At 49.5% G+C, this 234,698-nt stretch overlaps 23 protein-coding genes across 45 annotated transcripts; 10 read left to right on the forward strand and 13 right to left on the reverse strand.

The window, feature by feature from the left end:
• Positions 1–1,744: 1,744 nt before the first annotated feature.
• FITM1 (fat storage inducing transmembrane protein 1) lies at positions 1,745–3,003 on the forward strand. Its single transcript, XM_049898298.1, has 2 exons — positions 1,745–2,010; positions 2,385–3,003. Exons 1-2 carry the CDS (start codon positions 1,745–1,747, stop codon positions 2,995–2,997), a joined length of 879 nt encoding a protein of 292 aa, XP_049754255.1. The 3' UTR covers positions 2,998–3,003.
• Positions 3,004–5,472: 2,469 nt separating this feature from the next.
• Positions 5,473–8,243, forward strand: PSME1 (proteasome activator subunit 1). Its single transcript, XM_049898830.1, has 11 exons — positions 5,473–5,628; positions 6,238–6,270; positions 6,421–6,483; positions 6,598–6,708; positions 6,787–6,832; positions 6,960–7,057; positions 7,281–7,349; positions 7,436–7,503; positions 7,615–7,669; positions 7,747–7,833; positions 8,017–8,243. Exons 1-11 carry the CDS (start codon positions 5,590–5,592, stop codon positions 8,095–8,097), a joined length of 750 nt encoding a protein of 249 aa, XP_049754787.1. The 5' UTR covers positions 5,473–5,589; the 3' UTR covers positions 8,098–8,243.
• EMC9 (ER membrane protein complex subunit 9) lies at positions 8,243–10,547 on the reverse strand. Of its 2 annotated transcripts, XM_049898831.1 has the most exons (7): positions 10,422–10,547; positions 10,068–10,277; positions 9,850–9,926; positions 9,692–9,751; positions 8,807–8,876; positions 8,628–8,722; positions 8,243–8,473 (listed from the first exon to the last, which is right to left on the reverse strand). In XM_049898831.1, exons 2-7 carry the CDS (start codon positions 10,263–10,265, stop codon positions 8,293–8,295), a joined length of 681 nt encoding a protein of 226 aa, XP_049754788.1. In that variant the 5' UTR covers positions 10,266–10,277; positions 10,422–10,547; the 3' UTR covers positions 8,243–8,292. The 2 variants fall into 2 exon arrangements, with proteins under 2 accessions (XP_049754788.1, XP_049754789.1); XM_049898832.1 differs by lacking the exon at positions 9,692–9,751 and having other exon boundaries at positions 10,422–10,523.
• A 1,439-nt stretch (positions 10,548–11,986) lies between these two features.
• On the reverse strand, positions 11,987–15,461 carry PSME2 (proteasome activator subunit 2). The gene is made up of 11 exons (XM_049898284.1): positions 15,343–15,461; positions 14,987–15,019; positions 14,322–14,384; positions 14,016–14,102; positions 13,881–13,911; positions 13,696–13,793; positions 13,039–13,107; positions 12,820–12,887; positions 12,615–12,669; positions 12,221–12,307; positions 11,987–12,106 (listed from the first exon to the last, which is right to left on the reverse strand). The coding sequence occupies exons 1-11, from the start codon at positions 15,388–15,390 to the stop codon at positions 12,026–12,028; spliced, it is 720 nt and encodes a 239-aa protein (XP_049754241.1). The 5' UTR covers positions 15,391–15,461; the 3' UTR covers positions 11,987–12,025.
• A 376-nt stretch (positions 15,462–15,837) lies between these two features.
• On the forward strand, positions 15,838–26,435 carry RNF31 (ring finger protein 31). The gene is made up of 21 exons (XM_049898280.1): positions 15,838–16,701; positions 16,788–16,934; positions 17,062–17,217; positions 17,425–17,484; positions 17,563–17,638; positions 17,879–18,056; positions 18,537–18,924; positions 19,086–19,385; positions 19,649–19,897; positions 20,006–20,191; positions 20,314–20,520; positions 21,872–22,045; positions 22,129–22,227; positions 22,319–22,408; positions 23,487–23,601; positions 23,717–23,835; positions 24,098–24,211; positions 24,360–24,417; positions 25,140–25,236; positions 25,529–25,697; positions 25,790–26,435. The coding sequence occupies exons 1-21, from the start codon at positions 16,510–16,512 to the stop codon at positions 25,841–25,843; spliced, it is 3,228 nt and encodes a 1,075-aa protein (XP_049754237.1). The 5' UTR covers positions 15,838–16,509; the 3' UTR covers positions 25,844–26,435.
• Positions 26,436–26,495: 60 nt separating this feature from the next.
• IRF9 (interferon regulatory factor 9) lies at positions 26,496–31,501 on the forward strand. Of its 2 annotated transcripts, none has more exons than XM_049898282.1 (9): positions 26,496–26,595; positions 27,393–27,573; positions 27,905–28,088; positions 28,294–28,463; positions 28,547–28,667; positions 28,772–28,843; positions 29,503–29,844; positions 30,794–30,909; positions 31,049–31,501. In XM_049898282.1, exons 2-9 carry the CDS (start codon positions 27,394–27,396, stop codon positions 31,235–31,237), a joined length of 1,374 nt encoding a protein of 457 aa, XP_049754239.1. In that variant the 5' UTR covers positions 26,496–26,595; position 27,393; the 3' UTR covers positions 31,238–31,501. The 2 variants fall into 2 exon arrangements, with proteins under 2 accessions (XP_049754239.1, XP_049754240.1); XM_049898283.1 differs by having other exon boundaries at positions 28,333–28,463.
• A 3,564-nt stretch (positions 31,502–35,065) lies between these two features.
• Positions 35,066–41,680, forward strand: REC8 (REC8 meiotic recombination protein). Its single transcript, XM_049897743.1, has 20 exons — positions 35,066–35,462; positions 35,569–35,786; positions 35,871–35,939; positions 36,079–36,221; positions 36,306–36,381; positions 36,491–36,611; positions 37,801–37,885; positions 38,243–38,322; positions 38,567–38,675; positions 38,757–38,829; positions 38,906–38,997; positions 39,167–39,216; positions 39,544–39,690; positions 40,029–40,095; positions 40,205–40,353; positions 40,603–40,651; positions 40,940–41,006; positions 41,139–41,267; positions 41,341–41,447; positions 41,589–41,680. The coding sequence occupies exons 2-20, from the start codon at positions 35,731–35,733 to the stop codon at positions 41,678–41,680; spliced, it is 1,761 nt and encodes a 586-aa protein (XP_049753700.1). The 5' UTR covers positions 35,066–35,462; positions 35,569–35,730.
• IPO4 (importin 4) lies at positions 40,341–53,142 on the reverse strand. 3 transcript variants are annotated; one of them, XM_049897734.1, is made up of 31 exons: positions 52,995–53,142; positions 52,799–52,894; positions 52,632–52,718; positions 52,427–52,506; positions 52,299–52,340; positions 51,735–51,864; positions 51,468–51,647; positions 51,137–51,202; positions 50,930–51,031; positions 50,761–50,844; positions 50,340–50,504; positions 50,186–50,239; positions 49,919–50,028; positions 49,526–49,634; positions 49,226–49,355; positions 48,889–49,002; positions 48,677–48,790; positions 46,580–46,700; positions 46,304–46,415; positions 46,065–46,183; positions 45,890–45,967; positions 45,757–45,814; positions 45,548–45,653; positions 45,267–45,460; positions 45,083–45,130; positions 44,528–44,653; positions 44,206–44,414; positions 43,432–43,564; positions 43,243–43,347; positions 42,264–42,333; positions 40,342–42,148 (listed from the first exon to the last, which is right to left on the reverse strand). In XM_049897734.1, the coding sequence occupies exons 2-31, from the start codon at positions 52,865–52,867 to the stop codon at positions 42,018–42,020; spliced, it is 3,246 nt and encodes a 1,081-aa protein (XP_049753691.1). In that variant the 5' UTR covers positions 52,868–52,894; positions 52,995–53,142; the 3' UTR covers positions 40,342–42,017. The 3 variants fall into 3 exon arrangements, with proteins under 3 accessions (XP_049753692.1, XP_049753694.1, XP_049753691.1); XM_049897735.1 differs by lacking the exon at positions 52,995–53,142 and having other exon boundaries at positions 40,341–42,148; positions 45,890–45,961; positions 52,799–52,936; XM_049897737.1 differs by lacking the exons at positions 51,735–51,864; positions 52,299–52,340; positions 52,427–52,506; ... (1 more) ...; positions 52,799–52,894; positions 52,995–53,142 and having other exon boundaries at positions 40,341–42,148; positions 51,137–51,221; positions 51,468–51,523.
• A 118-nt stretch (positions 53,143–53,260) lies between these two features.
• TM9SF1 (transmembrane 9 superfamily member 1) lies at positions 53,261–58,866 on the reverse strand. Of its 5 annotated transcripts, none has more exons than XM_049897741.1 (6): positions 58,779–58,866; positions 57,781–58,142; positions 56,373–56,994; positions 55,896–56,081; positions 54,444–54,717; positions 53,261–53,886 (listed from the first exon to the last, which is right to left on the reverse strand). In XM_049897741.1, the coding sequence occupies exons 2-6, from the start codon at positions 58,123–58,125 to the stop codon at positions 53,493–53,495; spliced, it is 1,821 nt and encodes a 606-aa protein (XP_049753698.1). In that variant the 5' UTR covers positions 58,126–58,142; positions 58,779–58,866; the 3' UTR covers positions 53,261–53,492. The 5 variants fall into 5 exon arrangements, with proteins under 5 accessions (XP_049753698.1, XP_049753699.1, XP_049753697.1 ...); XM_049897742.1 differs by having other exon boundaries at positions 57,781–58,157; positions 58,779–58,853; XM_049897740.1 differs by lacking the exon at positions 58,779–58,866 and adding an exon at positions 58,613–58,696.
• A 7,794-nt stretch (positions 58,867–66,660) lies between these two features.
• Positions 66,661–68,890, forward strand: TSSK4 (testis specific serine kinase 4). Its single transcript, XM_049897755.1, has 4 exons — positions 66,661–66,885; positions 67,265–67,479; positions 67,872–68,265; positions 68,708–68,890. Exons 1-4 carry the CDS (start codon positions 66,661–66,663, stop codon positions 68,888–68,890), a joined length of 1,017 nt encoding a protein of 338 aa, XP_049753712.1.
• CHMP4A (charged multivesicular body protein 4A) lies at positions 67,972–74,356 on the reverse strand. The gene is made up of 6 exons (XM_049897750.1): positions 73,649–74,356; positions 71,765–71,914; positions 71,501–71,678; positions 70,975–71,089; positions 70,667–70,802; positions 67,972–70,234 (listed from the first exon to the last, which is right to left on the reverse strand). Exons 1-6 carry the CDS (start codon positions 73,677–73,679, stop codon positions 70,176–70,178), a joined length of 669 nt encoding a protein of 222 aa, XP_049753707.1. The 5' UTR covers positions 73,680–74,356; the 3' UTR covers positions 67,972–70,175.
• A 64-nt stretch (positions 74,357–74,420) lies between these two features.
• MDP1 (magnesium dependent phosphatase 1) lies at positions 74,421–75,913 on the reverse strand. 2 transcript variants are annotated; one of them, XM_049897751.1, is made up of 6 exons: positions 75,738–75,903; positions 75,560–75,620; positions 75,376–75,486; positions 74,923–75,030; positions 74,741–74,826; positions 74,421–74,568 (listed from the first exon to the last, which is right to left on the reverse strand). In XM_049897751.1, the coding sequence occupies exons 1-6, from the start codon at positions 75,823–75,825 to the stop codon at positions 74,477–74,479; spliced, it is 546 nt and encodes a 181-aa protein (XP_049753708.1). In that variant the 5' UTR covers positions 75,826–75,903; the 3' UTR covers positions 74,421–74,476. The 2 variants fall into 2 exon arrangements, with proteins under 2 accessions (XP_049753708.1, XP_049753709.1); XM_049897752.1 differs by lacking the exon at positions 75,560–75,620 and having other exon boundaries at positions 74,923–75,025; positions 75,738–75,913.
• A 776-nt stretch (positions 75,914–76,689) lies between these two features.
• NEDD8 (NEDD8 ubiquitin like modifier) lies at positions 76,690–87,986 on the reverse strand. The gene is made up of 4 exons (XM_049897753.1): positions 87,864–87,986; positions 80,972–81,019; positions 80,700–80,782; positions 76,690–77,050 (listed from the first exon to the last, which is right to left on the reverse strand). Exons 1-4 carry the CDS (start codon positions 87,879–87,881, stop codon positions 76,954–76,956), a joined length of 246 nt encoding a protein of 81 aa, XP_049753710.1. The 5' UTR covers positions 87,882–87,986; the 3' UTR covers positions 76,690–76,953.
• A 76-nt stretch (positions 87,987–88,062) lies between these two features.
• Positions 88,063–95,107, forward strand: GMPR2 (guanosine monophosphate reductase 2). Of its 3 annotated transcripts, none has more exons than XM_049897749.1 (10): positions 88,063–88,267; positions 88,824–88,944; positions 89,066–89,185; positions 91,530–91,613; positions 91,792–91,965; positions 92,886–92,967; positions 93,050–93,156; positions 93,346–93,388; positions 94,046–94,205; positions 94,404–95,107. In XM_049897749.1, exons 2-10 carry the CDS (start codon positions 88,858–88,860, stop codon positions 94,591–94,593), a joined length of 1,047 nt encoding a protein of 348 aa, XP_049753706.1. In that variant the 5' UTR covers positions 88,063–88,267; positions 88,824–88,857; the 3' UTR covers positions 94,594–95,107. The 3 variants fall into 3 exon arrangements, with proteins under 3 accessions (XP_049753706.1, XP_049753704.1, XP_049753705.1); XM_049897747.1 differs by lacking the exon at positions 88,063–88,267 and adding an exon at positions 88,283–88,456; XM_049897748.1 differs by lacking the exon at positions 88,063–88,267 and adding an exon at positions 88,480–88,565.
• On the reverse strand, positions 93,155–98,074 carry TINF2 (TERF1 interacting nuclear factor 2). Of its 2 annotated transcripts, none has more exons than XM_049897746.1 (9): positions 97,623–98,074; positions 97,395–97,499; positions 97,194–97,295; positions 97,007–97,114; positions 96,830–96,926; positions 96,200–96,662; positions 96,042–96,109; positions 95,844–95,935; positions 93,155–93,421 (listed from the first exon to the last, which is right to left on the reverse strand). In XM_049897746.1, the coding sequence occupies exons 1-9, from the start codon at positions 97,812–97,814 to the stop codon at positions 93,335–93,337; spliced, it is 1,314 nt and encodes a 437-aa protein (XP_049753703.1). In that variant the 5' UTR covers positions 97,815–98,074; the 3' UTR covers positions 93,155–93,334. The 2 variants fall into 2 exon arrangements, with proteins under 2 accessions (XP_049753703.1, XP_049753701.1); XM_049897744.1 differs by lacking the exon at positions 93,155–93,421 and adding an exon at positions 95,204–95,708 and having other exon boundaries at positions 97,623–98,073.
• Positions 98,075–106,482: 8,408 nt separating this feature from the next.
• Positions 106,483–123,975, reverse strand: TGM1 (transglutaminase 1). The gene is made up of 15 exons (XM_049898777.1): positions 123,915–123,975; positions 119,938–120,297; positions 119,618–119,806; positions 118,351–118,599; positions 117,868–117,986; positions 117,613–117,720; positions 117,033–117,207; positions 116,466–116,604; positions 116,216–116,319; positions 113,226–113,314; positions 112,556–112,709; positions 112,151–112,432; positions 111,846–112,006; positions 111,329–111,465; positions 106,483–106,851 (listed from the first exon to the last, which is right to left on the reverse strand). The coding sequence occupies exons 2-15, from the start codon at positions 120,290–120,292 to the stop codon at positions 106,626–106,628; spliced, it is 2,487 nt and encodes an 828-aa protein (XP_049754734.1). The 5' UTR covers positions 120,293–120,297; positions 123,915–123,975; the 3' UTR covers positions 106,483–106,625.
• On the reverse strand, positions 123,954–135,138 carry RABGGTA (Rab geranylgeranyltransferase subunit alpha). 3 transcript variants are annotated; one of them, XM_049898778.1, is made up of 18 exons: positions 135,043–135,138; positions 129,933–130,059; positions 129,547–129,602; positions 129,283–129,393; positions 128,795–128,919; positions 128,408–128,595; positions 127,971–128,174; positions 127,551–127,634; positions 127,380–127,462; positions 127,189–127,290; positions 126,977–127,082; positions 126,835–126,886; positions 126,581–126,669; positions 126,341–126,429; positions 126,132–126,248; positions 125,200–125,313; positions 124,844–124,931; positions 123,954–124,205 (listed from the first exon to the last, which is right to left on the reverse strand). In XM_049898778.1, exons 3-18 carry the CDS (start codon positions 129,547–129,549, stop codon positions 124,057–124,059), a joined length of 1,704 nt encoding a protein of 567 aa, XP_049754735.1. In that variant the 5' UTR covers positions 129,550–129,602; positions 129,933–130,059; positions 135,043–135,138; the 3' UTR covers positions 123,954–124,056. The 3 variants fall into 3 exon arrangements, with proteins under 3 accessions (XP_049754735.1, XP_049754736.1, XP_049754738.1); XM_049898779.1 differs by lacking the exon at positions 135,043–135,138 and having other exon boundaries at positions 129,933–130,110; XM_049898781.1 differs by lacking the exons at positions 129,933–130,059; positions 135,043–135,138 and adding an exon at positions 129,771–129,922.
• A 34,657-nt stretch (positions 135,139–169,795) lies between these two features.
• DHRS1 (dehydrogenase/reductase 1) lies at positions 169,796–178,609 on the reverse strand. Of its 2 annotated transcripts, none has more exons than XM_049898443.1 (9): positions 178,315–178,609; positions 177,561–177,733; positions 175,823–175,966; positions 175,599–175,678; positions 171,895–172,027; positions 171,436–171,582; positions 170,811–170,880; positions 170,379–170,459; positions 169,796–170,194 (listed from the first exon to the last, which is right to left on the reverse strand). In XM_049898443.1, the coding sequence occupies exons 2-9, from the start codon at positions 177,708–177,710 to the stop codon at positions 170,058–170,060; spliced, it is 942 nt and encodes a 313-aa protein (XP_049754400.1). In that variant the 5' UTR covers positions 177,711–177,733; positions 178,315–178,609; the 3' UTR covers positions 169,796–170,057. The 2 variants fall into 2 exon arrangements, with proteins under 2 accessions (XP_049754400.1, XP_049754401.1); XM_049898444.1 differs by lacking the exon at positions 178,315–178,609 and adding an exon at positions 178,118–178,308.
• An 11-nt stretch (positions 178,610–178,620) lies between these two features.
• NOP9 (NOP9 nucleolar protein) lies at positions 178,621–185,323 on the forward strand. The gene is made up of 10 exons (XM_049898442.1): positions 178,621–179,027; positions 179,228–179,674; positions 180,436–180,546; positions 180,791–180,932; positions 181,060–181,252; positions 183,369–183,509; positions 183,889–184,014; positions 184,151–184,387; positions 184,608–184,713; positions 185,052–185,323. The coding sequence occupies exons 1-10, from the start codon at positions 178,781–178,783 to the stop codon at positions 185,207–185,209; spliced, it is 1,908 nt and encodes a 635-aa protein (XP_049754399.1). The 5' UTR covers positions 178,621–178,780; the 3' UTR covers positions 185,210–185,323.
• A 386-nt stretch (positions 185,324–185,709) lies between these two features.
• On the reverse strand, positions 185,710–187,993 carry CIDEB (cell death inducing DFFA like effector b). 2 transcript variants are annotated; one of them, XM_049898683.1, is made up of 5 exons: positions 187,953–187,993; positions 187,489–187,633; positions 186,504–186,653; positions 186,074–186,267; positions 185,710–185,893 (listed from the first exon to the last, which is right to left on the reverse strand). In XM_049898683.1, exons 1-5 carry the CDS (start codon positions 187,991–187,993, stop codon positions 185,761–185,763), a joined length of 663 nt encoding a protein of 220 aa, XP_049754640.1. In that variant the 3' UTR covers positions 185,710–185,760. The 2 variants fall into 2 exon arrangements, with proteins under 2 accessions (XP_049754640.1, XP_049754641.1); XM_049898684.1 differs by lacking the exon at positions 186,504–186,653.
• Positions 187,994–190,420: 2,427 nt separating this feature from the next.
• Positions 190,421–191,723, forward strand: LTB4R2 (leukotriene B4 receptor 2). Its single transcript, XM_049897518.1, has one exon. It carries the CDS (start codon positions 190,421–190,423, stop codon positions 191,477–191,479), a length of 1,059 nt encoding a protein of 352 aa, XP_049753475.1. The 3' UTR covers positions 191,480–191,723.
• A 1,783-nt stretch (positions 191,724–193,506) lies between these two features.
• LTB4R (leukotriene B4 receptor) lies at positions 193,507–197,101 on the forward strand. Its single transcript, XM_049898358.1, has 2 exons — positions 193,507–193,901; positions 194,489–197,101. Exon 2 carries the CDS (start codon positions 194,498–194,500, stop codon positions 195,548–195,550), a length of 1,053 nt encoding a protein of 350 aa, XP_049754315.1. The 5' UTR covers positions 193,507–193,901; positions 194,489–194,497; the 3' UTR covers positions 195,551–197,101.
• A 1,263-nt stretch (positions 197,102–198,364) lies between these two features.
• ADCY4 (adenylate cyclase 4) lies at positions 198,365–215,193 on the reverse strand. Of its 7 annotated transcripts, none has more exons than XM_049898354.1 (25): positions 214,571–215,193; positions 213,093–213,290; positions 212,812–212,973; positions 212,047–212,196; positions 211,467–211,615; positions 211,275–211,386; positions 210,327–210,454; positions 210,047–210,205; positions 209,657–209,789; positions 209,257–209,427; positions 205,488–205,531; positions 205,305–205,391; positions 205,043–205,112; positions 204,617–204,714; positions 203,819–203,903; positions 203,574–203,711; positions 202,839–202,949; positions 202,421–202,605; positions 202,130–202,214; positions 201,527–201,685; positions 199,710–199,856; positions 199,362–199,469; positions 199,133–199,247; positions 198,668–198,792; positions 198,365–198,581 (listed from the first exon to the last, which is right to left on the reverse strand). In XM_049898354.1, exons 1-25 carry the CDS (start codon positions 214,727–214,729, stop codon positions 198,429–198,431), a joined length of 3,231 nt encoding a protein of 1,076 aa, XP_049754311.1. In that variant the 5' UTR covers positions 214,730–215,193; the 3' UTR covers positions 198,365–198,428. The 7 variants fall into 7 exon arrangements, with proteins under 7 accessions (XP_049754311.1, XP_049754308.1, XP_049754310.1 ...); XM_049898351.1 differs by having other exon boundaries at positions 202,725–202,949; XM_049898353.1 differs by having other exon boundaries at positions 205,488–205,534.
• Positions 215,194–234,698: the final 19,505 nt, after the last annotated feature.

The raw sequence follows: 234,698 nt of genomic DNA on the forward strand, positions 1-234,698 counted from the left end.
TAGATGACAGTGAGGTGTTGAATCACTAGAGTGTTTAGATTCCATTGGATATATTTAAAAGAGTGATAATTTAAAATGCCAGTATGTATAACCAAAAAAAACTTGTTGCCATCGAGTCAATTCCAACTCATAGCGACCCTAAAGGACAGAGTAGAACAGCCTCATAGAGTTTCCAAGGAGCGCCTGGTGGATTTGAACTGCTGCCCTTTTGGTTAGCAGCTGTAGCTCTTAACCACTACGGCATCAGGGTTTCCCCCGTAAGTATAATACATTGGAAATTACTTCCTCTGCCACTATTTAAAATTATGATGAAAACTTCTATGTTAAAAATGTGCAAAGGGGTCTGTAAGTCTTAAAAATTCTTAGAGGGTCACCTTTCCCACCTGCAGGAAAGCTTGAAGGCCACTATGCTGAAGAATGGGGTCATAAAGTATTACACTTTAGGGTCTGGAAGGAAGCGTGTTATCTAATCTGTCTTGATCAGTTTACAGATGAGGAAACTGAGGGTCGAGGAGGATTAATTGATTTTCCCAAAGTCATACAGCTGGGCCCAAAACCAGAGTGTCTGTGCTTGCTCATGCCTATTGCTACTTCATGTGGCCTTCACTGTGCTCTGAATTTCCATCACCAGTTTGAGGAATGAAAAAGAAAGACAAAAAGTGACCTCAAAACAGTTACTGAAAAAAGAGAATTCTCCTTGGGTAGGCTGCCCTCTACCCTGCTGCTTCAGCCCCAGAGGCCAGGCTGGGATGGCAAGGCTTATTATGTGGGGCCCCCTTGAGGCCCCAGGGTAATTGGTTGGGGGACAGAACTAAAGTTTCAGCGGACTCCAGGCTGGGGGCTTTCCTTCTAGGATCTCCCTCTGCCCCCGTCACCTTGGGAGCAAACCTGATCTTTAGAGCTCTTCAAGGCCAACTTGGGCCACCGTCATCTCACAACACTCCTTCCTCAGGACACTTCAGTGTCACTGTTGACCACAATAAACATGCAAATGAATAATGCCCCTGTAGATGGGATGCTTTGTGTACTGCACAATCACCACAGTTGACACAGCAGCCCTGGGGCCAAACTAGCCCTGGGAGCCCCTTCAGACAGGCAGGACCTGAGGCTGGACCATGCCCTAGGGTCACAGCGACCTGAGAGGATACTCTGCTGATGTGCCTCCTGAGGCCTGAGTGGGACACAGTACCATGGATACAGCCCCGCTAAATCCTGGCAGTGGTGGGCTCTTGTGCTCAGAGCCCCAGGAGAGGGGACAGGACCACACTGACGATGAAGCAGACACAGATTTTTTTTAATGACTTCCAAGATGTGGTCAATTTTCTCTTCATGACCCCTGATTTCCCTGTGTAGCAAACACACAGTAAAGGAAGGGAGAAGGAGCCTTTGACTGACTAAACAGTGACAGGCTGTGGACAGCCCTGAACAGTAGGCCTGGCTCTGAGACATGAACATGGTTGGAGATGGGAACACAGAACTAGAGGGTCATGGGGACACAGGGCTAACAGGAAAGGACACAGGACACTGTCAGGACACACACCCAAGGCCAGGACCCTGCTGACGTGGCAGCCCTCAGCCCCGGCCCCTTGCTGCCCCCCGCCCCTCTCCCCCGCCTGCCAGCTGCCAACAGGGCTCTGTGCTGTGTCTGCCACACCTGTCACTGCCTGTCCTTGTCCAGGGGGGCCCCATCAGCCCCTCCTCAGCTGCCCAGCAGAGCAAGCAGTTAGTGGGGAGGGGAGGGAACATGGAGCGGGGGCCAGTGGTGGGGGCAGGGTCAGGGGCCAGGGCCCAGATCCGGGCACTCCTGGGTTGCCTGTTGAAGGTGCTGCTCTGGCTGGCCTCTGCCTTGCTGTACTTTGGAAGTGAACAGGCCGCCCGCCTCCTGGGCAGCGCCTGCTTTCGGCGCCTCTACCATGCCTGGCTAGCAGCAGTGGTCATCTTCGGGCCCCTTCTACAGTTCCATGTCAACCCTCGGACCATCTTCGCCAGCCACGGCAACTTCTTCAACATGTGAGTCCATTCAAGGCTGTGGGATCCCAGCTCCCTCCTCCAGGCGTCTGTCCTCCTGCCAGTATGGACACTAAAAATAGCTAGGAGGTTGAAGGGAAGGTGGGGGAGGGGGAGGGGAGGGAGCCTTGGGGGTACAGCGGAGCGGGAACAGGAGCAGGGCTGGAGAAGAAATATGGGCCCTAGAAGGCTGAGTGGTCCTCGAAGGAGATGATGAAATTTAAATGGGTGGAGGTTGTGGAGGGCATGGGAAGCAGAACCAGTGATAATGGGACACCACATGCCAGGATTGGAGACAGAGCAGAGATGGGAACACAGACACATTGGGGAGATAGGGCTGGGAGCATCTCAATAGCCTCCCTCTTCCCTACCCACAGAAAGTTTGTGAATTCCGCGTGGGGCTGGACATGCACCTTCCTCGGAGGCTTTGTGTTGCTCGTGGTATTCCTGGCCACGCGGCGAGTGGCGGTGACCGCCCGACACTTGAGCCGGCTGGTGGTGGGTGCAGCCGTGTGGCGGGGGGCTGGTAGGGCCTTCCTGCTCATCGAGGACCTGACAGGCTCCTGCTTTGAGCCTGTACCCCAGGGCCTGCTGCTCCATGAGCTGCCGGACCGCTGCAGCTGCCTGGCTGCTGGCCACCAGTGGCGGGGCTACACTGTCTCCTCCCACACCTTCCTACTCACCTTCTGCTGCCTGCTCATGGCTGAGGAAGCAGCAGTGTTCGCCAAGTACCTGGCCCACGGGCTGCCCGCTGGCGCCCCCCTGCGCCTCGTCTTCCTGCTCAACGTGCTGCTGCTGGGCCTCTGGAACTTCTTGCTGCTCTGTACCGTCATCTACTTCCACCAGTATACTCACAAGGTGGTGGGTGCCGCAGTAGGCACCTTCGCCTGGTACCTCACCTATGGCAGCTGGTATCATCTGCCCTGGTCCCCAGGGAGCCCAGGCCATGGGCTCTTTCCTCGCCCTCACCCCAGCCGCAAGCATAACTGAAGAAATAAAGGCACATCAGGCCTGGCTCCGGCTCATGTCGTCATTTGGCTGGGGTCTGGAGACGGTAGGAAGGGTAAGAAGAGGGTCTGGTAGTCACTGGAGTTCTCAGGTGTTCTTTGTTGTTACTGACCTTGAATGCCCTTCCTTATGCTTGACCTCCATCCCCGCTGCTGTCCTTTCAGCCTCCTACTCCTTGCAAACTTCAAGTTTTCTGGGACTGTGATGTTGAGGAATGGCGCTGTTAAGATAGGTAACAGTCCCCTTAGGTATGGGCACCATTCTTGGCTGAGGAGGTGTTCCATCTCCAGCCTGGTTGTTTTGTTTTTCCTGCCCCCTCCACAGAATCTCCTCTCCCCCCTCCTCAGGGCCCTGCCCATCTGGGCACCCCACTCAGCGGCCCTTCCTACCCTGTCTTCCCCATAGGGGATCTGTGTCTGCTCATTTATTTAATAAAGGTTTATTAAGCCAAGCATAGTTCCACGCCATGTGAATAAGAAAGACAAGATTTCTGCTCTCTTGGGCCATATGGGCTACTGGGGGAGACATGATAAACACACAAAAATAGCAAATACTTGTTGTATTGCGCTTTGTCTGTGCCAGGCACTGTTCTAAGTTTCTAAGTTCTTTATATAAACACATTTAGTCCTCACAACAACAGCACTATGAAGTAGGTTTAGTAGCATTCTATTGTAGAGTTGGGAAAACTGAGGCACAGAGGTTAAGTAATTTGTTCACACCTAGAAAATAAGAGCCAGGATTACAAACCCAGACAATATGGGTTCATCATCTGTGCTCTGAACCAGGGGTCAGCAAACTACAGCCCACCTGTGGCCAGCTTTTGCATGGCCTGCAACCTAAGAACAGTTTTTACATTTTGAAATGGTTGAAAAAAAAATCAAAAGAATAATACTTTATGACACATGAAATTCTAATTTTAGTGTCCATAAAGTTTTATTGGAACACAGTCATGCTCGTTCATTTATGTATTGTCTATGGCTGCTTTACTTTGGACATGTTATCATGTGGGACCAGTCTCTGGAGAAAGACATCATGCTTGGTAGAGGGTCAGCCAAGGAGAGGAAGACCTTCAATGAAATGGATTGACACAGTGGCTGCAATGATGAGTTGGAACCTAACAATAATTGTGAGGATGGTACAAGACTGGGCAATGTTTTGTTCTGTTGTACATAGGGTCGCTGTGAGTTGGAACTGACTCAATGGCACCTAACAACAACATGGCTGCTTTCCTGCTACAATAACAGAGTAGTTGCTGGAAACTAAATAGTCCACAAAGGCTAAAATGTTCCCTATCTGGCCCTTCATAGAAAAATTTGCAGACCCCTGGCCTAAACCAATATGCTGTCCTGCCTCAAAAAATAAACTGGCTAATATCAGAGAGGTAAGTGCCATGAAGGAACTAAAACAGGTTTGTTTGTAATAGACTTGGAGGCAGGTACTTTTACAAAGAGTGATCGACAGAGTTCTCTTTGAGGAGGCGGCCAACTGAATGACAACACGAACCAGCAGGAGGGAGTTTCAGCAAAGGGCAGCAAGAGCAAAGACCTTGCAGTTAGAAATGAACAAGACACTCTTGAAAAGCAAATGGCAAGTGCAGGTATTTGCAAGTGTAATGAATGAGGGGAAAAGCAGCAGAAAGTGAAGTTGGACGGGACACAGGTTGCAGCTGCCACGCAGGGGCTTAGAATGGAGCCTTTTGGATTTCATTCTAAGGTCAACAGGAGATTGTGAAATGGTTTTAAGCAAGTGAGGGACATGATACCGCTGCTGTGTGGAGAGTGGGTTACAAAGGAATGCAGATATAACACTGGTCCGGGTGAGAACTGATGAAAGCTTACATCCGGATGGCGCCAGAGTCTAAGGGTCGCCGCATGGTCGAGGGAGCCAAGGGTCCACGTTGGCCGGGATAAAAGCAGACCAGGTCTTGCTTCAACTCAGAAAAGATGTGGAAGGGGCCCAAGTAAGGCTTATCACTGTCCCAGGTCGAACAGGGGATGAAAAGAGCCGGCGGGGGTCTCAGGAGCCAGGGGTCAGGGAAATCAGAAGCTGGAAGGCGGGAATGAGGAGGCGAGGAGGCAGGAGGCAAGAGGCGGGGCGTCAAGAGGGAGGAGGTAGAGAGACGAGCTGTGCGGAAGCGAGGATATGGTGAAGGCGGGGCGAGGAGGCGGGAAGTAGAGCGCCGGGCGGCGGGGAGGGTGGAAGCTAGACAGCGGGGAGTCGAAAGAAAGAAGGGGAGGGAGTAGGCCCGGGAGGAGGGGAGGTGGGAGGGGCGGGGCGGGGACGAGAGGAGGAGGGCCGGTGCAGGGAGGCGGGGCCGGGGGCGGGAAGGCGGGGCCTGGGGACTGGAAGGCGGGCCGGGCAAAGGAGGGTTGTGGAGGCTTCTCTCCGGCTGTAATGGGAGCAGCGCCTCCGCTGCCTTCCTCTCCTCCCCCGCCCCTGTCCTCTGTGGTCGGCCCCGCCTCCTTCAGTACCTCCACTACCCAGGAAGGCGGTGCGGGCTGAGAGCTGCTTTCACTTTCCCTTCCCCGTGCCCACTCCTCGCTCCACGCGCGGCGTAAGGCCCCCTCCCCAGCCATGACCACACTCAGGGTCCAGCCTGAAGCCCAAGCCAAGGTGAGCGCAGCAGGTTAAAGGAAGGGCCCTTTAGGGAGGCGTGGCTCAAAGAGGCTGAGGGCAACCCTAACTAGCCTCCAGCCCCCGACACGAGTGAAGGTCAGTCGACCGAGGCCACGCACCCGGAGCACCTGAGCCCACGGGAGATCCTCCAGGCCTGCCTGCGGGAAGAGACGAGGCGACCGTGGTTCAGTGGGGTGAGGTGAAGCGGAGAGCTGGCGTAGAGGGGAAATCCGCTGGCCCGGGGCCGGGGCCACACACAGATGGGGTGCGGGACCTGCCCCTGCTACCTCGTGGCCTTCTCATCAGGTCCCCAAGTCCCATCCCACAGGGTGCTCATTCCTGCCCCAGTCGCAGGGGGCTCTCATACATGTCCTCTTCAGGGTGACCCAGGCAACCCGAGGGATCTGTTCCTACATGAACCACCCACTCTTCTCTGCCAGGAATGCTCTCACCCCCCTAATTGAGCCCCACGGGAATCCACTCCTCCACCACCCGGGTCCACCCCCACCCTTCCCCAGCTCCAGGCCCGATGCAATCCTAAAGGAACTGCTCTCAAATGAATTGGCCTTATAGCCAGGTTTCTGAAAGGTTGCCTATGCCCCACAGGTGAATGTGTTCCGGGAAGACCTGTGTGCCAAGGTAAGACCTGCCCCATCTGTACCCCCACTGGTCCCCAACTCCCACCGCTCAGCCCTCCCTCTCTTGCTGGGCAGCAGTGGCTCTGCATCACTGGCCAGGTGGGCCTTTGATTCTGACCTCTGCCTTCCCCCACTCCCACCTCACACACAGACAGAGAACCTGCTTGGGAGCTATTTCCCCAAGAAGATTTCTGAGTTGGATGCATTTCTAAAGGTACTGGGGCTGGGCAAGGGGCTAGAGAATAGGGGCCAAGGGGAGAGTGGGGGGGGGTCAGAAAGAGGAAGTGAGGACACCCTTGCCTACAGCCCTCTTCTCACCCTGCACCAGGAGCCAGCTCTCAATGAAGCCAACCTGAGCAATCTGAAGGCTCCATTGGACATACCAGTGCCTGACCCAGTCAAGGAGAAAGAGAAGGAGGAGCGGAAGAAACAGCAGGAGGCAAGCTGGGGAGAGGGACCTGATCATGGGGAAAATCAACCTTAGGCCTGACTCTCATGAGCCCCTCTCTCGCTGCAGAAGGAAGACAAGGATGAAAAGAAAAAAGGGGAAGATGAAGACAAAGGTACTTGAAACAACGATGGTGGGAAGGGACTTGAGTCCCACTCCCCAAGAGCTTCTTGCTAAGGATCCCTCCCCTGTCCCCCTCACACAGGCCCAGATATGTTACTGACCCATTGCCTACTCCCCAGGTCCTCCCTGTGGCCCAGTGAGCTGCAATGAGAAGATCGTGGCCCTCTTGCAGCGCCTGAAGCCAGAGATCAAAGACGTCATTGAGCAGCTCAACCTGGTGAGCCCTCCCACTCCCACCTCAGGCTTTAGGTTGAACCCTTTGTCCTCCTTGGTTCTTCCCAGTTAGGGCATGACACTACTAGGTCTTAGCAGGAACAGCATAGCAAGTGAAGCCAGAAGTCCAGGCCCTGGGGCTCAGGATGAACCTATCACACCTCCACCCACCTTGTGGGAATTGGGTGGGGGACTGCTGTGACTTAGATGCCATTCCCTTGTCCCAGGTCACCACCTGGTTGCAGCTGCAGATACCACGGATTGAGGATGGGAACAACTTTGGAGTGGCTGTCCAGGTGAGCATGCTGCCCCATGTCCCTGCCTTTCCTTCCCCTCCAGTCTATATTTCCTTCTACTTTATCCTCTTGCTTGCTTTCTCCAGGAAAAGGTGTTTGAGCTGATGACCACCCTTCACACCAAGCTGGAAGGCTTCCACACCCAAATCTCCAAGTAAGTGATCACCCACCCACACCCACACGCATACTCTGCTTTGGATTGGGGACAGAGGCCAGGGCTCATGCCACCTTCTCCCACTCTACACACTTCTTCCACTTCCCACAGGTATTTCTCTGAGCGGGGTGATGCAGTAACCAAAGCAGCCAAGCAACCCCATGTGGTAGGTAGCACAGGTCGGGATATACGGGGGGATGGACACACTTGGATGAAGTCAGGCTGACCCCAAGTCTCCCTCAGGGTGATTATCGGCAGCTGGTGCATGAGCTGGATGAGGCGGAGTACCGGGACATCCGTCTGAGGATCATGGAGATCCGCAATGCTTACGTGAGGAGGCGAGGGCAGCGCAGGGCAGGGGTGGGCAGAGGCAGCTTTCCCAGGCCACCCGCTCCCAGACCCTGCAGGCTGGGGGTAAAGGGTGACAAAGCGTGGCCTCTTCACAAGGCTGGAAATGGGGCACAGAGCGACTGGCACCTACAGCTGACCCCCCACTCCTCCCTGGCCCTGTAGGCAGTGCTATATGACATCATCCTGAAGAACTTCGAAAAACTCAAGAAGCCCAGGGGAGAAACAAAGGGGATGATTTATTGAGGGCCTCTGCTCTCATTTTTGTGATGAGTGCAACAGAGACCCTCCTGCCTTTTATCGGGGACTCCAGACTTTCCCCCCATTTTTCTCCTGTTGAGGTTTCTCTCTCACCTTGCCATCTAGGCACAATAAATATAATCATACTGTTACCCATCAGCCCAAGTCTCTTTATTGGATCCTGGCCCCACTGACCCTGGCTCAAGCATTTTCATTAGTGGGATCAATCCACTGGGTGATTTGGGTATTCAGCTGCTGGTTGGTCCAGTCCTGCCGGATGTCATCAAGGTGTGAGTCAAAGTCCACAAGGTGCTGGTGGGCCCGGCCCTCCAGAAGTGCTCCTACCATCTGCCGCGACTCTTCCCAGTCCCTCCACATCACTCTGAAATAGTAACCACCATGGAAGTCAAACAGTAGGCGATGGGGCCAGATGCAGAACTTGGCAGAAGTTAGGTCTAGGGAAGGACTTTTGGGGCAGGACAGAGGGAACCCAGGAACTTTGGACTTCCAAGAAGTGGAGGGAGTAGGGCACTCACAAGTTCTTGTCTTTGGGGGCCCAGCGGAGACCATGGTTCTCCAGGACAATGACTGGGGGCACACGAGGTTGAGGCACCAGTTTCTGATTATCTAGCTGGTGGACAAAGACAAGCGAGTTTCAAAGATCCCACCCACGATGTTCTCTCCGACTCCCCCAACCCTGAATCCCAAGGCTCACCATGATGAGTACTGCATCAGGGAAGAATTCTGCAATTCGCCCAGCAATTTTCAAGGCCAGGGGCCCAGGGCTGTGTAGAGGAAAGATCAGAGGAATGAGGAACTGGCTGGACAGGCCCCATCATCTGAGCTGGGTCTCCCAGATATGGGTGCAGTTGTGACCTTTCCTTGTAGCTGGGTAGGGGCTGGGGGTGGGGTTAGCTCAGTTTGATGTACAACTGCATGATGTTTGAATGCTATGATGGGAAACAGACACTGTTGGTGAGAATGAATATCAAAACTGCTTAATATACATGTACTGACCCAGAAATTTCACTTACAAAGAATCTACTATAATAATAAGACAGTGTATGGCTGCTAACCAAAAGGTCTGCAGTTGGAATCCACCAGCCGCTCCTTAGAAACCCTAGAGTGCAGTTCTACTGTCTTACAGGGTTGCTATGAGTTGTAATCCACTCGATGGCAATAGGTTTTTTTTTTTTTTTGCTTTTTGTAATAGCAAAAAATTGGAAGCCACCTCAATGCTTAATGTAAAGCACTAAATAAATTATAGACATTCATATGCATACACTATAGCTGTTAGGGTAAGGTAGATCTTGGTGTAGAGATGGAAAGATGTCATTTATTTATTATGCAGGGGAACAAATTACAAAACACTACAATCATTTGATCCATTTATATGATTGATAAATGTAATTATCTCTACCTATCTTATCTATATGTATATGATTTCCTTTTTATTAAGTTGCTGGTTGCATTTCCCCTCTGTTCGTTCAGTAATTGGGAGGCACTCTCATAAAGGAAGTGTTAACCTGTTCTTATTGATACACAGTTGTCCTCCCCACCCCACCCCACCCCCAGCTCCTCCAGAACACTGCTGTCTTACTCATCATTGTATTTCCTCACTCCAGTACCCAGCATAGTGCCAGATGTACAGACTCTGCTCCTAAGTGTTTAAGGAAGGAAAAATAGAAGGAATGACCTTGGCTCTCTTGACTCCCACCCCATAACCCTTTGCCTTCTGCTTTTGGCTACCCAACTCACCTCTGGTCGTCCAGAGCTGCATTGGCATGGTAGTACCCAGCCACCACCAGACCGCCCTGTGCACCCCACACATCCACCTGCCGTGGGAAAGGGGCCATCAGTAACTAAAGCGTGATGCCGGCCCTGTGGGTCCGCACTACCGCAAGGGGCCAGGAATGGGCTTGGGCTAGGGGTTTTGGGGGCATTCGCGGTAGTCGGTTGGCGTCCAGCGGCGGCACCTGGTTGAGGGCGACCTCCAGCATGACGGACAGGGCCAGGTGGCTGTGGAATAGGGGCACACAGTCTGTGAGGCACAGACATTCCCCGGTCCGCGGCGCCGGCGCCAGCAACAGCCCGTTGACAGCAGCGTGCGGGTACCGGGCGGCGTGCAGGCACATCTTCACGTAGGCCCGGGCTGAGATCTCCACCTCCCCCATGGCGAGAGGGGCCTGCCCGGGTACGAAGTAAGCCCAGTTAGTGCCGGTTCCCACGCCACCCTGCGAAGCCCCTAGCTCGTGTCCGCCCAGCTCCCTCCAGCACCCCGGCGCCCTCCTTGACTACCGACACCAACACCTTGGTACCCCTTCGCTTACGTTCGCCCGTGAAGCCGCCTCGGCTCGAAGGCAGCCCGAAGGCTCCCGGAGACCTCGACCCGGGTGCCCGCCCCCGGCCCTGCCCAGAAGGAGGTCCCGATTGCATCCCGCGGTACTGAGCCCCGCCTTCCCCCGCCCCCGGCGGGCGGATGCGGATCAGCGCCTTTTGCCAGTGTTCAGCGCCTGCTGCTCCAAGCCGGACCCGCGGCAAGAGTCCCGCCCATGTGGTGCTCTTTGATAGGCTTAGAGGTTCTCATTTTATCCAATCAGCGGCTTTTGCCTCCATCCAAACTGAAGTTTACAACAATAAACCATTGGTCGGCGCACTTATTGGCTAGGCTAGCCGACTTCCGCTCATGATTGCCGAATGGTTTTGTCTGTTACCTGTGCTGCCCGCCCCCACAAGCCCGGCGGAGCCAACCCGGTAAAGCCCGAGGCCCGCGCAAGATGTTCCGACGCAGTGGTTTTTCAAACATGCAGACGTAGCGGACCTCCTTGCTCCTGTTATGGAATGAGCGGATCTGGACTCCAGACTGACCCTGTCACTTACTTACGAGCCGTGTTACCCTCGAGACTACAGATTATCTGGCCCTTGGTTTCCTTAATGTAATACCAGTTGCCCATGGTGCTTTAAGAATTAAATGAGATAGCGTATGGGGACCGGTTTCCAAACTGTCAAGTACGAGGCAACATTATTATTCCATATTTAAAAACAAGATAAGACCCTGAATTACTGAACAATCCCATGGAGTTTATAGCAAAGACCACAGTAGAGGAACTCTTGCCTCTACCATCTGAACAGGGCTGAATCCTGAACCTAAACCAAAACCAAACCCGGTGCCGTAGGGTTGATTGCGACCCTACAGGACAAAGTAGAACTGCCCCATAGAGTTACCAGGGAGCGCCTGGCGGATTCAAACTGCCAACCCTTTGGTCAGCAGCTGTAGCACTTAACCACTATGCCACCAGGGTTTCGGAATCCTGAAAGGCAGAGATAAATACGGCAATTGGTTAATAAAGGGGAAAAAAAGGACCAAAAGAAAAATCCTATAGATCCATCCTTCCCATAACGCACCGTGTTGTAATTTCCTTCACTACAATGCCTTGGGAACTTTTTTCCCCTTTCCAGTGCTTGAGAAGGGGTTCAACTATTCACCCTTAATTCTCCCAGTGAAACCTCGATCCTCCTTCCAGTTTTGCTCAGTTTTCTTTGATGAGACCAATTCCTTCCTTCATTCTCCAACCACAGCCACAGAACTTTCCCCTTGTCTGTCCAAACCCTGATTATTCCTGTAAGGGTTTTGCCCAAATGCCATCTTTTCCGTGAAGCATTCATGAGACTCCTGGATGGAAATAACTTGTGAAATTCCATAAAGCAGGTTATCTGCATGGCTGTCATGGCATGTAATAGGTTCGCCCTGTTCTTTAGGACTCCTTTAGGACGGGCGTCTGATTCATGTTTGTCTTCCTGGCACCCTCTTCCCTCTATCACATATACGCGCAGTATTTAGACACAGGTGGCACTCAATAAATGCTTTTTGAATGAATGACAAGGACACACAACAGAAGTAATCCAGGTCATTTATTCCTTTCTAGCCCAGGGCTCAGTACATAGATGGCTTCTCTTCACCCTTTGGATTGACAATTTTCTCCAGGTTGCTGCTGATTATATGATAAAGCTCAGCCTAGGAAGAAAGCCAGAAGGGCAGCAGTCAGGTTCTTCTCCTCCCTTCCCCCGCTCCCCCCCTCCCCCCGGCCCACATCACATGCCTCCTCTTAGGGGCTCACTCCATACTCACATAGAAGGTCCTTAAGTCCAGCACCATGGCTCTGAGATCCCTATAGGCTGCCTCATCTCGCTCATGCACCAGGGCCCGGTAATCCATCTGGGATGTGGGAGGCAAAGTTGAGTCAGCATCCTAGGAGGCTGGGACATTAGTCTGGTTTCCTCATATAGGGAATAGGTAACTTGAGAATGAATTCCTTCTCCGCACCAAGAAACAGGATCCCACATGATCAAGCAGAGAAAAGGATCAAGGCTTTTGAAGCCCAAATCAGCTTTTCTAGAGAATGCTTTTGATTAGATGTCCTCTGCACTGGTAAGATCATAAATAAGACAAGGAAATCCACTCCCCCCTTTCCTTCGCACCTCCAGCCAGCCTCAGCTAAAAGGCTGGTGGACTATCCACTTACTACATGGGTCTCCTTGGAGGCCTTGGCCACTGCATCCCCACGTTCTGAGAAGTACCTGCCAGAAGCAAGGGAAGTAACCCCAGGAATGGGTGTTCAAGGAAATACACTCCCTCAGACCCTTCCCAAAGTCCCCCATTGTCCTGCTGGGACAGGACAGTCTTAAGACTCTCAAAGAAATGTTCCTGCAGCCCCCAGCTGCCCTCACTTGGAAATGGTTGTCTGGAAGGCTTCCACCTTGGTCTTGACTGCATTCACCCTCTCCAGCACTTTCTCCTGTGGTGATAAAAGATGAGGGTGGAAAGAAAACACCTCATTTCCTTTCTCCTTCACCAACCATCTCCTTCTTCCTCCTAACTCATGGCTAGATCCTATCCCTCTCCAAGTCTCTCCCCACTCTCAGTGCCCTCACTCACCCATATCTTACCTGGATTGCCACCCCAAAATCATTTCCGTCCTCAATCTTGGGAATCAGATGCTGGATCCATGTGATCACCTAGATTAAGAGGTATCATGTAGGAAGCATTCAACATACCTCGTGCCACTTCTTAAAAATAAAAAAAAAATTTTTTTTTGATAGGTTATATTTAATTGAGTACTTACTATGTGCAGGCACTATGATATGTATTATTTATCTAATTTAGTCTTCACAGAAACCTTCAAGGCATACACATTTGCTATTCCCACTTAAAGGATGAGAAATCTGAGTCACAGTCTAAGTGACTTATTCAAGGTGACCACCTAGGTAAGTGATAAGTCAGGATGTGAATCCAGATAGTCTTTCTCTATGGCCTGAGTGCTTAAACCACTCATATATCATACCACTTCCACTGTGTACCTGGTACACCAGTATGTTCTGAGATGAGAAGTGGGTACAGCATAGTCTCTGACTTCAGGGCACCATTATGATACCACAGGTCTAGCAGAATGAGGAAGAGAACAAAGGGCATCTAAAACTAAGGCACAGAAAGACATTTCCTGTTTTGGGACTAGGTCCCTGAATAAAGGGCTTGCCTCTCTGAAGGAGGCCAGGGTCTGGCCTTGCTTATCTTCTCTTTCCTCTTCTCCGAGCTCCCAGACTTACCAGAATGCATTTCTCTTTGAGAGTCCAGACTTCTGGCTTAACTAGGGCAAGCAGGGCCAGCAGCTTCTCGTTTCCAGGGAGAAAGCCGCACTTAGGGGCTGTGAGAAACAGGAGATGGAGGCCCCTTCTCATTTAGCAGTCAATATGCCATTTTCCACTTCCCTATCTACCCCTTCTTCTCTTACCTTCTTTTTTCTCCTGCTTATCTGTTTCCATCTAAGGCAAAATGGAGGAAAATCACTTTAGAAACCTCATGGAGGCTGGCGTGCCATCGTCTTTATTGGGTTTATGGTCCAATCCCTGCACCCTGAGTACCTCACCTCATCATCCTTGGGTGGGGGGTCTGGGATAGGGATGTCCAGTGGGGCCCGGAGGGAAGTCAGGTCAGTCACACTGAAGGAGTCTTCCTGCATAGAGCTCACTGTCAGAGGCTGCCCAGAGTCTTCCCTCCACTCATCCCACCCACCCTCTGCCTCCCAACCTAGGCTTAGGCCTCACACCATCCTAATGCTCCTACCCACCATTCACAACTGTTCTCTGGGTGCTGAGCCCAGTCATTGGCTAGAGAGGGTGAGCGGATGGAAGAGAGGCCACGGGATGAGGCAGGAAGGGCCCACACTACTCACTTTCAAGAGCTGATTCAGGTATACGATCTTCTGCGGCAAGAATGTGCAGAGGAATTCCTCAGCCTGTGGGTTACATGGCAAGGGTGGGGGCAATCACAGAAGGCGTTCAATGAGATTGAGAAGGAGGGCTGAAAGGACCCTTGGAAATCATTGAGTTCAAGACTTACAACTGAGGAAATGAAGCCCTGAAAAGGTAATGGACTTGCCAAGCTGGTTAAGTGGCTGAACCAAGGTTAACCAAACCAAAACCAAACTCATTGCCATGAAGTTAACTCTGACTCATAGAGACCCTATAGGACAGAGTAGAATGGCCCCATAGGGTTTCCAAGGAGTGGCTGGTGGATTTGAACTGTAGACCTTTTGGTTTGCAGTGGTAGCCCTCAACCACTTCACCACTGAGGTTAGGACTAGGGTATTCTGGCTTTGGGGCCATGGCTTTTCCATCTACACCAAAAGAGGGGAGGGAAAGTGGCAGAAAGAGAGTAGAATCTTAAGAGGGATGAAATTAAAGGCAGAAATCAATAATTAGGAGCTCACTCTGGGTGAAGGCTTCATAAGGGAAGTAGTGCCCAGGTGTAGGGTGGGTTTGCGAGTCACTCTGAGGTTGTGACCCTCAAGTACTGGTTTAAGCTTCTGAGTCAAATCGCTTGAGTCCAGAGACTTACCTCCTGGAAGAGATTTTGCCTGAAGACATCCACCTGCAGAGAGCAGTTCAGGATGCTGGTTAAGTCTCAGTTGCCAAGAATAAGAAAGAGCCCACCACCCTCTCCCGCCAAAAGGGGTGCCCTCCCCTGTGACTCAGGCCTTTCCCACCAGCGGCCAGTTCTTCCTGGGAGCCCCTGGCTCAGTGCAAGCTGGCCAAAGGCCAGGAATCTGGGAATCCCCAGACAGAAGTGAAAGCACTAAAGTGAGGGACTGAGGAAGTTCTCTGGCGTGGCCTTGGTCCTCCGGAGCATCCAGCTTTGCCTTCACCCAAGCGGGCTTCGCGGCCCCTTCCTGGCCTTCCCGGTCCCCCCATTACCTGTTTGCGGGCCTCCCCGCTCAGGCGTACCCCACAAGGCTTGGCCATGCTCCTCCAGTTGCAAGGTCTTCGGTCTCCCGGCTCGCCGCCTGGGCTTTCGCTTTCACTCCCCAGGTCCAGGCCCGCCCCCCTCAGCCCCGCCCCCGTCGTTCTTTCCCCCAACCCCCGGCGGACCGCATACTGAAGGACGCCCCTCAGCCATTCCCCGCCAGAAGCGGCTAGGGGAGGCGGTGCTGGCTCGGTCACAAGCCTAGGGGCTGTCCGAGGGAGGGGCTAGGGCTAGTGGGACTGGGGAGACTGGAACGGGGGCTGTCCCTCGGAGGGGGGCGGGGCTTGCAGCGAGGGGCAAGGGCAGTCCAGAAGCACAGGGTTGGCGCAAGAGGGGCGGGGAAGTGGGACAGAGCCTGTCTAGAGGTGGGGCTCCCCGAAGAAGGATGGGCCGCGGGGAAGGGGCGGAGAGGGGCCAGAGCAGGAGGGAAGGGTAGTAGGAGGGAGGGTCTGCTGCGGGAAAGGGCTATACAGACAGGGCACGGAGACGGCAAGGGGCTTCCCCCAGGAAAACACCCAGCCTTCAGGGCAGACGGGAGAGGGGCGGGACTCGCATGAGCCCGGCTAGGGCCGGCCGGAGTCAGGTCCCCAGCGGAGGAGGACTTTCCCGATGGGGACAGGCGCATGGCTGACTGGTCGAGAGAGAGAGACAGAGGAACTGAGGGAAAGGGGCAAACCACGCACCACAGGCTGTCCGGGAAGAGGCGGAACCCGTCTGGAAAAAGACAGAGGAAAAGCTCCTGAAAGGGGCTTAAAAAGAAAAAAAAATTGGAAAGTGCTGGGGGAGGAACCAGAGGCCATTTGCTCTCCTCATTGGCTGGAACCCTTGCCGTGGCCACGCCCCTATATTCCTAACCCCCCCGTGACCTTAAGCCCCTCCCCTTCCCCTGAAACCTGCTGGCAGTCCCACCCTTTTTCCTAGTACTTCCTGTTGCCGGCTAACCCTGGCCTGGGGCCGGGGGCCGAACGGTGACCGTGGCTTGAGTGACCTTGAGCGGCCGCGCGAATCGGAACGGACCGCAAAGCGGGACGCCAGGCAGGAGCGGCAGCGCTTGGCCCGCGCGCAGCCTGCGCTGGATTCCGGCGGGCGACGGGGCTGGGGCTGACTCCTTTCTCAGGATGCCGGGGGAGGAGGAGGAGCGGGCCTTCCTGGAGGCGCGCGAGGAACTGGCGAGCGCTCTGCGGAGGGATTCCGGGCAGACGTTTTCCCTGGAGCAGCTCCGGCCTCTACTGACCACCTCTCTGCCGCCGGCCGCCCGCTACCAGCAGCTAGACGCTGCACGCCTGGTCCGATGCAACGCTCATGGGGAGGTGAGACCCAGCCTCGCTCGGGAGGAGGACATAGGGTCTGGGGCTGGGGCCAGGCTCATCGGTCTCTGCTCTCTGACTGCTTCCAGCCCCGCCACTACCTCAGCCGCCTCTCCACGGCCCTGAACATCCTGGAGAAATATGGCCGAAACCTCCTCAACCCTCAGCGGCCCCGGTACTGGCGCGGGGTCAAGTTTAATAACCCTGTCTTTCGCAGTACGGTGGATGCTGTGCAGGTGAAACCCCTGGGCCTTGGGAGAGATGGGGACTGGGTCAGGCCGAGACTGCTGAATCGGGAGGGGTCCAGCCCTTTTGGGAGAGGGAGCCTGCTGGGTGGTGACTTTGGTTGTGAATGTGTGACAGGGGGGCCGAGATGTGCTGCGATTGTATGGCTACACGGAGGAGCATCGAGATGGGCTGAGCTTCCCCGAGGGGCAGGAGGAGCCAGATGAGCACCAGGTTGCTGCAGTCACACTGGAAGTACTGCTGCTTCGGACCGAGCTCAGCCTGCTGATGGAGGTGAGGTTCTCAAGTCCTGAGGACTCAGCCAGCCTAACGCAGAAGCCAATCTGGGGAACCCCATGCTGCTGAGACATGGGCATATTCCCCACAGCAACCTGGTAGCTCCCCACACTGTTCTTGCTCCTGTAAATGTTGGGGGACTGGGCTTAGAGGAGGGCTTTGTTCAGCGGTTCTCGGTGAGAACTCCTTTTATCTTGTTTTCAGAATACCCACCCACAACAGCAGGCACTGGAGCAGCTGCTGAAAGACAAGGTTGAAGACAACGTAAGGAAGGAAGGGAGCCGGGGTTGTGGGACTCTCTGTCCTCAAACACTTGCCCATTCTCTGCCACTCCTTCCTCAGATGCTGCAGCTTTCGGAGTTTACCCCCCTACTGAGAGAGATTGCGCCTGGACCCCTCACCACACCCTCAGCCCCAGGTATTCTTGTAGGTTTGTGGGAAGGAGGGGATAGTAGACCCCATCCGTTGAAGGAAATTTGGGGCCTTTTTATATCTTTCTTGGGTATCTTTGTTTCTTTCCTTAAGGAGATAAAAATTGTTTTCTTGGGTCCAGACATATTGAAAAATAGTCTTGGGACTTGTCTCCTCTCTTGCAACAGATTCAGATGTAACCTGGTCTTTTTCAGAAATATGTTCTACTCTTTCTCCCGTCTTCCAGGCTCCTCTCCTGGCCCCTGCTTCCTCTGTGGTTCTGCCCCAGGCACACTGTACTGTCCAGCCTGTAAACAGATCTTGTGCTCAGCCTGTGATTCTCTCTTCCACGGGCACCCATCCCGTGCCCATCACTTCCGCCAGACCCTGCCTGGGACCCTCCAGGCCACCACCCTGATCCCCAGGTGACAGGCCTTTTGTTTTGGTTGGGAGTGAAGCTGAGAGAACTTAAGGGTGAAGGTCACTTGACTACCCCATGCTAGTTTCTGTGCGAAAGACTATAACGAGGGCAAGCAGCCAGTCACTGCCCTCAAAGTAGTTATAGATAACATGCATCAAGCAAGTAGTGGTCATAGAAAATAGACTATGGTGTGCAAATAGGTAGCAGGAGGATGCAACCTAGTTAGAAGGGTTCGCTCAATCAGTCATGAGTTTTCAAGTAACTAGAATGAGTCAAGCATGTATAGGGATGTCTCTCAGGAAGAAGTGAGCTTTAGGCTCTCACTTTAACATTGGACAGGCTGTGGGTATGGAAGTGTTCCAGGCAGAGAGAACAATATGTATGAAGCCCAGAGCCATGTATCGTTCTGTGAGGAATGGGGGATACCCAGGAGCGAGGATCCCAGATCTCATTTCAGTAGGCCATGTTTGCTTTTCCATTACAGCTTGTCTGCCCAAGCCCTACCACGGCCCCAGTCGACCTCTCTGCTGGCCCTGGGAGACAGCGCCCTTCTTTCCCCTGATCCTGCAAGTGCCCGTCTGCCCTGGCACTGTGCCGCCTGTACCATGCAAAATAAGCCTTGGGCAGTGCTTTGTTTGGCCTGTGATCGGCCCCGAGGCTGTAAGGGGTTGGGGCTGGGGGTTGAGGGTCCCCAAAGAGCTGGGGGCCCAGATCCGGAGCTTGCACGGGGCCGGTGGGCCTGCCAGAGCTGCACCTTTGAGAATGAGTCAGCAGCTGTGCTGTGTGCTGTATGTGAGCGACCTCGGCTGGCCCAGCCTCCCAGCTTGGTGGTGGATTCCCACGATGTTGGCATTTGCCTGCAGCCCCTTCAGGTAACCTGTTCCTGCCGTCCTACCTCTTTATTTGTACCTGTTATCTCAGACCATTCACTTCCTCCCCATCCCATTTTTCTTCAGCTCCCTGTGTCTTCTCCCAGTTCCCTGTGTTTCCATCTTGAGCCTCAGCCAGCCAGTCAACGGGGTGATTCTCTCAGTCTTCCCAGCAGGGGGAAACTTTGCTGTCCTCTTCCAAGACTCAACTTTGGTCCTGTATCCATTGTACCTTCTGCAACTCGGGCCCTGGCTTGGTGTGTGCTATGTGCAACCGGACCAGCAGTCCCGGCCCAGCCCAGCCCACCCCCCAGCCCCATGCCAGCTCTTTGGAAGAGAGACATCCTGAGCCAGGGCCCCCGCGACGCCTCAGTGCCCCCCTACCCAGCTCCTGTGGGGACTCCGAGAAGCAGCGCCAAGACAAGATGCAAGAGGAAGGTCTCCAGCTAGTGATGATGATCCGGGTGAGGATGGGGCCTGGGATGAGGCCGGACTGAGCTGGTGGGAAAAGGAAGAGGCTGCAGTTAATAATAAGAGTCCTTGTAAAACGTGTCCTTGCTGCCAGTAATTGCTGCTTATTAAATGCTCCCTCATGTCAGATATCGTTCTGTGTACCGGTGACATGATCCATGCATCTGAGCTCAGCCACTGTTGGCATCTTGGTTTGGGCCAGCATGAAGGTTGCCCTTCCTAATGGACCCTTTGTCTGGGTGGGGCTGTGCTCTAGGAAGGGGAAGCCGCAGGCGCCTGTCCAGAGGAGATCTTCTCGGCTCTGCAGTACTCAGGCACCGAGGTGCCCCTACAGTGGTTGCGCTCAGAGCTGCCCTATGTTCTGGAGATGGTGGCTGAATTGGCTAGACAGCGGGACGAAGGGCTGGGTGCCTTTTCCTGTCAGGAGGCCCGGAAAGCCTGGCTGGATCGTCATGGCAACCTTGATGAAGCTGTGGAAGAGTGTGTGAGGGCCCGACGGAGGAAGGTACTAGCTGTGCCGGAACTGGGACAGGGGTGAGGGTCAAAGGTCTTGGCATGTCTGACATTCTCCTTTGCTTGCTTTTCACTTTTTATGTCGTCTCCCAATTTGTAGGTGAAAGAGCTCCAGTCCTTGGGCTTTGGGCCTAAGGAAGGGTCTCTGCAGGCATTGTTCCAGCATGGGGGTGATGTGGCACGGGCCCTGACTGAGCTACAGCGCCAGCGCCTCGAGCCCTTCCACCAGCGCCTCTGGGACAGTGGTCCCGAGCTCACCCCTTCCTGGGATGGGCCAGATAAGCAGGTGCTGGGAGGAGGGAAGGAGCCCAAGAGCCCACTTACAGGGGCAGGGGTTAAGGCTGAGGGGAAGGGCCCCTGGGCTCTGACAGCCACTTCTCTCCTTCTCTACGTGCAATCACATTGCAGAGTCTGATCAGGCGGTTGTTGGCAGTCTATGCACTCCCCAGCTGGGGCCGGGCAGAGCTGGCGCTGTCGCTGCTGCAGGAGACTCCAAGGAACTATGAGTTGGGGGACGTGGTGGAAGCTGTGAGGCACAGCCATGACCGGGCCTTTCTGCGCCGCTTGCTGGCCCAGGAGTGTGCTGTGTGCAGCTGGGCCCTACCCCGTAACCGGGTAACCTTCTCTCTGCTGTACCTGGTCTTAGACTTATTCCATTCCCCTTAGACTCTCAGCCGACACCAGCCCCTTGCCTCTGGCTCTGTCCTCTGGTCTGTAGTTGGTCCATGTACCCTTGAAGTCTTCTGGAAAGGGGTGGACCCTCTCCTTTTCCCCCGCCCCCCTCCGTTTTTTAATATTCTGTCTTAGAAATTTTCAAACATAACAAAATTCTTCATACCTCTTCTCTCCAAAGGTATTCATCACCAAGCTTCAACAGTTATCAGTGCATAGCCAATTTTTATGTCATCTACACCCACACCTTGAGAATAATTCTGAAGCAAATCGCAGGCATCGTATAATTTATTTACTTATAAGTATTTCAGTGTATGTCTCTAAAAGATAAACTCTAAAACATAGCCACAGTACTGTTGTCATACCAAGAAACAATTAACAGTAATCCTTCGATATCATCAGATATTGAATCGGTAGAAACAAATGCAGTCCTATTTAGTTAGGCAGGCTCTGTTGGTTTTTTTTTTTTTTTAAATAATTGTAGATTCACAGGAAGTTCCAAAAAGAGTCTCGTTTATTCTTTATCCAGCTTTTCTCAACAGTGACGTATAATTATAGTGCAACATCAAGGCCAAGATGTTGACATTGGTACAGCGTTGTTTAGGTTACAGATCTTGTTCGGTTTTCACAATTGTTTACGTGCATTTACTTGTGTGTGTGTTCTATGCAGTTTTATCTCATGTATAGATTCATGTGACCACTGCCACAATCAAGAGACAGAGAACAGTTCTATCACCACAGGAGCTCTCTCATGCTGCCTCTTTATGTTTGTTACCAACCCCCCGTCCCTGTTCCCTGCAGCCACTTATCTGTATTCCAACTCTATAGTTTTGTCATTTCAAGGATATTGTTCATAAGTTAGTTTTTAATTGAATGTGAATGCCTTTAGAGGTGGGACATGCACTCTTCCATCTACCTTAGGTTTCACCGTTATCTGTGTTCCTCCACCTGGACTATGTTCACACATTTAGGTTACCGGCCTGGCACCCGTTGGCATTTGAGGTTGCTAGGAGCCCTGATGGCATAGTGGTTAAGAGCTCGGCTGCTAACCAAAAGGTCAACAGTTCAAATCCACCAGCTGCTCTTTCGAAACCCTATGGGGCAGTTCTGCTCTGACCTTTAGCATTGCGATGAGTCAGAACCGATTCATTGGCACCTAGCAACCTAACAGCAACAGTCCTGCCCAGTTGTTAGTTAGAGCCTGATGCCTCAGTAGACACCTGGCTGCTGCTTCTTCCCCAGCCTGGCAGCAGAAGCGTCTGACCCCCTTCTCTCCTCCCATCTTCCCCCTTAGATGCAGGCCCTGACTTCCTGTGAGTGCACCATCTGTCCTGACTGCTTCCGCCAGCACTTCACCATCGCTTTGAAGGAGAAGCACATCACAGACATGGCGTGTCCTGCCTGTGGCCGCCCGGACCTCACCGATGACACACAATTGCTCAGCTACTTCTCTACCCTTGACATCCAGGTACTGCAACCCCTAGGGCTCAGGGTCCCCTGTGCTTTGGACAAGTGCCCCACCCACCCACCACCCCTGCATCCTATTCCCAGCTTCGGGAGAGTCTAGAGCCAGACGCCTATGCATTGTTCCACAAGAAGCTGACTGAGGGCGTGCTGATGCGGGACCCCAAGTTCTTGTGGTGTGCTCAGGTAAGTGGCCTGCCCAGGGGAGCTGACTGTGGAGAGCCAGGAGATGGTGACAGATCAGGCCTCAGGTGTCTTTATGCTCTTACACCCACAGTGCTCCTTTGGCTTTATCTATGAGCGGGAACAGCTAGAGGCAACATGTCCCCAGTGTCAGCAGACCTTCTGCGTGCGCTGCAAGCGCCAGGTGAGGGCATATTCCTCATTTCAGAGATTCTTGCTTAGCTACTGCCACGTACTGTGTTAGACTCTGGGGGCATATTGGAGAACAAAACGGACAGAATCTTTTCACTCAAAGGGCTTACAGACTAGTTAGACAGGCTAAAAAAAAAAAAGGGGGAAGAGAGAACAGAAGGAGAGAAAAAAAGAAGAGAAGGAGGAGGAAATAATTATACCTAGACTCAAAGGCAATGGGTATAAGTTCTGTAAGGAAAACAAGTAGGAATCTGAGATAAGGAGTAACAGAATGGACCTGCTTAGGATAGAGAGGTCAGACAACCCTTCTCTAAAATGGTTTCATTTAAGCCCAGGCCTGAAGGTTAAGAAGAAGCCAGCCATGCAAAGAGTATTTGGGACAGAAAGAACAACACACAGAAAGTCCAGAGCCAGAAAATAAGTGTCGTGTGCTAGAGCTTTGCGAGCAAGGGTGAGGGTGGCAGGAGACTGGAAAGGAGGTAGCTATGAGGTCAGGAGAGGCCTTGAGGCCATCGAGGAAGGTGTTTGCTTTCATTCTGAGGCTGAGCAAGGGGTGATGCTGTCTCATTTATCCTTTAAAAGGCCGACTTCAGTACCAAAGCAATTCATTTACGTTATGAAATAATATTAAAACGAGCACCTGAGACCCTACTGCTAAACCTCAAAACTGGGATATTACCAATATCACTGGGTCTACTGATTTCATTTTTAAAGGCCATTTGGCTGCGGTGGGAGCATGGACTGTAGAGGAGCAGCAGCAGAAACCAGGAGACTGGTAGTCTAGGCAGGACCTAATCATGGCCTGGGGTAAGATGGTAGCAGCAGGGATAAAGAAAAGGGGGCAGGATTGAGATAGGTGTGGGTGGTAGAACAACCAGACTTGTTCATCAATATGGGATGTTTGAAGGAATGAAAGAATCCAGGATGGGTCCTTAGTTTTGGATTTCAGCAAACAGTGGATGGTGGTGACAAACCAAGTTGGGTAGCGCTGGATGTGAATAGAGGGGCCAGCAAAAAGGACTGGGGCCTGGGTTTGAGCCTCCATGTGAAACCTGCTTTCCTTCTGGCAGTGGGAAGAGCAGCACCGAGGCCGGAGCTGTGAGGATTTCCAGAACTGGAAACGCACCAATGACCCAGAATACCAGGCGCAGGGCCTGGCCATGTATCTTCAGGAAAATGGAATTGGTAAGGTTGCCCCGCTTGGCCTGTTTGCCCAGTAGTCTATCATCGTCCACAGCTCTCTCCTTGAGGGCCTAGAGGAGCAACGGCAGTCCCCGCTCTGACCCCCCGTCCCTTGCAGACTGCCCCAAGTGCAAGTTCTCGTACGCACTGGCCCGAGGAGGCTGCATGCACTTTCACTGCACCCAGTGCCGCCACCAGTTCTGCAGCGGCTGCTACAATGCCTTTTACGCCAAGAATGTGAGCCCAGAGGGGACGGAAGGGATAGAAGGGTAGGGGGCTGACATTGGGTTTGAGGGGCAGAGGCTCTTGAGGACGGGCTCAGGGGAAGAGAAGGGGAGGTCAATAGGGTGTAAAGCACCTCTCTTTACCCTTCCCCTGCTTGGTCCAGACCTTCCAACGTCTCCATCTTCCCCGACCCCTACAACTCATGCAGGGCTCCGGAGACGTCAGGACCCCAATAGTCTCCAACTCTCCTCTCTCCCATCTGGGTTTCCTCTAGAAATGTCCAGACCCTAACTGCCGTGTAAAAAAGTCCCTGCATGGCCACCATCCTCGTGACTGCCTTTTCTACCTGCGGGACTGGACTCCTCTCCGGCTCCAGAAGCTGCTACAGGTCAGGGATGGCCAGCCTGGCTGGCTTTGCAGATTACCCTGGAGAAGGAGGCAGGGTCCAGGGTGGGCTAGAAGGGAAAAGGCTAGGAAACCCAACAGGAGCTGCCATCAGGGATATAATGCCCGTCTGTCTGTCTGTTCTTTCTCAGGACAATACCATCATGTTTAATACAGAGCCTCCCGCTGGGGCCAGGGCAGTTCCTGGAGGTAAGCCTTTGTTAAGGGGAGCTGGTGTGCTGGGCCCCTACAGTGTGGCTGGAGTAAAGGGGGGGCTTAGATCTGGGAGCAGACCTGGGCTCAAAGCCTGTCTTTTGCTTACTTCTTTTGTGCCTTTGGGCAAGTTAATTAATGTCCTCTGTAAAATGGGGTAATATCCACCTTTCATCTAAGCTATTTCATACAACATTAAAGTACCTGGTATCCATGAGGTCCTCAGTACTAATCCTTTCTTTCATTCCCAAATGATAATGATTCATTAATTAACTCAGTTAGCATTTAATGAATTCTGCTAGTTGCAGGGTGCTATTTTAAGTTCTGTGAGGGCTATAGGAAGATGTTATATATGGTTCTAACCTACCCTGCCCCCTTACCATCTAGATAGAGGTAAGGCCCTTACAGAATAAGTTAACTACACAAGAGCTAAATAACAACAAAAAGAGCTGTTTCAAGGGAGTATGTGATTATGGGTCAAAACCCAGCTTGAATAAGAGCAGAGACAATGGGGTCCCTACTTCTGTATCAGAGTTGGTCTGCAGCTGATGACATCTCTAAGCATCCCACCACCACCACTGTTAGGGGTGGGGTTCTTGTCCTCATTCCCACCCCGCTGGAGGCCACCTCCCCATGCCTCCATGGACATCCCATTTCTGGGGCTTTTGGGGTTATTAACTTCCTCCCAACAAGAGGTCCCTTCTTTTCCTTACCCTTAGGTGGCTGCCGCGTGATGGAGCAGAAGGAGGTTCCCAATGGGTTCAAGGACGAAGCTTGTGGCAAGGAGACCCCAGCCGGCTATGCCGGCCTCTGCCAGTGAGTGCCAGGCAGGGCATGCAGCATGGTGTTGGGGAGGGGGGCTGGGAGTGGTGAGGGTATGTACGGCAGTAAAGGGGGTCAGTGGGAGCAGTAGGTCCTGAAGGGAGTGGGAGGAAGGGGTTCTCTGGGCAAGGGCTTAGGTAGTAGCAGGCAGTGTGCACAGGTGTGCAGTAGGCAAGGGTTACCTTTGTATTCACCTGAGTATGCCAGTGCCCAGTAAAGTGCCGGGCATGCTTAGGAAATATTGGCCCAATGAAAGAAAAAATACTTTGCCCCCTCATCGCCCCAGGGCACACTACAAAGAGTATCTTGTGAGCCTCATCAATGCCCACTCACTGGACCCAGCCACCCTGTATGAGGTGGAGGAGCTGGAGACGGCCACTGAACGCTACCTGCATGTGCGCCCCCAGCCTTTGCCTGGAGAGGATGCTCCTGCCTACCACGCTCGCCTGTTACAGGTAGAGTCTCCACCCAGCCTCACCTTTGAGCCCACCCTCTAGCCGATGTCTGAGCGCAGGCTGCCAGGGTTCCCATTTTCTCTCTCCTGCAGAAGCTGACAGAAGAAGTGCCCTTGGGACAGAGTATCCCCCGCAGGAGGAAGTAGCTGAGGACAGCGGCCCTGCAGAGGGCCCCATGGCCCAAATCCCTCAGGAACATCTCCAGCACCAATAAAGAGGCATCTCCTTGCCCAGGCTTCTTGGTGGTCCTTCTTCCTGGCCCCACCATCTAGGGGCACCAGGGAAAGGGGGGGTGAACAGAGCTTTTCTGGAAATTCTCCTGCATCCGCCCACCAGACCCTCCCTGGACTCAAGGCCAGGAAGGAATTGGCACTATGGATGGGCATGGGAGGCCTTCCGCATCCATCATCTGTCCTAGGCCCCCTCCCTTCCTGCCATGGTCTTCTTTTCATCAAATTCATTCGCCTGATCTTTGAGCTCACCTAACACCAAGGGGGCACTGTAGGGGAACACAGATGCACAGACTACACAGCAACCCAGAGGCCCCAGGCCAGCAGAGGAGGTCAGGGCCCAGAGCAGTGAGTGCCTGAGGGAGGAAGGGGGATGAGCCAGGCAGGACTGCACCTACTTCTGACCCCCTAGCGTCCAGAGAAGGGGATCCTTCTGCTGCCCACAGTGAGAGTCTCAGATGCTGCTGCCCTCTAGTGGGAGCTAGTTGCCTTGCAACTCGGAGATCACGTGATTTCTGGGAAAAGGACTTCACTGGAGGAGAACTGAAACTTAGGGTGGGGACTGTGTACTGTGAAAGGGGCGGGGAAATCGCGAAGCTGAAGCTGCCGGAGCCGGGAGCTGAGCTGAGGGCAGCTGAGCCCTGGGACAACGTGCACAGCCAGCTCAGGTAAGATATGCCAGGGATGGCCTTCGGCCTTGGGTTTGGGGCTGGAAGCCAGGAGAGGTGGGGGGTAGGGGCACCAGGCCCCGTCTCCTAGGCTGAGGAATAGGCAGAAGGCCTGGCCTGTGAGCCAAAAAGCAGTAGGCTTGAGTTGAGACAAGAGATTGACCAGGGACCAGTTTCCCAGGCCCTGTTGGCAAAAGACAGGAGGACCCGACTACAGGGTTGTTTGGGAAGAAAGATTCTTTGCTCCAAGTCTCTGTTCACCATGTTTTGTTTTTCTTGCCTGCCTTCCGGCCCTGCCCATATCCGCTGCAGCTCCACCCCTGCCTCAAGCTCCTTGCCCTACTTACCCCTAGGGCAATCAGAGAAGGAGGGGTCAGAGGTTGTGGGGAGCTGTGGGTGAAGAATGTTGACAGGGTGTCTCGGAAGCAGACACTGCTTCTGCAAATGCTTGGGCATCTAGACAGTGTCTCTCCAGGGTCACAACACTAAGGGACTTCTCTCCCAGATAAAGTCCCAAAAAGTCTTAAAATTTAAACCAATGCTTAAAATTTGCCTCCTGATGTTGCTGCTTGGGATATTAAAAGGAGTGTATATTTTGTAATTGCTAGTGGTGGCAGAAAAGAAACAATTCTGCCTTAGAGAATTTTGAGATGTGTCCGGAGCTGAAAGAAGAGGGATGGATGGTGGTGAGGTCTCTGGGAACCCTTGGCAGAATCCAGCCCCAGTGGCCAGTACCTCCACACATGATCCCTCCCAAAGGGTCTGTTCTGCTGATGCTTCATGCCCTTGTTCTCTAGGATGGCATCAGGCAAGGCACGCTGCACCCGAAAGCTCCGGAACTGGGTGGTGGAGCAGGTGGAGAGTGGCAAGTTCCCTGGGGTATGCTGGGATGATGAAGCTAAAACCATGTTCCGGATTCCCTGGAAGCATGCAGGCAAGCAAGACTTCCGGGAGGACCAGGATGCTGCCTTCTTCAAGGTGAAAGGGCCTGGAAACCGCCCCTTCTGAGTGAGGGCTGAAGTATACACTGGCTGCTCTTATCCTTAAGGGCTTGTGTCTACCCAGGTTTCAGATAAAGGGGAGACTGGAGGGTAGAACCGGCTACATAGTTTGCCCAAGGCACAATGAAAATGCGGAGTTTTTCTTGAAAAATTACCGACAATTTTAAGATGGCGATAGCAGAGGAATAGGTGTGCACAGGCCCTTCTGAGTGCGAGCACAGGTTGCACAGTCATGAAGCCAGCCCTGTTGGAGAGTCAGCTGGGATCTGTAACAAGCTGCCTCTTCTTTACTTCCCTCTCTTTCCTAGGCCTGGGCGATATTCAAGGGAAAGTACAAGGAGGGAAACTCAGAAGGCCCTGCCACCTGGAAGACTCGCCTGCGCTGTGCCCTCAACAAGAGTTCTGAATTTCAGGAGGTCCCTGAGAGGGGCCGTATGGATGGGGCTGAGCCCTACAAGGTGTATCGGTTGCTGCCACCAGGAACCCTCCTTGGTGAGCCCTTTGCCCAGCCATTCCAGGAATCATCAGACTGGGGAGGAAGATGGCGGCCCGAGCCTCCTGGGAGGGTGCTGGGTGGGCCTCCCTCCACGCCTCTCATTCAGTCTGCCTTAGGGAGCTGCTCCCTGGCGTCCCTTTCCCAGTCCTGCACACTCCTCCCCTGCCTCATATTCTCTTCTATTCTCTGTCCCTGTGTAAGGCCCTGACCCGTCTCTCCCGTCCCAACAATGTTCCACAGCGGAGCCAGGCACCCAAAAATCCCCATCAAAGCGACACCACAGTTCCGAGTCCTCGGACAGGGAGGAGGATGAGAGTCCCGCGAAGAGCCACGTACTCAGCCCCTTCTTGCTTCAGGACCCCTTCAATAATGTGAGCTGGAGGGAACCAGGGGAGTCCGAGGGCAGGACAATTACTAGAGGAAGAGGCAGGCCAACGATAGACATTGTTCACAGGAGAGGGGAACCAGTGGGGGAGCAGACCATTCAGACACTGGGAGCAGCGGCAGCAGTAGCAGCGGCAGCAGCAGTAGTGGCAGCAGCGGCAGCAACAGCAACAGCCCTAAGCCTCAGGAAGGTACGCCTCCCTTGCCTCTTGTGTCATTCCCCGTGCCCGACAATGCCACAACCTCTGGCCCTTGGACCCACTCTGAATGACCAGTGCCTTTGCCTCCCTTCTAGGCACAGACACAACTGAGGCCCCCTTTGAAGGGGATCAGGCATCTGTGGAATTCGTGCTCCCTCCAGACTTAGGTACTTGGAGTTTGTAGCTCACCCCTGCTACCTGCCCCCTTCAGGTTTTCTGCCACTGGTTATGCCTGCATTTTCTAATCTGTCAGGGCTTGCAGCCAACTGGACTCACCTTACCATAGACAGGGGTGCTGTTTTCTAGGCGGTGAGCGTTCCAGGAGCTGTTTGGCCAGACTCCAAACCGCTTGCCCTCCAAAATACCACGCTACACACCCTGTTCCCTGGAGTTCCACTTTGAGACATTCCATTCTTTGGGTCAAACAGAGGCCCAATCTGCTGGGCTCTTCTTACCCAACCCTGGACAGTGCACTCCCAAGGCCTTCGTGTGAATTGGTTTATTAGTTGTCACCTAACGAAGAGGAAAGCCTGACAGAAGCCCCCTGGCTGACGAGGGGGCGGTGGGGAGTAAAGATGAGGAAAGGAGGGCACCTTTTCTAATCTCAGCAGGAGCAGGTGAGGCCCCAGCCCCCAGCCCACTGTGTCCTCCCTGGATTTTGCTTGGCGTCCCTCTCTGGGAACATTGGATTTGCAAGGAGCTCCATGTCATTTCCGCCAAAGGCTCCTGCTGACCAGCTGAACCCCTGGGGAACAGGGAGAGGCACTGCTGCTAGCTGGTGAGCTCCCCCAGTGCCAGATATAGCTGGGCTGTTCTCTGTCCCCAGACTACTCGCTGCTGCTCACCTTCATCTACAATGGGCGCGTGGTTGGGGAGACCCAGGTGCACACCCTGGACTGCCGCCTTGTGGCTGAGCCCTCGGATTCCCAGAGCAGCATGAAGCAAGTGGTTTTCCCCAAGGCTGACCCACTGGAGCCCACACAGCGCGTGCTGAGCCAGCTCAAGAGGGGCGTCCTGATGGCCAGCAACCCCAAAGGCCTCTTCGTGCAGCGCCTCTGCCCCATCCCCATCTCCTGGGATGCGCCCCAGACCCCACCTGGTCCAGGCCCACATCTGCTGCCCAGCAATGAGTGCGTGGAGCTCTTCAAAACAGCCTACTTCTACAGAGGTGAGGCTGCTCCAACTGAGCACCCGAGCCCCTACCCCCCACCTACCTCTTGGTACCCTTTGGGCCCTACTTGGCAGTCCCTGCCAAACCCTGGTAGCCAGCAGGTCCTCTATCCTAGCCTGTGCATGGCACCCCTGAACTTGTACAGTGCACACCCTGTGTGACCATAGCAGCTGCCTGGCAACTCTCCTTCCCCAGGCAAGGCTGTGGAAGATGAGTTTCAGGTTGAGCCCAGCACAAGAGTACTACATCTCAGGGAGCACCATGACACTGGAGCTTACATAACTTACGTGAAAAGTACACAGACAAGTCAGCACAGAGCTTTGGGGCCCCCTGGCCCTCTCTTGCACGCGCTCTGACACACACGCCATCCACACACTTGGGAGAGCTGGTGCACACCACACACTGGCCCTGGCACCACCCTATTCCCACCTCTAGGAATCCCCTAAGGTTGCTGTCTTACCCACCCACTCTTGGAATTCCAGTTCCTGCCCCCACTAAACCTGACTGTGGAAGTAGAGTCAGGAGCATAGGGAACACAATGGAGATGCTCCCAGGGCCATGTGTAACCTAGTGTTTGGGGTGGGGGATAGTTAGCAACAGCAAAGATGAGGGTTAGCAACCAGGGCTGTCATCTGTGAGGACTCAGCTGTGCTAGGGATTCCTTTTCAGGTTGTGTAATAATCTGCTCACTGTCAACGTGTCTTACTTTGAGCAAGGGGCACCTTTTTCTGTTTGCACATGGGTCAGTAGCTGCTTAGTGCCTAGTGTTTCTCCTGATCCAAGGCAACAGCCTCATGACCCCGCAGCCTCTGCTCTGACCTTGGTCTCCAAGTGGCCCCACTCCCACCTCTCTTTGACCATCAGGGATTTCTCCTACCACCTCCCTGCCTGCTGCCCTCTCTCTTGTCTCTTTTCTTTTTTCCTACCCCGACCTTTTCTCTTTCAGACTTGGCCAGGTACAACCAGGGCCTGGGCCCCCCACCCAAGTTCCAGGTGACCCTGAATTTCTGGGAGGAAAGTTCTGACCCTAGCCAAAACCCACAGAGTCTTATTACAGTGCAGGTGAGTTCAGGGCAGGGTGGACGGGGCATGCAGATCGGGCTCCAGGGAGGAAAAGGGCCTCCATGGGGAAGGAGCTCTTGTAGGTAGTACCTGCTGTGCTGCACTCACTGATGGCTTCTTCCCACCTCTTCCTCTACAGATGGAGCAAGCCTTTGCCCGACATTTGCTGGAGAGGACAATGCCAGAGGAGCAGGCAGCCACTCTGCCCCTGAGCCTGGAGGATCCCCCCGCCTTCCCATCTCTTTTCTTCCTCTCTCCTTTAAACAGAAACATTCTCCACACTGGTGACCTGAACTCCTCTGTGATAATTCTCGGTGATTGTCTGTGATGGTTACAGCCTTGAACTCTTCATGCACCCTGGGTGGTAGGAGACTCAAGGATGATTTTTACCCCTTATCCCTCCCCCCACCCTTTTTTTTTTTTTAATTTTGAGGTATACCTTCTTTCATCTCTAAAGAACTGGGAAAATCCAAATGGCTGAAACTCAGGAGACCTTTCCCTCTTCCCCTACACCCCAACTCTAAAGCCAAGCACTTTATATTTGCATCCTAGAACTTCATTAAGCATTTTAAATAAACTTTTCTTGAAAGAAGCATCAGTATCTGATTGGCTGAGAGAAGAAGGTAACAGGGTCAAAAGTAGATGACAGAGATGTAAACTTGGGAGCTGGGCACTTGGGTTCTCTTGCTGCTGACATCTCCGGGCCTATTTTCTCTCCTCTGTCCCCAACTTCTGGCTAGCAGACCGTCTAGGCTCTGTGGGCTCCGGACCCTCTAGACAACTAGAATCAGGAGAAGGTGCAGGGCCAGTCACCAAGAGGGGCACTGAAATGACAGCTGGGCACTACAACCACCTATTTCACAAAGGAAAATTTGCACTCCACCATTCTTTGCTAGAAGCCTTTGGTTAGGGCCTCAACGACAGGCCTGCAGTTGGACTGGAGTTCTAAATGAAAAGAGGAGACAGTTGAGATTGACCTGAAATTGGGCTAGAGGCCTGAGGCCTGGGAGGGGAAATCAGAGGGAAGAGTTATTGAACCTCCTGTGTCTGGCTGCTTCGGTGGGGACAGATGGGGCCCTCCCAGCACAAGTGCATTGTCACCTTGACTGAAGGTTATGCCCAAAACCAAATTCCTCACCCTACCTGAGTCCCACAAAAGACAACCTAGCAAAAAAAAAAGACAGCCTAGGCAACCATGTCACCAATACCCATTCACTGAAATATGAGGGGTCCAAATCAGCTAACACTCTTTTCTTTTAACTCCTGTGTTCGTTTTGTCACCAAACTGGGAATTCTTCCTTCACATGACCACTTGTCACACAACTTTTCTGTATACTCACTGCCACCAGACGAGTTTAGACCCAGGTCATCACTTGACTGTCACAGCCTCCAGCTTACCCCTTCCTGCTCATGACACCAGCTGGGATTTCCAGACTCCTTCCTGTCTTGTCACTTCAGAGGCTCACCGCGTGATCAAATCCAAGTGCCTCAGGTTCTCTGAGGATCTTCCTCTTGCTCTCTTATATGACAAACTAAGTGCTGCTTTTGAGCCTCTCTGTCTCCTGCGAACTTCTATTCAGTCTTGCCCATCATTCTCCTAAGAAGCCAAGAGCCTAAACAGGCGTCCATGCTACCAGTGAAGAAATTAGGTACCCAGTGCCTCACGTGCCAAAGCCTTGTTGTGCCTTTAATTTTTGGAAATTGCTCCTGAACCTTCTTTGTACCAGGTCCTAAGCTATCTCCTTGACTTCCATTTTCTCGCATACCCTACATCCAATCCACCAGCAAATCTATCATTGTTCTTTAAAAATACATTCAGAAGCTGACCACTTCTCCCTGCTTCCACCACCAACACTTTGGAACAAATCACCTGTCATGGACTGAATGTCCCCCAAAAATATCTGTCAACTTGGCTAGGTCATGATTCCCAATACTGTATGATTTTCTACCATTTTGTCATCTGATGTGATTTCCCTGTGTGTTGTAAATCCTATCACTATTTTGTAATGAGATGGATTAGAGGCAGTTATATTGATGAGATCTACAAGATTAGATAGTGTCTTAAGTCAATCTCTTTTGAGATATAAAAGAGAAACCAGCAGAGAGATGTGGGAACCTATACCATCAAGAAAGGAGCACCGGGTGCGGATCTCATCCTTTGGACCTGAGGCTCCTGCACTGAGATGCTTCCAGACCAAGGGAAGATTGATGACAAGGACCTTCCTCCAGAGCCGACAGAGAGAAGAAAGCCTTCCCCTGGAGCTGACTCCCTGAATTTGGGCTTGTAGCCTACTAGACTGTGAGAGAATAAATTTCTTTGTTAAAGCAATCCACTTGTGGTACTTCTGTTATAGCAGCACTAGATGACCAAGACACTACCATCATCTCTTATATCTAACTTCCTAATTAGACTCCCTGCTTCCACTCTTATTCACCTTCAGCCTATTCTCAATAAAGCAGAGATCTTCTTAACCTATAAAATCTGGTCATGTCATACCTCTACTCAAAACTTTCCATTGGTTCCCAATTCAGGGTAAAAGCCCACATCCTTACAATGGCCTCCAAGGTCCTTGTCATGTGGTTCTCATCCTCCTCTCTAACCTCATCCCTTGCCATTTTTCCCCTAGTCACTTTGCTCCAGGTTCCTTGAACCTACCAAGCACATTTCTACCTCATGTCCTTTGCACTTGCTGGTTCTTCTGTCTAAAACACTCTTCCCCCAAGAAGGCACAAGACTTGTCCCCCCACTTAAGTTGGGTCTCTGTTAAAATGTTACATATTCAGAAAAGGTTTACATGAACACCTTATCTGAATACTTACTATTCCTCTTGTATGCTGCCTCATTTTTCTTCACAGCACTGATCACCACCTGACGTATTTCTATTTCTCTACTTGCTTATCATCTCTCCATTCCTACTGCATAAGGACAGAAACTTGTTTTATTCATTGCTGTATCCCAAGTACCTAGAGGAGTGCCTGGCACATACTTATGGAATGAGTGGACAAATGAGTGAATCAATTACTCTGTGTCCCTTATCTCCTAAACTAGTTTCTAAGCACCTTAAAGGCAGGTGCCCCCACTTTTTTATCTTTTTGCCTCAAACTGAGCACTTAAAAATATTGACAACTTATGTATGGTGATTAAAACAATTTGCAAGTATCACATAGAAGCCAATCTAGCCAAGCACAGTGGAAGAGGGACTGGGAACACGAGTCCAGAGAGTGAAGTTCACAACCATGCTTTCACTAAGGAGCTGTGTAGTTTGGGAGGGTCTGTATGGGCCTGTTTTTTCCTCTGAAAAGGCAGGGCTTGGACTAGATGATTTCTAAATTCCTTTCAGCTTTAACATTCTGTGGCGGTAAATTTAGGGCAACTGCAAGCTCACTTGATGAATACTTTTTTTTTTTTTTAGATGCCAGGTATTGGTTGAAAAAAACAGGACCCCCTAACAAGAGCTCTCAGATGGAAGGAGGCTGTAACAAGATTGTGTCAGCTCAGCTGCAATAAAGTGGCAGAAGGTCTGGAGTCAAAGTGGGGAAGGGCATTCTAGGCCAAGGCAGTGGCTGTGCAGAGGCAGCAGGCACGGGGATGGTGAGGGTTTGTAACCACAGTACAACCGTACAACATAATTTCACACAAAGAATGTTTGTGACAAATAAATGGCTTTTGTAGGCGGATGACTATGCCCTGAATCCAACAGAGGACAGTCTATTCCAGCCAGGAGAACATTTACAACTGGAACGACCAGATGGGGCATGCCTACAACCCGGCAATTTCTCTGACTGCTTCACAAGTGATCTGACTTCCTCATTGACCTGTGCCGGGCTGAATCCACCTCACACCGTTTCTACCTCCCCAGCATCACAGGCAATAGGCTGGGCACAAAGTCAGACCAATCAATTACTGACTGATGGAATTTGGCGGGAAGGGCAGGGTTTAACCGCAGGTCAGGCGCCTTACATCTTGGCACCTTGAACAGGGTCAGGGCGGTTGCCCCCTACATGACCCCGACCTCCGCTGGTGAACCGCTGTTGTTACCAGGTCCCCTGAGGGGGAGAGGCTGGGATTTGCTCTCCGCCCATTGGTCAGTGGAGTAGCACCTCGGAGAAATGCTTGTTACTAGAGGCGAGAAGGAGAGCCCATTGGACAGGACACCTCACAATGGCCCAGCAGCACGCAGGTTCTTCCGATTGGTTCGCTGCTGTCTCAGGAGACCCCTGTGGCCTCGAACCCCGACAGACTGCTTCGTGCCCAACCCGACTCCTGTTCCCCATTGGCTGTTCTGAGGGTCTCCGCCCTCAAATAAGGAGCGAGATGCAAAGCACCCGAGCGCTTACTCCCTGCCGTGGGATCTAGTCCTGCAGGGGGCGACCCAGGACGGGGACTGCAGGTGCTCACGCTGCGTGTAAAGACGGAGGAAATCGGCACCTCGCCAGAGGCTGGGAAGGTCTACTGCGGAGGACACCTGGTCTCCCTTGGGACCTGGGCTGGGGCTGAACCTTTGGGAGCTCAGCATCTCCAGCCTGGAACCCAATCCGGAAGGGTCCAATAAGTAAGTTCTAAGTACCCATACGGCGCGCGAACCCACTCAGGTCTCACGAAGAGGGGCGTCCCACACATGCGTATTGAATCTGTTTATCTCAATTGTTTATCCGTAGATTGTTCATCAGTTCATTTATTTGGCTTTCTGGGGCCACCCCGCACGCCACTTGTCCAAATCTATCTCTCTGACGGTGTTGGGAAAGCCCGAGGGCTAAAGAATTCGGATTGAGATCCAAACGGAGGAGGGGCGGAGACAAGGGTGAAGCCGCGGAGGGAAGATGTTCTACTACCCCAACGTGCTTCAGCGCCACACAGGCTGCTTCGCCACAATCTGGTAAGCGCGGGGCCTGCTGGGGGCGCTCCAGGAGGGGCGCCGGGAATCTCAGCCTGACGCTGCCTCCACCCCACTCGGCTCCAGGCTGGCAGCTACGCGCGGCAGCCGCTTGGTGAAGCGGGAATACCTCAAGGTGAACGTTGTGAAGACCTGGTAAGGCCCAGAGAAGGGAGGAGAGGCCTGGTGCCTGGGTGGGTCAGGGAATGGCTGGGGTGGGCAAGACTGTGAGGCCGGTCCTCGGCGCAGCGGTGGGCAGCGAGGAAATCCTCCATTACGTGAAATCCTCCCCCAGTGAGGAAATCCTCAATTACGTGTTGGTTCGAGTGGAGCCCCCGCAGCCTGGCCTGCCGCGGCCCCGGTTCTCCCTCTATCTCTCAGCCCAGCTTCAGATCGGCGTGATCCGGGTCTACTGCCAACAATGCCAGTACCTTGTGGGTAAGGCGGGAAGCCTGGGAGGTGGGGCAGAGCGGAGTGGCCCTGGGCTGCCTGGCTCCCGGCGCTGACCCTTCCTGCCCCCAGAGGACATCCAGCACATCCTGGAGCGGCTGCATCGTGCCCAGATGCAGATCCGCATTGATATGGCAGAGGCTGAACTGTGAGTGTCCCCCTGGGACTGAGCCCACCCAGCCTTTGGTGGGATGCCCACCCGATTGGCCTCCACCCTTCTCAGCCTCAGTCCTTCACAGCCCACTGCCTCCCGCCAGACCCAGCCTGCTGCTGCCTAGCCGCCTGGCCATGATGGAGACCCTGGAAGATGCTCCTGACCCCTTTTTTGGGATGATGGCTGTGGAACCCAGACTTCCCAGCCCCTTTGAGATCCCTCAGGTAGGGCTCAGTCCCCTGGAACACCTCAACTCATGAAGTGACAATGCAGAAGTGGAGGGCTGTCCCTGTGCCAGTCTGGCAGTGGGTTAGGGGAGGGGGCCTGCCATAGCTCTCCCTCACAGGAGATGGTGGGCTGGTTCAGGCACTTACCCATTCAGGCCAGCCTGCTAGGATGGTCTCTCCCCAGGAGGGAGCTCCTGTCCCTGCTCATCTCCACACTGTTCCTGCTGCCGAGACCCTAATCCAGGCCCTCATCATCTCTCTGCATGAGGCTTCTCTACCCGTATCCACCTCCAAACCATTCCCCACACCCCCACAGCTTGGATGTCACCCGCTTCCTTCAAACACACCTCCAATAGCTCCTCACTGTAAACAATAATAGCATTTGGGGCTCTCCATGCCGTGGTCCAGAGCTAGCCCTCTCCAGACAGCTCTCTCCTCGGCAAATCCTCTGGGTGTCCTTGGCTGCCAAACACCAGTCTGGCCCCTCAGCCCCACGTTCTCTTTTTCTCCCCGTAGCTCAAATGGTCATCTCTCATGTTCTACTAGTTACATCCTCTGTGTCCTTACAGACCTGGCTCACACGCTGCCCTTTTTCACGCCTTTATCCCACCCTCAGCCAGAACCAAATGCTGTTTCAGAACTCCAGGCATTTTTAGAGCCACGTTTTACCTTTTGCCTTGACTCTTGTAGGGGTCATATACAAACCTGTCTCTCTGCTAGGTCAAAAATCTTTCTGTTCACCTCTGTCCCCCATGACACTTGACATAAGGGTGCAGTGCTTCTTGCATAGATGGACTGACAAAAGCTAGATGATGGGGGGGGTGGTGGATGGGAGGAAAGGGAACCAGATGGGGAGTGGGCTCACTGCAGGCTGATGTTAATGCAATGAGAATTAGACATAAAAGGGTATCACTGTCCACTGTCTGAATAACTATGGAGCCCTGGTGGTGCAGTGGTTAAGAACTTGGCTGCTAACCAAAAGGTTGGCAGTTCAAATCCACCAGCCACTCCTTGGGAACCCTATGGGGCAGTTCTACCCTGCCCTATAGGGTCGCTATAAGTGGGAATCAACTTGATGGCAGTGAGTTTGGTTTTTTGGTTTGATCTGAATATCTAAGGTTGTGGAAGTAGAAAAGCAGGGGGCTGATGCTGATTCCTATCTTTTGTCCCCAATCCCTTCCCAAAGATTCGACGCCTCTTAGAGGCCGTGACCCCAGAGAGAGTTCTTGAGGAGATCCCTCCTGAAGTCCCTCCAGAGCTCAGGGAGCCAGGTGAGCACAGAGAACCTTCTTTCTGTGAGACATAGGAAGGCCCAAGAGCTGAGGAAATGACTATCTTTGAGCTGTCCCTGAAGTCAGGCCTTGTGAGGGGCACTTTATATGTGTAAACTCACCACTGCCTTAGAAGAGTCTTATGAGGTCAGAATTTTTATCCCCATCTTACAGATGAGGAAAGTGAGGCCAACAGTGGCTAAGCACTCTACCCAAGGTCAGATCGCTTGTGACTGTCATGAGCCTGACTAGAACACAGGTTGACTTCATGCCAGAGTTGGTGCTTTTGCCTCATTGTATGGGTGTGGGGTCCTGGAAAGGAGCAAAAGGGTTAATGTGACTCCCCTGACCCTCCAGAAAGGATGCTGGGTATTGTGCCCTCTCCCGAGGTCATCACCCTCCTGGAGGCAGAGCCCATACAAATCTTGCAGATAGAGGTGAGTGGTTCCCCACCTGCAGGGCCTGTGGCCCAAGTCCTGCTTCTGTGACCCAGGCTCCTGCACCTACTTCTCTCTGTTCCCACAGTTCCGCCTTCTCCAATTCTGCACTCCCTGCCCGGGGCTAGAAAACCCAATGGGCTTCCTCATGGCCCTGTGGCCTGCTTCAGGCCCTCCTGGATCCACTTGCTTTTTTTCAGAAATGGGATCAAGTCACCTCCCCTTGCTATTCTTCTCCCAACAGGGTGAACGGGAGCTCCCTGAGGTCAGCCGCCGAGAACTTGACCTGCTGTTGGCTGAGGAAGATGAAGCGATCTTATTAGAGGAGCGTAGGGCCCGCCTAGCACTGGAAGGTCAGCCTCTGGCATGGACATCCTGGGACTAGGCGGTGCTCCAATCTCTTCTCCTCCCGAGCCCTGCTTCTCTCTCTGCAGTGTCCAAGGAGGAGCTCCGAGCCCTGGAGGGTGAAATCATAGTCCCCCGGCTCTCACCTCCAGCTCCTGCACGGTAAGGGCAGGAACCCCTGGGCCAAGTGGGGGCCAGTGCCGTGGGTGGGTGCCCTGATTTGTCCATTTCCTTTCAGGGTGGAAAGGGCAGTAGAGCCCCTTCCGGGCGAGTTGCTGGGCCCTGAGGAGCTGAAGCTGGTGCCTTGGGAGCCCACGGCTCTACCCATCGGTGAGTGCCCTCTGTGCCCAGGCTCTCCTCAGAGCACCTGCACAGCTGCTGCAGATGCTGGCCCTGTGTTCCAACTTGCTTAAGGGAGGGCTTGCCAGCTTCTTGCCTGGGTGGCTGCAAGGGTGAAGGGGCTTGTGGGACAGAGCTGGGACGTAAGGTGTTGTTGCAGAGGTGACCCCTCCCCTGGTGCTGCGTCTGCCGGCCCCACCCAGTCCAGAGGTGAGTAGCATCCCTTCCAAGCTCCTCCTCCTCTCTGCCCTCCTCCCAGAAGTGCTTCCCCAAGCCCAGGCCACTGCTAGCCTACATGGGGCTTTTGTGCAAATTAGTGAGAGGTGCCCTTTCCCAATCCCTCGTTTTATCCAGCACCCACTCACCCCCTGCCCAAAGGGGCACCCTCATGCAGCCTATGAGCTGTGCCGCTATGGAGGCCCTTCCCCAGGGCACCTGTATGGGTGGGCGCTTGGGGCCATTTGCAGTCCACCAGGATGACAGGTAACGAAGTAATGGGTAAGCCTTGCCCCTGCCTCCTCTCCCCTCCCCACTCAGCGGAAGAGACCCCCAGCCCCCCCACCTCCTGAGGGCCCACCTGCTCGCCGCCGCCGTCGCCAGCTACTGTTCTGGGACAAGGAGACTCAGATCTCCCGAGAGAAATTCCAGGAGCAGCTGCAAACCAAAGCCCACTGTTGGGAATGTGTGAGTGCCAGCCTGTGGAGGGTGGAGGGGTGGGGGCAGCTGGGAAGGCCTGGGGAGCACTGGGGATTCCTTGGAAAACTTGGCCCCATCCCCCAAGAAGTGTAGGTGATGTGGGTTTGCACATCCACAATTCTCCATGCTCTTTTAGTGACCTTGCCTAGCACATCCATGGGCACCAGATTAAAAAGTCCTACTTTTAGCCATGAGTGGTGCAAGCAAGGGGGTGAGCCTGAAAGAAGTGGTAGGTCACAGGCCCCTGGAACAATGACAAAGAGGTGGATTGAGGGCGAGGACGAGTGGTTCCCTCGTAACTGGGTTTCTGGCCTCCCACCCCACAGCCCATGGTGCAGCCTCCTGAGAGGATGACCATGACCCCAGCCGACCTGTTCCGAACTCCAGCTCTCCGTAAGAAGAGTGATGGGGGTTGGATACTGAGGACCCTCTGAACCCATATTCCTCACCCCCTGGTGCTCCTCATCCCTCAAGCCCTGATCCCACTGTCCCTTATCCCCAGCTGGCAGGCTACCCCCAGAACTACTGGCTTTCTGGACCCGCTGTGCCCAGCTGCCCCCAAGAGTGCTCAGACGCAGGCCGCTCTGGGAGCTTGAAGAGGAGGCAGCGGCTGAGGTGGAAAGGAGGATCGAAGCTCCGAGTGCTATCGAGGTAACTGCCCCTTCACTCCTTCCTGAAGACCCTGTGCTCTGCTCTGCCTGAGCTCCCAGCCATGGAAGGGAGCTCACCGGCCTTGACCTTCTGAGGCCCAAAGCCCCAGTCCTGCACAGCAGGAAGGGGGCATGTGCCCGGGCTCCAGAGCCAAGGCTGGTTCAGGGCCAAGGATGCCTCTCCCTGACTGCTTAGACCCAGGTGCTTCTGTGGTATTTGGGGCCTTAGTTCTCTCTCTCCCGTCCCCAGGTCCTGAGGGAGGCCCTGGAGCCCAGTGGTCCCCTCGTGCTGCCTTCAGGTAAGGCTGAGGGAAGGGTAAGCCCTGGAGAAGAGGGGCAGTGGAGACCACCATTGAGTATTGTCCCAGGAAGCTGATTTCCAGTCTGCTGGCGTTGTGTTTATTGGAACAAGGCAGTGGGTGTAACATGAGGAAGCTCCGATTGGGGTCTTCTCAGCTCTCCCACCTGGTGCTTGTAACAAGTCACTTCACCGCTCTGGCTTCCAGTTAGACCAGGTGGCCCCAAGGTCCTGACTGCTCAGATCCAAGCAGAACCCCACCTCCCAGCACTTCTCCCTCCCCCAACAGAGATCTCCCTAGAAGCTGCTGAGGAGGAGAAGCCCCGCGTTAGCCTCATCCCACCCGAAGAGCGGTGGTAAGCAGCTAGGCTGTGAGCACTTGGGGCCGCAGCGCTGGGCAGGTGGGGAAATGCTGGGATGGTTATGCTCCTTGTCGCTGCTCCGGGTGCCATCCTCCCTCCTCTCTACTGGTTCCCACGTTCTCCTAGGGCCTGGCCTGAGGCGGAACCAGAGGCCCTTGCATTGCCCGTGGTGCCTGAACTCCCTGAGATGCCAGTGGAGATGCCTTTGGAGCTGCCCCCGGAGCCTGAGCTGCTCTCGCCGGAGGCCGTGCACAGGTACCAGGGAGGGGGCACCTCACTGCGGTGAACCCGGGCTGCGGTCTCAGCTAATGGTTCTTGATCCCCACAGGGCAGTGGCACTGGAGCTGCAGGCCAACCGGGAGCCTGACTTCAGCAGCCTGGTGCCACCTCTCAGTCCCCGCAAGACGGCTGCTCGGGTTTTCTATCTGCTCCTGGGTGAGTGTGGGGACTTGTGTGTGCGTGTATGTGTGTGCACATGTAGGGTGGGGGACACACGGGCCAGAGGCCGCTGTAGCGACTGAAGTAGGGGCAGGGACAGAGTGCCCTGACCGTGCACCTGCCTCCCCTCTTGTCCAGTGCTCTCAGCACAGCGGATTCTTCATGTGGAACAAGAGAAGCCATATGGGCGCCTCTTGATCCAGCCGGGACCCCGATTCCACAGCGGTTAGAGCCCATTTACAAAGCTGCCAGGAAACCAGCTGCATTAAACCATGTCCTGCCTCACTGGGCTGCGTGCCTCCTTCCTGAATGCGTATCTCCATCCTTCCTGCCCTCAGAGCTACTGTGCAAGCAGAAGACTGCCTTTATTATGGTGTGATGTCGACACTCCATTTGTGTTGTCCCACAGCATAACAAGTCCAACCCCAGGGACGCAGCAAACAGGGCTGAGACTCCCAGTGGGCATGAGGCCCAGAATCTTTGGTAAGGCGCGAACTGTAATTAGGCCAAGACATGGTCTTGAGGCCTGGGCCGCTCTGTTCTTATGGCCTGGCCACAGCCCGCAGTCTAGGTGAGGCCCAGAGTGGCCTGGAGCTCTTGAGCTTTGTCGCCAGGAAGTGAGCCCAAGGCTGTCTGGAAGCTGTCGGCGTGCTCTTTGGCCAAGAAGGTCAGGAGCAGCAGCAGTGCGGCCTTGGCGTCTGGGTAGGGAGAGCAGAGGAAGAGGTCTCGGAGGACCGGCACCTAGCCCCTTGTTCCCAGGCCCTCTGGGCCCGGCTGCTTCCCACCCGCCCCTGCCCTGCCTGCCACTCTCACCTGCTGGGACCCTGCTGTCAGCCAGAACCAGGCTGCAGATACGCAAGAGCTCTGGAGCCACATCGACAACCTGTAGGAAAGAATGGCGGACTCGGGCCGTAGCGCTCCTGAGCCTCAGGACTGGGCCAGGGGGTGGGGACAGAGGCTCCAGAGGCAGAGGATCCCTCCCAGGTGACAGAGGTTCCAGAGGCAGGGGATCCCTTTCAGGCGACAGAGGTTCCAGAGGCAGGGGATCCCTCCCAGGCAACAGAGGCTCCAGAGACAGGGGATCCCTCCCAGGCGGGCTGGAAGGCAGCACTGGGGCGGTAGAGACCACAGAGGGGCGGAGTCTCCCACTAGGGCTGCCTGAGCCTGATACTGATTCACAGGCTTCAAGACAACATGAGAAGGGCTGGTGGGACATGGTGATAATATAGTTTTCTTGGGAGGGACAGGGGATGTGTGACCAAAGGTAACTGAAGTCATGGCCTCAAGACAAAAGCCCACACACCCAGTAGCTCCAACAACACACTAATCTCTAAAGGGGCAAGACAAAGCAGGACACACAGGAACTGTGGGACTGAAGTCCAAATCTAGCTACTTGGTACAGACAAAATCTCACCCAGAAAACAAAGCTCTGATTGAAACATATGGCGGGGTAGCCCAGAGGTACCCAGTGCTCCATGGACTACTGAGAGAGCCCTGGTCTAGGAAAACTACAACTTCTGGGGCAGACCACATGGTAGAAATGGCCAGAGGATGGCACCTGCCTAAGGAAAAATGCTCTGTGCCCTCCTCTCCCATTACAGGGCTGGCTGCCAACCCTTGCAGGTGACAGACAAATGAGAACACAGTGAATACGGGGGAGTGTCTAATGACAGCTTAAATTGTCATTCAGTGCCGGCTACAACTGCCACCAGCTCTGCCTCTCACTGAGACCAGAGCATCAGGGCTCCTGTGAGGGCCTGTGGAAGCTGCTGCCACCCAGCACCAGCGTTACCTGGTTAGGGCTGCTCTGGTAGAGAAACCTGAAGAGGTGCCCGATGGTGACCCACTCCTCCAAGTCCTCCTTCAGTGGCAGGGCATGCAGCAGGGCGGCCAGCACCTGGACACACAGATGCCTCAGGCCCATGTGCCCTGCCCCCCTGCCCCCTCCTTCCTGGCCCTGCCTAATGCCCCAGTTCCTCACCTGGGGCTCAGGGTTCCGTGTGGGACTGGCCATCAGCAGGCGGGCAAGTGCCCCACAGATGTTGTCACGGACACGATCATGGCGCTCCCGTGCTAAGAGGGGCAGCAGGAGCCCTAAGAGCTTGGGAAAGTGTCTGGCCCACAGTCAAGGAACAGGCACGCACAGGCAGGCGTCTCCATCCCCAGGCCCGCAGTACACGAATGGGCACACACAGGCACACTGCTCCCATCCCCAGGGCCCACAATGCAGGAACTGGAACATAAGCAGACCTCTCCATCCCTGGGCCCGCAGTATACAAATGGGCACACACAGGCAGGCCTCTCCATCCCCAGGCCCGCAGTACACAAATGGGCACACACAGGCACACTGCTCCCATCCCCAGGGCTTATAGTGCAGGAACAGGAACACAGGCAGACCTCTCCATCCCTGGGCCCGCAGTACACGAACGAGTACACACAAGCTGGCCTCTCCCATCCCTGGGCCCGCAGCATGCGAACAGGTACACACAAGCAGGCCTGTCCATCCCCAGGCCCACAGTACACAAACAGGTACACACAAGCAGACCTCTCCCATCCCTGGGCCTGTAGTACACAAACAGCCACACAAGCACACTGCTCCCATCCCTGGGCTCACAGTGCAGGAACGGGCACACACACCCAGACCTCTCCCATCCCTGGGCCTGCAGTACACACACGGGCACACACAGGCAGACCTCTGCTATCCCTGGGCCCGCAGTGCAGACCCACCTGGGCCCCTCCTGCAAACTGAGGATACTCCTGAGCAGGGCGGCCCCCATGCTCTGCCAGCACACCCAGCCCGAAGATGGCATTGCTCCGCACCTCATGGTCTGCCTCCCGGGCAGTGCTCAACAGCACAGGGAGCAGGCGAGAGACAAACTGAGCTGAGGCGGTACCCAGGCCCTGAATGGATTCCGCCAGCGTCCCTACTGCAAAAGACTTCTCTGCTACTGTGCAGCCCTGTTTCTGGTGGGGCGAGGGTGGGTAAGGAGTGCAAGTCAGCCTGGGACTCAGATAAACATAGGGGGACTGGGCACAGGGGCAGAATGGGGCTCAGAATCAGTGGACAGAGCACTCACTGTCTTGCACAGCAATAATGGCAAGAAGCCAGCAAAGAAGGGGGCAAAGGTGTCTCCCCCAGCTGCAGCCGCCAGGGCAGGGATGGCCTCTCCAGCGTGCTCTAGCAACATGGCGTCGTATTCAGCCTGTGGAGTCAGGTTGGGGGGCTGAGCTCCACGGCTAGCTCCATGGCTGAGTACCTCCTGACCACACTCCACCACTGGCCACGGGTGGCCCCCTAGGTTGTTGCCCATGGTTGACAGGACCCAGTCCTCCCAGGCTGGGCTTTCTCACCTCCCAGCTTCTTCTGGCCATCCCACTCCTACCCATCACCGCAGGCCTGTCCAGGACCCCCACCTCTAGGAAGCCTCCCCAGAGGCCCCAGTCCACACTGCTTTCCTTCCCTGAACTCCCACTGGCTTAGTGGGATCAGGGTTAAGTCATTCTGAGCTCTCACCTGTCTCTTTTAGCGGCTCTGACTCCCCTAAGGCCAAGCCCAACTGCACTGTCCGCCCCACCCCCGTAGAGACTATCCTGGCTTCCTGGTCCCCACAGCTTTCACCCAGAGCTCTCACCTGGTCCTCTTCCTCCTCTTCTTCCTCATCTGTGACCTGGCAGGCTATCTGTGGGCAGAGGTAGCTCAGCTCAGCCCAGCTCTCCTGGCTTCTTTCCATTGGGGGAAGCTGGCCTTGAAGCCTCTGAATGCCTCCACCTGGGGCCAGGATATCTCCTTTCCTTTAGCCCACCTGCCCTACTCACCTTCCTCTGCATCACAGCCTTGAGCACACCACAGAGCTCAGCAAGGCGCCCTGGGGGCTGCAGCACGAGGGTCCCACAGCTGCGCAGCACACCTGTCAGGGCCTCCAGCACGGCCATCACCACCTGGCGCTCTTGCTCCCCACTGACCGCCTGCATGTAAGATGGCACCACCCGGGCCAGGGCAGCCTGCAGAGCTGAGAACATCACTGGCTGAAGCCCTGGCCAGCCCTGCCCTACCTGCTTCCACAGCCCCCGGCCTGGGCCCAGCCTCCTCTTCTCACCAGCAGTGTTGGGATCCGAGGGGCAGCTTTGACAGGCCTTGTGCAGCGCACAGCAGAACTGACCCAGGGCCTCATGTGCCGCTTTCCGCACATTCAGGTGAGGGCACTGCGGGATGAGAGAGGGAGCCAGGTGTGCCTGCTGTGTGCAGGGTGAACGCAGGGGTCCCAGCCCACGGACCCCACCCACCCCTGCCCACTGGCCCACTCACCTCCAGCAGTTTGAATACTTCTTCAAAGGCACTCTCCATGTAGGGAAGGAAGGCCATGCTGTGGACAGACACACAGCCATGGGGAAGGGGCTCCTAGGTGGGTTCCCAAGGCCAGAGAAGGGGTGACGCTCACCTGGTGTTCACAGAGATCTCCCCCAGGGCAGCACAAGTATCTTCCTTCTCATCAAAGAAGGCATTCTCCACACTGTACCTATGAGTAAGGGAGGGAGGCAGCGGTCATCAGGTACTGGGTCCTCGTCCAAGATCACAGTCCTGTTTCTTCTGACCAGTGTGGCACCCCTCCGCACCCTGAGATCTCGGAGTCCTCCTCCTCTTCCACGTCCTCGTCCATAAGCTCTTCCTCTTCCTCCTCCCCATCACTCTCATCATCAAACAGGAGAAAGGAGCTGCTGCCGTCGTACTGAGGCTGGATGCAGGAAGCACAGGAGAGACTCGGGCTCAGGTGGGCTCAGGAGACATGCCCACCTCCCCACCCCCGGCTGGCCCCGCCCAACCACCCAGCCATACCAACCACCCTGTGGCTCACCACAATGCCCTCGGTGGAGCGCAGTGACAACAGCATGAGGGTGGTGATTTGTGGCAGGTAGGTGGCTAGGCCCTCCCCCATCAGCCCTGATAAGGCTGCAAACAGGCTGTACCTGGAAGAGGCAGGTGGAGGCTGTGCCGTTCTGTCTGCTGTAGCAGACGGGGTTGGGGAGCCTGGGGAAATCCGGCTATGGTCCAGAACCAGAAGAATAGGGCCTGGGTCGGGGGCTGTGGATCCAGCGGGTGGGCATGTGAAGTGGAGTCAGGGGTCACTCACGTGCAGCGCCGCAAATCAGGGTCGTCTACCTGGTCGCATAGGCCCAGCCCCAGCTGGCAGCATTCCTCAGCCAGGGGCCTCATGGGCTCCCCTACTGCTCGTGCCAGTACCCCCAGCGTCTCTGTGAGGCAAGGATTTGGTTAACACTGGAGTGTGCAGCTGGGCTGAAGGTGGGCCGGGCTAAGACCTGGGGACCAAAGATGGCAGCTGGGGGGATTCAGAAATTCCACCCTAAAAAATGTTTGGCTATAACACATCCGACAAAGAGCTAATCTTTAAAATGTACAGTAAAATCCAATACCTCTACAACAAAAGGACAACCCAGTTAAAAAATGGGCAAAGGATACGAACAGACACTTCACCCAAGAAAACATTCCGGTGGTTACAGACACATAAGGGGATGCTCGCGGTCACTAGCCATTAGAGAAATGCAAATCAAAACTATAATGAGATACCATTTCACCCTGACATTGCTGGCACAGATCAAAAAATACAAATGTTGGAAAAGTTGCAGGGAGACTGGAACTCTTGTGCTCTACGGGTGGGAATGCAAAGTGGTACAATCATTTTGGAAAATGATATGGCACTTCCTTAAAAAGCTAGAAATAGAAATACCATATGATCCAGCAATCCCACTCCTAGGAATACATCTTAGAGAAATAAGAACCGTCACATGAATAGACATATGCACACCCATGATCGTTGCAGCATTGTTCACAATAGCAAAAAGATGGAAACAACATAAGTGCCCGTCAACAGATGAATAGATACACAAACTATAGTACATATACACAATGGAATACTACGCAACCATAAAGAACAATGATGAATCTCTGCAACGCCTCAGAACACAGATGAATCTGGAGGGCATTATGCTAAGTGAAATAAGTCAATCACAAAAGAACAGATACTGTATGAAACCAATATTATAAAAACTCAAGAAAAAGTTTACACACAGAAAGAAACAATCTTTGATGGTTAAGACGGACAAAAAGAGTGAAAAGGGAAAAACACTAACTAGATCACCAACTAGATAGTAGATAAGTGGTAACTTCGGTGAAGGATAAGACAGTACACAATACTGGGGAAGTTGGCACAATTTGACCAAGGCAAAGTCATAGAAGCTTCACAGACACATCCAAACTCCACAAGGGACCGAGTTACTTGGCTGAGGGCTGGGGGCTGGGACCAGGGTCTTGGGGGACATCTAATTCAATTGGCATATCATAGTTTATAAACAAAATGTTCTACATCCGACTGTGGTGAGTAGCATCTGGGGTCTTAAAAGCCTGGGAGCTGTCATCTAAGATACACCTACTGGTCCCATCCCAAATGGAGTCAAGGAGAACGAAGAAAAGCAAAGACACAAGGGAAAAATCAGTCCAAAGGACTAATGGAGCACAACTACCACAAACCTCTGCAAGACTGAGCCCAGAACAACTAGATGGTGTCCGGCTACCAAAGCCAACTGCTCTGGCGGGTATCACAATAGAGGGTCCCAAACAGAGGGGGGAAAAAAATGTAAAACAAAATCCAAATTCACAAAAAGACTAGACTTGCTGGTTTGACAGAGACTGGAGAAATCTTGAGAGTATGCCCCCGGACACCCTTTTAACTCAGTACTGAAGTCACTCCCAATGTCCACCCTTCAGCCAAAGATTAGACAAGTTTATACAGCAAATAATAACACAGGTGAGGAACGTGCTTCATAGTTTAGCCATGTTTATGAGACTAAATGAGCACACCAGCCCAAAAGCAAAGATGAGAAGGCAGGAAGGGACAGGAAAACTGGACAAATGCAAACAGTGAACCTGGGATATAGAAAGGGAGAGTGTTGATACATTGTGGGGCTGGCAACCAATGGCACAAAACAATTTGTGTATTAATTGTTTAATGAGAAGCTAATTTGCTCTGTAAACTTTCACCGAAAGCACAAAGAAAAAAAAAAATAATAATTCCACCCTGCTTCTAGATACAGCTGGAGAACAGCATCTTTGATGGAAAGATAACAACTATGCTGCCATGGGGGCGCTCTGTGAACACCAGCTAAGCATCCCCTGCCCTGGCACTAGGACCCGCCGAGGAGCCCTTACTCACCCAGGCTCTGGATCTGCACAGGCTGAAGGTCCTCATGGCCTGTCACGAGGAATTCCCTCAGGTGCTCCATGATAGCGGGGAAGTAGGGTAGCAGGGAAGCCTGGGCAGCCGTGGCTGCAGGATGGAGGGACAGAATCAGTGTTGGAGGGGGGCTGGGACCACCTGCCCAGGCTCTCCGGGCAAACCCTGTGCCCCCACCTCCTTCTCCTCACCAATGGCCCCCAGGGCGCTCACAGCCAGCTCCTTGGCCCGGGGGTTGCTGGCGTTCCTCAGAGGCTGCAGCATACAATCCATGAGCTCCGGAAGGTAGGGCTGCACCTTGGGCCCTATGGGAAAACAGTGCTCCTTTCACTACCAACCCAGGTCCCCTCCCTCATGGATGCCCACACCTCCTGCAAGGCTGACCTTGTTGTGGCCCCTGCCATGCCACCCACCCTGTCTCCAGTGCAGGCAGTGATTCAGCAAGTGGGACACCCTGCCCCTTTTCAGCCAAAGGTGTGGCACTGCCCCTCCCCCACCCCCAGCCCCAACTTCCCCTGGCATCTCTACCTAAGTTCTCTACAAAATTCTCCAGGGCATAGCAGGCCTTGGCTAGGTGGTGAGTGTGCCCAAGTGGCACCGATTTCAGGTAGGCAAGGAGCAGCGGCATCACCTCTCCTGAATAGCTGCTGATATGAGGCTGGGGGAAGGAGAAAGGCAGGCCTGAGTCAGACTCAACCATGGGGCACACGCTTGAGTGCCAAGCTAGGAAGAATGTGTAAGTAGGAGATGAAAGCTGGGGACAGCACAGTTGGTCCTGGGGATGGGTGGGGACTGAGGTGGCCATTGCCCATGTTCAGCCTGGCTGACCTGCAAATTCTCTGAAAACTGGCCCAGGGCGAACAGCGCAGCATTGCGCACAACTTGAGACGGGTCCTCCAGGCCCTTGCACACAATCTGCAGCAGCGGGCGCAGCAGTCTGGATGGGGATAAGACAAGAAGACGGAGTCTGAGGAGGTAGGACCCGAGAGCCACAGGCTGGTCTGTTCTCATTTCCCCTGGGAAAACCAAAGCTTCCTTTGTCACCAGATGGTGGGCGCCAACCCCTGGCCCCTATAGTTGAGGTGACCATCTAATTTATCTGCCAGATCAGGACTCATTTGAGAGTAAGGGGAATGCTGCTAATAATTAGGCTAGAACAAGTATAAACCAAGACTGCCCTGGGATGTGTGGTCCTCCTCATCTGGGTGGGGGAATACACACCTCTGCCTGATGTGGTCGCCGGCTCCGTCAGATAGCACGGCCAGTACCAGGAGCCCAGCCTTGCGCTGGTATGGGCTCTCGCTCTGCAAGGCCTCTTCTAGCATGGGCATCTAGGGGAACACATGGCACTCTCCTGAAGCCCCAGCGAGAGCCTGACCACTCCTGCAGCAACAGGCCCTTCACACCTACCAGAGCCAAAACACCCTCGGCCTGGAGGGGCTAGGCACACCTGAAGATGGGGGCGTCAGAAGGCAGAGCCACACTTACCAGCTGGGGACAGAGCTTCTCGGGGGGCAGATGTAGTGCCAGCATGTCCACGACCTGAGAAAGAATGGGGAGATTTTGCTTGACTCCATCTCTGCATTCCCAACTTCCCACAGCAATCTAACACCCCACACCCTGGCCCTGTCCTAGGTCCCACCTGTACAGCAAAGTGTTTCGGAGTCTCTCCCACCAACCCAATCTCCAACTCTTCCTCTTCCGAATCCTGGTCCTCAGGATCCAACTGACCCACGGGGGGCTCGGCAGCCATAATGGGGAAGAGGGTATGCAGCAAGGGTGGCAGCAAACGGTTCTTCAGTAAGGCCTTAAAAGGGAAGATGGAAGAAGTTCCCTAAGAATCTGCTCCCAAGATGGGATCACACTAAAAAACCCTGCCTTCCAGGCCACATGGGTTCTGCAAGAGGTTCCCAATCACCCAGCTGGGAGCTGGGGTGAGGCTAGGCCAAAGCTTGAAAATCTTAGCCATGGTGCTTTAGATACCCGGAGATAGACAGAAAACCCCGGAAGTGAGACTAAGAGTGGAGATGGGGGTGGGGTGATGAACATCAGAGAACACTCACCTTGCTCTTGACTTTGACCAAGAAAGTGAGGCAGCAGAGAATACGCACACGTACTGCATCACCCAGGGCTGTGTTTCCAGCCACCTGCCCAGAGACTAAGGAGAATCAGAGACAGGCAGGCAAGCTCCTATCAGAACATGCAGCAGAGGCAAGCCCACCCCAGTCTCACCTCCAGGCAGAATGTGAGGACCTCAGAGAGGTGGGGGTTGATGATGGGCACTTCTGACTCCAGTAGCTCATCCAGGGCCTCCAGGGCCTCACAGGCCTTTGCCTGACAGACACACAGAAGTCACAGGATTACCGTGCTTTTCTTCGGTGGACCAGGCTGGGTGCTCCTCACTCTCCTTCCATCAGAGCCCCACCCACCTGTCCTCACCTCATCTATGGGGATGAGAGTCTGCACGGCCACGATGAGCGTGGGCACTAACATCCGCGCGAGAGGCTGGAGAACACAGGATGAGCTGAATCACAGAAACCATGGTGCGACCTAATCTCAGGCCCCAGAGCTGGAAGCTTCCTCACAGCCTGAACTCTTGAGGAGAAGGAACCCAGGTACACCAGCAAGGGCCAACCACCCACAGTCTCCCCTCTCAGTAGACAAGGACAAAAGGCAGAAAAAGAACATAAAGTAGCTCTGCAGACTGCAAGGGTGAGGACATGATAGCCCAAGAATGGGGAGCTGGGGAAGGAGAGGGCCCACATCTCACCACATCATCAGTGCCGAGGTAGGGGGTCACGGCGGTCAGAGTGCGCAAGGAGTAGAAGAGCAGCCCGGGATGGCCCACCACACCAAGGGTCTCATTCAGAAGGCGAAGAAGCTCCCGGTGGTGGGGTCGGAAGGCTTCGGGCCGGGAGGTCACCACCACACTCAGCAACAAAAGTCCCATCTGTCCAAGAGTAGGGTGTGGAAAGGAGAAGTTGGCACGGCTTATCCAGCTTTCAGTTCTTCCCTCCCACCATTCATGCAATGGTACCTCTCTCTCGGGGACATGCGGGCTGTGGGTACTGTGCTGAAGAAGCTGCATGAGCTCAGGCCAGGCCTCCAGGCCTTCCTTCCGAAAAATGGTGGCTGCGAGCTGGGCCAGGCTGAGTCTCACAGAGTGCCTGCAAACAGAAGAGACCCCCCCCCACCATCACCCTTCAATACCCTCCCCTGCACGTGCTGGCCCAGCTTCCCTGGGGCAGCCAGGAGAGAAAGTCCCAGGAGATATGGGCACAAGGTCTTTGTCAAATTGGGACACAAGAGACAGTGGGTTGGAGGGAGTTCAGGCACTCAGGGCGTGTTTAATCTGGTGAGCTCAGTCTCAGATTGAATTTCCATTCCATTCTTCTGACTCAGGTTTGGTAGACCATCATAACCCATTCTCAAGAACTTTAGTCTTCAACACAGCTTTAGAATTCTTGCTCCACCCTCGGTCTAGAACTCAGGTTGTTGCCCCTAAAATCCCAGCCTGACGCTGGAAGAGAAGGCAGAAACCCAGAAAGGGTCTCAGCCTGGAATTGGTTAGGATCCAAAGAGGAGGGAGGTAGGTACTTACTCTGTCTCTCTCTGCAGGGACGTCAACACCAGGGACTTGAGGCTGGAATACAAGTAGCAGGTGACTAGTACTCAGCCTGCCCAGAAAACAAATCAGTCCCGCCCCACCCCTCCCAAGGCCCAGCCCACCTCTCCCGAGGCTCCGCCGCCAGCCGCCGCCAGCGGGTGTTCAGTCGTCGGCGGGTCAGCACAGCCGCGAACTGACGGATCTAGGACAAGGAAGCAGGAGTGAGGGTCCGGCAGGAAGGTGCAGAGCGGGCCGCAAGGGGCGGGAGCTGGGGCCTGACCAGTGGCACAGTGTGGGAAGCCCAGCAGGGAGGGGCAGGGGCCTCACCTGGGGGTCAGCCGCCGAAGCCAGCAGGTCGCAGAGCGCGGGCAGGGCGGTAGGGTCCCGAAGAGCGATCTGGAGCTGCTCGGTGGCCTGGGGGAAGGATGGAGGTCAGAGTCGGGCCTTCCCTGCCACCACCCGCTCGTCCTGGCCCGGCCCCGCCTGCCCCGTACCCGGCGGATGCGCTCGGTGTCTGGCAGTAGTAGCTCTCGTAGGATCTGCTCCAGGCCGGTGGGCTCCATGGCAGCAGCGGAGCCGCGGCTACTGGGCTGGCGGGGGGAGGGACAGCACGTGGAGGCGCTGACATCCACTTCCGGCGGAAAGGGCGTTGCATCGCGCCCCTCCCGTCGCCAGGGTGATTTAACTCACTTCCCACAAAGAGCTCCGGCTTCGCCGCTTCTGTTAGGCGGGTCTCTGGCGGCTGAGCCGCGGAAACAGGACCCTGACGGTGTCGGTTCTCGTGGCGGGAACAGGGGCCCCGTTGGAGAACTCGTTTTCCTGGATTCGGAGACCGACCGGGCTTTCCAGGGCACCGTGCCCTTAAACAGCAGAACTCGAGCGCCAGTATCCAGACCAAACCCTCCAACTACAGGACCCTTTTTCTTAATAAACTTTATTTCGATATTTATAAAAAGAAAAATTGGGACCAAAACAACTTAAAAAGGCAACTTAAAAAGTCCAAATATATACTCCTCATAATAGAGATTTATAATTTCCAGGCCCTTTCTGGGGAAGGGAAGGCCAGAGGGCAAAGGAGAAGGCAGTGCCATCACAATTCAGTCACTCAATGGGAAGAGAAGCTGGTGGGAGGGATCAACGGGGTATGAAGAAAGGGCTTAAAAGAGCAGTAGCTCTACCGCCCAGAACTCAGTCCATCTTGAGGTTAACATAGATATACCGGATGAACTTTAGGGAAGAAAAAAAAGAGATGGTGCCCAGCATGAGGAAAAAGACGTAACCAGTGAGTAAGGAGTAGCCAAAGAACTCTACTGTCTGCACTGCCCCTGACATGTTGGAGCGACGAGCATAGTAGAAAACCGAGTAGAGGAAGATGAAGAGTCCGGTGGAGCCAACACTCAGCACAGATCGCCACCACCAGCGATAATCCTCTCCGGACAACTGGAAGTAGGTGAGCGCAATGGAGATGCAGGCCCCCACACTCAGCAGGATGGCGAAGACGAAGAAGAGGATGCCATACAGTGTATATTGCTCCCGACCCCAGACTGTGGCAAAGATGTAGTACAACTCCACAGAGATGGCACTGTAGAGAGAAGAAACGATACACCGCATTGAAGGGCTATGCGCTGCCAGCACAGTGGTCTGGCCATAATGCAGCCCCACCCTCCCGTGTTGCCAGGTCACTGTGGAAAGTGGATCTGCTCCCTGTCCCTGATGCCCTGGCTGCTCTTGCTTATAAGTAGCTGCTGTCATTTCAAGAATAGTAGATTGAGAGCAGGGATCTTGTCTTCTTTTCCACTGTATCATCTGCCTCCTACAAAGAGGTACCAGCAAGTTGATTGAGTAATCAATGAATAATGGGCTTTAAGCCCCACATGACGCTTGTAGACACTAAAATCAGAAACCAGGAAGATGGTGAAGGGAGCAATGTCTCTGGAGAGCTTTAAAAGTGATAACACCCACATAACTGATTCAAGTTCAGTCCTTCTTGGGAATAGGAGGAATCATGTAGTGGCTTCTTAATGTTACCGCTGAACCAGACACTATCACTGAATTGGGTTAGGGTACAGGGTGGGTGGGGAAAGGAAAAGTCAAGGTCAGGGACCTGAAAGTGATGGCCATGGAATACAGGAAGGATACCTGAAAGGCAGGAAGCCTCCAACAGTCATGTGGACGAGAGTAGACTTGTACCAGGGCTGGGGTGGGATCTCTCGGGCGATGTTCTTGGTGCGACAAGGTGCATCAAAGGGGCTAGTGTTGTTCTTCCCGAAGATGCCTCCAATGACAGTGAGGGGAAAGCCCACCAGCAGCCAAACCGTCAGAAGCAGCAGGATGGTGGTGGCTGGCAACGCCTGTGTTGAACCATTGGCCCAATGCACCGAGTTCACCACACTCCATGTCACGAAGAAAGGCACTGCAGGGATGTGTCCCCGGAGGGAGGGTCACCACTAGGAGCTGCATCCCTGGTGGCACCCACTCAGATCGGACTGGGAGGAGATGGGGTGAAGCAACCTGCCACTCTAACGACAGACCTGAGCACCTGGACATCCATGCAGAGCCCCCTATCCTCACCTGCACCTGCCCATGTCCCACTCTCCTACCCAGTGTCAAGGATCAAGGTAGCTACTACATAATGATCCAAGAGTGACACAAAACCCACCTGCTCCAAAAAAAAAAAAAAAAAACCCACTGCCATCAGGTTGGAAACCCTGGTAGTGTAGTGGTTAAGTGCTACGGCTGCTAACCAACAGGTCAGCAGTTTGAATCCGCCAGGTGCTCCTTGGAAACTCTATGGGGCAGTTCTACTCTGCCCTATTGGGTCGCTATGAGTTGGAATCCACTCGACGGCAGTGGGCAGTGGCAGGCCATCAAGTTGATTCCAACTTATAGTGATCCTATAGGACAGGGTAGAACTGCCCCATAGAATTTCCAAGGAGCGTCTGGTGGATTCTAACTGCCAGCCTTTTTTGGTTCCCAGCATGAGATATTCTTTTGGATTAAGGCCCTGTTTTCAGAAAGCCCTGGTTCACATATAAATGTGATGGGATATAAATCAGACACTTAGGATTGAGAACAAGACAGGTTCTGAATGCCTTTGAAAGGGAAATCTGGTTTGAAAGGCTGCAGTGGGGTTACCCTCCTACAAAGTTAAAAAAGAGGGGGAGAAGGTATCAAGTTCAAGGGAGTTATTTTAGCATTGTGGTTGAGAATACAGGCTCTGGAGTCAAATTGCCAGGGTCTAAAAATTTTTTTTTTAAAACCTGGTTTTATTATTTTTTAGGAGTATAATCTTGGGCAGCCTAAAGTTCAATTTCCTCATCTGTAAAATGGGGACAGTATTATCTACTTCATACAGTTATTGTGATAAAAAAATGTACAGCACTTAGTACAATGGCTAGATAATTTTAAGGGCTTAATTTTTAATTATTAAAAAAAAAATACATCCTTGTCTTTTGGACAGTTTTCTTATTGTGTTTCTTTTGCCTATCTTCATTCCCTTAAAGCTTCACTCTGACTCTATCTCATGTTCCATAATGTGCTCCAAATTCCTAAGTCCAGGCTGGCCCATCAGCGGGAAAGGGAAGTCCTCACCAGAGAAGAGACTGGTGGTGAGAATGATGTTCCACACCCAACGCTCGCCTCCAATCTGCCGGTAGAAGTGGCTGGACACGTAGCCAGAGATGCAGCAGGTCAGGGCGTACAACAAGATGGCAGCCGAATTAATGGCCCCATGACGATGCACATTGAACATGCCCAGCAGTGCCATGACAATAATGCCTGCAGGGTGGTAGTAGAAAGGCTGTGTTAGGTCTCACCTATCCCTCTTCTAGCACAGGGGAATCAGCCCCCTTTCTCCCAGACCCAGGGCTTCCAGCAAAACAATCTCCCCCAACTCTGTTATCCAGAAAATCCACAATAGAATATACATATCCTCACTGGAGCCACTCCATTCCTCAGGTCTGCCTCTCACCTTGGGTAGAAGACAAGATCCACAGGCCTTTTTTGAACAAGCTACCTACCTAGTTCTACCCCTTGCGAGAAATCCCTGGTTAATTCTTATCACCTCACCAGTGCCAAGGGCCAGGAACTGGGCACCCACGCCAAGCACAGCACAGAGCAGACCACGGTATGGAGGGAAGCGGAAGACATCTGTATGGATAATTTTCCAGCCATTGTCACCCTGGTCAAAGTCATCACCAGAACCTCCAGAGGTTGTCTCCTCATCCAGGTTGTAGCGAGCCAGGTCATTACGAAGCACACGCATGAGAATGACAGCCACAAAACCCACCAGTAAAAACACAAGCACCATGGAGTTGATGATGGACAACCAATGGATTTCCAGTGTCCGAGGAAAGAAACCACCATCATCACCACGGCGCCTGTCACTCCGATGCTCCACTGAAGTCTCTGACCAGTGCACACTGTAAGTGTGGGTGAGACCTAGAAAGTTGTCAGGCTGTAGCCCATCCAAGCTGTGGGGCTTGACGTCCCGCACTGAGACATTGGCAAATATAATTTGATCCCTATGGAATTCTAGGTGGAAGTCCAGATGGGTCCAGAGTCCTATCTTGTGGCTGTGTGGCAGGAAGCCGCTCTCCTCCATGTAGCCCACAAAGCCACGGATTGGCAAGTCGTCTATCACAAATTCAAAGTAGTACAGTTCCTCAATGGCCTGGCGCAGCTGTTCTACCTACAAAGAGTAAGTCAGAAGTCAGTCAGACAAGGCCTCCCCAGGGGTAGGTTTAGAGCAGGGTTTTCCCAGGTGGTTCGGCACTACTGATATTTTGGGCCAGATAATTCTTTGTTGTGGCGGTTATCCAGTCCACTGTAGGATGCAGCATTCCTGGCCTCTTCCCACAAAATGCCAGTAGCACCCTCCAGTGTACAAAGATGCCTCTAAGCATTGCCATATGTCCTTTGGGGGACAAAATTGTTCCCCTTGAGGACCACTGGATCAGGCCCTATCATCTCATACCTGGTCCAGCGTGTTGGAGTTCTCCAAAAAGAGAAGAAGCAAAGTGTAAGAAGATCTGGAGTGAACTAAAGGAAACTGTCCTGAGATAAGATTTATTAAAGAAAAAGCACAGTAGAGGAAGGTTAAGTAGAGAAAAAAAGTAGCCAGTCAAGAACGAGCTGAGAGTTGGGTATGGAAGGAAACAGAATTATGGAGGACTGATAGTTGGGACCTTATTACCAACAGAAAAGCTTGGAGTCAGGAGCCCTGGGCTCTAATATCAGCCCTGCAACTCACTATTCATGTAATCCTGAAAAAGTCACTTCTAAGTTCCCACTCAGTTTCTTTGTCAACTGAACTTGAATAATACTAGAGTGCCCTGCCCGCCACACTCAGGGTTGTAGTTAGAGTCAGGTCAGGTAATTTCCATAAAGGTTATCTGGAAACCATAAATGCACTCTGAAAACCTGTGTGAAACACCTGGGGCGAAGGGCTGAGTGACAGCCATGTGGACAGGCTGACCTGTGCAGAACTGAGCTGCATGTGGCACAGAATCCGCTTCTCCACATTCTCCCGAAAGCGGATCTCATACAAAGACTCGGCCATGCGATCCCCATCCAGCACTTCACCCAGGCTAAGGCTTTTGTGACGAATCTTCTCAGGACAGCACACTGGAAGCTGATAGTAGTGGTAAGTCTCCTGGGGATTATGGTAGGGTCCCACTTTGTTGACATACAAAATGACGGGGTCGCCGGTCTTGTAGTGTGTCACGCCTTCCACCCCTGGCCCACGGCCTGTGCCCAGCAGCAGCAGCAGGACTGGCAACCACCGGCAGTTCCAACTTCGAGGGTGCCCTAGGATTGTCATCCTTAAGGCAGCTGGACCTGTTTGGGGGAGTCCTGCGGTTATGGAAACCGGGAATCAACTCATGACGACCCAGGTCAGGTTCGTCGAATTGACACCTATTGGCTCCACTTCCTCTCATTGGCCTCTGTGACCTTCCCTCCGGAGGCCATATCCCGACACCCCACACCACATCGCGTCTTTCTATCCGCTCCACCCGATGTTCCGTCTTTCTGCGGCCCACCCGCGGGGGTCTAGACCGCGCGCCCCAGCCCGTTCCCATGGCAACGCCACGCAGCCTCGCGCCTCAGGTGCCTGTCCGCCACGGCCCCGGGGTCCTCACCGCTAGGGAAGGGCTGGCCGAGGCGGCGCCAGCGGCCCCGTAGCTGCCTTTGGGCTTCTGCCGGGGTGTCCCCCCGAGCGGTGCGGTAGCTGTGGGCCGGAGAGGACCTGACCACCGACCTCCACAGGGTTGCCTGCTGTTGTGCCTGATGGCGGGGGCTGTGGCTACCTCACAAGAGACGCCAAACTCAGCTTGGCCAAGGGCTCTCCAATGAAGCTTTCTACGGCCGGAGACCCGGCCCAGCTCTGGGGGCCCCGCAAACCTCGGCTAGCCCGGCCCCGGCGGGGAGTCCTCCCGGCGCTCAGAAGAACAGCACAGGACACGTCAGTCTTACCACTTCCGCCCTCATCGGCGGGGCCTCAGCCGGGCGGAAAGCTCCTTTCCCGGAGCCTAACTCGGCCGTTGGAACCTTACGCGGCCGGTGTCCGGGGGAGGGGTCCGAGTCGGGAGCGCCCGCCTTCTGGCCTAAAAGCGGTGCCAGTCGCGCACGCCCAGCGACGGCTTGGGAGACGGAGGACGGGCGGGTGGCTGGTCCCGCACCTAGTGCGTGCCCAGAGCGTCTGCCGGCAGAACCTGTGGGACTCGCCGCAGGTCGCGGAGGCCGAACCCTGAGAGGCGGTCCATGGCCCCCAACCCGGGCCGGGGTGAGCTTGGGGCGTCGCTCTGCAAGGATCCTGGAGTCTGAGCCTCGCCTCACACCACTCCCACCCGTCATGGGTGTCCCCAGCCGAAAATAAATAAAAGTATTTTCCCGGAGCTGTACTGGAGGCCTCCCATTCCCTACCGTGACCATTCCGTGCCCGACGATAAGCGAGCCTGGGCCTGATCTGGTGCTGAGGCACGCAGAGAGACAGGGTTTCTGCCCCGTAATCCCGTGAGTTGGGCAGCCTGACAGAGTAATTGCAAATTGGAGGTAAAGGACCTTGCCGTCCATTTGTATCTTTCAGAGCTTTTGTTATTTACGTGTATGTGTTTGAGCGTCTCACTTTTGTACTGCAGAGTATATTGAAAAAATTTATCCTTGTTTGTCTTAGCTAATTTAAGGAGGATCTGCCATCAGGGACGGAGTTCCTCTGGAGATCAGACCCAGAGGCAGTGACTTGCCTGTGGCCACCTGGGAGCAAAGTGTAAAGAAGCCGACTTAAGCTTTCCTCTTTCCAAGGGAAGGAGCCCTGGTGGCGCAGTGGTTAAGCGCTGCGTTGCTAACCAAAAGGTGGGCGGATTGCTGGAGAAAGATGTGGCAGTCTGCTTCCATAAAGATTTACACTTTTGGAAACCCCATAGGGAAGTCCTACTTTGTCCTATAGTGTTGGAACTGACTCTGTGGCAGCGGGTTTGGTTTTGGGTTTCTCCCCAAGGGAAGAAGTACAGTGCAAAACCACAGGAGGCTTCTGGCCTAAAAAGTCCTTCATTTCTACCCACTTCTGTGGTTCTTGCCCTTTCTGACCCAGCCCTTCTCCCTGCAGACATAGATGAGGTTGCAGGAAGTAGGGGGTTGAGTTTTTTAGCCAATCAATTAATTTTGCAATTAGAAAAGTAACTTAGAGGGGCTTTGGAATCATGTTGAACTGACAATCACTTGGTCCCTAAAGCCAGAAACTTGGGTCTCTTTCTTAGCACCTACCCTTCAAATCAATGCCAGCAAGCTTCCATTCACTTATTTCTTGAATATCTTCCAAATGTTTGGCCTCCACTGCTCACTTGGTTCAGGCCCCATCCAAAACCCAAAAACCAAACCCAGTGCCGTCGAGTCGATTGTGACTCGTAGCGATCCTATAGGACAGAGTAGAACTGCCCCACAGCGTTTCCAAAGAGCGCCTGGCGGATTTAACTGCTGTAGCACTTAACCACTACGCCAGGGTTTCCAGGCCCCATCCACTCTGCCATAAATTACTGTGACAGCTACTTTGTTAAGTCTTCTGCTCGCTTCTCCCTTGTGTCCATTTTCCATACTGCTGCTAGATACACTGATTTATTTAAATCTTAAAAGTTTCCTATTGCATGCAACAGTTGTTCTCAAACGGTGGTATGCCTGAGATTCAGCTAGAAGTTTATTTAAAACAAAAATACCTAGGTTCTACCAAGTCAGAATCTCAGAAGAGGAGGTGCCTGGGCATCAGTATTTTTTTTTTAACAAGCTCTGATTTTGATGCACACCAAAAGTTAAGACCATGAGTAGATAGGATAAAGTCAAAATAGCTTGGCATATGAAGTCTGTCACACCAGAATCCTAATTCTCCAGGTACGTTCTCCTGGAACCCTGTCTTGTATTCAAATTGAAATCTTAAAGTTCCCTGAATGTCACGTTCTCTCAAGCCTGTAAGCCTCATATTGTTCCTTCTGCCCAGACTGTCAAATCCATTCCGACTCATAGTGACCCTATAGGACAGAGTAGAACTGCCCCATAGAGTTTCCAAGGGGTGCCTGGTGGATTTGAACTGCCAACTTTTTGGTTAGCAGCCAAGCTCTTAACAACTATGGCACCAATGCCTTCCGGGGAGAATGTAATTTATCCATCTTGTATCTTCAGGGCCTAGCAGTGTTTTGTATATAGGAGCAGCTTAATACATATTCCTCGAATGAGCTGGTTTTACATATATACACACACATCCTGTACATGACAGAAGAGAGTTGCTACCAAGGTACCAATCTGCAAGTAGGGCCAGCTTGTAGGAGCACAAAACTAGCAGAACTGACTGGGCCTCCTTGCCACGGTGTGCCCTGGACAACTGCCCATCTTGCTAGATTGAGGAAGTAGATCTTGTTTCCAACACTAGGACTTTGAAACCATGCTGTCAGTAGGGTCAGACTGGCAGTAAATAAGGATTTGCTAGTAGTCTGTGGTACAGATCTGTTTTTGGAGTTGTTTTGTTTTGTGGGCAGGTGATGGTGGATGCATTTGAATTAGGATGTGGGCGAAGAGTGTTAAATATACCATGGACTGCCAGAAGAGCAGACAAATCTGTCTTGGAAGAAGTATAGCTAGAGTGCTCCTTAGAAGCAAGGATGATGAGGCTTTGTCTCACGTACTTCAGACATGTTATCAGGCGGGACCAGTCCCTGGAGAAGGACATCATGCTTGGTAAAGTAGAAGGTCGTTGAAAAAGAGGAAGACCCTCAATGAGATGGATTTACACAGTGGCTGTAACAGTGGGCTCAAACATATCAACGTTTGGGAGGACGGCACAGGACCGGGCAGTGTTTCGTTCTATTGTATGTAGGGTTGCTATGAGTCACAACCAACTTGTAGGCACCTAACAACATCAACAACAATGGTGGATGTGCATATAAGTGTTGGATTCTTCCCCTTGTTCTTTCCTCTGTCCACCAAAAAAAAAGTATCAAATTCCCTCTCTGTCTTTCTCACTTTGCTATTTCCACTAAACTTGTTCTTCATTTCACTGAGACCTGCAGCTTCTCTTCTCCTTGGCCTTTTTCTAGCTTGTTTTCCCTTATCTATGCAGTTTTTTTTTTTTTTTTGCAGTTTAGATTCCATATTCCTTTGTTTCGACCATGTTTTTGTCTGTGTTCTTGATGCCTCTCTTCTATTCTTTCATTGCAGCTGTCAAGCAAAATCCTAATCTTGGGTCACTTCAGCTGTCAATATTCAAGCAACTATAACCCAGATGCTAAAAGAATCTCAATACTATGCTGATACATATCTAGAAGTTGTTCCCTTCAACCTCAGTTGGGTCCTCAATGCTGCCCAGTGATCTTGCTTTTTCAAAATCAGCTCTCTTCCTTCTCCACAACTTCACAACCTCTGCCTGCACCTTCTGGCAGTCAGCCTCCCCTTATAGCCTAGTAGGAGATGCAAGCAAGAAAAGCAATTACGGACACTGCGTTAGGTGCTGTAACAAAGTATTGGGGCTTGGGAGCACCCAGGAGGGAAGAACATTTAACTTGGGCTTGAGCAATGTAAAAATGACATGGTGTGGGGACATCATCTGGCCTTCTCGTCTAACTTCACAAAGGGGAAGGAGACTCATCACATCAACAGCCCAAGGCTGATTCCTATGAGACAGGGGTCAGACGTACCTCCTCTCTTCAATCTCTTTACCCATTCTGAAACCAGCCATCCCCCCCATAGCACTCTCTACTTCTCTGCTGGGTTTGATAATTCATTGCAATGGCCTGACAAAACTCAGACAATACTCACGGGTTTATGAGGGAAGTACCAGGTTATAATTCAGGTTCAGGAATGACTCGGGATACAGTTCTTTGGTCAGGACAGCTTCCCAGCCGTGCTCCTCAGCCTCTCAGCCTGGCCTTTGCCATGCTTGGGCAAGTGTTAGAAAGCTCTTTAGCTCCACTGATAAGTGTCCACAGGTACCCCTACACTGCCAGCAAGCCTCCTGGCCAAAGGCACTCAGCTGTTTTTGTGGGCTGGGCAGCTTACTGCACTGCTGCTGGTTCTCTGCCACACTTGCTGCTGCTTCTCACTGTCTTGTGCTGTCTCCAGTGTTACAGTTCTGTCTCCTGGGTCTAGGAGGATGGTAGTCAGTCGTCCCCCCCCCCCCCCGCCCCGGCCCGCCCTCTTTCTGCCTCTGGGATGGCTCATTTTAAGCCTAGCGGGATGGCAAAGCTGACCAACCCCCTCATTAGGGTTCCATACACCTTATCTGCATGGTTCTACCCACACAAGGGTGCCATGCACATTATTTGCAAGCTGTCCAATTTCCTTGGTGGACCACAAGCACCTTATTTGCACCTACCCAATCATTTGATGGGAGTTACAAGACCATAGCAAGGAAGGCCATATAAAAGTGATCTACCACACCACAAGCAATCAGTAAAGCTTCCTTGAGACAACTGCTAAGTCCTGAAGGATGAGTAGGAGTGTGCCAGGAGAACAGAGGGGCTAAAATGAAGGGAACAAAGAAGGAAAAGCAATTCAGTTTGGCTGCAGCATTGTGTGTGTTAAAACATAAAATTGGAGAGGTAAGTATGGTCAGATCTTGGCCATATCCAAGAAAATTCGGACTTGATCCTGAAAAGAATGGAGAGACAACTGAATTGCTTTAAATGGGAATAAAATCAGGTTTATTCTTTGGAATTCAGGGTGAATAGACTGGAGAGGATCAGGAGACTTGCTAGAGCATTAGAAATGATGGAGGCTTGAACCAAGGTAGTGGCAGTGGGCTTGCACAGCCATGAATGTATTCTTTTTTTTTTCTTTAATAATTTTTATTGTGCTTTAAGTTTACAAATCGTCAGTCTGTCACATATAAGCTTATACACACCTTACTCCATACTCCCACTTACTCTCCTCCTACTGAGTCAGCCCGCTCCCTCCTTCCAGTCTCTCCTTTCGTGAAGGTTTTGCCAGTTTCTAAGCCTCTCTACCCTCCCATCTCCCCTCCAGACAGGAGATGCCAACACAATCTCAAGTGTCCACCTGATACAAATAGCTCACTCTTCATCAGCATCTCTCTCCAACCCATTGTCCAGTCCGTTCCATGTCTGATGAGTTGTCTTTGGGAATGGTTCCTGTCCTCGGCCAACAGAAGGTTTGGGGACCATGACCGCCGGGATTCCTTTAGTCTCAGTCAGACCATTAAGTCTGGTCTTTTTATGAGAATTTGGGGTCTGCATCCCACTAATCTCCTGCTCCCTCAGGGGTTCTCTGTTGTGCTCCCTGTCAGGGCAGTCATCGGTTGTGGCCAGGTGCCAACTAGTTCTTCTGGTCTCAGAATGATGTAAGTCTCTGGTTCATGTGGCCCTTTCTGTCTCTCGGGCTCACAGTTATCCTGTGACCTCAGTGTTCTTCATTCTCCTTTGATCCAGGTGGGTTGAGACCAATTAATGCATCTTAGATGGCCGCTTGTTAGCATTTAAGACCCCAGACGCCACACTTCAAAGTGGGGTGCAGAATGTTTTCATAATAGAATTATTTTGGAAATTGACTTAGAAGCCCCCTTAAGCCATAGTCCCCAAACCCCCGCCCTTGCTCCGCTGACCTTCATTCAGTTTATCCAGGAAACTTCTTTGCTTTTGGTCCAGTCCAGTTGAGCTGACTTTCCGTGTATTGAGTATTCTTCCCTTCACCTAAAGTAGTTCTTATCTACTAACTAATCAGTAAATAACCCTCTCCCTCCCTCCTTCCCTCCCCTCCTCGTAACCACAAAAGTGTGTTCTTCTCAGTTTATACTATTTCTCAAGATCTTATAATAGTGGTCTTATACAATATTTGTCCTTTTGCCTCTGACTAATTTCACTCAGCATAATGCCTTCCAGGTTCCTCCATGTTATGAAATGTTTCACAGATTCGTCACTGTTCTTTATCGATGCGTAGTATTCCATTGTGTGAATATACCATAATTTATTTAACCATTCCTCTATTGATGGACACCTTGGTTGCTTCCATGTTTTTGCTATTGTAAACAGAGCTGCAATAAACACGGGTGTGCATTTATCTGTTCGTGTAAAGGCTCTTATTTCTCTAGGGTATATGCCGAGGAGTGGGATTTCTGGGTTGTATGGTAGTTCTAACTTTTTAAGAAAAGGCCAGATAGATTTCCAAAGTGGTTGTACCATTTGACATTCCCACCAGCAGTGTATAAGAGTTCCAATCTCTCCGCAGCCTCTCCAACATTTATTATTTTGTGTTTTTTGGATTAATGCCAGCCTTGTTGGAGTGAGATGGAATCTCATCGTAGTTTTAATTTCCATTTCTCTAATGGCTAATGATCGAAAGGATTTTCTCATGTATCTGTTAGCTACCTGAATATCTTCTTTAGTGAAGCGCGTGTTCATATCCTTTGCCCACTTCTTGATTGGGTTGTTTGTCTTTTTGTGGTTGAGTTTTAACAGAATCATATAGATTTTAGAGATCAGGTGCTGGTCGGAGATGTCATAGCTGAAAATTTTTTCCCAATCTGTAGGTGGTCTTTTTACTCTTTTGGTGAAGTCTTTAGATGAGCATAGGTGTTTGATTTTTAGGAGCTCCCAGTTATCTGGTTTCTCTTCGTCATTTTTGGTAATGTTTTGTATTCTGTTTATGCCTTGTATTAGGGTTCCTAACGTTGTCCCTATTTTTTCTTCCATGATCTTTATCGTTTTAGTCTTTACCTTTAGGTCTTTGATCCACTTGGAGTTAGTTTTTTGTGCATGGTGTGAGGTATGGGTCCTGTTTCATTCATGAATGTATTCTTAAAGAGATAATTGGGAGATAGAAGAGACAGGATTGGGTGACAGATTGGATGTGGAGGCCGAGGCAAAGGGAAGGGTCTGAGATGACACTCCAATGTCTTAATCAGGGACAACTAAATTACAGAAAGGAGAAGTCTGGGGGAAGAAAATAAGTTCAGTTTTGGACAGGATGAGTTTAAGGTGCCTGGGGGAGACATGTCCACATGATGTCCAGTGAGCTTTGGATGCTGGATCTGGAACTCTACAGATATGTGGGACAGAGATGGAGATTGGGAACAGTCAGCATAAAAGCAGTCATAAAAGCCTTGGGGTGAGTGTGTTCCTTAAGGGAGATTTGAATTTCTGAGAAAAGAAGGTCTGTGATAGGACCCTCAGGGATATAACTAAGGGCTGGATGGTGGAAGATGAGCCTCCTGTGAAAACAGAAATGACCAGAGGGATGGGAGAAAAACGAAAGAATTCAGGGTCATGGGAGTCAAGATAGAATGCATTTCAAGGTTAGAGTCCTTAGAACAGGCTTCCATCAGACCTTGAAATTCTCTATAACACACTCACGCTAGATTATAAACTCTAGGAGCATAGGGTCTCTATTAGCTTGATTAGTTATTTTATCCCAGTACTCCACACACTGCCTGGCACATAGTAGGTGTTCAATGAACATACGAATGAAGGGTCTTGATCTATGGGGGAAGTCTCACCAGATGATGGAATGTGCCTCCAGGAATGAACATGTTCCATACTGCACTTCATTCTCATGCTTTGTTACCAATGGTGACTAGAAGGTGAATTGTGATGTGTGGAATGTGGGACCTTGGGGAATTCTGTAACCAGGAGGAGGAAATAACAACAGCCAACAGAGAGAAAAAGAACCCCTTTCTTTCTCCCTCCAAGTTCCTAGTGGAGAGCTGAGCCCAGCATTCCAGGCTTGGGTGACTTCATAAGTAAAGATTTAGAGATCTGCTTCACTTTGGGTGCCCTAGCCCTCAGCAGCTCAAGGTGTAGGCCTCTGAGCAGACAGGAGGCTTCCAGGTGGCAAAGCTCCCTTTCTCAACAAGTCCAACACCATGGGGAAGGGAGACACTCTGGAGGGCCCACCACCCACCACAGCCTACCGCTCTGTCATGGAGGAGTATGGTTATGAGGTGGGCAAGGTCATTGGCAATGGCTCCTATGGAACGGTGTATGAGGCTTACTACACAAAACAGAAGGTCATGGTGGCTGTCAAAATCATCTCAAAGAAGAAGGCCTCTGAAGACTATCTTAACAAGTTCCTGCCCCGTGAGATACAGGTCAGAAAGGGGGCTGGAAGAGGGAACTGGAGCTGGGTACCAAGCTGCTTAAGGCTTCTCTCAGAAGGGATATGGCTAGGAGAGAGTGGGGCCAGAAATCCCCAAACCAGAACTGACCATCTCACTATGCAGCTAGGAAAATTCCTTGATGTGAAAATTTGGCATCTTTCCCACCCACCCATTCACCTCCAGCCCCTCAAATAGTAAAACTGCAAAACACAGGGTTTGCCTACAGGCCACCAGGCACTTGTCTACCAGTTCTCTTGGGTTCACAAAATTCTCTTCCAAAGTTCTAAGTCGCAGTGGGAGGGTAGAAAAGGGCTGGGAGTGCGGCCAATTCTCCCTTCCCAGGATTGATGGAGCCCTCTTCCTGGTTCAGATAATGAAGGTCCTACGGCACAAGAACCTCATCAACTTCTACCAGGCCATCGAGACCACATCCCGAGTGTACATCATTCTGGAGCTGGCTCAGGGTGGTGACGTCCTTGAGTGGATCCAACGCTATGGGGCCTGCTCTGAGCCCCTTGCTGGCAAATGGTTCTCCCAGGTGACCCTGGGCATCGCCTACTTACACAGCAAGGGCATCGTGCACCGGTGAGGGCGCTGCCACCCAGACCTGGGGCCTTTGTGGAGTTTCAAGGGGGTTTTATGCACATCTTCCATTTTCTGGCCTCTTTTTCCCCCCCTTGACCTCCCTCCTCAATACCTAAGCCCATTCATCCACTCTATTTTTGTCATCTGGTCAAAAACATTAAGTACCCACTGGGTGCAGAATCCTGTATGAAATACAATGGTGAGCGCCCAGTGGTCCTCTGGGACTATGTTTCTCTCCCTCCCTTTCTCCTTTGGGCTCTGCTTACAACTCCAGGGCTCTCTTTTCTCTCTACCTCGTACTCTCATAATGGTGTCTCCCTCCCATTTTGCCTTTCCTCATCTCTAACCTCTGACCCTTCAGCTCCAGGTCTAATACTAAGCCCTCTCCCCAGCCTGACGCCCAGCCTTTCTGCTGCTGGTAGGGACTTAAAGTTGGAGAACCTGTTGCTGGACAAGCGGGAGAATGTGAAGATATCGGACTTTGGCTTCGCCAAGATGGTGATTCCTAACCAGCCTGTGCGTAGTAGCCCTTCTTATCGCAACATGAACTGCTTTGCCCACCTCAGCCAGACCTACTGTGGCAGCTTTGCTTATGCCTGCCCGGAGATCTTGCTAGGCCTGCCCTACAACCCTTTCCTGTCTGACACCTGGAGCATGGGTGTCATCCTCTACACCCTAGTGGTTGCCCGTCTGCCTTTTGATGACACCAATCTCAAGAAGCTGCTGAGAGAGACTCAGAAGGAGGTCACTTTCCCATCTAACTACACCATCTCCCAGGAGTGCAAGGTGCTGGCTCCCTCAGGAGGGCTGAGGCCTCACGGATGACCCACAGGGAGGGTGAAAACCCAACCTAGGGCTCACAACCTGGGAGATGGCTCTTCCCACACCAGATCCATCTCATACTCTAGTCCCTGCCTGTGATAGTTGGGAGGGCTTACGGGTCAATCACTGAGCTCCAAATCTTAGATGTGGGTAGCTGGTTCCAGCCTCTATCTTTTTAGGGCTGAAGGGGATTATATAAGGGACACCTCCATGGAACTCTTCCCTTCCCTTCCAGGGTGTTAAATGCACAGAATCCTGGCTCTCCAGGATGAAATCAGGATCATATTCCCTTCCACCAGAATGGTGTGATGGGCTGTCCTGCTTCTTTCTCAGGTCCAGCTACTCATTGCCTGTGTGGCACAATGGGGGGCAAGCTCAGCCAAGACCTCTTTCTCCCCTGCCCTAGAACCTGATCCTACAGATGCTACGCCAAGCTACCAAGCGTGCCACCATCCTGGACATCATCAAGGATCCCTGGGTACTCAAATTCCAGCCTGAGCAACCTACCCATGAGATCAGGTTGCTTGAGACCATGTGCCAGCCTCCCAGTACCACTAATCGCCACCAATCTTTGGAAATCAAGACCTGAGAATGGCTGAGGGAGGGGGATGAGAGAGGAGCAGAGTAGGAGGGCCTGGGGCTAAAATCTTTTGTAAGAAAAATAAATTTAATCCTGATTTAGTTTCATCAGCTGGGGTCAATGACATTCTTTCTTCAGGGGAATCTTAGCAGTAAACATTGCTGAGAGTAAGAGGTAGATTTCTGGCCAGAGCCTGTAACCAGTAATCTTGACACCTTTATACGGACACTGTAATTCACAATGTGGCTCATGTGGGGGAAGGGGATGGTGTGCTCAGATTAACACCCACTTTGGGGAAGCTTCGTTATTCTGGCTAAGTACAGGCTCATTAGTTTACATTTCTGTGCTCTCTAAAGGTTCAAGTAGTGGGACAAAGGCCCCAGCTGCTCTGCTTTGGCCATGGCTCTGCCTCTATAGTCCATAGGAATAGCTTCCCCCTCCGCCCCACTTTTTAAAGAAATGGGTATTACTGTGTGCAAAGTGCCTTGGTTCCTTCTCCCTCCAAATGCCACCTTACCTAGTACTGAAACAATCCCAGTGAGCTAGGGCCCCTCACACTATTATTATTCAAAGACACAGAAAAAGCAGAGTTCAAACCAAGCTTTCTAGTGGTGAAAGTTATTAACCCTAGGCTCTAAATAAAGGAAAGCCACTTGCCCCTTCCATCTCTGTACTCTCCTTTCATGACAAATGTGTTTTGCAAAAGGAAAAAGGATGGTAAATCATGGGCCATGTTAGCAGAGGCATGACTGGGGGAAAGAGATGAAAAAAGATTTAAAGAAGGATCCACATGGTTCTAAGATAACAGGTGGCAGTAGTCTCAGCCTCAGCACTAGGCAACTCTAGGACAAACCAATTTGAAAGATCAAACAGTGTCTGCCTGGAACAAAGGAGGTTAAGAAACTGGGAAAACCCATTTATTTGTTCTATGTTTCAACTCCCCTTCATTACTCCCACTATTAATTGCTTGAAACAAGGCTCCAAGGACTAGGGAAAAGTTTCAGCTGTAGACAAGGCAGTATAGACGCCGAGGTTCCGTTTGCCCAGTTTTATTGGGAGCAAGGGCACTGTAACCATTATGAAGGAGAACGTAGCCCAGCAGCTCCCCCCACACCAAGATTCATCTTCAGAGTTGAGCCAGGAATGGGAGGGCAGCAGACGCCTTTCTCAGGTAGGGTCACACTACCATCCTCAGCAGGACCTCCTAAAAAGGCTACGCACCTTTAGCTCAGCACTTGGCACTTAAGGAAAAGAGACCAATGAAGGTGGTGTTAGGAAGATAAATCCAGACTCATCAGGATATCCACTCTGTCAACTGCTTTAGTGCTTCTTCATCTTCATCTGCTTTGGGAGCTTTGGGGACAAAGACGCCCAGGGAAAGAAAGAAGAACTGTTAAGACTGGAGCCACCTCCAACCATCTCCTACTATACCACTCAGAGCCTGCTGAATTATGTCTCCTCAGCAAAGAACCTAAAGGTGCGGTGCTTCTACTTGCTGGGCTGCTGCTAATTCCCATAGAACTTTTATGCAAATTAGAAAAAAACGCCTTTCTCCTAGCATTTGCAGCCTAAAGCAGCATGCACAGCTTGGTGAGTGAAGCACATCATTCCCCAGTGTGTCCTCATTCCCTTCAGCTAGACACCCTTGCGCAGTCAACAACCTGTACAACTGTAGCAGCAGCCTTCTCTGCCTGGCTCCTTTGAGGCAAGACAGATGTGGAACAATCTTTCCTGCATCTCTCCCACCCTCTCAAGTCCTCCAGACCACAGAGCAGCCCCGGGTACCTGGCCCTGCAGGCAGATGTGTAGAGGGTATGCTGGGCAATTCGACTGGGGGTTCTTCCTCCTTGTCGCCCACATGTAGCAACTCCCGGGACAATTCTTCCTGCTCCAGCTCCTCTAGCTCCTCCAACAGTTCATCCTGGGTATAGGTTGACAAGACTGTTCAATATGAAGGAAGGAAACTTCTACTTCCAAAAACATACCACTTCTAGACTTATCCCCCAAAACTGTGCCCAAGAGCTTCTATTGGGCATTCTGCTGGGTGGTCCCAGGCTTTCTCTGATATTCCTTGACCCCTCATCCCCAGTCACCTCATCCACATCATCTCCAAAGCCCACGGCCCGAGAAATCGCATCTGAGATCTGCTGGGCCACCTCCTGTTGTTCTGTGATGTCAGCCATCAGTTCATCCACCTTGTCGATGTCCCTGAGAACAAGATACACAGCCAAGAAAGCAGGCAACAACCCCTGACTTTCTCATTTCACATGAATGAAGCCCTCTTGACTGTGGTCTTAGACTGGTAAGCCCATGACTACCAGACAGAAGAGATCCTTGGAAAATTATAGAGATATGTCTGGGTTGAGAAATTGTTAAGAGCCCACATTGGGGAGAATATGTTGCACTCCTTTCCCTGAAGGATCTTTAAGAATCAGAGAAATAATCTTTCCTCCCTTGAATGCCTCAGCCAGCAAGGAAGGAAAAAGGCATAGACTCTAGCTATCATAAGCATCTATACTTGTAAATTCACATTCTGAGAGGCGCCTTGAGGTTCAAGGTGTGATACCAAGCCACTCTCCCCAGAGCCTGTGGCCCTTCCTCCCCTCCCCCCGTACCCACATGTCCTGGTAGGCCTTCTTCATGCCTTGGGCAGCAAACTCCATGGCACGAAGCACTTCTGTGTTGGTGGTGGCATTCTCAATGGCTTCACGCTGAAACTCCAGGGTCGATAATGTCCCATCGGTTTGTGCCAGCTGCTGTTCCAATCTTTTCTTCCTCCGCAAAGCCTGCAGGGCAGCTGTCCCATCCCGCACCCTAAGCATCGGAGCCAGAAGCACCTGCTTCCCACCTGAGCCCTCCCCATCTGCTCCTTCCCCACATTACCTCTCTTATTCTTGGTCCCATGCTTCTTGGCCATCTGAAGCTCCTGTTGAATCTTGTGTTCCAGAAACTCCTGTTTCTTGATCAGTATCTTCTCTGTCTCCTTTAGTTTCTGTATTGCCTCTTCAGGGGTTGGCTCCTTCTCCTTCTTCCCTAAAGATTCCAATGGAGTAGGCCCATATTGTGTGAAGGAAAAACATTAGCCACCAATCACTGAGTGCTCAGTATGTGCTAGGCACTGTCCTGGCACTTTACTGTGTGATTGTCTATCCCTAAATGACTCCCTACAATGAATGTACTATCCTCACTTTGTGAATGTAAAAACAGGCTCAAAGATGTTAAAATTTTTTGTCCAAAATCACAACTAGCAAGAGACTGAGCAGGAATCGAAACAGGGCAGTATGATGTCACAAGCCAGGATTCTTTTTGCTGATCCAAGCTGCCTTTCAAATCATTTCCTGTCACTTAAAAAAAAAATTCTCCTATTTTACTTTTGTTGTTGTTGAGAGTATACACAAAACACACCAATAATTTCTACACGTACACTTCAGCGATAGTGATTACATTCTTCAAGCTGTGCAACCATTCACACTCTCCTTTTCTCAATTGTTCCTCCCCCACTAATATAAACTCACTGCCCCCTAAGGTTCCTATCTACTCTTTCAAGTTGCTGTTGTCAGTTTGATCCCATATGGAGTGTTCTTTTTAGAATCATTGTTCACTTGCTGCCCTAGGAGATGATCAAAGTCCTGACTGCACAGGATCAAATGAAAGAACTACAGGGAACTAAAGGAAAAAAATCTGATTTTGACTTTCTCCTTCATCTTCTACACTTCTAAGAATTTTTCCCCCCAATATAAAACGTCTCTTCCTGCTTAAAATCTTTCCACACTGTCCACTGCCTACGGGACACAACCCAAAACTTTCTAGCAGGATGTACAAGGTCCACACTTTCCTCTACCTTCCCCTTCTTCTTGATCACATACACTCACTCACCCAGCAGCCAGAAGTCTCTTCCCTGAACAGACCACATACTTCTCCTCCCTCTGGCTTTGTGTACACTACTCCTGCTTCCTGAAATACCTCAGCTCCCTACCTGACAAGCTCCTAACTTTCTGGGAACTCTTCTGGATCACTCCCTCCAATGCCTACTTCTACGCTCCCTGGTGCTTTACCAACATCGCCACCAGTGAGTTGCTACCAGTACCAGTTGCCATGGAGCAGATTCCGACTCATGGCGACCCCCTGTAGCAGAGTAGAACCGCGCTCCATAGGGTTTTCAATAGCTGGTTTTTCAGAAGCAGATTGCCAGGCCTTTTTTCAGAGGTGCTTCTGAGTGGCCTGGAACCTCCAACCTTTCTGTTAGCAGCCGAGCATGTTAAAGGTTTGCTCCACCTGACAGACTCCTGAGTTGCCATGCTACACTGTAAATACCTGTCTGTACTTGTCTTCCCTCATCAGACATGAGCTTCAAGAAGGCAGTCTTTCTTATTCACCTCAGATTTGCCCAGCACAATGCCTGGCTCAGTCAGCATCAGCGTTTTGGAAAGGACTGGATTCCACAGGTGGAAACTACACTCCCCCAAGCCATACATTAGGAGCCAGTACAACTACCATGACCTCGACTCACATCCCCTCCCTGACCCGGAGCTCTTCCCTCAGACAGCGGGGAAGGAAGGCAGAGGAGAGCAATGGTCCCTCTGGCACCGGAGATGGGCCTAGCACCGCCATCGGCCGGGGCTGCTCGGTTTCTTCCCCTGCCCAGGGCCGAGCGCGGTACTGGTCCCGCAGCCCGCGCACGCCTCCCCGTATGGCCGAGTCCTGCCACGGTTCCCCTCCCCAGCCCCCACCAACACCTTCCAGCACATTCCTCTCTCCCGGCCTCACCCTTCCCGAAGAGTCGACTGAGACCACTCATCGCCACTCTCGCCTCGATCCCACGGTGTCTTCCACACTTCCGCCTTGCTCAATTGGAGGGCGAAGCCTCATCACTCAGCGACAGCCGTGGCCAATCACTCCTAAGTGCACCGCGGCGACATCACCACCAGACGCAAATAGGACCACTTGCACCACGTGACCCAAGCCATCAGCTCCAAATTGACGTGCTCTTCTTAAAGCAGCCGCTTTATTTTCAACTCTAAAAGGGCTCCTGTCCCACCCAACGACAGAATATTTGTTTCCTGGAAGGAATGTGCATGATAATGGTACCCCAGGGTAGGGGGCCAGCGGAAGAGTTCTTCACGGCCTTTACCCTTGGCAGAGCTGAGGAAAGGGGGAGAGGGAGGGAGTGCAGGGCCTGATGCAGTCTAACGCTTCACACCCTGGTTTTGGCACATCAGGATAGCCAACCCCAGTCCACACACTTGTTGTTAGTTGCTGTTGAGTCAATCCCGACTCATGGTGACCCCATATGTGCAGAGTAGAACTGCTCCATAGGGTTTCAAGGCTGTGACATTTTGGAAGCACATCACCGGGCCTATCCTCCCAGGCACCTCTGGGTGGGTTTGAACTGCCAACCTTTTGGCTAGTAGTTGGGTGCTTAACCGTTTGCACCGCCCAGAGACTCCATTCACACACTAGAAAAACAGAAACAACCCACACCGTGGGTAGGATCTCTTCTGTCACACACAAATACACTTTAATAATTTACAAATGCACCTCAAAATGCCTTCCCCTTTTTATGCCTCAAACGAGACTCATCCACAGGGTTGGACCTCAAGGCCCAACTTGGGCCTTTGCAAATGTCTCTAACCCTTGAGTTAGGGTTTGAAGATTCATTCCATTCTGGACATGAACACAGGTAACACCTAAAAGGAAAAGAAGTCACATTTCAGCGGGCCTCAGGGCTCTTCATTATTACTTTCACCTTTTGTGGGTATCACCTGTCATGCAGACTGTCCACCCTGTACACATCTACCTAACCCCTCTTTGGGAACCTTCCTCCTCACTTCCCAAATGGCTATCCTCATCACTCAGTACCCAGCTTGCTGACGTCTACAATATTCCGCTTCTCATCATCAAAGAAGATCATCTGGGAGAAAGGAACTCCAGTCTTCTGTTGCAACCTATGCAAGACAGGGCAGGGGTAACCAAGCTGGCATCTTGGTTCCCCAGCCTTTCTGGTATTCTTTCTCCCTGCCCCTGCCCTTCTCTCTGTGTACCTCTTAAAGTGTGTGACCTTGCTGCCTGGATAGATTTCCCGATGAACAAAGTATCTGACTAGGTCAAAGAGTTCCAGCAGTTGGTTGGCCCCTTCAATCTCACCTGTCCTGCAAAAAATGTAATAGATGGGATCAAGAGAGTGAAGGGCCAGGGCTGCAAATGAAGTTAAGTACAATTGTGGGAAATCAAATTGCTGTTTTTCCAGGATGGGTAGGAAACTTCGGCCCTTTTTCAACTCCATATTCCTCCAGTTTCACACAGCAGACACTCAGGCAATATTCAATATATATAAGTCACACGGGAAGGTATGATTAGTGAAAAAAAAAAAAAAACGCAAATGCTTGCAAATTTGCACCTCCTAAATTTTTGCAGCCAAAGATTACACAACAAGTCTCCCCAAGCATGCATCCCTCAGCACTAGACTGACAGTTTCTGTTGGTCGCTCTTCTTACCGAGAAGCGGCCGCGACGGGCACCCCCAGGCCCTGCAGTCGTCCCAGGACCTCGGGCACATCTGGGTAAAGCCGGACGGTCCGACTCCGGCTATCTCGTACAGTTCCATCACTGCAGAGGGCGAGAGTGAGTTCAGCTCTGGGCCGGCCCCTCCCGGTCCCTGTCCTCCCTAGCCCTGCCTCACCGGCTCCTGTGGAAAGGGGGGTCTACATGCGTGTCTACCCAGAAAGGCCAGAGCGTGTAATCTGCGAGAGAAAGGAGGGAGAAGGTTCAGCCTTGAAGGGCTCAGGGTTTCGGGAGAGGTACAACTGGGATGTGGAGAGGGAGTGCATCCTACGAAACTCTCCCCACCCGACTCTCACCCAGGTCAAAGACTGCGAGCTTTGGAAGCCGCGCCATGTCGGGCTCCGGAGGCTGCGTGCACGGAGGCGGAGCTTTCCCCAGAGCCATAGAGTGCCCGGCAACGCTCCAGCTGGAAAGAGGCCGCCTCGCTTGGATATGGAGAAACGGCGACTAGAGCGCCACCACACCCGGATGAAGCCGTCGGCCTGGTAACCGCGCAAGAGCGCCTCCTGACCGTGGAGGATGGGAAGGACTGCAGCAAAATACCAAGGACACCGTCCACAGAACAGTACGGTAGTTCTTTCTCCAAAAGGCTAGCCACAGAGGTTTTCTTCCCTGACTGCTCCATACCAGTCAGCCTCGCTAGATTCTACTGTAGAAGTCAGGCAAGGGAAGCAAGCCCTTTCTTCCACCACTTGCATTTTATCCTACCAACTGAGAACTGAGTGAGCCATCACAGCTAGCCACTCCTACCGCCTTTCTCCGTATGAGGGTCTCGATACTTGTAGAGCCCAGAGCCCTCAGCATATTACAGCCATAAAGAACGTAGTGTCTGCAAGGACCTTGAGGCCCTTCTCCAACCAGGACCAGATGTCCAGCAGAGCCACAATAGGAGAGAATTTACTTTCCTGATTTCTATCATTCATGTCAGTAATATGTCCAAATAATGGTTTTGGGGGGCAGGGGTATGGACTGATTCACAGTGTTTACCCATTTCTGTAAATACTCCCACCATGGACAATTTCAAGCTACCAACCTGAAGTCATTTAACATGGAGTTGGGAAGAGATGCCAATAATTGGCTCTCGTGAGCAGGTAAGAGCTGGCTTCGGCACATCACTGAGAGTAGGCTTTCCTAGGGTCTGATAATAGCTTCCACTGTCCTACTCCTTCAGCCTGGTATAAATGGGTGAGCATGGGATCCATTTTTATGTCAGTCATATTTGTACAATATAAAAAAAGATTCCAGGAGGCCAGGAAATGTTTTATTGACAACCAGGGACATACCCATCAGAGAGGGGAGCACAAAGGACTGCAAACTAAAACCCAACAGCCAGCAAGGGCCCTCTGTGCCAGGAACACTGCATCCTGGGGTCCTCACAGTCTCCCACCAGTAGATATGCAAGACTGGGCATCCAGGGGAGGGGACATGGCTCTGGGGTCCCAGAGAGTGAGAGGATATATGATGCCTCATTATGAGTGACAGGGTAAGGAGGTAAAATGGAGGGAGGGTCCATCACTTCCTAACGCCACCTCCTCCTCTCAGAGCCAACACCAGGTGGAGAACTGAACCGCCCAGGATCTTGTAATCAGCTGCTGTCTTCTCGTCATTCCTGTAGAAGGGGAAAAAAAAGCACTAGAAATACCATTTAGAACAGGGGTTTTAAACCTCGGATTTATGGATCCCTTTGGGTGTCTGTGAACTTACATGGGTGAAAAATTGTACCGTTATTTTTACTAACCACTAACTCAAACATGGAGCTCTGGTAGGTCAGTTCTACTCTGTCCTATAGGGTCACTCTGAGTCGGAACTGACTCGACAAGGGGTTTGTTTTTAACTCAAATATAGCACTTCTTTTAATTTTGAATATAAGCAAACCACAGTAGTATTAGCAATATGGATAAACTATTTTCATCAAGTTGCAACTGTTCCAAGTATCTTGAAAATATTTCAAAATTATGGTAGTTATTAGGCCCACCATTCTTTTTTTTTTAAGGCTTAGTTTTTGCTTTACTGGTAACCTGGTTTACAAGCACACCACTGAATGTTGTTAGGCACAGTCCAGTCAGTTCCGACTCACAGTGACTCTATGTACAACAGAACAAAACTCTGCCTGGTCCTGTGCCATCCTCACAATCATTGCTGTGTTTGAGCCCACTGTTGCAGCCACTGTGTCAATCCATCTCACTGAGGGTCTTCTTTTTCGCTGGCCCCCTACTTTACCAAACATGATGTCCTTCTACAGGGACTGGTCTCTCGTAATAACATGTCCAAAGTACCTAAGACAAAGCCTCACTATCCTCCCTTCTGAGGAACATTCTGGCTGTAGTTCTTCCAACACAGACGTTATTTCTTCTGGGTTTGAAGGCAGTCTCCAGCATATTCAATATTCTTTGCCAACACCATAATTCAGATGCATCATCTTCTTCAGTCTTTCTTATTTGTTGTCCAGCGTTCCCAGGTGTATGAGGCGACTGAAAATACAACGGCTTATGTCAGGTGCGTCTTAGTCCTCAAAGTGACATCTTTGTTTTTTAACACTTTAAAGGGGTATTTTGCAGCAGATTTGCCCAATGCAATACATTGTTTCTTTTTTATGTAATATTATATTGAGTTTTTGGTGAAGGTTTATACACCAAGTTAGGTTCCCACTCGACAATTTCCACACAAATTGTTCAGTGACATTGATTGCATTCATCACCATGTGTCAACATTCTCTTTATGTTGTTTGTTCCATTTCCAGTAGGCTAGTTACCCTGCCCCTTTATCTCCTCATCTTTGCTTGTTGACCTTTTGGTCTCATACAGATGGTTTTTAAGTAAAGCACCAATCTTATGAGTAATATTGTTTTATGTGCCACTTTGCTATTTTTCTAAGAGGTGATCTCGAGATAGGCTGGGTTCTAGATTTAAAGAGTGTCTCAGCGCAACTGTCTCAGTGAGTCCTCTGTTCTCTACTGTTCCAACTTTTGTTGGAACTGGCAGTGCTGGTAGCTGGGCACCATCTAGTTCTTCATGTCTCAGGTCAGACAAGGTTGTGGCCCCCGTAGACTTGCTTCTTCTCTGAGCTTTTGGTTGTCTTCTTATTATTTTCCTTCTGGCGAGTAGATACTAATGGTTGTGCATTAAATGGTTGCTCGCAAGCTTTTAAGACCCCAGATGCTACTCATCTCACTAGGATGCAGGTAACGATTTCTGTGAACTCTGTTATGCCAATTTACTGAGTTGTCCCATGAGACTGTGGTCTTAAGCCTTCAAGCCCACAAAAGTAATCTTGGAAGGTGTCTGGTTGTTTTAAGATTATCCATATTTGTGTCTTCAATGAATATATGCGCCTGCACCCACATATTTGAATTTATACATACCTGTACTTTTTCTTATACTTCTGGAGGGAAACCCTGCTGGCGTAGTGGTTAAGTGCTATGGCTGCTAACCAAAGGGTCAGCAGTTCGAATCCGCCAAGCACTCCCTGGAAACTCTATGGGGCAGTTCTACTCTGTCCTATAGGGTCGTTATGAGTCGGAATCGACTCGACAGCACTGGGTTTGGTTTTTTGGTTTTTTATACTTCCGGAGCCCTGGTGGTGCACTGGTTAAGAGTTATGACTGCCAACCAAAAAGCTGGCAGTTCAAATCTACCAGCCACTCCTTGGAAACCCAATTGGGTAGTTCTACTCTGTCCTATAGGGTCGCTATGAGTCAGAATCGACTTGATGCAATTTTTTTTTTTAATGGATATTTGTATCTGTTCTCATCTATATACAGCTGTACCTACCCATATACCAATTTGCCTATACCCATCCATATTGCATTGGGTGAATCTGCTGCAAAAGACCTCTTTAAAGTGTTAAAAAGCAAAGATGTCACTTTGGGAACTAAGTAAGGTACAGCTGACCCAAGCCATGGTATTTTCAATTGTCTCACATGCATGAGAAAGCTGGACAATGAATAAGAAAGACTGAAGAAGAATTGATGCCTTTGAAGTATGGTGTTGGTAAAGAATACTGAATATCATGGACTACCAGAAGAACGAACAAATTTGTCTTAGAAGAAGCGCAGCCAGAATGTTCCTTGGAAGCAAGGATGGTAAGACTTCATTTCAGTACTTTGGACATGTCATCAGGAGGGACCAGTCCTGGAGAGGGACATCATGTTTGGTAAAGTAGAGGGTCAGTGAAAAAGAAGACCCTCAACGAGATGGACTGACACAGTAGCTGCAACAATGGGCTCAAGCGTAACAATGATTCTGAGGATGGCACAGAACCGGGCAGTGTTTCGTTCTGTTGTACACAGGGTCGCTATGAGTTGGAACTGACTCAATGGCACCTAACAACAGTAACATCCATATGTGCCCAAACATTTGTTTTTTTTTCTTTGGTTGTGTTGTGCTCACTACGTCCACATTCGCTGCCACGTTTCCCATCACCAAAGATAACAAGTCCCTGTGGTGTAAAGCGTACCTTTCCCCTCCCTCCCGAATGGCCACCAATGAACATTGGTCTCTCTATATTTACCTATTCTTATCTTCTTATGGAAACCCTGGTGGCGTAGTGGTTAAGTGCTATGGCTGCTAACCAAAGGGTCGGCAGTTCAAATCCGCCAGGCGATCCTTGGGAACTCTATGGGGCAGTTCTACTCTGTCCTATAGGGTTGCTATGAGTCGGAATTGACTCAATGGCACTGGGTTTGGTTTTTGTTGTCTTCTTATAAAAGAGGGATCGTAGAATATTTGTTCTTATATGCTTGACTTATTCCACTTAGCATTATGCCCTCCAGGTCCATTCATATTATATTTTGCAGACTCAGCATTGTTCTTTATGGTTGCGTACTCCATTGTGTGTATGCACCACAATTTGCTTATCCATTCATCCATTGATAGGCACTTTGGTTATTTCCATTTATTTGCTGAAGTAGGTACAAGCATATGCGTGCATATGTCTGGTTGTGTCACTATTTTTAGGCCTCCAAGGTGCCACCATTAAATCTTATTTAATGCATTAATAAAGCACATATGCTACTATATCTCAAATTCCTTTTACAGTATTTTGATAACTATATTTCAATATAATTCATTTCCTTCAAAATTCTATGTATTTTATGACTGTAAAAACCTTACTATGAGAATGGGTTCACAGGCTTCACCAAGGTGCCAAAGGGTCCCAATGCACCAAAGAGAGAGAGGCAGGCCCGATCCATCTTCAGCACTTGCCCCTCCTCATCTTCACATAAGATTGCCACACCCTCATTCCCATCCCAAACTTACATCTGTTTGCCACTGTAAATGAGTCGCTGCTGCTGTGGGGGGATTCCCTCTTTCTCCTCCACACGCTCCTTGATTCGCTCCACCTTTAAGGGAACAAGCAGTCAGGGGCTGTTCAAGCAGGGGTTAAAAAAAAAAAAAAAAAGGACCATGAAAATGGAAAGAACAAGGGCTATGTAGACAGCATGAGAGATAAAGGACCAAGTTCATAAGCACGCACAAACAAATATACATGGCAGGGAGAAGTGCATGAAGAGGTGTTGAGAATACATCACCTTGTCTGTGGGTTCAATGTCAATTTCAATTTCTTTTCCGGTCAGCGTCTGAAATAGGCAAGGGTTTCATGAATCCTATGGCCCAACACACTTACAAATTTGTCTTCTAGGTAAGACATCACGTCCTGATCTCTGGCGGTCTACTACCTTCTGAAAGATGAACATTATCAGAAAAGCTGTTCTGAAGAATCAGAAGGCTTTGATCATAACATTTCAGGTTGTGGACACTGGCAGGAAAAGATTCTGTGAACCATCTAACCCTCTTAATCCCATAGGTCATCTTTTCCCCGCACCCTCACTAAAATCAGTGAGGATACTGCCATTCCTTTGGATGTGACTCCAATGAGAGGTGTCTTAAAGTATTCCTTCAAGTCACAAAGGCGTGTTCTATTATAAATATCAACAGTAGATATTAACATTCAGATAATTCAAAGAATCCTCAAGGACATCAGAGATCACTTCTGATCAACTTTTTAAGAAACACTTAGAATTCTTCCAAAGCTTTTCCAGAATTCTTCCTAAATCCTAAAGTGCAGCTCCGGACTTCTGAACTTCCTCCATAGGATAAGTGCTGCTGTTACCCAAATACTGTATTTATGCTGATTGTACAGTCATGTATCCTAGGCTCCACCCAAGCTACTCTCCCATCCCTCCTCACTCTCTAAAACTCTAGTCCTATCAGGTTACAGTGATCCAGACAATAAACACACCACGCAGCCTAATTAGGGCATTTCTTTGCTTTTACTCCTTTCCAATACTCTCCCCTACTCCTCAGACCTTCAAAAATCAGTTGCTGTTGAGTTGATTCCAAACCATGGCTTTCCCATGTGTGTCAGAGCAGAACCGTGCTCTGTAGGGTTTTCAATCGTGCATTTTTTGGTAGATTGCCAGGCCTTTCTTCTGAGGTGCCTCTGGATGGACTTGCGCTTCCAACCTTTCGGCTAGCAGCTGAGCATGTTAAATGTTTGTACCACCCAGGGACTCCAAAACTTGTTCCCAATGCACTTTATTAATACCTTCCTTTATGCCTATTGGAGCCCTGGTGGTGCAGTGGTTAAGAGCTCGGCTGCTAACCAAAAGGTCAGCAGTTGGAATCCACCAATTGCTCCTTGGAAACCCTGTGGGGCAGTTCTGCTCTGTCCTACAGGGTCACTATGAGTCGGAATTGACTCAACAGGAATGGGTCTGGTTTGGTTTTTGGTTTATGCCTATTCCAACTTACTAAATGACAGAGCCTGTTTTATTCGTCTTCCCAATTCCAAGCATAAAGCACAGTGTCTGGCATATAAGCAGTCAATAAATACTTGTGGAAGGGTTAAATACACTGATGATCATGTTATAATCACAGCTAACACTTACTAAAGACTTCCCAAGTGGCAGAAACTATCCTGAGTGCTGTACATGCATCAACACATTTAATCCTTACAAGTTCCTATATGCACTATGTTCGTTTTATAGATGAGAAAACTGGGGTTTAGAGAGATTAAAAAGCATGACTATGAAGTCAAAAATAGAGTGTGAATCCAAACAGACTGTCCAATCCTAGAGTACTTACAGCTCTGCACACTTACTGCCTGAGTCTGGCTGGACCAGTGTTGGGGCCCAATGTACACTACTGCAGTAGCTCACAAGATAACATATGGTCCCTCTCTATGGTATTCATGTAGACCAGAATGAAGAAAGTACTTAGAAAATTTCCTGACCATGAGAATGATTCAGTATTAAGTATGTTTCAAAAACACAAAAGAAACTCCTTTGGATTTATCTGTCTGGCCACAGAAGAACAAATTACAACAGTGATTCTCAAGTTGCCACTCCAAACCAAGCTGGCAAAATGAAGAAAATAATGACAACAGTGACATTTTCATGAAGCTAAATATATTCATTTTAACATGTCCTTTTATGAAATGATGGTAATTTTTACGATCCCTATCTGACAAGGTGATAATTTTCAGTTCTGTTATCCAAAATTACTTCACTTTATCAATTTTAATTTTTTTTTTTTGTGGTATAATATACATACCATAAAATTTATTACTTTAACTATTTTCAAGTGTACAATTTAGCAGCATTAGGTACATTCACGGTGTTGTGTAACTGGGGCTATGTTCTATTTCTGGATCCCTATCATCCAAAATAGAAAAGCTATACCCATTAAATAATAACTCCCCATTACCCACCCCCCCCAGCCCTGATAACCTCTATTCTATTTTCTGTATCTATAAATTTTTCTTATTCTAAATACTTCATATAAGTGGAATCACACAATTTTTGTCCTTTTGTGTGTGGCTAATTTCACCCCCTGTGTCTCCGAGGTTTATCCATGTTGTATCATACATCAGAACTTCACTCCTTCCAACTGCATAGTATTTCATTGTATGTATGTATGCATGTATATACCACATTTTATCAATTCATCTGCTGATGGATATTTGCGTTGCGCCCATTTTTTGGCTATTGTGAATAGTGCTGCTATGAACACCAGCGTACAAGTACTTGTTTCAGTCTGATCTTATTATTTTAAAGGCAAAGACTCTTCAACTAGGCAATTCCACTTCTAGGTAACCAACTTGGTGGAGAAAATTGGGCACACATCCAAAGAGGCACATGTGAGGTGCACTGTAGCACTGTTTGTAAAAACAAAAAAAACTAGCAACAGTCTAAATGCCCAATAACAAGAAACCTATTAAACTATGGTACATCTATGCATGTACCACACTGAACAATAACAATTTATACACTAACATGGAAAGATATAACGAATGTAAAATCCTTTAAATAATATATAATTACATATTTTCTATATCCATATATTTACAAACATAATATGTACCAACCCAATCCAAAAAAAAACCCACTGCCATCGAGGCGATTCCAACTCATAGCAACCCTATAAGACCGAGTAGAACTGCCCTATTTTTTTTTATAGAGTTTCCAAGGAGCACCTGGGGGTTTTGAACTGCGGACCTCTTGGTTAGCAGCCATACATAGCACTTAACCACTACGCCACTAGGGTTTCCAATAGGTACATACATGGAAAAAAAAAAGGATTAAAAGTACACATATCTCTGGTAGTACTGGCATTCTTTGAGAAGGGGAGCAGGACTGAGGAGAAAGTGTATCAAGGGTTGTTGCTATCGGTGGCCATCAAGTCGACCTGGACTCACAGCAATCCCATGTGTTACAGAGCAGACAGTTCCACAGAGTTTTCTTGGCTGTAATATTAACAGAAGCAGATTGCCAGGCCTCTTCCTCCTCAGTACGCTGGGTGGGTTCGAACCAACACCCTTTAGGTTAGCAGTTGAGTGCAAATTGTTTGCACCATCAAGGGACCTTGGTAATTATGGTTATGTCAGAAAAAAAAAAAAAGTTTTTCCCTTTTAGAGATAAATACCGAAATACATATGAATAACATGATATACTACCTGGGATTTGCTTTAAGAAAAAAAAAAATCAGGGGGATTTGGTGAGTGTTAATAAAATTAATTGGCCAAGAGATGATAAACTTTTGAAGGTGGGTGAGGGGTACTTTATATTATACTTCCTGCTGTTGTATATGTTAAAATTTCCCACGATTAAAGTTTTTTTTAGATTAGTTGAATAATTTAAAAAGATACTATGGATACATCATGTCATCCTGAGTTTCTTTCCTCAAACCTGATAACTGACCTGGCAATATATCCAAGGTTATTTACCAAGTATACAATGAACCTAAGCCTGACAACTGCTCCAGGCACTGGAGAGGCTAGAAAAGAAATATGAGATCGGCCTTCACCAACAATCTTTTTCAAGTGAAAATTTACAACCAAGAAACAACCAGACAGAAAATTAATAGAACAAAACAGTATACAAAAAAGTACCAATGTTGTATACTGTTTTCTAAATATGAGGGGCAATGACAAAGTGCTACAGTGAGAGAAAATCAACTTAAACCTCAAAGAGATAACATTTCACACCCACTAGAAGAGCTACAATCAAAACAGTTAACACCACCAAAAGTTGGCAAGGGCGCAGAGCAACTGCAATCTGATACACTGCAGATAGGAATGTAAAATGGTACAACCACTTGGAGAACTGTTTGGCACACTCTTTTAAAAAATTAAACATGTATCTACCACATGACTCAGCAATTCCTTTCCTAGGTATTTATTCAAGAGAAATAAAAACACACATCCATAAAAAAACTTGTATATGAATGTTCATATGAGCCTTATTTATAACCAGAAACAATCTGAATGTCTATCAAAAGGAGAATGGATAAACAAATTGTGATACAGTCACCCAATGGAATACTACTCAGTATTAAGAAATAAACTACAGGTATACACAACAGACATCATGCTGAGTGAAAGAAGCCAGACACAAAATTCACATAATGTATAATTCCATTTATGTAAAGTTCTAAAACAAGCAAAACTAACTGACAGAACATTCCAGGGAGTGGGGTGGAAATGTTCTATATCTTGTTTTCGCAGTGGTTATATGTGGGTGTATACTATTGCTGAAAAGTCACTGAACTAAATCCTTAAGAACTGTGTGTTTTACTTGTACATTAAAAACATGAATGAGAAAAATGGGGCTGAGATAGTAAACGCAGTTGCACAAGGTAAACTGCAATGAGGAAATTAATGCAGAATCTGAAGTTAGGAAGTAACAAGATGAAAAAGATGTTTAAGGAAGTTCTGTCTGGTTTTGTACACTATGTCTTGTATGGCAGTAGGAAAACTCTGTTATCACAGAGAAATAAAGACAAACTAATAAGATCCTGGATCTGAATGAAGGGTAAGAGGAATGGAAAGAGAAAAGAGGTTCCAAAGGAAAAATTATTTCCTATCAAAGAGTAATGCTCTAAGAACTGAGTTCTAGATACCTGGTAGCTGATGGGACCAGTTGTGAGGTGGGTATTCGGAAGATGGCATAAGATAGAAGATGACACATTTAATTTTTTGAGCCACAGAGATGGAGGTGGACAAGAGAAGATTTCAACCAGCAGGGATTTAGCTGTAAAGGATTATAAAAAGATATGGAAAGAGTCAGCTACATAGAGACAAAAGATGAAGAATAAATAATTCATAAAGGAACCCTACAAAAAAACCTATCATTTGCATAGTAATGAAGAGTTCATGGCGTTCATATACGTTATGTATTTTACATGTACATATTTTAATGTAGCAAACAAAAAAGAGATGGACGACAGAGAGTGCTGTTTGAAGACAAAAAGGAAAGTGTTGTGGGGAAAGGAGAATGACAATTTTAGAGAAGCACTAAATAAAAATGGATTCAAAGTTTCTAAGATCAGAAAGGCCATGATCGTGAACCTTGCTACTAAAATGTAGTCCCCAGAAAAGCGGCATCAGCATTAACTGCGAGCATGTCAGAATGCAGAATATCAGACCCCATCCCAACTCCACTGAATCAGAATCAATATTCTATCAAGACCCCCATCTTGAACACAGTACAGTATTTTTTAAACTGCAGGTCTCAACCCATCAGTAGGTTATGAAATCAACTTAGAATAGAATTGAAAATATCAGTATCACACACAGTAAGGGTAAGTTTTCTGTGTATGGGTGACGAGGTAAAATTTTTAAGTGTAGGGTGAAATTAAAAAAAAAAACTTTGAAAAACACTAAACACAAGAATAGTAGTAACTTCTTTGGGCTAAGAGGACATGAGAAACCATACGGATTGAAAAGAAAATAAAATTACTTATCTGGTAGTGTTTTTCAAACATTTTTGACAGTGACTAAGAAATACACGTGAATCATTAACACATACATGTATGGTATGCATGAAAACGAAAACAATTTTTTCACAAAGCAATATCCTTACCTTTGCCAGCAATATACCCTGATATTTTCTATTTTATTTCTTTTTTAAAAAACGCTGCTCGAGACCCACTGACTTATTCAACCGACTTCACAACTCTTTTATTAGTTACTATTCAAAGTTTGAAAACCAATGATCTTCAACATGCTGTTTGGCTTCAATCCTTCCCTAAGAGGTGGTTTGGGAGGGCTGGCGAAAAGGTTAAGAATGGCTAACATTATGGTGATTCTGTCGCAGTAACAACGATAGACTTATCAGTACAACTTGACGCTAGACTGCATCAATTGTTAGTTTGTGTGTCTCTCTCTCTGAAAGTACAAAAGAGGAAACAGCAGATAAAAACAATGAGGATTGAGAACAGGAGAAAAAGGAAATAAAGAAAAACCACGGGAGTTAAGAAGTGGAGATGAAGGAAACACGGACGCCCGCTGCTAGTACCAAGAACTAGGGCACCGATAACTAACCTGCCTCAGTCAAGGTCCAGGATGCCCGGCTCAAAAAGACAGCTGCTGACTGAACACACTCCCAGCTTTGGTTCCTGTAAGGACGACTGAGACACTACATCTTGGCAACCATCAGCAAAGGCTCGCTGTCTAGTCTCTGGGAGGCCCCCGGTTCTCCCAGGCTAACGTTTTTGCGCTGTGCTCGAAGACAGCCGATGTTAGGGGCTAGGACAAGAAGGTAGGCTGGTCACGAAGAATGGAGATCAGCTTATTCCAAGAATTCTAAAGAGAGGGGGGCCAAGCTGATGCTAGGCCTTCTCTACGACCACAAGGGTTTGAATATAGAGACGGACAAAGGCGGTCACCTTCTGGGTTAGGGCACCGACCTGATGAGAAAGAGGGATGGCACAGTCCTCGGGTTTGTCTGGTGGGGCTGGCCCCCGCTCTCAAAACCCTCCAGGGTCCCCTTATTTCCCATCGCCCCTCGCGCGGAGCCCTGAGACTGTCAGCGCCCTCCAAGCTCGGGGAAAAGCGTGGTTTTCCTTCCCCGCTTCCCCCGTGAGAGGCACAGCGGCTAGCCCAGTACCCCAGCGTCTCGGCAAGGCTGGAGGTGCTCCCACCTTCACTTTAATTAGCATCTTCTTCCTAGTTTTGGGCTGCACAGGAATAAACTGCTCCTTCCACCGCTGCGGTCGCTGCGGACGCTCTCCAACACTCTGCCTGTGGGAAATCACTTCTGCTTCCGGGTCACCACTGTGTGGCTCCACCCCTATTTTACGGCCTTTCCCAAAAGGCTCAGGAATTATCGCGCGTTTCGTTTCAGTGGCGTGGTAAATAAAAAGAAAGCGGCCAGCTTAGTTACAGCAGAGACGGGCGCCCCTGAGATTGAGTGTCATTACCAAGCCTGGGCTTGCGGAAAGCGAGGGCGAAACGAACTACGTCTCCCAATATGCCAGAAGGCAGTTCCACCCCTTCCACGCTGGGAGTTGTAGTCTCCCACCCTTTGGATCCAATGGAAACCGCGGTGTGTGAACTCTGTTTCCCAAAAGGCCTCGCACGGCCGCCGCCGAACCTGGAATTTTTCGGTTAGCCGCCCTCGCCGGCAATTAGCGGAATCTGTCGGCGTGGCCTGGAAGACAGTGGGGCTGTACAAGGCCAGTTGCTAGGCAAGGGGAGCTTTGGTCAACTGCCACCTGGGCCACTGCAACAGGAAGTGGGTACCCCTATTCCGGAAACTGGTTATAGGGCCTCCCCATTCCTTCGTGCACCCAAAGCTCTTATCCTAATTTGCTTTTCGAAGGGGCGAGAGGAGGAGTAGCGGGGTAGGGAATGCACCCCCTTCGGGTCTCTCACAACCCCTTCCCAAATCTCCCCAACAGAACCTGGTATGGAAATCACCGAGGGTAGTGCAATCACGGGACGGGTCAGAGGTGACAGGCTTAAGGGACCACACCTCGATCCATGCCCGGACCTTCCACAACTGAAACGAGGATAGAGATGAGCACTGCCCCAGCCCTAATAGGGCATTAAGGCATAAGGGGAGATTGGTTCAATTTCCTTCTGATTTTCCTACTTTCCAGCCCTCAGGTTCCTCGCTACCCCGAGACCCCCACCATGCCTCACATTGACAACGATGTGAAACTGGACTTCAAGGATGTTCTGCTGAGACCCAAGCGCAGCACCCTTAAGTCTCGAAGTGAGGTGAGCCTGCTTTTCTGGTTGCTTTTTCTTGACCGAAGCTCTTGGTGGGCCAGGACGGAGACAGGTGTCTGGCTCTTGGATGTTTCTTGGATGAATGAAACGCTCCTTTTGTTATCTGCAGGTGGATCTCACAAGATCCTTTTCATTTCGGAACTCAAAGCAGGTGTACACAGGAATCCCCATCATTGCCGCCAATATGGATACCGTGGGCACCTTTGAGATGGCCAAGGTTCTTTGTAAGGTAGGATTTCCCTCATGCCCCTTCCTCAGTGGTGTCCAGTCGTCTCAGCTGACTACAGAGGTGTTTGCATCCCCACCCCCACCCCCATCTCAGTCAGCTCTCTGGCACTTGACAGTTGCTCCCATTTACTATGTTTTTTAGTACTTACGTCCTTTTATCTGATAGGTTCAAAGGGCCATGTGAAAGGAGCCCTAGTAGCACAAATGGTTAATACTCGGATGCTAACCAAAAGGTTGGTGGTTTGAGCCCACCTAGTGGCTCTGTGAGAAAAAGAACTGGTGATCTGCTTTTGTAAAGACTATAGCCAAGAAAATCCTTTGGGGCAGTTCTGCTCTGTCACAAGGGATCATTATGAGTAGAAGTCAACTTGATGGCACCTAACAACATCATACTATCCAAATATTAAAGTGAATTAAGAATTTCTACATAAAATGTGAATTAATCACAAAGAACCATGTGAATTTGTGATTCAAAGCTAAACTTTGCCCCATTTTTCGGATAAATGAACAGAATTTCCCTTTTGTCCTGCCCAGCAGTTTATGTACCCTGCCAATGTTCCCCACTACCCAGGCCACCACCTCCCTCCCATTATACCATTGTTCAGCATATTAAGTATTCACTGCTTTAGTCCAGAAACTAAATAGTTCGAGCATTCAAAAATTCCTAACTAGAAGGTCCTAGAGAAAAGCACCTTATATATTCTTTTATGCATTCTATCCGATTTTTTTTTTTCCTGTTAAATCTTAGGTTCCTGGGATGTGCCCAAAATGCAGTCCTTTTTTTTTTAAATATACAGGTTGTTGTTCACTTTCAAAACCGAAGATGCTGGTCCTGTCAGTATTACTACGTGGCTCTATACTTGTAGCTGAGAAGGTAGCTAGTTACCTGGGCATTCTGAGAACTTACGTACCCTGCTGCCTAATCCACATAGCCTTGGTTGGTGTATTCTGCTGACATGGCTCCGTTAACCTTACAGACTTTATCTACCTTTTCTCTATTTTTGATTGCTGTCTTTGTGGAATGTCTCCTGTTATTTTTATGAGGTTGATAGTTACACAGTTTTATTAGGCTTTATTTCTGTTCTCATTCACTAATTGCTTAAGATTCCTGCTGTTACCTGTTGTCCACCTGCCCTGTCCAGCAGAGGCTGGGGAATGGTGAATCTGACTTCAGTGCTAACAGATATGCCATAATACCTGGACCTTGTTGGGGACTCTGTCTTGATGCTTTATGTTGAGAATGGCTTTTCAGTATTGCTAATGAATGCTAAAGAAATGAGATTTTAGAGAGAGAGCCAAGTCTCATATTAATAATAAAAAGGTTGGATGCAGGCAAGCATGCTTTTCTAGATCCCTTGCTTGGTATGTATTCAAATGTGCTCACCATGCCAGTGTCTCTCCACAAAAGTCTGCTGACCTCTTAGGGTGATTTTTCTTAGTCTATCATATGCTGATAGCAGAGTGTTGCTGAAAAAACTGAATTCAATACCAATTTTAACTAGGTAGCGCTGCTGACAATCTCTCAGTACCTCACTTCCTTGTTGGCTGATGTGACTTCCTTGGGTTTCTTATCAGTTGCAAGATTTGTGCTGCCTCAGCCTTTTCTTATCTGTTTGCATGTGTGCCCATTTAAAGCACAAACACTGACGTTTAGAGTGGCCTTTGAATGCCTTTCTCAAAGTATTGGAATGTTGTTTTCAATCTGTAGAGCTAGGGAATGTGAGTCTGATGAGAGAATCATTATATCCTTGAACTTGGTTGACTAAAATAGATGGAGTGAAATAGACTTTTCAGCCTGGTCCATGAAAATTTGTCCTTTACTCCACATGAGATGGAAAAAGGGACTGCATAGCACCTTTTTGGTTCCATTAACCTTATAGCCTTACTTTTTTGTGAGTATCTAGACCAATGAATTACTGCTAGTAAGTGGACCAGAAGATACCAAAAATAGGTTAGTTCAGTACTAGGTCACATAGGGACAGGGGCTGAGTCAGTGCAGCAAACACTGCTCCTTCTAGCCTCTTCATGGTCTTCCATGTCTGCTGCTTGTCCCATTGCACCTTGTCACCTCAGAAGCAAAGTGTGTGCTGGCCAGTGAAATCCAATCCAGATGACTCAGAACTTTGTGGTGGGAGTGTTTGACAAGGACAGGCATACAGTGAAAAGCCTTACTGGGACTTGTAGAATGACTGAACTAAAATCCCAGCTCAACCACTGACTTCCTCAAGTTGTTTTCTTTCCAAACTTTGATCCTTTTTCCCGTAGACAGAATAGCATAAAGGTGTGTTTCTAGAAAACGATGCAACGAAGTTCTGTTCTTTTTAATGGCTCTTTCTTCCCCCCAGTTCTCCCTCTTCACTGCTGTCCATAAGCATTACAGCCTCGGGCAGTGGAAAGAGTTTGCTACTCAGAACCCTGACTGTCTTGAGGTAATACCGGGTCTACCCTGTTCCCTTCCTTATCTCAGTCTTCTGAGAATCTTACTTTGGCTTCCTGGGGACCAAGCCTCACCTTCCCATCCCTACCATCTGCTCACCAGATTATCTCTGATGTGACACCACAAGCTGGTCTAATGCCTTCAATGCCAATGGCCCTTTTTCCTCACAGCACCTGGCTGCCAGCTCAGGCACTGGCTCTTCTGACTTTGAGCAGCTGGAACAGATCCTGGAAGCTATCCCTCAGGTGAAATACATCTGCCTCGATGTGGCAAATGGCTACTCAGAACACTTTGTTGAATTTGTAAAGGATGTGCGGAAGCACTTCCCCCAACACACCATCATGGTATGTTTCTAGTACCTTGGCCTTCTTCTCCTCTTCCCTGCCACTCTACTTTGTTACATCAATTGCTTTCTCCTATGCTGCATTATGATATCCCTAGTCCACCTAATCATGTCACTGGGGGATTTTCCATGGTTTCGTGCTTAAAATGTCACTTATTAATCAGTGCAGTATCTCTGATCCTTGACTCACAATCTCTGTAAAGCCAGTGCCTCAGACATCAGTCACCAAACCATGATGGAACACTGAGGCATTGCACACCTGTGGTACATATGCATCTGCCCACTGAAATGAACATGTTCTACAGTCACATAAAAGGGGTCTCATGAAGCAGTATTTACTTTTTTTTTTTTTTAACAAGCTTAAGGGAATGATGACAAGGCCTCATTTTCTTCCTATTGTTGAGGGGTGTCTCTGTGTGTTATCCATCAAAAAACAAATACAGCTGGGCAGATGGGTACTTAGTCTGCATTACTATCCCTTTCTTTCTTCCCTGAAGCCAGAGAAGTTCTACAATAGAATGGCTTAAGGACTGGGTATGTTTGGGTCTGATGGTGGAGAGGAGATAAATCTACTCTAAATCAGATCTCTGATCTTGGTCCAGTAGTTCCCTTTGTCCCTGAAAGCTCCTCCATGCCTCACACATCGCCCTATTGATGGCCACACCTTGTTGCATGAGGGCAGTCAGTGCATTCTGGACCTCTGCTTTATCCTGGTACAAAAATGACGCTGGCCTCTGACCCCCTTTCTCCGTGGTGGTGCTGATGATGCAGGGAGAGCAGGGTCCTTGGAATAGGCTAGTTTAGAAGCCCTCAGAAGGCCCAATAGAGGGAGCCTAGGTACCCTTCATTTGTAATAATGCAAGAGCACACAATTCCTCCGTTAATGACCCTAAGGGTGCTGTTTTGATTGTTCTGTCTCAGGCAGGGAATGTGGTAACAGGAGAGATGGTGGAAGAGCTGATCCTTTCTGGGGCTGACATCATCAAAGTAGGCATTGGGCCAGGTAAGCTGGTTCACTGCAGTGCCCCTTCAGTGGCAAGCATCTGCGAAGCACCTCGGTCTTATCCTCGTCACATTCCTCTCAGGCTCTGTGTGTACTACACGGAAGAAAACTGGAGTGGGGTATCCGCAGCTCAGTGCAGTGATGGAGTGTGCAGATGCTGCTCATGGCCTCAAAGGCCACATCATTTCAGTAAGGTCCAAGGGAGGGTGGGACGTTAGGCTCCCAGATATCTGGGTTTTCTGCTGGGTATGGAGGTTCTGGTATTTAGAGCTGAATCAGGACTCCTGGTTCCTGCCAGTTTTGAGGTGGGCCATTGGGACACTGCTGAGAGAGGTGGAACATCCATGCTGTCCCCTCATAATGCTCTTTATTTTGCAGGATGGAGGCTGCGGCTGTCCTGGAGATGTGGCCAAGGCTTTTGGTAAAGGGGTTGGGAACACACAGAAAGAGGATCCTGTAGATGAGGATAAGTCACCTTTGAGGGTCTAAGGTTAGGCTAGGAGAGGCTCAGAAAGCCATTCAGATTGTTTTATAATTATCAGTTACCCTGAATCCTATGGTGTCACTTGGGATAAACGAACAGGACAAATCCTGAGACTCTTGATATGGACTCCCAAGCACGGGCCAGGGCCATCCACACTGTCCCCTAGATTGCTGACCAGTGTCGATTCCTGAGGCCCACCTCAGGCCTACAGTCAAGCTCTGTGGAGTGGGGCTGCAGGTCTGCATTTTTCACAGGTTCCCAGGTGATCCTTACACTAAAAGTGGAGGTTTTTGCCTCTGGGACATTGGAAGTAAAAAGAAATGATAAGTTGGAAAAGCAGCAAAAAAGGAGAGGAGAATCTAGATGGGAGGTCTCCAGGGGCTCCTTTTAAATTCTTGGGGGAAATCAAGCCCATTGAGGAGTAGAAGCCAGAGCAGAGGAGGCCTGTGTGGGTTCTGGGCCAGCCAGGGATAACAGAACCAGGAAGAGGCTTAAATCATTGAGCGAACTGAGCATTCAGTGTGACTGCTAAGGGTGGGCATGTGGCTGTCAGGGCCACATTCACCCCCTTTTCCCCTTCCTTGATGCTGACAGGGGCCGGGGCTGACTTTGTGATGCTGGGCGGCATGCTGGCAGGGCACACAGAGTCAGGTGGAGAGCTCACTGAGAAGGATGGCAAGAAGTATAAGCTGTTCTATGGAATGAGTTCTGAAATGGCCATGAAGAAGTATGCAGGGGGTGTGGCTGAGTACAGGTATGGGTGGAGGCCCAGGAGCTGAGGGTTCTTGGAAAGTGACTACATAGCATGGGGACAGAACTCATTTCCCTGGGGGGTGGATGGTACAATTCTTGGGAAAAAGTGGTGAACGGGCTAAATGCTAGAGACTGCGGAAGAGTCACTAGACTTAAGGAATTCAGAAAGAGAAGGTAATATATTTTTTCCTACTCCAAGGGCCTCAGAGGGAAAGACAGTGGAGGTACCCTTTAAAGGGGATGTAGAACACACCATCCGAGACATCCTTGGAGGGATCCGCTCTACGTGTACCTACGTGGGAGCAGCTAAGCTGAAAGAGTTGAGCCGGAGAACTACCTTCATCCGTGTCACCCAGCAGGTGAATCCAATCTTCAGTGGTGACAGCTAGACCCAGCAGTTCTGCCCTCCCAAGGCACCGGCACCCCACCACAGGGCCTCCCAAGTGGGCCCCTCACCAGTTCCAGCTACTATGGCCATTTACTGCTAGGCTTTTCCTGTTGTCTCACTCCTGAGAGCTCCTGCAGTAACTGTGCACTTCCCTATTACACACAAAACACCAGGACGCTTGCTGGAGAGGAAGCAAGGAAGACAATCTGAGAAAATGAAGTAAAATAATCAAATGGGAATCTGGGGACCCAGCATCCTGAAGATTGTTAGAAAGAAAAACTGATTCCTAACTGTTTTACATGACCTTGGTCTGGAAGAGGCAGGCTTTTTTAGAATCATGTTTTGTTAAAGAGCTTCATTAAATGAGACCCCTATCTAAAAAGTTCAGAAGCAGTGTTTACATATTTGAAATAGCCCAGTAAAGAGAGACCCCAATGACTATAGAGAGACACCGGGGGTTTCCGCACAAGGCTGGCATCTGGGTGCTGCTTCAGTGTGAGGGGAGGTAGGGTTAGTACTGACCATCTACCCAGTGGGGTGAAGGACCGTATGCACTTTTCACATGAAGTATCTCCGTTCTAGTGCTACCATCCCCAGATAACATGGCAGCATGAGAATTTACAAAGTTTATTCTGACATTCGGGTTTTCAGAAAAGCAAAAGGACATTTCTCTTCCAGACTCTCAGCCCTGCTAGCCCTTCTGGGCACATGTGAACAACACCTTCTAAGGGAGATAAAAAGACAAAGGGATTCTTCCAGCCCTGTTTCTAAGGAATGACCTACACTGACCTTTGGAAGCCCTAATTCCTCTCCCTCACATCAAGACACTGTTTTAACAAATCCAGAGTTTAATTACCAAGCATTACAAAGAAGTTGAGCAACATAGTCAGGCAACCCGATCCTGGGCTTCCGCTTCATTCCCACTAAACTGTTTGTATGGCTGAGGAGGAAGGAGACAGTGCAGATGGCATTGTGGTCCTGTCACGGGGGTCTAGAACTATCTGTATGGTCATGGGAAGGGACAGACATAGCACTGGGGCCAGAATCGGGGAGATATTCACAGAAGGTGGGGATCAGGGTGTCAAATTTCGTCTTCTGATAGTTTCCCAGAGACTCCTGCAGAGAAGGCAGCAGGGAGATCCTATCATCATCCTAACCCACCTCCTGAGTCCTCCAGGTTCTGGAGCCTGTGGATTTCTCAGTCTTGTTCTGTCCATCCCCTTCTCCATCTTTCTGTTCCTTCCTACTCACCTTCCCTTCCCTCTGGCCATTGTCTTCATCATCAGAGTCCAAAACCAAGTCTCCTATGGTAATGGCGGGGCTGCACAGAGATGCAGAACTAGCTGTAGGAGAGAAAGCAGAGTCAAACACTATTTGTAGGTGAACACAGGTCCATAGCGTCCCCAACAGAGGAGGTCGTCTGACCCAGTCCTAGCTCAGAATACCTACCTGGCTTCCTAGTTTTAGGAGGAGATAATGACAGTTTCAGAGGATCCAGGGCACCATCCAGGTAATTCCTGAGGTGGGAGCAGGCAAAGAAGGTAGGATGAAAGGAAAGTAGGCAAGCAAAATACTCCTAAGTGGAGAGACCTAACTGTTCTACTCACTCCTTTTGCTCTGAAGCAGATGACTCAACCAAGTTCTCCTTTAGAGGCCTTCCCCCTAGGGCTTGAGATGGACTCTTGGGCTTTCCAGCAGAGGCTGTCCTTGTGCCCCCAGCACCTGCTGGATCTGTTGTGTGTGTCCCATGTTGCCTTCTGTTCTCAGGCTTAGATATGACTTGGGCTGATGAGCCCAGATTCCTAAAGGGGAACAACATGACTGTGGGGCGCTCCTTACGGCCTCCTCTAGTGGCTGCCCATTGAGATTGGATTCTTCGCCGGCCTATAGGGGCCAGATTGAAATGATGGCCAGTCAAAGGTTCTGGGTGTGTCCTTGAGGCTGGTTCCTGAGGAACGTATGGGCTACGCTTGGCTTTTGGTAGAGAATTGCGGAGTGCTAGTCTTGGTTGCTGAGGGGGATTCGGCTCCATGGGCTGTGTCGTGGTCACTGAACCGGTAATAGAGCACTCTGGAAGAGAAAATGAAGCTCCTTGTAGAGAACAGATAGCAACAGATCAACTCAGTCTGGCTTCTTTCATCTCAGGCCCACGCAGCTATTCCAGTGGGCTGTCCCAAAAGGTCTCATGCTAAACAACACATGCTTAAATTCCTACTTCTCCCAGATGGTCCTGGTACCTGGAAGCGGCCACCCCATGTCCACACCATATTGGCTCAAGGCCAAAGAAGAGGTGATAGAAACTCCAGGCTGCATCCAACTCAGCACATCCTGAAGCTGTGGGCAGGGAGAGAGGTGTGAAGATCACAGTCCTTGATACAACCACCCCATATTTAGGTGTTTTACCCCAACAAGACCTGCTGTGCCTGTAGCGTAGGCAGTGCTTTTTCCAGCCGACACAAGTATTCAAAAAACAGCTTTTCCATGGCAGCCAGAAAGGGTTCCCCATACTCTTGCTCAAGTTCCTGCAGGGAGAAAGGATGGTTAGAAGAGAATTAGAGAAAATAGGAGCCACATGATAGCCTTCAAACCAACCAGTCTCACCTGCAGCTTCGAGGCCAGATCCACAGGGGCCTCTGCCAGCTGCTTAACCTGCTGGCGAAAAGTTTCCTGTGACTCCAAGATCTTCCTCAACTCCTGCTTTGTCTGTTGAGGGTATGGAAAACTGACAAGTTAGGGGCATCAGGGCTCAGTGGCTGGGAGGAGGGGCAACTTTGTAGCATCACGTGTAACAGGATTACTTACAACTTTGGGGTTCTGCACTAGATGTCCAGACTCTGGGAAGTGGCGATTCAGGGCATTCAGGACCTGGGCCCATGACCGGCCCTGCAGGATCAACTCCACCACCACCTGTGAAGAAATTCACAGTACTGAGCTCAGGCAAGCTGCGGTTTTTCAACCGATCCCATTCCCAGGCTGTCCTTGTCAGGTCGTCGCGTCGCCCCCACGCCCTAGTTCTACTGGCTCCAATACCTTGGCCTTTAGGCCCATACACAGGCGTTCATGGTGCCGGTAGCGAACCAAGCCGGGGGCAGCAAAGCGCAGGGATTGCATAAACTCCAGTACTCGCGGAAAGAGCTCCACGCGGCGTCCGCGCACTACTTGCCAGCTGGCTGCAGCCACCAGACGCAGAGTAGCAGGACCGGCCCCCGGGGGCGTGGCCATCGGCAGCGGGCTCCGCCCTTGGGGCGGCCCTCCGCGGTGGCTCGGTTATTTCGACCTGCGCGGATTCTTCTCGATCAGAGTCAACTGCCTGCCACGGGCCGCCGCGATTCTGGGAGTCTTCTCCTAGCTCGGGCTGGAGCCTGAATGGAGAAGCCGGGCGGCTCCAATAGCACCAGGTACCTCAGCTTTAAACGTCGCCGCTCACTCTAACCCAAGAGCTTCATCACTTCCGGTTCTCTGCTCGTTTCCCTGCCCCGGAAAAGGGCGGTAACACAGAACCAATGGGCGGCCAGACAGAGGGAAATGTGACGTCGCGCCCTAAGGCCACGCCCCCAGCAGATCCCGCGCTCTTCCCCGCCCCCGCCCTTGTTCCCCGGACCTGGTGGGCTGCTGAGGCAGCGGTGGTCGCGGAACGGGGTGTCGTGATCTTCACCTATTGAAAAACAGTTCCCTTAAATCCCAGCCCCCAAACCGGTGTCTGGAAAGCTTTCCTCGAGCGGCGCGCCGCTTCCAGTAAGAATGAAGCTGTTGTTTTACAAACAGATGAGGGCGTCCGCCTTTAAAAAATAAAATACCAAGTTTGAGAAGATACATCGGTTAGCCTGGTTTCCTCTGGATGGTCGGATTGTAATCTTTTGGGGCATTTCTGTATTTTTGTATCTTTTCTGTAGCGTGTAATTTTAAAATTAAGAAAAAGTTTCCTTTTTCAAATTTCTTTTGTACTCGAGTCTGCTTCCTAATGTAATCGACTTGTCTGTCTCGTTGTCACCTTCTCTGGTGTCTCTATTTCCATCACCAAGGACGGGACCTGGCACACAATGTACGTTCTTTAATTAATTACATCCGGTATTTAATTAGCTGAAGTAATTACCCGCCCTGCCAACCTTGTTAGTCGCCACGGAGTCCGCTTGGCTGTAACTCACGGCGGCCTTATGTATCAGGAACACAAAATTGACCGGTACTATGCCATCTTCATGATCATTGGTAGCCTTCCCTACAGGGATTTAATGAAACTGTCCTTTCTTGGACCATCTTCTCCATAACGGCTCCCACATCCCTGTCTCCATCCCAGCCAAGTGTTGTGAGGTGATCTACATGTTCACCTGGCTGCAGGACATCTAGTTGAAGGTCCCAAAGGTATCTCAAGGCATGTATGAAATTCTAGTTATCTTACTTTTTAACAATCTGCTCCTTCTGGACTCTGTATTTTTGTACATGGCACGTCTATTCACCTTTGAGTCAGGCCATCACTTTTAACTGCCTTGCCTCTCCAAATCTAATCCATCAAGCCTAATGAGTTCATTTCTGATATAACCTTCAAATTTGCCCCCTTTTCATTCTCACTGCTTCTGTCCTATTTCAGGTTCTCCTGTCTCAATTTGAGAAGACTTTGGTCTCCCTACCTATAGCCCAATGCTTCTCTAATTTCTTTTCCATGTTGGTCTTGTCATGAGTCCTGTGAAATGCAAAACTAATCCCAAAATGAAAGCTCTGTAATGGCTTCCTCTTACTTTTAGAAGAAAGTTCAATTTCCTAGACATGGTAGAAGATTTTAATGATCTGTGCCAAGCTTACCACTTCAGCCCGGGTCCTTTCCCTTTTGCACTCATCATGCACCTATGTGCCACTCCTCAGCAAACTCTGCATTTTCCAGATACACTGTGCTGTCTCACATTTCTCTGCTTTGCACATACTAGATGATCCCTCTGCCCTGTGCCTCTTGAACTTGACTTTTTCTCAGCTTTCACGGTTCAACTGATATCGCTTCCATGAAGCCCTTCTGATTCAGCCCAGGCAGAATCATGGTTCTCTTCTCTGGGCTCCTCAGCATCCTACTCGGAAACACATGGGGTCGCTATGAGTCGGAACTGACTCGATGCCAACTAGTTTGGGTTTTGGTTACCATTTGCCACAGACCATGATTCATCCATGAGTAAGAGTTAGAAGGTCTGTCCTCATGGAACTTACATTCTAGCAGTAGGGAAACTAGAGGCCTACGGTCAGAACACATTAACCCTGGAAAAACGAGAATTATAGCGCCCGGCACCAGAAAACTAAAGGAGATGATCTACAGAAAGCATCCAAGTTTGACTTTAAGACACGGTAGGAGCTCAACACACGCGTATGTTTATTTCTTTCCAGCTGTTTGGAGAATAGCATTGTCTTCCAGTTTTTTTCTTTTTGAAAGTTTCTAGCATTTTTGAGCTCTAATAAATACAGGGGAACAGTGTAAAATGAAAAAACATGAGGCAAGTTACAAAGTTGTGAGGAATCTCAAGTTCTCACAATTGCAGTTTCCCTCCAGGTGTTCAATGAAAAGAGATACTGTTGTGTTGCTGTTCAGTCTTTGTAGAAACAAACAAAATGAATCAATAGCCTGAACTATGGTTCTTTTCCTTTACCCAACGCTGTAATTCTAATTTTGAGGTTTATCTTAATAAAGATGACCACGAAGATTTATGTGCTTGTACAAGGATGTTTATCACAGCTCTATAGTAGCGAAAAATAGGAAAAAGTCACATTGGGGAATGGAGGATTAATTAAATAAATCATGTCACATTTATCAGACAGAATTTGTTCATTTGTTATTAAAATGAAGTACAACCACTGGAGCCCACACCATAAATCTGAGAAACAATTTAGATAACATCTTGCAAGTTGTTGCTTTTAAATTTATGATCAATAAACATCCATTGTGCACCTGTATGCTAGACATGTTCTAGGCACTGGGGACACATGTGAGTGTGGATCAGACAGACAAGGTCTTGCTCTATGGAGCTCATGTTTTAGAGAGAGAAAACAGAATTTAATTAACAAGTAAACATGCTAATATTGAACTTAGGTGCTATGTAGAACACAAAATGCTAATGAGATTGTGGGGCAGGAAAAACAGAAAATGAATCAGCTTGAATGGTCAGGAAAGGCCTCCTTGAGCAGGTGACATTTGAGTAAGACCTGAATAACAGGAGAAAGCTGGCCATGCAACCTGGGGGAGGAGTATTCCAGGCAGAGGGACCAGCAGAAGCAAAGTCTTAAGGCAGATAACAATACCTTCCTAGCACAGTCTGTGAGTTAGAGAAGTATAAGGACCACTTGGCTGAAGCAGAGGGAGCCAGAGGGTGTGTGGTGGTGAGATTGGAGAGGTCTGCATGGATCAGATAGGTTAGGGACCAGGTAGGTCAGTGGAGTCCTTGGGTGGTGCAAACAGTAAATGTACTTGGCTGCTACCAGAAAGATTGGAGGTTCGAATCCACCTTGAGATGCCTCAGAAGAAAGGCCTTGCAATCTGTTTCTAAAAATCAGCCATTGAAAACCCTATGGAGCACAGATCTACTCTGACACACATGGGGTCACAATGAGTCAGAATCAACTTGATGGCAAATGGAGGTCAGTGTAGGATTTTGGATTATTCCAAGGGTGATGGAAAGGCACTGGAAGATTTTAAGCAAGAAAGTACTGGGATTTGGCTTATAATTTAAAAGATCACTGGCCATGTAGCAATTGGGTTATTCAGGAACAATAGTGAAAACCCATCAGGAGGCTGCGGCAGTTCTTCAGATAGACTTTGCTGATGGACTGAATATTGGAGGGGAGGAAAGGGAGAAATTAAGAGTGACTTCTAGGTTTTTGGCTTGAGCCAACTGGGTCAGAGTAATATTGAAATGGGAAAAAAACTAGGGGAAGAACAGTTTGGGGCTTGTGCTGCTATAACAGAAATACCACAAGTGGGTGGCTTTAACAGAGAGAAATTAATTTTCTCAAAGTCCAGTAGATAGAAGTCCAAGTTCAGGGCATCAGCTCCAGGGGAAGGCTTTCTCTGTTGGCTCTGGGGGAAGGCCCTTGTCGTCAGTCTTTCCCTGGACTAGGAGCTTTTCTGCGCTCTGCTCCCAGCACTGCTTTCTTGGTAGTATGAGGTCCCCACTCTCTGCTTGCTTCCCTTTCCTTTTATTTCTTGTCAGATAAAAGGTGGTGTGGGCCACGCTCCAGGGAAACTCCCTTTACACTGGATCAGGAATGTGACCTTAGTAAGGTTGTTACAATTCCACGCTAATCCTCTTTAACATAAAATTACAATCACCAAATGAAGGACAACCACACAATACTGGGAATCATGGCCTAAGCAAGTTGACACATATTTTGGGGGGACACAGTTCAACTCATGACAGGGGTGGAATAAAGAACTCCAAGTGGCTACATTAAGTTTGAGAATGAATATAGGCTATGGAGGCAGACTACCAAGTTCCAGCCTTATTCTAGACTGCTATATGATTTTGGATAGATTACTTAAGCCTTTTGCCTCAGTTTCTTCCTCTGTAAAGTGGCTGTAATAATATACCCTAGCTTATGAGGTTGTTGTGAAGATTAAGTTAGTTATATATAAATAGAATAGTGCCTCCATTCTTATTCACTCAACAAGTAATTATTGAGCACTTCAATGCACTAAATTCAGAGGATATAGCAGAGAAGAAAGCAGGGAAAACCCCTGCTCTCATGGAGTTCATATCCTAGTTGAGGGAGGGGAGACACGATAAACAAATGCGCAGGTAAAATATTTAGTATGTCAGATGGGAATAAGTGCTATGGAGAAAATTTAAGCAAGGAAGTAAGGAGGTGAGTGGGTTGAAATTTAAAATAGGGTGGCCAGGAAAGTCCTTGTTAAGATATCAATAAGGAGTCCCTGAGTGGCGCACATGGTTAAGTGCTTGACTACTAGCAGAAAGGTTGGCGGTTCGAACCTGTGCAGAGGTGCCTCAGAAGACAGACCTGGTGAGCTGCTTCTGCAAGGTCACAGCCTTGAAAACCCTATGGAGCAGTTCTACTTTGCACACATGAGGTCACCTTGAGTTGGAACTGACTTGATAGCAACTAACAACAACAACAACAAAGATAAGGAATTTGAGAGAAGACTTCAAAGGAGGAAAGGGAGCCAGCCATGTGGCTATCTGGAGAAAAGCCTGTCAAGCAGGGGAAACAGCACGTCCAAAGGCCCTGAGGTGGAAGTTTCAAGGAACACCTGGAAGGTTCAAGGAACACCAAGAAGGGTGGAGCAGAATGACTGCAGAGGTGAGATCAGAGGAGCAGGGCCAACCCAACAGGGCTCAAGAGAGGTCTGTGGTTTTGATTCTGCCTGAGATAAGGAGCCACTGGGGGGTGTTTGAGTAGGTCGGTGACATGATCTGACCGACACTTAAAAACATCACTCTGGCTGCCAGGCTGAGAATAGACTGGGCAGGGGGAGGGAGAATGAAAAACCTTGTGCTTTATTCCAAGTAAGAGAGGAGGGTGGCTTAGACTAGGATGGGGCAGAACAAGCTAAGAGAATTTGACAAAAAAGAAATAATATGAGATTCTATAGAAGAATCCTGATCAAAAGAGGAGAAATGTAAAACAGAATTTCAAATTTTTCATGAAATCTAGATATTCTGGAACTATGGAGGCTGGATGAACCCCTGAAACTACTGCCCTGAGATAATCTTTAGATTTTAAACCAAAAATATCCGTTGAAGTCTTTTTAAAACCAACAATAATTTAGCTTAACTAGAAAAGAATGTGTTCCTTGAGCATTGTGCTCTTTTAAGATCTGTCTATATGGGATCAAGTTGACAATAACTTAAAAACTTAGATAGGAAACTTACGGGGCAGTGAGTTAATGTTAATGGGGGAGGAACACCTCGGATAAGGAGGGTGAGAATGGTTGCACAACTCAAAGAATGTAATCAATGTCACCTAATTGTACATGTAGAAATTGTTGAATTGGTGTATGTTCTGCTGTGTATATTCTCAACAACAACAAAAATAAATTACAAAAAAATTGAAAAAAGAAATATGAAGAATTAAACATATAGAATATTGAATGGTAATATGGTAATATTACCATTGGTAATATTGAATGGTAATATGTGCTACAGAGAAAAATAAAGCACAGAAGGGGCATAGGGGCTGTGGAGGGTATTGCAAGTTTAAACCCTGAGATGATGACACTGAAGCAAAGACTTAAAGGAGATGAAGGAACAAGCCATAGAGACATCGAGGGAAAGAGCTGAGGCCGAAGACACAGCCATGCTGAGGCCCGGAAGCAGGAGCACGCCTGGCACTGGCCAAGGAAACAAGGGGCCAGGGGCCTGGAATGGACTGAGCTTGGGGGAGAGATATAGGTGAGGTCAGAGGTAACAGGCATTGTGAGGACTTTGGCTCTGGGGGAAGCCAGTAGAAGGTTTGGGCAGGAGATTGACATGATCAGATTTATCTGATCACTCTGACTGCTGTGTGAAGAACAGACTATGAAAGGGCAAGGAGGGAACCAGGGAGAATGATGAGGAGGTAGTTGCAATAATCTAGGTGAGAAATGACAGCAGCTCTGGGTGGGAGGTCGAGGTAGAGGCAATGTAGGTAGATGGTCAGATGCTGGACACATACACATGGAAGATATAGCTACCAAGATTTGCTGGCAGATTGAATGTGAGATGTGAGAGAAAACAAGGAGGCAAGGATGACACAAAGATTTTGGGACCACACAAGAGACAGAAAGGGCCACATAAATCAGAGACTATATCAGCCTGAGATCAGAAGAACTAGATGGTGCCCGGCTACAACCGTGACAGGGAACACAACAGAGAACCCCTGAGGGAGCAGGAGAGCAGTGGGATGCAGACCTCAAATTCTCATAAAAAGACCAGACTTAATGGTCTGACTGAGACTAGAAGGACCTCAGAGGTCAGGGTCTACAGACCTTCTCTTAGCCCAAGACAGGAACCATTCCCAAAACGAACTCTTCAGACAGGGATTGGACTGGACTATAAGATAGAAAATGATGCTGGTGAGGAATGAGCTTCTTGGCTCAAGTAGACACATGTGGGCAGCACCTGTCTGGAGGGGAGATGAGAAGGCAGAGGGAGACAGAAGCTGACTGAATGGACATGGGGAATATAGGGTGGAGAGGAGGTGTGTGCTGTCTCATTAGGGGGAGAGCAACTAGGAGTACATAGCAAGGTGTATACAAATTTTCGTATGAGAGACTGACTTGTAAACTTTCACTTAAAGCACAATAAAAATAAAAAAACGTTTTGGGACCCCACAACTAGAAAGATGGAGTTGCTAGTTACTGAGATGGGAGAGGATATGCTGGAGGGAGGTCAGCAGCTGGATTTTGGACATGTTGCACTGGGGTTGGGGTGCCTATTAGATATTCAGTAGAGATGTTGAGAAGGCAGATATACAAGTTTGAAGTTCAAGGAAAAAGCAGGGCTAATGGCCTAAGCATTTAAATGCTTGGCTGCTAACAGAAAGGTTGGCAGTTGGAGTCCATCCAGAGGCATCTTGGGAGAAAGGCCTGGGAATCTACTTCTGAAAAATCAGCCATTGAAAACCCTGTGGAACACAGTTCTACTCTGAGACACATGGGGTCACCATGAGTCTGAATTGACTTGACAGCAACTGTGTTTTGTTTTGTTCTGTTTTGGAGATACAATTAATTTGGGGAGCCAGCGGTCCTTAAAACCCGGAGACTGGATGAGATAACCTAGGCAGAGTGAGGTTGGATAAGAGAGCGTGCCTGGGACGTAGCCACACGGCACTCTGAGGCTGAGCAAAGGAAGAGGTGCCAGCCAAGGAGAGTGAGAAGGGTGGGATCTGAGAAGAACCAGGGGAGAGGTGGCCTGGAAGCCAAGACTATTATCCAGTCATTAAAAATCATGTTTTCGAAGAATATTTAATGTTGTAGGAAAATGCTCCCCGTAGGTGAAGTGGGAGGAAAAGCAGCATAGGAAACACAATGTTAACAGTTATTTTCTCTAAATTGTGGTGGTGGAGAGCTATTTTTATTTTCTTCTTTGCAATTGTCTATATTTTCAACATTAAAGATGCTTTACTTTTATTTAAAATAAAGAAAACAAAAACTTAGACAAGAATATTTGAAAAGAAATAGTGGAAAGTGGCTTTTGCTATTCAGTGAGTGCTCCAGCTTATTTCTGCCTTGAACACATGCCTACAAAAGGGGATTTAGGTCCTTCTCTCCAATGCTGGAGGCCAGCGAAGTGGGGCATTCCTCCCCACCCCAGGGGGCTTCAAGAGGGCTTTGGTCAATAGCAGCGCCCCAGGGTGGGGGTGCTGGCCAGGTAAAAATTAAAGGCCCCTGGGGTGTGGGGTTCCTGTGGCAGATGACAGCACTGAGAAGTTATTGATCCATCAAGGAAGTTGCCCTTTAAAACTGACTACTAACCATAGTAACAGGAAACCCTGGTGGTGTAGTGGTTAAAAGCTACAGCTGCTACCTAAAGGGTCGGTGTTTGAATCCAGTAGGTACACCTGGAAAACTCTATGGGGCAGTTCTACTGTGTCTATAGGGTCGCTACGAGTCAGAATTGACTCAATGGCAATGGGTTTCGTGTTTTTTTTTTTTTTTTAAATTATAGTAATAATAAAATGTATTAATAACTTAAGATTATTTAATAAATTTTTAGATTAAAAGAATTGGAGGCTGTGCTGGTGCTGAAGCTGGCCCTATCTCAGGACCTGCTGAGCCAGCACCATCTGAACCTGCTATCGATGCCAGGGGTGCCATGAATGCCATGCCCATCCTGTGGGCCCACACTCCTTGGCCTGGCATGGACTGACAAATGGACAGAAGAGCAGCTTCACTAAAAAACAGTTTATTCACATCTGTGCCACCAACTGCAAGTGAAGATCGGCTCCCTCCCCAGGTGCCAGGCGCCCCCCCACCTGAACCCCTGCGGATCCACTCTATGGGGGGCCCCTGCTTTGGGGCAGTGTCCTTGCTTATCTGAATCCAGTCCCATTGCTCCTGGCCCAGGGCTAAGCCCCACCTCGAGATGCCATAGGGATGGTCTCCCCGGAGTGACTGTCGCCTCCAGGGTCTGAGAGAGCCCAGCCTCCGGAGGCTGGGGCCACGTCCACCTGGATGACACCGTGCACCTGGGAGAGCTGTGGGCTGTCCAAGCTGGCAATGAGCTGGCGGGGGCCTGGCCGCACAGGCATGAATGTCTGGCGCAGTGTCACTGTCTCGTTGCCCCCAATGTCCCTGAGGGCAAAGACAGGGTCAGAGGCTGTGGTAACTGAAGTGGGGAGGTAAGGACAGATCTGTGGTAGCCAGAAAGGAGGGAGCAGGAGGTGGAGTCACACAGGCAATCCTGGGCTCAGCTGAAATCTCCACACCCATGACCAGGACAAAGCCTGAGCCCAGGCCTCAGAGCCAGATAGGGAACCACCCACCGGATTTCTGCCTGAGCTGGAAATCTTCCCTGTCGTCTGGAATCCTCCCTCCCTGCTCCCATTCCACCTGCACAAAGACTGTGGACATCACCCCAGAGCCTACCTCTCTACCTGACTGCTCCTGCTCAGCCAGAGCCTCCCCTACCTCACCTGGGGATTGCTAAGACAATGGAAACTTCACAGCGAGACCTTGGGGCCCAGCACAGTATTGCTAAGTCCTTTCAGGTTTTCCAAGAAAAAAGTTTAAGAAAATTAAATATCCTCTACTACGATCCTCATTCCAAAGAACAAAGCGCATTTTAATGCACCAAAATACTGGAAGGATATTATCTTAGGAAAAAAAGAAGTCCTTTCCCAATAACAGACAGTTGGCAACTTTAATTGTGTGTGTGTGTAAGACAGACAAAGACAGAGAGGCTCATGTATATGTACACACACACATACACACACAATACAGCATTTTATTCCCCCCCCCCCCCCCCCCGGCTTTTGGTGAACCTCTGACAGTCTATTCCAAAAGTACCCCTCTGGGAATCATGATTTCACCAGTCTTTAACTAGCCTCCTTGCCTCCAATCTCATTTTTCCAATCTATTGTCCTAACCACTCAGACGTGAACTAAATCCTTCAAGGGCTTGGCTTCCTTGTTGCTTCTAAGATGAAATCCTAGCTCCCTAACCTGCCACACAGGCTTGCTCTGACTCAGCCTGCCTACCTGCACAGCCTCATCATCTCACACCTTTCCTGCTGCCTCCAGCCCCACTGAACTGCTTCCCCTTCCCCTCACTCACCTCCACGTTCATCCCTTGTGGTCTTTGCCTTGCATGGATTGAGCCCCCAGTGCTCCCTCATCACCTTGGGCTGCCCTGTGAATGCCTAGTGAGGGCTCCCCTGAGTACTCCTGCCCTCAGGAAAATGACTATCACCTTTCCACAAGCTCCTCCAGCAATCTGCACTTGCACTTTATACACTGAACATGATTGCATTTATATCAAAAATGTTAGCATCTGTCCTTTCCTGTCTCTGCCCTAAACCCTCACCTCCAGCTGCTTACTTGACCCAAACCTACCTAGGGGATCCTCTCTGACGCCAGCCTCCAGGCAGACACCACAGCCTTCCAACAGAGTTCAGAACATCCTAACTCCAGGACAAGCTCTCCTTTGTGCAAGGCATCTGGCTCTGTATTCCTTCCTCTACTACCTATTGGCCGTGTGGGTTAGGACAAGTTACTTAACTTCTCTGGTCCTTACTTTCTGACCCATAAAGGAGACGTATATGTAAAATGAGGGTGTGGGATCAGATGGCCTTGAAGGTGCCTTTGAACTCCATGAAGGAAGGAAGCAGAGGTTAATGGGAACCTGGTATCCTAAAATATATCATGATAGGAAGCCTGTAAATTAAGACAATAACTTAACAGATGCATTATGTTCTGACTGGTTATAAATTCATGTTTTAAATAGTGTACACGTTTCCATAACCCTATGAGGCAGTTCTAGTCTGTCCTACAGGGTCACTGTTTGTCTGAATCGACTCAACGGCCATGGGTTTTACGTATTTCCATAGATACAATGTTAAAGGTTATGGGAGCTCAGGTCAGCTTTCCAAAGTCTATTAAAACCACGTAAATGAACTACAATATTTTATGGAGTCCCTGGATGGCACAAATGGTTAAGTGCTCAACTACATGCTGAAAGATTGGTGGTTTGAGCCCACCCAGAGGCTATTTGGGAGACAGGCCTGGTGATGTGCTTCTGAATTGTCGCAGCCTTGAAAACCCTATGGAGCAATTCTACTCTGTACACATGATGTCACCATGAGTCGGAATAGGCTTGACGGGAACTACCAACAATGACCTTTAATTATAACACCATTCTAAGAGAAGCTGCTTCCCAGGTTCCAACTGGAAATGTCAAGATCTCTCCCTGCCCTTGTCTTAGTGTCAGGTGAGGGCTTTGCCACACCCCTGTTTGTGAATTTAAGCTGAGTACAAGTTAGCTGTTATAAACTGGAGCCTGTCTTTAACTGAGCATAGGTAATGAAGCCAGTTCTCAGAAAAGGGCACCAGAATTTAGGCATCCAAATGAACGTCGTCCCTTAATCCTGCACGTATTCTACCTATGTTGCCAGTGTTTGAAACATTTTTTAGAACTCCTCTTGGATGTTTATTTGGAGTCATTTAAAACACACAGCACACACACTCACATCCACATGCACACACAGTCACACTTACAGACCAGACAACCTGTTCCTCCTCTACAGCCATGCCACAATTTTTGACCGAAAAGGGCGTATTACCCAACTTGCTCACTTACCTTACTAATTAGTCTTAGGTCTAAATGACTGACTTCAGGCTGTTTCCCTAAGGTCAAATCCACCCCTCAACGAGGGAGATGGCCACTCTTAGGACATTCTAAACAGCATGATTCAGGCCCTGGGGGAAATTCCCGAGAAGGGTTTGGAACAGACTTCCAGCTTCCCATGGTGGCTGCTTTGGTGGTGACAACAGTCATCTGGAGGAGTAAGTTCTGGAATGTTTATAAAGTGGCCAGTCACCACGCTTGGGTGGCACGCCTTGCGGTATATTGGGGTTGCATACCACAGCCTTTGATGTGCAAACGAGAGTCAAAGTATCACCCATCTTGGAATCTAACATAGCTGAACCAACAGCTCAGGGACATCCCCCACGAGGCTGTAAAGTGTCCTGGAGGACCCAGCTTGGGCTCACACAGCCAAGGAGCCAAAGAAGGTCCAAGCAGATCCTGCCTTGAGAAACCATCATCCAACCCTCTCATTTATGACCTCCAAATGGGGAAGGCTCACACAAGCCCACAGTTAGGAAGAGGGGCCAGCTCTGCGACGCTTGTATGGTGGTCCTTTCCTGATTCCCAAGTGGGCGCAACAGTCAAAGGCCTCGTGGGGGTTGGTGAGGGGAGTCCAGTTCTGGGACCTCCCAGATGGGGGGCGCAGGGGGCCCTCCATCATGGTGGGTTTTGAGAGATGACTTCAGAGCAAAGCCAGCAGGGCAGCTACCTGGGAGTCTCATTACCACTCTCTAAGACCCCTGTAGGGTGGCACAATGGATCACATACTCCCCAGGGACTCAGGCTGGGGCAAAGGGTCAAGATAGCAATCCTTGCAGCCTTGGCCTGATGGTCAAAGAGGAGGCTACCCTGAGCAGAGCCTGCTGTGTGTGGGGGATGGGCAGGAGGTCAGTGGTTCTCTGCTCCTCCCCATCACCCTTCCATAGGCCATAGCTTTCCCTCAGGTGCCCTCTGCCTAAAGAGGAAAATGCCTACCCCTGTCCCCAGGAAGCTGATTTGAAAGTCAGCCTCTGACTTTCTCTATTTTCCTTCTGTGTTTTACGTGGGGAGAGACATAGCAGCACATGTGAGTCTGTGTCAGAGATGACAGCCACTGGCTGCAGGCCCAGGGGCACAAGCACTGTGTGTGCCCTCACTGGGCACTGGGCCTTGCCCAGCCTGGAGCCAGGCCCAGGTGGGCTGGGTGAAGGATGACGCACAGAGCCCTGTCCTCTGGAACTGCCACTCAGCCCTCAGGGCAAAGACCAAACCAAGGGCTTGAGACCCTGTGCATGGTGCATGCCATGGTGGGAAGGGCAGAGATTGCCCCTGTGAGCTGTGAGACCCAGTGAGACCCTGGCCACCAGCTTCCCCATCTGTAAAGTGGGCGCGATGATGGCAATAATAAAAATAACACCTACCAAGTGGGCATTTACTTTTTGCCAAGCTCTACGCTGAATCCCTGAATGCTTTACATGCACCATCTTATCTAATTCTCACAACACCCCAAGGAGGCAGGTACTATTGTTACCCCCACTTTACAGATGCGAAAACTGAAGCTTAGAGAAGATAAGTCATCTGCCCAAGGGCACATAGAGACTGCAGGATGGGGCTGAGACTTGAACCCAATTCTTCTTGGTTCCAAAGCTTTGCTGCTAATCACATGATGATCTCTAATGCATTTTAGAGGGTTTTTGGGATCTCCAAATAAGATAATGTTCCTGAAATGCCTTGTCAACTCTTCAGTACTGGGCAACAGTTAGAGTCTTTGTATAGGTTCTCATGTAACAATGGCAAGGCAGGGTAGGGACACAAAGCATAGCACAAGACATACAGCATGCCTCCTTAAACATGGCTGGTCTGAACAGTCAGGAGGTGGTGCTGGCTGGCTCCAAACTGACAGAACAGATCTGTCCTGACTGAGAGAGCAAGCAAAGCTAGACCCAGGTCAGCCTGAGAGGCAGGCGGGGAGAGAGGCCAGACTCACCCGACGTTGAGGATCTTGGGCCTCTGTAACCCGGAGCCCTCGAGCCGGAAGACGACATTCGTAAGGGTGACAGGCAGAGGGTTCTTGAAGACAATCTGTACTTCACACTCCTGGCCAACCACAGCTGCTCCCAATAACTGAGAAAGAAAGAGGTCCACCTCCACATCAGGGAACCTTGCCAAACACATGGTGATCACACTCCCACCAGAGGGAGAAACTCCTTAGAATCAAAACCTTCTCCTGAGCCCCACATTTCTGCCCCTCAGAGAAGCCTTGGTCTGCTCCTCAAAAGCCAGAGAGGAATCTCCAAACCAATCTCCAAACAAGGCTACCACAGAATCAGGGATATGAGGTCCTGTCTTACTGACGCGGAAACTGAGAGCCCAGAGGCAGGCCCTGACTTTCCGTGTCTGGAACTGCTCACCAGGCCAGCCTACTCCTGGCTCAGTACCCTCTCTTCTTCTCCTCTGATTTTCCTCAACCCCTGACTACCACTCTCCGACCTCCCCTCGCTCACCGTGAGGGAGAGGTCAGGGGTGCGCAGACGGAAGGTATGCTGCTTGGCCAGCACCTGCCCGTTCTCCTTGACGTGGCCCGAGATGTTGAGCAGCATGGCCCCCTGGTCTACAAGGTGGGGCTGGTATTCCTGGTAGGCCACCGGCATGACCACACGTTCCGCTGGGGAAGAGATATGGCATCACTCAGGCCTACTTGCCCAGACAGGGCCTCACCCAGGCTGCTCCTCACTGCCCCAGGAGTCTCTATGTCCACAGTTGTGGGATGCCGGCCATCCCAGGGCAGGGCTAGGTAAGGAGCACTTACAGGCCCCTGGCTCCAGGACCACTTCCTTCTTGCTGTCTTTGAAGACGGGCCCAGTGACGCCCGTGTAGAAGGTGACCGAGAGGTAGAGGTGCAGCTTCACGGTGCGGCGGCTGCTGCCACGATTGCTCAGCACCACACAGACTGTCAGATCCTGCCCTGTCACCACGTCCTGTGTCTCCACTTGTACTGCCACATCCTCAGCTGAGTCGCGCGTGGCATACACGTTGGGTTTGCTGCCATGGGCAGCTGCTGTCTCCACTGCTTTCCGCTCGGCCTCGGAGCCTGGGGGTTGAGAGTCAGGGTGAGGTTACAGTGACCACTATGGGTGGGCTGGCACTCAGGGGGAGTGATGGGAGGGAGTGCTTGGCTTGGGGCCCTGGGCTGGCCAGGGTGAGGGAATGGTACCTTCTGGGTGCTTATAGAGGTGGGTGACGTCGTCCCGCATGTTGGAGCCAATGGCCTTCGTGATGATGAGTGTACCAATGGCCTTCTCCTCCACGTACACAATCTTGAAGCTGCCGTCATCTTGCCGCTGCCAGTATACCTTGTCACTGTTCACCTGTTGGGCATGAATGGGATGGGGAGCGTGAGGCAGTAATGAGTGAGCCAGAGAATCTGGGGGCAGGCCTGATCCCTGGCTGCCTTCCCTGAACCCCCGGAGCTGCAGGGCAGGGCTGGGTCCTAAGGCTGGGAGCTTCCTGGCAGAGTCTAACAGAAGGATTTTCCACACTGAGCCAGAGAAGTCAGGTGGAGCAGGGAAGAAGCTGGTCTAGAAGGCTCCTCGCAGCGCATTTTGGCATTAATAACAGTAATCCCTTAAGCTCGTTCACTGGCTTTACGACTTATAAAGCAGTTTCATACCCATTATCTCTTTTGATCCCAAGTACAGGAAGCACGGCAGCCATCATTATCCGCTTTTATAGTTGAAGAAACTAAGACTCGTAGAATAAGGGACTTGGCCAAGGTCACACAGCTAGTTAGTCAGTGGGGAAGTCAGGACCAGAGCACCCAGGACCAAGGCCAGTGTTCTGGTCACTCCAGATGGCTGCTAAGGCACGTGGGGCACAACCCTCACCTCAGCAAAAATGAAGGGTGTGTCGTACTTCATATAGACCAGGCCATTCTTGATGGACTCCACGGAGCAGGGGCCACAGCAGAAGATGCCTAGGGGATTGAGGGCAGGGCAGAAGTGAGAGCTCCAAGGAGGCCGAGAGAGATCCTTAGATCCTGGGCAGCAGTCCAAATGGGCCCCCCTTTCACCCACCAGGCACAGTGCCCACTGCCTGGTGGCCTCTAGATGAGGCCAGCAGCTCTCACCCAAATAGTTGGGGTCAGCTACCACCCAGTCCATCCCAGGGAGGGAAAACAAAGAAGAGAGTGGTTCTGTTTGGCTCTCAGTCGGCTTTCCTCAGCCCAGGCTGCTCTGGGGGGAGGCTGGCGGGTGGGAGGGTGCAAATGTATGACAGTAGAGAGGACACAGCTGGCTGCAGAGCTTACGGACAAGCCTGCCATGATAACCAAGTCATCAGCACATTCTTCCTTGACAGGCTAGAGCTGCGTGTCCACTGCCTGTGGCTCCCAAAGCACAGTACCCCCATCCCTCCAGGGCCAACCCCGAGCCCACCGTGGTTCTGCTTGCTGGCTGGGAGAGCACCGACACCAACACCACCACTCCAGAAAGATCTGAAAAACCCCTCAGCTCCATAGCCAGCTGTGTCTTCTCCCCTGGAGGTGGGGTGGGGGTGGGAAAGAAGCTAATGGGAAATAGAATCTTTCCTTATTGCACCCAAAGGGCTTCCTAGAAGAGGTGGGCTGGCAGGGAGGATAGGTTTGGCAGGAGAGGAAACAGAATACAAAGTGATGACCATCCAGCAGGAAAATATCTTAGATATCACCTAGTGCCATGTGTTTTTTACAGATGAGAAAACTGAGGCTCAACGAGGTAAAGTAGATGCCAGAATCTCACAGGACAGTTGGAGATAGAGAGAATGGAAGAAGCTAACATTTACTGAATCCCAGAAAACCCAGTACCCTCAAGTTGATTCCGACTCATAGCGACCCTATAGGACGGAGTAGAACTGCCCCATAGAGTTTCCAAGGAGCACGTGGCGGATTCGAACTGCCGACCTTTTGGTTAGCAGCCGTAGCATTTAACCACTACACCACTATTATATTTACTGAATAGGTACTATGTTCCAGACATGCTGCTGGGCTTTTGGCTGTATAATTTCTTACTTAATCCTCCCAACCACTTTATAGGATATATTGTTATTGTTAGTTGCCATCGAGTTAATTCCAACTCATGGCAACCCCACCTGCGCAGAGTAGAATTGCTCCATAGGGTTTTCAAGGCTGTGACCTTTCAGAAGATCACCAGGCCTATCTTCCAAGGCTTCTCTGGGCTGGTTCAAATTGCCAACCTTTTGGTTAGTAGCTGAACCTTTAACTGCCTCACCCAGGGACTCCATATGGCATATATTAGCCCCATATTACACACAAGGGCACCAGAGCCCAAAGGTGCAAAGTATGGGCCCAAGATCACACATCTAAGAAGTGACCAAGCTGGAATCAAGCCCCTGTCTCGGTGGCGCCAGAGCCCCCTGCCTTCTGCCCGCTAGCCACTTCCCATGGTGGGAGTCAGAGGTCAGGTCTCCAGAGTCCTGGGCCAGGCTGTTCCAGCACAGCAAACATCGCTGGGGCTCTGTTACACAGGTGATTGACAGGAGGGGTCTGGCCGGAGACCAGAGGAGGAATGCAGGCTAGGCAAGGGGGAGGTGACCCAGGCTGAGCAGGGAAGAGCAGGAATGAAGGCAGCAGCAGGCCAGGCTGCCTGGGGCTGGAGCTTCAAGGTGGGAAGGGGATGGGAGACCTGTCTGAGGACAAAGCATACAAGTTTCATTTTTGCAGAAACATGTCTATGTGGATCCAGAAAACAGACTGGTAGGTGATGTCAACAATAATTATATCTTTGGGCTGAAGTTATAGGGGCGATTTTCTTCTTTGAACCTGAGCCTTTGATTTTTCTATTTGGTACATATAACTCAAATCGACTCGACGGCACTGGGTTTTGGTGCATATAACTCAGTGTGAGCAATGGACAGGCAGGAGAAGAACTTGGTGAAAGCGAGAGTGAGTGCGGAAAAGCTCGATGGTCAGGAAACTGGATTTGCTCTGTTCCTGACCTACTGCTCTGGGTCCCAAAGAAAGTCACATCACCTCTCTGGGGCTCAGTTTCCCACGTGTCCCACAAGGGGGTTGGAATGGTTCCCAAACCAGGCTGATCGTCAGATTCAACAAGAGAACTTTCAGAGACATAGATTCCTGGAATCTAACCCACAAAAGTCTGATGTAACAGGTCTGGGAAGGGACCTAGAAATTTACTTTAAAAACAAAACAGGACCAAAAAAAAAAAAAAAAACCAACCCAAACCTCCTGATAAATAACAAGCAACTTTTACATGTTGTGTTATTCAATTCTGTACTTTCTTTTTTCTGCCCAGCTTGTGTTATTTATAATAATGACTTTTTTAATTTAAGAAAATATATGTAAGTAAAGGGTCCTTCAATTAATTATCTCCAGGATATATAAGGAAATAAGCAAGTAAAAATAGTGGATTTGTGGGGGAGTGAAACCATTCACTGACTACTCTTGAATCTTTTGAATTTTGAGCCATCTGTATACATTAACCATTATAAATAAATACAACGTAGGCAAACAGTTACATAAAAAGGTGAAAATAAACTAACAGCCCCACAGGCGATTCAGTATATAAGCCAATGTTAGGAACCAAACCAAAAAAAAAAAAAAAAACCCATTGCTCTGGAGTCGATTCCGACTCATGGTGACCCCATGTGTTACAGAGTAGGACTGCTCCATAGGGTTTTCTTGGCTGTAATCTTTCCGGAAGCAGATTGCCAGGCCCTTCTTCCACAGTGTTGCTGGTGGGTTCAAACCATATGGGGTTAAAGGACTTAGCTCTAAGACCAGTTCAGGCTGGCACTCTGGAGTATGTAACCAGGTAGGGGAGGAAGAGGGCCCAGTTGGGCTGTAGGGGCCGGGCCTTACCACTGCTGGTCTCCTGGGGTGTGGCATCTACCACCTGCCACCCATCGAAGCCCGAGGGCAAATCCGGCCTTTTCATCCAGCAGTCATTCCACACGTGAAAGTTCCTGGGATGGACACCAAGGGAGGGCTGTGTCTGAGCATCCCATCCAGGGCCTCCTAGCCTGCCCTGCCCCTGCCTGTCCCTCACCACCGGCCCTCAGGTCACCCATCCTCACTAGGTATGGGGAGTCTAGCCCTAGCCCAGCCTCACCAAACAGAATCACGATTCAGGTGCTCGAGTGGCTTCATGTTCTCATCAAAGTAGATGTCCATGGTGAGGGATGTGTCTGTGTCATGTGCGGAGTTGAAGTTGGTGACAGTCCGAGTGGCCAGGCCCAGGCAACGCAGCACTGCAGAGGAGCCAGGGTCAGGGGTCAGGGCCAGGGTCAGGGGTCAGGGCCAGGGTCAGGGCAGGAGTGGCGGGCAGGGGAGGCATCAGGTCAGGAATATCAGGGAAAAAGGGTAAGTGGGATTGTCAAACTGGGCTCAGACGACCAGGATCAGGGGTCACCGGGGTCAGGAGGCTTTCTGGGTCAGGGAGCACTGGGGTTATGGGAAGCCAGGCTTCCTGCTGGCTCAGTCCCTTCCTGTCCCTTCTCCCTTCTCTCCCTGTTGTTAACACTAATTAATGATAATTAAGGCCAGCCTACATACCCCTCCCCCCCACCCCGCCAGGCTGTACTCTAGCCATTGCTGGGCCAGGCTGGGCAAAGGTAAAGCCTGGCTTCCCTCCCACTCCTTGTCAGCCAGGCTACTCTGGACCTGGTCCCTTCACTACCTGTCGTGGTCACACCAGCAAAAACCCAGCACTGGCCATAGGGGACAGAATAGCCCGTGCGTAGGTAGCTGAGTAGGATCTCCACACTGCCCACCCACGCTGATGGGTTGGTGCCTCGGGAGTAATCGCCAGACCAGTTTCCAATCAGGACCCCATTGTCATCCAGGGAGTTTACCTGCCCAGGAGAGGAGGGGTGAGTTGGGGAAAGAAGATTAGCCCTGGGAGGGACCGTGCAGCCACCCCACACCCCTAAGGCCTCAGGATCTGGACATCAATCACAGCCCCACCCACCCTCTGTTGAGCCATCTGCCCCCACCCTCCCGCCCCTGGTCTGACACAGGAATGTGGTTCCGGGGCGTGCCAAGTGCGGGGCTTGGCCCTACATTCTATAGGGAGCTGGGAAAGGAGCCAGGAAGGGTGGGCCCGGGGCAGGCAAGAGAGGGAAGAGGAGGTGTGAGACCCCTTCTCACGGTATCCTTTCTAAGGTAGGGAGCAGGGCTGGGGTCCTGGAGGACTCCAGAAACTGCACAGTGGCAGCAGGCAGACACACAGTAGGGTTCAGAGACACCAGGGTGCTCACCATGGCGGAGATGACCCGGGAGACACTGACTGGGTCCCCGCGGCCCCCATATGGCATCCCCCGCCGGTCCAGGATGCACAGACAGGCGTCCAGCACCCCATGGTCAAACTGAACAGAGGGAGGGCACGGGTGACTGTGGACCATTGTGGCCAAGCTCGAACCACAGGCCAGCACCCCGCCCCCCTTCCCCCCCACCCTCACCCCTGCCTCTAGCTCTCCTGCATGCAGGGGCCAGCGGTCCCTGGCCAGCCTTACCTGGCCGTAGTTCCAGGTGCGCTCGCCAATCTGCGCTTCAGTCCCGTAATAAATTCTCCCGGACTCATTAAGCACATACTCCTGCCTCCAGTCCTCGTGGTCCACATACACAATGTCCTCTGTGCCACAAGAACACACACGTTTGGCTCCCTTCAGCTCTCTCCCTGGGCCCCACCTGCTCCTGGATCAGTTTTGTAGGACTCAAGTCCACACAGAGAGGGAAGGGAAGCCCCTAGCCTGAGAGAGTGCTCCCAGGAAGGACGGAGAGTGGCTGTAACCAGGGCCCTTCACCAGGAGAGGTGAAGCTGTGTGACTTTGGTCTGGTCACCTTTCTGCACTGAAGCTAGGTCTCCTCACCTGGACAAGGGGAGGCTGGCTTCTCCTAGGGCCAGGAACCCAGGTGCCTAGCCTGATTCTGGGGAAGGATGCCTTACCCTGCCCTTCCCTCCAGTCTACCCCTGCTTCTGACTCCAGCAGGCTTACCTGGGCACCAGGGGTTGAAGAGGATGTAGATCTCGTTGCGGGGGTCAAAGGGCAATTGGAACTCTCCGGCATCTGAGTGCGTGCGTACCGTGAACTGAAACTTGCCGATGATGGAGTTGGGGGAGGTGTAGACCCGCAGGTTCAGATTCTGCCCATTGGCTTTGATCACCTGGGCCTTCCAGCCTCCGCTGCCCCCCTTACCCACTGGGATGATCACGTGGGTGCTCTTGCCCACCTCAGGGTTGTTGCCTAGAATGGGGGAAGCAGCAATTAGCTGGCGAGGCCTCCCAGAGGAGAGGGGTTGGAGTCTTGGACTTCTCCCAGCCCCACCCAGCGTGTGTTTGAGCCAGTGTGTGTGTCCCTGAGTTGGGTCATCACTTTAGTCTGTGACAGTCTCTCTGAGAGCAGTTCTGTCCCCACCCGATGTGTGCCCGCGGCTTGGGGCAGGGCCCAGTCCAACATCTTAAACCTGTTTCCCTGACACCGAGCTCAGAAGTGGGAAGGAGAGTTACCAAGGCCACTGTCACCCTCCTGCCTGACTGACTGTCTCAGTGGCTGGGCTGGAGGAGCAGAGCCACCTGGCTGGGTTCAGGTCCCTGCCCTTGTGATAGGGCAGTCTGGATGCTGACAGACAACCCTGCCTGCTCCCTGGGGCTACAGCCTCCAGAGCCTAGGGCATTCCTGGTGGAGGTGCTAGGGGTATCTGAGAAATTAGAGGCTGGGGTGGGCAACGTTAGGCCCTAATCAAAGGGTATGAGGAGTCTCCCGCCCGCAGCACTGGCATAATCACCAGCCTGGGCAGTCAACGGCCACCAAGCAACATGGTAAGGGAGGCACCTACCCTGGGCCATGGGGACAGAGAGACAGAGACAGGCAGATAGAGCTGGACAGAAAGAGTAGAGAGAGAGCCAGTCACACCCTGGGGAAACAGAGCAGATCTGGAAAAAAGACACAGCAATGCTGAAGAAGACACAGAGGCAGGCCAGTGAAGAGGAGATACTTGGAAACAGATGGCCCTGGAGGCTTGAAGAGGGAGAGCTTAGGAAAATGGTGATACCATGACTCTTCCTGAGACACACTCCTAGGGATACACTCACACACACGTGCACCTAACTTATCTGGTAGGCTTGAGTGGGGTGGGGGAGGAGCATAAAGAAGCCTCTTTAACCCTAATGCCAGGGCTATGAAGCCCTATTAGCCACCCCCCTCCACAGAATCTGGGGCCTTCACCCTTCCTGGCCCCTGGCATGCTCCAGGCCCCACTGACCAATGAGCAGCTCCAGGGTGATGTGATCTGAGGACCCATAGGGCCGGGACAGGAAAAGCACGATGTCGAAAGGCTGTCCACGGCGCACAATCAGCTCGTTATACTCGAACTCGTCTGTGTGATGCTCTCGGCGGTTCTGGTCGGAGCGTGAACTCAGCAAATCCACACCGGTCACCACCAGCATGCCCTCTGCAAGGCCACAGTTCCAGGTCAGGAAAGCACCCTCATTAGCCTCCCAGCCCTCCAGAGATGTCAGAAAGAGTCTCAGGCCATATTAAGGCCCCTCAGCTCTCTGATAAGGTGGACAGGCCAGGCCTCACCTCGGACGGTGCCATCTCCAGCTGCGTTCACACCGGTGCCCCGGGAGACAGGCCGATGAGAGTCTGAGCCCCGGGAGTTAGGCCGACGAGAGTCTGAGCCCCGGGAGTCAGGTCTGCGGCCCCCAGAGCTGGACCCTCGGTCCCTGGAGCCAGATACTCGGGCCCCGGACCCTCGGCCCCAGTCATCATCCACATTCCGGCTTGAGCAGCAGCTACAGCAGCGAGCCCAGAAGGATCGGCCGGAGCCCCGGGAACGCCTGTCTGGCTCTGGCTCTGGCTCTGGCGAAGGTGTGGCAGTGGGCTGCCAGGGGCTCCTACCCCAGCGGCCCACGTCCGACCGAGGACCATCCATCATTGTGCCTGTAAGGGAGAGGCAGGGGGACTCTGACCACACACCCAGAGAACAAACCCACCTGGAAACCTCCTTACCCAGTATGCCCACCCAGTCCAGCTCCATCCAGAGCTGATCGGTCCCAGCCAGATGAAAGAATCTGATCTAGACCCATCCAGAGACCCACCCCAAAGACCCCATTCAGACTCACCCAAGGAAGCTTCCCACTCTGCAGAGAGGGGCCTTCCCCTCTCTCCTCACACTGATACCCACCAAACTACTTCCAAAAATCAGGTGCCTGCCCAACTGAGAAACCCACTCAGGAACTCATCCAAGGAAATGTACAGAGTTCCCCTTGGCAGGCACTTGTCACAGCCCCGAGACCCAGCTCAGCCCAGAGTCCTCAGCGTCCCTGTGCCGGCTCTGTGGGATCCTGATCTGCCCCTTGGTCTAGCAGTCCAAGCCCCTGGGACTGCCCATTTCTTAGCAGAGATCCTCCAAGGCTCCCCTCAAAAAGCAGAGGGTGGCCTCGGGGTCTGGGTCTTTGGCATCCTCACTTCGGGTCAACCCAGCGCCGGGCCACAGGGAGGGACGGGGCGCAGTAGATGCCCGGAGCCTGCGCCGGTCTGGGACGCCGCATCTCGGCGTCGGGGGAGCCCTCTGGGGCTGAGCTCCTCTGGCCAGGAGCCCCTCACCTGGTGGCGGCGTTGGCTGCGGCAGCGCTGAGTCCCGGGGCTGAGGTGGAACAGGTCGGGACTGATGGGATGGGACTGGACCGACTGACAGGCTGGAAGCCGCCGTGAATGCAAGGTGTGGGGCGGGCCGTGGAGTGATTTATGAAGGGGAGGGAGGAGCCGCTCTGCTGAGAAGGGTAAGCTCGCTAGGCGGGTGCTGTTCCAGCCCCCTTCCCGCCCCCAACCCGCACACACCCAGGAAGAGCTCCAGGGCCTCTGAGGGCTTTCAGGAGATAGGGACGGGAAAGTGGGACTGGCTCCCTCTCCCCTTTCGAGGAACAACGGAGATGATGCAGGGGTGGATGGAGCAGCAGCTAGGGAGAGGGCCAGGTCCCTGTCTGTCAGAGCTGAGGCCAGAATGAAAGTTGAGGGGCCCCACACCAGGCTGATGCCTGCCAGACTGGGTGTCTGAGGAGTGGGGGAGAAGCCCTGAGCTCCATTCCATGGGCCAGAGCCCCCTTCCATCCACACGCCCCTATTCCCCAGATCCTGCCTGCCTTGCTCTCATTGTATGAGACGGTGGACTCCTCTGTGGGGCAGCGCTCAGCCCTGTGAAACTGGCCCACGGGCCTGCTCACGGGACTCAGGGAAGTCCTGGGATCCCAGCTGCAGATGGGTGACATCAGCAGGTAGGACTGCAGGCTGGCTCCACCAGCCAGCCCCTGACCTGCCGGCTCTACCAGATCCTGACCCCTCACCCACCTGTCCTTTCTTTCTCCAGCTGCTCCACAGCCCCTGTTATGTGTGGGCTGTCCCCAGCTGCCCATGTGCCTCCAAGTTAGTGGAGTAGGGGGTATCAGAGTAGGGTCAATCTCTTCTTTCTCCCCCTGGCCTGGGGGTTTGAGGGAGGCTTAGACCTTTGCTCTCAGGTTTAGGTGGGAATTGAGGCCCCCTCCCCAGGCTGCAGAGAAGTGTCTGGTCAGCTGGAATTGAGACGTTTCCCTCTTTTTCACTCTGGAATTCCTCCTGGGAATCCTGACCAACCAGCTCTGGGCACCTGTCTTGTGTGTATCCCAACTCCACCCCTGCACTGGGAGAGATGCCATGGAGAGAACCCCAAGGCAGAGAGAAGCCAGGCATCTTCAGGGAGGCTCTCCTGGGAGTCCATCAGGGGGGCTGGGGTCCCGTTCTTGGGCCCATCATCCAGGGGCCTCTTCCTTCCACCCCACTGGTGTCCCAACTCTGCCCACAGGCCACTCACTGAGCAAGACAGTGAAAACAGGGTTGGTGAGAAGAGCCAAGGAAGCAGACTTGGAGGAGAGGCTGAGGCTGGTGATACATGAGGCAAGAAGGTGCCTTGGGGAGTGGGGACAGAGGCTCCAGCACCTGGCAGGCTGTCCTCCACGCCCACGCTGACCTCTTCCTGTCCAGATCCAAGCCCCAGAGCCTGGCAGGGGGTCTGCCTCCACCCCAACACCCTCAGAGGACACACCAGTGGAAATAAAAATTCCAGACAGGTGTGAGGCAGGTCAGCCAAAGAGCTTCGTGGAGGGGCTGTTTGTACAACACTACGGATATGGGAAGGGCCCTGAGTATCTGATTAGCACACGTGGGGCAGGCAGATTCCCTAAGGAGGAAAATGCCTTTGGCAGTCTCTTTCCCCCACCCAGTGAGGTTTGACTCAGTGCCCTGACTCCCTCCCAGGGCAGGATTAAGGCATGCAGGGCCCTAAGCATTGATAATCTGTAGTGCCCCCTCCTCTGCTTACTCATGCATTCTAATGACATATATGTTAAATATATTCCACTCTTTTCCATTGTCTTTGAGTGGATTCTGACTCATATCAATTCTGTAGAACAGAGTAGAACTGCCCTCATAGGCTTTCCAAGTGGACTGCCCCATCTTTCTCCTGCCCTCATAGGCTTTCCAAGGAAGTGGACTGCCCCATCTTTCTCCCATGGAACAGCTGGTGAATTCGAACCGCCAACCTTTTGGTTAGGAGCTGAGCTCTTAATCACTGCTCCACTGGGGCTCCTGTTACATATATACATATATGTATGTGTACCTTAGCTATCCACGATGTAACTTTTTAAAAGTGACTATATTAGCAACTGAACGCAAAAGTGGCCTATCTGCTTGGCATTCGTGGGTCTTTGCTTTGGACAACTGGTATCCCTGTTTCATTAATGTCCTAGGCACGTGGTTACCTGGCTTACTGGATAACCTGTCCCTGGCCACCCCTCTTTCCTCCCTCCAGGGGGCCCCGGTGTCAAGTCAGGACAGGATGTGTGTGTGTGCGCGCGCGCGTGCATGTGAATTCATGCACTTGCATGCTGGGGGGTGCCATGGGAGCAGAAACTCAACTCAGTACCTCAGGCTGCTAAGGCCAGGCCTCTGACCCAACCATTCCATATAGTACAGAAGCAAGAGCTGACTCTAGAATCCCTAGACAGAGGTGTAGGGATAACTTTGGCTCCAGCATTTAAGTCAGCAACTTTGTGCAAGTCCTAACAGCAGTTTCCTCATCAGTACAATGGGGTAATAATCTCATGCCTAACCTCTTGTGAGGATCAAATATTTTCCATGGTTCTTCAACCAAAGAATGCTATTTATGGGGATAGATCTGTTGTTATAACAGGGAGGAGCAAGAAAGCCCAGTGCTACTCCTCCCGGGAACATAGAACACCCCAGCCTTCTCAGCTCTGGTGAATGGGCAGGGTCATAGGGAAGCCTTTCATCATCCCCTCCAGGTGGTGAGACTGACAGCTGATTTTTTTTATCTCTGAACCTGAACCCAAGCCTGATCTCAATCCCAATCTGGAACCTGGACCCAGCAGAGCCCCAAACCAGAAGGTGAACTCAAGGCCAGTCCTAGCCCTGAACTCTGTCCCGAACACTGAGGCTTCGGTCATCCATGATAGGAAAGCGGCTGGAGAGCATGAAATGAGAGCAGAGAGGGTGAGCAGACACACCTCGAGTCTCTTTCCCTCTCCTTTCCCAGCAGACAAGGCAGTACTGGCGGTGGTGGCAGAGCAGCAGGTAGGCGAACCGAGGCGCTTTCTCCGTTCTTTATTTAGTCCAAATAAGTTAAGGGCAAGGGTGGGGGACATCCACTTAGATGAGGATGCTGCTCACTAAAGGCAGCAGTTCGGCCAGCTGTTCCGAGATGCCCACTGCTTGGCACAGGGGGTTGCCCTGCAGGTTGAGGAGGACCAGTCTGGGACAAGAGGCAAGTGACTGGAGCGCTGTGGGCTGCCGCAGGCCTTGTGCAGGAGGGAGAGTCAAGAAAAACTTGGCAGGCTACCTCCCAACCACGGCTCTTGCATGCCCATCAACGTTTTTCCTCAAGAGCTTGGGGGCTGCTGCCTGGAAGTCTGTGTCATGGGCATCTCACATGCCTCCCCGGGGGGAGTAAGGTTCTGGGCAGAGATTGCAAAAACCTGGCTACAGGAGTAAGGCAGGGAGTACATGAAGCAGGCAGGGTGTGGTCCAAGGAGGAGTGGTGGAGACTGTGGCAAAGTGGAAAGCTAACTTAGTCTCAGGAGGCACCCACTACTCAACAATGGCCAAGGACTGCCAAGTGGAAATGCAGGCGTTGCTTTAACTTCTACATTTTAGCAGAATCAGAAATCTAGATTTTTAAAAAATATGAAACTCCCTGAACTGTAGACGGTTGGTGGGCTCTGGAAATCACATCCGCCCTGCAGAATCCATGAGTGCCAGTCAACGACGGCTCCATCCAGCCCCCAGGCAAGCCTCTCCTCGGCTTAGATGGCCACAGCCCCTGCTCCCTGGGCCCTGCTTGCTGTCTGAAAGGCACCCAGAAGGAAGGATATGGTTGTCTCACAGTAAGAGCACCCCACCCTCCCTGCTGTCTGAAAGGCACGAGGAGGAAGGATACGGTTGCAACACAGTAAGAGCTCTCGCAGCCGGGGCAGGTTAGTGACACCATCCAGAGACTCTATGTCGTTATCGTTGACTTGTAGCACCTGGGGAGCCAGGAGAGCAGGGTAGCACAAGGCAGAGCAGGCAGCTGCCAGCCTGGGACTGGTAAAAGCAACTGCAGGTGATCAGCTTACAGTATATGAAAGGGCTCAAGGGGTCAGGCTGGGTGATGGAGATGGGGGTGGGAGGAAAAGAAGTGGCCACCTGTGGGCTGGGAGGTTCTGGACCTCTGTTTGTAAAGTAGGCAGACTTCTGAAATGGAAGAAGGGGGAGAAGACCACCTAGACAGCAATGGAGGCATAAGTGCTTTACCTCGAGGCAGCGCAGGGCGGCCAGGGCAGAGGGCAGGGCTCGGAGACGATTGTGTGACAGGTCAAGGTGAGTGACCAAGAGTAGCTGCTCCAGGTGGCAGAGGACTGTGAGGTCCTGAGGAGAGGGTAGATGAGACACCCAATGAGACCTGGGGTAGGGTCCTCAGCCATTGTTTGTTAGGTACTTGCTCTCTGGGCCCCACAGAGACCCCAGCTGAGGAGAAGGTGCAGGCAGGTGGGAAGCAGGTGGTATCTGCTAGGTGCCAAGGACATGGGACAGTGAGTGCTGGAGGGTGGCCGGGGCAGTGGATGGGAGAAGGCAGCCTGGAGTAAGGGAAGGTACAGAGGATGGGGGAGGGCACTGGGGTAAACAAAGACATAGACAGGAGTGGGCTGGTGAGTCTGGGGGATCCATCTGGTGGGAGTGGAGGTGGGCTGCAGTCATGTGATAAAACTGGTGTTAGGAAGACTGATTGGGAAGACCTGAGAACAGAGAGAAAATGAGCCTGGAAAGCTTGTCAGAAACCTCTGGAAATCATCTGGGCTTTAGGTGTTGGGCTTGCTCCAGGGTGAGAAGCATGGGAAAGGGCTGGAGAAGGGCTGAGGGGTCACTCTCAAGGAAGAATGAACCTGTGACTGGCCCACTGGAAGGGGCAGTGTGAAGAGGCCCTGGTGACTCAGGATTTGAAATTGGGGCAAGAAGAAACAAGAAGAATGATGGGGCAAGTTACAGAAAGCAAGGTCTGGAAGAGCAGTAGGCTTGATGGAGGATGATGAATTCAATCTTGGTTGGGAGGAAATGCCCAGGAAGGCACCAGAGACTGAAGGAAGTCAGGAGCATGGTGAGGCCAGACAGCACGTGGCCAGGCCATGAGGGAAAGGGGCGAGACGTGGGCAGAGGGCCCAGTGGAAGGCGTGTGTGAGAGTCGATACCTTGTGAGCCAGGTGTAGCACGCGCACCTCAGCGTACTCCATCTTGAGCACGCTGTTCTCCAGCAGGAACTTGCTGCGCAGGTCGTCCAGGTACGCAGCCCGCATTGGGTCCACGGCCTGACGGGGGTGGGGCGGGCAAGGTTTGCACACCAGCTGTCTTTCTCCCTGCTTACTGGGTCCCCTTGCCTATTCCCCAAGGCCCAACTTACCTTGAGGGTCTGGAAGTACTGCAGTGTCTCCTTCTCATACAGTAGGGGGTCCAGCGCCCGCATCAGTAGGATGATGGTGAGCAGGCACCCTGGGGAGAGGGTGGGCAAAGGAGGCTCTCTCCTAAATCCCTCTGCTCCTCATCCTCCCCCTACACTTCATACTCTCCCCAAGAGCCACCCCAGAAAGGGGCCTCCTCAGGGGGGCTCTGGAGAGCAGGGGATCAGGGAATGGGGCCTCACATTTGTTCTCAGGCTCCAGCTCCTGTAGCTCCTTGCAGGATTCAAGTTCAGACTGTAGCACTGTAGACTTCTCTACTGACAGCTCACACCTGAGGGTGGTCAGGGTGGGGAGGGCAATGCCCACAGTCCTAGGGTACTGGTAGTACCCAGTGTTGGGTCTGAGACCATCTCCCTAAGCCCCAAGCCTCTTGCCCCAGTCGCCTGATACCCAGAGTCCAGTGCCCTCTCCTTGTCTGTGTGCTGCCTGTCATTACCTGAATAGCTGCTCATCCGTGGCTGAGTCCCGGCACCAGCCCTCCTGGCGGCCTGAAGGAAAGAGCAGGAGGCAGGAACACTCATGAGAGGAGGGGAGGGATGGGGGCTGCTGCAGGGGGTGGAGGCTGCAGGGTGCATCACCTTTTAACAGCACACACTCCTTCTGAGCATCGCCTGCCATCCAAATGACACAAAACATATGTTGGGGCAACTGGTCGTTGAGGGAGGCAGCAGGTAGGTCACAGAGCTGGAAGCAATGGGTCAAGGAGATACCCTGGCCTCACCACTTTTCTGACTGTCCCACCCTAGCCCCACCCTGGCCCTCCACTTCTGCCCCACCAATCCTGGGATACCCAGACGTGGTTGGGCCGGTTCCTGCCATCTGGGGTCCTCCACTCCACAGCCAGGGGCGACCCATCAACCATGAGCAGCAAGGTCTCCATCCCAGAGCTCACCTGGCCGGGGACAAAGGGAGACCTGTCGGCCCAAACAGTGCCAGGCCCACAACCCCACACTGTTCCCTGGCAAAAGCTGCAGGACTCACTAGGAGGGGCCGAGAGAAGGAGACAGTCAGACAGGCCTCGTCCCGGCTCACGTGCAGGCAGCGCAGAGCATCCTGGGGGTCAGCTAGCGAGAGAGACAGCCTCAGGTCTCCTTAAATCCTCTTCCATGCCTTCCAAGCCCTAAACACCCAGCCTCTTCCCCTATTGCTCACCTCGGCCCAGGAGCCAGCGGTGATAGAACCAGGCACTCTGATCATTGGGGTCAGTGAAGAAGGCATTCTGTACCAGTTCCAGCTCTGCGGGGGCCAAAGAGGGACATGGGCTGTGGTCAGGACTCTGGCAGGCTTCTGGTCACCCCAGCACCCCCACTCTGCATGCCCTCTCCCTGCAGTACCTCCAGCCCTCAGTCTCACTTATATGCTGGCCTTGCACAGCGAATGCATATGCCAGTTTTATCTGCCCCGTCGACAGCCGAACTCCCTATAGCCAGGACTCAATCTTATGTATCCCAGAGCCAGGCACGAAGTAGATGCTCAATGAACAAGACTGACAGGTCCAGGAACAGGGCCAGGGTGGGAATGGCGGATGCAGAGCAGTGGCTGGCCCTCTCCAGAACCCCTGACCTTGCTCACCTTTGAGCAGCACATCCTCGGGCAGGCGATCCTGTGGCCCAGAGTCCGGCTGGGGGTGCAACTGGGGCAAGAGGCAGGAGCGGTAATGCCAGGAGGAGTAGTTGGAGAAGTTTCGGGTGATGAGGCTATCAGTGAAGGCCAATTCCTCTGCGGGGGGCACAGCTGCCTGTGCAGCCACAAACCGACGGTAGTCCCAGCAGTGAACTGGGCAGGGCAGGAAACAGCACACCTCAGAAGAAGGGCATGGAGCGCTCCCTGGCTGCACTCCGAGAAACACCTCTACACACTCCACAGAAGATGTATTTAGCTGTCATCCCTTTGCCATCAGCTCAGTGAACCCTTTTGGACATCCCTCCCCAAACTGGGCCTGACTGAAGCCCCAATACCAGGATGCGGGGCAGGTGAGGGGTGTGGGCACAGAATCTGAAGGCACGTACAGTTCCGCTCATCGACCTCGAGGAAGCGGGCACACAGCTCCAGCTCCCGGGCCCAGTTGGGCTCCGGAAGGCGGCTCAGCAGCCAGCAGCGATGGTGCCAGGTGCCGTAGGACTTGGGGTTCACACGCAGGCAGCTCTCCAGGAAGCCCAGCTCTGCTTTCACCAGAGCAGCCAGCTCCTCTGGGGACCTGCACCCAATGGGCAGGGAGGTCAGGGCCCTCTAACACCCAACCTCAACTCACCCCATCAGCCTGTACCCAGACCTGCACTGCCCCTTCCTATGCCCCTGGCTGCCCCATTCTTTCTCCATCCCTGAACTCAGGCAGGGCAGGGGTGGAGCCAGGGCTAGGAAGGGAGATCTTCCTGTGGCCCTGAACCTCTACGCACTTCTGGGTCTCCAGCTGCTGGAGCACCTCTCGCCGGCAGTTCCAGAGGGTGGCAAAGTCGGGGTTGGCTCCCAGAATCTGGCTTGTCAGTTCCAGCACTGATTCATCCAGCTCGCCAGCCTGGCGCTGAGCAGGTAAGTAACAGGGTCAGAAATCATATCATCCTCCAACCACACGGTTAAATATCATAAACAGAATTACCAAATATTCTGAGTCCCACAGTATGTGACAGGTATTATGCATAGAACTTTACATGTATTCTCTCATTTAATCTTCACAACAGGCTTACATAGTAGGCACATTAGTTTCATTTTACAGATGTGCAATGCAAACTGAGACCCATAGAGATGCAGTAACTTGCCCAAGGCAACACAGCTAGTGATATAGCTAATGATAGAACCCAGATTTGGATCCAAACAGCCTGACTCTTGGTCTCTGTACTATATTAAGGGAGCCACCTGGGGGATGGGCTACCTCTGAGGGCCCCACCTTCTGGAAGACAGCTTGGGTGGCTGACAGGTATAGCTTCAGCTTCTGCTCCCGCTCTAGCCTTTTGGCCTCAGCCTGCTCTTCCGATGTCTTCACCTTCAGTCGCCCGTGCTACAAGGATGGGTGAGTTGAAAGGGTGCAGGCTGTCCTTGCACGGGCAGACCCACGGAACCCCCCAGTGGGGGGACCCAAGCACCTGAAGCAAGGCCACGCAGGGCGAGGGCGTGGGCATGCAGAGTGAGGGGCGGGGCTCAGGGTTCTCACCATGGTGCCGGCTCAGGGTTCAGGACAGGGAGGGGTCCAGCGATCACCAGTGAAGCCTGGGCAGAGAGGGTGTCAATCACGGGAGCCCCGCCCCTACTGGCTCCTCCCCCAGCTGGCCCCCTCACCCCACCCCCGCCCCGAAGCCATACGCGGCCTGGGCGGAGACCCGCAGGGTGTAAAGGAATCCCGGAATAGGTACTGCACGTCTAGAAGGAGGCGCCCACCTGGACTTGGATTTCCGCCCGCACGGCCCTGGCCATAGCCAGATCCGCTGAAGCCCAAGCGGTGGCACTTAGGCGATGGGGCCCTCTCTGCGCCCGGGAGGCCGCTATTACCCGCCCGCCCCACGGCTCTGAGGCACTCCCGCCCGCCGCGGGCGGACCCACCTGTGCTGGGAGGAGGCGTGGGGGACGAAGAGCTGCAGCGCCCGCCACCGAGGCAGGGATCGGGCTAGAGCGGTCCCAAATCCCCGAGCTCTCAAGTTCAGCGCCCTCTGCAGGCTAGGGGCGGGGCCTGCGGCAAAGTAAGCTGGGTTGAGAGGCGCGTGCGCGAGTGTTCTGTGCCGTGCTCTGCGGAAACGCAAAGTTCCTCCGGCCCTTTGGTGTGTTTACGAGTGCGCATGCGCGACTGTGCACGCCTCCCCCCTCCCCTTCTTTTTTTGTGAAATCAGCGAACCCAGAAGGAGGGTCAGAGGGTTGTAATTCCTGTCCGGTCGAGTTGCAAACCGGTTGAAGAGGTTTCTTCAACAACTGGAAAACTCGCACCCCCACCACTTCACTGATTGCAGCCTGGTTGCACTGGCCACCGCCTAGTTGTTAAAGCTAAGGGATGGAGTTTCCTGTTCTTATCTTTCTTGACTTCGGTGGCATTTGACGCTAGTGACTACCTTCTACCTGATACTCCTGACCTGACTTCTACACTTTTGCCCGTCTCTCTCTGTTTTAAAAAATTTTTTTGGTCTTTAAGTGAAAGTTTACAAATCAAGTCAGTCTCTCATACAAAAATTTATATACGCCTTGATGTATGCTCCTAGTTGCTCTCCCCCTAATGAGAGCTTACTCCTTTCCACTCTCTGTTTTCCTGTCCATTCGGCCAGCCCCTGACCCCCTGTGCCCTCTCATCTCTCCTCCAGACCGGAGCTGCCCACATAGTCTCATGTGTCTACTTGATCCAAGAAGCTCACTCTTCACCAGTATCATTTTCTATCCCCATAGTCCAGTCCAATCCCAGTCTGAAGAGTTGGCTTTGGGAATGGTTCCTGTCTTGGGCTAACAGAGGGTCTGGGGACCATGACCTCTAGGGTCCTTCTAGTTTCAGTCAGACCATTAAGTCTGATCATTTTTTATGAGAATTTGGGGTCTGCATACCACTGCTCTCATCCCTCGGGAGTTCTCTGTTGTGTTCTGTCAGGGCAGTCATTGGTTGTAGCCATTGCCCATCTCTTATTTGTTCATCTCCTCCCTTAAATATTGGTGATTTCCAGGGCCCTTTCCTCACCCTTTTCTAACTTCACACACCGTTCTCAGGAGAACGTTAACAAATCTGAGCCTTCAACTGCTTGCAGTTGGAGCACCCTAGAGCTCTGACCTTGGTCCATGGAAAACTCACCCCACAATTTCTCAGGGTGACTTCGTCCAAACTCATGGTTTTGATTACTGCCTGTAAACTGATGACACCTAAATTTATATCTGCGGCCCTGATGCAGCTTTAATAATAATATGTGGCGTAGTGGTTAAGTGCTACGGCTGCTAACCAAAAGGTCGGCAGTTTAAATCCACCAGGCGCTCCTTAGAAACTCTATGGGGCAGTTCTACTCTGTCCTGTAGGGTCGCTATGAGTCGGAATCAACACGATGGCAACGGGTACAGTATGTACATACCATACATATTCAGAAGCCTGTGGATATTACCTGGATGTCGCAGAGACACCTCAAACTCCAAATATCAGAAAGGTATCATGGTCTCCCCTCCTCCATCCCATCTAAACTTTGGCCTTTTATGTTTCCTAATTTTTTTTTTTTAATGTAGAGAATGGAGCCCTGGTGGCACAGTGGTTAAAAAGAGCTCAGCTCTAACCGAAAGGTCAGCAGTTCAAATCCACCAGCCTGGAAACTCCATGGGACAGTTATACTCTGTCCTAGAGAGTCCCTAGGAGTCAGAATCGACTTGATGGCAGTGGAGTTTTTGGTATGGTAGTGAATGGCACTATTCCCTCTCCACTTCTCCTTGTGATTGTTGTTAGCTGCAGTGGAGTCAACCCCCAACTCGTGGTAGGACAGGTCCCCAGGCTTTGGAAAATTCCACTACCTCAAGCAGCTTGCTTGACACACTGTAGCTTTTCCCCTTTCCTTAACTGCTGCCCAAAACTAGAGGAAATTGGCAGAAACAGGTTTAGACACCATGTTGACATTCAGGATAATCTTTTAGCTCATTAAGTACCTCATACATAGTAACTTCCTCGCCTCTGGATGGTGTTTAACTGCCATTTTCTGAACAAGCGATGCATGAAGTTATATGTAAACCCCATTGTGCCTGTGTAGTATGATTAAGAGTGTTGCTGATGTAACATGTATGAACTTCCTGCTTGTAAACCCCAAAAAAGTAATCCTCCCTCTCACCCTCACTAAGCGGCCTTGGCAGCAGCAGCCCCAACTGTCCCTTTCCTTGCGCAATGAAATAAAAGCATTGTCTTAGTCACCTAGTGCTGCTATAACAGAAATACCACAAGTGGATGGTTTTAACAAAGAGAAATGTCCTCACAGTAAAGTAGGCTAAAAGTCCAAATTCAGGGTGTCAGCTCCAGGGGACGGCTTTCTCTCCCTTTGGGCTCCTGAGGAACATTCCTTGTCCTCAAACTTCCCCTGGTCGAGGAGCTTCTCAGGCACAGGAACCCTGGGTCCAAAGGACGTGCTCTGTTCCCTGGTGCTTCATTCTTGGTAGTATGAGGTCCCCAACTCTCTGCTTGCTTCCCTTTCTTTTTACCGCTTGAGAGAGAAAAGGTGGTGCAGGCCACACCCCAGGGAAACTCCCTTTACCTTGGATCAGGGAGGTGACCTGAGTAAAGGTGGTGTTACAATCCCACCCTAATCCTCTTAACATACAATTACAATCACAAAATGGAGGACAACCACACAATACTGGAAATCATGGCCTAACCAAGTTAACACATATTTTTTGGGGAATACAATTCAATCCATCACAAACACCTTTCTGATCTTCCACTTTGGTCTCTTGTTTATTGGCTGAGACGGGTCGCACCAAATAAAACCTGGGCTTTCCACCCAGCAACAATGGGGACCCTGTGAACAATGATATTAGGTCATTGCGATTTATAGGGTTTTCATTGGCTGATTTTCAGAAATATATTATCTGGCCTTTCTTCCTAGTCTGTCTTAGTCTGAAATCTCCACTGAAACTTGTTCAGCATCATAGCAACAGGCAAGCCTCCACTGTCAGATGCTTGAGGTGTATTGGCCAGGAATTGAACCCGGGCCTACCACATGGAAGGTGAGAATTTTGCCACTGAACCACCACTGCCTTCCTACTTCTTAATATTTTGTAAATATCTTTTCCATTCCCACTGCCACTAAGAGTTCAAGCTCCTCATTTCTTCCCTGGATTATTGAAAGTCTTCCTGCTGGTCCCCCGTCTCAACCCGTCTCCTCTATTATCAAATCTCTGTGCTATTGCTGGATCAATCTTTCTAAAACAGATTTGATCACATCACATCTCTGTTTAAAAGCCTTCCCTAGCTCCTGAAAGCTTTTCAAGACAGAGTTTGAATCTTTCAACTTAGCCCTGCCCACACTCTCTTCTTATTTCTTGCCTCTGTCAGTTAAAAACCCCTCAATCCAACCCTTTAGAACTACTACTTGCAGTTTCCCGAATATGTTGATCTGTTTCCTCTGTGTGACTCTCCTTTCTCCACATCCCTTCTTTGCCAGGTTAACTTCTGTTCATCTTTAAGATTTAACTCAAGAGTCATCTCCAGGAAATTCTCCAAAATGCCCCAGTCTGACTTGATTGCCCTTCATCTGTGCTGTCAAAGATAGTGCTTATTTCCCTGCACCTACTGTAACCCTTGGTTTGTGTGCAGGCATCACCTATCAGACTGAATGTTCCTGGAGGAACATTTTTTTGTCTTACCTCCCCAGTACCTAGCCCAGGTTCTTAGTAGTTATTTGAATGGATGAACAAAACACCATACAGTGAGGGCTGGCATGGCCGGGCCTGATGGTGAGAAATGTTGACTTTTAGGAATGGGAGCAATCCACATGGCCTATACCAATTCAGAAAAACTCAAGCTGGCCAGTGTGTGTGTGTGTGTTAATGCAACCAAGACAGTCTGGCTGAATTGTGAGTGTGTGGACTCCTGGGCTGTGTGATTGAGTGTGTGTGTGTTAGGTTTTTATGAGAAGTGCATGTCCGTATTGCATGTATATGTTTATAACCCACATCTGGGTCAGAAAGTATGGCTTTTAATCTTTGTATTGCCTCCACACCTTTCTTGGCCCCTGGAAATGTCTGTGAAGTGCCCACTATGTCCTTTTCTATGCCCTTTTCTAGACCCTGTAGCAAATTACAAAGGAAAAGAGACACTCTTCCTGGGCACATGTACTTGCAGTCCAAGTGAGGAAAGAGGTGCGCTCTTCATTGGGAGCAGCACATATACAAGGTGTGTGCACACACACATGATTTTACAAGTGGGAGGCAGGAAGCAGAGTGGTTAAGAACATGGGCTCTGGAGTCGGACCGCCTATGTGCAAATCCAGGCATTGCCACTCACTAGCTGTGTGACCTGGGGTAGTTACTCAACCTCTATGTGTCTTAGTTTCTTCAACAGAAATACAGGACAAATAATATTACCTGCCTGGTAGGCTTGAAGTGAAGATAAAATAATCTATATGAAGTGGTTACTTAGAACAGCATCTGCCACTGAGTAAGAGCTCAGTAAATGGTAATAATGAGGGTGATGATGATGATTTCTAATCTTCATGACAAACCTGCACGGAAACTGAGGCTCAGAAACATTAAGTAACTTTCTGAGGGCCAAATGGAATCTATGTCTGATCTGGTCCCGTCCTCCCACTTCACTATCTGCTTTTTTTTTTTTTTTTTTAGGTCACCATCTGCTCTTACTCCTTGCTCTAACACATTCATGTACAACCAGATACCAGGGAACACAGATGTCCACAGATGTAGATTTTTCAGGTAGGGGCTTACATCATAGTCACCAAGGGAGAAAAATCACAGTCACTGAGGGAGGAAGAAAGAGGGTGGATGAAGGCAGAAGTAGGCAAGAAATATCCTGGGATGATTAGCAATCTTGAAATCAGGAAGGTTGAGTCAAGTAGGCTTCAGAGAGGAAGTGAGTCTCAAAAAAAATGTGCCTCCGAGAGGGTAGGGCCTGGGTGTGGGGAAGAGAGGGCAGGAAGAGCATTTCAGGCAGGTACAATGATGACGTGATGGTGGGAGAGAGAACGCCAGACAGACTTACCGGCTGGCTGATCCAGGTGTCTCTGGAGATAAGAGCAGTGGAACTCAGGACAAGCCTCTTGCTTTAAGGCAAAAGGGGCTGTCAGGAGTTATTTTGGGCTTCCTGTATGGGATAAGTGGGAGCCATGCAGGTGTCTGAGGGCCATGATCTGAGGAAAGGAGTTTACTGCTCTCAATGTAGAGAAAGGAAAAAGCAATGACTGAGTATCGACTAAGCCCCAGATATCTTTTTTGATGGACCCACCAACTATGTGAAGTAGATATGATTACCCATATTTTATAATGAAGAGACAGTGCATACAGTGGGTTCACAGAGGTTAAGTAGCTTGCCTAAGGTCACACAGCTCAGAGGCAACAGGGCCAGAAATCAGATAAAAGCTTGGGTGTCTGTCTACTGCATAGGTGGGGGTGGCCAGTGCCAGAAGCTCAAATTTGAGCTTCTTGAGACCTAGAACCTTGGTGTCACCTCATGCTGACGGCCTCTTCCGCTGCCAAACCCTTTCTTTCTCTCCTTCCCCTCTCCAACACACACACACACACACACACACACACACACACACACAAACACACACACACAGTTTCGGTGCCTCTAGGATCCTGAGCCAATCACTGACCAGAGAAGGTTTGGAGGGAGGAAATGAGTCATCAGCTCTGGGTCAGGGCCCCATCAAAGCTTGATAGAAGTCATGGTCTGGAGGTAGAAGGAGCATATAGGATCAGGTACTGGAGCTAGTGCTGGGCTGGGTGCAGGGTGTGACAGTATGTACACTCATTCACTCAACTGATATTTATTTAGAGCCAGAATTGGGCCTGACCGTGTGCTGGCTGCCTGGGATATGGTGCTGAACCAGACAGACATGTTCCCTGCTCTTCCGGAGCTTATGGTTTAGGGCAGGGCTGTCCAAGAGAACTTCCTGTGATGACGAAAATGTTCTATATCTGTGCCGTCCAATGTGGTAGCCACTAGCCACATATAGCTATTTAGCACTTGAAATATGGCTAGTGAAGCTGAGGAAATGAATCTTTTATTTTATTTAAATTTGATTACTTTAAATTTAAATAGCTTGTGACTAATAGTTAGAAAGGACAGGACAGGTCTAGTGGTTAAGACAGACATGTCAACATGTAAGCCTGAGTAGGCTAGGGGCCCACAGGTATTCAGGGGACTCAGGCTGAGTTAAGAGGGATTTGTTCTAGAACTGGTGATAGGTAATAGTTTACAATTTTTTCTTAAACTCCCAATCCTTTTTTTCTTCCTGTGAAGGTTGACAATGAAGCATAGCATATATGCTAAAAGTACATAAATCATAAGCATACAGCCCTGATCCTCCTATTTTAAAATTGCTAGTCACAGGGGTGGGGAAGGAGGTTAGTGATATACTAGAAATACAGGGAGTAGAGGTGACTGGGGGAGGAAAAACCAGTTACCCTTGAGTTAATTCCAATTCATGGAGACTCCATGTGTGTCAGAGTAGAACTGTGCTACGTAGGGTTTTCTCAAGGTTTCAAGGCTGTGACCGTCTGGAAGCAGATTGTCAGGTCTTTCTTCTGAGACAAGTCCAGTTGGATTGGAACAGTCAACCATTCAGTTAGTAGCTGAGCGCTTAAGTGTTTGCACTACCCAGGGATTCCAGCAATGTGGGGAAAGGGGCTGAAAAACCACATCCTCTGGAATATTTAGGCAGAGCCTGGAATCCAGAGCCATGTCCCCATGGCCTTGCCTGGAGGTGGGAGTGGAAGCACTATTTCTGAGGAGCTATAGGCAGGACTTGGCAGCAGGTAGGACCAAGATTCAAGGACAAAAGTGACTTTGAGATTGACTCTCAAATTGTAAAGCCAAGGGATTTGAGAATTTGTGGTGTCACAGAGGTCTTGAAACATGAGTGGAGGGAGTGAGCTTTATGTGAGATGAGAAAGAGGCACTTCTAACATGTTCGATTTTATGCGGAGATGTCCTGAAGGTAGCGAGGAATACTTGCCTGGATTGGGATTGGGAGGTGAAGGCAGCAGAGGTCAGTGTGGACATTAGGTGTGGGCAAGGAGTAATCACAGCCTGGTTGGGCAACGGGCACTCCAGGGGGGTGTGTGCCAGGGGAGGGGGGACGATGAGGGTGCCAACAAACAAGCTTTGGCAGAGTCATGTTGAGGGCAGGGCTGAGGGTGTGAGGTGAAGAAGCCTCAGCAGAGAAGCAAAGGAAGAAATAGACTACAAAAAGAAAAAAGATTCTGTGACCTTGAAGCTAATATTGATGAGAAATCACTATGATTAAATGCTTTACCGACATAATGACAAGAAACCGAGACTCTGTCCAGGGTCACATGGCTTGTAAGTGATACAGCCTGGCTCACACCAGTTCCAGAAGACACTCTTAATAACTTTCCCTCCAACCTCACCTTGCCTGCTGTGCTCTGCTGCACCCGGCAAAGGCAGAAGGTATGAGGATGACAGGGACTGTGTGAAGAGTGTGGAGGGGACTTGAGACTTCCAGGAAGCTGGAGGTAGGTATGTTGGGGGGAGCCAGCAAGGGGAATTCAGGCCCAATGATCTGGATCTTCTTGGAGCTGTAAATCATCAGATTATCAAGTGATTAACCAAAACCCAAACCCAATACCATCAAGTCAGTTCCGACTCATAGAGACCCTAAAAGACAGGACAGAACTACCCCACAGGGTTTCAGCAGTGCCTGGTGGATTCAGACTCCTGAAATTTCAGTTAGCAGCCGTAGCTCTTAACCACTATGCCACCAGGGTTTCCAATCAAGTGATTGGATTTTAGAAATTCGAATGGGGACTAAGATACAATTATTGGTCTCTGCGAGTCTGAAGCAAAAGAGAAAGAAGGAAACCAAAGTCTCAAAGAAGAAACTAGCCTATAGGACCAATAGTCTACACAAACTATGCCCTTACCTACCTTGAGGCCAGAAGAACTAGATGGTGCCCAGCTACCACTACCTACCGTTCTGACCAGGGACACAATAGATAGTCCTGGAGAAAATGGGGGGGGCGGGGACAAAACTCAAGTTCCTGAAAAAGACCAGACTTACTGCACCAGTGAAGACTAGAGGGAGTAGAAACTATCGGCCTGGAATACCCCTTAAACCTGGGACTCAAACCACTCCCAGAAGTCACCTATCAGCCAAAAGACATAATGGCCCCCAAAATAAACGGCATCACCCATGAGTACTGTGTTTCTCTAAACAATCATATAAATGAGACCTAACAGTCAACATTTACCCTAAACCAAATATGAGAAGGTAAGAGAGGACAAGGAAGCTGGATGAATGGAAACAGAACAACAGAATGGAAATAATGAGAATGCTGACACGTTGTGAAAAGTGTAACCAATGTATAATATGTATAGAAATTGTTAAATGAGAACCTAATGTAAATTTTCTCCAAAATCACAATAAAATATTTAAAGAAAGAAAATTGGATCGGGAGCACTCTAGGGGCTTGAGGGGAAGAGAAATGTCGAGAAGAGGGAAGGTCAGCATGAGTTACGGGAAAGGAAATGAAAGGAAATGACAGGGTGCCTACGGTACGGTGATAAGTGAGAGCTGAAGCTCACCTCTGCATGGGCGCAAGTGCCCAGTTGTCATCTCTTGTTGCAACACAGGCTCTCCTCTGCCCCCAGTTTCCTGATTCTTTCTCTCTTACCTGACCACCACAAAACATGACGTCAGAGCTGGAGAGGGCTTGCTGGATCATCTCGCTCACGCTCATTTTCCAGCAGCCCAGAGGTATTCAGTAACATGAAGTCACATAACAGAGGTGGCTGGAGCCCGGGTTCCTGAATGATATCATACCTCTTAGATGTTTAGGAACAAAATGTTGAAATGTGAGTGGGATGATAGGATGTAGATATAATTTATCCCTGAATTAATGCTGAGTATCTTTGCCAGCCTGGAGGGAGGTCGCTTCTGGTGGTATTTTTTCAGTGACATGTTGGATAAGGACATAGATGCCATTCTCAAAATTGGAGATAACTGAGAGGCGGGGCAAAGATGGTGGAATAGCCAGATGCTTCTAGCGATCCCTCTTACAACAAAGACCCAAAAAAACAAGTGAAATGATTATATTTATGACAAGCTAGGAGCCCTGGACATCAAAGGCAAAGTTAGAAAATGGACTGAGTGGCAGGGGGAGGGAGAGACAGTTCAGAGGTAGAGCAGAGTTGCTGCACCTGAATTGCCGGGAACCCTCAGGCACCATTCCCGGGGGCGGCTGCAGTGGGCTGGTGGTAGCATTCAGCCACAGTTTCCTCAGGAAGAAGCGCAGTCGCACAGCCTACTCACACCTCTGGAACCAGAGAAGAATGGCGCTCTCAGCAAAAGCTAAGTACTTGCATATACTTTACTGTGCCCCCTGCCCCCAAGCTGGCTTCAGTGGCTGTTGATTTCCCTGGGCCTGAAATGGGTCCTACTGAGCACCCAGAGCCATCTTTCCGGCCTTGGAGTAGGAATAAATTCACAATTGGGGGAAAAGATAATTTGCCAGCTCCACTAACCGGGGTATCTCAGGGCAGAAGCGGCTCCCGTCCAAGCATAAATGGTTCATGGACTTTGAATAACTTTCCCCCCTGCATGGACCTATGCAGGCCTGTTTCAGGAGAATAGGCCCTTGTTGGCAGACTGCAACTGTTTCAGCTGTTTGGTGGAGAGGTGGGTGTTTGATATTTGATAACACTTTGCCTATTAAACAGGGTCCTCACCCACATCAGGAGCATAAGGACTGGTGGCTCCACTCAGGTCACCCAGCCACCTGTGACAGGGGTCCAAGGATAACTGGTACCTCTTAGCCCTTACAACCAAAAGCATTGGATGCCCATGGTCTATCTGCAGAGCCCGCCCACCTGTACACTATAGGGAACAGGGATGTGCTTTCCTCACAGACACATGGGGGATGGTTCTCAGCCCCCTCCCTTGTTCAGAGCGTGACCCCCCCCCGCTGCAACCAGACACTGGTACCTACATGAATCACTCCTGCCCCCTTAAGACTGTAGGATAAAGCCTGTACCACACACTTGTTGACCAGGTACCTGGACACTTGAGCTGAATTCATACAAGAAAAGTGAACGGACTCCTAGACTGATATACCTGATAACACCTCTAGCCATATGGTGACAGGATGTCAGCGCTTCAAAGGCAAAAACAAGCTAGCTCACTCTAGCAGCCCATTTGGGCATATCAAAACAAAACAAAGCAAGAAGCTAGGACACAGTAAGCAAAGATAACATAAACTAATTCAATAACTTACAGATGGCTTGGAGACAACAGTAAATACCAAGTAATGTAAAGAAAGAGACCATGATTACCTCAACAAGCTCTCAAAACAAAGAATCAAGGGATCTTCTGGATGAAGGTGCCTTCCTGGAATTACTGGACACAGAATTCAAAATATTAATATACACAACTCTTCAAGACATCAGGATCAAGATTAGGAAGGAGATCAGGCAATATGCAGAAAAAGCAGAGGAACACACAGATAAAGCAGTTGAAGAAATTAAAAAGATTATTCAAGAATATAATGAAAAATTTCATAAGCTGCAAGAATCCATATAGAGACAGCTATCAGAAATTCAGAAGATTAACAATAAAAGTACAGAATTAGACAACTCAATAGAAAGTCAAAGGAGCAGAATTGAGCAAGTGGGAGGCAGAATTGGTGAGATTGAGGATAAAGCACTTGGCACCAATATATTTGAAAAAAAAATCAGATAAAGGAGAAGCATTTAAAAAAAATGAAGAAAACTTAAGAATCATGTGGGATTCTATCAAGAGAAATAACCTATGAGTGATTGGAGTACCAGAACAGGGAGGGATAACAGAAAATACAGAGAGAATTCTTGAAGATTTGTTGGCACAAAACTTTCCCGGTATCGTGAAAGATGAGAAGATATCTATCCAAGATGCTCATCAGACTCCACATAAGGTAGGTTTTAAAAGAAAGTCACCAAGACATGTGATAATCAACCTTGCCAAAACCAAAGATAAAGAGAGAATTTTAAGAGCAGCTAGGGAAAAATGAAAAGTCACCTACAAAGGAGAGTCAATAAGCTCAGACTACTCGACAGAAACCATGCAGGCAAGAAGGCAATGTGAGGACTTATATACGGCATTGAAGGAAAAAAATTGCCTGCCAAGAATCATATATCCAGCAAAACTGTTTATTAAATATGAAGGTGAAGTTAGGACATTTCTAGATAAACAGAAGTTTAGGGAACTTGTAAAAACCAAACCAAAACTACCAGAAATACTAAAGGGAGTTCTTTGGTTAGAAAATCAATAATATCAAGTATCAACCTAAGACTAGGACACTAGACAGAGCAATCAGATGTCAACCCAGACAAGGAAATCACAAAATTAAAGCAAGATTAAAAAAACACTTAAAACAGGGAAACAGAGATGTTATCATATAATTAAAACAATAAAGAGGGACTAAGAAATGTAATCATAGATCTTTCATATGGAGAGGAAGACAAGGCCATACAAAGAAATAAAAGTTAGGTTTAAATTTAGAAAAATAGGGGTAAATATTAAGGTAACCCCAAAGGAGACTAACTATCCTACTCTTCACAATAAAATACAAGAAAAAAATAGAGACTCTGCAGAAAAAAAATCAACAACAATGAATAAGAGGAAAAGACAATATATAAAGATAAACTACTCAGCACAAAAAATTAAGTGGGAAAAAGAAACTGTCAACAACACACAAAAAAAGACATCATAATGACAGCACTAAACTCATAAAAAAAAAAAAAACTCATACCTATCCATAATTACGCTGAATGTAAATGGACAAATGCACCAATAAAGAGACAGAGAGTGGCACAATGGATAAATAAACACGATCCGTCTATATGGTGCCTGCAAGAGACATATCTTAAACTTAGAGACACAAACAAGCCAAAACTTAAAAAAAAACTTTAAGGATGGTAAAAAATACATCCAGCAAACAACAATCAAAAAAGAGCGCGAGGAGGCAGAGCCAAGATGGCGGAATAGACGCTTCTGGTGAGGCTCTTTACAACGAAGACCCAAAAAAACAAGTGGAACGAGTATATTTGTGACAAGCTGGGACCCCTGAGCATCAAAGGCAAGCTTACCCAACGAACTGAGGGGCAGGGGGAGAAAGAAACCGTTCAGAAGTGAAGAGGAGTTACCGCACCTGAATCATGGGGAGCGCTCAGGCACCATTCCCGGGGCGGCGGTGGCAGCGGGCTGGTACTAGCATTCGGCTGCAGTTTCCTCAGGAAGAAGCAGCCAGGCACACAGCCTACTCACACCTCCGGAGCCTGAGGAGAACAGCGCTCTTGGCAAAAGCTAAGTACTTGTGTATATTTTACTGCCCCCCCATGCCCAAGGCGGCTTCAGCAGCTGAATCCCTGGGCCTGAGATAGACCCTGTTGAGCACCTAGAGCCATCTTCCTGCCCTTGGGGAAGGAAAAAATTTGCAACTGGGGGGAAAAGATAATTTGCTAGCTCCATTAACCAGGGGAGCTCAGGACAGAAGCGGCTCCTGTCCAGGCATAAACTGTCCATGGACCTTGAGCACCTTTCCCTTCTGCATGGACCTGTGTGGGCCTATTTCGGGAGACTAGGCCCTTGTTAGCAAACTCCAACCATTTCAGCTGTGCAGTGGAGAGGTGGGTGTTTGATGTTTGACATTGTTTTGTCTATTAAACAAGGTCCTCACCTACCCACATCAGGGACTTCAGGACTGGTAGCTCCACTCAGGTCACCCAGCCACCCACGACAGGGGTCCAAAGATAACTGGTACCTCCCAGTCCTTACAACAAAAACTTTGGGTGCCCATGGTCCCTCTGCAGAACCCACCCACCAGCATGCTCTAGGGAACAGAGACGCATTTTCCTCAAAGACACTTGGGGGTCAGTTCTCAGCCCCCTGCCTTGTTCAGAGCGTGACCCCCTGCTGCAATCAGATACCAGTATATACCCCAATCACCCCTGCCCCTCTAAGACTATTAGGAAAGAGTGTGTGCCACACACTTGATGATCAGCTACCTGGAAACCTGAGCTGAATTCATACAAGAAAACTGAATGGACTCCTAGACTGATATACCTGAGAACAGCTCTAGCCAGCTAGGGACAGGACACCAGAGCTCCAAAGGTGAAAATAATCAAGCTAGCTCACTCAAGCAACCCATAGGGGTATACCAAAACAAAAGAAAGCAAGCAGCTATGACACAGTAAGCAAGCATAAACTAATACAATAACTTATAGATGGCTCAGAGACAACAGTTAATATCAAGTCACATAAAGAAATAGACCATGATCACCTCAACAGGCTCTCAAAATGACGAATCCAGGGATCTTCTAGATGAAAGTGCATTCCTGGAATTACCAGATGCAGAATACAAAAGTTTGATATACAGAACCCTTCAAGACATCAGGAAGGAAATGAGGCAATACGCAGAACAAGCCAAGGAACACAGAGACAAAGCAACCGAAGAAATTAGAAAGATTATTCAGGAACATAATGAAAAGTTTAATAAGCCAGAAAAATCCATAGACAGACAGCAATCAGAAATTCAGAAGATTAACAATAAAATTACAGAATTAGACAACTCAGTAGAAAGTCAGAGGAGCAGAATTGAGCAAGTAGAAGCTAGAATTTCTGAACTTGAAGATAAATCACTTGGCACTAATATATTTGAAGAAAAATCAGATAAAAGAATTTTAGAAAATGAAGAAACCTTAAGAATCATGTGGGACTCTATCAAGAGAAATAACATATGAGTGATTGGAGTACCAGAACAGGGAGGAATAACAGAAAATACAGAGAAAATTGTTGAAGATTTGTTGGCAGAAAACTTCCCTGATACTGTGAAAAACGAGAATATATCTATCCAAGATGCTCATTGAACTCCACATAAGGTAGATGTTAAAGGAAAGTCACCAAGACATATTATAATGAAGCTTGCCAAAACCAAAGATAAAGAGAGAACTATAAGAGCAGCGAAGGATAAATGAAAAGTTACCTACAAAGGAGAGCCAATAAGAATAAACTCAGACTACTCGACAGAAACCATGCAGGCAAGAAGGCAATGGGATGACATATTTAAAAATTGAAGGAAAAAAATTGCCTGCCAAGAATCATATATCCAGTAAAACTGTCTCTTAAATATGAAGGTGAAATTAAGACATTTCCAGATAAACACAAGTTGAGGGAATTCATAAAAACAAAACCAAAACCACAAGAAATACTGAAGGGAGTTCTTTGGTTAGAAAATCAATAATATCAAGTATCAATCCAAGACTAGAACACTGGGCAGAGCAACCAGAAGTCAAACCAGACAGGGAAATCGAAAAAAACAAAGCAAGATTATATATATATAAAAAAAGCCCCAAACAGCGTAACAGATATGTTATTATATAAAAGAAGACAACATTAAAATAACAAAGAGGGACTAAGAAATGTAATCATACACCTTCCATATGGAGATGAAGATACGGCGATACAAAGAAATAAAAGTTAGTTTTAAATTTAGAAAAATAGGGGTAAATAATAAGGTAACCACAAAGGAGACAAATTATCATGCTCGTCAAAATGAAATACAAGGGAAAAATAGAGACTCAGAAGAAACAAAATCAACAATAATATGAGAAAAGGACAATATATAAAGAAAATCTACTCAGCACATGAAATCAAGTGGGAAAAAGAAACTGTCAACACACGAAAAAAGACATCAAAATGATAGCACTAAATTCATATCTATCCATAATTACCCTGAATGTAAATGGAATAAATGCACCAATAAAGAGACAGAGAGTGGCAGAATGGATTAAAAAACAAGATCTGTCTATATGCTGCCTACAAGAGACACACCTTAGACTTAGAGACACAAACTAAAACTCAAAGGATGGAAAAAAATATATCAAGCAAACAACGATCAAAAAAGAGCAGGAATGGCAATATTAATTTCTGACAAAACAGACTTTAAAATTAAATCCATCAGAAAGGATAAGGGAGGACACTATATGATGATTAATGGGACAATACACCAAGAAGATATAACCATATTAAATATTTATGCACCCAATGACAAGGCTGCAAGATACGTAAAACAAACTCTATCAGCTCATTGAAAACTGAGATAGATAGTTCCACAATAATAATAGGAGACTTCAACACACCACTTTCGGGGAAGGACAGGACATCCAGAAAGAAGCTCAATAAAGATACGGAATATCTAAATGCCACAATTACCCAACTTGACCTCGTAAACATATATAGAACACTCCACCCAACAGCAACCAACTATACTTTCTTTTCTTGTGCACATGGAACATTCTCTAGAATAGACCACATATTAGGTCATAAAGCAAGCCTTAGTAGAATCCAAAACATTGAAATATTACAAAGTATCTTCTTTGACCACAAGGCCAAACAAGTGGAAATGAATAACAGGAAAAGCAGGGAAAAGAAATCAAACACTTGGAGACTGAACAATACCCTGCTCAAAAAAGACTGGATTATAGAAGACATTAAGGATGGAATAAAGAAATTCAGAGAATCCAGTGAGAATGAAAACACTTCCTATCGGAACCTTTGGGACACAGCAAAAGCAGTGCTCAGAGGCCAATTTATATCAATAAATGCACACATCCAAAAAGAAGAAAGGGCCAAAATCAAAGAATTATCCCTATAACTTGAACAAATAGAAGGAGAGCAACAAAAGAAACCCACAGGCACCAAAAGAAAACAAATAATAAAAATTAGAGCTGAACTAAATGGAATAGAAAACAGAAAAACAATTGAAAGAATTAACAAGACCAAAAGCTGTTTTTTTTGGAAAAAATCAACAAAATTGATAAACCACTGGCCAAACTGACAAAAGAGAGACAGGAGAGTAAGTAAATAACCCGTATAAGAAATGAGATGGGCAATATTACAACAGACCCAACTGAAATTAAAAGAATCGTATCAGATTACTATGAAAAACTATACTCAAACAAATTTGAAAACCTACAAGAAATGGATGAATTCCTAGAAACACACAATCTACCTAAACTAACACAAACAGAGGTAGAACAATTAAATAGACCCATAACAAAGAAGAGATTGAAAAGGTAATCAAAAAACTCCCAACAAAAAAGAGCCTTGATCCAGACAGCTTCACTGCACAGTTCTACCAAACTTTCAGAGCAGAGTTAACACCACTACTACTAAAGGTATTTCAGAGCATAGAAAAGGACAGAATACTACCAAACTCATTCTATGAAGCCACCATATCCCTGATACCAAAACCAGGTAAAGACACCACAAGAAAAGAAAATTATAGACCTACATCCCTCATGAATATAGATGCAAAAATCCTCAACAAAATTCTAGCCAATAAAATTCAATAACATATCAAAAAAATAATTCACCATGACCAAGTGGGATTCATACCAGGTATGCAGGGATGGTTAAACATTAGAAAAACAATTAATATAATCCACTACATGAATAAAACAAAAGACAGAAACCACATGATCTTATCAATTGATGCAGAAAAGGCATTTGACAAAGTCCAACACCCATTTATGATAAAAACTCTCAGCAAAATAGGAATTGAAGGAAAATTCCTCAACATAATAAAGGGCATTTATACAAAACCAACAGCCAACATCACCCTAAATGGAGAGAGCCTGAAAACATTCCCACTGTAATCGGGAACCAGACAAGGATGCCCTTTATCACCACTCTTATTCAACATTGTGCTGGAAGTCCTAGCCAGAGCAATTAGGGTAGATAAAGAAATAAACGGAATCTGGGGGGCCAAGATGGCTGACTAGGTAGACGCTACCTCGGATCCCTCTTGCAACAAAGACTCAGAAAAACAAGTGAATCGATCACATACATGACAATCTATGAACCCTGATCATCAAACACAGATCTAAAGAGTTGACCTGAGTGACAGAGACTGAGAACTAACAACCAAGGGGAAGCAGTGACTGTTTTCGGAGCCTGGAGCCAGCGTCCCAGTAAGGAAACCTTGGTGCCGGGCTTTGGACTGGGCACAGGGGAGCTGAGCGCGGCACCCTCAGACAGCGCAAAAATGGGGTGCAGCCCTAGCCCCCTGAACTGACCTCAGGGGAAGCCCAGCCAGTGCACGCAGGCAGCACAGGGACACAGCTGACAGGAGGAGAAGTCACCGGGAGGTAGCGACTGGTTTTGGAGCCGGGAGTGCAGCGTCCCAGCTGGTGAACCTTGGCGCTGGGCTTTGGACTGGGAGCAGAGGAATTAACTGCGGCTTCTGAGCGCAAGCACGGGATGCGGGCCTGACCATCGGGGACAATCTCTACCCACCCAGCGCACACAGTCGAAGCGCCCCTCGGGAATCTCAGATAAAACAGTCATCCCAAGCAAGATAAGTAACTTTGTCTATATTCTGGGGTGCTACTCTCTCCTGTTTATCTGAACCCTCCCCCCCCTTCCCAGGTGGCTTCATTAACATTGGAATTTCCTGAGCCAGAGGGAGAACTGCTCTGCGGTTTTTCTTTTCCTTCTTTTTTGGTCTTTTCCTAACCCATTCTTCTGGCCTGAGAGAGGCAACCACAAAAAACCCAGGGACCAAAAATCCTTCCCTAATTGGACTAAAAACACAGAACCAGCTCCAGCCAAGCATAGGTGATCCACAGTCTCGGGCTTTCATCCCTACAGGGAACAAGGTGGCTATTATAATGCAAAGGCATTTCTGATAGGGATCTGACTGCAATTGCTTTAGCAGATTACTAGAAAGACAAGTTTCTCAGGTCTGATATCTCTGCGTATTCAACAGAGCCCTCACTGACCCACAACAGGGAATTGAGGGCTGAAGCTCCCCCCGGACCACCTAGTCTCTTGCCTTAGGGGTCTAAGGAGGGTGACACCTACCAATCTGTAGAGGTACTTGCATTGGGGGCCTAAGGTCTGGTGCACACAACTATCACCACTACTTCTCTAGGTGGACCCAAAATCAGATTCTACTCAAGAATAGTGAATGGACTCAGGCTTATATATCTGGTAACAGCCCAAATCAGCTGGTAATAGGCCATAAGTGAGTCAAGGGCTACGACAATCAAGACAGCTCAATCTAGTAGCCCATCTACGTATATTGAAAGAAAACAAAACAAGATAAGACTCAGTGAGCAAATATAGAATAAATCACTACAATATCTTAGTGATGGCTTGGAGACAGCAGTTGATATCAAACCACATAAAGAAGCAGACCATGACTGCTTCTACAACTCCCCAAACTAAAGAATCAAAATCTTTCCCAAATGAAGATACAATCCTGGAATTGCCAGATACAGAATATAAAAAACTAATTTACAGAATGCTTCAAGACATCAGGGATGACCTCAGAAATGAAATAAGGCAATCTACAGAAAAAGCCAAGAAACACACTGATAAAGCAGTTGAAGAACTCAAAAAGATTATTTAAGAACATAGTGGAAAAATTAATAAGTTGCAAGAATCCATAGAGAGACAGCATTCAGAAATCCAAAAGATTAACAATAAAATTATAGAATTAGACAATGTGATAGAAAATCAGAGGAGCAGACTCGAGCAATTAGAATGCAGACTGGGAGATCTGGAGGACCAGGGAATTAACACCAATATAGCTGAAAAAAATCAGATAAAAGAATTAAAAAAAAAATGAAGAAACCCTAAGAATCATGTGGGACTCTATCAAGAAGAATAACTCGCGTGTGATTGGAGTCCCAGAACAGGGAGGGACAACAGAAAACACAGAGAGAATAGTTGAAGATCTCTTGGCAGAAAACTTCCCTGACATCATGAAAGACAGAAGGATATCTATCCAAGATGCTCATCGAACCCAATTTAAGATTGATCCAAAAAGAAAATCACCAAGACATATTATCATCAAACTTGCCAAAACCAAAGATAAAGAGAAAATTTTAAAAGCAGCCAGGGATAAAAGAAAGGTCTCCTACAATGGAGAATCAATAAGAATAAGTTCAGACTACTCAGCAGAAACCATGCAGGCAAGAAGGCAATGGGATGACACATACAGAGCACTGAAGGAGAAAAACTGCCAGCCAAGGGTCATATATCCAGCAAAACTCTCTGTGAAATATGAAGGCGAAATTAAGACATTTACAGATAAACACAAGGTTAGAGAATTTGCAAAAACCAAACCAAAGCTACAAGAAATACTAAAGGAAATTGGTCAGAAAACCAATAATATCAGATACCAGCACAACACAAGGTCACAGAACAGAGCATCCTGTTATCAACTCAAATAGGGAAATCACAAAAACAAATTAAGATTAGTTAAAACAAAACAAAACAAAAAACGCTTAAAACAGGGAATCATTGAAGTCAATATGTAAAAGATCACGATAATCAAAAAGAGGGACTAAATACAGTGGCACAGAACTGCCATATGGAGAGGGATACAAGGCGATATAGGACAATACAAGTTAGGTTTTTACTTAGAAAAATAGGGGTAAATATTAAGGTAACCACAAAGAGGTATAACAACTCCATAACTCAAAATAAAAACCAAGAAAAACGTAACAACTCAGCAAACATAAACTCAAATACTATGAAAATGAGGTACACAATTTACAAAGAAAAAGTCTCAGCACAAAAAAGTATGTGGAAAAATGAAATTGTCAACAACACACATAAAAAGGCATCAAAATGACAGCACTAAACACATATCTATAATTACACTGAATGTAAATGGACTAAACGCACCAATAAAGAGACAGAGAGTCTCAGACTGGATAAAGAAACACGATCCGTCTATATGCTGCCTACAAGAGACACACCTTAGACTTAGAGACACAAACAAACTAAAACTCAAAGGATGGAAAAAAATGTATCAAGGAAACAATAAGCAAAAAAGAGCAGAGTAGCAATATTAATTTCTGACAAAATAGACTTTAAAGTTAAATCCACCACAAAGGATAAAGAAGGACACTACATAATCATAAAAGGGACAATTGACCAGGAAGATATAACCATATTAAATATTTCTGCACCCAATGACAAGGCTGCAAAATACGTAAAACAAATTTTAACAGAACTGAAAAGTGAGATAGGCACCTCCACCATTATGGTAGGAGACTTCAACACACCACTTTCGGAGAAGGACAGGACATCCAGTAAGAAGCTCAATAGAGACACGGAAGACCTAATTACAACAATCAACCAACTTGACCTCATTGACTTATACAGAACTCTCCACCCAACTGCTGCAAGGTATGATTTTTTTTCTAGCGCACTTGGAACATTCTCTAGAGTAGACCACATATTAGGTCATAAAACAAACCTTTGCAGAATCCAAAACATCAAAATATTACAAAGCATCTTCTCAGACCACAAGGCCATAAAAGTGGAAATCAATAACAGAAAAATTAGGGAAAAGAAAGCAAATACTTGGAAACTGAACAATACCCTGCTGAAAAAAGACTGGGTTATAGAAGACATTAAGGAGGAAATACAGAAATTCATAGAATGCAACGAGAATGAAAACACTTCCTATCAAAACCTCTGGGACACAGCAAAAGCAATGCTCAGAGGCTAATTTATATCGATAAATGCACACATACAAAAAGAAGAAAGAGCCAAAATCAGAGAACTGTCCCTACAACTTGAACAAATAGAAAGCGAGCAACAAAAGAATCCATCAGGCACCAGAAGAAAACAAATAATAAAAATTAGAGGTGAACTAAATTAATTAGAGAACAGAAAAACAATTGAAAGAACTAACAAAGCCAAAAGCTGGTTCTTCGAAAAAATTAACAAAATTGATAAACCATTGGCCAGACTGACTGAAGAAATACAGGAAAGGAAACAAATAACCCGAATAAGAAATGAGATGGGCCACATCAAACAGACCCAACTGAAATTTAAAGAATCATATCAGATTATTACGAAAAATTGTACTCTAGCAAATTTGCAAACCTAGAAGAAATGGATGAATTCCTGGAAAAACACTACCTACCTAAACTAACACATTCAGAAGTAGAACAACTAAATAGACCCATAACAAAAAAAGAGATTGAAACGGTAATCAAAAAACTCCCAACAAAAAAAAGCCCTGGCCACGATGGCTTTACTGCAGAGTTCTACCAAACTTTCAGAGAAGAGTTAACACCACTACTACTAAAGGTATTTCAAAGCATAGAAAAGGATGGAATACTGCCTAACTCATTCTATGAAGCCACCATCTCCCTGATACCAAAACCAGGTAAAGACATCACAAAAAAAGAAAATTACACACCTATATCCCTCATGAACATAGATGCAAAAATCCTCAACAAAATTCTAGCCAATAGAATTCAACAACATAGCAAAAAAATAATCTACCACAACCAAGTGGGATTTATACCAGGTATGCAAGGCTGGTTTAATATTAGAAAAACCATTAATGTAATCCACCATATAAATAAAACAAGGGACAAAAACGACATGATCTTATCAATTGATGCAGAAAAGGCATTTGACAAAGTCCAACACCCATTTATGATAAAAACTCTCAGCAAAATAGGAATTGAAGGAAAATCTCTCAACATAATAAAGGGCATTTATACAAAGCCAACAGCCAACATCACTCTAAATGGAGAGAGCCTGAAAGCATTTCCCTTGAGAACGGGAACCAGACAAGGATGACTCTTATCACTGCTCTTATTCAACATTGTGCTAGAGGTCCTAGCCAGAGCAATTAGGCTAGACAAAGAAATAAAGGGCATCCGGATTCGCAAGGAGGAAGTAAAATTATCTCTATTTGTAGATAACATGATCTTATACACAGAAAACCCTAAGGAATCCTCCAGAAAACTACTGAAACTAATAGAAGAGTTCGGCAGAGTTTCAGGTTATAAGGTAAACATACAAAAATCACTTGGATTCCTCTACATCAACAAAAAGAACATCGAAGAGGAAATAACCAAATCAATTCCATTCACAGTAGCCCCCAAGAAGATAAAATATTTTGGAATAAGTCTTACCAAGGATGTAAAAGACCTATACAAAGAAAACTACAAAGTACTACTACAAGAAACTAAAAAGGACCTACTTAAGTGGAAAAACATACCTTGCTCATGGATAGGAAGACTTAACATAGTAAAAATGTCTATTCTACCAAAAGCCATCTATACATACAATGCACTTCCGATCCAAATTCCAATGACATTTTTTAATGTGATGGAGAAACAAATCACCAACTTCATATGGAAGGGAGAGAAGCCTCGGATAAGTAAAGCATTACTGAAAAAGAAGAAGAAAGTGGGAGGCCTCACTCTACCTGATTTTAGAACCTATTATACAGCCACATTAGTCAAAACAGCCTGGTACTGGTACAACAACAGGCACATAGACCAATGGAACAGAATTGAGAAACCAGATATAAATCCATCCATATATGAGCAGCTGATATTTGACAAAGGCCCAGTGTCAGTTAATTGGGGAAAAGATAGTCTTTTTAACAAATGGTGCTGGCATAACTGGATATCCATTTGCAAAAAAATGAAACAGGACCCATACCTCACACCATGCACAAAAACTAACTCCAAGTGGATCAAAGACCTAAACATAAAGACTAAAACGATAAAGATCATGGAAGAAAAAATAGGGACAACGTTAGGAGCCCTAATAGAAGGGATAAACAGAATACAAAACATTACCAAAAATGACGAAGAGAAACCAGATAACTGGGAGCTCCTAAAAATCAAACACCTGCGCTCATCTAAAGACTTCACCAAAAGAGTAAAAAGACCACCTACAGATTGGGAAAAAATTTTCAGCTATGACATCTCCGACCAGCGCCTGATCTCTAAAATCTATAGGATTTTGTTAAAACTCAACCACAGAAACACAAACAATGCAATCAAGAAGTGGGCAAAGGATATGAACACGCACTTCACTAAAGAAGATATTCAGGCAGCTAACAGATACATGAGAAAATCCTCTCGATGATTAGCCATTAGAGAAATGCAAATTAAAACTGCGATGAGATTCCATCTCACACCAACAAGGCTGGCATTAAGCCAAAAAACACAAAATAATAAATGTTGGAGAGGCTGCGGAGAGACTGGAACTCTTATACACTGCTGGTGGGAATGTCAAATGGTACAACCACTTTGGAAATCTCTCTAGCGTTTTCTTAAAAAGTTAGAAATAGAACTACCATACAACCCAGAAATCCCACTCCTCAGAATATACCCTAGAGAAATAAGAGCCTTCACACGAACAGACATATGTGCACCCATGTTTATTGCAGCTCTGTTTACAATAGCAAAAAGCTGGAAGCAACCAAGGTGTCCATCAACGGATGAATGGTTAAATAAATTGTGGTATATTCACACAATGGAATACTACGCATCGATAAAGAACAGTGACGAATCTATGAAACATTTCATAACATGGAGGAACCTGGAAGGCATTATGTTGAGTGAAATTAGTCAGAGGCAAAAGGACAAATATTGCATAAGACCACTATTGTAAGATCTTGAGAAATAGTATAAACTGAGAAGAACACATACTTTTGTGTATGAGGCGGGGAGGGAGGGAGGGAGGGAGGGAAGGTGGGAGAAGATTATTTACTGATTAGTTAGTAAATAAGAACTACTTTAGGTAAAGGGAAGGACAATACTCAATACATGGAAGGTCAGCTCAACTGGACTGGACCAAAAGCAAAGAAGTTTCCTGGATAAACTGAATGCTTCAGAGGTCAGCGGAGCAAGGGTGGGGGTTTGGGGACTATGGCTTAAGGGGACTTCTAAGTCAATTGGCAAAATAATTCTGTTATGAAAACATTCTGTATCCCACTTTGAAATGTGGCATCTGGGGTCCTAAATGCCAACAAGCGGCCATCTAAGATGCATCAATTGGTCTCAACCCACCCGGAGCAAAGGAGAATGAAGAACACCAAGGACACAAGGCGATTACGAGCCCAAGAGACAGAAAGGGCCACATGAACCAGAGACTACATCATCCTGAGACCAGAAGAACTAGATGGTGCCCAGCTACAACCAATGACTGCCCTGACAGGGAGCACAACAGAGAACCCCTGAGGGAGCAGGGGAACAGTGGGATGCAGACCCCAAATTCTCATAAAAAGACCAGACTTAATGGTCTGACTGAGACTAAAGGAATCCCGGCGGTCATGGTCCCCAAACCTTCTGTTGGCCCAGGACAGGAACCATTCCCGAAGACAACTCATCAGACATGGAAGGGACTGGACAATGGGTTGGAGAGAGATGCTGACGAAGAGTGAGCTACTCGTATCAGGTGGACACTTGAGACTGTGTTGGCATCTCCTGTCTGGAGGGGAGATGGGAGGGTAGAGAGGGTTATAAATTGGCAAAATTGTCACGAAAGGAGAGACTGGAAGGGCTGACTCATTAGGGGGAGAGTAAGTGGGAGTAAGGAGTAAGGTGTATATAAGCTTATATGTGACAGACTGACTTGATTTGTAAACGTTCACTTAAAGCACAATTAAAATTATTATAAAAAAAAGAAATAAACGGCATTCGGATTGGCAAGGAAGAAGTAAAAGCATCTCTATTTGCAGATGACATGATCTTATACACAGAAGACCCTAAGGAATCCTCCAGAAAACTACTGAAACTAATAGAAGAGCTCAGCAGAGTATCAGGATACAAGATAAACGTACATAATCAGTTGGATTGCTCTACACGAACAAAAAGAACATCGAAGAGGAAATCACCAAATCAATGCCATTTACAGTAGCCCCCAAGAAGATAAAATACTTAGGAATAAATCTTACCAGAGATGTAAAAGACTTAGAAAACTACAGTATACTTCTGCAAGAAACCAAAAGAGACTTACATAAGTGGCAGAACATACCTTGCTCGTGGATAGGAAGACTTAACATTATAAAAATGTCTATTCTACCAAAAGCGATCTATACATTTAATGCAATTCCGATCCAAATCCCAACGACATTCTTTAATGAGTTGGAGAAACAAATCACCAACTTCATATGGAAGGGAAAGAGGCCCCAGATAAATAAGGCATTACTGAAAAAGAAGAACAAAGTGGGAGGCCTCACTCTACCTGATTTTAGAACTTATTATACCGCCACAGTAGTCAAAACAGCCTGGTACTGGTACAACAACAGATACATGGACCAATGGAACAGCATGGAGAATCCAGACACAAATCCATCCACATATGAGCAGTTGATATTTGACAAAGGCCCCAAAACAGTTAAATGGAGAAAGGACAGTCTTTTTAACAAATGGTGCTGGGATGACTGGATGTCCATCTGAAAAATAATGGAAGAAGACCCATACCTCACTCCATGCACAAAAACTAACTCAAAATGGATCAAAGACCTAAATATAAAATCTAAAATGATAAAGATCATGGAAGAAAAAATAGGGACAACGTTAGGAGCTCCAATACATGGCATATACAGTATACAAAACGTTATAACGAATGTAGAAGAAAAACTAGATAACTGGGAGCTCTTAAAAATAAAAAACCTATGCTCATCCAAAGAGTAAAAGAGTAAAAAGACTACCTACAGACTGGGAAAAAGTTTTTAGCTATGAAATTTCTGATCAGCGCCTGATCTGTAAAATCTACATGATACTGCAAAAACTCAACTGCAAAAGGACAAATAACCCAATTAAAAAATGGGCAAAAGATATGAATAGACACTTCACTAAAGAAGACATTCAGGTAGCTAACAGATACATAAGGAAGTGCTCACAATCATTAGCCATTAGAGAAATGCAAATCAAAACTACAACAAGATACCATCTCACACCAACAAGGCTAGCATTAATCCAAAAAACACAAAATAAAAGATTTCGGAGAGGCTGTGGAGAGATTGGAACACTTCTACACTGCTGGTGGGAATGTAATAGGGGACAACCACTTTGGAAATTGATTTGGCGCTTCCTTAAAAAGCTAGAAATAGAACTACCATACGATCCAGCAATCCCACTCCTTGGAATATATCCTAGGGAAATAAGAGCCTTTACACGAACAGTTATATGCACACCCATGTTTATTGCAGCATTGTTTACAATAGGAAAAAGATAGAAACAACCAAGGTGCCCATCAATGGATGAATGGATAAATTATGGTATATTCACACAATGGAATAGTATGCGTCGATAAAGAACAGTGAGGAATCTGTGAAACATTTCATAACATGGAGGAACCTGGAAGGCATTATGCTGAGTGAAATTAGTCAGTTGCAAAAGGACAGATATTGTATAAGACCGCTATTATAAGAACTTGAGAAATAGTTTAAACTGAGAAAAAAACATTCTTTTGTGGTTACCCAAGGGGTGAGGGGGGGAGGGTGGGAGAGGGCATTCACTAATTAGACAGTAGATAAGAACTACTTTAGGTGAAGGGAAAGACAGCACACAATACAGGGGAGGTCAGCACAATTGGACTAAACCAAAAGCAAAGAAATTTCCTGAATAAACTGAATGCTTCGAAGGCCAGCGTAGCAGGGGCAGGTGTCTGAGGACCACGGTTTCAGGGGTCATCTAAGTCTATTGGCATAATAAAATCTATTAAGAAAACATTCTGCATCCCACTTTGAAGTGTGACGTCTGGGGCCTTAAACGCTAGCAAGCAGCCATCTGAGATGCATCAACTGTTCTCAACGCACATGGATCACCGGAGAATGAAGGACACAAGACGATTACGAGCCCAAGAGACAGAAAGGGCCACATGAACCAGAGACTACATCATCCTGAGACCAGAAGAACTAGATGGTGCCCAGCTACAACCAATGACTGCCCTGACAGGGAACACAACAGAGAACCCCTGAGGGAGCAGGAGAACAGTGGGATGCAGACCCCAAATTCTCATAAGACCAGACTTAATGGTCTGACTGAGACTAGAAGGATCCCGGTGGTCATGGCCCCCAGACCTTCTGTTGGACAGGAACCATTCCTGAAGCCAACTCTTCAGACATGGATTGGACTGGACAATGGGTTGGAGAGGGATGCTGGTGAGGAGTGAGCTTCTTGGATCAGGTGGACACTTGAGACTCTGTTGGCATCTCCCGTCTGGAGGGGACATGAGAGGGTGGAGGGGGTTAGAAGCTGGCAAAATGGGCACGAAAAGAGAGAGTAAAGGGAGAGAGCAGACTGTCTCATTAGGGGGAGAGTAATTGGGAGTATGTAGCAAGGTGTATATGGGTTTTTGTGTGAGAGACTGACTTGATTTGTAAACTTTCACCTAAAGCACAATAAAAATTAAAAAAAAAAAAAAAGAGTACGAGTGGCAATATTAATTCCTGACAAGATAGACTTTAAAGTTAAATGTACCACAAAGGACAAGGACACTATATAATGATTAAAGGGACAATATACCAGGAGGATATAACCATATTAAATGTTTATTCACCCAATGACAGGTCTGCAAGATACATAAAAAGAAATCAATCAGCACTGAAAAGTGAGATAGACAGCTCCACAATTATAGTAGGAGACTTCAACACACAACTTTCAGTGAAGGACAGGACATCCAGAAAGAAGCTCAACAAAGACACAGAAGATCTAAATGCCACAGTCAGCCAACTTGACCTCATAGACATATACAGAACACTCCATCTAACAGCAGCCAATATACTTTCTTTTCTAGTGCACATGGAACATTCTCTAGAATAGACCACATATTAGGTCATAAAGCAAGCCTTAGCAGAATCCAAAACATCGAAATATTACAAAATATCTTCTCTGACCATAAGGCCATAAAACTGGAAATGAATAACTGAACAATACCCTGCTCAAAAACGACTGGGTTATAGAAGACATGAAGGATGGAATAAATAAATTCATAGAATTCAATGAGAATGAAAACACTTCCTATGAGAATCTTTGGGACACAGCGAAAGCACTGCTCAGAGGTCAATTTATATCAATTAATGCACACATACAAAAGGAAGAAAGGGCCAAAATCAAAGAGTTATCCCTACAACTTGAACAAATAGAAAGAGAGCAACAAAAGAAACCCTCAGGCATCAGAAGAAAGCAAATAACAAAAATTAGAGGAGAATTAAATAAAAGAGCGAACAGAAAAACAATTGAAAGAGTTAACAAGACCAAAATCTGGTTCTTTGAAAACATCAAAATTGATAAACCATTGGCCAAACTGACAAAAGAAAATTAAGAGAGGAAGCAAATAGCCCGAATAAGAAATGAGATGTGCGATATTACAACAGAAAAAAAAAAAAATAGACCCATCTTAAATTGAAAGAATCACATCAGATTACTGCGAAAAATTGTACCCTAACAGTTTTGAAAACTTAGAAGTGGGTGAATTCCTAGAAACAGACTACCTACCTAATCTAACACAAACAGAGGTAGAAAAACTAAATAGACCCGTAACAAAAGAAGAGATTGAAAAGGTAATCAAAAAACTCCCAACGAAAAAAGCCCTGGCCTGGGGAGCTTCACTGCAGAGTTCTACCAAACTTTCAGAGAATAGAAAAGGACGGATACTCCCACACTCGTTCTATGAAGCCAGCATATCCCTGATAGCAAAACCAGGTAAAGACACCGGAAAAAAAAAAAAGAAAATTACAGAACTACATCCCTCATGAACTTAGATGCAAAAATCCTCAACAAAATTCTAGCCAATAGAATTCAACAACATATCAAAAAAAATAATTCACCATGACCAAGAGGGATTCATACCAGGTATGCAGGGATGGTTAAACATTAGAAAAACAATTAATGTAATCTATCATATAAATAAAACAAAAGACAAGAATCACATGATTTTATCAATTGATGCAGAAAAGGCAATTGACAAAGTTCAACACCGATTCATGATAAAAACTCTCAGCAAAATAGGAATAGAAGGAAAATTCCTCAACATGATAAAGGGCATTTATAGAAAGCCAACAGCTAACATCATCCTAAAGGGAGAAAGTCTGAAAGGATTCCCCTTGAGATCGGAAACCAGACAAGGGTGCCCTTTATCACCACTCTTATTCAACATTGTGTTGGAGGTCCTAGCCAGAGCAATTAGGCTAGGTATAGAAATACAGGGCATCCAGATTGGCAAGGAAGAAGTAAAAGTACCTCTATTTGTAGATGACATGACCTTATACACAGAAAACCCTAAAGAATCCTCCAGAAAACTACTGAAACTAATAGAAGAGTTCAGCAGAGTATCAGGATACAAGACAAACATACAAAAATCAGTTGGATTCCTCCACACCAAGAAAAAGAACATCGAGGAGGAAATCACCAAATCAATACCATTTACAGTAGCCCTCAAGAAGATAAAATACTTAGAAATAAATCTTACCAAAGATGTAAAAGACCTATACAAAGAAAACTACAAGACACTACTTTAGGAAACCAAAAAAGGCCTACATACGTGGAAAAATATACCTTGCTCATGGTTAGGAAGACTTGACATTGTAAAAATGTCTATTCTATCAAAAGCGTTCTATAGATACAATGCAATTCCGATCCAAATTCCAATGATATTTTTTAATGACTTGGAGAAACAAATCACCAACTTCACATGGAAAGGAAAGAGGCCCCGGATAAGTAAAGCATTACCGAAAAAGAAGGACAAAGAGGGAGGCCTCACTCTACCTGATTTTAGAACCTATTATACTGCCACAGTAGTCAAAACAGCCTGGTGCTGGTAACGACAGATACATAGACCAATGAAACAGAATTGGGAATCCAGACATAAATCTATCCACATGTGAGCAGCTGATACTTGACAAAGTCCCAAAGTCAGTTAAATCGGGAAAAGATAGTCTGTTTAACAAATGGTGCTAGCATAGCTGGATATCTATCCAGAAAAAAATGAAACAAGACCCATACCTCACACCATGCACAAAAACTAACTCAAAATGGATCAAAGACCTAGATGTAAAATCTAAAGTGATAAAGATCATGGAAGAAAAAATAGGGACAATGCTAGGAGCACTGATACATGGCATAAACAGTATATGAAACATTACTAACAATACAGAAGAGAAATTAGGTGAATAGAAAAAAAAAAAATACAAGCTCCTAAAAATCAAACAGCTATGGTCATCCAAAGACTTCACCAAAAGAGTAAAAAGATTACCTACAGACTGGGAAAAAGTTTTTAGCTATGACATTTCCGATCAGCATCTGATCTCTAAAATCTACATGATACTGCAAAAACTCAACTACAAAAAGACAAATAACCCAATCAAAAACTGGGCAAAGGGTATGAACAGGCACTTCACTAAAGAAGACACTCAGGTAGCTAACAGATATATGAGGAAATGCTCATGATCATTAGCCATTAGAGAAATGCAAATCAAAACTACAATTAGAACCATCTCACTCCAACAAGGCTGGCATTAATCCAAAAAACACAAAATAATAAAATTTGGAGAGCTTGTGGAGAGACTGGAACACTTATACACTGCTGGTGGGAATGTCAAATGGTACAACCACTTTGGAAATCGATTTGGCGCTTCCTTAAAAAGCTAGAAAGAAATAGAACTACCATATGATCCAGCAATCCCACTCCTTGGAATATATCCTAGGGAAATAAGAGTCTTTACACAAACAGATATATGCATACCCACGTTCTTTGCAGCATTGTTTACAATAGCAAAAAGATGGAGGCAACCAAGGTGCCCATCAATGGATAAATGGATAAATAAATTATGGTATATTCACACAATGGAATACTACACATCGATAAAGAACAGTGATGAATCCGTGAAACATTTCATAACATGGAGGAATCTGGAAGGCATTATGCTGAGTGAAATTAGTCAGTTGCAAAAGGACAAATATTGTATAAGACCCCTATCATAAGAACTTGAGAAATAGTTTAAACATAGAAGAAAACATTCTTTGATGGTTACAAGAGTGGGGGGAGGGAGGGAGAGGGATTTTCACTAATTAGATAGTAGATAAGAATTATTTTAGGTGAAAGACAACACACAGTACAGGAGAGGTCAGTACAACTGGACTAAACCAAAAGCAAAGAAGTTTTCTGAATAAACTGAACGTTAGCGTAGCAGGGGTGGGGGTTTGGGGGCCATGGTTTCAGGGGACATCTAAGTCAACTGGCATAATAAAATCAAGGAAACATTCTATATCCCACTTTGGAGAGTGGCGTCTGGAGTCTTAAACACTAGCAAACAGCCATCTAAGATGCATCAATGGGTCTCAACCCACCTGGATCAAAGGAGAATGAAGAACACCAAAGGCATAAGGTAATTATGAGCCCAAGAGACCGAAAGGACCACATAAACCAGAGACTACATCAGCCTGAGACCAGAAGAACTAGATGGTGCCCAGCTACAACCAATGACTGCCCTGACAGGGAGCACCACAGAGAACCTCTGACGGAGCAGGAGAGCAGTGGGATGCAGACCCCAATTTATCTTAAGAAGACCAGACTTAATGGTCTGACTGAGACTAGAAGGACCCCAGAGGTCATGGTCCCCAGACCTTCTGTTATCCCAAGACAGGAGCCATTCCCAAATCCAACTCTTCAGACAGGGATTGGACTGGACTATGGGAAAGAAAATGATACTGATGAAGAATGAGCTTCTTGGATCAAGTAGACACATGAGACTATATTGGCATCTCTTGTCTGAAGGGGAGATGAGAGAGCACAGGGGGTCAGAAGCTCGCTGAATGGACACGAAAATACAGAGTGGACAGAAAGAGTGTGCTGTCTCATTAGGGGGAGAGCAATTAGGAGTATATAGCAAGGTGTATGTAAATTTTTGTATAAGAGATTGACTTGATTTGTAAACTTTCACTTAAAGCACAAGAAAAATTAAAAAAAAATTGAAGACAACTAACATGCGATTGGGAGCAATACTGGGTGGCAGTATCTGGATATAAACACAGGTGGATGGGCTAGATCGTTGGGCCAGATTTGACCAGAGGGTCTTTAATAGGGATAGAGGTTGAGTTTGATTCTTTGGTCCCCAAATAATCATCTGCCCGACAGCAAGATGTGTGGGAGGTAGAACAACAGAGTGAGGAGACACAGGGATTGTGGCTGGCACAGCATCGGTGAGTCGACACTGTGATCTATCTGCTTGCCAAAAGCAGTAACATTACACAGAGCTGCGCTAGGAGAGCTTTAGAATGATGGAGCTCATAGGTTCCAGACTCTTAGAGTCAGGCCCTTTTGGAAGTATTTGCTCAGTTTTAAGAGGGAGCTGGAGAAACCATAAGGTCCAGAGGAAGAAATCAAGATGGTGAGGACAGCCCGTTTCCAAAGAGAGGAACTGGGAGAGAAGACTCAAGAAGCAGATGATAATGGCATTCAAACTCTTGAAAGGGTTGTGCTCAATCAACTACATGGATTCTTTTTATCTCAAGAGCAAAGAGCAAAGAACAGTGTGTGGATGTAGATTAATTAAATAATTATAGTGAATAATTAAGTAATTATTCTAATAATTAAAGCTGTCCAAAGGTGAAATGGGCTTCAATGAATGGTGGTGAGCTTGCCATCATGGGAAGTAACCAAGCATATGCTGGTCAACTAGTTTGTGAGAATGTGGTAAAGGACATTCACGGGCTAAAATCTCCCAATCCTGAAGTTCCGAAAGTTTCTAAATCTCTGGAATGGACCTGAGGGCTAGAATGACTCAAAGCTCAGGAAGGTCCTTCACAGTGTCCATTCCCCCAGGGTCCCAGAGTTCTGTGGGCACTTGCTCTGGGTTCTCAGATTCTCTCTTTTCTCCTTGCTCCACAGTTTGTTGAGAATGGCTGGGGAATTCCTTCATGGCTGATGCCCCCATATGCCCATAGCACACTTCTTAGCTGCAGAAGAGGAGGGAACAGGCTGGTTGATGAAAGGGGAGGGCAGGGCCCTAAGGCTGAGCCCAAAAAACAGAGGGCCCCAGAAGGACAGTCCCCACAACAGAGCATCCTATTTCACCCAGGGTGTAGCGAGTGCTGACTCAGGTTGGTGTGCTTAGGGGAAAAATTCAGAAAAGGCATCCAGGAAATGGCGCCGAAAAGCCGGAAAAACTTCTTGAGCCAGAACTGGAGCCTCTGTTACAGAAGCCGAGCTCTGCACAGCGATTGGTGAAAATGATGGCAATGCCTTAAAATTGCCCAGAGCATTGATGGGGCTGGGAATGTGGCCAGGAAGCTTGCTGTCTGGCACAACCGAGGAAATACCATCATGGCACAACGTCAGGGGGTGCCATCACGTTAGGGTCAGGGCATATACAACGTGAATAGTGCCTCCTGGGGTTGCACCAGGAGGCAAAAAAAAAAAAAAAAATTTTTTTTTTTTTTTTGAGGTAGCAGCTCTGAAATTCTCTGTCCCAGTGAGAAGCAGAAGCCTTGGAATGAGGTGAGACTGTGGAGGCCTGGGGAAGGATGGGGCACTCTGGCTGGTAGATGAGCACAGGGGACCAAGGGCCAGTCCCAAGAAAGAGAAGATGCTCCCTTGGGGAATGGCTCGACCCTCACCTTTCTCCTGTCCCATCCCTCCAGCCATTCATTCATCCATCCATCCAACAACCATGCTAGGCACCAGGGCTACATACAGCCTAGTGAGCAAAACACAGACTCAGTCCTTGCCCTCATGGATCTTATGGTCTACAGCAGGGCTGTCTAATTGAACTTTCTAAAACATGGTGTAGAGAGGCAGTCAAATAATCATATAAGCAAATGTAAAATTACATTTTCGCCAACTCCTTTGCCCCCATGGAGAGTACGTGGTGCTGGATGAGCACATAGTGGGAAGAAGCTGTATCTGGGGGTGGGGGTGGGCTTCCTGGAGAAAGCAGAGCTTGAGCTGGGACTGTGGATGAGGAGGAGGACCCCTGGCTTTGGGCTTCATTGCACATCTCCCCTCTGGCCCTCAAGCACCAGGTCCTGTGGTGCCTCTGTCATAGCTCATCGCCAGTGAGGGGTGGCACCCCCACTTCCACTCTTGCTGTGGGGTATCCAAGGGGGCTCATTTGCCTGCATGTCCCCATCGCCTAGCACAGTGCCTGCGCCATGGTGGGTGTTCAGCAAACAATTATGGAATTCAGCCAGTCGGTCAATCATCAGCCAGTAATTATTGAGCACCTCCTATGGGCTGGGTTGGGATATAGCAGTGACCAAAAGATAAGGTCCCTGCTCTCGTGGAGCTTATATTTTAGTTGGGGAGACAGCCTTTATAGAGGAAAACACACAAAAAAGGTGATTTCAGAGAGTCACAGGTGCCGAGAAGAAAATTAAGTGGCGCATCGAGACAGAGTTGGTGGGAGGAGCGGTCTTCTGAAGGGATGAACAACTGAATGAGGGAATGGTGAGCCACGGAGGCCCGAGCAAGACAGGCTGCAAAATCCCTGGGGGATCAGCGGAGGAGTGAGGACTCCTAGATCTCAGGGAGGGAGCATGGGACGAGGCAGGAGTGTTGGTCAAGGGATGGCTGCACTCCACGCCCCTAGGCACTAGGAGGGAGTGGACGGGAGTGGTGTGGAACCTCAGAATAGGTGTAAAGAAGGAGCGTGCCTGGAACTGCTGACAGGAGCAGCACTCTGTCTCCCTGTCTCCTGTGTGCCCAGTGTGACTCAGGCTTGAGCTCTGTGCCCTGGCACACAAGACTGGGGGTGGGGTAGGGCAGGGAGGGCCTGGCGTTGAGGTTCAGGGAGCATGATGAGGGTTGGCCGGCCTCCTCAGGGGCCCACTCCCACAGAGGTGCCAGGGTTCCCACAGCTGGCCACCCTGTTGGGAAGTCCTCTCCCAGGCTCCAGGTCACTGAACTGGGGGCATGGAGGCTGAGGTGTGGTGTGTGGGGCTCAGGCCAAGGACTGATGAACACTAAGAAAAAGATGAACACTAGAGGGCAAATAATCCCGAGAGGGCCAATTCTGAGACACAGGGAGGGAGGATGAGGGCCTCATCAGTGACTCCCACTGGGTCTGTGAGCTCAGCTACACTCCAGTTCAGTTCTGTTATTCAGGGTTCAAAGGTTCTGTGTGGGCAGAATGAGGGGTCCAAGACCCAGCCTCTGACCTGGCGGGGGGGTGGGGTCACCTTCTATCTGGGGGAAATGATGAACCAATAAAGAGCCAGCTAAGTGCCATAGGAGGAGGCTTTCTTAAAAGGGAGCAAGAGCAATGGCAGAAGAAACCAGGAGAAGCTTTGGGGAGGTTGAGATGGGCCTGGGGGATGAATTCTGACAGGTAGAAATGGGGTCTGGGGGAGCAGGTGGCACTCTAGGATCAGAACAGCCCAAGCAAAGTGCAAAGGAGAGGAAGTATGGTCAGCTTTAGAGAAGGGCAACAGGCTGAATTTGACCAGGAGGTCCCTGGGCTCAGTGAGCATGGGAATTCTTTCACCATTCTGCCCAGCCCCCATTCCCACCCCCCACCAAAAATGAGTCTCCTCCTGCTCCCCTCCCAGTTGTTGTTAGGTGCCATGGAGTCTATTCTGACTCATAGAGACCCCATGTGACAGTGTAGAACTGCCCCATAGGGTTTTCTAGGCTGTAATCTTTACGGAAGCAGATTGCAAGGTCTTTCTCCCTCAGAGACACTGGGTGGGTTCGAACTGCCAACCTTTTGGGTAGCAGAGAAGCACTTAACCATGTGCACCACCAGGGGTCTTTACCGCCCACCCCACCAAAAACAAAACAAAACAAAACAAAAAACCTAGCAGAGGCAGCATCATGCAAGGGAAAGAGCTCACACTCGGGAGTCATACATATTTGGTCAAATCCAGATTCCTTCGCTGTTAAGACTTGCAATCTGGCCAAGTTAATCAACTTTTCTGAGCCAGTTTCCTCAGCTGTAAACAATGGGGGTAACAGTACTTATCTCAGCTGGCAGATGAAAGGATGAACTAAGACCTCCATATAGTGTTGAGGTCATTGCAGCTTCTCAGTAAGCATTAATTCTCTCACCTCCTGTAGTGACAGGAGTCTAGCTGGCTCACTGTGTTAAGCTGACAGCCAAAGCTTGACGCCAAGTCACCTTTGCAACTCTTACACAAACCTCTTGAAGGATGCTTACACTGCCAGTTATGGACACACCTACCTGCTTGGGCAGTTTCTATCTGCTGAAATTTGGCTTTGCTTGTTTCTTTCTTCTAGAACCACCTCTCCAGTGAGATGGGGAACCAAGATCTGCCCATTTGCAGATAGGGGAGTTTATGTTCATACTTGCCAAAAGAAATTGAACAAAGCTGACCTACTTCCTCCGTCTCCTCCCCAGCTTTCTTTGGAGGCTTCTCCATTTCTGAGGGCCTAAGAAAGGGCTCTTCTCTCTCCCAGATTCACCCATTATCAAGCAAAGCTTTCAGTTCCTCTCTGCTTCTGGCACACAAGTCCAGGAAGCCCTGTGGTCTCTTAACTTGGCTTTGAGCTGGGCCTGCACCTGGACCCTGGCTGGCGACAACTTTCCACCGCCACAGTGGGCCCACTGCTGAGGTCTCTGATGCCCCTTGGTGCTGAGGGCAGCAGCATCCTGCCCGGCAAGGCCATCCAGTGGGCAGAAGACACAGCCTGTGTCCCTCCTTAGCCTTGGCTCTGTCCCAGGTGATTCCTGCCTCCTCTGCAGCTCAACATGGGCCAGGTCAGACTGGTCAAACCGGAGGCCACGAGGCCCTGGGAATGACCTTGGGTGAGGGCACCCAAAGGGATGTGTGTGGGGCTGGCTAAGGAGATCATGGAGGGAAAGGGAAGACCCAGAAGGTCAGGGATGCCCTGGTTGCCTGGAGGAAGGAACTGAGGCAGAGATGAGGTTTGACAGAGAAAGGCAGGGATAGGAACGTTGTAACAACCACAGGGTGGTGAAACCAGGTTGGGAGGAGGTGATCCAGGTGAACTGCCTCCTGCTTCTTTGAGCTCCCACTCTGGTCCTCCAGTGTTCTCTAATTGTTTCATGTGTGATAACCGAGAGTACTTTGAAAGCTGGACCTTTGTCTCATAAGGCCTGCCAGTAGCCCCCATCCCTCCCCACCCAAAGCCTAACCCAGGGTTGGGCACTGAGGTGGCTGCAGCAAACACAGCTGACTGGAAGATGGAAGACAGGAGTCCTGGGAAGTGAAGGGGCCAGCAAGGGAGGGCAGGTGAGGGCATGCTGAAGGGCCAAGAGGATCAGGGGAGGGCAGGTGAGGGTGTGCAGGTGAGAGGCAAGGAGGGTGGGGAAGGATGGGAAGCCTCAGAGGGCATGGGCTAAAGGGCCAGGGAGGAGGAGCTTTGTGGGGGGGATGGACCAACCTAGAGGGTTGAGGACTGGGATGGACATGGTTGGGGAGGGGCTGTAGCAAAGTGACTCCTGAGTCACCATGGGGGGGCTCTCCCCAGGGATAGGAGACCAAGCTAATGAAGGGACCAGATGCCTCACATAGTTCCTCAGACAGTGCCAAGGCCTGCCTTTGTGGGTCATGGGGGGTGGTAGCAGGATGAGGAAGAAAGAAGGGCAGCTCTGGCCCAGCTACCTCCCATTGATTTGTCCATTGGTCCCCAGATCCTGTGGGGCCCTCCTGCAGGCTTCTCATTCACCATACCTAAACCCCCACCCCAGTCACTTATATCGCCTAGCCACTCCCCTTTCCTGCCAGGCACCTCCCTCCCCACCCATGAGGCCAACAGGGCCTTCAGGATCCCATGTTAACTCCTCCTCAGTGACTTGTCCCTAAAGTTAGAACCTCAGATCCTGTTGATCCATCCCTACATCCATCACCCTTCCTGGTTAATGCAGGTCACAGCTGGCCAGAGCTCTCGTCCATGGGGACATCCTGGGGATAGAGCTCCCCAGCCTGACTTCTTTTAGCATCCCAACCCTTGGGTGGTTGCTCTAGACAGAGGAATCTCACTTCAGGTGTGACATGTGTCTCACAGCCGCAGTGTAAGTCTACTTCTGTGAGGAGACCAGGGCTGGGCAGGGCCGCTTGGGCTGGTTTCCTGCACGTTTGTACCACGGGGTCATTACTCTCCATTCTTTAAACTATTACCCTCTCTCTTACCCTCCCTGCTGGCTGAGTAGGGAAATTTCTGGTGATGGCAGCAGCTGCAATAAGGACTTGGGAAGTGCCATTACCTAACTTAGAACTGTGGAACACAAGGGCCAGAACAGGCTTGAAACAAACAAAGTTAATGTCAAGTCAATTCTGACTCATGTTGTTAGGTGCCATTGAGTCAGTTCCAACTCACAGTGACCCCATAAGGACAGAGTAGAACTGGCCCATAGGGTTTCCAAGGAGCGGCTGGTGGATTTGAATTCCCAACCTTTTGGTAAGCTGCCAATCTCTTAACCACTATACCACCAAGGCTCCAAAATAAGGTTTCTAAGGAGTGGCTGGTGGATTCAAACTGCCAAGCTCTTGATTAGCAGCCAAGCTCTGAACCACTGCACCACCATGGCGACCCTGTGTTTCAGAGTAGAACTGTTCTCCATAGGTTTTTCAATGGCTGTGACCTTTTGGAAGCAGATTGCCAGGTCTTTCTTCCGAGTTGCCTCTGGGTGGCTTTGAACTGCCAACCTTTCAGTTAGTTTGTGCCACCCAGGGACTCATAGAACAGACCTCAGAGATTGGAATATACAACTTCTCAGGTGGAAAGAGAGAGGCTCAGATTCATACATAGTCAAAGGTCTCCTCTGAATACGTTTAGATATTTGCTTGTACTGGCATAGACTCTCTGTGGCCACCCAGGAATATGGTAGCATTGGTTTCCTCTGGGTTGGGAACTGGTGGCTAGAGGGCAGGGATGGGAGAGAGACTCTTGACCCTTTTATATCTTTTAGATTCTGAGTCATGTGAATGTTGCCTATTAAAAAAGTAAAATGCAGAACAAAAATCTCTTTTCCATCCTTCCGTGGTCTCCTTTGGGGGATTAACCATTTTCAGGGGACTGGACAAGCCCCTTGCTTTACTCCAGTGGGGATGAGAGCACCTCAGCCAGCCTCTCATGTCCCACAAGCTGATGAGTGTTCCAGCAAGCATGCCACTGGAACAGTATATGGGGGCTGTCCCAACACAGCCACAGGAAGGCCACAGCTACTGCAGACACTGTGGGCAGCCTTGGGGAGCCTCAGCTCTTACCCTGCAGATTTACAAGAAGGGAGATGGTTGTTCTCTGCCCCTCTGATTTACAGCAGCCATCCATTACTTTGGATGGTCATCTAAACTGCTGATGACCATCCAAAGTAATAGTGTGTGGCTCATCTCTGGAACACACCTCATTGCCTTGACTCAGGCTGAGACAAGCACCTGAGCAGGAAAGGCAGCCCTAAAGGGCTCATGCAATCAGTTCCGCAGAAAGCAAATCAGGTGGTACTCCAATAGATAGCAAGGAAATGAGTGTCACTGCCATCAGGGGCTCCCCTTCCTCTCACTTGGATTTGGGCAGTATCTTTCTCCCAAAGGAGCCCTGGTGGTGTAGCGGTCAGCAGTTTGAATCCACCAGCCATTTGTTGGAAACCCTATGGGCAGTTCTACTCTGTCCTGTAGGGTCGCTATAAGTTGGAATCGAGTCGACAGCAACGGGCTTGGTTCGGTACGGTTTTTCTCCCAAATTCTAGGAAATCAAAAACACCCGGGAATCCACCCTTGCTTGATCAGCTGGAAGGCAGCAGGCATCTCTGGGGAGGGGGTGAGGAGTGAGGGGCAGGACAGAAGCACAAGACTGGGGTGTGCTCCTGCCTCAGGTTGTGGAGGCATGGGGAACAGCAGGAACAGGTCTGGAGGAAAGGGGTCTTGTCTCAGGGACAGAGTCCCTGAGAACCTAAATGTTTTGTACATCTTTGAGTCTTTCTTCTAAGTACTTAACGTTTTGTGGAGTACAACATCAGCAATCAAAAACATGTTGAAGAAGAAATGAGACCTTTATTTAGCCCCCAGGGCACATTTCAATTCAGAGGCAAAGAGTAAAATGTCGGGACAAGGAAAGCCAAGGCACAAAGAGGACCCGTAAGGGTACCCAAGGCTCACCAAGGACACACAACAGAGCCCTTCCCTTCATATCAAATCTGGGAGGTGAGAAAGGCTGCCTCGTTCCACTGAGATAGGCCAAACCACCCCGGCCTGGCTGAGGAGAGGTGCAGAGTAGTGATGTCAGGCCAGGAGCGTTAGAACTTGCTGGCATAGAGGGTCATAATCCACTTGGGCATGCGGAGGAAGCCGGGAAAGTAGGGGGCCAGCCAGCGCAGGCTGGGGACGTGGGTGAGAACAGACCTCACAGACAGATAGTCTTGGACGGGGCGGCCTGGGGACAATAGGAAGGAGAGGAGGATTAGACCCTTGTCTCCCACTTCTTGGACCCCAATCCTGGCTGAAGAAACTGAGTGGGATGTGAGGAAGGAAAGGGCAGGAAGAGAGTGAGGGAGAAAAAGCAAGCAGGGAACATGGGAGGAGAGGTCCAGGCTGGCTGCTGGGCCCAGAGCCCTCACCATCTATATCCCGAAGGCCGTAGCGTCGAGCGAGGTCACAGGATGGCAGCACCTTTCCACTCAGGCTCAGGATATCAGGGTCTGTGGGCACACACAGAGCTGGAGATGGCCCGGGAGTGGCACAGGGTGACAGGGTTTGGGCTCAACAGGACAGGGCACCACTGAGACAGACTCGGGACCGCAGGAGAATTGTTTCTTTCTGTTCCTAGGAAGGTTCTTGGGCCTCTGGCTCCTGGCCACAGTTCCTAGGAGCTAGTTCCTAAGGGTTCCAAACCTCACACTGGGAATTCTGACCCTTTGGCCCTCCAGAGGCCAAAGAAAAGAAGGGTTTACTCCTTAACCACCTCCTGAACCAGGACGCAGCACTGGCTGCCGCTGCCCTGCAGATCCTCCATGCCCTTTCCTGTAGCCAGTTGTCCCCAACCTCTTCACCTGTTGCCAAAGCCACAACACATTTGCCACTTAGTTCTGTGGTCTCCGCAGACGAGAAAACAGATCTGAACTGAAACACAGGACACAGATGTGAAGGGTTAATATCGAGTGCATTGCCCAAGTCTCCTTCCCCTTTCAGCTTCTATTCCAGGAAGAGAGAGGCCCTCCTCACTCCACCTGCTGGAGCCACTCCTCCCCCACACCCAAATGAGCCTGCACCTGGCACCAGGCCCACTGCCTTTCCTGAGTGGGAGGATCTGGGGGTGCTGACTAATGTCTGGACCTTCTGGTTGGTAGTTCAGTGTGGGGGTCAAGAGCACGGGCTTGGGAGCTTGACAGTCTTTCCATTCACCTAGTAAGCCTTTCCATTTATGACATACGTGACCTTGAGCAAGTTTCTTACCCTCTCTGAGTTTGTTTCTCCATCTGTAAAATGGAAATAATATCTCCCTTACAGGATTAAAGGAAATAGCTTGTGTTCAGGGCTCAGCCCTGCGCCTGGCCACCATGAGCACTCAATGAGCAGGAGTAGTTACTCTTGTCACTGTTGTTATTGCCTTGTCATTGCGGATGGAGGTGCTGCTTCCTCTGTACTCTCTGCCTCCTTCACCCTCCCTTTGCCAACCTGCTTGAACACAGGATCCACAGAAGAGTCCTCCTTGGCCATATGCTCCTTCACCAGTTCTGTCTGCACCAGCCCTGGCCACAGAGACACGTAGCTGACCCCGTGGCGCCGCAGCTCATGAGCACAGTCAGCAGCCAGCCTGTCACACTGTGAAGAAACAGAAGTAGGGTGGGCACCAGGGCACCTTCTTCTCCTACCCTCTCTGCTCCTCCTGGGGATGCCCCAGCCCCGTGCCCTTCCCAGGAGCCCTGAGGGCTTAGCTGTCCACCTTCCCCAGTGCAATGCTACTCTGGCCAGTGCAGAGGAGCCCAAGCAAAGCAACTGTCCATGGAAGGGCGGAGGGAAATGTGAAGGCCAGCCAGCCTTTTCAATCCAACCACCAGGGACTGTATCTCCTGAGCCATGGATAACATTACTGTGTCATCCCCCTCCTTGGCCTCCATGCCTCTGAGTGCTCACCGCAGCTTTGCCCACGCCATAGGGGACGCCGAAGGCATACTGCAGCCCCCCGAAGGAGGAGATGACCACGATAAGCCCCCGGCCAGCTGGTACCATCAGCCGCGCCCCATACACTGAGCACAAGTAGTGGCCTCTGGAAGAGGGGGTGGAGGAAGGAAGAGAAATTAACATTGCTCAGTGCTGGGCTGGAGCCCTGGTGGCCAGGGGTTAAGAGCTATGGCTGCTAACCAAAAGGTTGGCAGTTTGAATCCACCAGCTGCTTCTTGGAAACTTTATGGGGCAGTTCTACTCTGTCCTATAGGGTGGCTATGAGTCAAAATCGACTTGACGGCATCGGGTTTGGTTTTCGGTTTAGTGCTGGGGCACTGCAGCATCTCGACAGTGTCCTCTGCGCTCTACTGGCTGTTGTTGGCAGAGGGACGGCTGCAGACCTGGGAGATGGGGGCTGGAGGCCAGTTCTGAGGAAAACTGGCAAAAACCAACCAATGACAGATAAGAAATGATAATCTTTATAAGATATAATGGAATTAAAGTCACAGTAGCAATTACAAACATTAAAAAACCTCGGAGGGGGGGGACTTGAAAATCTATCTAGACTATACATGGAAAAAAAAAACTATAAAATTCAAGTGCAGATGTAATTTGTTTGATGATAAGAAGAATCAACATGTAAAACATCAGTTCTAATGAAGTCAACCCATACATTCAATGAAATCTTACATCTGTATCTTGAGAAAACATTTTGGAGGACTTGATAAAATAATTGAAAGCTCAATGAGAAGAATAAACTGTGAAAATAGCCAGGAAAACCCTGAAAAAAGGAATTTGCAGGTGGGTGAGGGGGATATGCCCCCCTCCCGTAACAAAATGTACAATAACGATACGGCAGTTAAAAGCATGCAGTGCTGGTATCGCGACAGATAAATCAACGAAAAAAAATAGGCCATAATTAGCTCCAAGTGTACATGAGCATTCAATGTATTATAAAGGCAGCGTTTCAAATCAGTGGGGAAAGATGGCTCATTCAATAAATCAATTCAGGAGGACTGGCTGGCCACGGAGCAGGGGTGGGGGAACACTGGCTCTCTACTTCACTTTTTACTTCAGAAGGAATTCTAAAAGGCTTAAGTATTTGGATATAAAAAGTGAAAGCACAAAAGTACTAACAGAAAACATGGGTGAGGGTGTTAATAAACTTGGGGTAGGGGGGACTTTTCTTAGCTTGACAGCAAGATAAACACTATAAAAGAAAAGACTGACAGATTTGACTTCCTAAAAGTAAAACATACATATACATACATGCGTATGTATGTACATATATACATACACAATCACAAACACACTTATACACAGAGTGTGGGGACAGCTTGCTTGCAAAAAATAAACACTAAATTGGGAGAAATGTTTATAAAACATATGTCAAAGGAATCTTGTTCTATAAAGATCTCTTATAAACTAGTGTGAAAAGATGAACGTAACAACACGAACGTCAGTTCATAGAAGAGCCAAGAAAGAGATAAAAAAACCCAAAACTCAACCTCACTAATTATTAAAGAAATGTTAATTAAAACCACCTGGAGATATTTTTGGCTTACTAGAGTTTTGACAAAGATTAAAAGCCTGATGATGTCTGGTCCTGCTGGGGACATGGGGGAAAGGATACTCCCCTTCATTATCATGAGATTGTAAATTGGTGGCGTTTTTTAAAGGGCAATTAATGTTTATGAAATCTTTAATCTTAATTTAATTAACTTTAATTTTTTGTCTCAAGAATTCCACTATTGGGGGTTGATGTAGAAATACTTGCTCAAATTTAAAGGCATCCAGGGCAGTATTATTTAATTGGAAAAATTAGAAACAACCCAATTGCTACAAATAAGGATTAACCCACTGCCCTCGAGTTGATTCCAACTCAGAGTGACCCTATAGGACAGTGTAGAACTGCTCCATAGGGCTTCCAAGGCTGTAAATCTTTATGGAAGCAGACTGCCACAGCTTCCTCCCACAGAGTGGCTGGTTGGTTTGAACCACCGACCTTTTGGTTAGCAGCCGAGTGCTAAACCACTGCACCATCAGGGCCCCAAATAAGGATTAGATAAATAAATTAGGCTACTCCCTCCCAATAGACTATTTTGTGGGTATTAAAACAAATGACAGATATTAATGTGAACAGACTATTAACAGTAGCTATCTTAGGGTAGGGAGGAAGGAATAGTGGTGAGAGAAATAAGATTATACAGATTTTTAGTTTGTGTTTTATATACACACACACACACATACATAATAAACAGGTTTGGTAATCAGAATAAACTTCTTTTGCCATGTGGAACAGTTATCAAAAAAAAAAAAACCTAAACCTGTTGCCGTCAAGTCGATTTCGACTCATAGCGACCCCCACGGGACAGAGTAAAACTGCCCACAGGGCTTCCAAAGAGCAGTTGGTGGATTCAAACTGCTAGCAGCCGTAGCTCACCTTAGCTTCTAACCACTGTGCCATCAGAGCTCCAGTTAGCACCCTCCAAATGAAAACAATAGAGAGTTACGGTTTCATAAAGAAAGCCCAGCCTAAGGTAATACAGAGGAAAGGCAGAGAGAGAGAGAGAGGAGAGAGAGAGAGAGGAGAGAGAGAGAGAGAGAGGAGAGAGAGAAGGCACCTCTCTTTGGAGGGTTACAGATGTGGGCACTGCCAATTTCCAGCTCGTTGGGTTTTCCTTCCTTGCTTCCGGGCTGACCATCCCCCTCTGTCCTCATAATCTTTCTTCGATTTTGGAAATAACAATCATATTCTATTTCTGCTTTTTTGGATTGCAGCCAAGAGTAGCAGAATTGGAGCCGTGGGTGTTCTTAATCACTTTATCACAGATTTGCAGATAATCTCTTGGTTACTCCCACATCCATCGAGTGTAGTTTAATTACCTGAGGGAGCAACATCATTCCAACAATAATAAATGGAGACATAAAACCAAAACCAGTTGCTACTGAGTCGATTCCAACTCATGGAGCCCCCACGTGTGTCAAAGTAGAACTGTGTTCCTTGAAGTTTTCAGTGGCTGACTTTTTGGAAGTAGATCACTAGGCCTTTTTTGGGGGCACCTCTGGGTGTACTCCAATCTCCCATCTTCTGGTGAACAGCCAAGTGCATTACCCATTTGCACCACCCAGGGACTCAGGCTGAGTCAATTCTGAATGTTGTGTTTTCCCTCACTCCTGTGTCCGATAGATGTGGACCCCATGACAACCGTGCCCTCTCTAGGTGATCTGGGAGCATCCATGCCTGTGGGTTGGGAGTGAGGATGTGGAAGGGGAGGACTGGCACTCACTTTTTCTTATTCATCTTGATCTAAAACAAAACCATTTTTGAAAATACAAACCACGGGTGGTACGCATTACTGAGGGAAGGAGGCTCCTTCTCAGTCACAGAGCTGGATGGGCAGGAGAGAGGTCAAGGGCTTGTTCGGATGAAGATTATTGACAGAAACAAGGCAAAAGTTGACATTCCCAGGTATAGACTCCCTGGGAGGAATGTCTCCAGAGGTAAGTGGTGCAAATGGGACAGAAAGGAGGAGATGGGGGCAGGGAGGGGGAGAGGCTGGAAGGAAAAGGAGAGGAGGGCTTATGGGGAAAGGCCCTAGCCCTGAGCCCTCGGCCTGGCTAAGTGAGTAAGGGAGCCTGGGCCCTTGTAGTGGGGCAAGGGGGACACCCACCTAAGTCCAACATTGTTAATGTCATCCCATACGGAGGCAGGGCTTTCCCAGAATGCTTTATTCATGTTGTTGAAGATCACCTGGAAGGCATGGGGAGGGCGATGATCTGAAGGGAGGAAGGTATGAGGGGCTGGGTAATGGAAGGGACAATGAGTGGGGATGAGGACTCAGGAGTCAAAGGGGGAGGTCAGAAGCATGGAGCTGGGATCAGAGTTCAAAGGTACCTGGACCCCGGCATAGGCGTTGTTGACGAGCACATCCAGACGCCCATGCTGCTCCCGGTCCACCTGCTCAAACAGACTCTGCACTTCGCTCTCCTGGCTTGAATCGCACACCACGGGCACGCACCGGCCCCCATTGGATTGCGCCTGGAAGGTACAGACGGGCTATAAGCTCACAGTCACACATGAGTATGAGACATTAATGCAACTCCCCGCTGACCCAAAGTGGGCTTGGGAGCTGAGAAGCCAATCACAGAAACCATAGCTAGCAAGTGAAGGGCCACGTCAGGTAATACCGCCCCCTGGTGTCTGAGGAGTTTCAGGACTGATAGTCCCACCTCACTCCCTAGGACCCAGGGCCAGGTGGACTGGGATCCCATGCTTAAAGTGAACATTTACTGAGGCTTATATGCAAGGCATTGTGCTTTGAGGACAAATAAGGTGTGGAAAGTTCTCTAGAGAAACAAGTATCCTTTCCTTGTCCTTGGTCATTGCCATCACTCATGCCCTTAGCACCTACCCTTTACCATACACCATAGAAGCACCATACAATTCTAGCCTTCTTACTCTCACTCCATCTCTCTTCCTTGGAGAAATCAAATCTCTTAGGCATGAACTATTTCTACTTCCCATTCTGCCTTATCCTCTACAAATGTACCCTATCCTCCAACTTCAGAGGAAGAAGGGTGACTTATTCAAGGACAATCCCCTTATCCTCCTGACACATGCTCTGGATTTCACCTCTTACCTTCTTGTCTGAACTGCTGCAATGCCTCCTGACTGCTCACCTGACCTCCAGTCTTTCTGTCCTAAATGAATTCTACATACTACAGCCACTGTGAACTATCTACAACACAGATCTGGCCATCGTGTTATTCTGTTTAACATCTTCCAACTGGATCCCCATCTCTTCAAGATAAAGTCAAAGTTCTCTACCAGGGCCTTCCAAGACCCATTCTCTGCTTCCTCTCCACCCTCTCGCCCACCAACTCCTCCCTTGCATTTTCATGCTCTGGCATTATTTCCCACAACAGCCACACTCTTTCACCACTGTCGCTCTGTTTATGTAGCTCCCTTTGTTGGAATGCTTTTCCTAACTTTCCTTACCTGACTCTTACCTTTTAAGACTCAGTTTAAAAACCATCTCCTCCAGGGCCTCTGGGCACACCCCCATGTATCTCCATGCTCCTCCTCTGCACTCCAAAACATTCTATGCACATCCTCCTCTTATCACTTACCATATTCACATTACATTGCAATGATCAGTTTCTGCATCTGACTTTCTGTTGAACTTTATCTTTTAAGAGCAGAGACTATATGTGAGTAATCTTGGTAACTCCAGTCTTTTTCCCAGTGCCTGGCAAACCATAGGCACCCAAATATTTATCCCACTGAGCTCTAGTAGGGAAGTCTGACTTGCAAATGAAAACGGACACTTCAATAAACTCTTGCCTAACATAGAGGAAAGCACAGGTCCACAATCCTTATATTGCAATTCCAAAATCCCCCATGGGCTTGATCAGAAAGTTTTTCTCATAAAACTCACTTGGTGGCAAAACCTGACCTGACTCGAAGTAATTTACGGTGTTTAACTAGCCCATATTGAGTAAGTATTCCTGTTTTGCTGAAGGCTACTACGGTTTTGGGTAATGAATTAAGGGAGGACTGGAGAAGGAATGGTTAACGGGAAAGGCTCCCCTCAGGTGGTTTGTGCCACTGTGGTCCCAGTAGAAGTGCTCACCTCCTGAGCAGTGGCCCGGAGTGTGTCCAGATGGCGGCCAGTGATGTAAACTGTGGCTCCTGCTTGGCAGAGTTGCAAAGCAATGCCGCGGCCGATACCCCTAGAGGCACCGGTTACCACACACACTTGGCCCTTCATGGGAGCTGCCATGACTCAGCAGCAAAGGGGAAAAACTGCGGAAGCAAGGACTTGCTCTGAGGGAAGCTACAGATTGTGTGTGGAGGGGGGACCCCAACTGGGGCAGGAAGGGGGAGCAAAGATTGGGATCCTATGAAGGGAGAGGAGAAATTTTAGAGGGGGCCACTGAGTGGGGGCCTCAGGGCAGGCCTTGCTGTCCCTCTTGGGAGCCCTGGTGGCGTAGTGGTTAAGAGCTATGGCTGCTAACCAAACGGTCGGCAGTTCGAATCCACCAGCTGCTCCTTGGAAACCCTAAGGAGCAGTTCTACTCTGTCCTATAAGGTCGCTATGAGTCGAAATCGACTCGACGGCAACGGTTTTTTTTGGTTTTGGGGAGTGAAGAAGGGGGCATGTGGAGCTATCCAGGATTTGACACCTACTGGGACCCACTGAATGGGGACGACGGGGTGGGGGGTTCTCAAGGCGGCTCCTCAATGAGCGTTCACGCAGAGTCCTTCGCTTTCTGGTGCTGTGGCCCCTGATCTGGCTCAGTCCCGCCGAGCCCAGGGTGAGGCTTGTCGGGGGTGAGCGCGAGGCCTGGGTGCTCTCAGCCGAGTGGGGAGCTTGCGCCCCTTACCTGCCGCCTGTGCACCCGACGCAGTCCTCGCGGCGTCTAGCTCGCCACACCTGCAGCTCCTGATCTTTGATTCCAGCCCAGGGTTCAGGACCACGTGACTAGGGCTCTGGCAGGGTAAAGCGCTGGGGTGGAAGTCTGGGTTCCTGCTGGAGTCCAGCAGGTAACACGGAGGGAGGGCTTAGGAGGACAGAGGGCCGCGGGGTGAAGGCCAAGAATCGGTTGCAGTTTAACCCGGAGGTCTGGATCTCGGGCTGAGGGGACGGAGCCCTGAGGTGGGTTTGGGACAAGCAAACGGGGGCGGGGCTACCCGGAGGACACACCCACGACTTCCGGGCTGGAGGCCGTCGCGGGGCTATGACGCATTACGCCGCAGCCTGAGTGCGTCGGCGTGCATAAACTCGTTCTATCTCCGGGAGACTCTAGGCGGCTAAGGCAGCTTTCAGAGCCGAAACCCGTCGGAGCACCCATGGGGCTGGGTCCGCGCTCTCCCCAGAAGACAGGGCGCCGGTTCCCAGGTGGCGGCAAACGGCGGCGTGAGGCCAAGGGGTCGAGTCGCCCCCCGCCAAGCCGCGAGCCTGAACCCCGCCCCCCTCGGGGCGGGGGCTCGGGGCCGGCTATTAATGCGCACCTCCACCTGAGCCCCGAAGCTTTGGGATATTTCCGCCGGGCGCTCTCGGCGCTGAAAGAGGCTCCCGAGACCGGGGAAGAACGAGGTAAGGAGCAGCTTCGGCGTGGATCCAAGAGAGATTACCATTTGGGCAAAAAATCCGGGACAGGCAAGGAGATTTGTGGGGGTCCCTGCAGCGTCGGGGCTTAAGTTTCATCTCCCATCTCCTCCTCTTCACTTCTCACCCCTTGGTTGAGTTGATGGAACATAACCTTATCTTTCAGCTTTCCCGAACTTTCTTTTCAGAGCTAATGGTGCAGAATGTACTGAAGGAGGTAGAGGCTCAGGCCCTGGCTCTGGCCACAAACAGGTCTGGCAGTGAGATGCTACAAGAACTGTTGGAGTTCAGTCCCTTGAAACCTCTGTGTCGAGTATGGGCTGCCCTACGCCCCACCTTGCGCTTTGTGGCCTGTCATCGGTGCGGGGTCCATGTATTGCAAAGTGCTCTGCTGCAGTTGCCTCGATTGCTGGGGAGCCCTGCAGTGGAGGAGGAGGAGGAAGAGGATGGAAAGGATGGTCCTTTGGAGACCCTGGAGGAGCTGGTCCTGGGACTAGCAGCTGAGGTGTGTGATGACTTTCTTTTCTACTGTGGAGACACATATGGCAGCTTCGTGGTCAGAACTCTGCTGCAAGTGTTAGGAGGTACTCTCCTGGAATCTGAGAGAGCCAGGCCCCGTGGATCCCAATCATCTGGTAAGTGTTACAGGAGAGGGAAATGGACATAGAGAGAATGAGAGTTTAGGAAGTTCAGAAGGAATGAGTAAGCAGAAGAGTAAGTCTTTAGGGGGGGAGTTTGGCCGTAATGAATTATCGGAGAAATCAGGACAGGGTTTAGCAGGCCAAAGATTAGTGTGTGCCAAGGCCCAGGGGGGTGATTCATATAGAGCAATGGATGTCAGACTTTTTTTTAAACCACAATCCACAGCATGAAAAAAAAAATTTCTTTAACACGACTCAACATACATGTATGTATATATATACATGTTGGATTCAGGTAGAAGTTCAGGAAACAATACCCTTACTACATGCAGTCCACTTGCATATTTTTGTTTCTTTCTTGTTTTTATTTCTGTCCTATTCCATTAAAAAATGCTGGTTGAGATCCACTAAATTGATTTCATGTTACACTCATAGGCTGTGACCTACATTTTGAAAAACTCTGAGAAATAAGGTTAGGGAATTTAGACGAGGCCTGATTTTGGAACACCTTGAATACCTGGTTGAGGAGTTTGGACTATCTCCTATGGACCATGGGGGAGTTGGTTGAAGTTTTTTAGAAAAACTTAAATAGAAATGTAGTCTCAGTTGTGTCATCCAGATGAGAAGAGACATTCAAATATACCACATATGTTCAGTGTCCCCAAGCTGAATCCTTGTTTATCAGTGGAATTCATCTCCCTCCAGGATGACAGTTTGTGATCTCACCACTGTGCATGTTCTCCATCTTCCTCCAGAAACGCGAAGGGCCCCGGCGTGGGAATGTAAGCCAACTGATTTTGAGGTCCCTGAAATCTTCTTGAATTGCCTTCAGGACTTGAGCTCTTGCTTTCTGAAGGACATTGCTGGTAAGGAGCAAAGTAGGAGAGGGCTCTATAATTTACTTTTCTAGAAGTGTTTACTTTCAAACAAGGCCCTTCCTTAGATCAGCCTCATTCATCTTCTGAAACCTGATCCTGTTTGATACTGCAAAGCACTCTGTAAAGACTTTATGTCCATGGTCCCTTGTACCTTGTTGCCTAAAGTTTGAGGTTGTACAGGTCATCTGGAGTTGAAGAAAGCTGCTTTTATTATTTCTGCCTTCTCCCACAGTGTTTATCACTGACAAAGTTTCCAGCTTCTGCTTTCAAGTGGCCTTACAGATCTTACACCGCAAACTGCCCCAGCTTTGTGCCCATCTCTGCAGTGCTGTGATTGGCTATCTGAGTGCTCGCAATTCCTCAGCAGATGGCAGGTACGGTTGGGGTTTCAGAATCAACCACGGTTGGTGGGGCTGTGTAAAACGAATGGGGTGATGTGACGCAATTGCATTTTGGATGAAGTAGAATTAACATGCTTGATCTCTTTCTTGTTGTCTCCAGTCCTCTACTTCTGTTTCTGCGGGATCAGACGAGCTCCAGACTCCTGGAGCAGGTGCTACTGGTGTTGGAGCCCCCAAGGCTCCAGAACCTCTTTGAGGATCATTTCCAGGGGCAGCTGCAGACCCTGGCTGCACATCCCATTGCCAACTTCCCTTTGCAGCGCCTGCTGGATGCTATCACAACCCCTGACCTGGTGAGTCAGGAACAGGGCTGGGTCTGTTTCTATACTCTTGTTTCTGCTAGTTCATGTTCACGGAGCCTTGTTTTATTGTGGACCTGCCTCCTTTCCTCTGATGGTGTGCTGGCCATTGCTCTTAAAAAGTTAGTCCTATGAACTTCCCAGACTTTGGATGAAGGCGCATTCTTCCCAGAGGGGATTTGTGTTGGCTTCTTTCAGGTGCCAGAAGGCACTAACAACAGGAAACCAGCTTAATCAAAGTTTAAGCCTACCAGCCTCTGGGTACTTGGCTACAAACCCCTGTGAGCACTAGGGCTGCTGCCACAGTGTCTCTCTTCCTTTGCTGGGTTTGGAATTGGGGCGGTAGGGCAGGTTTAATTCTGGTTCTCCCATACAGTGAGAGTATGACCATCTAAAGTGCCCTCCCAATGTGAGATGGCACCTTTAAGATTGCCCACTCGTCATCTGGGGTCATGAACACTAGCAAGTGGCCATCTAAGATGTAGAAATTGGTCTCAACCCACCTGGAGCAAAGGAGAATGAAGAACACCAAAGACAGAAGGTATTTATGAGCCCAAGAGACAGAGAGGGCCACATAAACCAGAGACTACATCAGCCTGAGACCAGAAGAACTAGATGGTGCCTGGCTACAACCAATGACTGCCCTGACAGGGAACACAACAAAGAACCTCTGAGGGAGCAGGAAGGAAGTGGGATGCAGACCTCAAATTCTGGTAAAAAGACCAGACTTAATGGTCTGACTGAGACTAGAAGGACCCCGGAGGTCATGGTCCCCAGACCTTCTGTTAGCCCAAGACAGGAACCATTCCCAAATCCATCTCTTCAGACAGGGATTGGACGGAACTATGGGATAGAAAGTGATACTGGTGAGGAGTGAGCTTCTTGGATCAAGTAGACACATGAGACTATGTGGGCATCTCCTGTCTGGAGGGGAGATGAGAGGGCAGAGGGGGTCAGAAGCTGGCTGAATGGACATGAAAACAGTGGAGAGAAGGAGTGTGCCGTCTCATTAGGGGGAAAGCAACTAGGAGTATATAGCAAGGTGTACATGAATTTTTGCATGAGATTGACTTGATTTGTAAACTTTCTCTTAAAGCACAATAAAAAAAAAAAAGAAAAAAAGGCCTACTTGTGCTGGGCCTTGTCCAGCCAAACCAAAGTCCTGACATTGGCAAGTGCTCTGAGAGCAAAAGAAGTGTTAGCGCGCCTGCATTCCCCACACCTCTCTGGTTGCAGAGTTGGCCTGACAGTTCAGAACTAGGTCTTCGTTGCTTCCTCTCTCCACTTTAATATCGTTACTTTGAACAGAAACAAACTTTTTAATAAATGTCTTGTATCTTGATTGTATTGTTGGCTATCGGGGTATGTAACTTTGTCAAAACTGATTAAAATGTACACTTAAAATGGATGTATTCAAGTGTATACCTGGAATGAGTTGATTTGTAATACTAGAATTTTTTTTTTTTCTGTGTGTAGCATAGACAGAAAATAGAGCAGCAGTTTGGAAACGGGTAGTGGTGATGTTTGCACAACACGATGACCAAAAAATAAAACAAAAATGAAAGAAAGAGCAGCAAAAATAAGAAAATACAAATGAACAAAAAATTAAAAAACTTACCAGCATCGTATTCTTATCATACTGGTTATTTTTGTGTTATATAAAACACTGTATGTTTTTGCTAATCATTTCTATGTATTTTTACCAAATTGAGATTACTTTTATGTTATTTTATAATTTGCTATTTTGAATATCAATCTCTACCTTCTATAGCAGTAAGTTTTCATCTTTGTAATATCCAGTCCATATTCAAATTGCCTACTTGTCCCAGGAATGTCCTTGTCCAAATTAGGGTCTTGCCTTAGTTGTAAATCTTTTCATTACATTTAAGTCTCTTCAAATCTAGAACAGTCTCCTTTCTTTCTTTTTATTCTTTTATGACACTGACATAGAAGAGACTGGGTTAGCTGGCTTGTTTTCATTGCTTTCGAGGCAATGCTTTTTATGTTTTATCAAGCATTTTTAGTTGTTTTCAGCAGGGGGATTTCGCTGAATAACTTATCCTGCCATTGCCAGAATGCCAAAGAGTCTTCATCCCATGTCTTCCCCCAGCTGTCCTCTGTGTTCGAGGAGCTAAGCCCTGCCCTGGAAGCTGTGCTGGCTCAGGGCCACCCAGGAGTAGTCGTCGCCCTGGTGGGGGCCTGCCGCAGAGTTGGGGCCCACCAAGCCCAGGTCCTGCAGCTGTTGTTGAAGGTGAGTGTCACCTACAACCCAGTTATGGCCTCAGTCCAAATTCTGCCTATTCAGAATTATCTAATCATCAGTCGTTCTTCTAATGAACTCAAGAGGTCTGCAGGGAAAAATGAGACAAGAAGCCATCTTACAGCCCTGGAATGAAAATTGTCTCCCAGAAATGAGAGAGAAGGTTATTTAAAGAAGAATTGTTTATTCGATCTCTGTTATGTGTACAGAGGCTCTGGATACAGCAAGGCAGATGAGCTCGTGCCCTCATAGAGCTTACATTCTTGTGGAGTTAGGCGTTCTTAACTTCTCTTGAAAGCTTTCCCCTGTCTAGAAAGTCTGGCTTAGGGATGGGTCAGTTCTCAGACCCATGTTTTGTCTCCCTGTCTAGGCATTCCACTGTGCAGAGCCCTCATCCCGGCATGTGGCCTGTGTGCCTCTCTTTGCCACTTTGGTGGCTTATGAGGTATACTATGGACTAGCAGAGGAGGAAGAAACAGCGCCCTCGGAGCACCAGGTGAACTAGGGGAGAGGCCGAGTCACTGACTCATTGGGAAGCCCCTCACTCCTGACCTCATCTAGGTAGAGATGGCATTGTCCTAGGCATGGGCTCATTCTTCTGATTTGGTGACTGCCTCCTAATGTCCTGCCAGGTGGAAATGGCCACAGCTAGGCCCCTGGGGGAAGTGACAGTCCCAGGGTCTCTACTGCTCCAGCATCTGCTGCACTTCTCCACCCCTGGCCTTGTGCTTCGAAGTCTGGGTGCCTTGACGGGGCCACAACTCCTGGCTCTGGCCCAGAATCCTGCTGGCTCCCACGTGCTCGATGCTGTTCTGACCAGCCCGTCTGTGACCCGCAAGCAGCGTCGCCGTTTGCTGCAGACTCTAAAGGTTAGACTCTAGCTTCTGCCTTGCCTTCCTCACCTCCATTGATTCAGAGACTGTGAGCTTCCCCTGAGGCGATACCTTCAGAATCAGAGGATATGTAGTTTTAGGCTGTTTTGACCCAGTCTCTAAACTCTTGAAATTTCAGTACTTCTCCCTCACCCACTATAACACCATTTTCTTGGACTGCCCTAGAGAGACCTACCTCTTGCTTGTCTCAATGCAGGGACAATACGTGGCCCTGGCCTGTAGTCGCCATGGCAGCCGTGTGCTAGATGCCATCTGGAGTGGAGCAGCCTTGGGAGCCCGGAAGGAAATTGCTGCTGAGCTGGGTGAGTACTAGAGCCTCTCTTTGACTTATCGGTACTTTTCCAGGTAGATGGATGGTTGGGAGTGGACTTAAATTCAGCGGAGACTGCAGGTCCAAAGGGTGGTCTGGGCCGTGGGTTCTTAGCAGTCTGATCTGTCCTTTCCTCTGCTGTTGTGCAGCCCTGCATTCCCACCCTTCCTCTCCACGTGTGTTCTGTGGATAGAGAAGTATTAGCTGTATCTTAGAGGCAGGCCCAGGATCAAGGGAAAATGGGGGGACCGTCACCCATGTAGAATCTGTTTTCAAGCATGGGTGGGTGACTGCGTGATGATACTGAACATGGAGTGGTTCCCTTTGCAGGAGAGCGGAACCAAGAGCTGATAAGAGACCCTTTTGGCCACCATGTGGCTCGAAACGTGGCCTTGACTACCTTCCTGAAGCGGCGAGAGGCTTGGGAACAGCAGCAGGGGGCAGTGGCCAAGCGGCGGCGGGTCCTGAACTCAATACTTGAAGACTGAAGCCTTTGGACCTGGGACTGGGTGTTGATGGGGGAGGGGGAAAGGGAGTGTCTATCCCATCTCTTTCCTGATTTTAATTGGAGTCAAAAGTCTTATTGGTAAATATTTTTATATTTTTATTAGAAATGTTTTTGTTATTTTTGGGGGGGGAGAGTACAAAGAAATAGAGATTTCAAGGTAAAGTCATAAGGGGCTCTCTTTAGTGTGTTGGGCAGCTTAGGGACGGGATGGGAGATGTTGGTAAGGAATCCAGATACAGTAGCAGTCAGGGTGGGATCAACATGTTTGGGGGCAGGTCTGTAGCCTTCAGGGTAAGCGGGAGGCTGGAAATATGGCTGGGAGGGGGCAGCATTCTTCAGGAAAGGGTGTGGGCTGAGGGTCTAAGGCTTTGAGCTGATGACTTCTGCCACGATGGGTCAGCAGACGGGCTGTCTGATAAATTACCCTAGCCTGCACTGTCTGCCCTGGTCCAGAAACCTGATGCTGTCACACTTCTAGCAGTGTGTATGTCTCTTGGAACAACTTTTGGGGTAGAAGCTCAGAGACCCTTCTCAGTAGGCATGGAGGCGGCCCTGCCGCTGCCACTGCTCAGTCCCCTCCACTACGTGGCGCAGGGTGGAGGAAATGCCCAGCAACATATGGCCCACGCCTTGGAGCAGTGTGGAGATCCAACGTAGGAGCTCCCTGGAGGGCAGAGATGAGGGAAAGTCAGATGGGTAGGGGAATACTGGGGGAGGCTATAGAGCCGGAGGGTAGGGGCCCTCCATAGCAAGAGCTAACTGAGGGTAGGTGGGTGCTGGAGAAGGAATTGTGGGGACTGCCCAACTGTAGGGGCAGGGGAAGTGTGACATATTGATCTCTGACCTGAGTATTTTCTTTGGGCCGAGTCCTTGAAAGTCACAACTCATGGAATACAGCCCGTAGAATGTGGCTTTGATGTTCAGGCTGCCAAAGAGGTCTCTCGGGTTTTGCTTGTACACATCGAAAGTGATGCGGGCGATGTCCTTACTGTGCTTGGGCTTCTTTCTGCCCAGGCCATATGACAGCATTCCGCTGTGCTGGGTACACAAGTGAATGCAATTTGGTCTGCTCACCCTGACATCCACCACTAATCCCCATCAGTACTGGATCAGACCCACCCTTGCCTGGAATGTCTGTGTACCATAAGATGTCCTTAATAGCTCCACAGCTCTCCAGCCCCTCTTCCCCCAAGATCATGGTTAGGCTAAAGAAGAAGCCAGGAAGAGCTATAAAGGATGGGTGGCCAATAGCAGCCTTAGGGTGGGCCTCTCACCCTGGTGGGGCTCCAGCTCTGCCCTGACTCCAGCACCATCAGGCATGTGTCATCCTCCAACAGCTGAAAGAAGTCCTCACTCTCCACAGTGGTCCCATCCTCCTCTAGCACCAGTGTTAGCACTCCACTCAGCAGCAGGGTCTCCAGTGCCTATACAGTGGCAGGAAGCAGGAGGGAAGGGTTGGAACTTACCCCAGGTGCCTCCCCTCTCCAGCTACTCAAAATCCATCTGTTGGCCTAGACACTGGTTGATGCCCCAACTCTACTTTCTGGCCCTTTGCCATTTCTTCTAATGGCTCTAGCTCTAAGTCTTCCAGTTGTTAGAGGACCCTCATTAGGGGCTGACCTTTTTTCCTATTTGCTCATGTTTCACCACTACCATGTCATCATCATCTTTTCCTACTCCTTTTCTAGCCACTCCTACTAGTTTGGAATTGAAAAGCTACCAGATTGTCTTGAAGTTCATTCTTCTGTCTTATTTAGAGAGCCTTACCTCATTCTCTCCTACCCTCACTGAGCTCTCCAGAACTGTTTTCAGTAATCATGATATTTAACCTTTTTTGAGTCCTCACTATGGCCCAGTATCTTTGTAGCACTTTACATGCATTATCTTTGATTTCTTTCAGCTACCTTCGGAGGTGGATTATATTAATCCCTTTTTATAGATGAAGAAACAGGTTTTGATAGGTTGAATAACTTTCCAAGGAAGTGTTAGAATCAGGGTTTGATCTTGATTTGTCACAGAAATCACCATTCCATACTGTCTTGAGTTCCATCCTTCCAGCCCTCCCTATCCATCGATCCCCCCACCCCAAACAAATTGACCCAAATGCAGCAGAGGCCATTTGGCTCACACTCCGTTTAGCCCCCAGAGAGAGGGCAGCTATGTAACCTCACCGTTTCTGCTCCATCCTTTCACGTTCTCGTTGTTCTCTAGCCCCTTGGCTGCCCCTGCAATAGGAAGCCAGGGACTCAGCCCACTCACCTTGTCTAGCAGTTCCTGGCGGGTGGCAGCTGTCAGACCTTTCCGGTTGGTCCGCTTGTGATCGCAGACACGGAAAGGCCTCTCGGGTGGTGGAGCTGAGTTCCAGACCCTACGGCCAACCTCAGAGCTCACATTGGACACTGACCTGGTAGTTGGAAAGAAAGGTCAAGGAGGAGCAAGGAATAGTTTGTTCAGTACAATGGGGGTAGGATGGAGTAGCTAGAGAGTTGGGTTGGGAGGGATCTAGGTTTGCAGATTAGAGAAGCCAAGGGAGGGAGGGAGAGAGCACAAGAGGGTGTTGGGGGCAGTGGTGGTTCCGGAACTGCTCTAGCCCACCGGGGAAGTGTGGGGTTGGGAGGAGAGGAAGCGGTTTGAGTAAGCAAGTGTCCAAGGGGCCGAGTGGGGTTTTGTTGTCTCAATCACATCCCCAGAGTTAGAGGGTGGAGAGGAGGCTTAGAAATCACCTGAGCAGGCCGCTGGGGTTCAGGGCAGAGAGGTACTCCATGGTGGTGGGAAGGAGTAGGGGAGGTTGCCTCTCCCCAGTGAGTTCTGGGTTGGGTGGGTCTCTGCTGTACTGGGGCTGAAATGTTGGTGTTTTCTGTTACAAAGCTGATATCCCAGCCCCAGTGAAGTGGGGAATGAGTCAATCCTGGACTCTGGACCCTCTGCCTGGCCTATAAGAAGGACAAAGTCCAAGAGGAGGGAGCGGGGGAAGGGCCTAGATGGGGTCCTGGATGAAGGATTGAGGCCTAGACTTGCCCAGAAAAAGCCACAGAAGCTTGTGTGTGTTTCTGGTGTGGGCATGTATTTTGAGAGTAAATGGGAACTATATAAGAGGATGGCTTGTAACCTCTGGTGTTTTTTCTTTGGAAGAATGTTTCCAGGGAGTTTTCTGGCTCCTATCTGAGAAGCTGCATTCTATGAGAGCAGCGCTGTATGTGCTGCCACCTACCGGAAAAACCATAAGCTGCAGCTTTAGGGGAAAGGAGGCAGGGGCTTGGAGAAAATGAGGGTGTGCTTGGGTGGGGTGTGAGGAGAGGCTGGCTTTGTCTGTGTCCACTGAAGTCAGGGTGTCTCCTTGAAGCCTAGTCACCAGGATTCTGTCTGGGATCCTGACCTTCCAGCTGTCCTTCTCCTTCCTCCTTGGCCCAGGGGAGGGGCTGGCTCAACATCTCTCTCACGTCATTCACCAGAACCGCCTGCTTCAGCCACACTTGACTAGTCATTTTCCCTCTCACCTTTCTCCTTTTGCCGCTTACTTATTGTGCATGAAGGAGATGCAGATTTTGGGGGGAGGGAGGAGGAGGTGGAGCTCCTTCGATGGCAGCAGGACTTCAGCTCTTGGTGCCCTGTGTCCTTTATCTCTGATTTCAGCTGTAGCTGTGACGGACAGTTGTGTGGAAGCGCAGACTCTCACACACGGTGAAACCCTTATCTGAGCACAAGTCTGTTTTCCTGCCTGGGAGCCTCATCTGAAGCTGAGGCAGCTCACTCAGCCTCTGACGAATACAAGCTGGATGTGTGTATGGGGCTTAAAGCCTCTGGGGCAACCCTCAAACAATGGGAGCTGGGGGTAAATGCCCCAGTCTTCTGTCTTTCTGGAAGGCACTCTGTATGCTTCTTGGAAGTTTCCAATGGCTCTTTCTAATGGAGACCCTGGTGGTGTAGTGGTTGGGTGCCACGGCTGCTAACCAAAGGGTCGGCAGTTCGAGTCCGCCAGGTGCTCCTTGGAAACTATCAAGCAGTTCTACTCCGTCCTGTAGGGTCACTATGAGTCAGAATCGACTCGACAGCACTGAGTTTGTCTTTTGTTTTTTTTTCTTCCTTATCTTACCCTGCGCCCTGAGCTGAACTCCCAAATTCAGGATTACTTGTACCTAAGCCTTTAACCCAGACTCTGCTTGGACAATGCTCCTGGTGTCCTGGCTTCCAGGGAACCCTCAGTACTGGCTATTGGCTGGGCAGAGTACTTTCATTCCCCTTCCTTCAACTCTATCCATCTCTGAGGTCCCTCTGAAATTTCTTCATTTCCAAGCTTTGCTTGACCTCTCCATCAGAGAGGGCTTTTTCTTCCCACTGCACTCTGCTTTATTCCTGCCTGGTGCCCTGGTGCAGCAAGGCAGTGTGGTCTCTTCGCAGTTCTGTGCTGACTCCCCAACCAAGTTATAAGCTTCTTACACCTCTGTGGTTCTTCCTGTCCCCACACCCCACCCCAGAAGGTGGAGGCTGGGGGGATTGGGGCCAGAGCTGGGAAAGGAATGCAAGCAGAAGCAAGACCTAGGATCAGGATTCAGCAGGATGCCCCTACTCGCCTCCATGAGCCCTGAGCCCTATCTGTACTTCTTCAGCTGATCCTGTTTCCATGTGGAGGCAGGCTCTCACTCGCCTATACCTGTTAGAGGTGGGAAGGAGTGGGATGAGGGAGGGGCCCCAGAAAAGGCACAGGATGAGTCCGACCTAGTCCCTCCCCATTCTCACCTCACTCTCTGCAAATGTGACAGGCACAGGACTGGAATAGGCACCTTGCCCTCCACTGCTTTGCCTTTCAGCTTCGCCAGGCCTCTTGTGGGCTCCCAAACTTGCTTGCTCCCAGCTGGGTAAGTGGATCTGCCGTTGTACCTTTACTACCCCCTGGACAAAGGAGGGGCCAGGCTAGAGGGGTGGAGGTAGTAATAGCCTGGGAGTCAGGACAGGGGGTCTGGTTCCCACTGGGCTCTGGGAAGAAACCAGGAGTTGAGGTCAGTTGTGTGGGAGCAGGGAACCTGGGTTCCAAGAAGGAGTAGGGCTTGAGTGGGACTGGGGTCTTCAAGGCAGTCAAAGGCCCCAGACAGAAGAGAGGCAGGCTGCAGGGGGCTGTGGGGATGCAAAGTCCCGTCTCCCCTGATATTAGGCACCTTCTATGGCACCTTCCAGCCCCCCACAGCGCACAAGAATGCCCTGCTACAGTTTTCCGGGGAACCAGACGCTACTGAGCTCGAAGGCCTCAAGAGCCACAGGCACCGCCTTCCTGCTGTTGGCGGCACTGCTGGGGCTGCCCGGCAACGGCTTCGTTCTGTGGAGCTTGGCTGGCTGGCGGCCTGCAGGGGGGCGACCACTGGCGGCCACACTCGTGCTGCACCTGGCGCTGGCTGACGGCGCGGCGCTGCTGCTTACGCCGTTCTTCGTGGCCTTCCTGGTGGGGCAGGTCTGGCCGCTGGGCCCGGTGGGCTGCAAGGCTGTGTACTACGTGTGCTCGATCAGCATGTACGCCAGCGTCCTGCTCACCACCCTGCTCAGCCTGCAGCGCTGCCTCGCCGTCACTCGCCCCTTCCTGGCGCCCCGGCTGCGCAGACGGGCCCTGGCCCGCCATCTGCTGCTTGCCGTCTGGCTGGCCGCCCTGCTGCTCTCCATCCCGGCCGCCGTCTACCGCCATCTCTGGCCTGACGACGTGTGCCAGCTGTGCCACCCGACGTCGAATCACGCCGCCGTCCATCTTGGCCTAGAGACCCTGACCGCCTTCGTGCTTCCCTTCGGGCTGGTGCTCGGCTGCTACGGCGTGACGCTGGCTCGGCTGCGAGGTGCCCGCTGGGGTGCCAGGCGACACCGGACGCGGGTGGGCCGGCTGGTGAGAGCCATCGTGCTAGCCTTCGGCTTGCTCTGGGCCCCCTACCACGTGGTCAACCTTCTGCAGGCGGCCGCTGCGCTGGCTCCGCAGGAAGGGACCTTGGCGAGGCTTGGCGGGGCAGGCCAGGCTGCGCGGGCAGGAGCTACGGCCTTGGCCTTCTTCAGCTCTAGCGTCAACCCTGTGCTCTACGTGTTCACCGCCGGGGACCTGTTGCCCCGGGCAGGTCCCCGTTTCCTTACTCGGCTTTTCGAAGGCTCTGGAGAGGCACTAGGGAGTGGCCGCTCAAGGGAGGGCACCATGGAGCTCCGAGCTACCCCTCGGCTAAAAGTAGTGAGGCAGGGCTGGAGCAATGGGGACCCTGGGGTTAAGGTGGAGAGGGACACTTAGGGATGGGACCTTTGACACCAAACCCTACACCTGGGCTTGCCCTTTCCCAGCCCCTTCCATTGCCCTTCAGAACTCAGGGAACCACCTGGACATTTAGGGAACACTTCTCTGACCACAGTCTGTCTGGGCAGAATTATACACCTAGGGCAGGCACAGGTTTCTCCACACTGAGGCATTGTGAGGGTGCTGATGGTCTGTGTTAATAAGTGTCGTGTGCTTGCAGGTTGACATGTACCCATGTGCCAGCACTGCTTGGTTCTTGCCAATAGCTATGTGAAATACATTGGTCATCTATTAGGCGATGGCTTTAGAGTTTGCTCCCCCTGGTGGTTCATCATGCCTGAGTTGTACTGAAGCCCACCTGGTTCTTTGGTTGGGCCAGGCCAGGGCTAGGCACTGCCAGCCTTCAGTGGCATCTTGGCCTGCCCTCCCCAGCCCAGGTGGCCTGGTTCCCTGACACTTTTGAGTTTGGGGATGTAGGGGACATCCATGTGCACGCATATGTGGTCACTAGGGTGACCAACTTGTCCAAGTTTGCCCATGACTTGCCCAGTTTTAGCATTGAAAACCCTGCATCCCAGTAACTCCCTCAATCTCTGGAAAACTGAGATGGTTGGTCATCCTGTTCCTGCTTTAGTGACGGTTCACACCTCCCAGGCAGAGGTGAAGAAAAAGCCAAGGAAATCTAGGCCCCAGGGTCATGCCAGGGCTGCTGTGCAGTGCAAAACTGGGTTGGAGTGGAGCTCTGAGCTTGGGGGCAGTGAGTATGCTTACAGCATCTAGTCCTAGGCAAGGGAAGGAAGGCTAGCCAGGGAGATGAGGGTGGGGAGCAGCTGAGGAAGGGAGGCAAAGACAACACAGTTTCTATCTGAAAAGGCCTGTGTTTCACCCCAGAGGTCTGAGCCGAAAGCTTCTATCCTTGAACAGACTGTTGGTGCTTCCCCCTATCCTCACACACTGGGGAAGAGGTTCCCTAACTTCCTCTGTCGCATATCCTGTCTCACACACCCTGTGTGGCCAGCAAGCCCTTCCTCAACTCTGACCTCAGTTCTTGCTGTGGTTTCAGCTCATTTCTTTTTCATCATATCCTCTGCCTGACAGCTACTGGGTCAACTCTGCTCTGCCTGGCTTTTCTCAAAGCTGAGCAAGTGGAGGCCTTGGAAAGGATAGGGGTACTTTATTGACTACTATTACATTCTGCATCTTTCCTGAGAAGTGACAGGGAGGAAGTGTGTTGGAAGTGAAGCGGGGAGGCTCACAATCAGATTGGAGGAAGAATTTTCCAATTCTTGACTTCTGTGAGAGTGTGCCCTCCTAGAAAGGAGAAGGTGACCCTTTGGGAGCAGTTTGTCTTTCCACATTCCTGGTTTCCTCTCTTGGCAGGGTGGGCATGGGCATCATGGTCCCTGCTCCTTCATTCCTGCCCCCCCATCCTCAGCCCAGCCTCTATCATCCTCTTCTTTCTCGGTGTGACTGAGGTGGAAGTGGATGGTAGGCTGTGGGAAGGTGGAAAGAGGTGGTACCACACCTCCTTGCCTAGTGCCCAGATCTTAAATCCCACCTTGGCAGACTAACCACACAGGGAAGCACAAGACAAGTGCTTGGGCAAATTAAAAAAAAAAAAAAAAATGGGAAGAAATTGGCATTCTGTTTGGAGATCTTTGAGCTCTGGCTTCTTCTAAAGAAAATGGATTACTGGTTGACCTGGAATGTGTAATCAATCCCCTGATGTGAGGGGAGGGATGGGGGGTGCTTGAAGAGGGCTCTGGGTTTCCTCCCCTGCTCTTGGCTTGAACCGAAGCCAAGGATAGGGTGCTGTCCCCTTCAGCATTTACCGGCATCCTTCTTTTAAGTCACGATGTTACCTAACCCGAACCCAGAACTTAACCACTTCTTCAACCTACACTTCCTATTAATCTAAAAATCTACTTTGTTCACAAAAAAATAAAGCTACCCGGAATTCTGGCCTCTCAGTCTGAGCCTGTTCACCTTCTCTTTCTTCCTTCTGTCATCCTATATGACACAATTTCTTAGTCTGTCCAATTCTCCAGTCTAGACCTGCATCTTGGGACCACACCCCAGCCTACTCACTCCCCCGCCTCCTTTTCCTCTGACTGTCCCTTCCTAGGTTCTTCTCATCTGGCTCCACCCCTGAGGATTCTTCACTGGGCTCTCCTGGAACACAGAGACTATTTTTTTTCTACTAGTGAAGGGAGGGGTGGGGGTTTCAGCCCCACCCTAAGGAAGATTCATCTTCCCCCCACCTCCTGCTCCGTGGTACTTCCTCTCTGGCTGACTTAGCTGACAGCACCCAGACCTGGGGCTAGGCCCCGGGCACTGGGACAGATCTGGGGATAGGCCACACCACCCTGCCCTGACCCTGGGATTGGCACCAGCTTCCAACCAGTACTTGGCAAAGCCTGTAAGTATCCTGGGTGTGCTGGTGGTGGTGATGGGGTACCGCTATGAGAGAAGGTGCAAGGAGAGCCTGCCCAGTGATAAACGGAGTTGGCAGGATTCATTCTCACTGCCTGCCCGCTAACTCCTTCCTATCTCTGGCGGACACTGGGCATCTGGGGAGAGTGGATAGGTGACTGGAGGAAGTCAATGGGACTGAGGGGGTTAAGGGCCTGGCAGGGGACAGAGCAGCTAGCCTTTAAAGGGATGTAGCAATGGTGAGGAAAGCCCCCCAGTTTGTTTCTGGGTTTCAGAGCTCCTAACAGGAGGCTGAAAGGCTCTGGAAATGCTGTTGCTGCTGCTGTGGTTGTATATTTTGCAAGTATGTCTGTGGGCAGGAAGGGGGCCAATGGCCTGGTTAGGAAACCAGTCTTTCTCTCTCCCAAGACAGATCTCCAAGGTTAGTGGGCAGTGAAGGAGACAGTGTACTGCCGAGGTGCCTCTGAGGTTGCTGACCTTGGAAACAGGCAAGGGTACTCAGGCTAAGTGAGTCCATAGTGTCAGGAAACCCTTGGTGCCCTATCCTCATTGGGGTGTCCACCCACTCTCCAGGTCCTTGCAATGGCCATGAACACTACATCTCCTGGAGCAGCAACCTCACCAGGTGTCTTTTTCCAACCGCTGGCCATCATTTTACTATCACTGGCACTGGTTGTGGGGCTTCCTGGCAACGGATTCGTGGTGTGGAGCATCCTGGCAAAAATGCAGAAGCACTCCGTCACTACCCTGCTGGTCCTGAACTTGGCCTTGGCTGACTTGGCCGTATTGCTCACTGCCCCCTTTTTCCTTTCCGCCCTGGCCCGAGGCACCTGGGACTTTCGACTGGTTGGCTGCCGCCTCTGCTTCTATATCTGCGGGGTCAGTATGTATGCCAGCATCCTGCTTATCACGGCCATGAGTCTGGACCGCTCACTGGCAGTGGCCCGCCCCTTCTTGTCCCAGAAGCTGCGCACCAAGGCGATGGCTGGGCGGGTGCTAGCAGGCATTTGGGTGGCGTCCGTACTGCTGGCCACGCCCGTCTTATTGTACCGCACGGTGGCCTTGCAAAAGAACAACAGGAGCCTGGCCTGCTTCATGAAGTACCCTACTGAAGGACACCGGGCCTTCCATCTGCTCTTTGAGACCATCACCGGCTTCCTGCTGCCCTTCCTGGTCGTGGTGGCCAGCTACTCCGACATCGGGCGCAGGCTGCAGGCCCGGCGCTTCCGTCGCAGTCGCCGCACCGGCCGCCTGGTGGTGCTCATCATCCTGGCCTTCGCTGCGTTTTGGTTGCCCTATCACGTGGTGAACCTGGCCGAGGCGGGCCGCTCGCTGGCCGGCCTGGCCGCCTGGTCCGGGCCAGCGGGGATGCGGCTGCTCCTGACCCACAAGGTGCTCATCGCGCTCGCCTTCCTGAGCAGCAGCGTGAACCCTGTGCTGTATGCTTGCGCCGGCGGTGGCCTGCTGCGCTCGGCCGGCGTGGGCTTCATAGCCAAGCTGCTGGAGGGCACGGGCTCTGAGGGGTCCAGCGCCCGCCGCGGGGGCACCTTGGGCCAGACCATGAGGGGCGCCCCCACCTCTCCTGACCCTGCCCCCACCGAGGATCTCACTGCCTCCTCCAACCCTCTAGAGTGAAGCGAACTGAACTAGGCCTGGTGGGTGGTGATGGAAGGATGCTCACTTTCCTCCTGGTGGAGGGCCCTCCTGCTGGCCTGACCCAATTCTGTACCCCAAGGAGGAGAATGAGAGTGGGGGCTTGAGCGGAAGAAGAGAGAAGGAGGGGCAAGTGGCCGCCGACTGAGAAAGCCTGCTCGGGCCTGGCTCTCAATGGCAGCTTTACAATTAAAACTGAAATCTGAAATTGGGTCAGCATTGTGAGTGGGGCTTGTGTGTGATGGGGGACTGAGTGCTCACAGGTGGCCCTTATGACATCCCTCTGAGTCATTGAGAGTCACATCCTTTAATTCCCCATGATTTTCAACTCTGGAAGGACTAAAAAAAAAAAAAGGTAACAAAAAAAAGCAAACCGTTGAGGTGGAGTCCCATGTGTTACAGAGTAGAACTGCTCCACAGGGTTTTCTTGGCTGAAATTTTTAGGGAAACAGATTACTAGGCCTTTCTTCTGCGGTGTCACTGGGTGAATTTCAGCCACCAGCCTTTAGGTTAATAGTCAGACTTGCCAGGCCTTTCTTTTTTGGCATCACTGAGTGGGTTCCAACCATAAACCTTAAGGTTAGTAGTCAAACAAAAGCCATTTGCATCACCACTGGGACCTAAAAAAGACATAGAAATCATCCCCTCCCGCCCTCAGATGATTCTGAGGCAGCTAGTTTGCAGATCATACCCTGAAAAACGGAGGTCTACAGACTACTAAGACTCCTAAAGATGCTGATCAAGGAAGGCAATGTGAACTCATGACTCCAGACTCCCTGACTCAGGGGATCTTCTGATAAAACTTAGCGCTACTATGACACCATCTACCCCATAGCCTGTGACAGCTATTGTTCGTGCGACTTTCCAATTTCCTGCAATAATCTTCATCTCTCAGCAGGAGATGGTCTTGGAAATCCCCATCCTTTCCTCCATCTCCCAAGGAGGTCTCATTTGAGAGCCAAATCATCAGATCTTATTCCCTAGAATTTGCCCATCAGCATCCTGCCAGCCCCTAACACACGCCCTGGCACAGGGTGGGGCCTTCTGTGGCCACAGTTACCCCAAGGAAATAAAGATTCCCAAAAGTGAGAGGGATGAGTCATTATTTCCTATGTGTCACTGTTGTCTTAGACAGCTTTGCCTAGCTCTGTTCTAACAACATTTTGGGAAGATGGCAGCAGCAGTGGAATCTGTACTTATGGAGTCTCTCCAAAAGAGCAGCCAGGGAAGCAAACTCAAAAATTCATGTGCCTGTAGTTAAGAACTGCTTTGGGTGAAGGGAAAGACAACACTCAATACAAGGAAGGTCAGCCTAATTGGACTGGATTAAAAGCAAAGAGGTTTCCGGGATAAAGTGAAAGCTTCAAAGGTCAGCGGAGCAGGGGCTGGGGTCTGGGGAACTTGGTTTGAGGGGACTTCTAAGTCAACGGGCAAAATAATTCTATTATGAAAACACTCTGCATCCCACTTTGAATTGTGGCGCCTGGGGTCCTAAATGCCAACAAGCGGCCATCTAAGATACATCAATTGGTCTCAACCCACCTGGAGCAAAGGCAAAGGAAGAACACCAAGGTCACACGACAACTAAGAACCCAAGAGACAGAAAGGGCCACATGAACCAGAGACCTACATTATCCTGAGACCAGAAGAACTAGTTGGTGCCCGGCCACAATCGATGTCTGCCCTGTCAGGGAGCACAACAGACAACTCCTGAGGGAGCAGGAGACCAATGGGATACAGACCCCAAATTCTCATGAAAAGACCATACCTAATGGTATGATTGCGACTAGAGGAATCCCAGAGACAATGCTCCCCAGAACTTCTGATGGCACAGGACAGGAACCATCCCCGAAGACAAATCATCAGGCATGAAAAGGACTGGTCAGTGGGAGGGAGAGAGATGCTGATGAAGAGTGAGCTAATTAAATCAGGTGGACACTGGAGAGTGTGTTGGCAACTCTTGACTGGAGGGGGGATGGGAAGATAGAGAGAGAGGGAAGATGGCAAAATTGGCATGAAACGAGAGACTGTAAGGGCTGACTCAATAGGGGGAGAGCATGTGGGAGAAGGGAGTAAGATGTATGTAAACCTACATGTGACAGACTGATTGGAATGGTAAATGTTCACTTGAAGCTTAATTAAAAAAAAAATTAATAGCAAGAAAAATTAATCAATAAAAAAAAAATTCATGTGCAACATCTACAAGAGACTTAGAAGTCCAGAAAGCCCCAAAATATGAGCAGGTGGGAATAAGCCGTTGATGTTCCAAGACCCACTTGGAACATCATGATGTGTAAAGAAGGGCCTAGAAGGAATCAGGGGGTATCTGATGGATCTGAGAACAGGGGAATTCCCAAATTGTCTACCGGTACTCATTGGAAAGCATGGTGGGGCCATCTGAGAAGAGAAGCTGAAACTGGGAGGGACCTAGTAGATTACTTCCCAGGCCTCTAGCTCATGCTGCATGGTAAACCCATAATAAGTGCTTGATTGGTGTTTGTTGAATAAATGTGGGTCAAATGACATTTTCTTGGAGATTCCTTCCAACATCTGTGAAAGAAAAAAATCAAGGTGTACAAAATACTGAAATCAGGTTGGCTGGCAGGCAGACAGGGTGAGGCAGCCCTCTTCCTGAGCTTGCAAACAGAATCACCCCTTTCCAACACACTCAGGCTCACCCATGCTCATGCCTGCACACTCACACGCAGAAACACAGTTTGGTCTCGAAGAAGCTGTCCTACTGAGGGACAAGAAGGCAATCCCCAGCTCGACCAGAAGCTTCTGGCATCAACTGGCTCCAGACACACCAGAATCTCTTTATTGAAGATCTCAGGAGTGGAGAGGAGGGGAGTGGAAGGTCTTAGCCTAGGGTGGCTGAGGGGGGTCCAGCGCGTGTTAAGTCTGTGTTCAGAAAGTATGTGCAAAGCTGCCCTTTGCCTTTGACTTTGATGATGCCCCGCCTGTAGCAGGTATAGCCCAGGGATTGCAGGGCCCGGGCTGTCTCCTCAGTCACCTGGAATTGGAGGAGGGAAGAGAGTGTGGGGTGGCCCTACCCTTATCCCTCCCACCCCTCCCATGCCTCCAGTGCAGCTCCCTCACTTGGATCTTGCCCAGGACCCCTGTACTCTCCATGCGGCTGGCCACATTCACTGTGTTGCCCCAGATGTCATATTGTGGCTTTTGGGCTCCAATCACACCAGCCACTACTGGTCCATGGTTCAACCCTGACAAGAGTTGTGGCAAAGAAGGGGTCTTGAGGGGTGGAACTTTGAGGAAGGAGAAGGAAAGCAGAAGTTGAAGGAACTGGGAGAGGGGAGAGGCTGGGGCAGGGTGGTCTTAGAGGAGAGGAGGGCTCTCCAGGCTGCAGGAGTGTGGCTTAGGGAAGGCAGCCAATAGCCTTACAGCTCCTGGCCCAGCAGCTCTATGCCCTACACCATGGGGTAGATCCGGGGGGTGGGGCAGTGGCTCAGGGATGAGCAGGGAGCAGCTAACAAAGTACTTGGTGGGGGAAGAGCTTGAGAAGGTGAGGAGGGCTAGACTGCCCCAGCAAGAGAAGGTCCTCACCCACACGCAGGCGGAAGTTGTTGAATGAGTGCTTGTTGATGACATCCAGTTTACACCCCAGAGCCACTGCAAATTCCACCATGGTGCCAAGGTGGCTGCAACTTCGTTCAGCATCCTGGCAATGGGCCATCCACCAGGATGCGCCAATGAGGGAACAGGAATAAGTCCCGCTTATTGGCCCACCAGTGAGCCCAGATGAAGGTTGGTAGGTAAGGAGGGGATGCTGTACCTGCTGTGCATCCTGTCCAGAGGTGGCATTTAAACCTGTGGCTGCCATGTAGGTGCTGCCGATGGTTTTGATTTTCTCTACCCCACTGAACTTGGGCTTGGAGAGCAGCTGTAGAGATAGGAGGCTGTGTCCCCAGTCTCTCTAAGCTCACCTGCTCCTTTCTCCCAGAAGGCCAGCCAGCCCCAGGTCTTTGGAGGCCAAAGGTCCAGAGTGGGGAGTAGTTGCAGGAGAGGGAGAGTTAGTAGTGGCCAGAGTTGCTGGAGGGGACAGAGCTGGGTGATCAGAGGAAAGGGGGTGTTGGGGAGGGGAAGATTGGCCTCATGGCTGTGAGGACGAAATGAGAGTCACCTCATCAAAATCAGCAATTATCTCGTTGAGCAGTCGCAGACACTCCAGCCCCTCGTGGTTGATGTTGGATTCAGAGTAAAACTCCTTGAAGTCCGGGACTGAGGCGAAGAGGACACAAACACACTCATAGGACTGGTGGTAGAGGTCCTGGATTGGGCGGAAGGCTGAGGTGAGGGGTGAGCACCACCTTCTTCCCCCTTCTGGGTCTGCACGGGACCCTCCTCCCTGTGTCCACACTCCTAACCCCTCCGTTTAAGGATTGGGTTGGGGCAGGGCCAAGTTAACCTGGGGATGGAACTTGGGAATCAAAGATTGGGTCTCATTGTAATTCTAGGAGAGGCAAAGGTTTGGGGTCAGGATCACCTCACAGCTAAGTGAAAGGATCACATCTAGAAGTGGGATCATGTCAATGGGAATTATTTTTATATCCTATCTTTTTCCTGAAAGGTGTTAAGTCAGTTACTTCAGCATATGTGGAAGATAAAATAAAGCAATAAAAGGGAAAATGGGGCAAAGGGAAAATAAGGATAAGGTGGTAAAGACACAATTAGGTCTGAGGTTGGTTCACAAAATGGGTGCCATGAAGTCCTTGTTAGTCCTAGATTCAGGCTCTGAGCTTTCTAGTAGCCAATGTGAAGGGAGAGATGGATCAGTTACAAGATTCCCAGTGTCTGTAAGAGAGGAAACTAGGAGAAGTAGAGCTACTTCTGATCTTGAAAGTAGAGAGCTCGTGGTGGTAGCATAAGGCTGTGGACCAGCCCCTGAGCTGTTTGTTTTAATATCCCTCAATCAGGCCAGGAGCATTTCCATAGCTGAGAGAGTGAAGCAGTGGTGCTACAAATAAGATGGTGCATGCATGTGGGTAACTTTGTGATGGTCCAACTATAGAAAGATTTTTGAGGGTCTAGAGCAGGGAGCTCTGGTGACACAGTGGTTAAAATGCTCAGCTGCTAACCGTATGGTAGCAGGTTCAAACCCACCAGCCCCTCTGCGAGAGAAAGTCTGCTTCTGTAAGGACTTACACCCTTGGAAACCCTATCAGGCAGTTCTACTCTGTCCTATAGGGTCGCTGTGAGTCGGAATTGACTCAACGGTGGTGGGGTTTTAGAGCAGTATCAAGGAGCCATGGTAGTGCAATGGTTAAGCCCGTGGCTGCTAGTCAAAAAGTCGGCAGTTTGAACCCACCAGTGGCTCCCTGGGAGAAAAGACTTGATGATCTCACCTACATCCTAGGAAACCCTATGGGGCAGCTTGCTCTGTCCTAGAGTATCACTGTGAGTCAGAATCGACTCACGTCATACAAGAATTGAGCAATGTCGTTCAAGAGAACTTCCTGCAGTCAGTGGTGGAAGGGTTCTATATCTGTTCTGTCCAATATGGTGGCCACTAGCCACATGTGGCTGTTGACCACTTTTAATGTGGCTAGTGTGACTGAGCAACTGAATTTTTAACTTTAATTAGCTTAAATTTAAAGACCATATGTGGCTAGTGGCTACCATATTGGAAAGTGCAGGTCTAGAGAGATGGCTGGGCTGTACCTTCCAGAAAACCCCATCAACACTAGATTAAGCTTCTGAAAGGTATGGAGTAGCCATGAGTTGGAAAAGACTTTCCTTCCAAGCATGAACTTGAAACACAGAGATTCTGTGCTCACTGAAGACAGAGCCTGAGATCTTGTGAGAACAACGGCATCCGACAGGGACAAGTGCCTGGCCACTATGGGGGAGTGCAGAGATGATGGGCCAAGGGCCAAGACTTTCCTCCACAATTAATCCCTATGATGATCTGGGGCTCAGGAGTCAGGGGTCAGGAGTCACCTCATTGCGCCGGTTTTGGCCAATGAACTGGGGGGCCACGTGTGCAGGGAGCACATTCTCCAAGAGCAGCCGAGTCAGGTTCTCCATTGTCTCTGTCTCTTCTCTCTCCTGCCTCAGCTTCTTCTTCCACAGGAAGTCCAGGCGGCAGTAATACTCATTCTGGGGGAGGGGTCACCGGGGCCATGGGGACACACAGTGCAGGGAAAGCCTAAGCTCCTGAGTGTTCCTGCCCCCACTCCGTGATACCCGAACCCTCCCCCCGCCTTTCTAAGTAGAAATAAGGCTTAAGCTGGAAGCATCCCTGGGACAGACGGCCATTGAAACTAGATTCAAACTAGGGTGTGCAGAATTGGGAGTTTTTTTTTTTTTTTCTTAAGTGTGGGTTTTACCAGATTGGAGGGATAGGAAGCACTTGAGGGCATTCCTCTTGTATAGTGAAGGTGAAATAAAGGAAGCACCTACATGCTGCTGGTGGGCACACTGCTTGGACCAAACCCTGAAGATGTAGGACTAAGAGGAAGAATGAGCTAGACCAAGCCACAAATATGGAGACCCCAGCGTCACCATTCACAGGAACCGGGAGGGCTGAGCTGGGTGATTTACCTGCCGAGCCAGGACGAGGAGGGTGAAGAAAAAGATGAAGAAGGAGATGACTCCCATCAGTTTGGGCTCCTTCAGTACCCCTGGCCTGAGGAAGCCACGGATCAAGGTTGTCCCTCCCCCTGCCCCCTTCCTGCTTTCCTCCTCCCTGCCCCCAGTGCCCACACAGCCCTCTGCCTCCCTCCCTTTGCCCTGTGGGTGGTTTAGGCCAGTAAGGTGAGGGCAGTTCTGCTCTATCCTGTCTCACCCCCATCCAGGAGGGCCCGGGCACCGCTGTTCAGCAGTCATGCGCACCTGGAGTCCAAGGAACCCATATAGAGGCGGGCGATGAGGCAGTCGGACAGCCAGGCATGGGAGTGCAGGAAGAGGGAGCAGGAGGCTGCCAGCCACAGCAGGAGCAGCAGCAGCTTCAATTCGAAGCTCATGTGTAGGAAAAGGGAGCAGGAGAGGAAACCCAGAACACAGCAGTGCATGGAGTACTGTGGGGCCAGGTAGGGGGTCAGGAGGTGGGGCAGGGTGCATGGATACCCCAGGCCTCCTGGCCCACCCCTCCCAGGGCCCAGGTCCATCTAGGGGTCAGGTTGTGTCAAATGCATACCAGGTGTGACTTAAGTCTGTTCCAATTCTCAGGATGGAATTCTTTCCAACTAAGGAGGCAGGGGTGTGAGGAAGAGCCTGGGTAGGAGATCCAGGGTTGTGGAGGAGCACTCACCGGGACACTGATGAGAGGCAAGGACCCAGGAAGCTCCCAGGAGAGGTTGAAAGCCATGGCGGACACATTGGCAGCCCGGAAAGGGCAGTTGGATGATGCTGGTAAGAGGAACTGCAGTAGGAGATAAGGAGATAAGGGCTTAAGGGTGGCCTGCACTGGGTGTCAGCTGACCCAGGGATGAGTCAGAGCTGGGTTCCTCCAAAGAAATGGATTCTGCTATTTTTGACTGGTGAGGAAACCTCAACCCTGGGGTCCTCATGGGGCAGGGAGACGCGGGAGTGCGTGTTATGCGTATTAGTCTGCCACGGATCTCTTGCCCGCCACTTAACCTCTCTGGGCTTCAGCTTCCTGTTCTGTAAATTGGCTGGGGAATGAGGTGGGTATGATCCCTAAGATGCCTTCCCCGGATTTTTATTCTAAGTTCTAAAAATTTATTATTCTAAGTTCTAAAAAATTCATCAAAATTAGCTACACAATCATAGCTAAAGGGCTAAGTAAGAAAGATGTGCCCACGTAGAAGACAGGAAGGATGTCCACTAAAGGGTTAGCAATGATTATGTCCAGGGGGTAGGCTGAGAGTGTGAATTTTTTCTTCATACTTGTTCAACATTTCCAGCATCCCCTGGCCTTAGTCCAGCTGCTCCCCAAAATCCAGGGCGCCCCTCTCAACCCCTGGCAGGTCCAATATGCCCTGATGGGGGTGGGTGGAGCCACTTCCCTCACCCCTACCCTCACCAGGCTGGTAATGGCCATGACGAAGACCAGGAGAATGGTGGCGGTGCCCAGGGCGACTCGCAAGCCGGGCCGCGTGGCCACCAGGCCAGACAGTGCAGGCAGCCAGTGCAGCATCTTGGGGCCTTTCAGGACACACCTCTGCAGAGGGAGCATGAGTGGTCAGCAATGGGGCTGGAGTGCCCCCTTCAGATCAGGTTGTGGCCAGGGCCCCCCGTCACCACTTCTGCCCCCGCCCCCAGCCTCACCGTCAGGTGCTCTGAGAAGCAGACAAAGAGGAGGAGGAGGAAGAGGAGGAAGGTGATGCTATAGGTGATGGCCAGAGCTGGAGGCCTAAAGAGAGACAAGGGTGAGGCCTCAAAGTGTCAGAATAGTCTCCCCTTGCGCCGTGAGGGTGCTGTGTGATCTGGTTGGGAGACATGGCACAGATTGGTCCTCAGGGTCCAGACTGGCTGCTGATGGGATCCTGGCTGGTAAAAGACATTAAGTTCTGATGCATCTGAGAACGCTGAGGGGTCTCGGGCAGTGTTGGGGTGGACCAGGAACTAATAAGGCAGGGACAGTATTGGAGGGGGGCAGGGGGCCCAAAAGAGTTGCTGAGGCTGCATCAGACCAATCTTACTGGCCTTTAGGCCAAAGCTCTTTCACTCTGGCTGAATTTCTAAGAAGTCCTCGCCCCTCCTGGCAGTGGCCTAGGAGTAAGGACCTACTTTTCTAAGCTTCCTCATTTGCTGTGAGACTTTGGGCTTCTCTGGTTTTTCAGTTCCTCATCTGCTCAAAGGGAACCAAACGTCCTTCAGGGGATGTTGTTAGAATTAGAAGACAGAGGCACGTGAAACTCGGGCTATGCCGAAAGTCCACAGGATGTACGATATTAAGATGAGGGCTGTGATTATCACTGGTTCCCCAGAACACGCATTTCCTCTGTGGGTAATGCCCGAGGCGAAGGGAAGGGGGTAAAGGGGAAAAGTGTGGGTTGTGGGTCAGGGAGGAAAAGGCAATAAGTATATGAGAACCAGGGCTTTCCTTGCCTCGGTATCCCTCACCTGTTTGTCACCAGCATCTGGATGATGAAATTGGAGAGAAAAACCAGGAAGGTGCAGGCTGCATAGTATTTGAAGGCGGGGAGTGCAGAGAGCCGGTACTGGAAGGGAGGGGTCAGGTGGAGACAGGGCACTAAAGGTGCCCATCACCTTGAAGGAGTCAATCCCAGGCAGGAGTGGGTTCCCTGCCTCACCATCCTACCCTCTAGTTCAGTCCCACGCAGCCCCTACCGATTCCCCACACAGCTACCCTCCTCCTCCTCAATCTAGAGCAGCTTTTCTTTTGGAGACAGGCATAACCCCTCACCCCCAGGGTCACAAACTGAGCACAGTTGGGTAGGGGAGGTGAGGCCACAGGACATGACTACTGCCAGGGACGAAGGAACAAAAGTTGGGAAATCCTCTGGTGCCACCCACGCCCCAGCCCACCTCCTTCTCCATCTCCTTCTTTCTGAAGTACAGTGTCAGTGGGTTGAAATCCTTCGATTGTTTCCACTGTCTGGTAGGAAGTGGGGGCGGTAAGTACCAGAGAGGAAAGAGCAGGGCAGAGAGAGGGCAGGAGGAGGTGGTGAGGTGAGCCTGCCTGGGCTAGAGCAGGGAAGCCCTCACGTCCTTCCAGGTGATCAGGGGAGCACCATCCCTCCGCCACCACATGACCCTAGAGCCTCCAGCCCTCTTCTGCTTCCCGTACTTCTGAGAGTTGAGCTGCTCGATGACCTGGAAGAACTTGGCATCCCCAGTGTCTAGTTCATCATCTAGTCCCCGGGGGGTACGGCTCCTGCACAGGAGAGCCCAGTCTGTCACCACCAAGACAGGGAGGATAGAGGTAGGTCACCCAGAGAGCCCTGCTGCCAAGATGCTCGGGCTTCCTCACCGGTCCAGGCTCCACTGGGGGCTGAAGGAAGCTAGGGCCTTCTCCTGCTGGGAGAGCACATTGGGTAGGGGGAGATGGGGAGACCGTGAATATCCTGGAGCCTCTCTGGAGTGAGACAGACTGTGAACTGCACTGCATGTCCTACACACGTCCTTGACTGTGGCACCTTGACTGTGGCTTCTCCTGCCCCTAATGACTTCCCCATCTCTCTCTACTAAACAGCACCTCAAATCCATTTCTCCTTAAGGTGCCTTCTGACTCTTTAGACCCCCAGGGGCTTTCCTTTGATTTCCTGATAGTTTCTACCACTTACTGGGCAGCCATTTATCTTCTATAGGCTTGAGTAGATGTTGATTCTCTGTGTCTCACCATCTCTAAAGACCCAAAATTCCAAAGGCAGGGACTTTCCCGTCACCTTTGGATGCCAAAACATTCTATTTGGCTTAGATTGAGTGACAAGGCAGAATGTTCTGACTCCCCTCTGGCCTTTTGTGATATCCACCAGGCGTGAGCTGGAAGGTGGTGGAGAGCTAACAAAAAATGGAGAAGAAAGGAAAAGAGGAAGAGAAAGAAACCTGATTATAGGTATTCTCTTTTCACTCAAAGGAGCGCACAGTGTAAGCAGAGTTTGGAAGATGAGCATGCACATAAAGCAGGTGAGGACAACCCAGGAGGGAGGAGAATGACGTTCTATGGGCCACTGTCCAGTATAAGAAGCCTGGTGGCCATTCTCCCCTGCTCCCTTTGGCTCTGTGAAGGCAGGAGGGCCACATCACCCCCTTCCCTGAAACCAGATGCGTATGAAAGGAGAGAGAGAGAATATGAATGGGTCTGGTCTAGGTATAGGCCCACCCGTACATCTATGCCTTAGCTTTTTTTAAATTGCCTACCACTCCCGCTCCCCCAATGCCTGCAAGAAATTTGAAGGCAGGGTAAAACATCGTATTCAGTTTGGTCTTCTCAACACCTAGCTCAGTGCTTGCCACGGAGTAAGCGCTCAGAAAACGTGGAAGGGATAAATGGATAAAAGCTCCACATTATGAGTTAGTTGATGGTAAATCTTATTAGTGGTTAACCGGGGGCAGAAATGGGGAGTTAATGTCTAAGAGGTAGTCAGTGTCTGTTAAGGGTGATAAAAAATTTGGAACCAAATCATGGTGACGGTTTCACAGCATGAATGTAATTAATGTCACTGAATTGTACGTGTAAAAATGGTTGAAATGGAAAATGTTTTGTTACATATATTTTACCACAATTGGAAAAAAAAGAAAAAGTATGCTGATGCTGACTCTCAGGATTTCTAACATTTGCTCATGCCCCCTGGGACTTCAGGGAGCCCTGGTAGAGCAAGCTGTTTACACTGGCAGCTAACCGAAAGTGTGGTGGTTTGAACCCACCCACTGGCTCCACAGAAGAAAGGCCTGCCAATCTGTTTCTGTAAAGATTATAGCCAAGAAAACCCTATGGAGCAGTTCCACTCTGTAACACACATGGTTGCCATGAATTGAGGGCTGACTTGAAGGCAGCTAACAATTAGAACTTCAGGTGCTGTGACGTAAATTTCTGGGCTAGTGAGATCTGCCTCAGGAGGTACCTTTGAACAGTCGGTTCCTGCCCCTTGATCCTGACACTTCTTAGCCTACACACCAGTAAGGAGTGGGAGCAGGTCTCACATGGGCTTTGGGGGATGTCTGTATCACAGGGTTGAACCTGAAGTTGTCTCACAGTCCCTAGGCTTCAAGCAAGCCCTATACTCCACCCCACTCCCACCCTGGAGACCTCATCTGGCTACAGTCAGCTGGCCTTGGATTGTTCCTGCCTCTTCCTCTTGCCAGCCTAACCCTCTGACCTCTCTCCTACTCCATGTTGAAGTTTGAGGTTAAATGCATTCACGTGCCACATAACGTCCATTCAAGCAATGCCCTACTGCATATATGTCAGTGGTCCCATAGGGTTTTGTTTTGTTTCAAGGGAAAGCAGTTCTCCTTTTGTGTATTATTTCCCCCTAATGGTTTTAAGAGCCCTGCTAGTGCAGTGGTTAAAGCTTTGGCTGCTATGGCAGGGTAAACTCACCAGCCACTCCCCAAGAGTGAAGATTTAGAGCTTTGGAAACCCTATGAGGCAGTTCTACTCTGTCCTACAGGGTCACTATGAGTTGGAATCGACTCGCAGGCAGTGGATTTGGTTTTTCTGGAATGGTTTTAAAGACCTCCAAACCCCCAGAGTGAACAAGCAGGGTGGCTGCTGGGCACATCCCAATCCCTGAAGTACCTCCTCCTCCTGTCATTCCTCCTGGCTTCATTCACCCACCCAGCAGCCGTTCAGCCGTTCATTCCCGGCACAGGGCAGTGCCTGTCTTAGCTCCTCTGCTGTTGCTGCAGGCGCTGGCAGGGGCCCGAGCTGGGCCGGGGTGCTCCTGGGCTCCTGGCTCTGGGTGTGTCTGCATATGATCAGGGAGCAGCCGCACCAGGCAGGGCTGCCACTGCCAGCTGCACCCTGGGCACCCTCACACTTGCTCCCCTCTCGGTCCCTGTGGCCACCTCTCTGAGCCCCTTGTGCCCCCCACCCACATGCGCAAAGTCCCAATCCAGCTGCCTGCGCAGCCACTGCTCCTCAGGCGGGTGGAACAGTGGGCAGGGCTGGGCCTATAACCCGGGACTGCCAGTATACAATATGGTGTTCACGCAATGTCTGAATCCCATAACGTCCTATTTCACAGAACGTATAGTAGACGTTAAGCAACGCATGACTGCACTCCCCTGAACCACTCCTGCTAACTCCCTCCATTCAGCCCCCAGTGTGCACTTATCTTTGGTACTTTTCTGCGGGGTAGAAGAAGAGGGGGGATAGAGCACAGAGAGGGTACTCTGGAGTCATCCCATAAATCCAGCCAGGTCTATCTAGTAGAGAGGATTCTGGGAAGATCTGCAGAAAGGTGGCTGGGAATGGCCAACAGGTTTTAGGAAGGCCAGATAAGATGGGGGACAGCAGGCTGAGGAGGAGGAAAACTAATCCTGACGCAGGTCTTTATAAACATAACCTGGGTTGCTTAGGAGGGCATCCAGTAGCTAGTTGCTAAGCATCAACCCGAGAGCCAGCCAGTGGGGGAGATCCAGGATCCTCCACCAACTGGTGGGTTGTTGATTACCTGAAGGTGCTATACATAGGATCAGCCAGTGATTGGCCCTGCTCTTTCACCTAGACAAGAGGTAGCCTTCCCTCCTTCCCCAACCCTGCCTGCTTATGGTGATGTCCTTCTTCAAGGCCATCTGTGATTTTCACTGTCACCTCATTTTATCAGTATACAAGCACTGGGGAGTAGGGGTAGCAACTGATTTGCCCAGCCTTCCCAGTCCTTGTGGGGTTGGAAGAGGAGAGCATGCAGCTAGCAGGAGTTGAGTTAAACAGACACCTGTCCTGGTGGGAATTGACAACCTCCTCAGAGTCAGGAGGAAGTGTAGTCTACCACCTTTGTGGGATCAGGAGAAGGAACTCTCCTGAGTGGAGGCTGGTGAGTGATGGACATGGTGTCTGTGTGGATTTAGAATTTCCTCTGAAGTGAGCTCACAGGGCAGCAATCTTTGCCCTTTCTCTGGAAGGAAGCACAGAGAAGGGTCTGGAACCAGTGACTGGGGTGACCAGATAGTTCAGGACCGTGGAATGTCAAGGGTCATCAATTGATTCATCAGAGGTGGGGGGGGAGGAAGGGAGTGAAGCCCATGGGGGTGGGTTTACATAAGTGCCAGGCTAGTGATGGAGGTGCACGTACCGGGAGAGGGGTGGAGGTGGATACAGGGCTGTCTATGTGGCTCAGGTGAGCAAAAGGCTTGGCTGCACCCCAGGACTCCAGATAGCGGGTCATCAGCAGTGATGGACGCATCTTGGGGCCCTCCAGAGAGGACAACAACCCTCCTGCAGTGCCCTTCTCATCCTCCTCAGCCTGCAGGGGGCGTAGGAGGGCAGAGAGTAAAGATCGCAGATGCTTCCCCATATCCGCCCCCACAGCCCTTAGAGCTTTGTGTCCTCCCCCCACTCTCCCACCCCCTGCCTGCTCCAACACACACACTTGGTCCCAGGAACTCAATCTTTGGCAGAGGAGAAGAGATCAGGCCTGTTGGCCATGGGATGGTTTGGTGAATCAGCCCATGGGATTCAGGCTGGGCTTTTACCCGGGGATCGATGACCAGGTAGGTAGGCTCCCCTAGCTCCCGAAGGTATGGGTCCCGGTGTTCCATGGCTACATCCTCCACAGCATAAGCCCCTGCCAGCAGGGCCAGGGTGGCCCCTGTGATGTGCACTCGTCTGGAGGGAGGGGGTAGTTGGAGTCAGCACAGAGGGTCTCCAAATCTCTCATTTCTTTCAAAGAGCATTCCTGGAGGCCTGACTTCATGCAAAGCTCTCTGCTGAAAAGAGGTGCTCTCCAGTTCCCCTCCCTGCAGCCCAGGAACCTGATGAACCCCACATGGACTGTGCTCAGCTTAGGCCACTATGAAAAGGGTGGCGGTGTGTGTGAGGCCTAGATGGCCTCCTGCTGTAGCTGCCTGGGGCCCAGGTCTCACCCTGGCACACCGCCTGCCTCCATGTGGTTGGCCAGGGTGACATCATGGGACCAGACATCATATTGCCATTTCTGCAAGCCAATGACTCCACAGAGCACACTGCCCGAGTGCACGCCCACACGCATGTTGATGTCCACGCCGGTGGCTGCCCGAAGTTTCCTGAACAGGGTGTGCGTTAGATAGGCTCTGCCTCCAGCTCCACCCATGCCACATGCCTCCACTCCCAAGAAGGACTTCCACCACCTTGCCTGTCCCTCTCCCACATCCATCCTAAGCTGACCTGATGGCCCGGCACATGTCCAGCCCCATGCGCACACAGTTGATGGCATGGTCTGGCAAGGAGAGGGGCAACCCAGAGACACAGTAGTAACAGTCTCCCAGAATCTTGATCCGCATGCACTCATGCTCCTAGGGGTGAGGGGAGCACCTGGTTAGAGGCCAGAGTAGGCAGGGAGGAGTTAGGGAAAATGAATCAGTGTGGTATTCCTGAAGAGCTTCTGAGGTTGGGAGTGTCTAGAGGAGTCTTCTCAGGTTTGTTGTTGTTGTTGGGTGCCATCGAGTTGGTTCCAACTCATAGCAACTCTACGTACAACAGAACCAAACACCGCCCTGTCCTGCACCATCCTCACAATCGTTGTTATGCTTAAGCCCATTGTTCCCTAAACTTGACGTGGAGCTGGCTGAGGTCTCCCATGTGGATGTCTTTCTCAGAAGGGTTGGAATATCTGTGACTCTCCCCAGCTTTGGCATGTCTAGGGTGTATCCAGACTTGGGAATATAGAGTAGCTTCAGGACTGAGGTGTTTGGGGGGGTCTCAAGTTTAGGTTGTTTGGGGATATCCGTGGGGTCCTCAAAGGCGACTGGGCTGAGGTCACACAGGGCAGAAATTTCCCTTGGAAGGGCCTCCCATGGTTGTAGCATGTGAAAATTTCTCTAGATTTGGTTGTAGTGTTCAGAAATATCTATGCTGTAGGTCTGAGAACTTTGGGGGTATTTGATGGGGCATCTGGGAAGATGTTGAGAGGTATCTCCAGGTCTAAGGTATGTGGTGTGTAGCTCCATACTCAGAATGTTTGAGAGGGCTTCCTACTTCCATAAAGTACCTGGGAGTCCACATGAGCTCTGAAGTGGGACTGGGGCCTTGTAAGGCAGGGGTTTCTCTTGAAAGAGGCTTTCCAGGGTGGGAGTGTTTGTGGCTCCCTGGGTGGGGAAGGAGGCGCCTTCTGACCTTGGCAATCTGGTCGAACTTGCCAAAGAGTTCATTGAGCATGAGCACCAGCTCCTTGGGGGAGCACTCGCTGGCTAGTCGTGTGAAGCCCACTATGTCCGCATACAGCACGCTGGGGAGGGCAGACTGCATTAGTAGGGGCAGGGTGCCTCAGCCCACAGTCTCCTCCCCTCCCTGCATCCTTCCTTATACCTGACTCCCTGGTGCCTCTTGACATAGAGGCTGTGGAAATTGTTGGTGCTCTCAGGCCGTGACCCCTGTCCAGCCTGCAGCCGGGCCATGATCTCTGCCTTCATCTCTCGGGCCAGGTAGGCAGGAAGGATGGACAAGAGAAGGTGTTCCTGGGGGAGGTCATTATGAGTCCCAACTTTCCTGCACCCTACTGCCAGGAGCCCCAGCCCCCAAACCAACCAGGAGCCCACACACTGCCCCACCTCCAACAGATGCTCCCCAACATACTCCCTCAGGTCCTCCCCAGCACACCCAGCCAAGTTTCAGCACCCGGTCTGCACTGATCACCTTTAGGGACTGAACTCCCACCACTGTTGCAAGAGTTAGCGTCTTTTCTAAAGTGTAAAAGCTCTTTTACAAGCTTCAGTTTGAGCCTTACAATAACCTTCCAAGGTGGACAAAGGCACGTTTTACAAGGGAGGAAATAGAAGGTCGGGTGGTTTGCCCCAAGTCACTCAGCTTGTGAAGCGTGTCTTTTGTGTGATCTAAACACTTCCTCTGTCTGAGCCTGGGCCCACCCCGCCTCCCCGGGCCAGCTGACCTGGTGCTTCTTCTCGGTGTCCAGCCGCCGGCGTGAGTGTAGGGAGCTGAGCGCCTCCCGGAACGTGGCACGCAGCGCGCGCTCCATCAGCGCCTTGTGGTACGCTCCAGCCACGTTCCCGCACAGGAACAGCACCGCATTTGCCACTAGCTGTGGGTGAGGGCCGGCCTCAGAAGGCGCGGGATCGGGGTGGGGGTGAGGAGGCTATGCGTGCGGCTGGAGTTGGTCACGAAGACGGGCTGGGGAGGATCAGGCTCTACAGTTAGGGACCTAAGTATTGCCGAACAAGTGGTGGGTACTTGTTCCTTAGGGGCACTTCACTTCCCCGTGCTCCAGACTCTTCGCTGCTGCACCAACATGATTAGTTCTAGAAACCTTTGCATGCGCCGTTTCCCTTGCCTGGAGCACCACTTTACCATTTTCACCCCCTCACATTCCAGTCGCATAAAACTACTCAAGCTTGCATTTTACATTCTCTGTGAAAGTTCCATCATCCACATTTGTCTCTACCACCTTGGTCCCCGGACGAACTAGTCACCAAGACTCCCTTCCCCGTGCTCCTAGAGCCCTCTTCTGGCGTCGGTAGGTATTGCGCTGCACACCTCCGTGAACTCCACGAGGGCACGCTCGCGGTCTATTGGTATTTGTACCCAGCGCCCGGCACTGCGCTCTGCTTTTATGTCAGAACTCAGCCAAAGTTTGGAGAACCAACTAGCGCGCAGCGGGGTGGGCCCAGGGCTCCACTCATGCTACGTGCGTGCTCACCTGGGGCAGCAGCGCTGGCCGTGAGTCTGGCTGGGGCCCAAGGTACAGTCCAAGGGCAAGCAGGTGAGATAGTGAGGAGACGAGGCCCGCGGCGGCGGCGTCCCGCATACCCAGGGGCAACATGGCGTACACCGTGAAGATAACGAAGAGAAAGAAGGACACCTGGAGGGATGGAGTGACGTGGGAAGCATCAGGCTGGCGAGGAGCTGTTCATGCCTGGATTGGGGTTCGAAGCCCGGGCTCACTCCCCTCCTCCCCGCCCCAGCTGAGGCCCCTCTCACCTGGTCCCAAGCACTGACCACGCCCCCGGTGAATAGGAAGCCGTGGCCTAGCGCAAGCAGCGCGGCCCACACCAGGCCAGACAGGGGACGCGTCCAGCGCTGCAGTCGCTGCTCGCAGGAAGCCAGCCCCAGCAGCAGCGAGAAGCCGCCCAGTGCGCACACCACGGTGGTCAGGAAGCCCGGGTCAGAGGCCAGCTCCTGTGGAGAGACAACGCGTTAGGGGAAGACTGGATGGGGAGTTTGGGGAGCTCTCCCAAGGCAAGGGGGAGCGAACCAGGTAAGGGCCGGCAGCCCCTTTCTGGCCAGTTCTTAAAAGTGTCTCAAATCCAAGTCTGAAAAAGACACAGGCGTCTCCGCTTGCCATTCATATTATGAAATTGCTGATGTTCTGTTTGAATCCACAGGGCCGGCAATTTTATACGGTTCAATTCAATATCTTTATTCTCACTTGGCTCCTGCAGTGGCGGCTGGGCGGCTGGGACACGGACCAGAAGACCTGGTCATTTGTGAATCCATGACCTTCCTGTGCCTCAGTTTCTCATCTTTCAAATGGGAGTCATAGTGCCCGTCTGGGTCCCTGAAGTGAGTGAAAGATCCTGGCTCACAGAAGACATTTAGGAATGAGAATATCCAGATCTGGCCAATTTGTTCCAGAGATTCCCGGGCCCAGGGGGCACCCGGGTCTGCTCGAAAGAATGCTCGGGCAGCAGGGGGCACCCGAGGACTACCGCACCTGGCATCTCCCTCGCCGCTGTAGTCTGCGCCCTGGCCACCTGCCTCAGCTCTAGCGTTGTCGTCCCGCCGCTGTCCCTACCCTTTGTCCCACCTCTTTCCGGACTTCGGGCTGGACCGGCAAAGACTGACGCTCCCAATGATTTTACCATCTTGGCTCTGAGGTAAACCCGGAGCAGGATGTTTCCAGAAACGGATTGGAAGACCCCCTGTCTCTACCCCCTGCCTCACACACACCCAACAATGAAACTAGAAATGGTTTTATTTGGGGACTGAACTGAGAGCAGGATGGAGGATGCCTTCTGCGAGTTCGTGGGTACAATTGCCCCACACCCTAAGAGGGAGAGAAAACCAGGAAACGAATTCTCCTGGGGCCTCAGTGGAATTTCCCACGCTGGAAAATTGGAAAATCCAGTGTTGGATTTATTTTAGAACCAGTTTTTTAGATAATAGAAGCTCCCAAGGTCTGTCAGAAGCCGGAGAACTTAGAAGCGTCCAGGGCTCAGCTATCTCCCTGCGCAGACCCAGAGACTGTGGCCCAGAGAAGTGGAGTGACTTGCCCAGGGTCACTATAGGTTCATAGTAAGGTCCAAAGCTCTTTCACAGCTCCCAGTAAAGAAAACGCACGGAGAAAACCTCATAAACCCCAACGCCGAAAATGCCCCCTGGGTAGTGATCCTCCCTCCATCCCGCAGCAGAGAGACACCGCCCTGGAGAAGGCGCATAGCGCCGGGGGCCCCTCTCACCCTGCCGCTGGCCCAGGCGACGGCGAACAGCGCCACCAGCGCGCAGAGCACGATTACCAGCAGCAGTAGCAGCAGCGGGTACTGCTGGCTTAGGCTGTAGTAGGTCTCGTAGAAGAGGTCTTCGCTGGGGGGCGGCCGGGGACTGAAGAGGCCGGCCATGGTCTTCCCCTCCCCGAGCTCCGGGCTGGGGAGGGCCGGGCACCGGGTTACCTCCTGCCGCCGGGTTACCTCCTGCCGCCGGGCCCAGGCCCAACTGTGCGTCTCTCACTGGGTTCAAGCCTCTGCCAGCAGGCGCCCGCAATTTCGCGGCAATCAGGTCTCCTTCCAGGCACTCCCTGAGGCCTCCCAGCCTTCTCCCAGCTGGCGGTGGAGGGAATCTCCAAGACTTCCCTGCTCCTTCCTCAAGCTCTGCAGAGGTGCCCTGGCAAGAGCCTCATCGCCAGGAGACAGGGCCTGGGGTGGTTGCGGTGGAGCCGGGGGATCCTGGTTCCGGCGAACTCACTGCCCGCGACGCCGCCGACGCAGGGAGCCCGGGGGGACGGTTGAGGAGTCAAGCTCGCCTCCAGGGCAGCGAAGCCGCGACGCTGGTGGTTCAGAGCCCGGGGCGACAGGCTCTCCGCCCCCCCCCCCCCGGCGCCGAGGCCCCCTCCCACTTCCCCGACGGGACAGCCCAGCCCCTTCCCGTGCAGGAGCCTGACTCCCCTGGCTTCCTCCCCCACTGATTGTCTCTCCTAACACCACCGCCTTCCCCCTTCGGCTAGTTCAAGGAAGGGGAATGCCGGCTGTGGGAGATAACGGGTGGGGGTGGGGGTGGGGGGGAAGAGAGTGGGCGAAGGATTAAAACGGAGGCGGTATGCGAGGATGTGGGGGAACTGGGGGAGGTTGGAGCAAGGCCTGCCGAGAATGTAGGGAAGAACGCGGGTCCCGGTGCCACATGGGGACTGGGATCAGTTCAGAGTGGGGGATGCTCATTCCCCTCCTCTCTCCGCCCTGCTGGCAGCCGCTGTGGCTGTGAGCTGTGGCTGTGAACTGTCGATGTTCCTGTTGTCTCCAGCTCCATGGAAGGTGGCACGTCTGTGCTTAGCTTTGTGGAGCCATGGCTTTCCACTCCCAGACACCAACGGGGAATCAAAAGGGCTCCCAAGCCTGGGAAGCAATGTGCATGTGAGTGTGTGTGATGGGGAGGGAGATGGTAGTATGAGGGCTGACCTCTGAGTCAGGGGCATCATGCAGGGCACAAAAAAGGCCAGGGTCTGCGAATTTCCAGGAAGCTCCCCCCCCCGCAAAGCCGCGGTAGTGTTTCTGAAGCCCAGAAGAAAAGTGGGGAGTTGGGACCACAGCCTTTGTCCCCAGATCTTAGGTTTAGGGTGGGGTAGCGGTGCCCCAGATCCAGAGGAAGAGCTCCGCCCTGAGATTAGAGCTGCCCGGGGAGCCAGGCCTCAGGGATTCCTTCCTGCCACGGTCTGGGCCCTGACCTTGTGTGCCACGCCGTTGCCAGGCCCCAGCCCCCAGCATCCTGGCTTCCGGCCTTGGCGAGGATACAGTGCCTCCCCCTCCCTCACTGCCAGCTCACCGGCCCACCATCGCTGTCCCTCCCGGCCTCTGGAGGACGCCTTAGCCTCACCCTCCAGCTTCGCGCTTTGGCTAAAATTCCACAACATTTATTGACTGAGTTCTCCCTGCGGGCAGTTCATAAAGTCTGCCTGGGTGGTGGCGGCGGGTTCCCCAAGAAAGTCGCCGCTTCAAAAAGGGGTGTTTGCTGCCTCATCCCTGAGACGGTTTAGAAGGTGCAGCAATTCACATTCTTATATTCGCCCTGTGACCTACTCCAGGCTTCAGGCTCTTCAGGACCCTTCTTCAGAACTTACTCCTGGAAGGTTCTGCCAGCCCCTACCCACGCTGGGAGGTGCCGGGCCCTGTGTGGGCAGGGTGGGTCTCCCTAGTATGTTCAAGTAGTTGTTGTTTCCTATCTGCACCCCTTGGCACCCGTCCAGGACGATAGACAGCTGCCCTTTAAGAGAAATTAGCAGCAAAATTAGGCGGAGCAGCGGCACCTCGCGTTCACCCTGGGGAAATGCAAGTATTGGGTCTCTGAATCAGCCAGGGGCCGGTCAAGGTTTGCCCTTGGCCTTCCCCTTCAGGCTGCCCCTCTAGAACTGGGTTCACAAAAGCTTAAGAAGAGTGATAACTGACATTTGAGATACTGATATTTGGGTCTCTTCTCTTCAGAGACCCTCTGGACAGACATAGCAACAATGGAACTTAGAGGGGCTGGCAGAGCTGGTGCTGGGAAAGTCAGAAGACCCAGGGGCAAATCCAGGCTTTGCTATGTGATCTCAGTGGGATCCTCTCCCAGTGGGTGTCAGTTTCCTCATTTATTAAAGGAAGAGGTTGGGTTAGATGATCTCTAACACCCTCCCCCCACCCCTTCCCAAGGTATCTGGACATATGTCTTGAGGAAGAAGCTGGGGAAAGAATTGAGCAGGGAAAAGGAGGGGTGAAGGATGAGTACCCGGTATTGGATTTAGCCCTGAGGTCCAGTGGGGCCAGTTCTTGCCATATCTCTCAGCCCCCTGCAAACAAACACGGAGCTTTCAGGCCCCATGTCCAGGGGCCTGATTCCCCTACTACAGACTCCTCAGCCCCAAGTTTTCCTTGGCAAAAGGACAGGATTCACAGGGCACTCCAGCTCATCCGCTAGTCTCACCAATGGCTCACCTAATTTCCTTGGGCCCCAGAACCTGGGACCCAACCTGAGGTGGGTTGGGTATCTGGCTTCTGAAAGGTGAGGTCTTTGGAGTTTGGGGCAGTCAGGTAGTTGAATCTGAAGATGCCCCTGCTATCTTGGTATCCTGAACCTGCTCTCTCTGTGTCCTGATCTCAGTAAGGCTTGTACATTTTTTAGGAACAGTGCTGGGGCACTCCTCCAGGTGCAGGCTGTTCAGGCTCTCAGAGACTGTGGAATCATTCCAAGAGCACAGGCTTCCCATGATTCCCCCTGGGTCATCCATTTCCGTCTCTCCTCGGCCTGGTTCTAGGGAAAACAACCTTCTATTGCTTCTCCTGTGCTCAGAAAGAAACTTCTTCACCTGCAGACACAGGAGGAGCTTGCTGGGTGTGAGACAGCCAGAGTTAATTGGAGGAAGTAGTCTCTTGGGCCATATTTACCGTCTGGGAACTTGAGAGTTGGTGGGGGGTGGAGAAGATTAAGGCATAAAGAACAGTGGTCAGTGGGGAGTCACTGGGTAGCCAAGGGAGCCATGTTGTAACATCCCTGGGAGTATGGGTGAGGGTTCACCATGGAGACAGCAGCATCCCTCTTGTCCTGCTCCAGAAGGAAGACTTCAGAGGTTTTTGATCAGCAGTCTGGAGAGACAGCAGAGTGGGCTGCAGGTGAACAAAACTTCTTCCTAGGTGAAGCCCCTTGCTGACAGATTCAGGTCTTGTCCCAGCTGCCTGCCAAATGGCCAACTCACCCTGGAAGGAGGACCTATCCTTGGGCTTATGGCTCCAACAGTGCTGCATTAACTTCTTCAGCCCTTCCAAGCCAAGAGTGTTGGGCCTGGGCTCTGGTAGCTCACTCAGAAGGGGCCGGTTCTGTTTCTCACACATTGCTACCTGCGCCAGCCATGTCTGGATCACCACTGCCGGGTGGGGGGTGGAAGAAAAGAGAAGGCATTGAGGGTATGCCCCTTTCTTCATCATGGAAAAGGGCAGTTGAGTGTGGTCCAAGGGGGCGTGAGAAGGGAGTAGGATGGTCTGAGTAGATAAGCAGGAAGGGGAGGGCCTGGAGGCTTCAGCCTGTGTGAGGAGGGCACCTGGGTTTAAGGATCCCAGAGTCTGCTTAGAGTACTCCTTTCAGCTTCTCTTCTGACTAGCACTGCCCATATTAAGATCCCAAAGCTGCAGGAGACAAAAAGCTGAGGCAGCCAGTAGTAACACTTCTCTCTCACATATCATGCATCCCTTAGAAGGGCCTAGAAAGGTGTAGAGTATGTGTTTGGAAAGGGTACCTTACCTGTAGACATCACTGTCCATGGAGGCCCTCTGGTTTACATCAGCCAACAGTTCTGGGGCTAAATAGCTTAGGGCGCCCCCTACTCACCGAACCCTGCCCCTGACCAAAAAAAAACCACCTTAAAATGTTGACAAGCTAAAATCTGCCAGCTGCAAAGGGAGGGAAGGAGGAGGACGTAGAAGAAGGGGCCAGGTAGCCTCCAGAAGCACCTTCTCCCCAGTAGGTGAAGCCCCAGCCTGACAAAGGGGGTAGGAAGGATCAGAGGAAAGGTAGGGTCAGTGGCGACCTTGGGTTGGAGCTGTGGGTCTCCTTCTCAGTGGGACTGGGGTCAAGGGCCTGAGTCTTCTGGCCTAGGTTGGCCATGGATCTTTGAGGGCCTGATCAGGTAGGCTCATGAAATTGATGATTGTGGGTCAAAGTTTTTGTCTTCTGGTAGGGAAGGGGCTGAAGCTTCTGGGTAGGCCTTGGCCTCTGAACAGTTCTGTGTCCAGAGCGAGAGGCCGAGGGTATACAACAGGACAAGGCTGTGGCAGGGCCTGTGTCAGATTGGCATCAGAGGCTCCGGGCCAAGGTCTGTTCCTGAGACAGGGCTGGGATGTGTGTGAATCGGCTGACCTTGGCACGCAGCTCTAGGTCCAGCAGGACGTTGGAGGGCTTGAGGCCTCAGTGCAGCAGTACCGGGTTCAGGTTGTGCAGGTAACACAACCTCGGGTGGCAGGAGGCAGCGGAGCAGCCACAGCCAGGGCCCAGGGTGCTGGTGCTGCAGCAGCTCCGATAGGGAGGTGTTTTCCATGAATCAAGTCACCAAAGCCGACCCAACACATTCTCCCACTCCAGTTTCTAGGTGAGGCCTAGCAGGTGTGGCACCTACTGGTCTTGCAGATCTGCCATGGCTTTGACCTCCCAGGATATGGCCTTCCTACAAGCCAGGAGCGGGCTGCAGAGTCTGGCAGAGGTCCTGGAAAAATCCTTCTACTCCTCATCCAGTCCCTGAGGAACAGCAGGGTTGTTCTTGACCACTACATCATAACCCCACGCCCTATGATGCACCCCCAACACCTCGCGGAACCGCACTGGCTGAAGAACTTGGACTGTGCAGTTCCCTCTGGGCACCAGGAGTGCGGAGCAGCTGCTGGGCCTGAGAGAGGTGCCAAGTCCACCAGCCAGCCATGGCCCCACGTCCGAGCTGCTCCCTCCACTCCCTGTGACTCGGCACTTTGTGTACAACCGTCGGTCTCCCCCGCCGGCCCCAGCTCCCCTAGCCTTGGCACAGGCGCAACCGAGTTCCCTGAGCCTGCAGCCGAGTGCCCTGTGTAGAGTGTTGGAGGCTGCCCCACTCACCATAACTTGGAGGAAGACATCAAGACTGGAGGGTATGAGAGGCTTCTGGAAATTGTGAGTCACACAGGTGGAGTGACTTCTGGGGCTCTGGGCTTGTGGTGGAGGCGGGGTGGGGGAAGGGGCTGGAGGGTGGTCACTCTCTAGACGCTGCCACCCACGGATTCCGCTTCCTGGGTAGCCCTCCAACACTGAGGGACTTAGCAACTTCCTTCTTCCACAGGCGACGGGCACCTCCACAGTATTGACCCTGGGATGGAGTGAACTGAAAGCTAGTGCTTTTCTCTTCTTACTGTTTTCTTGAGCACTTACTGTGTGCCACATCCGGATTTGGTGTCGCTGGGCATTTAGGGTGCCAGGGAAAGAATTCTCACCTTCCAGGAATCCACAATCAGCCCAGTTCTACAGCCTGTGGCTCTCTCTTCTCCCACCCAACCCCCAGCTCTACCACCTGCCAGACCTGCTGGGGGGTTCTTAGGAGAATTTTATGGGCCAGGGGCTCAGCTTTCTCAGCTGCCCTAAGATGGTAACTAACACTTCTATGACGATTACCATGTGCCAGGTACAAATATCAGTTTGTTTAAATCTCACATCAACCCTAAGGAAGTGGTACTGCTTTTATCCCATTTTTTTTTATAAATGAGGAAACTGAGGCACTGATAGTTTATCTTTGCTAAGCCAATATGGAACTGGCTCTAGAGCCTGCCTCTTAACCATCAAGTTATCCTACTCTCACATAGCCTTCAGGGCTGTACCACTCAGCTGGTCGTGAAGGCGGTTGGGGAAGTTGCGAAGCGTCTGTATTCCTGCCCAGTCCCTGATAGCTGCTCTTGCTGAAGCAAGTCCCTGGCATTGGTAGTGACTTCTCTGCCCTATGAACTGAAAATCCTGGAGCTGGTAGACCAAGACCTATTCTCAGGGCTTGTGGTCAGGTTAGATGTGTTGGTCCAGCCAGGGGGCTAATGGCATTGTGGCGTCAACTGTGGTGAAAACACTTCAGAGCTCCTTACGACCACCCTGTTGCCAATTCCTTCATGTAAATACCCTAATTCATGTTCCTGATAAGCGCACGATCTGGATTTGGACCTTTGAGAATTCAGGAGCTTGGGGAGGTTTAGGAGCTTGGGGAGGTTTAGGAGCCCTGGTAGCTCAGTGGTTAAGAGCTATGGCTACTAACCAAAAGGTTGGCAGTATGAATCCACCAGCAACTCCTTAGAGGCCCTATGGGGCAGTTCTACTCTGTCCTGTAGGGTTGCTATGAGTTGGAATCGAAGCAACGGCTTTGGCTTGGTTTTTTGGGGGAGGCTTACAGATTAGGGTAGACACAAAATATCTATACATTACCTCCCCAGGACTCTGGCCATGGCAAAAAGTTGTGGGAGCTAGCCCTAGGGATTCAGTTCTTTGTGAGGAGACCCAGCCCCTGGGGCCGTGCTCCAGCATTCACTAGAAGGTGCTCACATTGGTAGTTGCTTTCCCTTCTGTCAAATGGTCAGTGGGCTCTGCTGGTTGGAACAGAAGCAGCCAGCAGTGATTTCCAAGAGCAACTGGGAAACCTAGGATCCACACCATGGATTCTGGTGGGGTCAGTTCATGTTATTTTGGAGTTACTTAGGGAATTCCGAAAGGTTACTTCTTAGACTATAAACCCGTTGCCGTTGAGTTGTTTCTGACTCATAGTTGACCCTCTAGAACAGAGGAGAACTGCTCCATAGAGTTTCCAAGCAGCGCCTGGTGGATTCAAACTGCAGACCTTTTGATTAGCAACTGTAGCTCCTAACCACTACGCCACCAGGGTGTCGAAGACATAGAAGTATGGGGGAAATGTCTGTATGAAAATGGACCCCACTCACTATGGCCCCTGCTCCCCCTACCCTTGGGGTTCTTTGGGGAGAGCCCTCAACCCTGCAGTGCCCAGGGCATGTTCTTCTCCTTTAGGACTCCAAGAAGGTCAAAAGCCCCTTTTTACTTACCAGGCTGAGAAAGACTGTTTTCATAAAGAACTACAGTGCTTCTACTGCCATCTATCCCAGTAAAATGGAATCGCTGCCCCTAATGTGTTTCCTCACAGAGTGCATTTCAGAATCACATCCTGAAATGTTCCACTGGCAGAATCTAAATCTCATGTCTACACCCTTAAGACAAGGGAGACTGGGAAATGCAACTTCTTTTGGTTCTATATTAGCATGGTGGGATTAAAAAGATTTTGGACAGCTGTAAATGATAAATGTCAACACGGGTGAGCACACACATACACAACAACAACCATAATTTACCTTCTACCACTGTACAGTCCTCTCCTTGTCTACTGTGTCTCACTAATTTCTAATGTCTCAACCTCTCTGAGCTTCTGTTAATTACAGTACCTAATGGGTTGGGTTACTGTGAGGATGAAATTAAATAAGGCATGAAAGAACACAGTACATTTCCTGGCACATACTAAGTGCACAATAAATGATAGGCATTACTTCCATAAGCATTGTTGGGTTTCCAGTTGAATGAACATTTGTAGTTCCCAACAAAATGTGAGGCAGAGAATATTATCCCCATTTTGTGGAGGAAGAAACTGAGGAGGCCGTTAGAGGTTAAACAACCAGCCTGAGGACATACAGAGCAGGATTTTAAACCCAGATCTATTGTCTTTCAGCTATTTGTAGGGCAGAGAATATTCATTTAACTACGTGCTCAGTGAAATACCTGTAGTAGGCTAACTTTGTTTTCTGGGAAGTTCCCAGCACTACCCATTCCCACAGTCTGTTTAATGACTCACCCCTAAGGTATTCTTTCTCTTCTCTTCTCTCCTCTCCTAGAGTGGGTGATTGAGGAAGTCAGTTGTGTCTCTGCGTAGTTTTGAGGAGAGAGGCCTTTAATGCCAGGTATCTGGCTTCTCTGCTGAAAGGTACTTACTTGAAGTTTGCCTGTCTGGCACAAATGTATTCAACAATTTTAAGAAAGTCGATTGTTGACCTAGAGCTTCCTGGGTAGTACAAAAGGTTAAGCATTTGACTATTCGCTGAAATGCTGATGGTTTGAACACACCCAGAGGCACCTTGGAAGACAGGCCTAGTGATCTGCTTCCTAAAGGTCACTGCCACGAAAACCCTTTAGAACAGTTCTACTTTGCACACATGGAGTCATCATGAGTCGTAATTGACTCAACAACATTGTTGACCCAAGGGCTTTTGAGCTCTGTGCCACATGTCCTCAGCCCACCTCTGATTTGAGCTGCAGCTATGGTGGACAGTCCATTGACCCTGCCAGTGCCCCATGCAAGGTGTCTTGTTTCTGCCTTTCTCTTTCTAACACAAGTGTGGGAGGAAAGGAGTTAGTGCTTCGAGGACAACTCTGCACCAGTGCCACAGCCTCCTGTCCTTGAGAGGGTCAGTACCACAGCCTTCTGTCCTTCAGAGGGTCAGTTTTAAGGTGTTCTCCACAGTTCTTTAGAGGGTCCCTGGATGGACTGAGCTTCACCTCAGTAACTATCTCAACATGCAACTTTTTAATTGGCACTTTCCCCTTCCCTGACTCACATTTTCTGCTCCCTCCTTCCTGATTCCTGGGACCACGTCCCAGGAGGTCTCAGGTCCTGCTCTCAGGCACTGTTTCCAGGGGAACATAGATGCCTTTGGATTATGGTGTTCCTGAAGAATATTGACTTTAGATTGCATCGACTGCCAGAAGAATGAACAAATCTGTCTTGGAAGAAGTACAGCCAGAATGCTCCTTAGAAGCAAGGGTGGCAAGAGTTTGTCTCACGTAGTTTGGACATGGTATCAGGATGGACCAGTTCATGCCAATGGGTTTGGTTTTTGGGTAACGAGCATCTTTTCACATGCTTATTTGCTATCATCTATCTTCTTAAGTGAAGAGTCTGTTCGTATTTTTGCCCATATTTTATGGGGTTGTTTTTTCCTTATTATTCAGTTTCCAGAGTTCTTTATGTATTCTGGATTCAAACCTTTTTCAGATATATCATGTAAAAATATTTCCTCACTTTCTATGGCTTGTCTTTTCATTTTCTTAAGTGTTTTTTTTTTTTTTATTGTGCTTTAAGTGAAAGCTTACAGTTCAAGTTAGTTTCTCAGACTAAAATTTGTACACACATTGTAATGTGACCTTAGTTGCTCTCCCTGTGATACGACAGCACACTCCTCCTTTCCACCCTGTATTTCCCGTGTCCATTCAGCCAGCTCCTGTACCTCTCTGCCTTCTCATCTCACCTCTGGACATGAGTTGCCCATTTAATCTCATGTATCTACTTAAGCTAAGAAGCACACTCTTTACAAGTATCATTTTATGTCTTATGGTTCAGTCTAATCTTTGTCTGAAGAGTTGGTTTCGGGAACGGTTTTAGTTTTGGGCTAACAGAGCGTCCGGGGGCTGGGGTCCCTCTAGTTGCAGCCAGACCATTAAGTCTTTTCTTTTTACTAGAATTTGAGTTCTGCACCCCATTTTTCTCCTGCTCCCTCAGGGGCTCTCTGTTGTGTTCCTTGTCAGGGCGATCATTGGTGGTAGCCAGACACCATCTAGTTCTTCTGGGCTCAAGCTGATGGAGTCTCTGGTATATGTGGCCCTTTCTGTCTCTTGAGCTCATATTTTTCTTGTGTCTTTGGTGTTCATTCTCCTTTGCTCCAGGTGAGTTGGGACTAATTGATACATCTTAGATGGCTGCTTGCTAGCTTTTAAGACCCTAGATGCCACTTACAGAAGTGAGATGCAGAGCATTTTCTTAATAAACTTTGTTATGCCAATTGGCCTAGATGTGCCTTGAAACCATGGTCCCCAGACCCCCACCCCTGCTACATTGTCCCTCGAAGTGTTTGGTTGTATTCAGGAAACTTCTTAGCTTTTGGTTTAGTCCAGTTGTGCTGACTTTCCCTGTACTGTGTGTTGTTCTTTCCTTCACCTAGAATAATTCTTGTCTTCTATCTAGTTAACGAATACCCCTCTCTCTTCCTCCCCACCCTCGTAACCATCAAAGAATATTTTCTTCTTGTTTAAACCTTTCCTTGAGTTCTTATAATAGTGGTCTTTTATAATATTTGTCCTTTTGCGACTAATTTCAGTCAGCATAATGCCTTCCAGATTCATCCATGTTATGAGATGTTTTGCAGATTCATCATTTTTCTTTATCATTGTGTACTATCCTATTGTGTGAATATACTGTAATTTGTTTATCCATTTGTCCTTTGATGGGCACCTAGGTTGTTTCCTTCTTTTTGCTATTGTGAACTGTGCTGCAATGGACATGGGTATGCATATATACCTATTCGTGTGAGGACTCATTTCTCTAGAACATATTCTAAGGAGTGGGATTGTTGGATCGTATGGTAGTTCGATTTCTAGCTTTTTAAAAAAAAAAGTTTGTTTTTTTTTTTTTTTTTATAAGGACACGCCAAATTGATTTCCAAAGTGGTGGTACCATTTTACATTTCTACCAGCATTGTATAAGTGTTCCCGTCTCTCCACAACCTCTCCAACATTTATTATTTTGTGTTTTGGATAATACCAGCCTTGTTGGGGTGAGAGGGCATCTCATTGTAATTTTGATTTGCATTTCTCTAATGGCTAATGATTATGAGCATTTCCTCATGTATTTAACACTGTTTTTTGAAGAGCCGAAGTTTTACTTTTGATAAAATCCAACTTGTCAATTTTTTCCTGTATGTATCATGCTTGTCACGTCGTAAGTAAGAAATCTTTGCTTAATCCAAGGTCATGATGGTTTTCTCCTAAAAGTTTTAGGGTTTTACATTTTTTATTTATATCTATTTTTTTTTATTAGTTTAATTTTGTGTTTTTCATTTATTTATTTTTTGGTGTTTTTAAATTTTTTTTATTGTGCTTTAGATGAAGACCCACAGAGCAAATTAATTTCTCATTAAACAATTAATACACATATTGTGTTGTGACACTGGCTGCTAGCCCCACGATGTGTCAGTGTTCTCCCCTTTTCTATCTCGGGTTCCCCATTTCCATTCGTCCAGGTTTCCTGTTCTGTTCTGCCTCCTTGTCCTTGCTTCTGGGCCAGTGTGCCCATTTAGTCTCGTGTATTTTTGTTTGTTTTACGGTCCTGTCTAATCTTTGGCTGAAGGGTGAACCTCAGGAGTGAACTCATTACTGAATTAAAAGGGTGCCTGGGGGCCATACTCTTGAGGTTTCTCCAGCCTTTGTCAGATGGGTAAGTCTAGCCTTTTTTTTGTGAGTTTGAATCCTGTTCCACATTTTTCTCCAGCTCTGTCTGAGACCCCTGCACTGTGATCTCCATCAGAGCAGTCCGTAGGGGTAGGCAGGTACCATCTAGATGTGCTGGTGTTTGTGTTTTTTAGATCTATTTGTTTTTAAAGATTCCATCATCCCTGCTTAGAGTGTGAGTGTGTGTATGTGTGTGTGTATGTGTACTTCTTGGATCTTTGACCTCTTCCTTAGTTTTTAAGGAAATTCATTTGAAAGTGTTAGATTGACTTACCTTTGATAAGGGAAATAGATGGGGAATTTGTGTAGCTTAGGCAAGGTTTTGGGTGGAAGAGAGTGCCCTCCACACCCGCAGCTTTGAGGTGGAAGTACAGAAGTAACCCAAATGAGCATTAAGAATGTTTAAACAACCACTTGTTCTCACCTGAAGACATGCCTTCCAGAGTTCTTCTCTGCCAAAGACTTAAAAGGTTCCTCTTTGTTTTAAACTGAAAGCTGTGGAAAGGTTTTGAGCTGTGGACCAACAGGATCAGATCTGTGTTTCAGGAAGACCAAGCCAGTGGTTGTCTGGAGCATGGATTGAGATGGGGAGAATTGATGGTGGGGAAAACAGGAGACCATAATTAGAGTAATTCAAGATAGAGATGATGAGGACCTGTACCATGTTAATGCCAGTGGGAATGGAGAAGAGGGAGCCAGTGAAGAGATATTTCCGAGGTATTAATGAGAGGATCTGGAGGATGATAGAGAGGGAGTGTTTGAAGTTTCTATTCTGGAACATTGAGAATATGATGATGTTATGAAATGAGTTGTGGAACATAGAAGGGGCACAGATTGTGTGGGAATGGATTATGTTTGGGCGTGGACACGTTTGTGTGAGGGCCCTGTGCTACAGCCTCAAGGAATCTCCCAGCAGGAAGGAAGAAACAGGAGGCTGAACAGGGAGAGGGTGCAAGTTAGGTTGAAATGAATGGCACCAATCAGGAGAGGCTATGGAAGGACAAGGGAAGAAAGCAGAGGACAGAAAAACTTGCAAATTCAATGTCAGGTCAATAGAAGAGAAACTGGTAAGGGAAAATGAGGAGAGTTCAGAGAGTTAGGAGCAGAATCAGGATAGTATAGCATTATGGAAGCCAAGGGAGAAGAGAATTATCAGAGTCAGCTGAGATGACATCTAAGGTTGGGTTTCTCCAAAAGAAGAGCCTGAGCATGGATTTAAGTGCTGATAGTGTTTTTGGGAGGTGAGCTCTGGAACAGGAGTGAGGGAATAGAGAGAGTGAGACAGGGAAGGAGGAAAAACCAATATAAGGGTGTGTTCATAGGCATTGCTGTTCCAGCAGAACATTCAATTTTAGAGAATGATTCCCAGAATCCTCCAAATAAAAGATGGGAAGATGAAACATTCATCTGCCAATGTCTGTACTCATTGGTGAGGGCAGCACCTGGGTGACTAACTCCCCTGCACTTCCTGGCTGTGTTTGCATCAGACTGGTAAAGGAGTGGGTGATGAGCAAGTGCCCATTGTGTAAGAAAACCAGGAAGGAGAAAATGAGAGACAAGGTGCAGACTTGAGGTAGAATGCTGGCAGAGCAAAGTTGAGTCTGAGCTCGCACAGAACTGTCTACCATGGCTGTGGCTGAAAACAGAGATGTAATGTGGGGGCAGAGGCATCTGCTAGAGACGGTAAACAAATGGGCTGAGGATTCACCCAGCCTGTGGGATTGGCAGTAAAGCAGACTTTGGTGATCCTAGAGAGTGGAGTTTTATGTTTCATTTTTGGCGAGTTAATGAGTAGGATCTGAGGAAGTGGAAGCAGAGAGCATAGACTACTGTTGAGAAGTCTGGTAGTAAAGGAACAGGACAAGGCAGGGATGTTAGATTAAGCAATATGAAGGGTCAGGAGAACTTCCTTCTTCCTTCTTCTTTCCTTCTTTACCTCCCTCCCTTCCTTGGAGTAACTTAAGACTGTGAAAAAGAGGGAGTAGTAGTAGAGAGGGAAGAATTGCAGGCATAAGAGAGGGAGTGAGGATCCAAAGTAGTGGGTAAGGATGGATTTCAGGGGCATAGGTCGAAGGGTTAGCTTTGAATAGAGGTAAAGATGTCTTTTTATGAAAAAAAAAAAAAGTCTAGAAAATAGGTGAATATACTGAATTATATTGAGGATATAGGAAGGAAAGTAAGTTTCTGTTTGCTCGACAAGTAGGGAGAAGAGAGTTAATGTAGCCCAGTGGAAGAGAAGCACAGCTTTGGATTCAGATAGATCTAGGCTGAGATTTCAGCTCCATCATTTCAGAGTTGTTTGTCTTTGGGAAAATTCCTTAATCTCTGTGAATGTCAATTTCCTTGTGTATAAAACGGGAAACTAGTATCTACTCAACAAGGTCAACAAGTGGATAGTAGTATATAATACATGTATTATAGTGCCTGGTGGCCTTGGAAACCCTATGAGGCAATTCTACTCTGTCTTATAGGGTCACTATGAGTCAGAATCAACTCAACAGCAGTGGGTTTGGTTGTGGGTTTTGGTTTTGGCACACGATAGACACTCAAAAGGCACAATTATTATTAAGTAAAATAATTTTCTGAATAGGAAAAATTAAGTGGGACTTGGGTATGGATTAGCCCCTGTGAGAAGTGGGAAATAAAAACGATATCATTTATTGTATTTTTTCGGTTCTAGATTTTACATTTGATTTTTTAAATAGATTTTATTTATCTGCTAAAATTCTCCATGTTATCATCTATTTACTCAAACTTATTAACTGCAGTTATTTCGAAGTTCATATCTTGTAACTCAAATATCTTGATCACCTGTGGGTCTGCTTCTCTTGTCTATTTTTTTCTCCTGATTTTCAGTCATTAGTTGCTTTTCCTTGTAACTTTTGATTGAATGATGGATATTTATATGAAAAATTATAGAGATACTTTAAGTCTCCAGATAATATTACGTTATTTTATCTAGAAATAATTCATTCTTGTTTCTGGCAGGCAATTAAAGTAGGGAAGAATCACCTTAATCTGATATGGGATTGAGTTGATTTGAGGTTGAGTTTAAGTCTTTCTGAGGACTGATATAATTACAGATTTTCCTTTGTGCCAATTACTAATTTATTGCCTCTCAGCTCCAAATCCACCCTTCCCTGCTTGCTTGACAATATTGGAACTGGATTCTAGAAATAGTTCTTTTGCTTGCTGGTGCAATGTTAAGCATTGTCAGTAGAGGGTGCTGATGGGACACTGGAGGACAAAGGGTCCCTCTTCCTGGTTCTGGTGTGCCCCTTTTGCTAGGCTCCTGCAGCTTGTGCAACTTCTTCAGTGCCCAGCTCCTGCAGTGCACAGTGGTCAGTACTGCCCAGTGGCCAGTAGCTCCCCTGGCACCTCCTCAGGTGGCTTCTTAGTGGATTGCCACTAGTGAAGCACCTCCCCATGAACAGCTCCTCATGATACCTTCTTAGGCAGCTTTGCATCAAATTCTAAGGTTCAATATTTCAACCACTCCTCCACCAACCAGTGAGCCACAACCAGCCTTCTTCAACTAGGCCTGTATATCAGCTCTGGGGTGAGGGATGGGATGGAATGGTGGTCTTCCTTGGACATTCTATCTCCGCCCTTGGGTAGTGGCTCTTCCTTGTATCTGCTATTCCTATATTCTTTAAAAGTGTCTTTTTTCTTTTCTAGTCAATTCCTCATTACTCCAGTCCCCACTATAGTTAATAAGTCTTTATGTTAAACTTCCTTAGTTCAAATTACTGTGTCGTTTCTATTTCCGATTGAATCCTGATTGATACAGCTTTAGTCTTAGGGTATAGCTCTTCAAGGGCACTAACTGAAGTCCTGGTGTGTTTATCATGGCCCCTCCTTCTCAACAGATCCTGAACTCTAATTTTTGTTTACTCTGTACCATGAGACTGCTGAAAACTCTGCCCAAACTGTTAGACACTGTTTTTTGCTCAGCTTCTCAGCCTCTTGGGTGCCTCTCACAAACTGACAGATGCTCCAGTGAGGAAAACTGCAGAATGTTGGGCACACTCAGTGTGCTTTCTTTCTACCTGGGACCTTGGCTCCTCGGGTAACTGGCAACCTTGGTTAATTTCCAATGTCTTCTAACATATTTTCAGAATTATATCCAGCTTTTATACTTTTTTTTTTTTCATACTTGCTCTCAGAAGGTTGCTCTGATGCAAGCTAACTCATTAGAGTGAAATAAGTTGGATATAATAAAGAATGAGCAAAGTGTTTGTGGAGCAGTACTGAGTGTCCAGCTGAAGTTAGAAGGCAATGATTTATTATAGAATCAATCTTCATGATTATGATAATTTCCCCCAACCAGGAGAAGGGCTTATCCTAGTTTGGGCAGTGATGAAAAGTTAGGGGCTGAGGAAATCCTGACTGCTTGTGAAAAAATATTTGAAATGGCTGACATAGATCCCAAGATGGGCCCAGAGATGACTGAAGTGGGGAGCTGTTAGGCTAGGAGAACAACAAAATACTGGGCATTAGAATTGGTGAGGAGGGAAAAGAACAAGGTTTGGGCCCAAAAGAGGAATTTTAGAGTTCGATAGTAGGAGAAGGAGCATTCGTAAACCTTGATAAGTCCAAACTGCGTTGAATACGTAAATTATTCAAGTGAGGCATGAGTCAAGGTCATTAGATTGAGGGACCATGACCTAAGGTGTTGGAATAGCCTTAGTCACACAGGTTGATGGCAGTGATAAGGTAGAGAGACACAGTAAGTTAGGAGTCAAAGTTCATCATGAAAGTCCTTTAGGTCTGCAGGTGGCTATGACTCAAACTTTAGAGGAAGAGAAGCTGTTGAGTGAAAATGATCAAGAGTTTTCTGGGAGCTACTGTGAGGATCTATGAGAAGGAAAACCCTACCTCCCTTCCTGATATGTGGGAACACAGCCTCTCTGTGGGAGGATTGTGAGAGAATATCCAGGTCTCAGGTAAGGTGAGAGAGGGGGAGTTACTGGGAAGAGGGCCAAGGAAACGATAATTTATGCCCACAGAATGGAGATACACAAGTGGAAACGCAAGGTGAAGGTAAGGGACTGGGATTGCTCCTGGGGAGAGGTAGGGAAGCAATAGAGAAGACAGCAGGCTGCAATAATGGAGAATCACTTGGACGAAGGAAGCATGTCAGTATGAGCTATATTGGAGGAACTGCCTTCCTTCCTTCCACAAACATTCGTTAAGCACATACAAAGTGCAAGGCTGTCTTCTGGGCATTAGGGAAAGACAAAGATGAATCAGACATGGATCTTGCCCTTAAGGATCTATGAGGCGGGGGATGGGGGGGTGGGGGGGAAGGTGACATGATTTTTGCTTTTCTTTTTTTAAATTGTCATTTAGGTGAAAGTTTACAGAGCAAATTAATTTCTCATTAAACGGTTAATACACAAATTGTTTTGTGACATTGGTTGCCAACTCCACGATGTGTCCACATTCTCCCCTTCTCCACCCCAGGTTCCCTGTTTCCATTCATCCAGTTTTTCTGTCCCTTCCTGCCTTCTCATCTTTGCTTTTGGGCTGGTGTGCTCATTAGTCTCGTATACATGGTTGAAGTATAAAGCACAGCCCTCACGTGTGTTATTGTTGGCCCTATCAAAAAATCAAGCCAAACCCATTGCCATCAAGTCACTTCCAACTCATAGCAACCCTATAGGATGGAGTAGAACTGCCCCATAGAGTTTCCAGGGAGCGCCTGATGGATTCAAACAGCTGACCTTTTTGGTTAGCGGCCGTAGAACTTATCCACTACACCACCAGGGTTTCCTGCTGGCCCTATAGACCTGTCTAATCTTTGGCTGAAGGGTGGACCTCAGGAGTGACTTCAATACTGAGTTAAAAGGGTGTCCAGGGGCCATACTCATGGGGTTTCTCCAGTCTCTGTCAGACCAACAAGCCTGGTCTTTTTTTTGGTGAATACGAATGTTCTATATTTTTCTCTCACTCTGTCTGGGATCCTCTATTGTGATCTCTGCCAGAGCAGTAGGTGGTGATAAATGAGCACCACCTAGTTGTTCTGGGCTCAGTCTGGTGGAGGTTGTGGTAGTTGTGGTCCCTCAGTCCTTTGGACTAATCTTTCCCTTGTGTCTTTAGTCTTCTTAATTCTTCACTCCAGCTGGGATGGGACCAGTAGATGTATCTTAGATGGCCAATTGCAGGCTTTTAATTGCAGTTGCTACTCAGCACAGTCAGATGTAGAACATTTTCCTTTTTTCAGTTTTTATTGTGCTTTAAGTGAAAGTTTACAGATCAAGTCAGTCTCTCATACAAAAATTTATACACACCTTGCTATATACTCCTAATTGCTCTCCCTCTAATGAGACAGCCTGCTCCTTCCCTCCACTCTCTCTTTTTCATGTCCATTCCACCAGCTTCTAACCCCCTCTGCCCTCTCATCTCTCCTGCAGATGGGAGATGCCAACATAGTCTCAAGTGTCTACTTGATCCAAGAAGCTCATTCTTCACCAGCTTCTTTTTCTATCCCATTGACCAGTCCAATCCCTGTCTGAAGAGTTGGCTTTGGGAATGGTTCCTGTCCTGGGCTAACAGAAGGTCTGGGGGCCGTGCCCACCGGGCTCCTTCTAGTCTCAGTCAAACCATTTAAGTCTGATCTTTTTAAGAGAATTTGGGGTCTGGATCCCACTGCTCTCCTGCTCCCTCAGGGGTTCTCTGTTGTGTTCCCTGTCAGAGCAGTCATCAATTGTAGCCGGGCACCATCTAGTTCTTCTGGTCTCAGGCTGTTGTAGTCTCTGGTTTATGTGGCCCTTTCTGTCTCTTGGGCTCGTAATTACCTTGTGTCCTTGGTGTTCTTCATTCACCTTTGGTCCAGGTGGGTTGAGACCAATTGATGCATCTTAGATGGCCATTTGCTAGCGTTTAAGACCCCAGACGCCGCTCTCCAAAGTGGGATGCAGAATGTTTTCTTAGTTGATTTTATTATGCCAATTGACTTAGATGTCCCCTGAAACCATGGTCCTCAAGCCCCCACCCCTGCTATGCTGGCCTTCAAAGCATTCAGTTTATTCAGGAAATTTCTTTGCTTTTGGTTTAGTCCAGTTGTGTTGACCTCACCTGTATTGCGTGTTGTCTTTCCTTTCACCTAAAGTAGTTCTTATCTCCTATCTAATTAGTGAACACCCTTTTCCCTCCCTCCCTTCTTCCCCCCTCTCATAACCATCAAAGAATATTTTCTTCTCTGTTTAAACTATTTCTCGAGTTCTTATAGTAGGGGTCTTATACAATATTTGCCCTTTTGGAACTAATTTCACTCAGCATAATGCCTTCCAGATTCCTCCATGTTATGAAATGTTTCATAGGTTCATCACTGTTCTTTATCAATGCACAGTATTCCATTGTGTGAATATACCATAATTTATTTATCCATTCATCTGTTGATGGGCACCTTGGTTGCTTCCATCTTTTTGCTATTGTAAACAGTGCTGCAATGAACATGGGTGTGCATGTATCTGTTCGCGTAAAGGCTCTTATTTCTCTAGGCTATATTCCAAGGAGTGGGATTGCTGGATCATACAGTAGTTCTATTCCTAGCTTTTTAAGGAAGTGCCAAATCGATTTCCAAAGTGGTTGTGCCATTTTACATTCCCACCAGCAGTGTATAAGTGTTCCAATCTCTCCACAGCCTCTCCAACATTTACTGTTTTGTGTTTTTTGGATTAATGCCAGTCTTGTTGGAGAGAGATGGGTTCTAATTGTATTTTTGATTTGCATTTCTCTAATGGCTAATGATCTTGAGCATCTCCTCATGTATCTGTTAGCTACCTGAATGTCTTCTTTAGCGAAGTGTCCAGAACGTTTTCTCCCTCTTAACCATCAAAGATTGTTTATTTCTGTGTTGAAACATTTTCATGTGTTTTTATAATAGTGATCTCATTCAGTATTTGTCCTTTTGTGATTGACTTATTGCACTCAGCATAATGCTCTCCAGATTCGTCCATGTTGTGAGATATTTGCAGATTCATCATTGTTCTTTATCATTGTGTAATATTCCACTGTGTGTGTGAACCGTATAGTTTATCCATTCATCTGTTGATGGGCAGTTAGGTTGTTTCCATCTTTTTGCCATCCTGAATAATGCGGCAATAAACATGAGTGTACATGTGTCTATTTGTGTGACAGCTCTTATTTCTCTAGGATATATTCCTTGGAGTGGGATTGCTGGGTAATATGGTATTTCTATTTCTAGCTTTTTAAGGAAGAGCCATATCGTTTTCCAAAATGGTGTACCATTTTTCATTCCCACCAGCGGTGCATAAGAGTTTCAATCTTCCCACAACCTCTCCAACATTTGTTATTTTTTGTTGTTTTGATTTGTGCCAGTAATGTTGAGGCGAGATGATATGGTAGTTTTGATTTGCATTTCTCTAATGCTAACGATTGCGGGCATTTCCTCATATGTCTGTTAACCACCCGAATGTCTTCTTTGGTGAAGCGTCTGTTCATAATATCCTTTGCCCATTTTTAATTGGATTATTTGTCTTTTTATTGTAGAGGTGTTGGATTTTCCTGTAAATTTTAGAGATTAGACCTTTATTGGGTATGTCATAGCCC

This window comes from Elephas maximus, chromosome 10 (genome assembly GCF_024166365.1).
Source record: "Elephas maximus indicus isolate mEleMax1 chromosome 10, mEleMax1 primary haplotype, whole genome shotgun sequence".
Taxonomy (NCBI): Eukaryota; Metazoa; Chordata; class Mammalia; order Proboscidea; family Elephantidae; genus Elephas; species Elephas maximus.

Bases quoted from the DNA above. Each gene is read 5' to 3' on its own strand.
- FITM1 (XM_049898298.1), top strand. From the start codon at position 1,745: ATGGAGCGGGGGCCAGTGGTGGGGGCAGGGTCAGGGGCCAGGGCCCAG. The intron at 2,011-2,384 runs GTGAGTCCATTC...CCCTACCCACAG, and splicing joins CACGGCAACTTCTTCAACAT to AAAGTTTGTGAATTCCGCGT.
- PSME1 (XM_049898830.1), top strand. From the start codon at position 5,590: ATGACCACACTCAGGGTCCAGCCTGAAGCCCAAGCCAAG. The intron at 6,833-6,959 runs GTACTTGAAACA...CCTACTCCCCAG, and splicing joins AGGGGAAGATGAAGACAAAG to GTCCTCCCTGTGGCCCAGTG. The intron at 7,834-8,016 runs GTGAGGAGGCGA...CTGGCCCTGTAG, and splicing joins TGGAGATCCGCAATGCTTAC to GCAGTGCTATATGACATCAT.
- EMC9 (XM_049898831.1), bottom strand. From the start codon at position 10,265: ATGGGGGAGGTGGAGATCTCAGCCCGGGCCTACGTGAAGATGTGCCTG. The intron at 9,927-10,067 runs GTGCCGCCGCTG...TTCCCACGGCAG, and splicing joins TGGAGGTCGCCCTCAACCAG to GTGGATGTGTGGGGTGCACA. The intron at 9,752-9,849 runs GTGAGTTGGGTA...TTAAACACTTAG, and splicing joins GCAGCTCTGGACGACCAGAG to GAGCAGAGTCTGTACATCTG.
- PSME2 (XM_049898284.1), bottom strand. From the start codon at position 15,390: ATGGCCAAGCCTTGTGGGGTACGCCTGAGCGGGGAGGCCCGCAAACAG. The intron at 14,103-14,321 runs GTGAGTAGTGTG...AGCTCTATGCAG, and splicing joins ACCTGAATCAGCTCTTGAAA to GAAGACTCCTTCAGTGTGAC. The intron at 13,794-13,880 runs GTAAGAGAAGAA...TGTTTCTCACAG, and splicing joins TAAGCAGGAGAAAAAAGAAG to CCCCTAAGTGCGGCTTTCTC.
- RNF31 (XM_049898280.1), top strand. From the start codon at position 16,510: ATGCCGGGGGAGGAGGAGGAGCGGGCCTTCCTGGAGGCGCGCGAGGAA. The intron at 17,639-17,878 runs GTATTCTTGTAG...CCCGTCTTCCAG, and splicing joins CACCACACCCTCAGCCCCAG to GCTCCTCTCCTGGCCCCTGC. The intron at 18,925-19,085 runs GTAACCTGTTCC...TGATTCTCTCAG, and splicing joins TTTGCCTGCAGCCCCTTCAG to TCTTCCCAGCAGGGGGAAAC.
- IRF9 (XM_049898282.1), top strand. From the start codon at position 27,394: ATGGCATCAGGCAAGGCACGCTGCACCCGAAAGCTCCGGAACTGGGTG. The intron at 27,574-27,904 runs GTGAAAGGGCCT...TCTCTTTCCTAG, and splicing joins AGGATGCTGCCTTCTTCAAG to GCCTGGGCGATATTCAAGGG. The intron at 29,845-30,793 runs GTGAGGCTGCTC...TTTCTCTTTCAG, and splicing joins AACAGCCTACTTCTACAGAG to ACTTGGCCAGGTACAACCAG.
- REC8 (XM_049897743.1), top strand. From the start codon at position 35,731: ATGTTCTACTACCCCAACGTGCTTCAGCGCCACACAGGCTGCTTCGCC. The intron at 38,323-38,566 runs GTGAGTGGTTCC...TTCTCCCAACAG, and splicing joins TACAAATCTTGCAGATAGAG to GGTGAACGGGAGCTCCCTGA. The intron at 40,096-40,204 runs GTAAGAAGAGTG...CCTTATCCCCAG, and splicing joins GTTCCGAACTCCAGCTCTCC to CTGGCAGGCTACCCCCAGAA.
- IPO4 (XM_049897734.1), bottom strand. From the start codon at position 52,867: ATGGAGCCCACCGGCCTGGAGCAGATCCTACGAGAGCTACTACTGCCA. The intron at 52,507-52,631 runs GTGAGGCCCCTG...TCCTTGTCCTAG, and splicing joins CTTCGGCGGCTGACCCCCAG to ATCCGTCAGTTCGCGGCTGT. The intron at 50,845-50,929 runs GTGAGACTGGGG...GTCTCTGGGCAG, and splicing joins TCCTCACATTCTGCCTGGAG to GTGGCTGGAAACACAGCCCT.
- TM9SF1 (XM_049897741.1), bottom strand. From the start codon at position 58,125: ATGACAATCCTAGGGCACCCTCGAAGTTGGAACTGCCGGTGGTTGCCA. The intron at 56,995-57,780 runs GTCAGCCTGTCC...TACTCTTTGTAG, and splicing joins TGCAGCTCAGTTCTGCACAG to GTAGAACAGCTGCGCCAGGC. The intron at 54,718-55,895 runs GTGAGGACTTCC...ACATCCCTGCAG, and splicing joins CACCACCAGTCTCTTCTCTG to TGCCTTTCTTCGTGACATGG.
- TSSK4 (XM_049897755.1), top strand. From the start codon at position 66,661: ATGGGGAAGGGAGACACTCTGGAGGGCCCACCACCCACCACAGCCTAC. The intron at 67,480-67,871 runs GTGAGGGCGCTG...CCCTCTCCCCAG, and splicing joins AGCAAGGGCATCGTGCACCG to CCTGACGCCCAGCCTTTCTG. The intron at 68,266-68,707 runs GTGCTGGCTCCC...CCCCTGCCCTAG, and splicing joins CCATCTCCCAGGAGTGCAAG to AACCTGATCCTACAGATGCT.
- CHMP4A (XM_049897750.1), bottom strand. From the start codon at position 73,679: ATGAGTGGTCTCAGTCGACTCTTCGGGAAGG. The intron at 71,679-71,764 runs GTAATGTGGGGA...GGGATGGGACAG, and splicing joins TGGGACCAAGAATAAGAGAG to CTGCCCTGCAGGCTTTGCGG. The intron at 71,090-71,500 runs GTGGGTACGGGG...TCTTGTTCTCAG, and splicing joins AAGAAGGCCTACCAGGACAT to GGACATCGACAAGGTGGATG.
- MDP1 (XM_049897751.1), bottom strand. From the start codon at position 75,825: ATGGCTCTGGGGAAAGCTCCGCCTCCGTGCACGCAGCCTCCGGAGCCC. The intron at 75,487-75,559 runs GTGAGGCAGGGC...CGCCCTCTGCAG, and splicing joins CCCCCTTTCCACAGGAGCCG to TGATGGAACTGTACGAGATA. The intron at 74,569-74,740 runs GTACTGAGTGAT...TTTTCCTTTTAG, and splicing joins TGTAGACGTCAGCAAGCTGG to GTGTTACCTGTGTTCATGTC.
- NEDD8 (XM_049897753.1), bottom strand. The intron at 80,783-80,971 runs GTGATGTATTCT...GTTCCCTTAAAG, and splicing joins ACATTGAACCCACAGACAAG to GTGGAGCGAATCAAGGAGCG. The intron at 77,051-80,699 runs GTAAGTTTGGGA...CCCCTTCTACAG, and splicing joins ATTTACAGTGGCAAACAGAT to GAATGACGAGAAGACAGCAG.
- GMPR2 (XM_049897749.1), top strand. From the start codon at position 88,858: ATGCCTCACATTGACAACGATGTGAAACTGGACTTCAAGGATGTTCTG. The intron at 91,966-92,885 runs GTATGTTTCTAG...GTTCTGTCTCAG, and splicing joins TCCCCCAACACACCATCATG to GCAGGGAATGTGGTAACAGG. The intron at 92,968-93,049 runs GTAAGCTGGTTC...CATTCCTCTCAG, and splicing joins CAAAGTAGGCATTGGGCCAG to GCTCTGTGTGTACTACACGG.
- TINF2 (XM_049897744.1), bottom strand. From the start codon at position 97,814: ATGGCCACGCCCCCGGGGGCCGGTCCTGCTACTCTGCGTCTGGTGGCT. The intron at 97,500-97,622 runs GTATTGGAGCCA...ATTTCTTCACAG, and splicing joins GTATGGGCCTAAAGGCCAAG to GTGGTGGTGGAGTTGATCCT. The intron at 96,110-96,199 runs GTGAGTAGAACA...CTCCCACCTCAG, and splicing joins TCTGCTTCAGAGCAAAAGGA to GAATTACCTGGATGGTGCCC.
- TGM1 (XM_049898777.1), bottom strand. From the start codon at position 120,292: ATGATGGATGGTCCTCGGTCGGACGTGGGCCGCTGGGGTAGGAGCCCC. The intron at 117,987-118,350 runs GTAAGCCTGCTG...CTTGTGGCACAG, and splicing joins CTTCAACCCCTGGTGCCCAG to AGGACATTGTGTATGTGGAC. The intron at 116,605-117,032 runs GTAGTGAAGGGA...GCTCCTCTGCAG, and splicing joins TGCTGGTGTGACCACGACAG to TGCTGCGTTGCCTGGGCCTG.
- RABGGTA (XM_049898778.1), bottom strand. The intron at 128,175-128,407 runs GTACGTGCCTTC...TGCCCTGCCCAG, and splicing joins CGAGGTCGATGAGCGGAACT to TTCACTGCTGGGACTACCGT. The intron at 124,932-125,199 runs GTAAAGCACTTA...CTGGCTCCCCAG, and splicing joins CCGCCCTGCGCTGCCTCGAG to GTGCTACAAGTCAACGATAA.
- DHRS1 (XM_049898443.1), bottom strand. From the start codon at position 177,710: ATGGCAGCTCCCATGAAGGGCCAAGTGTGTGTGGTAACCGGTGCCTCT. The intron at 171,583-171,894 runs GTGAGCACTCAG...GTTTCTTCACAG, and splicing joins ATGGCGTGGGCAAAGCTGCG to TGTGACAGGCTGGCTGCTGA. The intron at 170,460-170,810 runs GTGAAGAGGTTG...GTGTGCCCACAG, and splicing joins TGTTGTGGCTTTGGCAACAG to ACCCTGATATCCTGAGCCTG.
- NOP9 (XM_049898442.1), top strand. From the start codon at position 178,781: ATGGGGCTGGGTCCGCGCTCTCCCCAGAAGACAGGGCGCCGGTTCCCA. The intron at 183,510-183,888 runs GTGAGTGTCACC...CTCCCTGTCTAG, and splicing joins TCCTGCAGCTGTTGTTGAAG to GCATTCCACTGTGCAGAGCC. The intron at 184,015-184,150 runs GTGAACTAGGGG...ATGTCCTGCCAG, and splicing joins CAGCGCCCTCGGAGCACCAG to GTGGAAATGGCCACAGCTAG.
- CIDEB (XM_049898683.1), bottom strand. From the start codon at position 187,993: ATGGAGTACCTCTCTGCCCTGAACCCCAGCGGCCTGCTCAG. The intron at 187,634-187,952 runs GTGATTTCTAAG...TCCAACTACCAG, and splicing joins AACCCCAGCGGCCTGCTCAG to GTCAGTGTCCAATGTGAGCT. The intron at 186,268-186,503 runs GTGAGAGGCCCA...TTGTGTACCCAG, and splicing joins AGAGCTGGAGCCCCACCAGG to CACAGCGGAATGCTGTCATA.
- LTB4R2 (XM_049897518.1), top strand. From the start codon at position 190,421: ATGCCCTGCTACAGTTTTCCGGGGAACCAGACGCTACTGAGCTCGAAG.
- LTB4R (XM_049898358.1), top strand. From the start codon at position 194,498: ATGGCCATGAACACTACATCTCCTGGAGCAGCAACCTCACCAGGTGTC.
- ADCY4 (XM_049898350.1), bottom strand. From the start codon at position 214,729: ATGGCCGGCCTCTTCAGTCCCCGGCCGCCCCCCAGCGAAGACCTCTTC. The intron at 203,712-203,818 runs GTGAGGCTGGGG...CTCCCTCTGCAG, and splicing joins GCTTCTCAGAGCACCTGACG to AGGTGTGTCCTGAAAGGCCC. The intron at 201,686-202,129 runs GTAAATCACCCA...CCCCTCCCCCAG, and splicing joins TCCTCGTCCTGGCTCGGCAG to AATGAGTATTACTGCCGCCT.